Source organism: Amblyraja radiata, chromosome 31 (assembly GCF_010909765.2).
Source record: "Amblyraja radiata isolate CabotCenter1 chromosome 31, sAmbRad1.1.pri, whole genome shotgun sequence".
NCBI lineage: Eukaryota > Metazoa > Chordata > Chondrichthyes > Rajiformes > Rajidae > Amblyraja > Amblyraja radiata.
Window position 1 is genome coordinate 25,795,369 of NC_045986.1, and position 288,358 is coordinate 26,083,726.

The following is a 288,358-nucleotide window of genomic DNA, read 5'->3' on the forward strand; positions in this document are numbered from 1 at the left end:
CAACACAAACCAATGCAAGCACGACACAGAATTCTTCAGAAAGTGTGTCCGTTTCAGAACCACATTTCACAACGCAATTTTCAGTCACAACACATTCCTCATCGGAATCATATTCCACATCAGTGAAAGCTTCCTCAACAACAGAACCTTCATCAGAATCACATCCTACAATAGCAGCATCCACGATGGCCACATCCTCTCTGGAAACAACTCCAAAAACCCAGCAATCTTCAAGAACTGAACTATCATCACAATCCAATCCAAGCACAACCAATGTTTCATCAGTCACTGAGTCCTCTTCAGAAACACATTTAACAACATCAAGTTTATCACAGGTAACTGAGTCCTCAACAGAAACATACTCCAGTTCGACACCGGTTTCATCAAAAACTGAATCACCCTCAGAAAGCCATCAGACCACAGAAGTGCCTTCAAGCTCCTTGTCCTCATCAAAAACACAACCAACAACTTTACAGGAATCATCATCAACAGAGCTTCCAACAACAGCATATCCAACATTGACATCTGCTTCATCTGTTAGTGTGTCCCCATCTGAAACCCACCTAACAACAACACCACTATCATCGCCAACTCAGTCCTCAGCAGAGACCTATCCAACAACACAAACATCCACAAACAAACCTTCATCAGAAACACATCCAACAACAGTGGAGTCATCAAGCACGCAGCATTCAACGCAAACACATCAAAGCTCTACAGAAGTTTCATCAGTCACTGTGTCGCCAGTTGAATCCCACTCCACAACCTCATCATTTTCATTGGTTACTCAATCCCCGTCAGAAACACGTTCAACATCTGCACAAGCATCAGTGACAACTGAAACTTCATCGGAACCCCATCCAACTACAGAGGCATCTCGAATCACAATGTCCTCTTCGGAAAGACAGCCAACAGCACATGAATCATCACCCTCAGAAAGCCATCGGACCACAGAAGTGCCTTCAAGCTCGGTGTCCTCATCAAAAACGCATCCAACAACAATACATGAATCATCAACAAGAATGCCATTCACTACTAAGATGACTACAAGTAAAATTCATTCCCTCAGTTCAGTTCATTCAACTTCGAAAGTTTCAACACGTCCAAATACTGTATCAACTACCCTGCGTCCAGCACTGGACTACTGCAGTAGATGCAGTTGCCTGAATAGAGGTACTTGTAATTCAAGTGCAACAACGGAAGATCACTGCGTGTGTGATTGTCCTAGTGATATTTATGGTACTTATTGTGAATATGGACTTAACGATACCCATGCTGTACCCGGTAAGTTAATTGCATTATTGTGGAATTTGAATGTTATAAATGTTGATATTTATATTCTGCCCGTATAGCTTAATAAGAGAATGCAACATGTAGTCAAATGTAGTTAGTCCGACAACTGGGAAGGTTATTGTACATGTGATCGCCATCAATGGGGCGTTGAGAAATTAGAACTGACGCGGAAATGCCTCGGCATAGGTTGGGAAATCAATGAGCAAACGCCCCTGTTCCTGATTGCTTTTTGTTTATGTGGACATCAGGATTGAACGGATCAGGTTTCTGATTCAGCCTGTAGCGATTTCTCCCTACTTTACATAGAAAGATTAGCCTTTCAATAAACAGTTGTATAGGCATAACTGATCACATGGCTAGGATTGTTCCAATGTCTATAGCTTTTCTGGTCTTCTCTTGCTGCAGTTACAAACACACCAAAGAGAGAAGTTATTCTCACATTTCGGATAAACAAGACCTGGAATGAAATGTTTGAAAACACTTCAAGCGTGCAATATAGAACATATGTTCAACGTTTGATTACAGAGGTTGGTATAGATGTCTTGAAAGATTCTGTATTTAGATTAATCAATACTTCAAATACACTTGTATAATACGTACTGTATCTTAAAAACTGATTTGTTATTAAATTATCTTTTTAGACTCAAGTGACATTATTCTGTAGCAGTGTTTAGAAAAAACTTGTCAGATCTATAGTAAAACATTAACATGTTGAAGATTATATTCTGAGTGAGAATAAATAACTAAAATAACTATTATCACTGCATTTTATACCACAATGTAAATAACTGAAAACAAAGATTTACCTCGTCCCTGTCATCTTTACCAGCCAGTAAACCTTTTATGCCTGTGTTTACCAAAATAGTTGGTCTTCCTGGTAACCCAAAACTAAAATACTGCAGATCCTGAAAAACTGAAATTAAATCAGAAAATGCTGGGAATATTCCATGAGTCTGGCAGCAACTGGAGTTTATATTTCAGCTGGTACCAACATCTTAAAGAAGAGTTCAGACCTGAAACTTTGCCTCCTGATTCACAGAGTTCCACAGGCAATTTGTTTTTGATTAAATAAATCACTTTATTTCTCCACTTTCTGTCTCCATCAGTTTTGTTGTTGCAGTTTTAATTAATTTCATTTCCAACTCCTCTGATATAAGGTCATTAACCTAAATAGCAAACTCTCCCACAGATGCTACCAGATCAGCTGAAAATTCCCAACATATTATTTCTATCTGTCATCTCAGAAACTGGAATACCCATTAATATGTGGTGGTAGTGAGTCATTCCTGGGTACATTTTGTATATATATTAATGGCTCAAATTTATCATTTAGATTCCATTCTGTAACTTACTCCCAGGTGTCTGTTATTCCACATATAAATCTCCTGAAATACTCAGTAGGTGAACCGTAAATCCCTCCAGGTGTCCAATTAGACTTATTTTGAAATTCAGTCATAGATCATATTCCTGTATCTGTAATTTAATGAATCAGTCATAGCTTTATTCGAATTAATTTCTTTTTTTGTTTTTTCCAGCTGACACCACTGTACAGAATGGCCTCACCAGAGCACTTTTACAAAGTAATTATTACTAAACTCCGGTATGTTACAATAACGAACTTTTGCAAAAGAAATTCCCTTCAATTCTTCAGCTGATAAAATCCTGAAAATTAGCAATTCTTAGAGGTTAACTAAATCCTGAATACTTGCAATTTTCACACAGTTATTTTGCACCGTTAGGAACCCGACTGTAGAGATGTTTATCTAAGTTCCTGCCTCAGCTGGTGAAGAAAGTTAGTCATTCACTTCACACACCAAAAGCTGCGCATTTAATGTACAATGACGTTAATAATCGTCCTGCGGCAATAATTTGGGACAATTAGCCTCATTGTTTTGAACTGTTTAGGACAAAATCAGCCAGGCATCCTGATCAGAACCTGCTAACTCCAGGCATTCCTGTGGATTTACCAACAGTTGGATAAATCCACACTGTGCTTGATGTCCACATGGATAGCACATTTTGTCACGGAAGGAGTCCAAGACTGGTGGCAGTAAAGTGGAAAAAAGGAGATGTAGACATTTATAGTCTTTTGTGATTCAACTTGTTTCTTAGTACTTTATATGAAATGAAGAGGTTGTAAAATGTAATCATCGTCATGATGTAGAAGACATGGCAGCTGATTTGAATTTGGCAAACTACCACAATCCTTTAATATTATTTGTTTTAGCCTGAAATAAATATTTCTTTAAGAAAATTAGTCTGAAACATGAGACTGTTGTCACAGAGCCAAAGCTGCACAAAGATCAGTACTGATATATAGACACCAAAAGCTGGAGTAACTCAGCGGGTCATGCAGCATCTCTGGAGAAAAATAATAGGTGACGTTTCGGGTCAAGTCCCTTCTTTAGACTGTGAGTCAGGGGAGAAGAAAACAAGAGGTGTGATGTGATGGTCATTCAGTCCTCCTGGCGTACCCTTCCTTTGAAAGGAATGATCTTCCCCACAGAATCTTAGTTTCTTCAATGATCACCCAGTCTTTTATGGCAGAACTCTGCCAACAGTTCCAAAGGCCAGCGATCTGAAATGTTTACTCTGTTTCTCCCTCAACGGATGTTGCCTGAATTGTTGAGTATCTCCAACATTTCTTGTACTTGTCCTTGCTGTTGTGGGCTGTTTTTACACCAAGTGCATGTTATATTGGAATAATGACTCAGTATAATCCTTTTGCTTTCATCTGAGAAATATGTGCTTTGAGTTGTCCTTTCATTGTTGTAGCTTAAGATATGTTCTCTGAGGTGGTTGTTGTGCCTTGCATATCTTATGAAAGTATGGAGATAGCAAAACTTAACCTTGCATTAACTTTCTCCACAGGGAAGGAAGCATTATCATAAATAGCAAAGGCCTCTACAACTATACCAATAATCAGACAGAAATCAACTATTTAAACCATCATCTAGCCCATACACTGCTCGTTAATATTAATAATACAGCTACTTTGAAGGACCTCGGAACAAGATTGGGTGGTAACAACATGCAACTCACTGGTATTAATACTCCGGTCTCATCAATCTACAGTAAGTATTGCATTGACAAATGTTTTGCACAATAATTCACTCATTCAATTACTTTTATCCTTTCCTTTTCTCTACTGCTCATTAAATTCCTGGCCCAGGTAACGGTTTAAATCAAGAGGTGCCCAGAATCCTCCACAATTCGGCGACAATCTTTGCTATTATCTCTGCCTCTGTGCACACAAAGAATGAATACTCAGGCTATTTTCTGTCCTAGGAACTATCTTTGAGATAAAGGAATATACCATAAGGAACAAAAAACGTCTTGGTTTCAACTGACTAGTGGCCATTTATCTATCTAGTCTTTCTATTCTTTCCAGCCAAGGCAGTGGTCTGCTCCATGGTTTCTGACCTAATTTGGATCCCTTGGTAATGTGTTGGAACATGACTGTTTATGACCTGGGGGAACTAGGTATATTAAGTATTCAGACTGTCCATACATCTGACACCTTCATTTTACTTTTCCCATTAATTTTGTTTAGATATCACAGACTTGAATATGACATGTGAGATCCAATTTAATGATTACAACGTCAACTGCACCAATGGGCAATATTGTGTATGTGATGGACCCTGCAAAGTTATGCTTGACATCTGTCACTGGCATGGGAATTGCTTTAATAAAGTTAATGGCTCCATTTGCAAGTAAGTAACATTTGTATATTGCTTTGCTCTGCTGTCCTGAAGGGCATGACTCTTTCTCAGGTACATTTCGACTGGTACTGTGAACTCCACAGCATCTGACGGAAATCACCATTTTTCATGAAGCTCTAAAGCTAATGGTGGCCTCGGACATGCAACCAGATGCTATATCAACACACACCCACATTCCAGCGTGGGTCATTAGAGAGTGAACAGAACTCAGATTCCAGGCATATGAGAAATTTTCCATTTTAATGGCTCCCTTAGAAGAACATAATAAGCGCATAAGAAATAGAAGCAGGAGTAAACCATTCCGTCCTTCAATACCATTTTTCTGTCCCATCAACATATCATGAAAATAACAGCTAATAGTCGAGAAGGTAACATTAGTCTGCACAGCCAGTTTGCTGGCTAACAGGAAACAGAGTATAGACATGAATGGATCTCCTTCTGGTTGTCAAGATGTAACAAGTGGCTGTGCTGGCTCGAAGGTCCTACTCCTGCACCTATTTTCTATGTAGGTGATGTGCCACAGATATCAGTGCTGGGGCCTCATCATTGTACAATTTATAGAAATACTTTGGATGAAAGTAGGGAAGATGTGGTTACTAAATTTACAAAGACACATTAGAAAGCAAGCTGTGAAGATGATGTATGGAAGCTACAAAGGGATGTACACAGGATAAGTGAGTGAGCAACGATATATACACTAAAAATGCTGCATTCCTCACAGCACTGGAATGCCAGATCGGATTATGTGTTTACGTTTCTAGTAATTATTTTTTTTTTTTGTTTCTAGTAATTATTAAAACATAACTCTCAATTGCAGAAATACTTCCATTAAACATACCTCTACCTTGTGCAATGAGGCTTGTTCACCCTAACCAACCAACTACCCTGAGTTTAGCTAAGCAACTGTTTTTTTTAAATGATAGGCATTTCTTGTACATATATCTCAGACACCAGATGTGGCCCTAATCTCTTGACCCTGGCGACTTTTTATTCATTTACTCATTTGTTGGGTTTGGATGTGCCTGGTAAGTTATTAAGAAAGTGTTTTATTCATTTAATGTCTTATCTACAATTGGTCACTTCATCGTTTTTTTATTTCTTTTGGAAGATGTTATCAGAACACATTTTACCAATATACCGGGAAAAACTGTGATATATTCGTAAGGAACTCAGGATTCTATGGTGTGCTGTTTGGCGTGTTGGCAGGTGCTCTGCTTCTTCTAATAGTCATCATCATTGTCATTATATACTGTCAGAGAAAGAAATACAGGTATGTATTAAGCTAATGATTTCTTGTGTTGAACTTCCCTGTGAATGAAATGAGAACTTTCAATTCAAGCGATTTGGAAAATTTTCTACTTTAATTATCCATTAAACTTTCACAATTTGTTATTAAGTTGGAAAGGGTGCAAAATAAATTCATCAGGATGTTGCCTGGTCTTGTGGGCTTGAGTTATAATGAGACCCTGGATCAGCTGAGACTTTTTTCTTTGTAGCACAGGAGGATGAGAGGTAAACTTATTGAGTGACATAAGTTCATTAAGGACATGGATAATGTGAATGTTTGCAGTCTTTTCCCCAGGATAGAGGATTCTAAAATTAGAGGGCATGGACTTGCGGTGAGAGGAGAGCAATTTAAGAGCAACCTCAAAGGTATTTTTTTCACTCAGAAGTTAGTCTGTATTTGGAACTTCTGTCATTGCAAAGGGCAATGGACATCACCACAGGAGGTCAACAGGCTGTGTCTTATGCTCAATTATTGCAGTTGCTTCATGAATGACTTCTATCATTAAGCTATATGCTGTGCTCTTCGGTGAAGGTTGATTGACTTTTAGCTCCATTCATAGCTCTCTCGTATATTTCAGCAATTTGTGCAAAGCTTATAGCAAGACCTGGACAGGCTTGGACAAGTAACATTTACAATTGCCAGTCAGTCTTCACCTCCAACAAACTTCTTCTGGCTTATAATGGCTTCACCATCATCAAACTCCAGCACGGAAATCGTTAGGAATTCCAATGGTCCACAATCAAATTAGTGGCCAAATAGGCAGTGAGCAACTTGTTTCTTGACTTCCTAAATCCTTTCCCACATGCATAAACATGTTGTGGAATGCCCATTACTTGAATGATTCCAACCTCAACAACATTCAAAATGGTTGAAGACATCCATTTGATCTGCATTCCATCCATATCTTAAAGATCCACTACCTCTGTCGCTGCAGTGAGTACTGTCTTCAGAAGGTTAGGCAGCGGTTTACAAAGTTTACTAAGGTTCCTGCAGAATCACCATCATCACCAAGCAGGACATGAGCAACAGCACAAAGGAACATCACGACCACGTTCTCTTCAAATCACATTATTTCTTTATCATCAATCTTGGAATTCCTCCCCAAATGTATTAGAGGTATCTTTACCAGATGGGCTACAGCAGTCCGAGGAGACATTGGCTCACACCTTTTCAAGGGCAATGAAGAGTAGACTATAAAATACTGGCTTTGCCACTCCCTAAAAATGAACAAAATCAATTAATCAAAAAATCTGGTGTTCCCCTTTTCCTCTCAGACATTCAGATCCCGGCACTCCACAGAAGTGGTACTCGATTGATGAAGAATATTTCAGGTTTCCACATACAGGTAATTGAATACCACCTTTGCATGCAATATAACCCATAACGTTTACCTTTCATACAAGTATTTTGATAGTATGTGACATATAAAATAATTGTATTGGTTGTCAGTTTAGACTTTTACCCCATCCTCTTTTTTAGAATGTGTCATTATCTTAGCAATGTTTAGCTACAGTTTTTAACAAGGTGCTCAGGTTGATCAAATGTTTGGTTAGCTGGCATATTAAGTCAAAAGTCGTAGGTGTCTTCTCAGGTAAAACAAATTTGGATTCCATCCAAGTCTGATCAGAAATTAGGACCTCTGTGCAATAGATGGAGCTCAATGGGATATATGGAGAAATGTTCTTAACCCAAAGTGTGTGACCTTCTCGAGTGAGCAAGCAGGCAAAGATTGCAACGGCATCTGTGTGCATTTAAAATATTTAGGTAATTTAGTTGGAATTTCCACAACAATAAAAATAAAATATATATTTTGCATGCCAACTTCCCTGCCATTTCGCTGCCAGGAATCCAGGACAATCCTCAGTATCGACTCAGTGCTGTAAAAGGAGGTGACAACGATGGCAGCAATCATTTATTGACAATACTGGAAGAGGGATCCAATTGGCATTTCATTGTGTGTGGGAAAGTGAGGCTATCATTCAAAGAGTGGACACACCTATACTTTATATCAGGAACAACAAACAATTTGCTTGAGGAACTCAGCAGGTCGAGTAGCATCTGTAGATGTCAAGGAATAGTCAGCGATTTGGGTCAAAACCCTGTATTAGGATTCTCTGGCAAATTGTTTGTTGCTTCAGATTCCATCAAACACTTTATATCGCCAGTGCTGCTTGCAACAAAATAAATTGTATTATTATTTCAGTTAGTATAGATGATATTTTAGGAGGACTTCAATGTACCCTGGTCATAGCATATCAACACATATTTCTCTCACATACAAAAACTGCAACTCACTTGTCTCAAAATTTAGAGATTCTGCAGTAAAGTCATTATTGTGTCAAATGTTATTCCCCTCCCATCTCACCCCTCCCCAATCCTCCAGATCTGACTACAGAGTCACTAGCGCCAAATCCTGGCAAAACACTGGGGAGGAGAAAAGGAAGATACAACCTGGAAAATAATCTTTCATTCAATGACGATTTCGGTTCTGGTGTCTGGAGACCAAACTTAGACAAAGTAGATACAGAGGCTGAGGTAAATTGAATGTTGCGTGCAATGTCATCGTGATCTTATAATCTATTGAGGAAAAATGGTTTATTATTGCCTTTAATAATGTGGCGATTTGTTTTCTCCCTGCCAGATACGAGCCAAGCGTCCCGAAGTGGTTATGCCGGTTGATCGGTGACAATTGATGCCAATGTTAGAACGTCACAGCCCACAGTAGTTTAGACAACTTTGTTCAACATATATTAACTAAAGGGCATTTAAGCTTCCCAAAACAAAGTTTAAACTATATTTTCAAAATACTTTGTTTGTTGCATGAATATTTCTGAGAAATAAGAAAAATTCATACTGCTCAGTAACTCAGTTTAACATTTTTTTTTTTTACAGTTTTGTTGTTCCAGAAAGCTCAGTAATGATTTGATTGATATCAGTGTCCTATTATTTTCATGTTACAAGTTTTTCTCAGTTCTCAATGAGACAAATAAGCAGTGATTCAATGCATCTACGAATCTTCAAAACAAGAGGGAGAACGGAACAAGAGTGTTGTTGCATTTGCTCTTCACAATAATAACAAGCCTTGGATGTTGGCTTCATTAATGTTTGAATACAGTAATCTGGTCTATTTTGGGAATATAGGACAAAAAAAAATGAAGGAAAATCATTTTACTTCAGTTCTCGAACAAGAAGAATGAATACCTGGGTGGGGCACGAGGGTATATACATGGAACTTTAGCCAAATCACGGATATAACCTTTAAGAGAGGAAAGATTATATTATAATTACAATAAGACAGTGGGTTAATTGAAAACCTTGATTTAACATTCACATTTTTAGTCTGTTTAATTTTTGTAATAAACTTTTCAAATATTTTTTGTCACAAAGCGTTAAGGAAAGTACATCTCTTGACTATTGTCGACTGTGATATAGTTTAACTTTACAATAATTGTCCTGTTTATTTAATACCAAACTATTTTACTGACTCATTTACTTATTCTAAATTGAATATGACTGTTTACAGATAAATAAAGAATTGTTGTATATGAATTGAATCTGCTTCGTGTGTCCACAAGTATATTGGCTGAATGTTCTCACTTTTAGTGGTAGAAAGTGCTGGGGAATGGTTTATAAATAAGGACATTATCTTGACAACTATGACTTTTGAAATGCAAGGGATGAAAGCGAGAAGATAATAATTTGATATCAGTATTTTGGATCAAAGGCAGTTATTGATCTGCCAAACTTCCCATTTCTCCAGGAGGCAGTTGATGGAATTCCAAGATGACTTGCAAGTGAGAGACAACATTTGTAGGAAAGAACTGCAGATGCTGGTTTAAACCAAAGATAGACACAAAAAGATAGAATAATTTAGCAGGTCAGACAGCATCTTCGGAGAAAAGGAATAGACAACGTTTTGGGTCGAGACCCTTCTTCTGAATTGTCAGTTTCCATGAATGGTTTTGGCATAAATTGGTTTAGGATCAATGTGCATGAGGCAATGAGCACCATGTACATTCATAGAGAAATTAACAAATTACATGTTTTAAATGCAGATGTATCTTACTTAAGGAGTATTATTTTTTTTTAAACTTCAAAACAAGCACAGATCCGAAGAGCAAGAAGTTTTTCTAGCTTCCTACATTAATATAGCATATGTCATTTTTTCTGGCCAGCCCCAGAGTATTTCACAGCCAGTATTGCATTGCAGGCAAAACCAGAACTTTATCCACATGGCTGTCCGAAGGGGGGGGTGCTTTGGGTGCGACCGCACCCCCCTTTTCCCCCCCAGAGTAAGGGGGAAAAAAATAAATTAAAAAATTCAGCGTTTCCACTTTGGAAACGGCCAGTTCTCCATTCTCCCATCGCCGGGGGGGAGTGGCTGAATCTGAACCCAGCGGCTGTAACCCCAACGGCAGCCGCCACTACAGTGGGGCCCGCTCCCCTCGCCTCCCCCCGCCGCCGGGGCCCAAGCCATCTCCCGCCCACACCACCCACGCTGACCCCCGCTGGGCCCACACCACCCCCGCTGTGCCCATGCCACCCTCACTGGGCCCACGCCACCCCCGCAGGGCCAATGCCACCCTGCTGACCCCCACTGGGCCCACGCCACCCCCGCTGGGCCCACGCCACCCCCGCTGGGCCCACGCCACCCCCGTTGACCCCCACTGGGCCCACACTAACCCCGCTGACCCCCGCTGGGCCCACGCCACCCCCACTGACCCCCGCTGGGCCCACACCACCCCCACTGGGCCCACGCCTCCCCCACCACCCCCACTGGAAGGAGATTGATAGATTCTTGATTGATACGGGTGTCGGAGGTAATGGGGAGAAGGCAGGAGAATGGGTTTGAGAGGGAAAGATCTCCCAACTTCTATACTCAATACTCTGACTGATGAAGGCCAAAGTGCCAAAATACTTTTTGACCACCTGATATACCTGCGAAACGACCTTCAAGGAACCATGCAACCATCAACCATTCCTCTGCCCACCTGGCTAATTGATCCAGATCCTGCTGCAATCTTTCATAACCATCTTCACTATCTGCAAAACCACTCACTTCTGTATCATCAGCAAACTTGCTAATCTTGCCCTGTTCTATGACGTTTCACAGAGTGCTGGAGCAACTCAGCGGGTCAGGCTGAGTATAGAAGTTGGGAGATTACGTTGCAGTTGCATAAGAACTTGGTGAGGCCGCATTCAGAGTATTGTATTCAGTTCTGGGCACCATGTTATACGAAAGATGTCATCAGACTGGAAAGGGTACAGTGAAGATTTACAAGGATGTTGCCAGGACTAGAGGGCCAGAGCTATAGGGAGAGGTTGAGTAGGCTGGGACTCTATTTCATGGAGCACAGGAAGATGAGGGATGATCTAATAGAAGTGTATAAAATCATGATTTGGATAGATATGGTTGAGTCTTTTGCCCAGAGTAAGTGAATCGAGGAGCAGAGGACATAAGTTTAAGGTGAAGGGCAAAAGATTTAATAGGAATCTGAGGGGTATGTTTTTCACACAAAGGGTGGTAGGTGTATGGAACAAGCTGCCAGAGGAGGTAGTTGAGGCAGGGACTATTACAACATTTAAGAAACAGTTAGACAGGTACATGGATAGGACAGATTCGGAGGAATATGGATCAAACGTGGGCAGGTGGGACTAGTGCAGATGAGACATGCTGGGGCGAAGGGCCTGTTTCCACACTGTATCACTATGACTCTATCTATCTTTCCCTATCAAACCCATTCTCCTGCCTTCGCCCCATTACCTCCGACACCCGTATCAATCAAGAATCTATCAATCTCCTCCTGAAAAATGTCCATTGACTTGACCTCCACAGCTGTCTGTGGCAATGAATTCCACAGTTCACCACCCTCTGACTTAAGAAATTCCTGCTCATCTCCTTCCTAAAGGAATGTCTTTTAATTCTGAGGCTGTGGCCACTGGTCCTAGGTTCTCCCAGTAGTGGAAACATCCTATCCAAATCCACTCCATCCAGGTTTTTACCAGGCTGGGACAGACGGCAACAGCTTCACACCGTGCACCAAAGCTTGTGTCCTGTCCTGCATCACCCAAGGCAGCAGAGACGTTATGGGAGAGGGCAAGCACCGTAACAAAGTAGCTCACGATGGTTTGGGTAACATTCAGGAATGTCTATGCATGTCACATCATGAATATTACTGAAGAACGGTCTTGACCCGAAATATAATCTATACCTTTTCTCCAGAGATGCTGCCTGACTCACTGAGTTACTCCAGCACTCTGTGACATGTCACCTATCCATGTTCTCCAGAGATGCTGCCTGACCCGCTGAGTTACTCCAGCACTCTGTGAAACGTCGCCTATTCATATTCACCACAGATGCTGCCTGACCCACTGAGTTACTCCAGCACTTTGTGACTATTTTCCCTGTATCTATGCTGTGGCATTGATACAGTGATGATGCCAGCAACGGTTGCAAGGAGGATGTTGAGGGGCTTCAGGGATATATATAGACAGATTATGTGAATGGGCAAGGATATGGCAGATAGAAAAATATGCAGAAGTCACTTTTGTATAAAATTAGAAAAATAGAGCATTTTTAAATGGTAAAATATGAAACGGTATTAGTGTTTGGAGGGGCATGGGTGACCTTGTGCACAATTCACTGAAGGTCAACGCATAGGTAGGTACAGAAAATTAGGAAGACAATTTTAGAGTCATTGAGTAATATAGCACAGAAAACGTTTTTTCAGCCGAATGCATCCATGTCAACAGATGCCCATCTAAGCTTGTCCCATTAGCTCTGAATAAGACATAACCCTCTAAACCTTTCCTATCCATCTACCTGTCCACAAATCTATTAAATATTGTTATTGTACCTGTCTCAACCATTTCCTCTGGCAATTGTTCCATCTTGCACCAACCTCTGTGTGAATAAGTTGCCCTTCAGGATCCTTTTAAATGTTTCTCCTCTCACCTTAAGCCTATGCTCCTTATGATTTTACACACCTCTATAAGATTGTTGCTCAGTCTCCGACACACCAAGGAATAAAGTCCTCGCCCTATAACTCAAGACCGTGAATTCTGGCAAATTCTTACAAATCTCCTTTTCACTCTTTTCAGTATAATGACATCTTTCCTATAGCAGGGTAACCAAAACTGTACACAACTCTCCAAATGTGGCTTCACTTACATCTTGTACGACTGCAACATAACATCCCAACACCTGCACTCAATATCTGACTGATGAATGCCAGTGTACCAAACACCTTCTTCACCACCATCTACCTGTGACGCCACTTTAAAAAAAGTATGTACTTGTACTCCCAGGTCCTTCTGTTCTAGGACATACCCCAGGCCCCTACCTTTCACTCTGAAGTCCATTACCGGCTTGACTTTCCAAATTAGAACATCTCACACCTCTCTGAATTTCTTTCCAATTGTCATTCCTCAGCTCACATCCAGCTGATCGAGATCTCGCTATAATGGTTGCCAAACATCTTCACTGTTTATGATACCTTCTATTTTAGTAACATCTGCAAACTTACTAACTATGCCTTGTACATTCTCATCCAAATTATTTAAATAAATGACAAATAAACAATGGAGCCAGCACCAATAAATTTGGCATGCCAATAGTCATGGGTCTCCAGTCTGAAAAATAACCTTCCTCCATCACCCTCTGCTTCCTACCAAGGAGCCAATTATGTATCCAGCTAGCTCGTAATCTTCCTGACTAGCCAGCCATGCAGGACCTTGGCAAATGGCTCGCAAAATACCATTTACACAACAGTAGCACATTTTTGGAACTATATTCACAAGAAAACCGTGCAGACTTGTTTGCGGAGTATATTCATAACTCACTAGATTTCTAGATATTAAACAAATAATACTGAGAGTGCAGGAAAGTGACATTATGACAAATGATAAGTCATGATCTTATTGGAAGATGGAACTGGCCTGAGAGGCCATATATGGCTTTCACTGCTTTTATTTCTCAGGAGACACATTAATGGGAAGAAAAATATGTATGCATCTTCATATATCTTTAGATAGAGTGGACTTCCCACTCTGAAAGTTTTACCATGCACCTGCTCAATGTTCTAACTACGCCTCAATTTAAACAAAACCGGTGCCAACTTTTATAATATCCCTTTCAGCTGCTTGGGGCATGTAAAGTGAAACTCCAACATAACAGCACAGCTCAGAATTAACACATTGCTGATACGGTAGCCATCGCAACACATTGTATTCAACGCAACACGAGCAAGTGTAGCCTTTGTGGATTGGCTGGTGCCCCTGGCCTTAGAGACTGTTGCCAACAACATTTCCTGCCGAAATTAACTGCAGATCCCGGGACACGAGTCGGTCCTCACCGAACCGAACCGTGAGCCAGGTAGGAAGTGAGAATCTCTCATAGGTTACACCCAGATTTGCAAATTTATTACAATAATCTAAACCTAATCTCGTAAACATTTCCAGTGCAGTCTCCATTAAACCATTTCACTGCATCGATTCATGCATTACAATTCAAAATAATTTAAGGCTATTTCAACCAAAATGATTGCAAAAAGAACAAAAGTCCCCATTTCTTGCCCGGTCCAGTTTACTGGAATTTCTTCATCTGAAAAATTTCCCCGAATATTTATAAAATTCCACAGAAGCTTCAGCGATAATCAATGCCAGTACTTACTAATATTAGTTATCGTTGTGTTATATTTTGCTCTGTCGATGCTTAATGTTTCTGAATGAAAGGACCAAAGTCAGTTCGAAATGGCATCGTGCAAATGCGCCGCGGTAACTTTCAGCGAGACTGGACAGGACGCTGGCCTGGACACGGTCTTGGAGCAACCGGGTTATGAGGGAAATCACTCATACTATTCCTGATCACGAATCTCCAGTGATTCTCGGGGCTTTCGAAAAACAGTCGAATTTAAGTAAATCCCTCCACAGTTGAGAAACTGAGTGATGTTTAAAACGCACTTTCCAAGAAACATTTGGACAGATGTAAGAATTTAGAGGAATGTATGGGCTAAATATGTCCCAAATAGGACGAGCCTAGAATGCTAACATGGTCGGCGTGGTCTGCAGTATTTTCTGCTTTATGACAGAAGTTCGATAAGCAGTTATTGTCTCCACATGAAGAAAGGATATACTTGTCTTGTGGGCAGTTCAGAGAAGGTTTGAAAACATTATGAAAGTAAGCATGCAGGTACGGCAGGCAGTGAATAGAATAGAATAGAATATGTTTATTGTCATTGCACAAAACTGAGCAACGAAATTCCATTTGCTTCTCCTCCGTTAAAAGAAATACAGCACAACAACCAATACACAAGGTACACAAAATTGCTGGGGAAACTCAGCGGGTGCAGCAGCATCTATGGAGCGAAGGAAATAGGCGACGTTTCGGGCCGAAACCCTTCTTCAGACTCTATATGTAACCAATACACATATGTACAGTTAATAGTAAAATAATAGATACATTTTTTAAAAAGTTTAAAAGAATTTAGTGGTATTCCTCGAAGTTACTTCTTGCTTCCCAGTGTTCACTATTGGAGTTAACCTCTTTTACCGCACATGGGTAGAAACTATTTTTTAGTCTACCGGTGCGAGCCTGCAGAGACCTGAGTCGCCTCCCCGAGGGTAGCAGAGTAAAAAGGTGGTTGGCAGGGTGGGATGTGTCCTTCTTGATATTTATGGCCCTGCGCAAGCATCGGGCCTTGTATATGTCATCCAAGGAGGGCAGGTCATCTGAGAAGAAAGCGAATGGCATGTTGGCCTTCATAACAAGAGGAGTTTAGTATAGGAGCAAAGAGTCAGACCACACCTGGAGTATTGTGTGCAGTTTTGGTCCCCTAATTTGAGGAAGGACATTCTTATTGAGGGAGTGCAGCGTAGGTTTACAAGGTTAATTCCCAGAATGGCAGGACTGTTGTATGCTGAGAGAATGGAGCGGCTGGGTTTGTATACTCTGGAATTTAGTAGGATGAGAGGGGATCTTATTGAAACATATGATTATTAAGGGTTTGGACACGCTAGAGGCAGGAAACATGTTCCCGATGTTGGGGGAGTCCAGAACCAGGGGCCACAGTTTAAGAATAAGTGGTAAGCCATTTAGAACGGAGTTGACGAAACACTTTTTCACACAGAGTTGTGAGTCTGTGGAATTCTCTGCCTCAGAGGGCGGTGGAGGCCGGTTCTATGGATACTTTCAAGAGAGAGCTAGATTGGGCTCTTAAACATAGGAGGATATGAGGATATGGGGACATGGGGAGAAGGCAGGAACGGGGTACTGATTGGGGATGATCAGCCATGATCACATTGAATGGTGGTGCCGGCTTGAAGGGCCGAATGGCCTACTCCTGCACCTATTGCCTATTGTTTGCTAGATTTCCTCCTCGTTGCCAGGGGTTATATTATAAGGAAGAAATACACAGATTGGAGTTTAGATGAACTCCTTTGCTTGGTTGTTGCTGTGAGCATGTTAAAGAATCTTCTGTTAAAGAATCAGTGGGTAAAATCTCAGGATAAGATAACGACCATTTAAGACTCAGACACAGAGAGATTAGCTCTCTCCGAGGTCTGTGAGGCAGAATGTGAGCCTGAAATCTTAAGTATACAGAAGCCTGTATGCAATTCATTGATTATTTGTGTAATTTTGTAGGTGGGGAACTGAACAGATAAGAAAACCATTGCCAGCATTGCCTGCATTCTAAAAGGCCTTTTCAGACATTTGCTACAACCTAGAGAGCAGACAATCACATGTACCTTATAAAGTTCTTGCTTTAAAACCACAACTGACACTAAATGCGCTATTCTGAGGCAAGTAGATTTTCGAGATATTAGATGGTTTGTGGGGACCAGACAGAAACCAATGTGAAGGGCAGATTAGTCGTGATTTATTGTTCAAGAAGGAACTGCAGATGCTGGAAAATCAAAGGTAGACAAAATTGCTGGAGAAACTCAGCGGGTGCAGCAGCATCAATGGAGCGAAGGAAATAGGCAAAGTTTCGGGCCGAAACCCTTCTTCAGACTGATGCAGGGTGGGCGCGGGAAGAAGAAGGAAGAGGAGGAGCCAGAGGGCTGAGGGAGAGCTGAGAAGGGGAGGAGACAGCAAGGGCTACCGGAAATTGGAGGTCAATGTTTAGGCCACCGGGATGCAGACTGCCCAAGCGGAATATGAGGTGCTGCTCCTCCAGTTTCCAGTGGTGCTCACTCTGGCCATGGAGGAGGCCCAGGACAGAAAGGTCAGATTCGGAATGGGAGGGGGAAGTTGAAGTGCTGAGCCACAGGGAGATCAGGTTGGTTAATGTGGACCGAGCTGAGGTGTTCGGCAAAACGATCGCCAAGCCTACGCTTGGTCTTAATACGCTTAGTCGTGATTTATTCATCATTGGAGCAAATGGCCTACTCCTTTCCATCTTCCTTTCAAGAGAAAAGCAATGCACTTATATATTTCAAATTTAGTATCGCATTGAAATGAGGGGAACTCCTAGAAACTATTAATGTTGTAACAGGACTGGACACACTTGATACAGAGAGGATGTTCCCAGTGACCCGAGAGTCACAGCATCATATTTGAGAATCAGAAGAAATCCCTTCACACAAAGGGTGATTAACATGTGGGATTCTGCATCACAGAAGGTAGTGGAGGCTATGTCATTAACTGCATTTTCAATAAGGAGGTAGATATAGTTCTTAATGCCAAAGATATCATGAGATATGGAGGGAAAGTAGGAACACAATATTTAAGTGGATGATAAACCATGATTGTGGTGAATAGAGGAATAAACACAAAGAGTAAAATACCTACTCCTGCTCCTATTTTCATCATTTCTATTTGGTGCTCGCAATGTGCTCCCTCCTACATTGGAGAAATGAAAACGCAGGCTGGGTAAGCATTTGGTCTGCAGGGAGTACCTGAACTGCCAGTAGCCTGTCAGTTTAATTCTCCATCACGCTCTGACCTAACTTCTTTGCCTTCCTATGCTGTTCCACTGCAGCTCAACACTTCAACCTTTGATTTGGCTCAAATTTGAATTCAATAGTTTCACATGATCAACCACAACAATCCTGAATCTTGCATATCTGTCTTGTCTACAGATCCCAAATATAGGATTAGTATTTGGGTTACTGTGGAATGCTGATGAATCAAAAATATCAGAAAGCTTTTGGACATAGACTGCGTTCATAGCTCCCTTTATTAACTAACATGTCCATTGGAAGTAAGCTAGCCATAATTGTACAAAATATTATTCCAAAATATGTTTACGTTTCAGAGAGAACCTGGATGCATACTATGCCTCGTGGGAGTGCATCGAGTAATCGTTCCAATGGAAGCGATGGAGAAATGGAAGGGCTTGGTAGGAAATTTATGTACCCAGTTTAAATCTCAAATGTGCATGATGACGGAGCACAGGTTGATTTTAAAATCTTAATGATGTAGATTAATATTTTGGGGCAGTGGAATAATAATAGATAGATGCAAGTTTTTCTTTGAACATATCTCTAAGATTACATTCATCTCCTTACAGCTGAAAGTGAGTTGGGAAAGCTGCAGCATCAGTTCAGAATCATGGAGGGAGATCGGCAGGCATATACCTTGGAGTCCCAGGAGCTGCTGAGGAAACAGTTGTAAGTGTCACCAGGGTACAGGATTCCATATGCAACAGATTGATGTTATTGTAGGACTGGTAGTTGGGATGTATGTGCCCAGGTAGAAATACTGTTTTGATAAAAAATTACTGTGTAATGAGTCAGTGTCACTTATAACTAAAATAAACCTTTCAATTATTCAATTGGAAATTGCCAGTGAAATCAGAATTGATGAATGGGGGCGGGTATTCAGATAAAGTCAATTTCAAAGTCAATTTTATTTGTCACATGAACTTTTAAAGCCAAAACAAAAAGGAGGATTTCAACCATTAAAACAGGTTTCACAGGAATGTTTCAGTGGTGGTTACTGAAGACAAGTCCAGTGGTTACTCTTATCAGACTTGTGCCATTGCTACACAGGCAGTACCCAGGTTACGCAAGGGTTCCGATACAGAGAACTGACCATAAACTGAATTTTCCAATGTCAAAAACAAACAATTTACCCCAATACTATAATATGTGTAGATATTACAATCTTTGATGTGTAGACTTCGAACGTCAAAATACCTTGGCAGCAGTTTGGCTACAAATTTTGTTTGGAAGTATAATGATTGATTGAATATGTCCTCCATAATTGTACTGCTGAGTTTAAACTATCGACGACTTCTGATTCCAGTCTTAACTGAGAATTTCTACAGGAAGGTTTGTGAATGTGTTTCATCTGGAGTAGAAATATTGGTTTATTTTCTTGTGATATTTCTCTTGCTCACATTTCTATGTACACAACATGTATATTCATTTCACTGGTGTGCGTTAATGACAAGGGCAGAAATCACTCTATGGTTTGGGAGAAAATGTTCAGTGCGCTTTTTAGGTGCAGTGATCTTTTTTCAAAGGGATGAACCTGAGCCAAACTTATTTTTGACATGGGAAAACTTGTGTAAAGTTGGATCTCTGCAAGTCAGGTCGGCTGTAACCTGGGGACTGCCTGTACTGTGAAGGGTTGTAAGGTGCTTCTTTATATAAGTTCTGAACAGGCCTAGAATAGTTTCTTTTGAAATGCTATTTGCAAGTCCTTTGATTCTTGATCCTTCTGATTTTAATAGGGCAGATATCGAGAAAATGAAAAAGGATCGTGAGGAGTTAATGTTAAATCTACAGCTTTTGGAGAGCAAACACAACCAGCAGCAGGACCAGGAGGACATGGAAAGTATTCAGAACAGCTTAAGTTACCAGGAGAAGCTGGAGGAACAAATCACCAATGAGAAGCAAAGTATCAAGGATCTGGAAGTGGAGGTGAAGATGTGGCTTACTACTTGGCATTGATAGCAAGGAAATTGAACTTCTATTGGAAATGAAATCTGAGCCAGGATGCCCAGAGGTGGGAGATTTATTTACAGTAGAATATACAACAGTAGCAGACCCTTCTTCCCACAATGTCCATGCCAAACATGATGACAAGATAAACTAATCTCCTCTGCCCGCATGTAGTTCATATCACCCATTCCCTGTATATCCATGTGCCTATCTAAAAACCCCTTAAACACTACTACAGGTGCACAACCTTTTATCCGAAGATCCAAATAACGAAAACCTCCGAATAGCGGACATTTTTTCGGTCCTTGAAGAAAGGTCCTTGAAAACGTTCACCGAGGGCGGCCCGCAGAGGTGACAGCGGAACCTCCGGTCGGTCCTCCAACAAAGGGGAACTAAATCCCCATTCATAAAAGAGAAGGTGAGAGTATATTGGGTGAGTGTATATTGCGCGGGAGGGTAGGAATCATTGTAAATCATTGCTTAAATGTTAGTCAGTTAGTTTGGTGGGCTTTTGGGGGGAACTTTAATTCTTAGTCCCCTACCTGGTCGGAGAAGCGGGGAGCGGGCAATGCCTTACCGGGTCGCCGTGCAGTAAGCTCCGGACCGCTGTGCCGCGGCTCCCAACATCGTGGAGCTGGGGCTGTGGCCGGCTGCGCTGGATTTGGATTTGTAGCGCCGCGCAGCCAGGGGTAGAGTTCGCCGTGGTCGGAGTTACAACCGGCGCCGCCCGTGGCCGGCCCACCGCAGTCTCCACGATGTTGGGAGCCGCGGCCCACAGCGGTCCGGGCTGCGGTGGTCCAGCCACGGGCGGCGCCGGTTGTAGCTCCGACCACGGCGAACTCTACCCCTGGCTGCGCGGCGCTACAAATCCAAATCCAGCGCGGCCGGACACCCGCAGCACCAGCTCTGTGATGTGGGTGCCGCGGCACAGTACTGCACGGCGACCCGGAAAGGCATTGCCCGCTCCCCGCCTCTCTGACCAGGCAGGGGACTAAGAATTAAAGTTCCCCCCTTCACCCCCACCACATAAAATCCCTCCAAACTAACTGACTAACATTTAAGCAATGATTTACAATGATTCCGCGGTCTCCGGGGAGGAGGCAGCCGCTCCAAACTTTCCAAGCCGCCAGCGCTACCTACCTAATCTACGCTAAAAATCTTCCATTCCGAAACCCGAAAATGTCCGATATCCGAAATGTGTCTGGTCCCAAGGCTTTCGGATAAAAGGTTGTGCACCTGTATCGTATCTGTCTCCACTGCCACCCACCACCTTCTGTGTAAAAAACCTTGTCCTGCATATCTCCTTTAAACTTTGCCACTCTCTATTTGATTCTGCTTCCGGATTTACTATCCACAACAGGAGAATAATTTCAGGAAATAAACGTTTGCCAGCAAGATGCTGCTCCAGGCCCACAAAATTGCTGTGTTGGGGTGGGACTAGATAGACAATGCACAATGCAAGGAGAATTTGAACCGGGTTCAAGGCAGGAATCTGGGGGAGATGCCGCCGCTGGCGGTCAACATTCCTAATCGTCATGAGTCCACAAAGGAGTGTTTAACACTTCAGTTGTCAGGGCCTGATTATATTAATACTGCCTCTGCAGGGATTTCTGCTGTCTAGACTCAGGAAGGATTAGACCGCATAGACATAACTGGACTTCATTTGTTGCTTGACTTCGGTAATAGAAGTTTGCATGCTGGGATAATCAGGTCTGCTAAATTTGGCACATCTGGGAACAGTGCAGATTTAGAACATAGAACGGTATAGCAAAGGAACGGGCCCTTCGACAGACAATGTTTGTGCCGAACATTTTGTTAAGTTAAACTGAACTCAACTGCCTGTACATACTCCATATCCCTCTAATCATTGCACTTCCATGTGCCTATCTAAATGCCTCTTCAGTGGCACTTTCACATCTGCCTCAACCACCGCCCATGGCAGCGCATTGCAGGCCCCCACTACTCTCTGTGTAAGTAAACTGCACCACACATCTCCATTAAACTTTGAACTTTATAGCTATGACCTCTAGTGTTGGACATTTCTACCCTGGGAAAAACTGTTCTGATTGTCTACTCTAGCTGTGCCTCTCATAATGTTATATATTTCTATCAAGTCTCCCCTCAACGTTCCAAAGAAAACAAACCAAGTGTATCCAACCTCTCCCATATCTGAATCCATCTAATTCATGCAGCGTTCTGGTAAACCTTGTCTGCACCCTCTCCAAAGCCTCTACATCTTCCCTGTAATGAAGCGACCAGAACTGCATGCAATACTCCAAATGTGGCCTAACCAAAGTCCTAGAGAGCTGCATCATGACTTCCTGACTCTTATATTCAATACCCTACCACTGAAGGCAAGCATACTGTATGCTTTCTTAACCACCCAACTTCTTGTGCTGCCAGCTTCGGTAAGCAACTGCACATCAATGCTGTTAAGGGTCTTGTCATTGACTATGTGCTCTCTGCGTACATTCAACCTCCCAAAGTACAACACCTCACCCTTGCTTGGGTTAAACTCTATATGCCATTTCTAAGCCCATTTCTGCTGCTGGACTATATCCCCTTTATCCTCTGACACCATTCATCGCTGTCTGTAACTCCTCCAATTTGGTGTCGTCAGCAAACCTACTCACCATTCCATCTACATTTATCTGCTCCTCCTTAACTGGTTCTGCTGAATGCTCAAAATCCTTCAGTGCATCATGTGCAGCAGAGCTCCAGACCTCACATAGAAACATAGAAACATAGAAATTAGGTGCAGGAGTAGGCCATTCGGCCCTTCGAGCCTGCACCGCCATTCAATATGATCATGGCTGATCATCCAACTCAGTATCCCGTACCTGCCTTCTCTCCATACCCTCTGATCCCCTTAGCCACAAGGGCCACATCTAACTCCCTCTTAAATATAGCCAATGAACTGGCCTCGACTACCCTCTGTGGCAGAGAGTTCCAGAGATTCACCACTCTCTGTGTGAAAAACCAGTGATAATTCTTCATGGAACCGAACACCATGAGTGATGCAGGAATGTTTTATTTGTACAAAACAAATCCTGCTATTGCCGTTGCTCATGTAATTTACAGACAGATCATTAGCTTGAATTCTGGCTTATTTCCCCTTGGGAACAATGAGGGTATCAGATGCTTGTTAAGTTTAGTTGCTGTGACCCACCTATGGGCTAAACGCTGAGACTTTGCCCAGTGGATCAGTTACATAGTAACCACATCAATCACTAAGATGTCATGATACGTCATACCTGACTTGCCTCTTGTAAATTTGCTTTACATTGTCTCCCAACGCATTTGTTGGTGACACAAGAAACTGCAAATGCTGGAATCTGGAGTAAAACCAAGCTGCTGGAGGAACTGCCTGGGTCAGGCAGCATCTGTGGAGGGAAATGGACAGACAATGTTATGGTTTGGGACCCTTCTGACTGATGTAATCATTTGTTGCTGAGCTGCTCAAGGTAGTTCTGAATTAGAACTGGTGCTCAGAAACCTGCCAATCTTCTTGTATCATTCTCCAATCCCTTGTTTGAACATCAGCATCCCTTCCCAAAATAGAATATCTTGTGGGTATAGAAACATACCATAATATTCTGTGGCTTCTTGAGATTTGTATATTTCAATGTCTGTGGATGTGAATCTCCATGACTGTGAGGACATTGATGTGTATCCGTTTGAGCGTATGTATGTTTGAGGGTACCGTTGACTGTATGCCTACATATATGTGCTCACATACATTGTCTGCATTCACACAAATGGGAGTATCTGTGACTGTGTATCTGTATCAATAAACATTTCTTGTAAATTCCTTTTAACTCTTTTCAATACAGATAAAGGTTTTGGAGCAAAAAATCTTCAAGCAGAAGAAGAGGTTGTGTACAGGTGTTAACGTTAAAGCAATGAATGAACAGCTGGCGAAGAACATTGGGGTCATGGAGGACCATCAGTACAGGGTAAGAATTCCCAGAGGGTGAACAAGTAGGTGAAGGCCAATAATCTGAATGTTCTTCAAGGAGCTGGCATAGACTCTTTGGGCCAAATGGTCTCCTTCTGCGCTGTAACAAATCCATGATTCAACTCCCATGCAGGAAATACTGCTGAAGTGAATTTAAAGGATGACAGAGGAGTTATGGCCACAAATGGTAAAAATCTGCTCAGTTCCAATGTGGTTATAGAGGGACTGCTTTTAAATTCTCAAATTGAATCTCTTTCTCTTCTTTTTAATCTCGTATTGCATCTAATTGAGCTTCAGTTTCGGTGGGCTTGGGCACTTTCATGCCTGGCCTTGGCACGAATATTTGCAGAACTGCACAGAAGGTGTGACAGCTGTGTACCGAATTGAAAAATAAATAGATAATTCTGGAGATGAATATCAATGGGGATGCAAGCAGAAGCCTCCACGTGGCGCATCCCGGGCAATGCTGACGACAGAAACTGTACCACAGTGACTGACTGAAGTAGCCAATTCTGCAACCACCGACCGTCAACCATCACTGACCGACCGGAAAGACGTGATATGGAAGATGGCCGGACACGAGGAAGAAGAAGAAGAATATCAATGTGAATCCAGATTACTTTAACTAATTAGTTTTGAACGTTAATGAACACTCCAGATCAGTTACCAACCGATCTAGGATCTCTAATTTCATGCGCAGAGCTGCATTAAGAGGCGTTGTGGAACCAAGGCTCTCCTTAACCATGTTGTGACTTTTATTTTAACTAAAGGCACTTTCTTGTTCTTATTCAGTCCTCATCCCACTTTGAGTTGCTAGGTTAACTTGCGTTCTGAATACCTAATCTATCAGGACTAAAACCTAAAAAAAAAAGATTCAATATACAGTTTGTAGAAACAACAAACTACTAATGCTAATTTACCAAAAACACACAAAGTGCTGGAGTAACTCAGTGGGTCAGGCAGCATCTATGGAGATCATGGATAGGTGATGTTTGGGGTCAGGATCCTTCTTCAGACTGATTGTAGCAGAGGCAGGGCAGGAAAGCCAGGGGAGGGGGGGGGGGGGGGGCAGATGATAGGCAGATGTTTGGACAGAGGCCAGAGATGAAAAAACAGAAGGTATGAGATAAAAGGATTAGAGTTGTGAATTGGGAAGCTAGAGAAAGAAATGTAGTTGGAAGGGGAGAAATAGGGTTGAGTCCAGGTGGTTTGAGGGCAAAGAGGGAGAGGGGAAAAAAGGTGTGGGGGGTTGTAGTTACCTAAAATTGGAGAATTCAATTTGTTTGTTTGTCAGCTATCCATACGGAATATAAGATGCTGTTCCTCCAATTTACGTGTGGCCTCACTCTGATAATAGAGGCCCAGGACGGAAAGGTCAATAGCAAGAAGAGTTAAAATGGTTAGCAACCGGGAGATCCAATAAGCCTTGGCACACTGAGATCGATGAAATGGTCTTTGAGTCTATGCTTTGTCTTACTCATATACAGGAGGCTACATTGGGAACACCAGACGCAGTAGGACTGCTGGGGTCCCTGGATGGACGTGAGGGCAGAGGTATAGGGACAGGTGTTACATCTCCTGCGGTTGCAAGCAAAGGAACCGGGGAGGGGGTGGTTTGAGTGGGGAGCGATGAGTGAACCAAGGATTGCAGAGAGAGCGGTCTTTGCAAAAGGGGTGAATGTGGGAAGATGTGACTGGTGATGGGATCACGTTGGAAGTGACAGAAATGTTGGAGAATAATATGTTGGATGCAGAAGTTTGTGGGGTGAAAGGTGAGGACTCTATGCTTTTTCTTGGGGGAGAGGGACTTTACTGTCTCATAATTTTAAATAATTTGCAGAAATTATTCACCCCCATTTACAGGCACTGAGGAAATTCAATACCCAGCTGATGAGAAATGGACAGCTGAGGGAACAAATTGACATACTGCGTGTTGAGCGTTCAAGGTTTGAGCAGCTCTACAGGAAGCTGGAAAAAGTAAGGATTTAAATAATTTTGCTCCATAGTTTATATATTATCTTATGCAGGAATGTGTCTCCTCTAGCTCAGGGTTTAACGTGACTGCAGCCCAGAGTCAGAGGCTTCACAAATGTAATTTACAATTCTCATGGGAGTGCGTAGATCCTCACCATTCTGCATGCTGAAAACATATCTTGCTGCAGAAAATTGGAAAGGTGATTCTTTGTTTTTCAATTTCCTCTTCTGCGGCACTCAGGAGATTAGCATTTACCCATCCCAATTGGTACTAGATGCAAGCCTTAACATAGTGGTAGAAGATAAATTGTGTGGACAATCTGGCAGATATTCATTTACTTCTTGGGTGAGTCCACAAGTTGTTAAACTTACTAAATTTGGTTTCACAGTTTTTGAGAGTGGGGTTTAAACACTCTTATCTCTGGTTTCTTCACTAGATTTACTTAGTGGGATCCTAAACTTGCCTTTGCTCCTGTGGACAACAAGCAGCTGACTATTTTCTGTGCAGATCACGATGCCTTATCAGGACCAATCCACATACCTTTGACGGCACACCTAGGCGCGAATAACTCCGGGCAGGACCAGGTTCAGAAACATAAATTGGAGGCTGTGGAAAGGAACTAAATCACACTGAATTTTAAAAAAAGGCCAATCTGAATGAGTGGTGGGAGACTCTCAAGCTGAATGGCCTTTTCTTATCCCTTGTTCCTTTGATTGTTGGTTACTCACTAAGCTGCTGTAATTACATAAAGAAAATCTGATATTTCGTAATCCCAGTGCATCATCTAACCTCAGACATTTGATGTACCTCTCTCACTTTGAATAGGAACTTCTTGAGACTCGGAAGGAAATCGGTTCCGTGATTGACATTTCGACAACCGCCTATGATGCCAGGTGATGAGATTGTGCGTCAGTGACACTCTTCTCAGCTCTTTTTCCCTCATCTCAATTAGCAGATCGAAGCAGCCTTCTGAAATATTTCACCACAGCGAGACAGGGTGATTTCTCAGTAGTGGCCTGCTGGAAACCAATTTATTATTCCTTGGGTTACCTGGAATTAAATATGCATGCATAGTGAAGACCAGACAAAATGCAGTTGATGAACCATCTCTAAGGTTCCCCGTCCCAAACGGTCCATTAACCCCTCCACCACCTCTTGTTATTTATTTTTTATTTTTTATTATTTTTATTAGAAGTACGGCAAATTACAATAATACACAACACATATATCTTAATACATTTTTTGTACCGCTTCATTTTTTTGAGCTTTAAGAAAAAGATAGAAGTAAGGAAAGTAAAGAAAGTGCGCAAGAGTCGTGAAGTGCAAGAGAGTGTTGGGAAAAGAAAGCCCCTTAGAAAAGAAGTTAGAGAAGGAAGTAAAGTAAGAAAGTAGACCCTAGAAAAGAAAGAAAAAGACAGTAGGAACAATCGCTCTATTATAACATTATACTCCGCAGAAAGGGGACTACCAACCAAGTCTGTTTTTGTTGTTTTACCTCCCATTGCCAGGTCCTGATACCATTTATTTATTTATTTATTTATTTTTAAAATTACTATTGCACCTCATGCTTGTAATAGGTCCAGAAACGTAGACCATGTCTTTTGGAATTGGTCTGCTTTACCTGCTAAGAGGAATCTCATCTCTTCCAGATGTAATGTTTCAAACATATTTGATGTCCACATTTTTATTGTTGGTGTGGGCGCATTTTTCCAGAATTTAAGTATGAGCTTTTTTTCCCATTATTAGCCCGTAATTGAATAAATTCTTCTGATACACGTTTAATTCAGGGATACCTTCCGATATTCCAAAAATGATCCATTCTGGTTTTGGTACCAGTTTTATTTTAATTAATTTTGAAAAAATATCAAATATTTCATACCAGAATTTTGGGATTTTTGTACAAAAAAAAAAAGAATGCGCTATGGTAGCTTCTTGACACAGACATTTATCACAGATTGGTGAAACATTAGGAAAGATTTTATTTAATTTAGTTTTTGAATAATATAGTCTATGTAATGTTTTGAATTGGATGAGCGTATGTCGTACGTTGATCGAACATTTATGCACCTGTAGTAAATGATTATCCCAGCTCTCTTTTGAAATTTTTATAGCTAATTCTTGTTCCCAGTCTCTTCTAATTCCATCTGTTGTGGGTATTCCTATGTTTAAAATGATATTATATAAGTACGATATTAGGTTAGCTGATTCCGCCTTTGTCTTCATTGCTTCATCTAGTAAGTCGGAAGGCATATTATGATAGTCTTTTGTGTATTTTTTCAGATAATCACGAATTTGAAGATATTTAAAATATTGGTTATTTTTCAAATTATATTTCAGTTGTAGTTGTTGAAATGATAGTAATTTTCCCAATTCATACAGATCTTCAAGCGTTTTGATTCCCATTCTTTCCCATTGTATAAATGATTTGTCTATGATTGATGGTTTAAACGATGGGTTATTGACTATTGGTATTGAGAGAGATAGGTTTCTTAATTTTAGATTCTGTTTTATTTGTTTCCATGTTCTAATTGTGCTATGTATAATTGGGTTTTTATTATAATTTTTATTATTCAAATTTATTGGTGAGAGGATAATCGCTCCTATATTACTCGGGAAGCAGTCCCCTTTTTCCATTACAATCCAGTCCGCCTGCTGGGCAGAATTGTCCAGCAGGTGAATCATATTTTTAATATTTACTGCCCAATTATAATACATAAAGTTAGGGAGCGCTAGACCCCCCAACTCTTTTCGTTTATTAAGGTGTGCTCTTTGTATTCTATGGGATTTATAATCCCATATAAAATTTGTAATGTCTGAGTCCAATTTTTTGAAAAACTTTTTTGGGAGATATATAGGTATTGATTGAAAGAGGTATAGGATTTGTGGTAAGAAAATCATTTTTATAGCATTTATTCTGCCTATTAAGGACATCGGAAGTGTTTTCCAGAATTTAATCAAATTATTTAATTTCTTAAGTAAGGGATTATAATTGGCTTTAAACATATCCTGGTGATTTCTAGTAATTTCAATTCCCAAATATTTGAATTTTTCTGTAGCTATTTTAAAGGGGAATTTCCTGAGGTGTGTTGAGTCTTTTGGTTTTATCGACATAATTTCACTTTTGTTCCAATTTATTCTATATCCTGAGAAGGATCCAACCTCTTGTTATTTTATGTATCCTTTTGAGATTCTCAGATTTCTGTGGCACCAGAAGTTATTTATGTTTCAGTGTTCTAATGTGATATCAAGGAAACTAAAATACAAAAGACAAAACTGTCCCCACTTAATCCTCTGCAGGTTTAATCGATTAAAGTTGTAGCAAAAGGATCAGCAAGGTTATGGGTCATCATCTGTGCTGAGTTAAATGCTTTTAGACTGAAATGTGATAATTGGCCTCAGCACTCAAAAGGCTGAATGAGGAAACAGCAAGACAGAACCTTAGTTTTGAAAGCTATCTAGTGATTCCTGAATGGCAGCAGATTCCTAATGACTATATGATATGAATAGATCTGACCTGGTTGTGAGATTCACTTTGGTGCAATAGCTCAGTAACTCCCCTTGTCTAGACTAAAGCGGGTGATGTAGGCTAATAAACCATTTCATAATATCAACAATCACCACAAAGCATTGGACTGGAGCAAGGTTCCAATGGGCTGAAATAAGGTTTTCCATTTCCTTATCAAAGAAATATACCTTTGAATACTGGTCTTGTCAGCAGCACCAAAGTCCCGAGATGGATGCGGTCAAAGATACTCTTGGAATCTAATTCTGGCATAGACTGAAGAAAATATTTCCCTCTGTGGCATGAAGTAACATCTATCTAATCTGTTTCCAGGGATGAAGCACAGACAAAGATGCTTCAATTGAAGGAGAAGGCAGAGAAGGACCTGGCACTGCATGCAGCCGAGATGAAAGAACTTCAGCGAGTCATTGACCATGATAAAAAGCTGAAGGAGTTCATGGCAATTAAAGCTCAGGAGCGCTCTGGTGAAGATGAAGCTTTATATGGCATCTACAAGAAAGGTGAAAATGATAATTAAATAACATTGCCTGAGCGATGCTTGCATGAGACACAAACATTTTTATTACTCATTCTCAGGATGTTGGTGTCATAGGGAATGCTAGGCAGTTAACTGCATTTGCCAAACACCCTGATTATAATACAACTGGGGGTCTCAATAACACACTTCAGTTAGAAGTTAAAAATAGTGTTGTGCCACTGGATCAAATAAAGGACACATAGTGAAGACAACATGTTTCCATCCCTAAAATTCATTTGTGAATGAGTTGGGATTTTAAACCAGCCAATAAGGTTTGCAGTCACATATGCTGACACCACATTAAAAAAAAAACGGAATCCAATTTCTCATAGAGCCCAAATGAGATTTGAACTGGATTCCACGTCCAATAATGTTTGTTAAATCCTCTGTGGTAGATCAGCTACAGTGGCGCATGACACTATGACACACTGTGCTCCTGCTTAAACTGGAATAAATAACGTACATGAAGTTATTTACTCAAGAAAATTTGTCTCAAGCAGCAATTTGAAGTGCACATCTTGAGACTCTGAGACAATTTATACTTAATTGATCATCTGGTCAATGGAGTCTGTGTGGACAGTTGGGAAATCTAAGTAAATGCAATAGTGCAGCACCAATTTTACTGGTCTGTTTAGGAGCTCTGATCATTTCTTGTGGAAGTTTGAGTGGACATTGAGGACAACGAGATCACAGAAATGTACACATACTCTCTTATAATGTTATAGACCAGGATGCGGCGAGAAAGAGAAAAGACCCAAAGGAGGAGACTATGGAGATGTATGAGGCTGTCTTTCAGCAGATCCGTGCTCTCACAGGGGAGGATAACTTGGAGGCACTGGTCGCAATGTTTGTTGAAGGTAAGTAAATACTTTCAGCCTTCCAATTGTGAGGAGAAAGATTTGATCTATGTACCAGGTTCAAAACAAAGCAAGATGGTGGGAATGGGGAAAATGCAGAGGAATGAGGAGAGGTGGTTGGTGAGAGGGGGGAGGTGGAGTTTGGGGCAAGTTGGAAGTGATACTGATTAATTAGGGATTGAAAATTACGAGAGGCACAGACAGGGTATACTATTTCCCAGGATGGAAATGTCAAATACTAGAAGATTAAAGTAAGAGGGGCAAAGATTAAAGATGTGTGGGGCTTGTTTTTAACACAATGGGTGGTGGGTGCCTGGAATGTGCTGCTATGGGTGGTGGTGGAAGCAGATACAATAGTGGCGTTTAATAGGCTTTTAAATAGACACATGGATATGTGGAGAGATATGGATCATCTACAAGCATTTAAGATGAATTGATCTGGAAATCATGTTCGGCACAGATATTAAAGGTCAAAGGCCCAAGAAATTGAGGGATTGTGATTCTGATTTTAGCGGCACTGGCTTTGTTCAATAATGTGAAAATGGCACGCTGAGGGATTAAGACTTCATAAATTCATTAAATTAAAAAATCAGATAGCGTACCTTTTCTGATTTTAACTTCCAGATTATGATGGTGTTTTTTCTCCAATAGTGGAAGATCGTAACTTTGCACTGTTTAATTACATCAATGAGCAGAACAGTGAAGCTGAGAAACAGCAGGAGGAGATTGTGGATGTAAGTCAACTAAATCAAATGTTCTTCAGAAACCCAGGTTGCAGGGGAGATGCTGGCAATACTGGGCACCATTTTACTTGCAAAGAATGGAAGATGAGGTGAATTCGAATTTGGGGATGGGAGGACCATCCTTGGGTTTCAAATGTTGTAGATTGAAGGAGATAAGATACCGCTTTCTGATCCTGAGATAGAAACAGTTTAAGCATATGATTGGTGAGCTTTGATTTCAACATATTACTCACTTATGCAAGAAGTTCATTACAGTAGGTAATTAACCTATGAAGATGTATTTAGGAGATGAGGAAACCAGTGCATTTGGTAGAAACTCACCATATCACAGGCCAGGGAGAATAAGCAACTGCCTATATAAGCCCGATGTCACGATCGACCCTGAATCATAATGTCATGGTGTCCTACAGAACAGAAACAGGCTCTTTGGCCCACCATGCCCTTGCCAACTATTAAGTACCTATCTATACTAATCCCATTTTACAGCACAGCAGCACTCCACCCAGGCATTTTATTCCACCACCCCTTAGGTGATTTTTTTTCCCCTCTCAAATCTCCTACTAGGCTGTGGGCCAAGCATCAAAAATGTGTCTAGAAATCAACTTTCATGGCCCATGTCTCAGAACTACATGAAATTTTGCACAGATTTAGATAAAATATAATTGAGACGGAAGTCATAACTCATCAGTGCCAAAAGTTGCACATTAATTAAACTAAGTAGAAAACACTTTCTCATTGCTTTTTTGAGGAATCATCTTCGGCACATGCAAGCAGCCCTACAAAAACAGCAGTAACTACAATTTAAAATTCCAAGAAAAACAAAAAGATACAGATGGTGGATTTTTTTTTTTTTTTTTAAACAGAAAAATTATTGCAAACACTCAGCAGGTCAGGCAGCATCAGAAAGTTCATTGATCTGAAACAATAATCTTGTTTCCCTCTCCACAGATGCTGCCTGAACTGCTTGGTATTTTCAGCATTTTCTGTTTTTATTTCTCATTTCAAAAGTACTTAATTTTCCATTTGTTTCTGTGATTATTGCTATTAAATGAGTCTCAGTTCAAGTTGGTGAGCAATATTTTTCAGGCCATCTCTCTGAAACACTAATCAGTCATTTACTCTCCCATAAATTCATTTCATATATGCCCCAGATCCAGGCACAGATTGAATCCTTCAAATCACAGGAGATGCAACTGGAACAAGATCGTAAACGTGTCATGCAGAAGATTGAAACTCAACAAGAGGAACTGAGCAAACAGTGCGAGTTATACGAGAGCAGGCTCACAGTGGGCAAGAAAATACTGGATCAACTCAAAACTGGTATTTGTTGTTTCCTGAATTACTATGCTTTCACTATTTTGGTACAAGAGTAAGCACAAGAGTGAGGCTATGTTCTCTGGCAGGAGAGAGAATCGATCCTTTCAACTCTTCACTATCAGGTCTGATTATTGAAGGTACTGAGGATTTCGTTCATGAAGTCCCTAGTCTATACTTTGACAGTAAGTTCATTAGTTGGGTGTTTAGTTCCCTCACCAGAACTGTCAAAATCTTTTCAATTACTCTACAAGGCCCAAGTCTGGTATATTCTCTGAATCACTGCTTTTGTAATTGCCCAAGCTACCTACCATTTATTCTGGAAGTCCACATGCTCCACATCATATGGTTCTGCAAATCATCATGTGTAAGGCTTCAAGGTTTGTTGGGGTGTGGGCAGAGAATATTTGCGATGCTTCACTGTACCTGATGGCCACCTTACAGGGCTTTATCCTACCTCAGGTGGATACATCTGTGATGCAAAGACAAGTGTTACCATGTACTGAGGTTCTACCAGCCCCAACTCAGAGATCTGCTTCTGACCACCCAATGCCAACCCCCTACCCCTCAAAAAAACTCAGCTCTTCTAGATGATGTACCATTAAAGAAATCTCAGAATCCATTTGAGCACAAACCTATTGGGCAATTATTGATTTGGAATGTGTTAAGACTCCTAAGGAGAGAGTGTTTCCCTTGAGCAGAAGGTGAATTGTCTTCTGACTGAAACTTGTTTAATAGTTACCAGGTTAAAGGTGGGAGAAGCTCTTCCTGTCCTGTCCTTCCAGTTCATTTAGTACCTCAAGTGTCAAAACTGTTTAATTGCCACATGCACTGAAACAGAACAATGAAATTCTTATATGCAGCAGCACAACAGGCTTGTAAATACCTTATAAACAACATAATAAACAAACAAATTGGGGAGATGGTACCATTGAGCTAACACGAGAATACACCTTTGATGGAAGGTGTAGAGTGTGACATTTTGGACATTGACATTCACCTGGATTTGTTGCCTTATAGGGCAGCATGGCGATATAAATATTTGTTGCTGCTGACGACCACCCACCAATCTGAAACCTGCTATTCCTCCAGCAGAGGGAGTTATCTATGACTAAACTGTCAATTAGCAAAGGCCCAAGAGTATATGCAGTGGAAAACATTGAAGCAAGGTGCAATCTATGAAAATAACCTTTGGGGAAAGGCTAAACTTTTTGCGCGCTGCCTGAAAAAAGAATGTCTACAATTAAGAATCAAATTATTCTGCAGAATATACACACATTTCATATTTTCTCATGACAGTGAAACAAGCTATCCAACCATATTGCTTGTAATTATATAAAATCTTGCCTTTATTTGAGTGAACTGTGCATGTCCACATTTTCAATGTAAATACTTTCTACTAAATTAAGCAGTTTTATTTAATATTCCTGATAGCAACAGTATACAAAGAAAAGGCATGAACCAATTCCCTAGACCTCTAACATATAGGGTTTCTTCACTTCATGCTTGGGTCTACTGTAGATTTATTAATACAGATTACAAAGGATCATCAACAATACCATCATTGTTAAATCACATGACCACCAGGAGGTAGAAGATGAATTAGATGGACCTTTGCCTTTGCTCATTCATTTGTTTCTGTGTCTCTATCTCACTTGATGACTATATAACTTATGAGATAACATGTGATAGAGTGGAACATTCACAGATGTGGTTATTACCAGAGCCTCCAATGTAGAAGGTAACTTGAAATCACTATACACACCCATTGTTGTGTGGACAGTCTATTTTAATTGTCAATGAGTATTGCCTTTCTGATATTATTTGTGTTCTGAATCAAGTCAAGATTTTACACCAGAAGTTCTGGGTGCCCCACAGGTGTGCAGTCTATTTAATATTGCACCCACCATATTATGTGGTGTATTGGCCAGTCTTATCAATGAGGCCCACACCTCAGTATTTAAAAAGAACAGATAATTGACCTTTGCACCCTTGGGCTAGGAATGACTGAATTAGGCAAAGTTCATGCTCCTGAGTATTATCACTGACACTCCTGAAGCTGTGATTGTGAAATATGGGTGGATGTGAGCTGTGCTGTGATTTTCTTCTCATTACCAAAGACTTGTTTTCCATGCCCAGTCATGGAGATTGGTCCCTTGTGCTTTGCTTTGACCAATCTAGGTAGAAAAGAGCATCATTGATAGGCAAATGATGTAAAATAAATTGTGTTAAATCCCATTGAGACCACTTTTCATTTGAAATGTATTCCATCTACAGGAATTGAATCATTGTTTAACAAAATAAACTGTGATCGATCAATATTGGATGAAATGTTGGGATCTTCATCTGGAATTCGAGATAACAACGTGATGCAGTATCTGGGCCTCATTGAGCAGCGTACCAATGAGTTATTATCCATCCAATCCTACCTTTTATCCAAGGTATCTTTGCATCACTTCCTTAACTCACAGTCTCTGCTTTATGGTTTATTATGAGCTGTGTGTAGGCAGTTACATGGTAATACTGACCCCACGAGATATTTTCTGTGCATAACAAATGCAGGGCTGATTTGTGCCATCCAGTGAGAGACAATGTCCAAATACATTATTTGAACTCCAGAAGAGAATAAGGGGATGTGCCATTTTTAACAAGGTTGATTTCATTTTATGTAATTGCTTCAGCTGCCGCTCCCTGCTGTTGGGAGGAACTTGCTGGGTGCAAATTGGCTGCTAAGTTTCCCACATTCCAACAGTGAACACTTCAAAAGTACTTTAAACCAGTCTTGTCACCCATCAGGAATCCCATCTGCCAAGACAGCATCACAGTGGTTCTGTGCACTTGTACAACGACAGATGGCACAATGGGCTAAGTGTTCGGCTGGCAACCGGAAGGTAGCTGGTTCGAATCCCGCTTGGAGTGCATACTGTCGTTGTGTCCTTGGGCAAGACACTTCACCCACCTTTGCCTGTGTGTGTCCTTGGGCAAGACACTTCACCCACCTTTGCCTGTGTGTGTGAATGTAATTATGTGAAGCACTTTGGGGTCAATGCAAGTTGACTAAAAATGTGCTATATAAATAAAGAAATTTAATTTAATTTAGATGTTGCAGCACTAAGCTAAGCTAGGCTGACCAGGATCCCTGTCTGATCTTCAGTCTCTGATGAGTTAGCTCGTGTAGGCTCCGATGCAGCTGCAATAGTGAAATTGTGATGCTTTCAAGGTAATTTCTGTCCCACCTGTGCCAGTTTTTAGAAGGCGCATGTGTGAGGATCATAACTGAAAGAGTCAAGAGCAGCAATGAGATCTTCCATGCTCAACAGCTCACTGTCTGTGTTCATATATGAAGAATGAGCACATGGCCAAGACACATGGATGATGTTTGCATCCCTCTTTCCAAATAATAGCCAGTGCCTTCCACGAATGTAGAGGAGGAATTTGAAAATATTTTATATAGACGACAGTATTTGTAACTAGTACATAAATTATGAGGTAATATTGTTTATTATTATTGTTAAATAGAAAATATCACGAGAGTTTAGTTTTACACTGGAAATCTCTAGATCCTAACATATGGAAAGACTCCTTTAGTGCTATATGATTTCACATGGGGGATAGTGTGTACATGGAACTAGCTGCCCGAGAGTGCTGCAGGTAAGTGCAGTTACATTGAAAAGATACACAGAGATGTACATGGATAAGAAATGTTTGGAAGGATATAGGACAGGCACGATATGGTATATTGGTTAGCACAGCTGAGTTGGGTCTATTTCCGTGCTGTTTTGTTCAATGACACTAATTCTCAAGATGGATTATCGCACATAAATGTTTATTGATCAATTGAATTCAATCAAATTTTGACCAATCTTGGCGAGTCTGAGTTTGAAGCAAAATGACTTATCATTTTGTATTTTATTTACTCCAGGATTATGACCAGCCTTATGACCCACGGAAAACTGCTATGCTGCTGATGGGTCAGAGTTTGGAGAACCCCACTCAGCCAGTCTACATTGAACCTCCTACCACAGGGTTTGTAGCTCCCAGACTCTCAGGGAGGAACAAAGATCAACTCAACCTCTAAAGTATCTTATGGAGATTGCAAACTGATGAATTAAACTGATGATTGGTGGGGTGGTACTAAAAGGAAATAGTAAACCAGCGGGCCATTTTACAAGGAAAAGAATACCAGACAATAAGCAAATATAGTGTGCATGTTCACTGGAACAATAATGTTTCAGTGGGTGCAAGAATATAAATATTGGGCCCAGATGTGTGAACTTTGGGGTAAAAAGGCAATGGAAACTGCCCTCTAAAGGTTTAGTTTAGATATACAGCGCGGAAACAAGCCCTTCAGCAAACTGAGTCCCCTTAACACTACCCTATACGCACACTAGGGACAATATTACATTTATACCAAGCCAATTAAGCTACAAACCTGTACATCTTTGAAGTGTCGGAGGAAACCGAAAATCTCAGATGCAGGTCATGCGGAGAATGTACAATCTCTGTACAAACAGCACCCATGGTCAGGATCGAACACTGGTCTCTGGCGCTATGTCACCGTGCCACATTAGGTTATTGTGTTCAGGGTAAGAGGGTGAAATATGAGCTGGGGAGAGAAGGATTTGGAACAAAAATCCTGCAAAATCCCTGATGATGTTTGGAATTTATATTGAGTGAAGGTAATAGTTGGATCAAGATGTAAAGAAAGTATTTTTGGTAAAAATTTTAATTCCTCCATTTCTAGAAATGATTATGACAGCGATGTTGACTCTCCAGTGACCGATGAAGAGGAGAGGCCCCTGACTCAGAATGAGCTACGGCAAAGAATAATGAAAGGAGTAAGTTATGTGCCAATGCTGTGTGCCTAATTAATGTGAACTGATCAGTGCTGAGTATCATTGTATCACTGCCATCTCTCTTCTATGTTAAAGTCTGGTCTACACCCAATTTCACATTCAATCATTCCAAAACATGAAGACTCCTAGCCAGATCCAACTGCACTGGTGAATGTATGGTATTTTTGTGCTTGCCCAAATGACCTGCTGTTTTTATTAGCAGCAGGAAGCTGGGAAATGTTAAAACCCACACAGATTCACCATAAGAAATTGTCTGATCATCACTTTAAGGTCTACCTGGTTTCCTAACTGGATTTCTTTTTGATTCACTGCACATTTATCCTTCTTAGACAGTCCTTCAGGATCGAGGATGACTTGCATCCACTTGTCTTATGGGTCTGAGGTGGCTGATGAGACCAAAGTGGGAACTGCAGACACTTCCATAGATGGAGGAGAGGGCACTTGATGGGGCAGTTGGCTGGATAATTCATGAGGTGACATGCTCCTTCTGCCAGTTGTGGGCACTTAAGTCATAGTGCTGTGTATTCCTGATGCATAAATGCCAACATGCTCCACTTTGAGTAGTCATGGGTGAGAGATTCACAGGAGTCAGCAGGGCTATTTAATTTCTGCACAGAGGCTTTGTGCATAGGATTCTTTTGTTCTGGCAACTTGATAGTCCCCCTTCCTGAAGTGACGAAGTTGTGCACAAAACAGAACATTGCACATGCTTACCTGGTGTACCTGCATATAAGCCTTTTGTGAATTGTACATCAGGACCTCTAGATCCCTTTGCATCTCAGAGCTTTGTATTTAGATAAAACAATTTCACAATCCCATCTATTTGTGTATAATGGTCACCCCTATCTCTTTTGCCATGGCAATGACAAGTTCAGTAATTTCATTTATCATTATTTTTAGGTGATGAAGAAAGAAGCTAAGGCATTGAAGAAAATAGACCGCTCTCTTCAAAAATCCTGAAATGTTCAAAGGATCAACTAAGAAACACTCAAGATGGTCACACTTGATTGTTTACAATACTTCATTGTTTACATAAGTTATTTTGCCATTTATTTCCTTGAGTAACACATTACAACCATGCTGAATGTGGCTTTTTACTTGCATTGCATTGCTTCTTTTAAATCGATTTCTCATAATTCCAAAATCAATAATTGTGAACTGTTGCCCCTCACAGTATTAATAATGGAGAAACATTTCAATTCACTTGGATTCATGATGGTCTTGAATTAGCATATTCAAGTAAATGTTCACAATCATAATTAAAGATGCTAATTATCTTTCATGGTTACAAGAACAAACCTACACACCAGAGATTATTAATGTATTTATGTCAATTCAATATATATGCTTATATTCCACTAAGAATAGCTTTTAGTGTGCCTCTGTCCAGCCACATCTGTAATTAACAGTTCTTCCTGAACCTAAGGCAAAATCGGGAATTTTGTGCCTTTACCATTCCCAGAGAAAGCAGTAGTGTCAAAGTAAGCAAATAAATCAACTATTATTCCATCCCGTTATTTATTTTTGGCAGATTATGCTTTTTTTAAAGGATATTTTAAACTTGTGGGAATTATATAAATACACATTGATGTTTTCAGGCTAGGTTGATGACTCTACAAAACAACAACCACATATAATATATTAACCGCTAATATATATTACATAATTATATATTATATTATATAATATATTATAAGCAGTTTATAATATTATAAGAATACCTCTACAGTAACATCACCCTGTCTGCTTCATCATTAAACAAACTCCAAACAAACAAATATTTTTGCATAGCATGTTTCAGCTTCAGAAAGAGTTTGCCCAGTCTGGTTCATGCAGAGATGAAACAGACATGCAATCATTTGTTATATCCCAGTATTAATGAATGGATACAAAAAAAATCAGTATTCAGTATCACATATTAACTTACCAAGGCTCCTTCAATATTATTCCCCAAAACATATGGCTTCTTGACTGGAAGAGAAATGCTGCCTTCTCCAAGTTTCCTCAGTCACACATGTCTTGTGGTGGACATGTATTGGCTTTACATCATCATTTCTAGGTCAAAGTCTGACCGTTTCCTACCCAACAGCACAGTGAAAGCAGCATTTCCGCAGCCTGCAGTGGTGGAAGGGCAGTTAGCTACGGGCAATGAAATTGTTTTGGTAGTAATGTATCCATCCCTAGTAAAAATGGACTTTAAAAATGCACAAAACTACACCTCCCTTCTTAACAAAACTAGTCTTCAAGAGCGAGCCTATATACATAAATTTTGGGTGAAGATAGGGGAGGATAGCCGTGCACATTAAACTTTACATTAAAGTTGACAGTCATAACCTTTTCCCCCCAGGGTGGAAATTTCCAACACTAGAGGGCAAAGCTATAAGATGAGAGGAAGAATGTTTAATGGAAGATAGACACAAAATGCTGGAGTAACTCAGCGGGACAGGCAGCATCTCTGGAGAGAAGGAATGGGTGATGTTTCGGGTCGAGACCCTTCTCCAGACAGAAAACACAGAAATGTTTAATGGAGATGTGCGGGGCAAGTATTTTTTACCCAGAGAGTGGTGGGAGCTTGGAGCGCACAGCCAGGGGTGGTTGTGGAGGCAGATACCATTGTGGCATTTGAAAGGCTTTTGGATCGGCAGTTGCAAGTGCAGGGAATAGATGGCTATAGATTATGTACAGGCAGATGAAATCATGTTCACTTGGCATCATGTTCGGCACTGACATCGTGGGTCGAAGGGCCCTTTCCTATGCTGTATTGTTCTATGTTCTATGTACCATGGTTATCAGCACTATGATATTTTTTAGCAAGATGTTGCCATAAATAGAAAGCTGACCTGATTTCCATTGGATGGAGTACCTCAATTCTTACCTGGGTTGAGATTAAGAATTCAGTTCAGTCTAGAACTAGATTTATAAAAACGATCTCTGCTTTGCCAGCAATGTTATCATTTACTGCCATCCATAATTGCCCTTGAGGGGAACCATCTTACTGCCATCCTCTGTTGAAGATACTTCCACAATGCTGAAACACGGGCTTTTCCAAGACTTAGAAGTAATGATGAGAGGACACCAATATATTTCCCAGAATGGTGTGCAATTTGTTGGAAAATTCAGGCGATGATATTCCTCTGTGCCTGGAGCCCAACTCAATCTTGGTGAAAACGTCATTGATGATACATAGTGCACTCACTATGAGCCACTGATGAAGGGAATACATATATAGTATGGCGATTGGGGTATCAGTCAAGCAAGCTGCTATCTTGGATGCTGTCAAACTTCCTAATGTTATTGGAATTGCACTCATCTAACCTAGTTGAAAATATTCCATCTCACTGAGTGCCTTGTGGAAAGGCCTCGAGTGTCAGGAAGCTAGTCACATGTATAGGATACCGAGGCTCTGACCTGCTCATCACCACAGTATGTTGAGCTTTTGGCAACGGTATTGCCATTGACTGCCAAACGTAGATGATCAGCCTTCCAACTTGAACATGATCATTGTCTGACACCTTTGTAGCACAAATGTAACTTGCCATTTATCAGCTGTTATCGCAGTCTTACTTTTACTTTACTTTATTAATTTATTGAACATGTTAAAAAATACAAACACAAATAAACTTGTAAGCAATAAAAGAGAAAATAAAACACAAAGGAAAACAAACAAATAAGTAACTCAAATAATACAAATAATATCGTTCATGTTCAAAAGGGGTAAGAAGAAGTTCGAAAACTTTTCTGGTCCTACCCCCTCTTATTTTCTATACATTTTCATGGAAAAACAGAATAATGGGAACAAATGGACCCAAAATCTGTTGACCAGTCCACAAACAAGAAATAACCAAACAGAAAAGAAAATCATTGGTCCAGCTCATAACCATTCAATCTTTTGTTTCTGAAGAGTGTTTTTAGTTTGAATAGAGTCTTACATTTTTTCAGCTCATCATGGCTGTTATTCCAGAGACTAACACCCTTTGCTGTAACACAATGGAATCTTACTATCGCAGTCAGAATGTTATCGCAGTCTTACTAAGTCCAGGCATAGATTGTTTCATTCCCTGAGAAACTGCAAATATATTGAACAATCAGCAGCAAACATCCTCAGTTCCAATCTTATGAGGTAGGTCCTAGGCAAAGCCCAGGGAAACTCCTGCTGGATGTCTTGGGGGCTGTGATAATTGACCTCTGCACCACACTATGTGAGTTATGATTCCAAGGACTGGAATATTTTCCTCTGGATGCCCAATGACTTCAGGTTTACCAGGCCTCCTGATGCCACAATCAGTCAAATGCTGCTTTGATATCTACAGCAGTCACTTTGCTTCACCTCTGAAGCTCAGCGAGTGGTCCTGGTGGAACACAGAGTGGGCATCAGTTATCTGGTTAATGTGGACTATATGCAGTTAGAAGTAACTGTTGTTGTCACTATCTGTCACTTTGCTGATGATGTAGACTGACTGATACACTCCATAAAGATTCCTGGAAAGTTTCATTGCCCTTTCTCACCAATGCTACTCCGAGTTACAGTAGTCCTCGGTGCACATTTCCTTTACATTTCCACTTTAAAGCAGTACTGGACAGTTCTAATCCTTCACATTTAATATTAATCTGGCCATACAACATATGAAAATACTTTGTGAAAATAAAAATAATTTGCAGTAAATAATTTTCCTAGAATTGTTGTTCATTGCCCTGCTTCAGGTCAGGATCCAGTTACAGCACTAATTATACTATTCAAACCTATTTAATGTCAATGACATAAACCCGTCCTCTCTCTTTTAATGTTGTTTTCAGACAGATGTCATTTTAACCAGATTCAGTCAGAGGCAAATAAGAATGAATGAGTTTCCTGATTATTTACTCTATTTCCCAAATGATTAATTTACTCCCTGTCGCAGTTACATTTACCATTTATTGCATTGTCTTACATTGACCTATCTTTTTGTTTTAATTTCTCAATATAAATCAGGCAATTGAATTCACCCCCAATCAATGATGCTACTAATTAGAACTTACATCTTGGTCTAATGTTCACTGATATCCACAAACCATCTTTTTCCATTAATATAAATATACACAAATATCTTAATATCTGATTCAATTCCATTGCCTAATCAAAAGTAGTAGGTTTTAAAATTAAGTATTGGGGAAATGAAGTTAAAGATTAGAGCTCATACCAAACCTGGTTTACTCCCTACTGCAACTGAAAGGCAATGTACACCTGGAATATAGTGAAAGATATAAATCCTGAAAACTCCTCAAATTTCTCCCACATGTTGAGGTGCTTGCAGCTATTATCATTCTGTCCGATTACAGTAGATGATGCGACTTTCCCTTCGTGCACGCTCGGCATCAAACACCAGCAGGTGGCTGGCCAGGGTTTCTTCAGGACCAGTCATGATCAGTGATGGATTATTCTCCTGCAGAACAAAAACAAAAATGAGAATTCGCACAGACGAAAACTCTGGTGGGGCAATCTTCAGTCATATTGTATTAGAGAGAGTGAGAGGGTGGGGGTGGGAGAGTGCAAGGGAGAAAGAGAGAATGTGGGGGGGGGGGGGAGGGAAGAGAGATGAGTGAGGGGGAAATATAAAGTGGGAAAGAGATCAAGTAAGTGAGAGAAGGTAAGTGGGGAAAAATGAAGTGGGGAGAGGGCAGGAGGTTGTGAAAGAAAGGGAGTAGAGTTTACAGAAAGGGAGCAGGGGAGGGAATGGAAATGAATAGGAAATATTTTTTGTTGGAAAAGGGAATGGCAAGTGCAGAAAATAGTGGGCAGAGGGAAAGGTGGTGGGCAGAGAGAAATGGGTGGGGGAGAAATAAAATTGCGGTGATAAAAAAGGAAATTGGGCGAGAAAAAGAAAGTGGTTCGAGTGAAGGGAAGTGGTAGGAGAGTAAGTGAATGGGGAGATAGCATGGCAGAGAGAAAGGGAGTGGTGCAAAAAAGAAAGGCAGGTGAAGAGAATGAGGAGAGAAAGGTAGTGGGGGAAAAAAGGGTGAAGGTAGAGAAAGCAAATAGGGAATAGTAGAGAAAGCAAATAGGGAATAGTAAGGCATTGGGATGAAAAAGAGAAAGATGCGAGTGAGAGACGAGTGGAAAGCAGGGTAGGAAGAAGTGTAGTCCAGATAACTATGGGAGTTGATAGATTTGTATTCGACCATCCGTTGATAATCTGTCTCCTTTAATGAAGACAGAGTGATAGAGAAAGGGGAGAGAGGTGTTCAAGATAGTCCAGGTGAATTTCAGGGAGTTAATGGTGATAAGTTAATAATGTCCATGATTTCTGCGCGGATGCAGGATATAACCGATGTAACCGACAAAAATGCAGGCATAGCTGGGACCATGTGAGTCCATCTGATACCCCTTTACAGCTCTCAGTTTTCAGCCATGGCACATTGAGTGCTTATCTAACCCTGTTTTAAATGTGCAAAGTTTCCAATCCCACCAAACTTTCGAGTGTTTATTCCTAGATAGTGAAGAAAAGGTGCTTATTTCCACTTTAATCGTTCTACATATTTGCAAAAGATCTATATCTCTGGTTAATGACTTCTTTGAGTTTCCAAATCTTCAACACTTTTATTAACTCCCTCCTTGCTGATCTTTTCTTCTCTGGTCCAGGCAATGTCAGAAGAATAGAGAACCGTAAATGGTTTGGAGAATTCTTTGGAGAATATTGATTTGCGACGTTATGGATCAGGACCCTTCTTCAGACTGATAGGGATGAGAGAAGGCTGGAAGAGAGGTTGGGCAGGCTAAAGCCTGGCAGGTTATATACAGGTTGGGGGGGGGGGGGGGTTGATAGGCAAATGGTTAGATAAAGACCAGAGAAGACAAAACAAAAATTGTGAGATAAGGATAGCAGAGTTGTAAATTGTGATGCCAGATGAAGGAATGTAGGTGGAGGGGGGGAGGGGAGGGGAGTGGGGGGGGGGGGGAAGAAATGGGTGTAAGTCCAGGTGGGGCACAGGGAAGAGGAGATAGGGGGAAAGAAAGAAGTGGGGGATGGAGGGAAAAGGGCAGTTGGGGGGATTAGTTTAATTACCTAAATTTGGAGAAACCAGTGTTCATACTATTACATTGTAAACTCCCCAAGCGGAATATGAATATGACTGTTCCTTCAATTTGCATGTGGCCTCATTCTGGCATTGGAGGAGGCCCAGTACAGAAAGATCAGTATGGCAATTGGAAAGAGAGTTAAAATGATTAGCAACTGAGAGATCCAATAGGCCTTGGCAGACGGTGCACCAGGTCTATGCTTGGTCTCGCTGAGAAAAAGGAGGCCACATCAACAACATCGGATGCGGTAGATGAGGTTAGAGGGCATGAGCTTCCCTTTCTCTCCCTCAACTGTATAATTCTCACCCCTTTCCCTTTGATAATACCCCCCAGGATCCACCTTTTATCCCTGTGGTCGCCACGAACAAGAACAAGCCTGTAGGTCGTAATGATGCCGAGAATGAGGTCGGACAGACAAGGACCACCGAGAACAAGGAACAAGGACGGACTCAGTGGCCGACGATACCAAAGTCCCAACGGTCGTATGCGGGGGAAGCTTGGAACCCCCGAAGACAGGAGAGTCGAGGCAGGAGCCGCTAGAAACGATGGATGTGAGGTGTGGACCGGTAGGAGAGCGACCAGGGTATTATCTCTAGCGCCTTCAAGGTCGGTTACAGGAGGCGCTCCTTGGGACACAGGGGTGGTCGGCAGAGGAGAGGGACGTCGAGTCTCGGGCCTGCAGGCTTCCTGGATCGGGAGCGCTCCAGGACTTCCAACATGTGGACAGGCGTTTGGACTGGTTGTGTTTTCTGGGTTTTTTTAAATTTTAAACAACGGCAACATTGTGACGACTGTCCATTTGTGGTTGTGCAAAGGAATTCCACTGTACTGTGCATACGTGACAATAAAGAACCATTGAAGAACCAACCTGGTTCACTACCATTTATTTTGCATTTCTTTACCTTGATGGCCTCCTCAAATGTCTTATCACATACTTCTCCTGTAAGAGAGGCTAGTTTTCATCCAGATTTGGATTGTATTCTAAGGAGTGTCAGAGGTTGAGGGAAGAATTGATAGAATTGAAGAATATATAAAATTATGAGAGGCATGGATAAGGTACAGTCAGACGCTTGTTTTCAGGATGGAAATGACCAACTCTAGAGGGCATAGCAACAAGGTGAGAGGGGGAAAGTTTAATGGCCATGTGTGGGTCAAGTGTTTTTTTGTTTTGTTTTTTCTCTACACAGAGTGTGGTGGGGGCCTGGAATGCATTACCAGGAGTGGTGGAGGAGGCAGATACAATAGTGGCATTTTGTAGGTTTTTAGATAGGCACATGGAAATGCAGAAAATAGCAGGTTATGGATCATCTGCAAGCAGATGAGATCAGTTCAGCTAGGCATCATGTTCAACACAAACATTGTGGGCGGAAGGGCCCGTTCTGTGCTGTAATGTTCTATGTTCTAGAATTTTCTTTTCTTATTTGACTATCACCAATGTTTGGCTGACTGGCCCATGACTCATGCATTGTTGCTTCCATTTAAAGAAGATCTGATAACAGCTAATGTGTTGGCACTGGATCCATTCATTATCATGGGAAGTATTAATGGGATACAAATAAATAATGTTTGCCTTCACTAGGCAGGGCACATGGAAAGTATCATGGTTAGGGGAAGCTATCAAGCCAGCTGTACAGTCCAGATATACACATTTTGGACGTCCAAACTGAAATTAAAATGGCACTAAAATTATATTCTGCATGGTGCATGGGGGAATGAGCACATGTAGTGATGTCGAGAAACCACAGGGGGGCAGTGCAGCCTTACAGCAAGGTAATGTATTCTGTAAAACCTGTATTTTGGTAAAATGGAGTTTTACTCACCCGCATCTGATCACTGAGTAATTTCAAAAGAGAAAGCAAGACACTATTGCACACAAACAGAAAGGGAACTACAGAGGCATATTAAACAAGGGGATGGCCTAGTTGGTTTATGCGCGGTTAGAGAGGTGATTTGCAAGGTTATCAAGCTGGGAACAGAGGTGAGAATTATGCTATGTTAAAGTTTAGAGATACATTGAGAAAACAGGCCCTTCGGCCCACCAAGTCCATGCTGACCCATGATCACCCGTACACTAGTTCCATGTGTAATCATGAAGATAGCAAGCTGGTAACTCTACTTTCTTGGAATCCCCGAAGACCGGAGAGTTGAGGAGGGAGCTTTCCGGTGTCCACTCGGAAAGGGATTTAGCACATTTCAGAATACTCTAACAAACATCTACAGAAGTACTGTGGAAAGTATCCTGACTGATTGGTTGTGGCCTGGTATGGCAATCCCCACACACAATTACTCAAGAAGGTGCAGAGACTGGTGGACTCAGCACAGTCCATCAAAGACACAGCCTTCCCCTCCATTGAAATCATCTATGAGGTGCTGCCTCAAAGTTGGCATCTACCAAGGATCCCCTTACCCTCCAGTCGATACCATCTTCTCACTGCTACCATGAGGTTTGAAGTCTGAATTCCCACACCACCGGGTTCAGGAACATATACTTTATTATAACTATCAGATTATTGAACCAACCTGTAAAACACTAACACTAATCCCACCTTGGAAATGGAACACCTCATACACTACCATGAACTTGCCTATTTTTCTAATTGCGTTTTACACTCATGTGTAGTTTTTTTTGCAGTTTTCTTTCTTTTAGAAATTTTGTCTAATATATCTATAATTCGTTTTTGTGTTTGTCTGAGTGCATGTACCTGTAATGCTGCTGCAAGCAAGATTTTTCATTTTACCTCTACCTCATCGTCCTTGTGCATATGACGATAAACTCGAATGACTTGGCTGCAGGTCACAGCTCATCGAGTAGGCATGTGTGCTTTTTAAAAGTAGTAAAGGGTTCTCTCTTTTCTTTGGACAATGAACTTCAGATCACTATGACCCAAGGGATGAAACAGAATTTCCTCAGATTATTTCTAATCCTTCTACCAATTACTTTAAAAATATGACCTTGTTTTTTTTTAATCCCTCTATTAAGGGAAATTAGAGCGTTCCTGGTTACTCTATCTCAGTTCCTCATCACTTTATATGTCTAGAGCAGTGCTCCTTAAACTGGCGAATGGTTCACCCAAGGGCGAATTAAATTATTTTGGGGTGAATGAAACTAGAGGGGTGAATGAAGGGTGAATTACTTAATTTATTTAGATATTTATATATTTTGTTCTATACTTAAAAAAGGCATTGCCAATAAAGTGGTTAGTAAGCTCTTATTGGTTTTAACGGCAGTGGAGCTGGAAGTTTGATATGTTTTTTTCTCTCTACCAATGGTTTTCTAATTTCAAAGCAGCAGGATATTTCCCAAATTTACTGAAATATAACCTTTTAGGGAACACCAGACGAACTAATGGGACCATAAATTTATAAATGGCAACACTGGAGGATCGCCGTAGGCAACTGTTGAACCGTAACTCTACTTTGTGTAGCAATTTAGCTGCTGCCAAAGTTGATATTTGGTGATATTGTGAGCTTTTGTCGGGGAGAGTAATAGAAAGTTATATTAGTTGGATACTAATATATTACATCACTTACTCCATGGTTTTTTGAACTAGTCTTCCAAGAAAAAAACTGCAGTAATCAGAGCCCAAAAGGGTATGATAGGGCTGAAGCCCAGTGTTTAGATGTTAGAATGTTTTTTTTTAAATCATTCTAATAGAATGATTTTCCAACTATGGTGGTAATTAAACTTTTTTTTTTCGCTCCTAGTTCAAAAAGTTGGAAAAAAAACATAAGAAATTAATTTATGTTTGTTGCTCATGCGACAAAATAAATTACCAGTATATATAAAATTATACACAAGGGAGAATAAGATGAAAATTACCAAAAAAATAGGAAAATTTAGTCGAGGGTGAATGAAATTTAGTGATAAGACTCAAGGGTGAATGACACTGAAATAGTTTAAGAAGCACTGGACAAGAGCACCCTCCATTTCAAGGAAAGCAGTCCACCTGATCCAAACTTTCCTCATTCCTCATCCAGTTCCAATTCCAATCCCGTCCTTATCTGTGTGGTGGCCAGAACTGTACATAGTCCTCAAGCCATGGCTTAACATATTGCATCAAATTCTAGCATAACCTCCCTGTTCTTATCCTACAAATTAAGGCTAATAATAGAAAATTACACAAATACTTTCCTAACCACCTAATTAACTTGCCTGTTACCTTTAACAATCTGTGGAACAGAGCTCCCTTTATGATTCCTCACAACTCAACATCTTGCCAGTTTTTTAAATCCCCATGTCTTATTTCACTTACTGAAATGCATTAACTCACACGTCATTTGCCACTTTTCTGCTCAGCTAACCAAGCCATCGATACCTTCTTGCAAGTCCAAACATTTCTCCTCTCTGTCAACCACACGGCCAATTATTATAGATATATCGTCTGCAAATAACATAATCAAGCCCCTTGCATTCAAGTCTAAATCATTAATATATTTTACATAATGTAAGGACCTACTACTGGGCCTTGTGGCAGCCTTCCAGTCACAAAACACCCATCAACTAGGAGTTACAGGCAGTAAAGAAAGCAAATGGCATGTTGACCTTCATAGCGTGAGGATTTGAGTATATGAGCAAGGAGTGCAGTAGCACTAGTACAGGGCCCTGTTGAGACCTCACCTGGAGTATTGTGTGCAGTTTTGGTCTTCTAATTTGAGGTAGGCCAATCTTGCTATTGAGGTTCACCAGTTTAATTCCCGGGAAGACGGAGGACTGACATATGATGAAAGAATGGATCGACTGGACATATTCACAGAAATTTAGAAGGATGAGAGGGAATCTTGGAGAAACATATAAAATTCTTAAGGGATTGGACAGGCTAGATGCAGGAATAATGTTCCCGATGTTGGGGGAATCCAGAACCTGGGGTACCAGTTTAAGAATAAGAGGTAGGCCATTTTGGACTGAGATGAGGAAAAACTTCTTCACCTAGAGAGTTGTGAATCTGTGGAATTCTCTGCCACAGAAGGCAGTGGAGGCCAATTCACTGGAAGTATTCAAGAGAGAGTTAGATATAGCTCTTAGGCCTAACGGATTCAAGGGATATGGGGAGAAAGCAGGAACGGGGTACTGAATTTGGATGATCAGCCATGATCATATTGAATGGCGATGCCAGTTCGAAGGGCCGAATGGCCTACTCCTGCACCTATTTTCGATGTTTCTATGTAACTATTGCCCTTCATATGCTGACACTGAACCAATTTTGGATGCACTTGTCACTTTCCAATAAAACCATGTGCCTGCAGTGTGAAATTCTGTCAGGCGCCTTGTCAAAATCACAGCAAACACATCAATGACATTGCCCTCATGTACGCTTATTACCTCCTCAAAAAATTCAGACATGACTCTCCCTTAAATAAATCCACACAGATTGTTCCCCATTAATCAGTGCCTTTGTACATAAAAGTTTATTATTATCCCTTAGAATAGGTTCCAAGTTAAATTAACTGGTCTGTGATTACTTGGTTTATCTTTAAAGAATACTACAAAATTAGCACCATTGACCAACACTCCAGAGAGGATTAACAAATTGTAATCGGAACCTTCACAATTGCCTCTCTTGTTTTTCAATAAATAGTCTGGGACATATTTCAGCTAGGCTGGTTACACTCAATTACCAAGAGAACAAAAAAAACTAAATATACCTGAAATTTGAGGATGCTGCAAATAGCAAATCGGGCAGCAATAAAAATAATAATTCTGGTCTATTAATTCAGATAAGATTAATAGGTTCGTCATAGTAGGGGATTTTAACTTTCAAAATGGCGACTGCAACTGTCAATGTGCCAGGATCCTAGACAGGATAGAAATTATAAAAAGTGTTCAGGAAAGTTTCCTCAGCGAACATGTAGAGAGCCTGACAAGGGAGAGGGCAAAGCTTTATCTATTCTTAGGAAATTGGGACGGGCAAGTGACTGTAATGTCCCAGGGCAAACCTTTTGGGACCAGTGACCACAGTTTTATTAGCCTTGAAATAGTTGTGAATAAAGACAGGGCGGGCCTACAAGTTAAAATTCTGAATTGGGGCAAGGCCAACTTTTTGTGACAGGAACTTGCTAAAGTTGATTGGAGTAAGTTGTCGGAGAGCAAGGGATGTTTGGAAAGTGGAATGCTTTTAAAGGTGTGATGACGAGAGTTCAGGGCGTGCATGTTCCTGTTATCGTGAAGGAAAAGCCAGGTAGGAGTAAAAAAGCCTGAATTATGAGACAAATCAAGACACTAGTCCGGAAACATTTAAAAAACATTTGGACAGCTACATGGATAGGAAAAGTTTAGAAGAATATGGGCCAAACGCAGGCAGACAGAACTAATGTAGATGGGGCATGTTGGTCGGCAATTGGGCCAAAGGGCCTGTTTCCACGCCGTATGACTCTGACTCTAGAAGTTAGAAATCAATCCTTTCCTAGTTCAGGTAAAAGGTCACTGGATTGAAACATAACCTCTGTTTTGCTCTCTATTGGTGCTGCCTGTCCTTTGTTCTCTGCTTTTGCTCTCAGTTTCTTTCTGATTCCACAGCCTGAACTCTAATTGATTTTCCCATCCTGTCTGTTAGTACAGGAGCAAGGAGTGCTCCTAAACTAGTACGCAGTTACTGTTCATTAATTATTACCATATTATTTGAATTTGTATCAAGCTCAAACCAAGTTCCTGTTCCGTAACATCTCTATTTGGAATCCACATGCTTGGACATGTTGAGCGGTAACGTGAATTTAGTTGTGCTGCACTGGCAGCCTAATGTCCTCTACTTAGACTTTCGAGATACAGTGCAAAACAGGCCCTGTGGCTCACCGAGTCCGAGCCGACCACTAACACCACCCTACAAATAAGGCACAATTTTTAAACAATTTTTACCGAATCAGCACCTTAAGGACTCCGATGCAATGTTTAAAAGGATAGAAAGGAAGGAAGGGCAACAAGTGATAGATAAAACACTGCCCTGATGATTAATTTAAAGTCAAAATTGCCACACAAGCAAAGGCAAGTTACGTTTTGTGCAGAACAAAATCTCAAACAATTTGAATGGCTTGTTTTGCTGCTGTTAGTTAAGGAATGTTCGCCAGGGAAACTCCGTGTTCTTCTTCACAACCACCAGAATAGGTCTCAGTTCAAGTATCATCCAATGCTCAGCATCTCCAACACTGCAGCACTGCTCAGTTATGTGATGGATTGCCAAACTCAATCGACGTTCACAAATTATATCCTAAAAACAATTTCAATTCAATGAATGAAGCGAACACTTGATAATAACCATTGCAATAATCATACAAACCTTCAGAGAGGGTAGCGATGTAGAATTCAATATAAGGAGAAAAAGCAAAGGATCTTTAATAATTATAAAGTTACTTACAGCAATGGCTTGTATAAAGCTGTCCATCAGATAATAGTCAGCTCCTCCATGCCCTCTCAGCTGAGTTTGCTGCAGTATAGAATAATCCAAGGGGTACTCCTTTTTAGTCTGTGTGAGGAAATCGAAAACTTTCACGGGATGCTGGCCCTCACTTGACAGCTCACCCTGCAAAACAAGAAAGTAGAAAATGTGAGGTAACATGATAGCAACGAATAACGTGAATAATAACGCGAATAATAATGAACACTCGGACAAAATCACCTGGGAAGGTGAAGAAAATAAAGTAGAGTTTATGCTCTAGCTACACAAAGCACTGGTTTTGCCACAATGAAGGAAGGATGTTTGGAATGCAGATTTATCAGACTGATACCTGGGTTTAAGTTACATTACAAGGAGGAATTTGAAAAACTACGGTTGAATTTTCTGAAATTTAGAATACTGAAGGGTAACTTGAGTTTAGCTATTCACTGGAAGGAATAAATTCTGCTGCCTGGGAGTATTTGATTAAGGGATAAGGTCTAAAGCTTGAGCCAATTCTTCCAGTGGTCAATTTAGGACAGATTTTAAAACACAGAGAGTGATGGAACCCACCTGCATTTAAAAAAACTGCCTAGGCCCATTTTATTTTTCAATCTGACCGTGGAAGATTTTGGTTCACTAAATTAATAGTATAGAGCAAAAGCAGATACTGATCACAGACTCAAAGGGTCCTGTTGCTATGTTGAAGGGTCCTGTGGCTCCTGTTCCTCATCAGATAAGTTAGTTATCCCTTAATGGTTTGTGAGGGCTAGATTTCTACTTCCTCTCTCTGAACCACTGGTGGCTTTTGCCAAGTGCATAACAAACATGATAACAAAGGAACATGGAGCCATATTCACAACGAGTCTGAGCTCAAATTTATTTGCAACATTTCTTCATAATAACTTCAATAATATGTCCAGAACATTAGTCAAACAATAAACAGCCAGAAATGTATTACTTTTTAAAGATTTTAAGGCATTTTTGATCCTGTCCAACTGAGAAATTCCAACTCCATTCATCTGATTGAAGTGATGAGCAGTTGAACAGAACATCAATATGAACAACACTGAAAATTCCCATAGCAATGTCAAGAAAAAACCCCATCTCGGAGCCCAGACTATCGGTGTGAATCATACAGTCATATGGAAATGAGCCCTTCAGTCCACCATAATCGTATATTGATGGAGACCAAGACCTCAACGGTGGAACAGGAAGAGGATGATGCTGACTTTAGTGGAGTGTCACAACGGCTGGGAAGGTGGATGAAGGCTGCAGCAGAAAAGGGTCCAAAGTCGTCTTGGATTCCATGCCACTGGATTCTGACCCAGGTCTGTCAAGAACCGTGTGGTGGCTGTCAGTGCACCAGTCTCACCACCGTTAAACAAAGTCACGCACAAGCGTCCTCCATGAGAGGACAGTCATACTCGTTTCGATGATGATGATTGATGGTGGGAAAGTTATCAAAAGGAATTCTGAGAAAAAAAAATGTATTTGATCTCTATCCAGTGCAACCACGTCTTTCCTGTACTGTGTTGACTAAAACTGTGCATTAAACCAAATGCGGTCTAACTAGTAATTAATAAAGCTGCAATCTTATGTCCCATCTTTTATATTCTGTGCCTCAACCTATGAAGGCAAGCATTTGTTATTGGTTCTTTATGGCCCTATCTACCTGTACTCCTACTTTCAGGGAGCTATGAACTTAAACCTAGAGGTTTATCAACATTCCTTAATGCCCTACTATTTATCCTACCACTCTTGAACTTCCCAAAATTGATTCATCTTGCACATCAAAATTAAATTCCAATTGCCAGTGCTCCGCCTAACTTTCCATCTGATCTATATCCTACTGTAGTCTTTGATAACCTGCCTTGCTATCCACAATATCATCAACTTTCCTTCCCAACACCAATCCTTTAGCTGTTGGTAATAAATACTAAGCTTCTAAAAGTGTATTTTAGATTAGTGGTTAAACCCATTGAATGAAGATAGCATTAAGATGACAAATAATTACACTGTAGCTGCAAATATCGAATACATGCAACTAAAGTTCACTGGCCCCAGCCTGTGCAGCCATTAGAGGACTCCAGTAAGCAAAAGCAAGGTAAATGGAGAAAAGATCTATTATTCTGGGTATGTGCTATGAAAACAAACAAAAAATAAGTGCATGCGTATTTGATAATATAGTATTGTTTTCCTTGCCAATTTTCTCTCCTTCCCTTAATCTGCCACTATTAATATTTCCTTGTCTACAGTCCTGTTTGTGCCAGTTCCTGACCAAGTGGCCAGTCCTCGAAAACAAGGCCAGATTTCAGATTATTCTACTGTTGGAGACAGTACAACGCAACCTGGTCCCACAAGGGCCCAGGGAGGACAGAAGCTCACATATTGTTTCTATCAGCATATCTTGGTTTGATTAGAAATTGGAAATAAATTCAGAACATGCTGGATTAGCACTTCATTTATGCATTAGCATTCCAAATATGAAGAGCTGGTCATAGACTACTGCAAGCAGGGCTGGAAGGCAAGGTGTATGCCCATCGAGGTTGGCTGCAGAGGTTTTGCAGGGCAATCGCTCTACAAAGCCTTGAGTGCACTGGGCATCAACGGAGAGGCGAGGAGAAGGGCCATCAAGAACACCACAGAGGCAGCGGAGAAGGCCTCGAGATGGCTCTGGATCAGGAGAGGAGGTCCATGGGAGGAGCGAATGCCACCTGAACACAAGTCGTGGTCTGATCAACCACGGCTGGGTCGCCTGGGCGAAGGTGTCTGATGTTGAAAGACCTAAAACACCCAATGACCCCAGGTTACATCACTGATGATGTGTTCAGGAGCATCTATCTATGTATTTGTATCAATTAAGCAGAATACATGAACAGAAAAATAGAGAAGAATTTTAGGTCAATTACTTTCCTCAAAACCATTCAGATGAAAGGCAATCAATTTGAAAAGTTCACTTTTTTTTTCTCTCCTTTCAGATGAAGCCCGCCTTACTACGTATTTCCAATATTTTCCAGTTTAATTTCAGATGTCCATCATCTTTAGTTTATTTGCTTTTGTACTATGAATCTTATTTTTCTTCCTGCATTTTAGGGATGTTGGCAATGTTAGCTTGACCATCATTTATAACTCTTTCCTAAATTAATTGGTAGGTAGTGGTAAGTTATTGCAGCCACAATGCTATTGAATATGGAGTTCCATGATTTAAAACCAGTGACTATAAAGACACAGTAATATATTCCCAAACCAGGTAGATGTGCAACTTGCGGGGAAACATGTTGCCTTTGTCCTTCTTGGTGGCAGAGGCTGTGCTTTGGGAAATTGGAAGTAGAAAAATAAGAAATTTGAAACAATTTGCAGTAAAGTGGCACAGTGGCCGACTATTCTGATAGAAATCGATTACCTGTCCAGTGATTCAGAATTAACCATTCTGATGTGTATCACGGACTTGGATTAATCTTCTGAGCTACCAAGAGAGATTTATTATATAAGTTTAAAATATAATAAAAATACTTTGAATGTCGATTGAATTGAATGAATACGAGGTATTCATCCAATGCAGCTATATGGACAAGCTTGCTGTGGTCCTGCTTCCAAGAAGGAGCAGTGCTCAGGAATGGGATATCTTTTCCTATTAGTTGTTTGGGACAGCTAAAAATAAATGGATGGCGTAAAAAAACAGCCTTTCAAGAGCAGAAAAGATGAGGAACTGCATTTCATACACAAGGTGGTAGAATATTGGGCAGCACCTGCATGAATTTTCAATCTTTTATGTAAATTGACAGAACAATGTGTTAAGTGAGCAATTTAAATTCCACTGTGTGAAAGCATCATGAGGTCAGAAAAGGAACTACATCGCGACCAACATTTACTTTTATAAAAACAATCTTTTGAACTCATAAAACATTTCAAAGGGACCTGAATGCCAAGTGCAGGGAGCTTTGCTATACATCTAAGCCATGCTGTATCTGCCCCAGTAGATCCTGGTGCTAGCACTTGTTGCATGAGCTGAATGATATGACAGTCTTAGAAGATACATTTAAAAAGGGCAAGAATTACATTTTGTACATTCATCTGAATTAACCTATTGCACCTGAAATAAATATTAACTTAAGAATAAATTGTGCTTCTAAACATTTTTTTATAAACATATTGACCCTGTTACATCTCTTGCTCTGCGTTGCATTTTTCTGCATGGTGCCAGATTTCTATATTCTTTTAATTATTTCTTGAGCAAATAGTTAATTTGCATTTAGTCAGTCTAAACACAGGCAAATTCCCCGCAGCACCATCTGTTCCAAGCGTGGCTTCACAATAATAAGTGCCTCATCGTTCCCTCATGGGACCCATCCCCATTGATTTTTCATCAAGAACATGGTTCTGAGACACTTAATTCCCATCAAGCTATCAGCTGCTATAGGCACATTGTGATGGGATCCCAGGAGCATTTCCAATGACATAATGATATTATGAATCAGGCAGACCCTAGATGGAGACTGACACCAGGATTGAGATTGAGAGGAGACTTGATATAAGTATATTAAGTTATGAGAGGCATGGATAGGGTAGACATTCAGGTGAGGGGGTGAAAGTTTAATAGAGATGTGTGGGGAAAGTTTTTTTTACAGTGTGATAGGGGCCTGGAACATATTGCCAGAGGCAGATATGATAGTAGTGTTCAAGATGCATTTTGATTTGCATGGAAGTGCAGGAAATAGAGGGATATGGATCATGTTCAGACAGATGAGTTCAGTTTAACTTGGCATCATGTTCGGCACAAACATTGTGGGCTCATTGTTTCTGGGCCCATTTCTGTGCTGTACAGTTCTAGGGTAGACAGTCTGAAGAAGGGTCTCGACCAGAAACGTCGGCCATTCCTTCTCTCTAGTGATGCTGCCTGTCCCGCTGAGTTACTCCAGCATTTTGTGTCTACCTTTGATTTAAACCAGCATCTGCAGTTCTTTTCTACACACTGTACATTTCCATTAACAGTTTAGTTTAGAGTTTCAACACGGAAACAGGCCATTTGGCCCACCGAGTCCATGCCGACCATCTTTCACTCATTCAAATAAGTTCTGTTATCCCACTTTTTCATCCACTTCCTACAACTTTATAGGGGCCAATTAACCTACAAATCCGCACACATTTGGGTTGTGGGAGGAAATTGGAGGACCTAAAGGAAACCCACGCAGTCACATGGAGAACGTGCAAACTCCACACAGACAGCATATGAGATCAGGATCAAACCCGGATCTCGGGTGTTATGAGGCGGCAACTCTACAAGCTACGCCACTGTGCCTGGGAAAGATAAATAGTTCCAGAAAAGGGGAGAGAAATGAGCAATATGCCAGTAATATAATTCAATATTTTGTCTATTATGCAAAATAGAAACATAGAAAATAGGTGCAGGAGTAGGCCATTCAGCCCTTCGAGCCAGCACCGCCATTCAATATGATCATGGCTGATCATCCAATATCAGTACCCCATTCTGTTTTTTCCCCCATATCCCTTAGCCCTAAGAGCTAAATCTAACTCTCTCTTGAAAACATCCAGTGAAATGGCCTCCACTGCCTTCTGTGGCAGAAAATTCCACAGATTCACAACTCTCTTCACAATTTCAGATTACCAATCATCACCTGCACCCATATTTGAGAAATGACAACCTGGAAACAATGGATCAATCCCCAGCAAGCAGCAGCACTTCCAGCAAGGGAAAAGGGGGACAAATAACTGCAATCATGTTGGACAAAAGCAGTAAATAGCAAATATGAAAATAATGATATCAATTGTTCCAGGAGTACAATATCTGAACTATTTTAAAGACAGAGATAGACAACCATTATACTGAGACATCTCAGCTGTCTGATCTATTTATAGTACTTTGTGTTTAGAAATGAAACTTTGACAAACAATTGTGCTGTCAGGAAAACACACCCGATACTGTGTTCAGCGTGATCTGTCGGCTGAGCCATAAATGCTCTTCCTTTGTTACTTGAATAGCGGAAACCTTCATCACAAACAACCTCGTTTCTGACAGGAGGGGAGGAGTTGAGTCCTCATGAGCTGACAACGAGTTTTCAGATCATACTATTACATTTCTAATTTTATTTTTCTTGTCAATTCATTGGCTGCTCTCCACTCTTGGGCTGCAATTCTGTCAAATGGTGATAGTCAGCAGCCAAAAGAGGGTATCAGTACAGGTCTCCCCCTCCCCCACCCCCACCCCTCTAACTCACACATGATGTGATTCTCAACACACCTATTTTCCGATAATACAAGGTAAAACTTTAACTCACCCCCACCTCCACGCCTGGCACATTTTCCTTGGTTGGGATTGTTATGGTTTTGCTCCCAGCAGAATTACCATCATCTGACAATATTCAGTACCAGCAATACTCAACGACACAGGGTGGTACGGTGACCCAGCTACTAATGTCATACTTAAGAAAGCAGTAAAAATGCAGAAGAGACCCAGCAGTGACAGGCAAGGACATGCTGAGCACCACAAGTGTCTGGGAGTAAAGGGTATAGAGAAGCGTATAGAGACATCTACTAGAGACTCATTTTTACTCGCTCGAAGAAGTCAGTAGCACCACACCTTTAGCCTACCAACTGGAACATCCACTGAGCGGAGTAGTAAAAACGCATTGTTAATTCAACCTGGCAGTTACATGCAGTGGCAGACTGGCCACCTGCCCGATGGCAAGTGGGCCACTGATGAAGTGGGCCCCCTATATCAAGTGGGCCCCTGATGAAGTGGGCCCCCTTTGTCTCCTGGCAACCAATATTTTTAGACCCAGTCTGCCACTGGTTACATGAAAGGGACTGGACAGGGAATTTCAGTGCTGTAATGCAGCTGTAGATATGAATGCACTATTTTTATCCACTATTTTATTGTTATTCCAAAGGATATCCTTCAGTACACTGCCCAAAAAGCCCCGATTTTGACATGAGCCTCAACAGTGAGGACTATTAAGCTTTTCCACTCTGAGAGATGAAAATTATTGAAATTACTCCATACACTACAAACAGGCAATACTGTGTATATTTACAAGGAGTCACTTGCCCTAATCCTTCGTCCAGGGCACTGAGAACGACCAAATTGACTGTAATTTATGTTGACATTATGACATCCAAACAAGAAGCAAACCTAGAAGCTAGTTCCTTAAGATGCTTATGGTTCATTGATAAACTCACACAATCACTAAAATTAATATGTAAAAACAAGGAATAGCTGACGCTAGTTTACACAAGAAGACACAAAGTGCTGAAGTAATTCAGTGGGTCAGGTAGCATCCCTGGAGAACATGGGTAAGTGAAGTTTTGGGTCGGGACCCTTCTTCAGACTGCTTGTCTGAAGAAGGGTCATAATTAATCTTTATTACAAATCACAATGCCCATTTTCTGACTACTTATATCCCTGATGCCTCCTAAGAGAACTGGTGAAATTAAACCGGGATCCAGGGAGAGCGAGGTGACTGGCTAGAAAATTGCCTTCATGGAAGGAAGCAGAAGGCGATAGTGGAAGGTTGTTTTTCTGACTGGAGGCCGGTGACTAGTGGTGTGCCTCAGGGATCAGTGTTGGGTGCATTGCAATCAATGATTTGGATGTTAATGTGCAAGGCATGATTCATAAGTTTGCAGATGACACTAAAGTGGGTGCTATTATAGATAGCGAAGATGGTTATCAAAAATTACAGCGGGATCTTGATCAGTTGGTCTGAGGAATGGTTGATGGAGTTTAATGCAGATAAGTGGAAGGTGGTACATTTTGGGAAGTCAAACAAGGGTAGGACCTTCACAGTGAAAGGTAGGGAGCTGGAGACTTGTTGGAGAGCAGAAGGATCTAGGAGTGCAGGTACAAAGTTCCTTGAAAGTGGCATCATAGGTAGATAGTGCGGTTAAGAAGGCTTTTGATACTCAGGGTATTGAGTATAGAAGTTTGGATGTTATGTTACAGTTGTACAAGACATTGGTGAAATCACATTTGGAGTATTGTGTTCAGTTTTGGTCACTTGGCTAGAGGGAAGATATTAAGCTGGAAAGAGTGCAGAGAAAATTTATAAGGATATTGCCAGAATTTGAGGGCCTGAGTTACAGGGAGAGATTGAGCAGGCTAGGGCTAAAAAATTTGGAGCACAGGATGATGACGGGTGATCATAGGAGTGTATTTGATCATGAGGGTAGATGCTCAAGGGTGATCTTATAGAGGTGTATAAAATCGTGAGGGGAATGGATAGGCTGAATGCATGGAGTCTTTTACCCAGATTAGAGGAATCAAGAACTAGTAGACAGGCAACATAACATCTCCATGATAAGTCTCGACACCGGTGCATCTAAAAGGATGTGTTCTCAGCCCCTTACTATATACCCTATACACTCATAACTGTGCAGCCAAATTCTGGTCTAACTCCATTTGAAGATGCCACCACCATGGTGAGTCGGATGTCGAACAATGTCGAGATGGAGTATAGAAAGCAGATAGAGGGCTTGGTAACATCACATCAAGGTTACAACCTCTCCCTCAATGTAAGCACAACAAAACAACAAGACTTCAGGAAACAAGGCGAGGTAAATGCCCCAGTCAGCATCAACAGTGCCAAAGTGGTGATGGTAGAGGACTTCATGTTGATGGTGTAAATATCACCATCAAATATAATACACCTTGGCCCAACCACAATGGAGCTATCACGAAAAAGCACACCAACAATTCTCCTTCCTCAGAAGACTGAGGAGGTTCAGCATGTCTCCAATGACTCTTACCAACTTCTGCCTATGCACCAAAGAAAGCATCAGAGTTTGTTTTCGCAACTTCTCTGCCTAAGTCTGTAAAAATTGCAGAGTTGCGGATGTAGCCCAGTCTATCGCACACACCAGCCTATCCTCCATCGGCTCCATTTACACCTCAGACTGCCTTGGGTAGGCAGCCAACATAATCAAGGATTATTTATATCCTGGTCATTTCCTCTCCCCTCTCCCATTAGGCAGAAGATACAAAAACATGAAAGCACGTGTCATCAGATTCAGGAACATCTTCTTCCCCGTTGTTTTGTTGGAGACTCGTTGAACTTCCTTAGTTTTCTGAAGAAGTAGAAGCATGGTGTGCTTTTATCGCAGATGCTTTAAAGCAGTCAGTTCAGGACATATTGTTGGTGATATTTACATCTAGGAACTTGAAGCACTCAACCATTTCCACTTCAGCACCATTGATGGTGCCTGGGTTGGGTACACCATTTTGTTTCCTGAACAGGTCCAGGCTAAAGCCATCTCCCTGGCCCTACACTCATCTCTGAAACACCTGGATAAGAGAGATACCTATGTCAGGCTTCTATTCATACACAACAGCTCTGCTTTTAAAACCATTAGCCCATCCAAGCTCATCTCCAAACATGTAGAACTTGGAGTTAGCACTTATATCTGCAACTGGATCTGCACTTTCTCTGTTACAGTTAATGCTATAACACTGTAACACTATATTCTACATTCTGTTATTTTAGTCTTTTCAATACCCATTGTACTTGTGTATGGTTCTCATGTATATGATTTAATCGGGTGGCTCACAAGGATTTTCTCTGTATCTCAGTAAACATGATAATAAACCAATACCAATACATGAACTTAAAATATTGATCAGGGAAAATAATACAAACAATTCTAAATACCTTTAACTGTGTTTTTTAAGAGGTTGTTAAATTGAAAGTCATTTTCTACTCCACTGTTCTGATCAAAACGGAAATCTTGGATGAACTTTTAAAGAAAGAATTTTATATTTATTTTACTGCCTCAAAACCTTCTGTCAAAACCAGCCTAAAGAGGTGCCACAGTGTTCTGCCACCAAGTGGTAGGATGGAGATTCACAAGCTGTTTTCATCCACTTTAGAGAGTTTGATGTTTATGATTTTTCATTTCCTTCTGGAACAATCATCAATCAAAATTGAAATCCTGATTCGGGATTGCTCAAGAAATTTAAAAACGGGAAAGTGAATTGTGAGGAGGTTGCATAAAGTTTGCAAAGGGATACAGAATGTTGAAATAAATTGGTTAGGATGGCTGATTGAAAATACAATGGGAAAACGTGAGGTAATTCACTTTGATTAAAGAAACAATTTTTTTTTTTAGCCAAGAAACAATTAAGTACAGGTTTATGAAGGGATTTTAGTTTGCTAGTTCATATATAAAAATGATGAACTTGCAGGTATAGAAAGCATTAGGAAGATGAATTCTTGCAAGAGGCTTGGAGTATAGGAATCATGAAGACTTGTTGAACTTGTATAAGGCTTACTGAGACCACATACAAAATACTGCCTGCAGTTCTGATTTTGGTGGCTAATTAAGAATATATCTCCTTTGGAGGCAGTTTCACAAAACTGATTCCTGGATACGGAGGGTGTCTTTGGGACTAAAAAACACAGGAGTTTAGAAACGTTAGATTCTGGGAGAGGTTGGCAGGTTCATGCAAAGAGCCTGCTTCCTTGGTTGGTGATTCTAGAACTAGAAGGCACACTGACTCAAGGTGTGGGGTTTACCACTTAGAACAGAGATGAGAAAAAATATTTGTGCACGGAATTGTGGTTCTTTGAAATTCTTTGTTCTAATCATGGATGTGAATGATTTGTTGAATACATTCAAGGATGAGATTTTAAAAAAATGTGAGTACTACAAGACTCCATGGATATGGGGATCAAGTGTTGACCATGAAATGGAGGATTAAATGCAACGTTATTTAATGGTGGGTCAGATTTAAGGACTGTGTCCTACTCCTGCTTTGATTTCTTAAGTTTCACCTGGAACACCCATGGACAAGTTGAGTTAATGAAAGGAATTGGGTCGGGAACCAGACAACTTTTTTTTTCAGAGACACAAGGAACTGCAGATGTTGGTTTATAAATTTTGAAATAATGTACTGTGATTTTAAAATTTTCCTTTCCTTAAATCAGTCTGCTCTTGGCTAATTAAAGACAAACATGATCTTGTTTTGGCCCCAATGGAATTTAATTATGCATCTGAATTACAGGAAGTTCTTCCATTGCACACTTAGGAATTCTGAAGTGTGAGAGAGATCTGTTTTCACATGTGCCTCATGTCACAAGTTTAAATTTGTTGGGATTTTGTTGTCATTGAGAATACATTATTTGCTGAATTTAGTGGTTTAGGATACGAAGGAAAATGATGGTAACAGAGGAGAAAAGGCATCAGATGAAATGTACTGTAGTTTCAAACATTATATGTTATCATAATTAACATAAGGAACTGTCTGTACCAGTTACTCTCTTGAATCATATCTGAGTCACCATTATTTGCCTATATAACTCAATAATGAGTGATGACGCACAAGCTATTTGACTGAATTTACATAGATTGCAGAATGAGCTCCATCTATCTGTTCTTAAATCACCAGTCTTTGATAGATACTGAATGATACTAACCAGAAAGAATCCAGATTAAGCCCAGATGAAAATACATTAATGTAAAGCATGTGTTAACGAAGCAGTTTCACAACTTGCCCAACTGTTTTTTCCTTTGAAGGATTAAGGTTCTCGTTTGCTAATTTTTGTTGCTCCAGTGGCCAATGTTGTTATTCTGAGATGGTGTACGGACTGTACTTCTTAACTCTGCACCTCAGGCTGAAGATGGAGAAAAAGAAATCACCTCCACTCAGGTAATGGCCGGATAATAGAATTTTGCTTCACCAGGGGAAAGGTGGAGGTGAAATGAAGCCAAAATAAACTGTAAGAAGAAGCCATAGTTACTCAGCTACATCTTTCTGACAGGTAAGTAAACATAATTGTTTTAGCATTATATTTTATAAATTACAGCAACTTCATAAACCTGAAACGAAACTTTCAATTTCTTTGGAATGATTACATTTGGAAGTAATAATTTACCTATTCACGTTATTAGATTCAGTGAGGTAAATTGCCTTCCAGTTCACAAAGTGCTCATTTGTCTGCTGCCGTTAAAAGTAAGAAAACCAATAATTTAATAAAATATTTTCTTCCTTCCCATGTGGAAAGGTTTTCTCAATAATGGCTACTCAAATAATTTGCACTTGTTGGACCACCTTGTGATGAAGAAGGACTTTATGGGGGGGGGGGGGGGGGGTTTAAGCGTGCTTGGATCAACTTAATGGTGCAGTTTGATAAATTGTGATAAAAATCAAGCAAAACAATTCTTCACGAGTATGTCTTCTTACCTGTGAGATTTCAGGGGAATTTAAGACCTGGTCAGGGTTGCTGATAAAACCGAGCCCATCAAGGTATAACAGCATACAAGCATGTTTTAAACCCAAAACAATGCCCAATGGTAAAGGTAAGTATAGGTTTCATGTGCAAATAAGACAAGAATGGCAGAACTGGAACTTTAGATACTTTCATTTATGCAATTGCAAAAGGGATTGAAAGTGCATAAATACTTGACAGTGTCTTTTCAATGTAAAGAACATTTCAAAATGGAAATGGATGTTCATTTTGCTCTCATTTGTATCCAGATATATGACATGCTGAAGAAAACCTTATAGCCTCAGCCAAAGCAGATCAACACACTTATAAAGTTAGTTAAAGTGGTTGAACAGCAAATATGTTCCTATTCCAGTCCCATAGTTGAATAGTACAAGTTTGGCAGCAGAAGTCTGGATTTAAGGGAAACTCTTGTCGTTTTTGTCACAGGTTTGAGATGTTTTGCTGAATATTGCAAGAATGATACGTTTTGACGTTATTTCAGGATTGCATGGTTTGTGGAATCTAAAGTTTGTATCAAAGGAGGCTATTCCTTGACAAGTAAATGGGTTTCAAGCAGGCATTTGATATTGTCCAGCCAATGGAGGCAACAGACAGACAAATGCAGATTTTGTAACATCACCCAGCAAAGGCCCAGAGTGTTTACAAATTGTTGCCAATCTCTACTGCATCTTCTTTAAGAAGGTGGCCTCATCTAAACGAAAGGTGCTTAGCTATTGACTTTTTTGCTATAATTGTGGAATCAAGGGACATCCGTCAACTGCTTGTTTGAAAGCAAAACAAAAGCATCGCAAATTCAAGCAGTCTGAAACCCATTGGGGAAAGAGTGCTAGATATTATGCATTTACACGGTGGACAAGGTGGATCACATGCACACTAAAAGAATCTAGAAGGTGCACTTCAATAATTTTAAGATGAGGAAAGGTAAATGAATCTTTGCTGCCACAGCAGTAATCTATTTTAGCTATAAAACAAATGTTAAAATATTTCATCCAGTTGAGGTGAGAGTGCAAGCAGCGTGAGATACACCTGGTCCAACCAATTTGACAGAGTTGAAGGCCTTTGTAAGACTCGTTATCGACGCTTCTGATCATCTTTAAGCACAGCACTGTACGGTTAAAGGGTTACTGAATCATAAAATAAGGTGGAAGTTGACATAGAAACATGAAGTTGTGTTCCCAGAGATTAAACAGTTGCTGCTGAGTTCATAGATTCTTGTTCATTACACATTGCTGCTAACTCTAACTCAACAGTCATCTTATAACACTGGTACATTTTGTTGCACCTCAAAGAGAAAGAGTTTGAGTAATATTTCATCAGTCTTGTTCCTAAGCAAAGTAACATAACACACAACTAGACAAATAAGTATTTTCAACTGCCAGGAAGGAGAAGTTCTATGTATTTGTGTTGCTGGAACTCTACAAATTTCATGAAATAGCAAGCTTTGCAAATAACTTTTTGTTATTCCAATGGGATGCTTCTGATAGACTGCAGTGTTAAGTGTTGCTTGTATCAGAGCTGTAGAACATGCCCAGCACACCAGGCAACATTCAAAGAGAAAGAAAAAAACTGAACCAGATTCATAGATAAATGACTTAGGCAGAAATGGGCAGTTCCAATACAGACAGGAAGAGCAAGTTACTACAGATGGAGGATTCAATATTGAATCTGAAAGACCGCAATGACAAAATGATGATGAGGTGTTATTCCCCAAGTTTCTGCTGGGCCTTGTTGTGATGGTGTAGGAGGTTACAGACAAATAAGTCAGACTGAATTGGAGAATTAAAGTGTTAGTTAAACGGAAGCACAGGTGTTGTACAATTGTGGTACAGCATCTTTTGCACACAACAAAGCAGGAAACACGGTGAGATGCAATGTTCTCAGTTACTGGTGACATTCCACCACAATCTCATCTGCATCATTGTCAATGAGTGAAATAGTTGCCATGTAAACAAAATGAACATTATGAAGGACAAAATAACCTTAGTTAGTTAATAATAAGTAATGGAGTAAAATAGTTTACTGTTAGATCTATAGTTGTTGGTCTTGTGGTTATATATATAACATCTTATTTGTTTGTATGTATGCATGCATGTGCGCGATATTCCAAAACCCCGCCAAAACGGTACACAATAGTGCTACAATTTTTGGTCCACCTTACTCACCATTGTCCTGGCATGTAAAAGAAACAGGTTTCGTTCGGATTGATGTTATATTTTACAAGTTATTGACATTTTAAACTATACAAAACTCACTTTTCAAACCACTTTTCCACTTGCCCTGCCCGTCAGCAGCGTCCAACGTCACAACAACGTCACAATGGGATCCTGAATCCCATTTACATTTTAAAAATCGTGATTTAAAAAAACAACTCAGTTTTAACCAAATTCTTCCGTTTTCATTAACAACTAACATTGTGTTTCGGTTTATTTTAAAGAAAAATCGCGATTTTCATTTTGGGGGGGGGGGGGTGGGGTGGGGAATAGGGGGGAGAATAGGGGGGAGGTTACATTTTTAAACAACGTTGTGATTTTCGTAGTGGGGTTGTGGGATAGGGGGGAGGTGAGGAGTGGGGGAGCAGGGGGGGGGATAAAGGGAGGAGGGGGGCTCTGGAGGGGAGAGGGAGGGGAAAGTGGGGGAGATGAGGAGGGAGAGAGGGGGAGGAGGGGGGGTAGAGGGAGAGGAGGGGGGGTAGGGAGTGGGGGATAGAGGGAGAGATGGGGAGGTAGGGAGTGGGGGATAGAGGGAGAGGAGGGCAGTGGGGGAGGTGAGGAGAGAGAGTAGGGGAGTGGGATGGGGGGAGATGAGGAATGGGGGAACAGGGAGATAGAGAGGGAGGAGGGGGGTAGGGAGGGGAGAGGGGTTATGGAGGGAGAGAGTGACTGAGGGTAGGGGAAAGGAGAGGGAGGGAGTCTGGATGCGAGGAGGAGAGGGGAAAGAAGAGGGAGGGTGAAGAGGAGGGGGAGGGAGTGCTGGGGGATGAGGGGGAATGGAGGAGGATAGAGGTAGCAAGAGGGATGGCTAGGCACAGTTGGGGGGGGGTTTGCCATGATTCATGTCACAACGGGGATCTCTGGCGTCACAACGGGAACCCCTCAGCTGCGCCTGCGCAGTTGGGAACTATGGGTCAGTGGTGGAATATTTCGTTGGGGGATGGGGCCCAACGGGTCCGTACTTGGTCTAGTACTTTCTAACTTTTTGTGACTGCTGAATGGATTTAACAAATTACTGGGAGGAAAGAAATGCGGTAGGCTCCATAGAAACTATTGTGCTGTCACTAAATATACATTTCTATTTTAAATAGCACCATCTAGTGTGTGGAGGGTTTACTAATAACATAATTTTAAAAATGGATCATCAAAACTTACACATGTTGAACAACCTTATGATGAATCAAAACTTTATGTTGCTTCTATATGTGTTTGGATCATTAGTGTATGTATTTATTGATTGGTTGATTGAAAGAAGGAAAGAGCACGGAAACAGGTACTTTGGCCCACCAAGTCCACGCCGACCATCAATCACCCGTTCACTATGTTATCCCACTTTCTCAGTCACGCCCTACACACACTAGGGGCTATTTACAATAGAGAAAACCATAGCATCCGGAGAAAACCCACGCAGTCACAGAGGAAACATGCAAACTCCACACAGAGAGTACCCAAGATCAGGATCGCATTCGGGACCCTGGTACTGTGAGACAGCAGCTCTACCAGCTGTATCACCCTTCATGACTTTATGATAAACACAATAAAAAAAATTAGAAAGGTGTCCAAAGAAAGGATCATAGGTGTTTAGGAGAATAAGCGTAATTTCACAGTTACATTTCTGAAAGGGGTTGAACGAATTGATTCTGAGAAGCTATTTGGTCTAGTTGGACAATTTATGAATATGTGGCAAGCCATTTAGGGCTAAGGAGAAATTTCCTCACCGAGGTTAATGGGAATCTATTGGAATTCTCAACCCAGATATCTGTGGATACTCAAACAATACGCACATTCGATATATTCATAGACATCAAAGCAATCAGATTTGGGCAGCACTGTGGCACAGTGGTAGAGTTGCTGCCTTACAGCACCAGAGACCCGGGTTTGATCCTGACTATGGGTGCTTGTCTATACAGAGTTTGTACATTCTCCCTGTGACTGCGTGGGTTTTCTCCGAGATCTTCGGTTTCCTCCTACACTCCAAAGACGTACAGCTTTGTCTTTAACAGCAGGTTAATTGGCTTGGTATAAATGTAAATTGTCCCTAGTGTGTGTAGAATAGTGTTAATGTGTGGGGATCGCTGGTCGGTATGGACTTGGTGGGCCGAAGGGCCTGTTTCCGTGCTATATCGCTAACGATATAGAAATCAGCCATGAAAGTGCATCCGAGACACAAAATCAGCCATAATCTTACTATATTGGCTAATTCCTACTATCTCAGAAGGATTTTTATGAGAGACTGCAAAACACACAAAAATCAGGTTTCTTTAAAAAATAAATTGAAACTCAATCATAATCAATTGAATTCTGTTGCTCTATAACCTACTGAGTGTTTCCAGCATTTTCTAAAATAAACAGAAGTTTGAGCCTGCCACATGGAACTCCGCCTCCTTCATATTTACAAGTTCCTTACTTGGTGGGAGAACAGTATGTTCCTAGCTCTCAGCACACCCCCTGATCAGAGTAACGCAGTGAAAATATTTAACTTGCGGCTTTCCGGGACGTACTGCTCAGCCACAAACTGCCTTGAACAACAGAGCCTTCTGAAATGCACCATTTTTTTTTTAAACCTTTTTTTTTTTTGCAGTCACATGCAATAGGGCCAGCAGTCATGAAATAGACCAGCTGTATTTGATAAAACATTTCAAAAAGCTAGCCTAGCATCCCTTTGATGCCATAGGTTTGAAATTTGACACCCTTCTTCAGATTGATCTGCGCAGTGAGGCCCAAAGGCTTTTTGGAAGTCCTTTTTCTTTTCCGAATGTTGCCATGGCAACAGCCTGAGGTTTAATCTAAATGTAATCTCATTCCTCATTTCTCCTCCTTCAGTTGCCATGGTAATAGCAGTGGTATAGCCCCATTGGGCTACTCAAGAATCTCTTTCAGCCAATTGTCATCAATCAATCATGCTCGTGTTGCCACACCCCTGCCAGGCAGCGCAGTTAACAGGTCAAGCTGCTTGCCGGTACAAGAATTTATTTAGGAAATGGAACAGTGGTTGCAAAATCAGCTCATTTCAGGTTCTCTTTTTACATAGAGCGTATAAACAGTGCAAAGCAAAAGCACGGAAGATCACTGAGAATTACAACTTGCATTCTTCCCTCAAACAATACCAACTTATTGTTCACAAAATTCTGTGGCAGAATTTGTTTTTGTTGTGATCCTCCATAAATGGCCACCCAATAGTCACTATTCACACATCAAATGGGGCATATAGAGCACATGTCACTATCTCTACACTTATAAAACTCTGATCGTGTGTGTGTGTGTGTGTGTGTGTGTGTGTGTGTGTGTGTGTGTGTGTGTGTGTGTGTGTGTTTCACATCTCGAAAACACGATGCGCTGACGGTGAAATTTTTACATATTCCGATGGAGATTTACGCCATGATGTTAAAAATCGCCTTATCTGAAAATTTCATGCGTTATATCTCGAGTTATTTATGAAAATGTTCACAAATCTCAAATAACTTGGAAAATAAACGAGATGGTCTCGCTGATGACGTCACAATGGATCTGACTGCCTGCCGCTGCTCACGCTGCGAGTGACGTCACCCCTGTTTTGTCTTCTGTACTTCTTGGATTCTTAACTTTCACTTCTTTAAATTCGTCACTTAGCGTTTTAAACCGCAGCTCAGGTCGTGCTGCGCGCTCCCTTCCTCCTCTCTACCCCCTCTCTCCCCCCTCCTCTCTCCGCACTCCTCTCCACCTTCCCCCCATCTCTCGCCCCCCTTCCCCCTCTCTCTCCTCCCTCCCCTCCTCTCTCCCCTCTTCCCCCCTCTTCCCCCCTCTCTCCCCGCTTCCCACCCTCTCTCTCCCCCTCCCTCTGCCCCCCCTCCACCTCCCTCTCCCCTCCCTCTGTGTGTGGGGGTGGTTAGTGTGTGTGTGATGCCGAAGGCCGCCCCCCCCCCCCCCCCCCCCCCCCCGGCCCGGCAACCGTGCATTGAAGGGACAGGACCCAACGGGTCCCACTTGGTCTAGTATTGCTATAAAACACCACACAATTATTGCATTACTGTTCTGGGTTATGGATTTGGGATATAATTTTTTTTTTTATCACTCATCCAAGATGCGTGCTAAATTATCAGTGGTATTTGTACATTGATTCAATGGAACCGAGTGTTGGGAGAAAAGTACAATAGCTGATTGATATTCTTGCATCAATTTAGCACTGATGACCGAAAATAAATTCCACCTTTAAGTATTGAATGCTAGGTAGCTCTGTGTAAGACCATTGGTGTGACTAGAATGAATTCAACTTCTCCCATTTTTGTTACTGCAGCAGAACTTTATGGGCATGGTCCTGATTGCTTCTGGTTAATCATTTCATGACATTATTAAACATGACTAAACAGAGAGACACACTAGTGAGTATACTGTACCAGAGAACATGGTAGTTCAAAGGAATGCATATTTTCTTTAATACTGATAGATTACTAGGTCACACTAGAGTAATAATTCCAATCTCCTCCTGTAAAATACAACGTTCACCTTATTTCCAACTGTTAACCATGCTTAAATTGCAAGGTCACATTTAGTTCTGGTCAAACAGATCTAAATTGAATGTGATGATATCTCTACACTAAAACTCACTTCTGGCCCATCCCTTTCTTCACTTCCTCTAATGCTGTTAATGTGTTAAACAGTATCATATTATCAGGTTGCTGCATATGCTGTGGGTTTCCTCAAGCCACTTACTAAATGAGAATTCATGTCTGTTTCAAATTAATGAAATTACAGTCAACTTTGAACAAGCATTAGAAGTCAGGAATAACATATTTTCCATGATATTTTACCGTGGAAGTCAGAAATGCCTGTTTATAAACGGTAAGTTTAAAGGTGACAACAGCATCATATTTAATTAATGTTAAATTTGTGCATGTTTGTGCGTATGTGCATTTTTCTAGGTCATAGAAAAATAGATGCAGGAGTGGGCCATACAGCCCTTCGAGCCCGCACCGTCATTCATAATGCTCATGTCTGATCATCAAAAATCAGTACCCGGTTCCTGCTTTTTCCCCATATCCCTCGATTCCTTTAGCCCTAAGAGCTAAATCTAACTGTCTCTTGAAAACATCCAGTGAATTGGCTTCCACTGTCTTCTGTGGCAGAGAATTCCACAATTCACAACATTCTAGGTGAAATTATTTTTCCTCATCTTAGTCTTAAATGGCCTACCCCTTATTCTTAAACTGTGACCCCTGGTTCTGGACTCCCCCAACATCGGGAACATTTTTCCTGATCTAGCCTGTCCAATCCCTTAAGAATTTTATATGTTTCTATAATATTTCCTCTCATCCTAAATTCCAGTGAATACAAGCCCAGTCGACCCATTCTTTCATCATATGTCAGTCCCCCCATCCCGGGAATTAACCTGGTGAACCTATGCTGCACTCCCTCAATAGTAATAATGTCCTTCCTCAAATTAGGAAACCAAAATTGCACACAATACTCCAGGTGCGGTCTCACCAGGGCCCTGTACAACTGCAGTAGGACCTCCTTACTTCTAAACTCAAATCCTCTCACAATGAAAGCCAACACGCCATTAGCTTTCTTCACTGCCTGCTGTACTTGCATGCTTACTTTTAGTGACAAGCACACCCAGGTCTCATTGCACTTTCCCTTTTTCTAATCTGACATAATTCAGATAATAATCTGCCTTCCTGTTTTTGCCACCAAAGTGGATAACCTCACATTTATCCTCATTATACTGCATCTGCCATCCTTCTGCCCACTCACCCAACGTCACAGTATATGAGATGTTTATTCCGCAGTCTATATTTCATCTTCTAAAATGATCTTCGACTGCACCTAACCTAACATGGATCAAAGTCAATTTATCCAATTTATACTTTGGTAGGATTTGTCTGATGAGGACTGAAGCATGTAGAACATGAAGTCCCATGTTGAATAATTGGACTGTACTGTTAGTTGACCCAAGCTGAGGCAGCAGTTGAATGTTACAATTAAATCTCTGTCCCAGTGCTATGGGATGCCCATGATTGTTATCCAATAATGCCTGCTGGAAACCTCACTTATGGTCTAAGAGGCCTTTCAGAACTAAAGTAGATGTATTGAATAAAAATCCTGGAATTATTTACCCAACAGTGCAGCTGGAGGACCTTCAATCAAACCAACTTCAGAGCTCAAGAAAGCTGTTCAGTAACATTTTCCCAATGGGCAACCAATGGTGTCCTTGCCATTTAAGCTCCAACCCATGAAATAAATAAACTGTTAATAACCTTCATCAGAATATCTATAAGAATGCAAATGTAAGACCGTGCTTTTCAGTGGTATTCAGTGAGCCCTTAGAGAAAGAGCTGTATGCAGATATGACATGTGCACAAGATCTGACTTGGTCTTCTCTGATGCTCAAGGCTATCAAATCGTTGATCAAACTCAATTTTTAACAGTAGTAATTTGCATGAAATATTAGAAGTCAGCTAATGTCTGTGTAACAACCAGCAAGGGATAAAAAGATAACTAGAATTTACTTTTTTGACCATTTTTTAAACAAATCAAATTATACAGTGTGCCTTACTTCTTTGAACAACAGAGTAATGTTTTCCATTCAAAACATGAATCAGTATTTCAGGTTTTGAATGCAGATCACGTGTGTGGACATGTTGGTGGTACTGCCTCATTAATCGACTTTACGGTTCGAGAGAGAAAAACAAAGGAGTTTATCATTCTAGCAATGACGAAAACATTTCCCAACTATACAGAGTTTATCTGCAATGCAAGAAAGACAGTTATCAGTGGTGCAGGAAGCACATTCCAGTCTTCCTCTGGGGATTAGATTATCCAACTGCCCTTCTCTTTGTAGCAATATGCAATATGTTAGTTCATTAGTATACTGTCACTAAAAATATATCCCAAAATGGATTTTGCTAATAAAAGGGAATGGCCTGGAAATTCTATCATGCAAAATATTTGTGTGCTACTCATAACCTAGTAAGAAAACTTTTTGAAGCATGATGCAGCCCTTACTGTATGAAATCCACAAGTTTCCTACTGGGTCTTCTGTGCACCTGGCACACTAATGCAAGCTAATAGTCAGATAAGCAAAGCAACATAAAGCACGCACATTTTCTCAATTTTATGCACTCTCGTGTAGCCTACTGAAAAATGGGTACCACCTACTGAATCAAACCTTTGTAGCAAATATAAAATTTGCCTGTATACTACGGACTTGCTTGAGAAAGTAGTTCAGGATTTATGCAATTATTCATTCTGGTCAGAATGGTGTGTGAACTGGAGAGCAATCTTTATCCTTCTTAGTATTAGTTGTCAGGGAGTTTGGAATAATTGTGACTAGAGTGGAAACAAAATCATGGAATAATTCAAGACAAACGTTTGAGTGGGGAAGAGCAGGAAACGGTACCAGCTACTGGGATGGGCAATATGCTTAGAATAGAATAAGGGTAACTGCTGCTAATGATGATTTCAGTCTTCTGAATATTCACTTACAGATAGTTGTCACTCTCTCTAAAATTAAAAACTAGAGAAACAATGGAGGTGGTTCAAGGGCCAGCAGAGCAGATAAAGTATTGGGATTTATATGGAAAATGATTCCTTGCCTGAGAGGTCTGTGAACAAGGATATTGTATTGTATTGTATTGTATATCTTTATTGTTATTTTTCTGAGTACTCACATACCCAGAGGAAACAAAAAAACGTTACTCAAACCAGTGTCCATTCAGTGTGCAGTAAAAAATAAATAGAAATAAAAATACATATATCATGAACAAGTTTAACACTACTGCGTGCATGATAAGAGATGCCGAGGATAAAACTTTGATAGTGATGGTTCAAGAGCCTTGAGATGCAGTGATTATCTTCAGATAGGTGGAAATTAAACTACACAAAGACAGATCCTGAACATTAGCTAACAGAAGAGGTAATGAAAGAGGGCAGTACAAAACCTTTCAAACGCTGCATAAGGATCAAAGTGAATGGTGTGATAATGTCTTAGTGGGAGGTTACCATTATAAAGGATGATATTTATGAGCAGCCAAAACTACATCTTTACTATTCGAGGGGTAGAAGTCAAACCTTTTGAGAGGTTACATGAAACTGTATAGAGACAATGCATTTCAGAATCTCAAAGAAAAAAATGATAGATAGGTACTGTATATAGATAGGTAATTTAAAATGATTATATGCCTTCTTGTCACCTTTCTCTCAGCTAACAATGATAATTGTCTGCTTTGATCTGTGTTTACACACCTTACCCTTCCATTTCTCTATGTCTCCCTCTCCCCTCACCCTCAGTCTAAAGGAGGGTCTCGACCCGAAACGTCACCCATTCCTTCTCTCCAGAGATGCTGCTTGGCTCGCTGAGTTACTCCAGCATTTTGTGCCTATCTTTGGTTTATAACTAGCATCTGCAGTTTCTTCCTATACAGATTGGGCAGTTGTTGGATATCATACACAGAGTGGCTTAAGAAAGACAGAAATAATGATCAAAGAGGAAAATTGGGTAATCCTGGGACCCAAGTTTGGAAATTGTGTCTCTAAAATTTGGGAATTTAAGGATATAGAAGGAATTGAAGATTAAATAGAAAAATGTCAGAGGTATTGGCAGAGATTGAGATTGAACAATTATGATGACAATAGTGCATTATCTCTCTATATTATGCTTAAATTACTTGCAGTATTTGAAATGATTACATACTCTCCACCTCTATAATTCATAATTATCCAGCTCCAAAGACTAACCCTATCACTCTTATCTGTGCAAATATTGTCTGTGCAGTCCTGGAGAAGATCGACAGAAGACAAGAGAGAAATTGGAGGAAGTGGCAGAATCCACTGCATGGCTCATTTACACATTGTCTATTCTTGACCTCCTTGGATGCTACGTGATCCACTGAGTTACTCCAGCACTTTGTGTTCTATACATGGATCAGCTACATAGACAGTCTCAATGATAGAAATAAATAAACAGATGATTGATTTTGACGGTAATGGTGAAGGCAATAGGGCAAAAAAGTTTATGTGCTGATCAGTCACAGTCACCCGGCGCGGCGTTAATGGCCGCGGGACAATTACCATCGCCCGCCGGGGGCTTTGACTCTGACATCGGGAGGGGAATGGGGAGGGGAGTGCAGGGGAGGGATAAGTTTTTGCCTTCCATCACAGCGAGGAGGAGATGCGCTGTGATGGATGTTTGTGTAAACTGTGTTGTGTCTTGGTTCTTTCTTGTGTGTATGACTGCAGAAACAACATTTCTGCAGTCATACAGAAAAATAAGTCATACAGACAAATAAAATTGTATTGTATTGTATTGTATTGAAGGAAAGAATGAGCCAGAGAAAGTCGTTGGGTGAATGTAGAAATGAGCACATCAAAATAGCGGTGAGGAAACAGTTAAACTGATCAATGAGCTACTGTGGCACTGTGGTGGGTGGAGGATTAGATTTTGAGGCAGAATTCATGAGATTGACAAAGAATGGGTAAGCAAATGAGATGGTAGAGAGCCTAGAGGGCTTTCATTGTTGTCTGAAATTACTAAGCACAAAAAGTCACTCAGAGAAGAAAGTCAAATAAAGATAATTCAAAGAGGAAGTTGTAATGACTTTGAAACTTGTATATTAATGCCAATGACCGATTCCTGAAACAGTGGTGGATAAGGCTTTCTGTCAACAACAGTGTTCTTTGTTCAGACTTTACTTTAGACAATAGAGATGCAGCACGGAAGCAGGCCCATAGGCTGACCGAGTCCATGCCGACCAGTTATCACCTCATACACTAGCACTATGCCTTTAGCACCAGAGACAATTTGAAATTATTACCCAAGTCAATTAACTTACAAACCTGTACGTCTTTGGGGTGTGGGAGGAAACTGGAACAATGAGAAAACCCACGCGGTCACAGGGAGAACGTACAAACTTCGTACTGATAGCACCCATAGTCAGGATCGAACCTGGGTCTCTGGCATTGTAAATGCAGCAACTCTACCGCTGCACCACTGTGCCGTCCTTGTAATGTATGAGTTAACGCCTCAGTTAAACAACTCATGATTGGACATCTCGAACTGAAGACTAGTTCAAGTTAACAACCTTACACAGTCCAAAAGACAGAAATGGCAATCTGACACAACATGAATTTCCAAATGATTTTAAAGCAGCTGCCAACTATCAACCTGTCTTTTTTCAAAAAAACAGTTTTGTTTTTTTAACCCATTTCTGTTTCTAAACAGGAACTGGAGGTTTCCGTTTACTGTGTTTTTTGGTTCAACAATCAATGATTCGATCCTGTTTAGGACCCCATGCAGGTGCAGTTGCACCACATATATTGTCACTAACACTGAGAGCTTTTTAAAAGGTTTTGCTGTACTGTTTATTGACCAAAGTACTCACAATGCTGCACTACGAGCTGTGCTAGATTAAGCCGCTAGACACCAATAATCAAACAAATCCACAGGTCGATTATATCATTTATTCAATATTAGTACGGCTCAAGTTGATTGGTTGACTTATTTCACTATACATATTTTATCCTATCTCTTAGGCTTTATGTATGTATTCCTACTGCCCATCTCCTGCACTAAGCTCCAGGGTGATGCTCTCCAGTGAATCAACATGATAATCTTGGCTTTTGGCTTCAAATTTCTCAATAACCTAATGCTGCCTTACCCTCTAAACTCATACCTCCTAGCCTTCACCGTCACTGGTTGCAAAGCTTACAGTCAGCACTATGAAGCTTACACCGACTTAACATTGCAATGCTTCCTCTTTTATCAAAAGCCTTCCAAGAGCATACATTTCTTATCTTGCTTTCAGTTACCACCACTTCTCCAAAACTAGTCTACCGCTACTCTTTTAAACAGGTCTAAGATATTTGGTTACTTGAAAGAGTAAATACATCTAAGTTACAGTTTTACACTCTTCTGAAGAAACTGATTCTTTATGGTACACAGTTCAACTGCATATCCAAATAACCACCCGTTGCCTTCTTATGGGCCTGTCCCGCTTAGACGACTTTTTAGGCGACTGCAGGAGACTATGCAGTCGCCACATGGTCGCCACATGTTCGTGGGTGGTTGCCGGGAAGTCGCCTTCATGGTCGTGAGGAGTTCCCGCATTCTGGGAACTAGTCACCGTCTCATTATGGTCGCCGTGAATTTTTTATCATGTTGAAAAATTAGCGGCAACTAGAATGAAGCCGCCATGGAGAGTAGCGAGAATTCTCGAGCCGTAGGTGGGTCGCCAGGAGGTCCAAGTGGGTTGCCAGGAGGTTGAAGGTTCTCGGAGGTTCTCGTAGGTTGTAGCAGGTGCTGATGGGTGAATTTCATTGGCTCATTGGGGGAAAAAAAGTAAGCAGTAGTTTTTAGAACCAAGGATAACCGACCGGTAATGTTAAATGTCCGCCGAGCTTCACAGCCGTGTATCTCTGGCTTCTTAAAAGTTGTCTCCACTCCTTCTCCCCCCCTTCTCTTTTAAAGGACTTGCTGTACACTGTGCTTTAGCCGTCTTTTTACAGCGCCAACCTTCCTGTTCATCGCGATGTGTGTCTGTATCACCTTGGCTTTGCACCGAGTGAATTTGTTTAGACAGGGCAAGCGGGGGGAGCGCTGTCTAAAAATTTCACACAGGCTGGTGAAGGAAGCTGTGTGTGTGTGCGCGTGTGTGTGTGTGTGTGTGCGGCGCGCGTGTGTGTGTGTGTGCGGCGCGCGTGTGTGTGTGGCGCGTGTGTGTGACTGTCCCTTAGGATCAAGGATGCCTTCCTTCCACTTCACTTGCGTGTTCTGAAATGACTGATTAAGCCAATGTGGGAATATGGGATTCTCCTTTTGCTAGTGCAAGAGGTAACTGATGTGCTGGGCAGTTTGTGAGGTGGTATGATTCATTTTATGGGTAGAATGTAAACAGAGTAAACCTGTACAATTTGGATGGCTTCCAATGTGACATATGGAGGCATGTGGAAACAAACTGGGAGAAGTAGATACAATTACAAAGTTTAAAGGGCATTTGAACAGGTACTTAGAGGGATATAGGCCTAATACAGGCAAATAGGATTAGCATAGATAGATATGCATCATGGCATGGGTGAAGTGGGCTGAAAGGGTCTGTGCTATACGATTCTATGATTTCCACAGCAATTGTGGGGCCACAGTTTCATCGATAATCATGGGTGAGGTGCCAGTCAACAGGAGGGTGGTTATTGAAGTGCCCCTATTTTAAAAAATGAGTATGTTACTGGTTTAGAGGGTTTGAGTTTTAAGAAGAGATTGAGAGGCTGGGCCTTATTTTCCCTGGAACGTAGGAAGTAGAGGGATAATCTTAGAGGTATAAAAAAAAGGACCCATGGGGCAACCATTTCACACTGAGGGTCGTGCATATATGGAACGAGCTGGCAAAGAAAGTTGTAAAGGCAGGTACATTACAATTAAAAGACACCTTGTCAGGTACATGGATAGGAAAGATTTGTAGGGGTATGTGCCAGGCTGAGTCAAGTGGAACTAGATCAGTTATTGACGAGTTGGATGACCTCCAAGATTATGAAGAAAATATTTTACAAATGAAGACATTAGTACGTGGAGATGTGAACAAATGCACTGCTTGGTGTGATTGTGATGTCCCATGAGACACAAGAGACTGCAGATGCGAGAAACTGAAGCAACAAACAACCTGCTGGAGGAACTTCTGATGTAGAGTTCTGACTCAAAACATCTACCATTCCTTTCCATCCACAGATGTGGTTCAATTCCTCCAACAGATTGTTTGCTGCTGGCATGTCCTAGGGCTGAGTACATTGCCTGAGCTGGAATAGCTATAAGTTACTAAATTCGACTTGACAACCTCAAGTTGAAGATGGGGAAATATCAGGTAATGTTCCTGCTCCAGTCACAGACAATGATACCAAATGAGAACATAAATGGGCTAGTTTTTGATACTGGGGAGTTTCATTTTCCTGGTGAAAAAGGCTTGGGCCACAGATGGAAGAAAATTAATTGCATTTGGGTTAAGCAAAGTTTCTGCAGGAACTCCACCATCCAAAATTATCTGCAATATTCAGCTCTGGCCCAGAAGGCAGATGTCTTGGTGAAACTATTTCACCTCAAACTTGGGTTGTCTTTTTTTCCCCCCATACTGAAACAGCTGCACTAATCCTTGGTGGAGGATCAACACTGGCAATAACAAAAATGCTCTTTAATTCAATGACTTTGGCTACTGAAATATTGCCCAACTATTCTTTACATGATTTGCTGCATTTTTAAGCCAATTTTATCCTGGTTCTTATTCGAATCAGATTGTGCAGAAATCAACCAATATTTGCATTACCAAATTCTGTTCTCTCATCTTGCTGGCAGAACATTAGATCTGGGTGTAAGATTCAGTTGCTAGAGTGCAAACCTTAAGCATGATCTCGCGTAATCAAGCCAATATGCAAAAAAACTTTAGAAGCAATATCAACATGTTTTCATTGCACATTCAAGGAAGTAACGCATATGATTTGTGTAAAGATACATACTTAGTCATTTCAAAGTGTAAGAATTTCAGGAATAGTTATTTCGTTTTTTTTCCCATGAGTGTGCATAACTAACATGAAGCAAATTCACAACTGATGTATGGATCTCAATCTTCCCACAGTCTGCTCCTTCTCAATGCTTTGCAGTATTTTATACTGAGATTTGTTTCTTTGGATCTGGGCAGATGGTAACTGTTCTTAATGCTGCTACCTTGTTGTGGAGCCACGATCCCGAGGAGAATAAATCCCCGGAGGCCGGGCGTGAGTGAGTCAGCTCGGAAACTGTGAGTGAGAGTTGAGTCCAGAACTGTGAGTCCACAAGCCGTGAGTGAGTGAACTGAGTCCACAAGCCGTGCTGAGTCCACAAGCCGTGGGTGAGTGAACTGTGAGTCCACAAGCCGTGGGTGAGTGAACTGTGAGTCAAGCCGTGGGTGAGTGAACTGTGAGTCCACAAGCCGTGGGTGAGTGAACTGTGAGTCCACAAGCTGTGAATGAGTGAACTGTGAGTCCACAAGCCGTGAGTGAGTGAACCGAGTCCACAATCCGTGAGTGAGTGAACTGTGAGTCCACAATCCGTGAGTGAGTGAACTTTGAGTCCACAATCCGTGAGTGAGTGAGTGAGTGAGTGAACTGTGAGTCCACAATCCGTGAGTGAGTGAACTGTGAGTCCACAAGCCATGAGTGAGTGAACTGTGAGGCCAGAAGGCTCACCACCCCCGCTCACACACCCCCATCCCCCTCCCCCGCTCCCCCACCGCCATCCCCCTCCCCAGCGGCACATCACCGCAGCGGCACACCACGGCAGTGGTATGCCACGGCAGCACTTCCCCCCCCCCCCGCCTGAAGCAGTCCTCCTCCCCCGGCTACAGAACACTCCCGCCGGCCCCCACCTGGAGCATCACCGACCCCAGCCGCAGGACTAGCCCAAGAATCCATTTGGCTCACGTCCATACCAGTCCTCTGGAAACCAGTCCCTTCAGCCCACAACACCCATACTAGCCCTCCAGAAAGCCCCTCCCACTGGCCACCGCCTGAAGCTGTCCCCCTCCCCCAGCTGCAGGACGCTCCCGCCACCGATCCCCGACAGCCTCCGCCTGAAGCCGATCCCCGCCCTAGGCTGCAGAACGCAACAAGAGACGCAACAAGAAAGAATGGGCTGAATCTCCTCTTTTACGTCACAATGGGAACCCAATGGGAGGGAATGGCTGCGCCGCCGGAGAGCCTCTAAGAGTGGATGGGGGGGGGGGGGGGGGGGATGGAGTGAATGCGTGGGGGGGGGGGGGGGGAAGCGCAAGGGGTGGAGTGGGGGGGGTGAGTGGAGGAGGAGGGGGATCAGGGACGTCGCAATGGGAACCCGTCAGCGGCGCCTGCGCAGTTGGGGGCTTGTGTGAGTGGTGGAATATTGGAATTGGTGGAGAGGTGGAATATTGCGTTGGGGACCAGCCCTCCCATGTGAGAATGGGACCCAATGGATCCCACTTAGTCTAGTATAAAAACAAGGTTCTTGAATGGTTCAACAAAGGAATGCTGTAGGATTCAATGGGAACCCTCAAGATCTAAAGTGCTGAAGTAACTCAGTGGGTCAGGCAGCATCTGTAGAACAAATAGATAGGCGACATTTAAGTCCAGACCCTTCTGAAAAAATCTAAAGACCCGTCAGTCTCTGACAAATCTAAAGAAGGGTCATGACCCAAAAGGTCACCTATTCATTCCTTTCACAGATGTTGCCTGACCCACTGACTTACTCCAGCACTTTGTGTTTTACTCAAGATTCCATCTTGTTCCTTGTGTCTCCCTCCGAAACCTACACATCTTGAAGTTAATTTGATCGTCTGCAGCAGGAACTTGGAAAAATCCAATTTATTCTAAAATCCAGTTATTTTCACTGAAAACAAAGCCTGTTTCATTAAAACAAAATACAAAGATCCTTCCGTGATGATAAAGCCAAGGTGCTTCAAACAATCTTCAAAAATTAGTCCAGCCAAGGAATGTAGTATGCCTTCATGAAAAACTATTCTTAAAGGCTAAATCGTCATTGCAAAGCCTTATTGTTCAATTGCATTTCAGTTGATGTCAAAGCAAAAGTTCCAACTCCAATACTCATGCTGGATAACAGGTGTAAAGGTACTTTTAGACGTACGACATTAGAGACTGACATGAACTCTAATTAAACTCCTTTATCCTTTGCTGCCAAGGCAACGCAGACTTAGACATGTTAAATCTAATTTTCATCTGTGCAATTTTGCTAATCTGTGCCTATGTTAATCTGATCGAGCAGTCCAAACAGCCTTTATGAACTCCATATGAGAAGTATGAGAAATATTGCATGGATGTTAATTTTCTCCATATTATTGCAAAAGAGACAAAAAATAAATTCATAATAAAGACGACTTTAATGAAACATCACAATAACCTAGCCAGTTTATCCATGGAGTATCCTCGGAGACTCTTGGCTTTTCTAAGAAAAACTAGGGCTAGTTTAGTGAGAATGACCAAGAGAACAAAGAACTAATTAACCGCAAACATAAGGTTTCCCTGGTTTGGTAGCTCCCACATTGCTCACCGGGAAAAGGAGCAGCTTTACAGGCATCTGAAATGAAAGGAGCAGCAGTACCCATAAAAATAAATGATGGATGAACTCATCTGTACATTATTGACATCACTGGCAATGTAAAAGAACATCTCAGAGGGTCGCCACCTTGTCATGGTGGAGAAGCTTGCGTGTGCCTAAGATCCTGAGAGCTAAACTGTCTGGAGCTATGATACTGTCGATGGGGTGGGTGCTGACAAAGTGCCCAAGAAGAAGACCTCAACGGTGCACGAGGTGGAAGATGGTGGCTGGCCAGCAGGTGGAGCACCACAACGGCTGAGAAGGCAGAAAAAGGCTGCAGTAGTTAGAGACTCCCAACCGTGGTGGTGCCACATCATTGGACCCGGGTCTGCATCTCTTTGCAATTAGACTGTGGCTCCAGGATCGGCCTCTTCAGGCATCTCAAAACAGAAGGGACCCATCAGAAAGACAATTTATACTCGACTTTGAGTGATGACCACTGATGATGAAAGTAAAAGCACTTTATTGAGAGGTGAAAAACCCCCCCAGTAATTCTATCGTTTGCCATTTGGTGGTGCTATGCTCTGGGTTTTTCAAATAAACATAATTATTCTCAAGCATGTTTCTTTCTCAATAGCATGATACCAACCACAAAATTAAGCAGCGTGGAAGACTGCACATAAAAAAGCCATTGCACTGAATTACCCTAGGTAGTAATCACGTCAATAGATCATACCACTGCAACTGATACATGGGGGAGCACAGTACTATGACATTGTATAAACATTGTAAACACGGAGCAACTCATCTAGTTGAGTTTATTTTCTTCTTTTCTGGCAACTTTCTCTCCATCTTCTTCTCCTGGAGGCACTTTCAGTCATGGTTTTTGTGTGTTTCATATGCATGCATGTTCGGCTCGCAATAGATCTTTGATCTATTCATCATAGATAACAATGTTCTAATAGTTCAGACAGCATTTGGTGTAGTCCTTCATAAGAACACAACTCAAAAAGTGTTACTTTTGAAATATTAATGTGTCTTCTCTTCCCAATACTGGTGTGGACTTCCAGCATTTTATATTTTGATATTAAGAAATTTGGGAGGGGGGTGGTAGCTTTCAAATAAATTAACATGGATATGACTTTTAATATAAAGGATACAGAGATTAAGAAGTTTACAAAGAGAATTTCCAAAATTGAATTGCCTGAATCCAATAATTCTGCTCAACCCAAGAACTGCTCCTATTTTTTTTTTCTGGTCTGTAGGCCTTTACACTTATCAACTCAGTGTAAAGTGTGTTGATAAACAAGGATCTTTTGCCACTTTAAAACAATTATTGTGCCAAAGTACAGTGCTTTCCATCTGCTCATCAGTGTAAGGTGGCTCTGTTAAGATATGCAACATTTTCCAAATCTGCAATGACCTGACCTTAATTTACAAAATATCTCAAATTGGTCCTATTTTGCAAAACATGGGTTCAAATTGTCTAGATTCTAAAACAACTTTCTTATGATTGAAATGAAACCATATATCTGTCCATGTATCATATTTCAGTCTTCATTTATACTGTGGGACAAATTAAGAAACTCCCTATTAGTAGTGTTTGCACACAATTGGTCAAAAGTCATAACTACAAAATGATCACAAACTGTCATTGGAGATAACGAACCAAACAGCCTTAATAAATGTGCATTGTAACTTACAGTGGTATTGGCAGGCTGAGAATAATCAGCCTGCCCAGTGTATGGCCACCAGACTCTATATATCAACTAGATAACCGCTCTGATAAAGCATTCTACTATAAAAGACAAGCTGATAAGCCAGATCTTTAGCAGTTTATCTTGCAAAGTAAATGATAATGCTCCTTGGCAATCCTCCAAAATAATCAAAACAAAAAAGGAACAATTGGATCAGTGAATGAATGATGCACATTCCATTAATTAGGAAAAAATAGGCCTATTAAAATCGGAATGAGCTGGTTAACCCCTCCAGCCTGTTCACCCATATAATGAGGTCCTGACTGATGTGCATCATACACTCCCTCATCTCATATTCTTTAATACTTTAGTTTGCAAAAATCTATTAATTTCATAATATAATTAACCAGTTGATCTAGTATCAATTAGCATTTATCTGAAGAAGGGTCTCAACCCAAAATGTCACCCATTCCTTCTCTCCAGAGATGCTGCCCATCCCGCTGAAATACTCCTGCATTTTGTGTCTATTTTTGGTTTAAACCAGCATCAGCAGTTCCTTCCTACACCATTTGCAGGGGCGACATCTGAACTTCTACTTAAAGAGAAATGTGGCAACTCTTGTATACTGCCTCAGTGTTATTACTATCTTATACTCTTGTGCTTAAGTATGATTGTCCCGAATATATAGTGGGATTGTTACAGAATTGTATGCAAAAACATAATTTCATTGTATCTAGGTACATGTGACCATAAAGTGCCATTGAACCATTGATTTTTAATCTCATGCTTCTAAATGATTAAATTGACATTATTGACATCACTTCTAAGAATCTATGAAGAATGAAAACAGTTTATCTCCATCTGCCCCATCAGTTTTCCTCGCTAACTTGAAAGTTTTGACAAAGTCATACCTTGATCTTTAAAACTGCAGGGCAGCAATCCTAGTTTATATAACTGATTAAGGGAAAAATTACAGGGTTTGAGCTCCCACTGGCTGAAGACATAGAATTCAGTGTTATGGTGAAAATGCATGTAACATAAGAGACTTGGGGCAGAAAAATAGACTATAGAATAGAGGAGATGTTTTTAAATATATACTGAGTTACAGAGAAGACAACATTGGAAGATATAAAAACAAGAAAGAGAACTCTCCATTTAAGATATTGGGAAATCTCTTTGATCCCTTGTTATTACCAGCAGGAATACTTGTTGATAACGACACCAGATCGGGTCAGAAATGAACTAAAGTCTATAAGAATGGAACATAGAACAGAACAGCACAGGAACAGGACCTTCAGCCCATCATATCTGCATCAGTCATGATGCTAATCTAAAGAAGGGTCCCGACCCAAAATGTCACCTATAATCTTCTCCAATGATGCTACCTGACCCACTGAGTTGCTCCAGCACAATGTGCCAATTTAAACTACAGTTAAACTAAACTAACATCTGCCTGCACATGTCCCTATCCCTCCAATAGCTGCCTGTTCATATATTTGTCCAAATGCCTTAAACATTGATATCACATTTAATTCTAACACCTCCCCTGCAGCATTCTCTGTAAAAAAACGATTCGAATATCTCTTTTAAACCTCCCCCCCCTCCCCCCACCACCCCCCCCCCCCCCCCCACGCCCCCCCTCACTTTAAGCCTTTGCCCATAGTATTTGACATTTCCACGCTAGGATAAAGATTGTGAAAATCTACCATATCTGCACTTTGCATAATTTTATATACTTCTATCAAGTCATTGTCACCCTCCAATGCATTGTCATCAAGCTATCAACAAGGAAACAGGTCCTTCGGACCAACTCATCCATGCTAATACACTTCAATCCAGGCAACACCTCTACTGTACCCTTTCCAAAGCCTCCACGTCCTTCCTCAACAAATGTGGCCTAATCAACATTTTATACAGCTGCAAACTTTCCAACTTTTATATTCCTTTATATAGTTTAAGTGTTTTTAAAAATGTGGACGGTTATTTAAAATTGAAATGTGTTATATTGATGAAGTTATTTCCATCCAGAGTTTCAGAGCTGATAGATTAAAGGAATGATAGGCAATGTCACTTTGGGGGAATCAAATAGTCTTTGAATGAGCTGTGTATGGTCAGAAGATTGACTCGGGGTCAGTTTAGATATCATGTTTACAAGTAGTTTAGTGCAGACTGCGATGGTGGTTGTCAGTGGACAGAGTTTGTTTGTATACTGAAAATGGTGGTTTCAGTTTTCCCAGTGTTTAACTGGAGGATAGTAGTTTCTCCAAAGCTGCATGTTGAACAAGCAGCTTTTAAACTTAAAGGGAAGAATTTGGTATGTCTGCTTAAGTGTTCAGACAAAATAATCCACAAAACATTTTAAACTTTGCTTCCTGCGTTGAGAAGACTTTGTTTTTGATTATGCCTTTGTAAAGTGCCTTGGGGCTGCCTTTACAGATGGATATAAAACATCTTGTGGAACACACAAAGAAAAATATGGAGCCCTCCCGGTTTCCTGGCCAATACTAAACCTTCAACCAACACTGCTTATCTCATAGTTTATAGGATCTCATCATACAAATGCTAGTTGCTGCTTGCTTAAATTACAATGGTAACTATATTTCAAATGTAAATCATTAATTGTGAAGTGCTTTTGGACGCCCTGATAACAGGAAAAGCCCTAATTAAATGCTAGTTATTTTTCAATTTAATGTGGAACTTTTGGATAAATGAATTCTGGGAGCTAAAAAAATTGCAGAAGTTAGCCTCTGGCAGTTTAATGCCACATTCTTAAGAGCAGCCGATGGTTTTAAAAGCAAATCCCCCTCTCCTACTCAACTTGCACTTTGCTCTTCGAACTCTCTTTATTGCCTTCATATCAGTTGCTAAGCAACAAAGTGTAATTCACAATTTGGTTCATTGCACCAATCACAATGTGGTTTATTTTTAAAAGCAACAATCACTACCCAGTCCCCTGTGCGGTTGCCATTGATTGGTTAGTAAACTTAACCAATAAATACATTTTACTGAATTAAGTTTAAATAGTGCCCAGATCTATCAACCAGAGAATGCAGTTTTAGGCAAACTTAAGACTCTTAAAATTTGTTCAAAGGCAATTGGAGATAAACGTAAGTTGTATGTTACTGGTTTAAATAAATATATTTGCTGGCTTTCAAAGGCAAAGTTAGATTAAAAACTACTGTAGTTAAGATGTTGCCATTTTGTATTCACTCATGCATTTTTGTAATTATTCTATCCGTTTCAGATTGGAAATATTCCTTAAGAATTTACTTAACTATCTGGATTTTCGACAATGATTTAGGATACACCTTATTGTGTGGTAAAGCCAAGCAGGCGCAAGTCAAGCTTCAGACTAACTTAGATCACAAATAGCAGAATTGAGAGCTGAGACACATTTTTCCATTAGTGCAATGGAAGACCTGTAAGTTTCAAATTAAAAACAGATATTGGCAGATTCCAAGGTGCCGGACTGTGCTGAAGGGCACAACAAAGCTTGGTGTAGCTACGCAAGGGTTCTGTGGAGAAAGATAGTCAGTTTAGGGTCATCTTACCATTGTACAATGAAGGACAAAGTGTTAAGGCATATGACATCCTTCAAGAATTGTATGGATAGCAGGCAGTAATACAACGAAGAACCAGTCTTCAAAAAAAGCCTGATCGAACTATAATCATTAATCAATTCTGAAATTAAAAGGACAAATTTACAAACAAACTGTATTGTCTACATTACACAGATTACTGACCAACGACAAAAGGCTACTCAAGTGATATGGTTTACAAATTGGCATAACCATAAGACATACACATGTGCATCAGTCAAATGTGAGACAATGGGTGCATATTAATAGGCCCACATCAAACCATCAGACCCTTCAGCTCAGTTATTTTGCATCATTATGAAAGAGATCAAATAAGGTTCCAGACCAGACATATTTTGCCACTTTGCACATCAAACATGGTCATAGGCATATATGCTCTGTCTATTAAGAATTAGATATTTGTGTACGCAGAGAATTAGCCGTCATAACACAAATATTTGGTGTCTGGGTTCTAAGTCCTCAGAACCTTTTAAACCATCCATGTGAATTACTTTGTCCCAGCAAAAGGTGTTTAAACATCTGGAGGTGTTTGTTGAGTTACAGTGTGCTCCCACTGTAGTCAAGTGAGTCAAGAGTGTTTTATTGTCATATATTCCAGATAGAACTATTAAATTCTTACTTGCAGCAGCACAACAGAATATGAAAACATTGTACACAAACATATACAGTAAATCTTCATTTTAAAGGACCTCTTTATAAAGGATTTAGGTTATAGAGGACTGAACCTGTTGTAGACAGAGTCAGTTGTTTCACGGAATGACCGCTAGGTGGATGGAGCGAATGGTATTTTTGAACCATTTTAGCTTGGTTTAGTTCAAAGATACAGCATGGAGACATCAAGAGTGTGCCCACCAGCAATCACCTGTACACTAGTTCTATCGTACACACAAGGGGAAATTCACAGTGTGTAGGATAGAGCTACTGCAGTGGTTGTATCCTTCCTCCCACATTGACATTGACATTGTAACAGCATCGGTTTCCCCCGGGCTCTGTGGCCCCTGCCCCCACCGGGTGGTCTGTTGAGTCCGTTGTGGAACTGTTGATTATGATCACAGCTTGCATGCCATCAAGGAGCAGACATAAGACAGACATGAACTTCTGTGCGATGAGCCAAGTCTGAGGAAGATCTGCACAATGTCTGCCAACTGATGTAGTCAAAGCCTTATATGTGATAAAAACTGGCCACATATACTAGTTGATACTTCTCTTGCATTTTGCTTATTTCACAAATGTTGAAGGTCATGCCCACAGTGCAAGTAAATAAAAGGAATACACACTTTGAGTCGGCGAGCAGTTTAATTAGCAATTACTTGGGAACAAGTTGAGATTTCTTCCTATCTCAGTTCCCGCATACCTTTCAGACAGAGTACCAGTTACCACTAATGGGCTGCTGGCCTTCCTGCTACTTGCAGTAGAGATGTGTGGGAAGATAATATGAAAACCAGGACCACAGCATTAATATTTTCTGTAAATTATCAGAGACTCTGGTTCAAGTATGCAGGGCCCCAGTTACGACCAATTATAATCTCATTGAACAACATATTAGCAGCAAATTCTGGTCACTCCCAAATCCTCTAATGGGATCCATATCACCAGGAAGACGTACGTAACTCCTTGGCGAAACATTACATCCAAAGGATAATACATCTGACAACAGAACACATTGTTTAATGCTGCACTGGAGTGTGACCCCAGGTACTGTATTCAGTCTCTGGGGTGGGATTTAAATTGAAATACTTTGGTGAGATGTGACGAGCAGCGCTGTAAATGTGAGCCTTTGTGTGCGTGCCTTCAAACATGGTTTTTAATTCCAGCCAGCTGGAACAGGAAGTTGTAATGACAGGCTCGCTGTTTTTTTAATGTGGTTTTCAACTTTTAATTGCAACTATGCGGCTCAACATATACAAGCCATTACAGAAGATTCAAATTAAACAGGATTTAAATGTTAACAAATGCAGTAGAAATATCTGTACCGAATGTGGTGCTTAAAGCATTCTGGATAAGATTTTGTGACTATAAAATAGGTGATTTTGGCGATTTATCCCTTGGGTTTGGTAACGTAAACCACACTCGACAGATCATCTGACCATTGTCACACTGCTGCATTTGGTTCTTCATAGTGTATATACTGATGCTACATACCCTACTTTACATCAGTAGCTACATTATCAAAGTTCTTCATTAGCTGTAATGGGCCATAGTACAGCCCAAACTTACTGAAAATGCTTTTGCAAATGGAAAGTTAGTGTTTCTCTGTTTGTTTACAAAATTGTTTTGGTAAATAAAGTATCCAGATTAGGCACAGCAAAGTCCAACAAATAAGTTGTGTACCAATCAGTTTTAATGAAAACAGGTAAGAAATGAATATGGGCCAGAATAACATGAGAATTTACCTCATACACCTCAAGGATTCCAGTGGTAATTTACTTTTCAATGAACAAGTAGGTAAAGACTATTGTTGAACAGGTCATCTAAAAATTCTCACTTATGGAAAAAACAGCAATTTTGGTCAAACATTGAAGCGTCAGTCCAGAACCAAGCCATGTTGTTTTGCCCAGACGTTCTGATTCAGAGAGTAAACCCCAACGCTCCTGATCGTTGGGATCTGGTGCATAAAGGAGAAGGCTAATGAGGGATGTTTTCATTGGTTTGCTCCTACGACTGAGTGTTTACATATCCACGCAGCGGGCAGTCCAAAGGTGAGGCAATCGTAATTGCCAGAGCCTTTCTAAGATTAGATTCATGCCTGGAGAAGGACCATGTGGTATTTTTAGTACACTTGAGGCCCTTAATGCTTGCTGAACACTCTAATAGTTGGAAGATAGTGGGACCGCAGACTGAGCCTCTCTCCCTGTCCAGTGGCCGTCGGTTTGCCCCCTTGGTGGATCGTGTTGTGACTCAGACAAAGAGGTTTGGTGGCGGCGGGGGCCGAGTGCCGGCCACTGGCGGGGACGCACATGGGGCGCCGCGGAGGGCCAGGCAACATCTCCGGAGAAGGGTCTCGACCTGAAACGTCACCCTTTCCTTTTCTCCGACGATGCTTCCTGCACCCTGCGCGCACCCTCGCCGATGGCCGGCGCAGTTGGCCGGCCGCTGGGTGGGGCGGGGGCACGGCTGGCCAACCTCCCCGGCGCCGGCGGGGGTACGCGCAGGGTGCTGCGGCGGCTTGGCTGGACGGACAGCATCCCTGAAAAAAAGGAATGGGTTCCTCGGGAGTAGGAGTGGGGCCAGGCTGGAGCATGCACCCCCCCCACCCCCCGGCGGGCCCATGGAACGCGCTCCGGGGACACCCCGGACGTCTCCGACTGCCCCCTGGGTGGGGACGGGACACCCTGGGGGGGATGGGGGGGATGAGGCAATCCAACGGCGGCTCGGCAGCGCCCGCGGCGCTGGGGACACAGGTTTAACCCGGGCTGCGGATGAGGCGCGGGTCTGTACGCGCTCTCCCATCTGCCCCCTCTCTCTCGCTGTTACACCCACTCTCCCGCTACCTGGCACCCCGTTCCTCAGATTAAATATATTTTCACACATAAATGATGAATAAAGATAAGAATTTACATACAGTTTATGCAGCCAGCTGTTCGTTCGCTTTTTCTTTATAGCCAGTGACCTTTGACAAATCCCATGATTCTTTGTGTTTTTCGGAATACCAAACTCGCTTATTCAAAAGATCACCTAATATTCAACCAATCAGCAGTACCCTTACCCGTCAACACTTCAATGAAAGAGCATCCAGAGCAACATGACACCACACAGGGTAAGACAAAGAAACCACCTGCTGTTAACCTCAAAGTCACAAAGAAAACTTTGCAAACTACTCCTCAGTGTTGACATAAACCAGCTTTGACTCTTCATGCTCCAGTACTTATTAAAAATGTGCTAGTTTTTGCCTCGAACTTGGAAATTCAATTGCATGTTCTTAAAGCTTTTACAGAGCAGACCTGACTCATGAATAGGCAAGGTGTTCATATTACTTTTCTATGAGCTATATTTATGCAGGTATTAACATGTTTCTTTCAAAGGGGTATCATGCTTGCAGAAAAATGTGTAGAATATGGATCTATTAAGAATTTGTACAAAAAACCTGCGCGTGGGGATTTTTATACTCCTGGATTATTAGTGCCAAATTCCCATTTTAAATCATTCTTCATTATGAAAAATAGGAATGTCAGCGTACAGATACCCTAAAAATCTGTGGAGTCAGTTTTAACCCTTGAGGTACTTACAATTTTAAGAGGTGAATCAAGAGGTAGATAATCATGTTCTCTGGTAGCTTGGTAGACACTGAAATCTGTAAGGAAACTAAGTGCCTTGTTTCACCAGTTATTTTTATTTTAAGTTATGTTGGCCAGAACTCAGAATTTCTGCCAGGACAAAGTCAAAAACTTCTGCATGTAATTGCCTGTCTGCTCTCAGATTTCTTAACCTTCCAATCCTACCTCACTCTCATCATGGCCCCAAGTAAATAAGGGAGCCCAGGTGTTATTTGCGGAACCAGTATTTGTTTCTGTTGTGACACTGTGCCAGCAATGGTATGATTCCAGAAGTTCCAAGCTTAAAGTTGGGATAGTTTACTTCTAATGTTCCAGCAGCTTTTAATCTGATTTTTAACATCTGTCTCTGCCACACTATTTTATTCATACATGCCAAGTGTAGCAGAAATATGCATCAATAACATTGGAGGAGGGGAGATATTGTAAATAACTACACTCTGTACTTCAGAGAATGGCTCCACCTACCACACAGGTTTTTATTAATTCTATTTCTGGAGGCATCTGCCACTCATAACATAGGCTTATTTTGTGGAATTCTCAGACAGGGCCACATTAAGATGTATGGTTCACATATGTGTAATCTAGGGGACTAATGACATGTCTCTCAAGTATGATCTAATGACGGGATGTCTATCCCCAAATCTGCAATTTGTTCTTGCAGAGGGTGCTATGTCTACTCCATTGTTCCAGTTAAATGAAAATAAGCAAGTTCAGGTTTAATTTACCAGGAGAGTCATTTGGTTGCACATCATTTTATAGACATGGGATTTCAAGATTCTGTGATTTGCAAGTTGGATTGTTTACACAAGAATAAATATAACACTGGGAAAACAGTGTTGCCATTTGTGCTCAAGAAATGTAAAAGTCCCTAAAGATTGGGTTTGGTTCATTCTTGAACAAACACAAATCTGGATTATTTTAGATGACAAATGTGATTGCACCGACTCCATACGGAGAAATTCCTTTCGTTGATCAGAGATAAATCCTTAACTGCTTTCATCAAAATAAACAGACCAATTGAAGTAACAATAAACTTACAACGCAAAATGAATCATTTACAGAATTAATTGCTGATAATAATTGATAATTTAATATACTCAAGTTACATTCCTCTGTTAATGTCTTTATTAATGTTGCCTCAGCATAGGTCATACAAGCTTGTTAAGCATTCATCCATAACAGTGACAACATTTTTTGGTTACACAAACTACATTTTGAGGATTAAAAAGTGATTAGAAAACACCGAGTTGGAATGCGTTGGAATTAACCGAATCTGCCCTAACTTTACCATTTGACTTAAGTTTGTAATATCTGCCTGATTCCATATGATACGCTACAATGAACTCAAAAGGCACTATTTATTAAGAGTTAGTTAAGTAAAACACAATCTACTCAGACTGTTTTATTTACTGATCGTACACATATTTGAGGATTGATCACAATTAATATTTCAGTCATTAAAATTGGAAGCTATTGTAGATTGCAAGTTGCCTTTCAAATAATATACCTGAGAAATTTGTAGTGTGATTCCAAAATGCAATCTTTCCTTTCGCGCTTTCCTTGAAATTACACGGCAGTCAATACTCATTTGGTAAAATCAATGTTAACATCAGATTTTTAGCCTTGGTGCTTTGCTAACACTGAAATTGCGCTGACTGGTACTTTCACAAAAGTCTGCCATTGGCAGCCTAAAAGTGGGCCTGCTCACATTTTCTCAGAAGCCTGCCACTGAACAGATCTCGAGACAGCTTAAACCAATAGTCTATTGCTAACAATACACCTCAGGGTGTTGAACAGGGTCAGTGCATTGCACTCCAAATCCAAAATTCAGTCTAGTGAATGGAATGGTGTATATATTAATACTACATGGCACATATAGAATCACTGACCAGTGATAAATTTCTAGGCAGGCATCTTTCCAATTCAAATTATAGCTATACTGACAAAAGAGGGAAGCATACTTGCAAGGCCAGAGCTTGCATTGCAGATACTCCAATAATGGTTATGTCATCCCATCAGGAAATGGGAAAAAAAGCTTTTTTATTTGGAGTCATCATGCAGAGGAATATTCCTTCTGGATCTTCAAAAAAAATGCTAACTGTACCTTATGCCTCAGATGCCTCAACCCCACTTTCTAATCAAAGGCCTGCAGCCCTCTGCTGGTATCATTGCCAGGCAGAGTCCTAAAGATCAAAGAGCTATTAACTATATCAAAGGACTCGCTTGAGGACTGGAGAACAATATCACATTGAAGGGAGACCAGACATGACTAACTGTCTCCATCCTTTTCAGGTGGCCAGCCAGCCAGCATGCCTTATTGGTCTCCCACACTGGAATAACAACTTCCAACTTCTCACCCAGTATACAACAGCATATATTGAAAAAAAAATCCTAGGCGAAACCCATCTGGTATCTTTTGAACTTAACATGATATAAGTTTGTTTATACATTGAAAAGTAAATCCAATGGTCTTTGGCAAGAAAAGGTGAACTCATGTTTATTAATTTAATAGTTCTGATTCCTACCTTAGTTCCATAAATTGTCATGCTCCTGTCACACAGTTTTTCAGTGAAGGCCACCATAGTGAAAGCTGCTGTCACTCCCCCCTCAAACTCCATATTCACAACCTGGCAGAAAGGTTCACTTCGTGAGAATTCAGTAATCAAACTACAGAACTGAACCATTGTGACCTAGTTTCAGTTCGTTCTAGTTGTGTTTCACAATACTTTCTCATTGCCTCATTTACATTATGAAGAACAGATTTGCTGTATCTCATTTAAATGGATAGCTTATTGATATAATGTAACGCAGCTATTATGTAAGGGCTGTAAGAAACCTTTGCAACCCTTGCCGTTAATCGGTGCTGAACGGATCATAACGTATGATGGAATTGTATAAAACATTTGAATGAGAAAAATATTAAAGAATAAAGAGGAGATAAATAGGATTAGTTTAGGTAATTCCAAGATACCAACATGGCACTTTCAATGGTGGTAATAACATGGAATTGCCTCCTCTGCAGAGGTTTCGATAGCTCTAAATCTTTATGCATTATAAATAGAAAATATGGAAAAATCCTGTACTATAGTTATATTTATTTGCTCTATTATAAAATTCAAGTAAAAGTACTAATTAATGAGTAATGCAGTTACCTGATGGGTGACAACATCATTGTCACATTCGTATACACATCTTCCATAAGGTCCTTCACAAAGTGCCTTAGTAACCGACTCAATATCAACATCAGCGCCTTCGCAGATAGTCGAGACAGGCCATCCTTTGTGACCCTGCAAAATGGAAACAAGCAGAATCCTTAATAACCATTTCCTCATCATCGTCAACAGCACCACAATTGCCAGGAACCACACTGTCAAACTCTGGAGATCAGACGTGATCCTGGGCCTGGATATTTAAACAAAGGCCCCAAGATCAAACCAGTGGCTGGATAATCTGTAACAAGTGGCACACCTATTGACATCTCACTGCCTCTCCCAATCAATGAGGCTTAATTTAGGAGTTTGGTTCTACCTATCATTTCTTGGATTGCATAGATGCGGAATGTATGATCTGCAGGTTGCACTGCAATCACAAACTAGATGTGAATAAGAATTTCAATGACATATGCAGGTAATTAGTAATCGGTTTGGGTGTCATGTAACAGCATTCAATTATTTGAAATTCCCAATGGAATAGCCATTATCTCCTATTTTTAAAGGCATTATCTCAAAACAAACTTTAACTAAAAATGAAAAAAAACTGGGTCTCAAGAAAAGGAATAGAATAATGGCCTTTCCAGTAAACCCAAGAATTTTGGGAAACAACATAAAAGGTAAAAAAGACAACAACAAAAAAAAAACAGGTTTAAAACAACATCATCCATCAGTAAGACACCTGCTTGAAGTCCAGAACCATTCCCCTAGAATCAGAGAGTCAAACATCACGGACTCCAGTTTGCAGTTTTTATGAATAAGGCTAGTGCTTCGTTGAAGCAAAAAGAAAAAAATGCAGGCCCGTGTCCCGATCGAGGCTGCTTAAATGGGGATTTAAATATTCTAATAAAAAGCTCCTCATGTGGACACCACAGGAACACTGCCCCACTTAGAGTGCAGAATGTGATACATTTACACTGACTATTAAAGGCTGATTTTTAGACAGATGCAGACCACCTTTACTGCTGCCAACCAAACAAGGTATTGTTTCATTTGTTGTAAATTTGAAAAGACTGAATAAAGAGAGCTGACTGACCTGCTGGTCCTGCATTGAAAGTGATTTAATACAGTATGTTATCTGACACAAGAAGGCAAAAACTGTGTTTAAACAAAGTTTGGTGCCCTGCTAATTGGATCATATAATGTCCTTTTTGGCTTTTCTATCCTATCAGGTTTGCTCTTTAAGCTGCAGTCCACCTGGTAGAAATAGTGCCAGGCTGCTACAATGTGGTAGTAAAGAGGCAGGCTTCACTGCCGGCCGCCTGAGCTTCACCAGATGTCCTCTTATACTGGCACAGACAGATCGGTCATGCTCAGCAGCTGCATGATGAGCATCCCCTTGCTCTCCTGGCAGAAGGCATGGGCTTTTGTGCTACTCTGTTGAAGCCCTGGCCTTTTGCTCTCCCATTTAGTTTTCTTTTTAATGTCCATTTGTCATTCATGCAGTATTAAGAGGCCTGCACAACTTTAATGAGCAGATGGCCACATTTGTGTAGCCTGTAAAAACTTTGAACAAAGAAGTCCTTAATTGTATGACCTTTATATTATTAGTCTGACAAAGGCAAACCGTTTCTCCCTGGTTACAGATTTATTCCTGTGCTTTTGTTATACTGCTGTTAGTTACCCGTGTAGCTGCGATTCTGCTAACTGCACAAGTTATAAAAATGCATACTGACAAAGAGACAGTTTTATCAAGATTGAGGGATGGTGTTGGATACCTGTACCTCAGTCAGTATCACCATTCATATTCATGACAACTATATATCTACATTCAGTAGATATTAACTAACTCAATGTAGGACATAACTGAACCAAACAACTAAGGAAGGTTTCCTGGTTTGCTTCCTGATTTGCATTGATCTAGCTTATCTCAGTAAGCAATATACCTGAGCATTTAAGTGGTCTACAGAGGTGAAAATTAGGCAGGAACCCTGCACCTGATTATTACCAGTGTATCCTGCTTAGTAGTTGAATGTCAAATAAGGACAGGGTTAGGCTCATTGCGAGGCCTTGGCAGGACAGAATAGCTTGCTGACACTCAGCATCAAGTATCACATGCAAGGAATGGCGAAGTGGGTCAAGTACCAGAGGTCAACCTGTGCCAAACAATCTGTTCCTGCCCATCAGTTAGCTGCATCAGATCAGGAGGGGAGATAAAATGAACCCTAAAATAATATATTTTTTGACCCTCGTGAGTCTGACCATAGCTCACTTGCCACTTTGTTGTTTATGACATTAGTGTATTCTTATGTTAATTACAATTCTAATTACTTAAGCCTGCCCCAATTATCACCTGCTTGTGCTGCTCAACTTCCCGAGTGAGAACAGGCACTATCTGGTAGGGTATCGAGTCATCCAGATAAATAATTCACAGATTTAATCCTTTGCTTGGGTTGAGTTAACTAATCCCAGATTGGGGAACAAGGACTGACTTTCCCATGCACAGGCAGCTGAAGAAAAACTAAGGTAGACAAAAGTGCTGGAGAAAGTCAGCGGGTGCAGCAGCATCTATGGAACGAAGGAAATAGGCAACGTTTCGGGCCGAAACCCTTCTTCAGACTAAAGAAAAAGTAAATTGCAAGCAATATGATGCAGGATGTAGCCAGAATATATATATATATTACATTTTGGTGTACTGGAAGAGTGGGGCAATCGATGAATTAGGTGGTTCATCAGAAACCTGGAAGCTCATGTCATACAACTGGTGCCTCTTTGATCCAGCCACCGTATGAACATTTCATTTCCAGTCCTTAACCATTTAGGCTGAGTGGGTCTATGGACAGCACACGCAATTCAATTTCTATTTCACAATTTAAAGGGATCTGCAAACATCATATTTGGATTCTGACATTAAAAAACGGGACGCCAACAAGCCATGGCCAGAAGTTGTAAGGAAATCACAGAAACATAAAAAACGGGAGGTTTTAGCACATTCATAAAGGCAAAAGACTTGCATTGTAGCAGGGCACCAGTGCTTGATTCCAAATTGTCCAATGGCTAAGAATGGGAGTGAGGGAATACGACCCCAATACTATGATGCTTGATAGGTGGGAAGAGACATCGGGGCGGCTCTGAGGTGAGAGTGGATGAGAAATGCGAGACGCCTTTGATTTGACGGCCAGTGCAGGATTGCATTGAGGGTATGGGATGGAGGGGTGGAGTGGTTTTAGAGATTGAAACCTCCAGCAGGTGCTTCATCAGATTGAGGGTTGCAGAGGCATGTGAGCTTAGGGGATAGGGAGAGTGGTGATGGTACCTGAGAATCCCAAAGTAAGTGAGTAACTAACCTGATAGAATCTCTTGGGTACACAAAAATGCTGGAGAAACTCAGCGGGTGCAGCAGCATCTATGGAGCGAAGGAAATAGGCGACGTTTCGGGCCGAAACCCTTCTTCATTGATAGAATCTCTTGTCTGGCACATCTGGGCAAACTATGTTGTGCCAGGAATAACATTGCAATGGCATGATTACATGTACTACTCCCACGGAAGTTACATTTGTCTCACACATAAGAACCCAGAGACACGAAACAACCCAGACGTGGATGTTATTGCATTTTTCAGCTGAGAGGAAGGAGAATCTACCAGCAATACAAAGAAGACATGACTAGAAGCCATCACTGAAGTAAAGAGGAGGCGTCTGGTTTCTCCTTGATTCAGCACAAAAACAATTCAGTGACTTTATCACACAGAGGTGCGCATAGTGACAAGTTCAGTTGCATCTTTATGCATCCCAACATCTTTGGTTTGCCTTTGTCACATTATTCCCACACATCAATCCTTTGACAACCTCCTCTTGTAGGTATATTAATCCATCTGTCAATGTACATCCTCATCTATTAAGCCAGCACTGTAGTAACCTCATCTTAATGCAATTTCATGCTCTCCATCCATCTGTTCAACACATGCCATTCACACTTTTAATTCATCATTCAGAACCTGCAGAAAGACAAAAACAACTACTCCTCCTTCTCAGAGGTCACTCTGAGGACACTAAGAACTCATATCCAGAACTTTAGAAGTCAGATACTTTAATGCGTCAGGCAAGAACTGCGGTTTGAGTTTAACATATGGCAAAGAGAAAACTGCTCTTAGCGAGGCACAGATGCTCACAAATTGGGCTGCTGATGAACAGGATACTTCTGGATCAACAATAAGACCGAATGCACTGGCAAGCATCCTAGTCACAACATGTACACTTCCAGAGACAATGGCGGAATCTGCCATGAGCAAGAATGATATGTTGCTGGAGGCCTTTGCTATGATATCTTCTTCTACGAAGGGAATGGCCATTTGCACAAAACATCAACTTAAATTAGTCAGAGAGACATGGAAGTGGGGATTCTGACCCAAATGCTCCCATCTTATGCGCTGGTGGCCAAAATATTAAGGACATTAGCCAAGAGCATCTCAGCCATAAGAGCAGGAATCTGAAAAGACTGCCACTAGCTCAGCTCACTTGAAGCCACACGAGTTGGTCATGCAGGATTTCTTAGAAATAAATGTAAGCAGTACTTCTTGTACAATATTAGATTGTTAAGTTTCTGTTATTTTTACTCAAACAAATATTATTCTTTGACTCCACTTCCAGATCTTGCACATTTTTGGTTAGAGTTTGGCAAGTGACCTTTTAAAATGCAGAGACTTGAACAACCAGGGACGGTGCAATCGTCAGTAAGTGATTGTAAGAATCAATATGGGGAACAGTGGTAGGAATGAAGTGAGCTTGGCACCTAAATTTCAAATTGATTTCCTGATGTAGCCTTTGAACTTAAACAATGCATGTACAAAGTCCCCATTGCAATGCTTGGTAATCTTCCTCCTGCTAATCCTCTGACGAGGTTCTGTGCCTTTAGCTTGTGTCCCCTATTGGACGAAGTTTCATGCTGTGACATGTCTTCCATGCCTTCAAGTACAATTTGCCAATCAGCAAAAGAATCAGTAAGTGCCATTCATAAAGAATCAGAAAAGGTCCACTGTCCCAGGACAATTGTGTGGAAATAACGTTGCCACAGCATCCATGGGAAGTTCTTCAGTTGATGACATGCCTATGCATTCTGGGATTGTTGGTGATGGAAAATCAAGCATTCACTCATTATGACAATCCGCATCACAAATAAGTGTTGATAAAACTCTGACAATCATTGATCAACCATTTGCCTTTATATATTTCAGTGCCGCCAACTTTGATATTCTGCAAATGTCTCTGGCACGGCATTGTAAAAATTAGGGACCACAGAGGTTGGCACATTGACAGGTCCAAAAGATTTTGCTCCATTGGGCTGAAAATGTTTGCTAATAATTGATATAAAAACCTCCGTTTCCCAAATAATGGAGGTTATGCCTTGAGTAAGAGGTGCATCTCTCCTTCCCTTTACAGTTAGAGGTAAATAAGGAGCACTTTATTGCTGTACCCAAGGCTGTGATGTTTATCATACTGTTTCCTTCAATTGATGCAATGGCTCACAATTGGTCACCTCTAAAATGTGCACACAGGACCATAAATTTTACAAACACAAGTCTGATATTTCCAAAGTTAATCCTGAGGTTAACCATCACCACCACCACCACAATATTTGTGAACAGAATCCTTCATTGAACCACACAAGCAAATTGTTGTGAGAGTGCCTGTCAAATGTTCAACTCCTTCAATGTCACTACGCTTCATCTTCAATTTGTGGGCAAAATTCTGTGCAGTGTTTAATGTCTATACATTGGAAACTTGACCCTGCTGTGGAAAGTGCTCAGATTCAGCCTCTTATGCTTGGGCTAAATGCTAAATTTAGTGGCTTCCTGAAGTGGTGTTCTTTTTGGTGTATCTGTCCACCAAGTCGCTTTCAAATCCAGCCGCATAGAGAAGTTCTTATCCAAACAATAAAAATCTAATTTTAGTCTGACCCTACTTACCTCTCCCCATCACCCCAAGAAGTCCTGCAGGCATTCAGAGTCTTCCATAGAGGTATCTTTCATCTGCTTATTTGCTTTTAAATTTACTCACATTCTTGACACCTTCCAGGTAAAGTTTCTTGGCAGAATATGGACAGCTCTGCTCCACAGCACAATTCAAGCATCGAGAAGCAGCACCCTGAGGCTGGATAGAAGGAGGAAAATCTTTAGTTTATAAACGCACTTACATTATAGCACAGGAAGTTAACAACATAATTCAGCAATATTTATTTATGACCACAATAAACAGAACATGATAAAATATAGTGGCCTGGAAACTTCCTCACATCATAACAAGTGATATTTTATATAAACTCCTATAATAGTTGGGTAGTTGATTGACTTCAGTCCAGACTCTCCATGCATATGTTGTGGGCATTCACACTAGCCAATAGGAATGTGTTGTGATGTCAAATAGTTGCACAAAGGCACAAATTAACTTACAAATGGCACAGACAACTCCACAGATGCAAGCGTGCATTAACAGGCGAGTTAAAGACTGCCATAGTATTAGTTACAATAGGACCTTAACAGATCATTTCTATGAGATCTGAAGCATGCATCTTCTTGCTTAACGTTCATTTCCACCAGCCATTTCTCACTGTTCCCGCTCAAACGTCTGAACAATCCCTGCCATTGCCCCAAATTGTGTCTGTGACCAAATCCCTCACTCCACTTCCACCCTACCTGTGTCATTTCTACCTAATAAATTGCCTTTAATTTTCAATAGCCTTCCTGATAATGATACATAAACCAAATAGAGGACCCAAACTTTGTTGTAAAGTCCCTGCTGACATCAGCTCAGGTGTCAATATAAACACCATCATTTGCACCAGCAATGCTAGATAAGTAAACAAAGAAATAAACTAGGATTGCTTTCTTTTATTCATGGACTTGTTGAAGAGTGAGGTAATTGGAAAAAAGATTCAAAGAGTAGTTAATCATCATTTGAAACGAGGAACAAACAGAAGGAAGGAGACAAATGGGATTTTTCTGCAGGGAACTGATGGGCTGAATGGTCTTCTCTTGTGTGATAAGTACACAAATAAATGCAAATGCAGACAAAGGATGAGAATAACATTGGGATCAGCTGTGATGCCTCTCAAACGAAAAATAAACCAGATAATTCACACTCTAACGGCATGCACATAATGTACAAACACTTAATTGTGATAAATTGTGTGTAAAGTGATTTGGGGGTTTCCTTTCCAATTTTATTGAAAAGGTTTTCACAAGGGATTAAAACGACCAAAATGAGATTTTAAAAGTTTGACTGAGCAAGATAGCGCTGCGGAGGCAAGTCCTTCTTCTTCTTCTGAAGGGTCTCGACCCGAGACAACACCCATTCATTCTATCCACAGATGGTGTCCGTCCCGCTGAGTTACTCCAACATTTTGTGTCTATCTTCGGTGTGAACCAGCATCTGCAGTTCCTCCCTACACATTCAGTCAAGCTGCCTTACTCCTTCCATCCAGAATTACAACACAACAGCTTCCCCAGAGGTACACAAAATTGCTGGAGGAACTCAGCGGGTGCAGCAGCATCTATGGAGCGAAGGAAATAGGCGTCGCCTATTTCCTTCGCTCCATAGATGCTGCTGCACCCGCTGAGTTCCTCCAGCAATTTTGTGTACCTTCGATATTCCAGCATCTGCAGTTCCCTTTTGAACAGCTTCCCCAGAGACTCATTTTATCTAGGTATTAACTGAGTTACATGACCAGGAGTATCCAAGATAAATTATTGTATTTTGTGAACTGCCCAATTTATTGATTCTCTTGAAATCAAATTTCCTGTCTCCGTAGCAGTGATATGTTTGATGGATTTATCCAACAGGAGATGTATATGAAAAGCAGGATCACTACAAGCAGAGGATGTCATGAAGCTATGGAATTACTCTTGACGAGCAGCCACTAACACATGCAAAATGGCTTCCTTCCACACTGTAAACTTTAATTATGTTTCATGCAAGTGCAGAAGTAACTCAGTGGGTCAGACAGTATGTCTGGGGAACATGGACAGGTGATGTTTCAGGTTGGATCCTTCTTTAGACTTTAGATAGTTTTAGAGTGTACTTGACAACAATGTCTTATAGTTACCACTAACCTTATTTTCTTTGGTAAAATGTGAGAGTGATCCGAATGATGAAACTTTGATGCACCTTAAAAATAAATTTAAACATAAATTTAAGCAGGTACTGTATATGAAAAAGCACTATCTCCAATTTTCTGTGTAACTGCAGCCCTTAACGTTCATGGTCACAGAAGGTGTGAGTGTAGGAGACACAAAAGACTGCAAATGCTGAAATCTTGAGCAAAAAACTAAGCGACGAAAAAACTCAGTGGATCAGGCAGCATCTGAGGAGGAACGCACAGGTGACATTTCGAGTTGGGCCAAAGGTCTTGAAATTTCCCCTTCAAGTCACACATTGTAGTGATATATTGGTGTTCCTTCATCATTACTGGGTCTAAATCAAAGAGGTTAGCACCAACACTGTGAGAATGCCTTCATCAGAAGAAGTGTAGTGATTCAAGGTGAATAAATTGCTATTAGGGATATACAATAAATGATGGCTTTGCCAGCAAGTCCCACATTCTGAAAAGTTAACAAATTACATTAGCAAAATAATGGTCATTGTTAAAAGCTTTCTTCCCTGATTATTAATATTAAATTAACGCAACTTGCAGTCACAGTAATGTGGAAACATCCAGCCATTTTCATGTCAAATAACATATTTGTAATTTGGGTACTACGAATGCTAGAATCAGATATCAAACCATTTTTCTTGAAGCTTAAATGGATTCCTGCTGTTTTCATTAAAGAGGAAAAAACGTTATTTGTACACTTGATGACTTCATTCCTCACATACTGTGTTTGAGCAACTTCAATCTTCCCACCAAAAATAAATGTTCCCAGGAACTGATCACTCATTACATCTGGCTCTGTTTACGCACTATTGGCAAGTTGATTCATCAAAAACATCACTGAGGTGTTGGATACAGTTTTCAACCAGTTCACGTGTATTTTTTCCCCAGCAGTTGTGTTTTGATAATGATCAGCAACAGAAACACTCCTTAAAGAGGGGATGGGAGGTAGGGGTGAAACTAAAATGAGCTAACTCAGTGCAGCAATTCAAACTGGGGACTTCTATGTTACTTTTATTCTTATTTCAAATAGTCTGAGCAGTAATATAACTTTCTTTAAATGCATTGTTTTGCAATTATTTCACCTTTTTCCAATCAAGCTGTTGATGATGTCAATGTCATGGCAAGATTTAGCCAATAGTGAGAAGGTGCTCTCTTGCTCATTTCTCCAATTCCCTCGGACAAATGAGTGAACAAAATGATAAAAACCAACCTAGAATACAGAAAACAAAAACATTCATTCTCATTTTAGTAAAAACTTTAATTGTACCGAAAGAATGATAAGTTTTAACTTTTTAATGGATCTTTGCTAATTACATGTAATATTGTGTATTAATAGGAACTCCAGATCTGATCATTCAAGAGAGTTTATTGTCATGTGTCCCTGATAGGACAATCAAATTCTTGCTTTGCATCAGCACAACAGAACATAGTAGGCACGACTACAGAACAGATCAGAGTGTCCATATACCATTGTATAAATACACGTAAGAACAAAACAGAAAACAGCCATTAACCAGAGAAACATAAAATAATGCAGTTTAAAAAGCAACCATGGTCAGGCATAATGTGATTAATTGGATAGCTCTCTTAAAGAAGCTGACACAGACACACACACACACAGGACAAATGGCCTCCTCAAAGAAAGCATAATTTTCCACATTTTACATGTTTTCACTCAATGTGCTTCATGAACAATACCACAGAAAAAATTGAATGCATTAATTTATGAAAACTAGAAAAGGTGAATGGTCATGGATAATATCACTAGTCACAATTAATATTTATGCTTTCCCTCTTCGATACACTAGTGAGAATTGGTGCATTGGGAATTCCACGAGTATATTAGTGCACTGGGAATTCTCTACGTGCTAACAAACAAATGTACTGGCCATAAAAGGAAAAGGACAGAAAACTAACAAGTAGTAAAGAAAGAGATAAAAAGCTAAATCAAGCAGGAAAATACAGCATGGAAAGGATAGACAGTGTGGTGCGGAAGAAGGAATTAAGAGGAAGATTATAAAGAAAACAAACGGTGGGGGAAAATCATTCACAAGTATTTCTTCTTATGGCCGAGAGGGCAAAGGCATTGAACAAGATAGACTATCTTAAATTGGCTGACTTCAGCCAGTATGTCAATGGTGTTGCTACAATTTCATGTGAACTTCAGATGAACAAAATATCCAATTTACTGTACTCTCATTTGTCTGGTATTTAGATATCTGAAATTTATAAGCAACTGGTAAAATATTCCAACAATATCAAGCCATTTCATACATTTGTTTTTAGAGATGTGAACTTAATTTGATGCTCTGGTTCTGATGCAATTTTGTTCATGCACAATCTCCCATCAGCCTACAGCATAACCGCCACCACATAGAAACATAGAAAAATATGTGCAGGAGCAAGCCATTCGACTCTTCGAGTCACCACCCTAAAATCAGTACCCCGTTCCTGCTTTTTCCCCATATACGTCGATTCCTTTAGCCTTAAGAGCTAAATCTAACTCTCACTTGAAAACATCCAGTTCCTCATTAGTTCCTCATGTGTTTGCAAGTGGTACTTGGTTCCCATCATGGTTCATAAACTGTATTGTACTTCTCCCATCTATCTAGGCTGTCAGATAAAAATAAATGTGAATAGATACTTTTTGTTTATTTGTGTAGGAAAGAACTGCAGATGCTGGTTTAAATCTTCAGACTGAAGAAGGGTCTCGACCCGAAACGTCCCCCATTCCTTCTCTTCAGAGATGCTGACTCTCCCGCTGAGTTTCTCCAGCATTTTGTGTTCACCTTTTTTGTTTATTTATTTTATATACATAAGAGGAAGTGTGGTTATAGGTTCATTGAAAACAACATGTGACACCCAGTACAGTCATTCATTTGATTCAATGTTTTCTATATTTCACCTTAATACTATGTAGCCTTTACAATTAGAATTGTAGTGTAATGGGCCTGTCCCACTTGGCGTTTTTTTTTAGGCAACTGCCACCAACTGTCATAGCTGTAACAGGTCGCCGAAAAACCGGCGCCAACCTACATCATCCTGGCAACAACCTACGACATCACCTACTACAGGAGAAGTCAAACTATGCTCATTGGCGTCAAACCCATTGTCGCAGAAATTTTTTCAACATGTTGAAAATTTAGCGGCGACCAGAAAGACACTACGAGGAAATAGAAGCAGAAGTGGGCCATTCACCTCTGCAGGTTTGTCTGCCATTCATCAAGGTTGTGGCCAATCTTCTAGCTCAGTGCCGCTTTCCTACACTAATTCCATATTCCTTGATTCTCTTAATATCCAAAAGGTTGTTAGCCTTTATTGAAAATATTCAGCAGCAGATCATCCACAGCTATCTAGGATTAAAAAATTCCAAAGAGTCACTATCCTCCAGGAGAAAACATTTATCGTCACTTCAATCCGAAGTGACAGACTGTTAGATATAGACAAAGTGCTGGAGTAACTCAATGGGACAGGCCGCATCTCAGGAATGTAGCAATGGGTCACGTATCGGGTCGAGACCCTTCTTCGGGCTGCGAGTCAGGGGTCAAGAAATATGGAAAGGTAAGGTGTGAAAACAACAGATCAAAGCAGATGGTGATAAGGATATGTAGAATGGTTCATTGTTAGCCGTGGGGAAGGTGACAAGGAGGCATACACAATCAGTAAAATTAATCATAAAGACAGTGAAACTAGTTGGGGTACCAGGGTGGGGTAGGGATGGAGAGGGAAAGCAAGGGTTACTTGAATTTGGAGAAATCAATATTCATACCGCTGGGTTGTAAGCTGCCAAAGCGAAATACGAGCTGCTGTTCCTCCAATTTGTGCTGGGCCTCACTCTGACAGTGGATGAGGCTCAGTATGGGAATGAGAGGGGGAGTTAAAGTGTTTAGCTACTGGGAGATTATGGAGGCCTACGTGGACTGAGCGGAGGTGTTCAGTGAAACAATCTCCGAGCCTGCGCTTAGTCTCGGCAATATATAGAATTCCAAACCTGGAACAGCATATACAGTAGATGAGGTTGGAGGAGGTTCAAGTGAACCTCTGCCTCACTTGAAAGGACTGTCGGGGTCCTTGAACGGGGTTGAGGGAGGAGGTATAGGGACAAATATAGCATCTCCCGTGGTTGCTGGGGAAAATGACCTGGGGATGGGGGTAGTTTGGGTGGGAAGTGATGAGTTATTTAGGGAGTTGCATAGGGAACATTTTGTGACTATTTTCAGTGTAAACCTGCATCTGCAGTTCCTTCTTACACATGACAAACAGTTATCCTGTTTCTGCATACCCCAGCAATGGAAACAACATCCCTGATTCTATCCTTTCTATTTTGTATTGTTCAATGAGATCACGTCTCATTTTTGTTGAATGCCAGAGACTGTAGGCCCCTTCTCAGGGATCAATCTGGTGAATCTTTGTTACACTCCCATTTTTGCAAGTATATCCTTCTTTAGGGAGCAAATCTGTACACAATAAGCCAGGTGGTGTCTCATCAGGATACTACATAACTTCAATAGAACTCTGAATGCAAGATGTCATATTCTTAGCTCGGATGTCTAATTATTGAGTGTACATTTGTGATTAGGGTTTTGCAAATTGTTCAAAATCAAGAAGACCACACATGAAGCAAGTTTTATTATATGTCTTTATTTATTTACACACAATCAGCTAAAGTACCTTGCATAAATCTATTCACATGAAAGAATTATTCAGCTATTTGATTTCAGAAAGATCAATATAATTGTGTACTTTGAAATTAAAATGGAAATACTCTTATGAAGGTATTGTTCTGGTGTGGACAGCCTGATGAAGAATTTAATTTTTGGGGGAAATAGAACAATTTTACTTTGAGAACGGTCAGGCGCTACTTTTCTTCCACTGTAAACGCTGTGTAATTAATATTGAGACACTGCTCAAACATACCTTGAGTGTCAGGAGCACAGTGTAGATCACAGCAAACACATACATCAGGAAGGGACACTGAAGCTCATTTAGGAACAGGAAATCCATGCAGATACATCCCAGTGCCAACCCAGATGTGATAAGCCTAATTAACTTCAAGTGCACTTTTCAAATTCTACTTTTTCTTTTAGATAATTTAGTGGAGTGGAATAGAAATTTGATTCTTTCCCAGTAGAAAAGAACCTGTTGCAAACAACTGTAAGTAATACTACTGTAGAATAACAATAAGTACAGTATTCAGAATCACAAAAAAAAACATCCAATCAATACTGATGCTTATTGAAACAAATCTCTTTCAAAACCATTTGGGCCATATCTTAAAGAAAATATAAATTAAAAAAACAGGAATTATTTTAACTAGGGGGTAGGATACATTGAAAATATTTGTGTCACCGTTGTACACACGTTTCTTCTAACAAAGATATCAATCCTACTGTTGTTTGCAACCAGTTTTTCCCCACTTTTCAACTACTCATGGCAAAATGACTAGCAGGCAATTGTTCAGGTGCAGCCACACAACTACTACATTTATGCTGTCCAGCTCTTGCCACCATCTCCAAGCACAGTGCTGCAGACAGAGTAATGCCACAAAACAAAAGTTATTGTAGGGTGAAAAGTACAGGAGAAAAGCACATTGCAGCTGGCAGAAAAGAAAAATCACGGAAATTTATAAAGATAAAAGGAAGAGGTAGGGGGTTTTTAAGACTTTTCAGACCAATTAAAATGCTGGTATCTGGCAGGAAAGTTTTTTTTAATGCATTCTCACTGTAGTTCTACTTTAAAGTTAATTAGTTTGAAACATGTTATGCTTTTAGATTTCCGTTTAAGAAATAACATCAGCAGCTTCTAAATTCAGTAAGACTTGCTGTCCCTTTAATTGATGAAGGAAATAAAAGCCTTTCATGAAGAACCAAGTAATACTCACAGGTTCCAGATGTTGGATGTGGACCACTTCTCCTATCACTCCCTGGCTCAGCAGCTCCTGCACAAATAAACCATGACATCATTCGGTGGATTTGCATCTTGCAATCAGCAACCACGTTTCCACTGCTATTTCACTTGCACCGACATCCTATCAAACCTCAGCATGCAAATTCGACTGTAAAACGTATGCAAGCCCCTGCACCACAGCTCATGAATCCCCTCCACATCAGTGTTGACATCTAAGTCAGATCTCCACCTTCTTTCTCTCTTTATTTGCTGTGTTGTGAACATGATGGAAAATTCCACTGTAAAAAGCAAGAGGGCGGTTCTGTGGGCAGAGTTAAGAATTCAGACACTGAACAGACTACCCAGAAATAATCTTGTCACTCAAATGTGCACTGGGCTTTCACAGGAAATAGCCTGGTTTAGCACACAGAGAACTGAAACACGAACAGCAACCTTCGGGGCTTTCTGTCCGCCATTACATTTTATTTTGCTGATTTGCTCAAAATGAAATTATTATTTGCTATTTAAATCTCTTGTGCATTATTTTTAACTCTTCATAACCACAAATATCAAGAAGAGAAATGTAAACAATCAAATTAATTAAAAGTACTTGCACTGTCAAAATACATAACACTTCACTTACAACACCAACAGATTATGAAAATAACTGCAAAGGGACTTTCCGCAAAAGGTGAAATGAATGTTCCCAAAAAGCAAGTATATTGTGGTAAGGAAGACCAACCAGATTGCAATCTGTTGTTTTGATACAAGGGTGCACATGAAAAATGGAATTGATGGCTTTGTGGCCAGGTTTGCAGACGATGTGAATATAGGTGTACGGCCAAGTAGTCCAGAGGAAACGGAGTAGAAGGACTTGGACAGGTTGGGAGAGTGGGCAAAGAAATGGCAGATGGAATACAGCGTGTGGCAAAGTGTGCGTTTATGTGTTAGTAGAAATAAAGGTGTAGACGATTTTCTAAATGGGGAGAGGATTCCGAAATTGGAGGTGCAAAGGAGCTTGGGAGTGCTGGTGCAGATTCCCAAAAGTAAGGTGCAGGTGCAAACTGCAGGTGCTGAAATCTTGAGCAAAACACAAAGTGCTGTAGGAACTCAGCAGGCCTGGCAACATCTGTGAAGGGAATGGATAATCAGTTTGAAGCAGGGTCCCAACCTGAAACGTACTCTCCGAGTTTGCCTTGTACCCCAGCATGGTAAACCCAGGAACAGCACCGTGAAGAGCAAGAGTAAGCCCAGGTCCAAGATTCCAGCATCAACATAGAGAATAACACACCATAGCTTCAGGAACTTGGGAGTCGTAAGGTAGTAAACAAAGGTCTGTGAAATCTTTTGCCAGCCTAGTTTTGATGACAGATTGATTGGACTGATTGGCCGTCTCAAACTATGATCAAGCCTGACTGAGATTAGCTGTTCTAGCTATTTTGTTGCTCAGTCCATGTTACTTCTCATGTTTATCCCTTGCAAGAATCTGTTATTAATATATGACAATAAAAACATTCTAATAGCTATTTAAAAATTAATGATCCAACCTACATATAGGATTGTGCAAAATGAGTCCAACACATCTATTTTTGGGTTTCATTAAATTTCTCCTGTCTTTTAGTTAAATTGAGTAAAGCCCATTTGATAGTTTAGAGTGAAAATCTAGTGCCCAATGCATGAGTAGCCACTCAGACTAGGAAAGTTGCAAGGTTGGTTCCTCATCTTGATAAAAAATGTAATTTACATAATACTTTTAACACAGGAACACATCCCACGTATTTTGAAAATATTTTATCCAGGTACGGACTCAACATCTTCAAAAGTATGTAAATAATGCATTTCTTTCCATTGTGCATCACGGGATTTCTGCATCTTCTAAGATTTCACTTATTAAACCAAACTCCATCTTACTCCAAGTCTTTTGTTTTAATTATTCATTTTTGTGGATCTGGATGTCGCTCGCAAGGTCAATGGTTGCCCTCGAGAAGTGTTGGTGAGCCACCTTCTTCAAAATGCTGCAGTTCTTCTCACAAAGGAATTCTCGCAATACTTTTCTTGGTGGGGAGTTCAGGATTTAGCTCCAATGATGATGAAGAGACAGTGATATATTTCCAAGTCAGGATGGTGTGTATATTGGAAGGAAACATAGATACTGAGTTTGTAGGTAACTGAGCCCTTGACCTACTTGACTTTAGATGCTACATGCTAAGTGCTAATGAGGTAGCCCAGGCAAGTAACTGTATGGTATTTTCCAGATTGGACACGCTGTAGTCACTGGTGGATGGAATGAACGTTTAGGATGTTTGTTGCAGTACCAATCAAATTTTATCTAGAATGCAGTACGGCATTTTCAGGACAGTTGGATCCAGGCAAGTGGAGAACATTCCATCATACTCTTGAAATGTATATTGGTAAAGTCTCTGGGATTTCAGTACTACAGAACACACAGCCTTCAACCTGCTTTTGTAGCCACAGTGTAATGTAATTGGTACAGTTCATCCATCCAGAGTTTGGATGAAGTTGTCCCCCCCCCCCATCCCATCCCATCTGCATGCCAGAATGAGAGGACTTTAGTGTACCCTTATCTGCCTTTATACTCCAGATGGAGGAATTCTGCAGACTCCCATCCAGAGTATGAGCTGTGCATTTACTACCTTTGGTCTTCGTTCAAGTGTTGATCAATACAAGGAGCAAACATTAATTAGCCAATCGTGAACACTTGGAGTTGCTTTCTATGCCCATGTTTGAATTGATCCCAGTCTTCATGTGGTCTGGAGTCAATGCTGAGGACTCCCTGAGCTAGTCAGCTGTGCTGCCCTTCTGATGGCTCTGTCGAACAGTGGTACAGGATGTTCTTAGGAAGACTTCTGGCATGGTGCCATGTATAATAATGTGATGACAATCACATTCGCTGTTGGCTAGTCTGTGAAACAGCTCTCCCAATTTCAAGAAACGTCCCCATATGAGGAGAACTTCGTGTCTACCGAGCCAAGCAATTTTACAATGTCTGAATTTGATGTCCAGATCTGGTTTTATTCTTTCATTATTTCAATGTGACCCTTGTGATACAATTAATCAGCCTGCAAGACAAATTTAGAGGGCATTCAAGAGTCAACCATATTATATGACTCCAGATCCACTACTGACAAGACCTGAAATGCTGGAGTAATTCAGAGGGACAGGCAGCATCTCTGCAGTGGGTGATGCAATGGGTGACGTTTTGGGTCAAGACCCTTCTTCAGAGCCAAAATGTTACCCATTCCTTCTCTCCAGAAATGCTGCCTGTCCCACTGAGTTACTCCAGCATGTTGTGTCTATCTTCAGTGCAAACAAGCATCTGCAGTTCCTGCACAGACCAGACCTGGCCAGGACATGAGTGAACCAGTTGGTTTTTACGACAATCTAGTGTTATGGTCATCAGAATAATATTTGTTTTACTTTGAATTCCATATTATTAACTAAACTTGAATTCCGCAGTGGTCTTGTTGGATTTTATATTTCCATGTTTGGGCTTATAGTCCAGATCCCTGTATTACGTATAAAAAAATTAATTGCTGCACCACCACCCACGTATCCTATTAATTCTCATTAAACTAATTTTTTCTGTATCCTAGCTTAAACCATTTCAAAAGAAAAGATTGCCTACCTGTAAAATCTCAATTATAATTTTGGGGTCTTGCAAGATATACTTGCGAAAGCCATACTAGGTAATTGTCAAGTAAAAGTGAGTGTATTTTATCAATAAATAATTTTCTGTTAACTCCCCATGGAAATCCTGAGGGTGTGATCAGTGTCACAAGATAATCTTCAAGTATTTCTCTGCAGTATGAAGCAAATAGCAAGGCTGTTTGATAATTGAACATATAAACAGATTATACAAAAATATTTGCTGTGATTCCAAAACACTGTTTAAAGTTTACATTGAGAACATGTAACCCTTTATCTCAGTTCAATATGTGGTACATTTTATGCTCTCTTCTGTTTCAGTTCCTGATAACTGTTGCATATTTTACATAATTTGGAAATAAATTATCCTTATCTAATTACTGCAACAACCTCACATTTAATGCAAACACAAGGAAGCACTGCATATTAGAATGAAATTAGCACAACTTCATTTAATTCAGCACAAAGTTAAAGAGTTCAAGCAAAAAACTCCAAAGGCTTTGGCCGGAAAATGGAACAAATCAAAAACATTTCATTGATAGTTCTAAATGTTTATAGGACCTTAGTGATACAATGTTAATCTGGATAGACTTGCATATGCAACAAGATGAAGATAACCTAATTTATTTCACATGCAGTAAGTAACAAAGAAATGTTGGACATAACATCAAGAGAATGCCAATTAGGCTCCACCTCCATCCTCTTCTCCGCTACGTGATGACTGCGTTGGTGCTGCCTTCTACACCCATGCAGAACTCATCAATTTCATCAATCACTGCAAATCTCCATCTTCCTCTCAAATTCATGTGGACCATTTCTGACACCTCTCTCCCCTTTCTTGATCTGTCTCCATCTCAGGTAACAAATTATCCACTGATATCTACAACAAACCCATTGAATCTCACAGCTCCTTTATTCAACGTCAATCACACTAGTTGCTGTTCATCTTCGTACCAGTCCTTGTAACTTTCACTTGTTAGCCGCTAAGGACAGTGGAAGCATGCCCTGTGCTGCAGTATCTTCAGCAGTTAGGAGCAGATGGGAACCAACATACTAGACAATGTCCAGGCTGGGTTAACTTTAAACATTGAAGTGCTTGTTTATAAGATATTGTACACAGCAACATAACTTCCAATGCATAAATATATACACCTTAAATGAAAAATCAGGCGTGACAGCATACCATATTCCATCATTTTACTTGCTAGTGCTGTGGTGGGCCCCCCAGTATAAAATACTATGGGAATCCTCACAGTAATTTATGGACCATAGAGTGTTCACCAAAGCAGCAGGAATATGGATGTATTCTTCACTCCCTTTCCTCGAGACATTGTTTCCAAAGCACCATGTTATGCTCCATCTTACACTAAATGAAATTCAGAGGGCGACTTTCAGACATGCTACTCATGAGTCCACCACCAGGAGGTGTGAGAGAACTTTAGTTTTCCAGTGTTTTGTTTTTCACTGATACATTATATTTTTCTTGCTCTCTTCTTCCCTTTGCATTCCCCTTCTTCTGTTTACATGTCCTCCAGAGAGACCATCCAGAATTGAAAAATCTTCACTCCCCCACCCAGTCAGTATCATGTACCACATGTGCTATTCCGTCTTTCTTGGTCATCACAAACATTCCCTTTGTTCTCTCCATGCGTCCCACTACTCTTCAAATTATTTCTAGTGTATTTCTGATGAGCAGACATCAAACTGAAACTGTCTCTCTCCTCAGAAGCTGCTTGAGCTGCTGAATGTTTCCACCATTCTGCTTTCATTTCAGATTTCCAGCATCTGCAGTTTTTGATTTGCTTTTGGAGTGTGAGAACAAACCAATGCCACGGGGATTGACAATTTAAAACAGTGCACATTCTTTGGAAAGAATCTCATCATAAATATCCCAAAGATTTTCACATCAAAGGTCAGGGCCAGCATATTCTAGTAAGGAGAAGGGACATGGTTGGCAAGATAGGGAACGTGATGACGAGTGAAGATGTAAATCTGGTCAAAATGAAAAAAGGATGCATATTTAAGGTCAAGGAAGTTGAAATTAGTCATGGCTTTTGAGGAATATAAAGAAAGCAGGAAATAATTTAAGCAGGGAATTAGGAAGGCCAGTACGGGCCATGAAATGTCCTTGCAAATAGAATAAAAAAGAATCTGAAGACTTTTTCTATATGTATTAAAAACAAGAGGGTAACTAGGTAGAGGGAATTTCTGCTTGGAGCCAAAGGATGTAAGTGAGATACTAAACAAATACTTTTCATCGGTATTCACTAAGGAGAAGGACATGGAGAATAGTGGGATCAGTTTTGTGCATACTAATATGTTTGACCATTTGAGCCCGGAGAATAAGCCCCAGGGCCTGATGGGATCTATCCCAGTTTATCGAGAAAGACAAGAGAGGAGATTGCTAGAGCCTCGACACAGATCTTTGTATCCTCTCTAACCGCCAGCAAGGTCCCAGAGCCAATGTTGTTTATTTGCTTAAAAAGAGAAATAAGGATAATTCAAGAAACCATAGAATGGTGAGCCTCACATAAAGTGGTAGGAGTGGCACGAAACGTTGCCTATTTCCTTCGCTCCATAGATGCTGCCGCACCCGCTGAGTTTCTCCAGCAATTTTGTCGACGTCCAATGATGGAAAGTAGTTTTGACTTGACGCATGTTTGAAATACCCTCACATAAAATTGAGGAGGAGTGCGATTGGTAGAAATAAATATTTTATTGAATAGACAGCAAACAAACTGGCTGCAAAAGGTGTGATTTGTTGTAGTACCCAGAGTGAGAAGACTAATTCCGTAAGGTATCCTGTAAATCTGAAACAAACTCATATAACCTTTGCCAGTTATGGCATCATACTTAAAGCCACTGTATAATCTCATTCAAATTCCTGCCAAGGATTGCATTTACCAGATGGATGATCATGAACAGCAACAAGCCTCTACGCACACTGTAGGTTTTTATTTATTTCTTGACTGTTCTCAAAGCGGTCTGAAAAAGAGCAGCTCATACTGTGGCAGGCTTCAAGATGCCCTACCTTATTCTGTGCTATTACATTGTGTTCAGTCAACAAATACTCAATGCACAGAGATACATTCAAAAGAACGAAAATTATTTAAAAAAAAAGAAACACTGGACTAATAATCTGATCACTTTGGATACAGACCAATCTGTTTCTGAATTATAAAAAGCAGTTTGATGAATTATTGAGGAGACTTGTTCCACCAGGAAATCTGAAGTATCAACTTGTCCTCAAGGTGAACTCCCTCTATCTGAATTTTAGTTTAGACTAAAATATAAAATCTACTTTTATTGGTATTCCTTCTGACTTAGTGGGTATGGAAACTACTCATCGTACGAGAAAGCCACTTATGTTCATCCTGAATCCCTGGTCTCAGTTAGCTGATCTTAACTGGGACATGCAGCGGGAGTGCTACAATTAATACTGTATGTACTGTTTACGGTCAAACGTCTTTCACTTGTTTATTCAGCACAGGAAGGGTTAAACAGAGGATGCATATTAATCAACTGATTTCCATTCCCGTTTTTTCAACTGTTTCTGTTCACCTGATATTGCCTGATTGATCGGGGTTATAGCAGTAATACAGCCAACCAGACAGAAACAGGAACACTGCCCCAGTCATCATGATCTGCATCTTACTACCACTATCACTTACATAATTCTTTACTAGATAGAAAGCATGGTTGACAAATGCCAAGTGACAGTGAGCAAATTGAAATTATGGAAATATACATATGTACAAACATATAATTGATTGTTAAAATTGTTCTGTTGGAAAAGTGTTTTGCTTTATAGAATTACTGTGACTCATAACAGCCATTCACCTTTGTTAACAAATCATAAAAGTGATTCTTGTGAAAAAAAAACTGCATCTAAAGCTTATACAGCTAGTGTCTCTACAGAGATTATTGTGATAACCGATAACTTTAATAAAATGAGTGTGGACATTTTACAGCAAAAGAGTAAAGTGCATACACATAATTTCTCTTAGCTCTCTGTCAGTTTTTTTAGGTAACAATTGGGATATATTTAAGAAAGAATGAATACATTACTTGTTAATGGTAATTAGTTTCTCCTTCTGAGGCAGTCCTCAGGATTGAGACTGGCCTGTTTTTGTGGGGCACTGAAGTGACTGATGAGTCCAATGGAGGAAACATGGACTCTTTTAAAGATTGGCCTTGCAGGGTAGATATGAGACTTGAAGGGCTTCTATGTTCGCAATGTATGGACTTAAACTTCTCAAGACCTGCCCGAATGCTCCTTCTCAACTTCGAGTGGTTACATGCCAGACACTCCCAAGATTCAGTTCCAATGTCGCATTTTTCTTTCATGGAGGTTTGAGCTCATCCTAGAATCTTTTTCTTAATCTCCCTGTAAATCCATTTTAATTATTATTGTTTCAGAAGTCCTGTGTCAAGCATTTGAATTACGTGATCTGCTCAACGTAGGTAAATTAATATTGTGGGTCCTCTGTGCTAGAGATGTTGGTCTGGGAAATGGGGAGAGAGAGGGGGAGGAAGAGTGAGAGACACAATTTTAACACCCTTTTATTCACAGATTTTCAGAATTTTCCCTCAGATTTACAGACCGAGAAATGGCAAGGGAGCAGTCCATGAGGGTGAAATCCCTAACAAGTAGAGTCAGTTACTGACACCTTCATCAACAGCTCAATATCTGAAAATTACCCGCTAGATTCTGTTTGTGAGAGCAGTACTAGTAGTGATTCACTCTCATCCTGATAAACAAATCCAGAGCAAGATATGATTAAATATAATATAGATGGTAGGCCTGCTGATGAAAAGCATTGAAGTTTGGACCCCGAAAGCTTGAGAACAAACCTCATAAGAATGTAAATCGTGTGAACACAATCTCAAATCCAAATGAATTATAAAGTACAAATATCTGGAGGAATTTCAAATTTGCCATTCATGGAGTAGATACTGGAACTCATTCCCGTTTTTAATAAATTTCTTATTACTTGAGGACAAGCAAGTGAGTTCTTCACTCATTATTAAGTCAGAGTTAATCAAGTTATGTATTACATGCTGGTTTGTAGGAGCTAGCTTTGCATAAGGTTGGTGCTCCTTTTCTCCTGCTCCTAGAGAACAACAGTGGCTATACAGCATATGTATTTCAGAGGTGGCAAATGCTTTGGGAGGCTCTGAAGCCATGAAATGTGAATAAAGAGGAATTTGTAGATGCAGTGTATTTGGATTTCCAAAAGATATTCTGAGGGATAGGATATACAGGCATTTGGATGGGCAAGGGCTGATTAGGGATAGTCAGCATGGTTTTGTACGTGGGAGGTCATGTCTCACAAATAATATTGATTTTTGTGAAGACGTGACCAAAAAGGTTGATGAGGGCAGAGCTGTAGATGTTGTGTACATGCACTTCAGTAAGGCGTTCCACAAGGTTCCACATTGTAGGTTGCTCTGGAATCGCATGGGATCCAAGGAGAGATACCTGAAAGGATAGCAAATTGGCTCCATGGAAGGAAGCAGACAGAGGGTAATGGTGGAAGGTTGCTTCTCAGACTGGATGCCTGTGACTAGTGGTGTGCCTCAGGGTTCGGTGCTAGGCCCATTACTGTATGTCATCTACATCAATGATTTGGATGAGAACATACTGTACAGGGCAAGATTAGCATGTTTGCTGATGATACAAAAGTTAATGGTTTTGCAGATAGCGAAGATGGTTGTGAACGATTGCAGCAGGATCTGGGTCGATTGGCCAGGTAGGCAGAGGAATGGATGATGGAATTTAATACAGAGAAGTGTGAGGTGTTGCATTTTGGAATGTCGAAGGGCAGGACCTACACCATACATGGTAGGCTTCTGGGTAGTGTTGTAGAGCAGAGGGATCTAGGAGTACAGGTGCATGGTTCCTTGAAAGTCGAGTCGCGGGTAGATAAGGTGGTCAAAAAGGATTTTGGCACTTTGACCTTCATCAGTCAGAGTATTGAGTATAGAAGATGGGAGATCATGACACAGTTGTACAAGACATTGGTGAGACCGGATTTAGAATATTGTGCTCAGTTCTGGGCATCATGCTATAGGAAAGATATTGTTCAGCTTGAAAGGGTTCAGAAAATATTTACGAGGATGTTGCCAGGATTAGAGGGTGTGAGCTATAGGGAGAGGTTGAGCAGGCTGGGTCTCTATTCCATGGAGCACAGAGGGTGCGGGGAGATCTTATAGAGGTATACAAAATCATGACAGGAATAGATACGGTAGATGCACAGTCTTTTGCCCAGAGTAGGGGAATCAAGGATCAGAGGACATAGGTTCAAGGTGAAGGGGAAAAGATTTAATAGGAATCCGAGGGGTAACTTTTTCACACAAAGGGTGGTGAGTGCATGGACAAGGTGCCAGAAGAGATAGTTGAGGCTGGGATTATCCCATCATTTAAGAAACAGTTATACAGGTACATGGATAGGACAGGTTTGGAGGGATACGGACCAAGCGCCGGCAAGTGGGACTAGTGTAGCTGGGACATTGTTGGTCGGTGTGGGCGAGTTGGGCCTGTTTCTACACTGTATCACTCTATGACTCTATGAATCTAAGAGGAATTTGTAGATGCCATGTATTTAGATTCCAAAAGATATTTGAAAAGAACCCTCATAATAGGTTACTGCACAATATAAGATTACAAGGGAGTAGCTAACTGGTAGAAAACAGAGATGCAAGTAGAAAACAGAGACCCAGAGATACATGGGGTCATTTTCTGATTTATAATTATTATTTACGGAGTGCCACATGGACCAGTGCTGGGTCCTCAACTATGTACAATCCATTTTGATGACAGATGAAGGGACAGAATGTAATGTTGCCACATTGGCTAATGTTTCAAAATTAAGTAGGTTAGCAAGTGGGAGGAGGTCACAATGAGCCTGCAAAAGGGTCACAGATAGGTTAAACAAGTGGGCAAGAAGCTGGCAGATAAAATATAATATGGTAAAATGGAAGGTTTACACTGAATGAAAATAGAAATTATAATTAAAATAGTGTTTATCTTTAAAAAAGTGTAAGTACATTGGTATCATGGGTGCTAGTACATGAATAACAAAACATTAGCATGCAGATAAAGTAATTAAGAGGACTAGTTGAACATCAGTCTTTATTGCAAAAGGTATAGAGCAGTGGTTCCCAACTTTTTTAGTTCATGGCCCCCTTGGGCTCTTTAATTTTTCTGTGCCCCCCACCCTGACATTATTAGCGGAAAAAAGTGGCTCCCTTCACTGAACCTGTGGCCCCCCAAATCCCCAAATTTTTCTGTGCCCCTCCCCCTGAAATTTGCCATGGCCCCATATGGCCCCAGGTTGGGAATCACTGGTATAGAGTATAAGAGAGATTTTAAAGCAACATTACTAGGCACTAGTGAAACAGTACCCGGAATATTGCATGAATTCCTGGTCTACACATTTAAGGAAACATGTACTTTCTTTGGAAGTAGAGCAGAAATACTGGATTTGACTGTTGGGGCGAAGAGGAATGAAGAAAAGCTAAGCCATTTAGGCCTCAACTCATTGGAGTACAGACAACGAGAGAAGATCTTGAATGAGGGCATAGTATTAGAATAAGAGGGTAACTGACCGAGATGGGAAGAACTGTTCCTCGCAGAAAATCATGAACTTTTGGAATAATATATCCCAGATTGCCGCGGAAGCAGAACTATTAAATATATTTAAAATGGAGATTAACAAACCTTTAAACTACATGAGAATCGTGGGGATATGGGACAGGAGATATGGGAGGGACTGGGCAAGTGGTGTAGTTGCCAAGACCAGAGCAGCCATGATGTTAATGAATGGCAGTGGGATCAAGGGACCAAATTATCTCCAACTTCTGGTTCTTATCAAAAGGTTATTGCTATTTTTCTATTGATTAGTATTCAGTAATTTCACAGTGGAAAAATATACTTCTCAGTTGGCTTTCAAAATGCAGATAGTTTAATGGAGAGAAATTGTTTAAGGACTTGGTGAATTGGCTTCACTTAGCCATGGCGCAATTATATTTAGACTAGGATTGGTGGCAAAGGTCCAATTGGACCGAGTTCTCCCTGCAGCTCCTGGCTTGCTCATGAATCATACTGGGTGTAAACAGGCAGTTCTGCAATTCTGTCCAATGTCAAGTAACCTAAATGATGTAAATAAAGTCCAATCTCACTGAAGTGAGGCCGTGTGATTCAAATGCTGATTTCCTGAAATCTATCAACCACAAATCATCAACTGTAAATTACTATTGTGTGCAGTTCTGGTCGTCCCATTACAGGAAGTAGTGGAGTCTTTGGCGAGGGTGCAGAAGAGGTTTACCAGAATGCTGCCTGGAATAGCGAGTATTAGCTACAAGGGAGAGGTTGGACAAACTTGGATAGTTTTCTCTGGAATGCTGGAAGTTGAGGGAAGCCCTGATAGAAGAATATAAAATTATGAGAGGCAAAGATAGGATAGACGGTCAGGACTTTTTTCCCCAGGATGAAAATATCAAAGACTGGAGGGCATTAGTTTAAGGTGAGAGGAGCAAAGTTTAAAGAAGGCAAGGAGCAAGTTTGTTTCCCTACACAGAGAGTGGTGGGTGCCTGGAACATGCTGTCATGGGTGTTGGTGGAGGCAGATATGACAGTGGTTTTTAAGTGGGATTTAGATAGGCACATTGATGTGCAGGGAATGGAGGGATATCGATCTTGTGCAGGCACATGAGATTAGTTTATCTTGGTATCATGTTTGGCACAGTTCTGTGTTCTGTACTGTTCGATAATCAAGGTCCTAAAGATTTATTACGTCTTTGCACAGAATGACTGACTACAGTAATGGAGACAAACTTGAGGTACTCAATATGAGCAAAGTGGCTAAAAGGATCTCTCAAAGTATTGTAAACATTTGGAATAAAGATTTTTTCAATGGAAAATAAGAAATATTTGAAGCATGTCATATTGGGAGAAAATATTAGCACTAGGAATGTTTACAAATTGCATCATGAATGCAGTGGACAAAATTACATCCTTCTAAACTGTAACCTTCTATTCTACTGCGATTCCAAAGGATAGAAGCAGCAGAGGAACAAGTAAATTTGCAAAGCTGTATTACTGCTGCCAATTATTTTTAAACACATTTATAGGTCGTGGGGGCGCTGCAAGCCAGCAGTCTACCAGCAGCATGTTTGTTTTTTCTATATTTTTTTTTATTTATTTATTGTGTTTTAATGTATGTTTTTAATGTTTCTCGGTGTGTCTTGTGTGGGGGGTGGTGGGGGGGGGGGGGGGGGGGGGTAAGGGGGAAACCGTTTTGGTCGCCTCCTCCACGGAGTGGCAACTTTTTCCATGTCACCTCCCACGTGGCATAACATCGAGAATCGGTGTGGCCTTTCCCGGAGATGTGCCCTGGGCTTCGGCTGCGGGCGCAGCGCGGACTCTTGTCGCGGAGCAGGCAAGCCCTCGCCGGGGGTCGCCGGAGGGGTGCACTCCGTTCGCTAGCCCGCGGCAGCCTGAAGCCGCGATCTATGGAGTTCCAACTGGCGCAGTGTCCGCAGCCTGGGATCCCTCGTTGGGGACCCCGGAGGAGAAGAGTTCCCACCACCGGTCCGCGGCCAACTTCTACCGCGGGGACTTACCATCTGGAGCGGGATCCCTCGCCGGGGATCCCTGGAGAGGAGCTCCTACTGCTGGCCCTGCAGTCTGCGGTGCTTCTGGCTGTGGTGCAGACTTTAAATCTTCGACTGCCTGCCTGCGGCCTACACTATCTTGAAGCCGCGGTGTCCGGTGGAGAGGCACCAATTCAGGACTTATCTGGACTTACTCTGTACATCTGGACGCCCACAGCGGCGACTGTGGAGGGTTGAGGTCCCGACCACAGGGGAAAATGGATGAGGACTGCCCAAATTTTGTGCCTTCCACCACAGTGATAAATGCTATGGTGGATGTTTGTGTTAAATGTTAAATGTTTTTATTGTGTATTGTATGTTCTTTTTTATTGTACTGCACAATTCATTTCACTCGCACTTATGTGCAAGTGACGAATAAAACTTGATTGATTGATTGTATAATATGGAATGGTAATAATACCTGGAATAAATTGAAGATTCATTTCCTAGCATGTCGACCTTTACAATGTGTATATTGTGTAAAATCACAACCATACCTAAATCCAAAACAAGGCATGTCTGTCTACTTCAAGGAGCATCACTTTGCTTCATTCCAGTTTTACTGGATTCAGTCTCTAGATTTAGGTTTCTTTTATCAGATACAAACACAATGGTGTAATTATAACTATTGCAACCCAAGCACCTAAATTAGCTTTAGGCTTTTTCTAAAGTGTATAAACACGTTTCAAAGTAAAATACCAGAAACGCCAGTAATCTGAAAAGGAACAAGAAAGTGCAGGAATTAGCTAGCAGATCCAACAGCATTTATGTTGACCTGAAATGTTAATTCAGTTTCTATCTCCACAGTTGCTGTCTAACCTGTTAATTAATTCCAGCACAACCTGACACACTCTTAACGAATCAGCATTTAACCAGCTATTGAACTGTTGTGTAAAATGTTAAGATTAAATTGAGCAACGTTTTGTTTTTGGTTCTGGCTGTAAAAAAAAAGTTATATATTGGTGATTTTGAACGTGGTGTTGAGCATTTCTCATGAATTTGAAGCTGAGATGCATACAATGAAGGTGATCACATAATATCGTTAGATAGCAGTCCACGATTTTTCCAGTGATGAGAAAGCAGCGTACATATAGTTCCAAGTTATGCTTATATGTGCGCCGTACAGCCTTACTTGCTGCTCTTGTCCCAGATGGTAAAAGCACCAGGTAAGCTATTGGTAAATTAGATTTTGAAGTTCTGCTAAATTGTTGGTAGAGGAGGAAATCATCATCGGGGTGGATGAGACGTAATCAAAACTAGGCTGTTATGTCCTGAATGATGTCAAGCTTTCTGAACATTGCTATAACTGCACTTGTCCAGTATAGTGTAGAATATTCCATATATTCCCAAGTTATGCTTTATGGACAGTAAAAATGTGTTATGTATCTTGCTACAGAATGCTTAGCCTTTAATGTGCTCTTATAGCCAGAGTAATTATCTGTCTGGTCACGCAGCTTTAAAATCACTAGTGGCGCACAGGATGTACATGGTAAGATATTTTAGCAAGACTGTTCAATGTAATGGGAAGCAGTTAGACACTCAATTCATGACTGACACTCCTTCAAATCACTGTATGGCACAAATGTTACTTGCAACATTTCAGCCGAAATAGGAATGCAATTTAGTTATCTCTGTACACTGGCACCAACTCTTGATCCTTACTTGAAAAGAAAGGTAATTAGTCTCTTACTCAAAGCAGGGCCATTCATTGCCATCTCCTCCAGTGCTCCTTCCCTCCCTTTATGCAGCAATAGGCAAGGATTTTGTCTACATTCTGGCCAAGCTGCGAGGGATTTTCTTTGCATTGTACAGGAATACATCTGTATCCAGGCATTGAAAGCATTGCTCTAATACGGTAAGGTGGTACAGTAGAGGAGCCAGACAGTAGACATATTTGCCAGAAGAGACAGGAGGAGAATCAGATGATATCTGCATTATTTTGTAGAACATGACTCTTATTGGAAGAATACATTGTGCTGTACTGAGTAAGGAGCCAGGTGTAAAGACAACAGCATTGATTCCCTATCAGACATCCATTGGACTGCAGTGATGGCTGAAATGTAATGGGTAGGAAAGAACTGCAGATGCTGGTTTAAATCGAAGGAAGACACAAAATGCTGGAATAACTCAGTGGGACAGGAAGCATCTCTGGAGAGAAGGAATGGGTGACGTTTCGAGTCAAACCCCTTCTTCAGACTAATGTCAGGGGAGTGGGCAGGACAGAGATAGAATGTAGTTAGAGACAGTAAGACTGGTGGGAGAACTGGGAAGGGGAGGGGGTGGAGAGAGTGGGAAAGCAAGGGCTATTTGAAGTTAGAGAAGTCAATGTTCATACCGCTGGGGTGTAAGCTACCCAAGTGAAATATGAGGTGCTGTTCCTCCAATTTGCACTGGCCCTCACTCCGACAATGGAGGAAGCCCTGGACAGAAAGGTCAGATTGGGAATGGGAGGGGGAGTTAAAGTAGTGAGCAACCGGGAGATCAGGTAGGTTAAGGCGGACCGAGCGGAGGTGTTCAGCGAGACGATTGCCAAGCCTGCGCTTGGTCTCACCGATGTACAGAAGTTGACACCTGGAACAGCAGATACAGTAGATGAGGTTGGAGGAAGTGCAAGTGAACCACTGCTTTACCTGAAAAGTCTGTAGGGATCCTTGGATGGAGTCGAGGGTGGAGGTAAAGGGGCAGGTGTTGCATCTAGTGTGGTTGCAGGGGAAAGTACCTGGGGAGGGGGTGGTTTGGGTGGGAAGGGACAGGTTGACCAAGGAGTTGCGGAGGGAACGGTCTCTGCTGGAAAGCAGAAAGGGGTGGAGATGGGAAGATGTGGCCAGTAGTGGGATCCCGTTGGAGGTGGCGAAAGTGTTGGAGGATTAGATGCTGTGTGCGACGGATGATAGGGTGGAAGGAGAGGACAAGGCGGACCCTGTCATGGTCAGTCGGGCTCCCCAGATTTTGCTGCATTCATCATAACAACCATCTGGATATATTGGCACAAAACTGGCACAATTAAGTCCACAAAGATCCCATGGCACAGAAACAGGGAATGTATTAATCCCTGCAGCACTGGGATGGAATCAGTACCAGTGAAGCTCTAATGATCCACTACCTGCAGCTATCTACCAGAGGGAAAATAGTTCCCTTTGATTAAATGGCCTCAGCAACCACACTGAGAACCATTCTGTGGAGATAACATTTTTGTTGCCAATTCTGGAAGGAAGCAGAAACAGAAAAACCTAAAGTCACATGGCTGATCACTAATTATGCCTTTGTTTCTCTGATAGAAAATGATTGGTGTGTTTCGCTGAATAGTGTTGATTTTGTAACTACTAAATCTTTGGGAAGAACTAAAATCATGAAAAGGCACTATGTAAATGTAATTTTTCTTTCATGATTCATGAAAACAGATTTTTGTAAACTAGACCATCTCACAGAAACGCAGATATCAATTCAACATGTGAAATAAGAAAGGATAGCAGTTACAGTAGTAGAATAATGAAACAATTTTTCCCGTAGTAATAAATGGAGTGATGTTCATTTCTGCAGTTATCAAATATTGCACACTTCTTCCTAGTTTACACTAACTAATTTGTTCTTTTAATCTGCAAACTATCCATCAATTCACTCAAACAAACACTTCCTGCATTTGATGCTAAATCCAGTGCTCTGGGAAAGTAATAAGACAGCTGGAAGCAATTACATTGCCGACAATTTTAAAACTAAAAGATTTGGACTGACGAAACAGTATGTCTTTTGTTGTTCAGATAAGTGGTTTCTCCTTGAGCAAATCCCAAACTACCTGTCTGCAATTCCAAGGGGAAGCTACATAAAACTATATCAGTAAGGGAGTATACACACAACCCACCCTCACCTCAGGATATCAAAATGTCATTAACGTCACAAAATACTTTTATCAGAGGTCTGCAGCTCGCCCATAAGTTAACATGAAACAAACGTAAAATAATTATGGCAACAATTAATTTGTAACTTTGATAAGATTGCACATTTTGACAATAATAACATGGATTAAATGCTCATTTGTCCTTAAAAACATCATGCCACTTTAGTTCTCAAGTAATTTATTACTATAAAAAACATGCTATGTGTTCAAAGAAAAAAAATGTTATTTGTGGTGAGTTACAATAGTTAAACATTGATGAGTTAAGAGGCCCAAATAATTTATCTGTATTCTCTCAACCTATCTAATGTTGAAAAAATGTTACACCATTTTTATTTATGCACATTATTTAACACATACATAATTATTTTTACTTCCGGTTAACTAGGGCCAAAGGGATTGTTTAGATTAGTCCCCAAATCCTCTTCTTTTTCCACTGAACCTTCCTATTTAAATGCAAGAGATGTAACTGTTGTCCATTTTTGTTTTTCCTCCCACCATCCTGGGCCCCAATTAATCATTCTTAATAAAACAAATTACTTCTTCCATATTTAGTATGCGGTATTCACTGCTGCCATTGTGGCCTTCTCTACACTGGGAAGACCTAATGTAAACTGCATGCCCACTTTGCAGCACATGTCTTTTCTCTCTGTAAATGAGACTCCAAAATTACATAATCTGTCCTCTAACTCTCTGACCCATGACCAAATTTCTGTCCTTAGCCTCTTAGACCTCAACTTCATGTTGAACATTTTTTAACCATTGGCACCAACACAAGTTCAACAATTTCTGATAACAAAACTGCTACCTTTACTGACACTTCCTTGAGTTACATCTCATTCCTTCTAGCTGATTTTGCAGCTGAAAGCAAGAATAATTAGAACTTATCTGATTTTAAATTGATACAGAGTCAGGCCATATGGATAAGTACTTTGAGCTCAGCTTTCAAGTAAACGTACCTTCACTTTTACAACTGCTGGTGAGTATCTCAGGACATGGCAAACTGAAAGAATCACATTGTGCTTCATGCACGCAGCAACAATTTCCTTACAATCATCAACAGTTACCTGGTTAACAGAAGAAACAAGATCAACCAAGTTATTTGAGAAATTGTACTCTAACAAAGTTTACATCCTCAGAAATGTTCATAGTTCATAGGAACAGAATTAGGCCATTCAGCCCATCGAGTATACCCCACCATTCAATCATGGCTGATCTATCTTTCGCTTTCAACCACATTCCCCTTCCCATAACCCTTTACACCCTTACTGATCAAGAATCCGTTTATCTCTACCTTGAAAATATCCAGACTTGGCCTCCACTGCCATCTGTGGCAATGTTAGGAAATAGAGGAGGGTAAAAAAAAAAAAACTGCTGCCTAATCACATGACGTGAATATTTCAGATTAAGGTGATATTGTGCAAATTCAAGGGTCTGAAAAAACAGATCTTTAAATATTAGGGAAATCAAGGATTACGGGGTTAAGCAGCACTGATCAGCCATGATCTTATTGAATAGAGCAGCAGGTATGAGAAACCAAATGGCCTTAGTTTGTATTTATTCATATCTTAGTTGGAATGTCATTAGTTTTACATGGTAACTAGTAGCTTGAACAACTTGTCAGAAAAGAAGTGATGCCAGGCTACCTGACTTGTTTAAGGTTCTGGATGGGATTTTAAACGGAATATGATACGATACAATAAACGTTTTTCATCCCTGGAGGGAAATTGGTCTGCCAATATAGTGGAATATAGTGGAAGCTATTTATCAAACTTGCCTCACTGAATGGATCTACAAAAATCCCATCTCCTAATAACAGAATTTTCATGTTGAACCTCATTTGCATAATAGTACAACATTATTGAATTGGGGATGAAGATGCATTTAATTCAAATTTAAGTGAATAGCTTTTGATCTTAATCATAGTTAAGTCAGCTGACCATAAATACCAGTGGGCACGGTCACAGGCCAGGCATCATCTGCACTTGTGCTGTGGCTGTAACTGCTGGACATGTTCCCAGGGAAAATCTAGCTTTCTTTCCGATGTTTCACCCTCACCTACAATCTGCATTTTTGATCTAACCTAGCCATGAGTTGTCAATCCTTTTCTCCATCCCTTTAATGATTGCTATTACCTGAAAGGATTCTGCATACTCTTCTCCAGCCTTCCATTTTACAGCAACCCTGAGCCTGCATTTTCTATTCATACCCAGTACTTTTGCTCTCCCACTGCCAAGTTATTTCAATTCTCTGACCTCCACTTACCTAAATTTATTTTCCCCCCCCCAATGCTTTTTGGCCTCTATAAGCGAGTTTGGTATTCCGAAAAATACAAGGAATCATGGGATTTGTCAATGGTCACTCACTATAAAGAAAAAGCGAACTAAGTACTGGCTGCATAAACTGTGTATAAATTCTTATCTTTATTCATAAGTTATGTGTAAAAATATGTTTAATCTGAGGAATGGGGGTGCCAGGTAGTGGGAGAGCGGGGTGGAACAGCGAGAGAGATGCGGCAGATGCGAGTGGAAGACAGGGAGGGAGGCTGGACTGGCGGAGAAACATTTTCGGCAGTTGCGCGCACACAGGCCTGCGCCTCATCCGCAGCCAGGATCGAACCCAGGTCCCCGGCGCCGCAAGGGCTGCCAAACCAGCACTGGACCATTCCCCTTCCACTCCCCCCCCCCCGTCCCAGTCCCCACCCAGAGTGTCCGATCCCCACCTGGGTGGGCAGCCGGAGATGTCCGGAGCAACCCCAGACTGGCGAGACAGCGGCCCACAGGATAACAGCCAGCGCGGAGAAGAAGCGCCAACTCCACTCCAACTCCCGAGGAACCCGCTCCCTGACGGGCTGGGGACCGGCAGCCACACCCCCTGCCCCAACCTGCGGCCGCCAGCCAACCCCCCCGGCGCCGGCGAAAGCCGAGCACCAGCCATCAACGGGGATACACACAAAATGCCACAGCAATCAGCGGGACGGGCAGCATCCCCGGAGAAAAGGAATGGGTGATGTTTCGGGTCGAGACCCTTCTCCAGAGATGTTGCCTGACCTGCCGAGCCACCGCAGCTCCCCGTGTGATTCCCCGTCGATGACCAGCACTCGGCCCCCACCGGCACCGAGGGGCCAACCGACAGCCACTAGACAAGGCGAGAGGCGCAGCTGATGGTCCGCGGCCTGCCAGGGAACATCCCCCCCGGGAGCCGGAGCAGAGCCGAGCCGAGCTTGAGCCAGCAACCCCACCCCACCCCTCCTCCCTGCCTGTTCAGGGCTGCCAGCCAACTTGGCGGGACAGGCAGAGCCGAGCTGGATCCAGCCCCTCTTTACCGCGCCGGCTGCAAGTTCGAGGTCGCCAATGCCCCGCCAGCCTAGGGCCACCCCAGACACCTATGACAGCCCCCGGACAGGGACGGGACACTCGGGACGGACGGGGATGGCCCAGCAGCAACTCAACAGCACCTGCAGCGCCGGAGATCCGGGCCCGACCCCGACCACAGACGAAACGCAAGCCTGCACTCAACGCAGCAGCACAGCTACCGAGAATCTTTATAGCGAGTGACCTTTGACCTGGGCATGCGCAGTCGGAATACCAAACTCGCTTATTCTCCTCTTCCCTTTCTGTCTCTGTGCTTCTTTCTGCAGATTTTCCAACTCCTTTTCCCTTCTTCCTCTTAACTCCCTTTCTTACCTCACTAATTGCCCCTCACACCCCACAATCGATCAATGTTTTGGCCCAAATATTAATAATTAGTCTAAGCTCGTCAGTACATTTTGTGGACGCAATTTCTACAACTAATACATCAGACAAGTTCATAGTTCGCAAGGCACACAACAAACTACCAGAAAACAAGATAAAGAGGAAGCCAGCATTTTTTAAAACTGTTTTACCAGCTTTGATTATAGCCAGATATTTAATAGCATCTGCCAAATTACAACAGCAAATCCCAGGGTTGTGCCTATTTGCAGGGATTAAGAGTTTGAAAGGTGACTCCAGATGTCTAGTTTACCAGAGCAATGGAACAATGCATTGTTATTACATGGTATAGTATTCCCCTTCTTACAACACATAATCAACCTCTTTACTGAAAACACACAATATATTTGTCATTAATAAAAAACTGGGTAGCAAATATTTTTCTACATAATTTCAAACTAGACTACTTGCTGTTAATCCATTTTATCCTCAATAATTTGTTTTTATTCACATGATAAAATTATTCCAGGGGAGAAACTGTCAGGCTTCAATTCCAGTGCAAAGCCTCATACATGGCCACTCATAGTAGAGATGCTGCTTCATTTTCCAACCAATACTAGGCAATAACTTTTATCTTTCTGTGATAGAAATGGAGCCGGGTAAAATTGCCCGCATGATTCCAGCTATTCCACTGTAGAGTTCCAAATGCTTTTGAAGAATGAAAGCATTTACATTATTATCCCTTAAACAGGTCCCCCCCCCCCCCCCATCTTTCTCCAGATGGTATACTAACTGCAAACATCTAGTTTTATTCTACTTTGCACTTGAGCTGGCCACCAGGGAATACATGAGGATGGGTTTGGTGACTCCCACCCATCTGTTCCATTTGATTTTAGGTATGTTTGTTTAGCTTTAGCTCTGCCTGTCAAACACGTGGGTATTTAGCATGAGAGGATCCAATCAGGCACCGTTGCTTCAGTAATACAGCAAAAACGGAGGTCTGTCTTATTTTAACAAGTTGAGATTCCTTTAGGATTAGATCCTGATTGCTTAAAGAAAGTTTCAATTCATTCGTTGAAAGAAAATACTTATTCATAAATTAGTTGAATTAATTTGAACAAAAATAAAAATAATACAATTAATTTTGTATAATTCCCAAACAGAATTTTCGGTGGAATAAACATTTCAGTGTTTCGGAGTAGCCACAGCGAACAAACATCCGAGTTGTGCAACTAGAGATATTCGACGCAGGCTATACACAGTCATGTAGGTGGTCTGGGTGAGTTTCAATCATCATGCTTTGACTTGCCAAGTAAACAGGTTCCCAGTGGTTTATTCTTTTAAGGGGATTTCACATGCTGACTCTTCAAGCATTTCAATATTAAAGAAGTGTGGTCTGAGATAAATATCTGAGATAAATACCCAGATCAAAGTATTCAGCTGTGTGTGAATACAGCACACAATGAAATAGGATTGATTACAGTAAATGGGCATTAATTCCAATGTTCTCCAGCAGAACTTGGAGATATACAGTACATGGAGACACAAGCAGCTGTTGACCAAAAATGTAGTTTATCCATTTCCCTCCACAGATACTGCCTGACTCACCCAGTTCTTCCAGCACTTTATTTTTCTGCTCTGGGAAGTATCTTAATAAATAATAATGCAGATGTCAGAAACATTACTTCACCTTGGTGAGCCAGCTGAAACCAGTGGACAGATCCCTGAAGGGAACCCTTACTCAAAAGAACCCATACACTGTGCACAAAAGGCACTGATGAATTTGACACACATTTCTAGTTCTCTTGAGATATTTCTGGCTGTCCCAGCATATATCTGGAATATCTTGTCAACCCAGACAATTTATAAGGGCAAGGTATAATTCGACTTCACAAGGGAAATGTAAAGAAATTGTTAAATGCCTTTAGTTGCCAAGATTGTTGGCACTGGTATTCCCTTCAAAATACATTTCTGGCCCTCTGTTTCTGCTCGACCAAGGTATTATTTTGATCAAGCCTTTGGCCAGCTTTCCCAAGTAATTCTACATCCTTTGGCATAATTTTGATTTTGTTTGATAACATTCCAGTGAAGTGTCTTAAAACATGTGCAATGTTAAAAGAATAATGTTATGACACCCGCTGACCCACTCCAGCTTTTTGTGTCTATCTTCGGTTTAAACCAGTGTCTGCAGTTCCTTTCTACACATGTTATGATACCTGTTGTTGTTGTTGTAGGTCTTAGGCTTCCATAGTAGTACCTAATTTATCTTTGGTAAACTAGTGCCCAGTATGGCTGTCATGAAGAAATTAGACACTACAGTAGCTGTTCAGTGTTCCTCATCTCCACCCACAGTAGTTTATAAAAAAATGTTGGATGACACTATAGGGCACTGCTTATTTTGGACATTTCTGGAAGACTTGTAGTTCATAAGCCATAGGAACAGAATTAGGCCATTCGGCCCATCAAGTCTACTCTGCCATTAAATCATGGCTGATCTATCTTTCTCCACCCTATTCGCTTGCCTTCTTCCTGTAACCTTTGACATCCTTACTACTCACGAACTGCTTTAAAAATACCCAAGGACTTCCACAGCTATTTGTGGCAACGATTCACCACCTTCTGGCTAAAGAAATTCCTCCTCATCTCCTTTCTAAAGGCACGTCCTTATAGTCTGAGGCTGTACTCTCTGGTCCTAGACTCTCCCACTTGTGGAAACATCCTCTTCACATACACTCTTATCCAGGCCTTTCATTATTTGGTAAGTTTCAATGAGATCTCCCTCAATTTTCTAAACTCCAGTGAAAACAGGCCCAGAGCCGTCAAAAGCTCATCATACATTAACCCAATCCTCCCTGGGATCATTCTCGTAAACCTGGTTTTATATTCAAGTCCTTTCAGAATGAATGCTAACATTGCTTCCTTACTACCAATTCAATCTGCAAATTAACCTTTTGGGAATTCTGCACCAGCGCTACCAAGTCCCTTTGCACCTTCAATGTCCGAATCCTCTTCCCATTTAGAGAAATAGTCTACGCCTTTATTTCTCGAACCAAAGTGCATGACTGCACACTTTGCAAAGCTGTATTCCACCTGCCACGTCTTTGCCCACTCTCCCAACTTGTTGAAATAATTTGCAGACTCAGATTTCTCTACACTACCTGCTCCTCCACCTCTTTGTATCATCTGCAGATTTGGCTCTAGTAATTTCCAGGTGTTAAATTAATCCGTCTATAATTTCTTGGGTTTTGCTTATTGTCTTTTTTGAAGTGAAGAAATATGCATTTTTCTAATTTAAAGCACAGGTTCCTAGATTGAAGAATTTCAGAAAATTATAGTTGAGTACGTGCAAAAAAATATCTTTAAAATCACAGGATGGAAACCATCTGGCTTTGAGGATTTGCCATCCTTTGGTGCCTTTACTTTCTCCATTACCATTTGTTTCATTAAGATTAATTTTAATGGTTCTCTGTTCCAGATTCAATATTAGTTTATTCGAGTTATCCAGATGCTTTCTTTGTTCTTGAATGTAAATACTGGTATAAAATAAATCATTCAAAGTGTCAACCATTTCCTTTTTTTTAAATTTACATTGAACATTCTTATGGAACTCTCCTGATCATGGTCCTCTTCCCAAAACAGAAGTGTACTTTGTATTAATTTTGACACCCTTTGCAAGTTTCTTTTCATATTCCCATTTTGTGACATAATATGTTCTATCAGGTTTTGTTGTCCCTTGTATTGCTCCAGTCACCAGGATCTGCACTTGGTTTTAATTGTTATTTTTATTTTAAATTTCAGTTATCAGTCATTCCCATGTTGTTTACTTTGACTCTCTTTACAAGATGTTTTACATCCCAGTATAAAGACAAGGGTGACATCTGCCCCAACTCTCTGCAAAACTGCTTTCAGTTCCTGCTGGGAGGTAGATATTCAGTAATGATTAAAGCCGACATGCTCTCACACTCTCACCCACTTGGCTGAGATCAGAAATCACTACATGGAAATTACTTGTTTATATTCAACTAATTCTTGGAACAGAACCATATGACTTACATAATCATTTCGCCTCAACATTTCCCATATATAGAAATTTTAGATTTGATTGAGTTTAGACATATAAAACTGCTAGGCATGCGCTCTTCGTCTAACACGATTACATTTTGCTGCATCATAAATATTAACCTGTAGTAATAAAATAGTGAAGACCTACAGCCATGGGTTTCTCCAGCAGGATGTGGTAGCCCTTTTCTGCAAATGCCACTGCTGGTTCCTGATGATTTAAATAAAAAATATTTCAGCAAATGGATTACAACCAATAAACTCTGATTTAAGATGCAAACTGTATTAAATGATAACACCATTGTCTGAGACTAGGGAAACAAAGTAGGAGAATAAAAACAATTTCAGTCTCACAACTATCAACTGTTGTCATTCATGTACTAACATTTAACCTTCTTTATTATCAGATGCCTAAATCAATGAGTGTCAAGTAGGTTATGTATGATATCTGGTCTAAAGACATTTAGCTGAATCACTGGCAGAGTTTCAAATCAACTTCTACCTTGGCCAGAAAATGCTAATTTTAAGAAGAGGAACATTTAAAATGAAAAAAACAAAATATTACAGATTCTGTAAATGGAATAAAGCCTTCACTTCATCTTCACCTCCACAGCCTCCATATCTTGTGGAATCTTCTCCAATGTTTCTGCACATCCAGCACTATGGCTCCATCAAATACATCTACTACTCCTCTTTCAGCATTTTGTTCATAACACAACATATTGGTCCACTCCTCAATCATATATTGGACTTGTGATGGCATCTCACCACAAAAAAAGCAATGGGGGAAACACCTGTCACCTCTCCACTCTGAAGAGTCCCAAACATTTTTTGCGCGTGAAACAACAACTTATTCTACTTCTTTCAATTCAATAAGCCAAATCCAATGCTCACGACAAAGCCAAAATTCAGATTGGGTGTCCACTTTACAGAAATAATCTGTCTGTTCAGTCCACTACAGCCATGATGGTGTTACACACACCAACACCATAGCAGTTAAAGTTTTTAGACTGGGGGAGTTATTCCCTTCTTTACCCAGAGTATCACAGTTGAGTATTAAAGGGTGCTGATTTAATACAGGGATATTTATCCTTACACCAAAAAGAAAGGTTTCTCATAACCTTTATGACCTTACACTATTCTTTATCCAATGGTCATTCTGTTTGTATTAAGTGAACTGTTGATAGTTTACAATACACAATGGACATGATTCTGCTTGTGTACCTTGTGTTGTCTGTCAGGTGTTGCTATGACCACTGCATCTGCAAACTTCACCCGAGCAGCAGCTCCCCTCCAATCTTAAGAAAAAAGAACAAATTTAACAAAAAATATTGATGAAAATCAGATCTAATTAACTTTTTGTGTTAAAAACAGTTTTATCTGAATTTGCTCACAGAATGCTCTAGGTAATTCATTAGTGCCATTGGTCAATAGTCATTGAGGCACGTCACCTTGCTTTTCTTGGGCACCGGTATAATTGATGCCCTTTTGAAGCAGGTGGGAACCTCAGACCTCAGAAGTGAGAGGTTGAAGATGTCCATAAAAACTCCAGCCAGTTGGTCTGCACAGGTTTTTCGAACACGACCAGGTATACCATCAGGTCCAGGCGCTTTTCGAGGGTTCACCCCTCTGAAGGATTTTCTGAATTAATTCAATTTTGATGCAATTCTGTTGCTTTCTCCATAAATACTGCCAGACCTTCTGACTACATTTAACATTTCCAGTTTTACAGCATTTTTTATGCATATACTTTTAGAGTTTAATGCACTAAATAAAAATACCATTGTGAAAGTGACTCAGCAAAGCAACTCACCGTCAAAGACATTACAATCTGCCACTGAGTATTTCATCTGCAAATTCTGTCTGGCAACTTGGCGGCAGTCAGCTACTCCCACAACCTGCAACACAAGTAAAATAATTAGTTCAGACAAAAACAGGGAAATGCTGAACAATAAATGCCAGTGATAACAATTGCAACAGATAAACAGCCACAAAAGTCATGGATAAGGAACAAAAAATGAACATGCGGAGAGACTATTGTTGGCCAGAGAATGGCTGTTGTCTGGAGGTCACTGCTGTGAGGGCTTTGGAAACAGTCATATAGGATTTTCTGGTAGTAAGTTAAATGATCAGTTGGCAGGTGGGGGAATTTACAAGGCTGTAGGTGAACGGGACCTAGTGGATTCTGCAAGTGGACGCAATAGACAGAAGCAGCCTCCTGTGCCATACCAATTATATTGAATATACAAATGGTTACTACTTTGGTAGCTCATTCAAAAAAAAAAAACTTTTCAGAATGAATGCCTGATAAGTTATTTATAGGTCGAGGGCATTTCAGTCAGCCCAATCAAGAAAATAATGCAAAGTCAGTTAGCTTCTCTTTCTTCTAATTATTGAACACAGCCTAAGACAAGATGAGTACTCAAAACAGGAAGTTGAACCTAGGCGTCTGCTCTGCATTCCTCATAATGAAATTATCCATAGCAACATTTGCAGAACTTTATTTTAAAAAACTGTAGTGTGTTAAACTTATGAAGCATGAATTGCTTAGCGTAATATGCAGTATATGAAGAGGACAATATATTAAAAACACTTTTGAAAAGAAAGCAGAGACAATTTTAAAGAAACTGTTTTAATTATGTGAAAATGTGCATCTGGCACAAATGTGAGTCCGGAGTGCATTCTTGCATAGATGGACATGTTTTATTTTCTTTCCAAACAGCAATTTTCAATTTGTTCAGCAATTTAGTCCTGCTTTTCAAAAATCCCAAAAGAGTCTGCAGAAGACACCACCAAGCTATGGCAGCAGCAAACTTAGATCAATCCCATCCTATTCAGGTACTTTTCGTTGTAAAAAAACAAATGTGACATCAGAAGCTGTTTGATTTTAGCGCAATGCATAAGTATTAACTATACACTACAGATGTCATTCACTCAGGTGCTGAATTAAGGCTTTTACATAGTATACCAATATTTCACTGGAAAATTACTAAAATTCTCAGGCCATTACCATAGAGATACAAGTTAAAATTTAAAGAACCATGTCTTCTGAATCAATCGCCTTCTCCGGCATTCCCACTCCCCCCACCATTAATACATACCATGACCATTCTGTTTTCAGCCAATAAATGCAAAAGGCCTATTGACCTTTCCTGAGAGTTTTGTGTTTAAATAGTTACAATGAAAGTCCCTTTAATACAAATTGAATTATAATTCTTAGGGTTTTACCTGGTATGATATTGAGCTAAAGATATAACACAATTAGACTCTTTACACTTTGCTAGAAAAGAGGATAACCCGTTTATGGTGCATGATTCCTGCTGAAAAGTCTGAATCAGTACGCAAAAAAGTATGGCATCTCACCACAAAAAAAGCAATGGGGGAAACACCTGTCACCTCTCCACTCTGAAGAGTCCCAAACATTTTTTGCACGTGAAACAACAACTTATTCTACTTCTTTCAATTCAATAAGCCAAATCCAACGCTCACGACAAAGCCAAAATTCAGATTGGGTGTCCACTTTACAGAAATAATCTGTCTGTTCAGTCCACTACAGCCATGATGGTGTTACCCACACCAACACCATAGCAGTTAAAGTTTTTAGACTGGGGGAGTTATTCCCTTCTTTACCCAGAGTATCACAGTTGAGTATTAAAGGGTGCTGATTTAATACAGGGATATTTATCCTTACACCAAAAAGAAAGGTTTCTCATAACCTTTATGACCTTACACTATTCTTTATTCAATGGTCATTCTGTTTGTATTAAGTGAACTGTTGATAGTTTACAATACACAATGGACATGATTCTGCTTGTGTACCTTGTGTTGTCTGTCAGGTGTTGCTATGACCACTGCATCTGCAAACTTCACCCGAGCAGCATAGTATACCAATATTTCACTGGAAAATACTAAAAGACATGCAGAAACATGGCATCACATTCAAGTAACCTGCCAACACTCACTTCCAGTTTCACTCACAGTAGTAATAACTGGTTCTCGTTAAAGGCCTACCCCAAAGAGGAACCCTTGGGTCTGGAGAAACTGGAGAAACAAAAAAAATCTTATTGCAAATTTTAGATCATTCGACACTCCTAAACCAGTTTTATTCCATTACTGTTCAATTTAGCCTCCAGTTTTGTCTCCATATAGCTGCAGAATCTAGTGCCTTTGCCAAAGAATGATCACTCTTGAACATCTTGAGATTGAATCAACAGTATAATCTAATGCTCAGTATGTTAATCCATGGTAAAGAGGAGGATGCCACCCCAAAGCTAAATAAATAAATAAAAATCTGACTTGAGCCTATGACCCATGCATTGTCAAAGTATATTCACATGCATACACCTGATAACACATGCCTTGCAATTCCCTTCTGCGGTTTCAAAATTATATTCTGCAAATTCTGCAAAAGACATTTGAACAGGTAGATAGGTAGAAAGGTTTAGAGGGATATGGACCAACGTAGGCAGGCAGGACCAGAGCAGATGGTGCAGTGTGGTCGGCAGGGGCATGTTAGGCTGAAGAGTTTGTTTCCGTGCTATAAGTAAAGTAGCATGAACACACATAACTGTAACCTTTTGGAAAATATGATCTATACATTAAATTCCATCTTCGTGACAAGTATCAAAGGGGGATACCCCACTATCTAAACACAACCTTTGCAACTCCTGCAAGAGGACTCCCAAAGCTGGAAAATGGAAAGTGCAACTCACAGGCCACACTTTGCTACAAAAGTTTCTACTCAATTTAAAATTGCGTATTTCAATATCTGCTACCAGATAATCCACTTCCTTTTTCTGCTATAAACTGTATACCTAGCAAACTGGTTCATGTTGAATTAACATACAAGATTAACAACGATATTACATCCATAAAAAACATTTAAAAAACATGATTGGCACTGCCAGATTGCCCGGAACTACATCCTCAGAGTCAGCCCTTACATTACATGTTGGTTGATTCCTGCAGCCCATGCAGGATTCAACCAATCCCCGTGGTTTTCAATTGGTAATTTCAGTATTGTTACCAATGATATCTGTTGTAACTGACACTAGAATGAGTCACAGGGTTTAAAATATTCTGAATAGGTTCAGAATAGTTCACAATGGTAATAGTAAAACTTCAGTAAAAAATGAAATTTAAATGAACTTGCAGTAAGCAAATTTGAGCAAAACACTTACATTCTGTTCATTAATTTGAAATACAATAAATATATAGCATATAAATTAGCTATATACAATGGGAAATTCTATCCCCTCAAGAATACAACAATGAAACAGATGTCGCTTTTTCATTATTAATGGCTTTAGCCATTAGAACAGTTCACTCCAAAACAAGAAGTTATCGTGCATATGTTCCCTTTATTTGTAGATTACATGCATTACAAATCATACGATTGAAAAGTCTTTTCAATTTCACTTGACCTTCCCCCAGAATCATTTTTAAAAGCTACATTTTAGAGTAGGAAATGTACTTGCTCACATGTTCAAGAGTCAAGAGTGTTTATTGTCAAATGTCCCGAAATGGAACAATGAAATTCTTACTTGCAGCAGTACATCAGATATGCAAACAAAATACTCTGTAAACACCATAGTAGCTTATTTGGAGGTTGTTGTGTTTAATAGCCTGATGGTTGTTGGGGAAAAAAAGCTGCTCCTGTACCTGGATATTAGTTTTCAGGCTCCTATAACTTCTTCCCGATGGCAGGAATGAAATGAGTGTGGCCAGTGTTGCGTAGGTCTCTAATGATGCTGACTGCCTTTTTAAGGCAGTGACTCCTGCAGATCCCTTCAAGGTTGGTGTTCCAGCACCATTGAGCCAGTCAATCAATCTCCCTCCTATACTCTGACTCGTCGTCATCTGTAATTTGTCCAACAGTGGTGGCATCAACAACTATGAAGATGGAGTTGGAACTGTATTCAGCTCCACAGTTACATATTGAGTACATAGAGCGAGGTTGAGCGCACAGCCTTGAGGTGCTCCTGTGCCTATGGTCATCAATAAGGAAGTGTTGTTGTCAATTTGCACCGATTGCAATATGTGGCTATTGTCTAATGTTGGTGTCTCCACCAAAATAAGCTGCTTGGAATGAGCATTATTTCACTGGTGTAATTTATGTAACATGTGCAGGGCTTGGTTTTGACAGCCAAAGTCAGTCACTGGTGGTAGCTCTGAATAGGCAACAGAACTCATATTCTGAGGGTGTGAGAGAAAGAGGAGGATAGCCATTGGCAGGAAGATGAAAGCAATTAATCAGAAATGTGCTTCTCAACACTCGCATGGATTTTCAAGGAATTTGGGAAACAGTCTCTTTAAATATACAAGAAGATATTTCATTCTTTTTTTCTTCCTCCTGTTACAGCTATTAATACATAAGGCTTAGTTCCACCCTCAAGATGCACAACCTCATAAAATGAACAATTCAACACTTCAGGATATAGTTTTAGGTGAACTACAGCCATCAATCTGTACAATGCAAGTGAGTGTCTGGGGAAGAGAGACAGAGAGTGTACCCATATTATGGTGTGTGGCAAACAGAATCATGGTAAGTACATTACATGACAATACAAAACACTGCTGCTGCAAAAACACCATAAGGAGTTTAACAGTGAGAAATTACTCATCAAGTTTATAGGGTTTAAACATTGCTATGGAAATCAGGAACAAATAGCATTCCAAAATGTGTTATTGCAAACACTAGGCAAAAGTCCTTCGGAACAGGAATATTTTCCAATCAAACTCCTCTCCCATGCCATAGTAAAAGTTGAAAATGAAGTATCAAAGAAAAAGTATCATGAGTACAGGAAAACTGATAGGTCATGCAAATCTCTTAATTATTCATGATATAGAAGCTCGGAAAAAGAACATGTAAAATTGTATTAAAAAATCAAAGGAAAGCATGTCTTAAATCATGTCTTTTCAAGCAAAATGCTTCCATTCACACTATGGGTTAGATCTGGTTTTGCAACACTAATATTTCTCATCCAATGTTAAACAAAGCTATGGAGAGAGCAACAATTAAACTTTCAGATCAAAGGCGCTTCGTCAGGAGTAGGAAAGAGATAAAGTTTTGTTGCAGAAAGGAGGGGGAGAATTGATAGATCACAGGGAATCTCTTGGTTTGCTGTGCTGACAAGCTGCTGGTGAAACCAGTCCTACTTTCTACTACAGTGCCCTCCATAATGTTTGAGACAAAGACCCATCATTTATTTATTTGCCACTGTACTCCACGATTTGAGATTTGTAATAGAAAAAAAAAATCACATGTTGTTAAAGTGCACATAGTCAAATTTTAATAAAGGCCATTTTTATACATTTTGGTTTCACCATGTAGAAATTACAGCAGTCCCCCATTTCAGGGCACCATAATGTTTGGGACACAGCAATGTGATGTAAATGAAAGTAGTCATGTTTCGTATTTTGTTGCGTATCCTTTGCATGAAATGACTGCTTGAAGACTGCGATTCATGGACATCACCGGTTGCTGGGTGTCTTCTCTGGTGATTCTCTGTCTGACCTGTATTACAGCCATTTTACTTTATGCTTGTTTTGGGGGCCAGTCCCCCTCAGTTTTCTCTTCAGTATATAAAAGGCATGCTTAATTGGGTTCAGATCGGGTGATTGACTTGGCCACTCAAGAATTTATCATTTTTTAGCTTTGAAAAACTCCTTTGTTGCTTCAGCATTTGGGATCATTGTCTTGCAGTAGAATGAACCGCTGGCCAATGAGTTTTGAGGCATTTGTTTGAACTGGAGTAGATAGGATGTGTCTAGACACTTCAGAATTCATTATGCTACTACCATCAGCAGTTGTATCATCAATGAAGATAAGTGAGCCGGTACCTTCAGCAGCCATACATGCCCAGGCCATAAAACCCCCACCACCGTGTTTCACAGATGTGGTGGAATGCTTTGGTTCTTGGGCAGTTCCTTCTCTCCTCCATACTTTGCTCTTGCCATCACTCTGATATAAGTTAATCTTCATCTCATCTGTCCACAAGACCTTTTTCCAGAACTGTAGTTGCTCTTTTAAGTACTTCTTGGCAAACTGTAACCCGGCCATCCTATTTTTGCAGCTAACTAGTGGTTTGCATCTCACAGTGTAGTCTCTGTACTTCCGTTCATGAAGTCTTCTGAAGAGTGTTTCTGATCTGTCGGACAGGTGTTTGGAGGTTTTTCTTTATTATAGAGAGAATTCTTCTGTTATCAGATGTGAAGGTCTTCCTTGGCCTGCCAGTCCCTTTGCAATTAGTAAGTTCTCTTTTTTCTTAATGATGTTCCAAACCGTTGACTTTGGTAAGCCTAAGGTTCGGATGATGTCTCTAAGAGTTTTATTCTTGTTTCTCAGTCTCCTTCTTTGACTTTCATTGGCACAACTTTGGTATTCGCCAAGGATGCTGCCTGATCTGCTGAGTTACTCCAGCACTTTGTGCCCTTTTGTGTATTAACCAGCATTTGCAGTTCTTTGCTTCTACTCAAATTAACAGATCTATTAAATGCAGTAGGAAGATTTGTTAGTAAAGAAATAACAGAAAATACTTAGTACATTCGGATATACTTTCCAAAATCAGGATTCATTTCAGTGAAATCAAAACTGGAACATTTGTAAAAAGCAATGGAAAAAAACTGCTTGATTCAATTTAAGTCATTGAAGTACCTTTCCTTTATATAGGGCCTTTCTTCACATCTGCTAATTTTTTTCATTTATGATCAATCCTCAGCACTTTTATCTAATTTGCCATTCTTAACTGGGCAGCCCACCCAACTCTTCACCATGAAAAGAACAGAGTTTGCTGTGGTTTAAAATAGCAACATGAAATCTGTTACCCTTTGATTTTGAGACCATTGCAAAAGATTAACAGAGGTCATTAATATTGAAGTATCGAAGTCTGATGGCATGATACAGATGCAAACCAGATTTTACCTAAAAATAGTAAGTGTAACACTAGAAATGACTGTACCATCCTTTAATGGCATTAAAACAGCATTGCATATTACCCTAATTCATTTAAGATGGTTAACTTCAATTTCAAGGTTCATAGAAAAACATAGACAATAGACAATAGGTGCAGCAGTAGGCCATTCGGCACTTCGAGCCAGCACCGCCATTCAATATGATCATGGCTGATCATCCCCAATCAGTAACCCGTTCCTGCCTTCTCCCCATATCCCTTGACTCTGCTATCTTAATCGGCCTCCACAGCCCTCCAAGGCAGAGAATTCCACAGACTCACAACTCTCTGTGTGAAAAAGTGTTTCCTCATCTCCGTTCTAAATGGCTTACCCCTTATTCTTAAACTGTGGCCCCTGGTTCTAGACTCCCCCAACATCAGGAACATGTTTCCTGCCCCTAGCATGTTCAAACCCTTAATATTCTTATACGTTTCAATATAATCCCCTCCCATCCTTCTAAATTCCAGAGTATACAAGCCCAGCGACTCATTCTCTCAGCATATGACAATCCCGCCATCCCGAGAATTAACCTTGTAAAGTTACGCTGCACTCCCACAATAGCAAGAATGTCCTTCCTCAAATTAGGGGACTAAAACTGCACACAATACTCCAGGTGTGGTCTCACTAGGGTCCTGTACAACTACAGAAGGACCTCTTTGCTCCTATACTCAACTACTCTTGTTATGAAGGCCAACATGCCATTCGCTTTCTTCACTACCTGCTGTACCTGCATGCTTAAGAGTAACATGGGTTTCCACATACTACAGGTTATCTTAGGACATTAGTTGTGCTGTTACAGAGTCCGTAATAACATTTATACAAAAAATCTAGTTGCTACAGTTTTAAACTCCTCAAGATATAGTTCAAATTCAAGATAGACACACTAAATCCATTTAAAAAAAAAAAAAAAGGAATTCTGGCAATTCCCTGCCAGACTGCATTGATACCTTAATATGGGCTGAGTGAAAGAAGCAGGATTAGCGGGGATAAATCACATTGGACATACTCTGGCTTTTAATGGACAAAGGAAGTTACAATTAACTCTAGATCTGAATTTTGGGAAAAAATTGATATTTTGGTCTTGATCTACATTACTCTTAGATCAAGAACTCAACAAAGCTCCATATTCCCAAGGCAAAAGAACACAGACAATATCTCATTTTGAATGTTAACATTAACTCTTATTACCCCTAATACTATAAACACAGAATATTCTGCATGATATTAATTACTTTCCCATAAAAATTCATGGTAACATCGAATAATTTCTTGCTTTGTCAGAATTCATACTAGGGCTTCCACAAGAAATTGCAATGCAAATTTGCAGTCAGTTGTCATGCATATAAACAAGAGGTGAAAAGGGAGAAAGGGTGAACATTGTACACAGAAAGTACTATAAACACAGAAGATGTTATTAAAAATAATTTGAGGTGAATTTGGTATTTTGTGGAGAGGTGGAGAATAAACAGGTGGTTCAATTAGAGTAAAAGTGAAACACATCATTTTACATATAACTTTTATATTGCAGTTAATGGAAATTGAATAGAGTTGATGATTTTCTGTTGTTTTGTCCATTTTCACCCTAAGCTTTCCAGACAAAAAGGTAATTTTATACTCTTCTGCCTGATAAACCTGCAAACAGAAGATACAATGATGCAGGACTGTCTATTCAAAATTAATAAAAAAATATTTTTCAAGTGTCAAGTGACACTGCTGAAAATGGCGCAAGTTAGAACAAATACAGAGGAATTATCTGCAAACTATATTTACCAGGACACATGCAAATGTTCTAATTATAATCCATTAATGGTGCTTATTCAATGGCTTAATGCGTATATGGACCATTCAGCTGTCTTGAATGCTTCATCTCAATTGGGACAATATAATCGGTATATATAGAAACATAGAAACATAGAAAATAGGTGTAGGAGTAGGCCATTCGACCCTTTGAGCCTGCACCGCCATTCAATATGATCGTGGCTAATCATCCAACTCAGTATCCTGTACCTGCCTTCTCTCCATACCCCCTGATCCCTTTAGCCACAAGGGCCACATCTAACTCCCTCTTAAATATAGCCAATGAACTGGCCTCAACTAGTCAAGTCAAGTCAAGTGAGTTTATTGTCATGTGTCCCTGTATAGGACAATGAAATTCTTGCTTTGCTTAAGCACACCTTCTGTGGCAGAGAATTCCAGAGATTCACCACTCTCTGTGTGAAAAATGTTTTCCTCATTTCGGTTCTAAAAGATTTCCCCCTTATCCTTAAACTGTGACCCCTTGTTCTGGACTTCCCCAACATCGGGAACAATCTTCCTGCATCTAGCCTGTCCAACCCCTTAAGAATTTTGTAAGTTTTTATAAGATCCCCCCTCAATCTTCTAAATTCTAGCGAGTACAAACCGAGTCTATCCAGTCTTTCTTCATATGAAAGTCCCGACATCCCAGGAATCAGTCTGGTGAACCTTCTCTGTACTCCCTCTATGGCAAGAATGTCCTTCCTCAGATTAGGAGACCAAAACTGTACGCAATACTCCAGGTGTGGTCTCACAAAGACCCTGTACAACTGCAGTAGAACCTCCCTGCTCCTATACTCAAATCCTTTTGCTATGAATGCTAACATACCATTCGCCTTCTTCACTGCCTGCTGCACCTGCATGCCTACTTTTAATGACTGGTGTACCATGACACCCAGGTCTCGTTGCATCTCCCCCTTTCCAATCGGCCACCATTCAGATAATAGTCTACTTTCCTGTTTTTGCCACCAAAGTGGATAACCCCACATTTATCCACATTATACTGCATCTGCCATGCATTTGCCCACTCACCCAGCCTATCCAAGTCACCTTGCAGCCTCCTAGCATCCTCCACACAGCTAACACTGCCCCCCAGCTTCGTGTCATCCGCAAATTTGGAGATGTTGCAATCAATTCCCTCGTCCAAATCATTAATATATATCGTAAATAGCTGGGGTCCCAGCACTGAGCCTTGCGGTACCCCACTAGTCACTGCCTGCCATTGTGAAAAGGACCCGTTTACTCCTACCCTTTGCTTCCTGTCTGCCAGCCAGTTCTCTATCCACATCAATACTGAACCCCAAATACCGTGTGCTTTAAGTTTGTATACTAATCTCTTATGTGGGATCTTGTCGAAAGCCTTCTGAAAGTCCAGATATAACACATCCACTGGTTCTCCCTTATCCACTCTACTAGTTACATCCTCGAAAAATTCTATAAGATTCGCCAGACATGATTTACCTTTCGTAAATCCATGCTGACTTTGTCCAATGATTTCACCACTTTCCAAATGTGCTGCTATCCCATCTTTATCTCCTTAACTAGATTGCATTATCTGTAAAGTGAGGTCGATTTGTTGTTTGAGGTGTGTGTGTGTGTGCGTGCGCGTTCTTTCAATCATTCAGTTCATTCTGCAGCTGCATCATCCAAACCTGTACACCCCCTCACCTCACTAACTACAAGACCAAGTCCGTCAGGCAGATGCGATCACAATCATGAGCACCTTCCAAATAGGCATTGTTCCTATTTGCAAATGCTTTGTCATTCCTTCATTAGTGCTGGTTAAAATCCTGCAACACACAATCAATTGCACTGTGGAAGCACTTCCATTGCTAGGACGGTAATGGTTTAAAGCAGCAGCTTGCAAAGCACCTTCTCAATGTCAATTAAGAAACACACTAAATGCTGACATTACCAGTGACATCCACATCGATAATGAGTAAACAAACCATTATCAGAGTAAAACTATACTGCATTTCCTCTTAGTCCAAAGTAGCATTTAAAAAGTACAATGCCCAGAAATACAACATTATTCCAAGTGTGGAAGAACCAGATTTGGATAACAGCAACAGAACTGCTGCTACCTTGCATATTCATCCTTTACACGCAAAGGTGAACATTATTTAGCTTTTCTGTCCATAACAATTTAATGTACACGTATTTCCAAATTTCTAACGCATTGCTGAGAGCTTATCACAATTTAGGAAGTTCTGCACTTCAGTGATTGATTTGCCTAAATTAAAATATATTTGCTGCAATTAATACTTCAATTACACACTGTGAGTAATCCTCAGCAAAGAAATTTAAAGATTCCAAGACCTACCTTCATTCGCTCTGGAAAATCCTTGGCAAAAAATGAATAAATCTGTCCCCGATTTCCAGCTCCAATTATAAGCACTTCCACAGGAAGAGGCATGACTACTGTAGAAAAGACCAGATACAAAGTTAGGCACTCAGCAGGAGATCAATGAAGAATATCTTACAAACAGTTAACTTTTGTAATAACAGACTTCCTTGTAAATATTCCCAAATTACATTCCAGAATGTGGACAGACTGCTTGCACTTGAGCTTTCACTAGATTTACCCTCTAATGTTTCCTCTCTTCTTCATTACATTCACTTTGCACCATTTCCTAATGTCAGTGTCAGAACTCCGAACTGAATATGGAATTCTAGTATTAAAATTGATCATGTTAACTCTTGTTAAACATTATTTATCTATCAAAACCTGGTGTAGGTTATAAACTGTGCTCTTTGTTTCTGGCCCAACCTACCACTTTAAAATTGAACATAAAATTTAATATTACAAAATCATTTCCAACTGCAAATTAGCTTATCTTTTTGAAGTCTTCAGTAAAAATTACTGACAAAGGAGGAAGTCTGAAGAAGGGTCACCTATTCTATTTCTCCAGAGATGCTGTCTGACCTGCTGAGTTACTCCAGCTTTTAGTGTCCATCTTCAGTTAAAAAAAAACAATCTCTCTTATCGTATTTTGTAATGGTGATACTTAACATGTGGAACTAAAGTGAATTCTAGTTTCTTTCATATGACCCAAGCCTCATCATCACCGTGATCGCATTCATCATGAGGGCAAACAATATAAGACCCACGCACATGAATTAAAATTACAGACATGGCAAACAAATGTGGGTTGCACAGTTTATCAGTACACACAATTATAATTGCAAATTCTCAATCAAGCAATATTAACCATTTCGAGGCGAAGGCTGGACATGTGACAAATTCATGACATAATGATGATATCCAACATGAGGAATATCACCTCCCGACATTCAATGGCATTACCATCACTGAATCTCCCATTATCAATACCCTACAGTTATTATTGACCAGAAAGTGAACTGGAGTAGGCAAATACGCTATGTGACTACAAGAACGGGTCAGAGGTTAGGATTCCTGTGGTCAGTAACCCACCACCTAACTTCCCATAGCCTATTCACCATCAACAAGGCTCAATTCAGAAGTGCGATGAATACTGTCCTGGATGAGTGTAGCTTTAACAACATTCAAGAAGCTTGGCACCATAGAGGACAGAACAGCCTGCTTCATGGAAATCATTCACTCCATCACTGACAAATAGTGGCAGCAGGTTGTACCACCTACAAAATACATTACAACAGCTCATCAAGACAGCACCTTCCAATCCAAAGCCTCTGGCAACCATATGGATAAGAGCAACAAAAGCATGGGCGCACCACAACCTGGAAGTTGCCCGATAAGTCACACTCTAGCTTGACTTAGAAATATAGTCAAAAATGTTTGTCATATGCAGCGAAACAGAACAATGAAACTCTTACTTACGTCATAATATATTGTTATTCCTTCACTCTGGATGGGTCAAAATCCTGGAACCTCGTCCCTAACAGCATTGTGGGTACACCTACATTTCAAGGACTGCCACGGTTCAAAAGCAGCTCACTGCAACATTCTCAAGGGCAATTATGGATGTAAAATTCATGCAACCTTGCCTACAAAGTCCACAATGCTCTAATAAATATTTTTAAATCTTCATCATGAACGTTTTAACACCCTTTATGGAGCTACACATCTTTATGGTCGCACATAATTGAGTCTATCACTTTCATTGTTTGTTTTTTTTTTAAATTTCGACAACAGGACAGTGACATTTTCAAACAAGCACTCCTTCTTACCATGTTAATTTTCTATCATGCAAATTAAATTGCCACTCACTGTAACTGCGTAGTATCAACTGATAATTGTAGTTAGCTATAACAAAGTTCTCTGGCCTGTCACGTCCATCACAGTAAAAAAAAAAAAAAAAAAAGCTTTTAAGTGAAATCACATTTTCTGACTATTGTTTTGTAGTTTTGCAAATATTAATTCAGCTACCCTTCAACTTCCTTTCAGATAGGACATTTCCAGATCTTGAGTACTTTTTTGAATGAACCCTCTTTTTCCTCAAGAGAAAGATGACATTTCTAATCACAAGTTTGTCATTAGTTATATCTTCAACCTTACTAAATATATTTCAACATGATACCAAAATCTGTCCACATTGGGATCTCCAATGTAAAATGACATAATTTCTATTTTAAGTCAAATTGTATCATATTATTACAGCAATTAATTCAATATGAGATGTAATAGGAACGCTTTATGCTATTTGAACTAGCCTACCAGCCATTCTTCTTGTTAGCCCAGTGCAGGCTAAGAGAGTTCTATGTTCCTTGGTATTATTTAATTTAGCTGATGTTACCTAATTTATCAAAATGACCCTAGGTTACAGAAGAATAATGAATTAGCCAGTCTGCCTCGATTGAATTAGACTTCGCTGTAATGCTGCCCAAATCTTTATGATGAAAGTCATAAATAAGTAAAGCATCAAAATACCAATGTCATAACTATCAAGTTATCAATGTCACACTCAAGATGAAACTGTTGGGTGGATTAGACCAGAAAAGAAGTGACCTCATTGGGAAGAAACTCTTGGATCCAAGAAACACTAGCCTCTGGCCAGAGAGGATGTGGAATGTTTATTATCACTGGAGCACACAATTGCCCAAATGTTATCGTCACCACGAAACCTACTTCCAATATCTTGAGGGTCAATTAGCCCAAAATGGAGTCCGCTATATTAACATTTAAGGTATAAAAACAAAGCAGAAACTGGATCCCACTCTGATCCCAAAGACTCAAGAGGCGCAACTCAGGAGTAAGATGGAATAATCAATACTCACTTGAATAAGTGAATAAATGAGATCACAATATTCAAAGTGCAGCGTTGTCCAAAACCATAGCAGTTCATTAGTAGGTTGCAGGAAAACTAGACTGCTGGAAATTGACTTCTTGCCACTTTCATACATGCTTATTCAATTCAAGTAAGTTATTCCAAGTGTTAAATACTCCCCAATCCAGAAATCCAGGAAATTTGATAGCTTTTCACCACAAATGTTTGCCTAGCACCTTTTTTTGGTGATGAGTTATCTTATGTTCCTCCCTCCCATAGCATCTCGAATGCCTATTATTATTAGAATGCATTTAGTATCTTATCTAAAAAAAGTAAAAATGATTTAGAATCTGACATTTCTTTATTTCCCATTTTAATTCCCCAGTATATTCGTCAAACAGGCTAACATTTGCACGAGCCTAATCCTTTTCCACTCTGAGTAAGATGGCCAAAAATCACAGCCGTACGTGGTAGCATTTTTTCTAAAATCAATATAAAGTGCAAATAGGAAGTGGTCAAGATTAGACTTTTAATTATATAGAAGGCAAGGCAACTTTAATTAGGCAAGGCAACTTTAATTAGGCAATGCAGCTTTAGCATTTCCAAATCAAAGGCAACACAGCTTTAGCATTTCCAAACCAAAGGCAACACAGCTTTAGTATTTCCAAACCAAAGGCAACACAGCTTTAGTATTTCCAAACCAAAGGCAACACAGCTTTAGCATTTCCAAACCAAAGGCAACACAGCTTTAGCATTTCCAAACCAAAGGCAACACAGCTTTAGCATTTCCAAACCAAAGGCAACACAGCTTTAGCATTTCCAAACCAAAGGCAACACAGCTTTAGCATTTCCAAACCAAAGGCAGCACAGCTTTAGCATTTCCAAACCAAAGGCAACACAGCTTTAGCATTTCCAAACCAAAGGCAACACATCTTTAGCATTTCCGAACTATATTTTCAAACCACATTAAGGGCACTGACAACAGGTCAGTAAAACCACTCACAGTTTAGTCGACATGTGTTCAGTGTTATTCACAGCTCAGACTGAGAGACGTGATCCTCTCGCTCCCCCATCTTGCAGAGACTGACTGAGGCACTTCCGGGTTTTATAGTCCCTCTGGAAGGTGAGAGAATCTCAACATTTTTTAAACACTAATAACTCTTTTATTTTTCATCGATGGGAAAAATCCTCTTGTCCTGTGGAGCGGAGGGGGACTGAGTAAGATGGGCAAAAATCACAGCCGTAAGTGGCAGCGTTTTTTCTAAAATCAATATACAGAACAACAGGAAGTGGTTAAGGTCAGACATTTAGTAATATAGATTTAGGACAATATTTTCAAACTCAGATTTGTCACCCACAACAAAATTTGAAATTTGAGCAAATGTTGATTATTCTGGGGAATACTTTATTATATGATCATTAATTAATCCTGTATTGCTAAAAAAAAACTAAAATAGTACAAGCAAGGAAATGCAGATGCTGGTCTACAAAAAACCCATAAAGTGCTGGAGTAACCCAGCAGGTCAGGCAGCATCCCTGGAGAACACAGAACGGTGACCTTTCGGATCAAGATCCTTTTTCAGACTTCATCTAAAATAGCCTGTTCCCTTGTTGGTTCTTCAAAATACTGTTCTAAAAAGTCAACCAAAAAATAGTCCACAAACTCATCCTCAAGGCACTTGCCAATTTGATTTGTTGAATCCTTGTACTTGTTATTGTAATACCCTTGTGGTCACCACTGCCAGCACCAACAGTGGCCACCACTGTTGATTCATATCCACTCTGTTCCAGATTATCACCACGGTTAGGAGGTCGATATACTGCAAGCATTAGTGAATCATTATGGTTGTTGCATCTTATATCATCCAAACTATTTTTCACTGCTGCAGATTTTTACAGTGATTGCTTGTAAAAAGGAGGTAGCGGGGCAGGTGTTATATGACTTGAGGTTGCAGGGTGAAGTACCTGGGAAGAGGGTGGATGAGGCGGGGAAAGGGTGGTTTGGGTGGCCTGGTAGGAAGGGATGAGTGCAACAAGGAGTTGCGGAGGGAGGAAAGAATATATATTGCTCTCCAAAATCCGCGGAGACAGGAAATAAATTTATGGATTTAACTAAGCGCCCACTTCCCACCCAACATTGCGCAGAACGGCACTGGCTGGTTTTCAGCAAATATCTTTGGTTTTCGGTTTCACTGCCTGATTATATATAGCGAAACGCAGCTCGGCTTTCTAAGCTTTCTTTTCCAAGCGTGTTTTTGTTTTACCTTGACCCACCCCCCGATCAGATTGTGAAACAAAGCAAAGATCTTTGAAACAAAGCACAGTCCCGAAGCAACGATGGGAAATATCCCACCCAATCTGCCAGGATGATTTACCTGCTAATCGTCGCAAACTCCTGTGGCCCTTTGGTTTTCCCCTAACCCACTTCTGGTGCAGTAATGCTGGGGATTCTGCAGGACCACTCCGTGAAATGAGGCCGGGATTATAGGGTCAAGGTCCAGCTCCAGCAGAACTGAGATAGAAAGGTTCAGGCGTAAAATACAGCTATCAGCAGGAGAACTATAGTCTTTCAATAATATCAATAGGAAAGAAGATTGCGCAAGTACACTAACGCACCTAATTTTTAAAACAGCAGAGGAAATATATTTAAATGTATTGGTTGTGATCGTCATTTTGTGCAAGTACGTGCAACTGAGACAACTAGTGGCGGAGTCTTATCAGTGCACATTATCCTGTTAAAGCCCACAAGAGGCCACACAGGAATTTTCCAAATGGCTACATTTAACATTCAATTACAAATATTTAAATATGAAACTGTAAGTAGCTTGTCAGTTAGTCCTATATAGTGTTGACCGAGGACAAAGCTCCGATTAAGGTGTCCTCCGGTTAAGCAGGAGGCGAGTGGGATCTAACACCAATACTTGTTTGTATATTTAAAACATCTTCTCAATTTTCATACGCTGATAGCATCACATTTCTTAGATCAGTTCTCCCCTACTACTTAAGCAGTAGTAGTATTTCCCCTCAATCTTACTGGAAAACATTCTGGGAGTTAGGGACAGGAAACTTGCAAGCAGAAGTTTACTAAAAGGATGAAATCATGTGAATCGGGGAGACAAGGGGAAATAGCTCAGATTTATACACGACACTAAAATAGCAACCACAATGATCTACAAGAAATAACATTCTTGGCAGAATAAGGAATTAGATGAGATCCAATATCAGATATAAGGAAGAAATGAAGAACAGAGAAAGGTGTAATGACATAAAAGAGAATGAGGGTTCAAACACACAATAATTACAAGCTCACTGCATGAATAAGAGTTAAAAAAGTTATTGGGTTTCATAACCAGAAGATTTGATAATGTTTTAACATTATCGCCTTCATTGAATGCGAATGAATGGTGAGTGAGATTCTGAGCATATTGCCCATAAGCACATCACACACAGATAAAAATACAATAACCAAGGAAAAACTCAATAAATTGATAACCTTAATACTAGGTAGCCATAATAGTACAATAGATCATTAGAATGATGTAGTTCCATGCAGAAAAGGAAGTAGTCAAGAGGTACGGAACTGTGTGGGGAAAAGATTGATATGTTGGAGTATGGAGGTTGAAGAGGGCCATGTGTTTCCTGTGAACATTATTTAAAATGATCTGTTGGTTCTGACATGTTTGCATCAGTTCCTGAATCTACTTCCGAATGCATTCTTCCAGTTGAATCGAGGTTACCTATAGGTCAGAGGTACCATTCCCATTGCAGTTATCCACTTCAGCCAATACCAAGCAAGACAAGGACTTTGGTTTTTAATTCTGGATTAAAAGCGGGATCCACTGAGATGTCAGGTGTGTGCTGATGGAAACCCCTTATAACATGGATTTGGGGAGCCAATTAGAAACATTCATCCAATGACTTTATTCAATGTCAAAATTATGATAAAAGCCTTGAAATAAGTGTTTACCTTATGGCTAGTCAGACTGTTAATGCTTCTCGTACTTCACACAAATCTCCAAGCAAGGTAGGTAGATACATTGGATATATTATTTTTGTACATCCTAACACACCCTAGTCATTATCACAGAGTCTGCTTGGAATGAGCTGGTGCCAAAAAAGCTGATTGCTCTTCTGACCTTCATAGGCATGGACAGCTGCAGAGTCAGATGATCATGGATGCAGACAGTCATGTAATAGCTGGCATTACTCGACATTGCCAATTTAGTAAAGCCTTCTAATCCACATGTCCCCACCAAGATTGTCATAGGATATGTGACAATATATTGCACAGTGGGTGTAATATATTATGGATGCAGCCTCCTTAAATGCTGCCTACATCTTCTTCTTTCCTATTATTCTTTCATGATAATGACATACATTATGGTATACCATACCATAGGCTTAAGATAAAGATCATCATTGGTCCCGAAAAGCCCTTTTTACGTGGAATGGGAGAGAATGGTGAATATAGCAGGAGAAAAAAAAAATCTGGTGATCTTCCATGCCCATTCCCAGCCAACGGCAAATCCAAGATTCTTAACGCTCAGTCCTCAAAATTTCACTATAAACTCCTCACCAGACACAGTCATCATCATCCAAATTTTCAGCAATCTTTCAGCAGAAAATCTATTTCAACTATCATAAAACAGACAACTGTACAGAAAGAGGCCTTACAACAAATTGTGCATGCAAGTCAACAGATCAGCAATCTATTCAGTGTTCAAAAGGGAACTGCAGATGCTGGAATATCGAAGGTACACAAAATTGCTGGGGAAACTCAGCGGGTGCAGCAGCATCTATGGAGCGAAGGAAATAGGCGACGTTTCGGGCCGAAACCCTTCTTCAGACATACCTAGTTCCATAGATATAGACACAAAAAGCTGAAGTAACTCAGCGGGACAGGCAGCATCTCTGGAAAGGAATGGGTGACGTTTTGGGTCGAGACCTTGTTCAGATCCCATTCCTTCGCTCCAGAGATGCTGCCTGTCCCACTGAGTTACTCCAGTTTTTTGTCTCCATCTTCGGTTTAAACCAGCATCTGCAGTTCCTTCTTACACATACCTAGTTCCATAGTCTCACTCATTCTCTTGCTTCTGCTACATTGATTGGCTATTGCAAATAGCCCGCAGTGGAAATAGGTATCAAGACAACCAGGCAGCAGCTGATGGGCACTTGAGAAAGAATAGGTGACAAAATTGTGGGGAAATGGGAATGGTCAGGCTGCTGGCATACACTTGATGGGTTGAAAGACCTCTGATGTTGGAAGAAGCAGAGATTTTTTTCCTTTCAAGTACCTCTCTTTTGAACTTCCTGACTGAATCTGCCTTGATTCTACCTAGCAGTGTGTTACAGATCTCACCAACTGATGTATTAAAAAAATCCTCATTTCATATTTGGTGTTTTAACAATGACCTTCACCTATGTCTTCTGATTGTTGGCTCTCCACCAATTTATTCTGTCTGGATCCTCTATACTCATAAATATATCTATCCAGTCCTCTTTTAGCCTTTACTGTTCCAATAAGAACAATCCTAGCTTCTCCAGTCTATCTCCGAGAGCCATAGAGTCATACAACATGGAGACAGGCCCGTTGGTCCAACTCGTCCATGCCAACCTGTCTTCAATCCTGACCTCAGGTGCTGTCTGTGTTGAGTTTGCCCATTCTCCCTGTGACTGCATGGGTTTTCTATGGATGTTCCCATTTTCTCTCATATCGCAAAGACATGCTGGTCTGTAGGTCAATTGGCCTCTGTAAATTGCCTCGAGTATATAGGAAGTGAATGCAAAAACGTGCATGTGCATTCAATGGTCGGCGTAGATTCAATGGGCCGAAAGGCCTGTTTCCAAGCTGTGTCTCTGAACTAAACAAAATCTTACCCCTCTCACCTTAAACCTACTAGCTCTAGTTTTAGGTTCTGCTGCACTGGGAAAAAGACAATGACCATTCACCTTATCTAAGCTCCTCACGACTTTATATATCTTTATAAGGTCACCACTCAGACTCTGACACTTCAAGGAAAAAAGCACCAGGCTGTCCAGTCCTGGCAACATCCTTGTGATTTTTCTTCTGCTTCATTGCCAACTAATAACATCCTTCTTATGGCTAGGCAATCAGAACTGCTCACAGTACTCCAAGCACAGTCTCACCAACATCCTGTACAGCTGTAAAGTGACGTATCAACTCTTGTCTTTTATGCCTTGACCAATGAAAGCAAACGTTCCAAATGCCTTTTTTTACACCATGTCTATCTATGTCACTAGGATGCTAATGTAGAAACAGAGAACTGCAGATGCTGGTGAATACACAAAATGATACAATGTGCTAGAGTAACACAGCAAGTCAGGCATCATCTCTGGAGAACGTGGATAGGTAACATTATGGGTTGAGACCCTTTTTCAGACTGATTGTAGAGGGGGAGAAGAACACCGGAAAAGGGGAGAGGCAGGACAAAGTGCAGTAGGTAACAGGTCGACACAAGCGAGGGGGGGGTTTTGACAGGCAGATGGTTGGAACAAAGGCCAGAGATAAGAACAGTAGGTGTGAGACAGGTTTGAAGAGGTGCAGATTGTGAAGGAGGAGGAAAGTAGTGGGGGTGGGGGGGGGGGGGGGGGGTGAAGGGGGGAAATAGGTGGGAATCCAGGGGACAGAAGGGGGCGGGGAGAAAGAGAGGGGGAGTAAAGTTGTTAGTTACAGGTTATCTAAAATTGGAGAATTCAACGTCCATACTAATAATAATAATAATAAATTTTATTTATGGGCGCCTTTCAAGAGTCTCAAGGACACTGTTGGGTTATAAGCTGCCCAAGCAGAATGTGAGATGCTGTTCCTCTAATTTGCATTCGATCCCACTCTGGGAATGGAGGAGGCACAGGTCAGAAATATCAGTGTGAATGGGAAGGAGCCCTCCGTTTCTTTCTCCAACAGAAACCCAGTCAATTTCCCTCTACTAACACTCTCCTCCGCCTGACAGAATTTGTTCTCACACTCAACAATTTCTCCTTTGACTCCTACCATTTTCTCCAAGTTAAAGGTGTAGCCATGGGCACTGGCATGGGCTCTACCTGACTTTTAGTCGGTTACCTGTCCCACGGTAAGAGTTCATTCCAAGAGCTCTCCCGAGTTTGCCCTGATTCGAACTCGGAGATTTACGGTAATGGCCACTCGTCAGTACTCGGGGCTCTCGTGGACATTTTTCAACATGTTGAAAAATCTTCACGAGTCTTCCCGTGCCTACCTGCCATTAGCGAGTATTCCCGAGTACCTGCCGTTAGCGTTACGAGCCGCTAAGAGACGTCCCCGAGCTCCGACGTACCCGCTACGTTCATTCTTCGTGCTTACCACGAGTTTGATTTTGTTTAAACTCGGGAGAGCTCTTGGAATGAACTCGTACCGTGGGACATGGCTACTAGATTGAATAGTCCTTGTTTCAGGCGTACACTGGCCCAATGCCCCAACTCTTTCTCTGCTACATTGATGACTGCATCGGGTTGGCCCCTACACCCGTGTAGACCTCATGGATTTCAAAAACTTTACCACTACCTTCCACCCTGCCTTCAAATTCACCTGGCTATCTCCGACACCTCTCACCCCTTTCTGCCTCCATCTCAGGGGACAGACTATCGACTGATGTCTACTATAAACCTACTGACTACCACAGTTATCTGGACTACACTTCCTCCCACTCTACCCCTTGCAAAGACGCTGTTCTCTACTATCATATCCTCCGCCTCCTTCGCGACTTCCAAGATGCGGTTTTCCATTCTAGGACATCCGAGATGTTGGCTTTCTTTAGTAAACGTGGTTTTCCCCCTTCTGTTGTAGATGGATCGTCCATCCATGCAACCCGTAGTTCTGCTCTTGCTCTCCCTCGCCTCAGACGGAACAATGATAGAGTTCGCCTGATCCACACGTTTCACCCCACCAGCCTCCGCATCTACCTAATGTGATCCCAACACTAGTCCCGCCTTCTCCATTCAAATCACCCTCTGCCTAGGTACTTTCTCCGCAACTGCAGATGTAACTCCTGTCTAGATACCTCCTCTTCACCTTCATCCAGGGACCTCCAGTTGAGACAGAAGATCTTGTGCAGCTCCGTTAACCTCATCTTCTGTTCCTGATGTGGCTTCCTGTACATCGGCGAGACCAAGCATAGACTCGGCGACCGTTTCACTGAACACTTATGTTCGGTCCACCAAGGCCAATGCTAACCATTTTAACTCCCCTTTTCATTCCAAGGCTGACATTTCTATCCTGGGCCTCCACCATTGCCAGAGTGAGGTCACACACTAACTGGTGAAACAGCATCTCATATTCCACTTGGGTAGCTTACAACCCAACGGTTTGACTGTTGAATTCTCCAATTTTATATAATCTCTAACTACCCCCCCCTTTCTCCCCTTCCCTCTCCTCCTCCCACCCTACCCTCCCGTGCCACTCCGACCTATTTCTCCCCAACCCCCCCCCCAACCCCCCCTCCCCCCCGCCCCAACCCCCTCCCCCCCCAACACGCTACTTTCCTCTCCCTGGCTTCACAATCCGCAATTCTTCAAACCTATCTCACACCTACTGTTCTTTTCTCTGACCTTTGTTCCAACCATTTACCTGTCAGAAGAAACCCTCTCCTGTGTCGACCTATTACATATAGGTTTTCTCCCCCATTATAATCATTGTAAAGAAGGGTCTCAGCCTGAAACATCACCAATCCATGTTCTCCAGAGATGTTGCCTGTCCGACTGAGTTACTCCATTACTTTGTGTCATCTTGCTAGGTAACTATGTACTTGTCCCCCTCTCTGATCTACAACACTCACAGGGCACTGCCATTTACTGTGTATGTCCTGCCCTGGTTTAACTTTCCAAATTGTAATGCTGCACACTTGTTCAAGTTAAATTACATCTGCCATTTCATTGGCCCACTTTCCCAGTTGATCTGCATCTTATTATAATCTTAAATAAACGTATTTACGGTCCACGATACCACCAATTTTGGAATTAAAATGCTTCATCCATGGAATAATTCTTGTAAATTTCCTCTACAAATTCTAAGGCCTCTGGGAGTTTTCCACTAATTGAATCGCAGATGCTCCTCCCTTGGAACTTAGTTTCCAAGCTCTCTGGCAATTCTTATCCTACCAATTTTTAAGGGTTGGATTTTGTAATCATTGAGCAGTGATCAGAGATCTGTCATTGTAATGTATCTGTCAGGTAAGGACAGAAAATTACACTTGGCTACAAACTGCCAACATTCAAAGTCTAAGCTCAGTTGTGAAATATTAACTGTCACTCTCCACAGAATTGTAACATAGCATGAATTAGCACTTTTTAAAGAGATAAAATCAGGTAAATTCTTAAATGCCCCATCGCAAAGCTGTTTTTCGACAATTAATGTACAAATGGTAATGCCTGAAATAGGATATTTTGTTTATAAGATTTTTTTGTCTGGCTCAACTGAAGAAGATTTTTTTTGCCTCTTAATGGAGTGAATACTGCACCTAGAGCCTAATATTCAAATTGCAAGGCAAACAATTTAAATATACAACGTGAACACTCCTGCCCTCCTCTGTTTATTCTACATCAAACCAGAGAAAGCATTTGCCTTCAAGGTGCAACCTGTCTAGTTATTAAAAGATGCAGCTGTTCCACTCTAAGTAATACAGGGTTAATAACATTTACAATTACTTGCCTGATGTGGATTACCTGCATGTACAACTAAAATACACACAATGTTCTTTCTCCTACATGTCAGAATTATTTATTTCAAATAAAAAAGGTGATGACCCAGGTACTGATTTACATTGTTAAAAAATTCAAATCCATTTATATCAATTTCCAATGTAAGTGATTCTAAAATGCAGCCCTTCCCAACAGAATTTCTCCACTTAAACAAAGAGCAAATTCAATAACAACAATTAAATAATGTTTATACAGGAATAGGAATGGATTAGTTTACGTTCAAAATATAATTTTGACAATCTAATTGTGACCCAGGTTAAAGTTAAAGAAATAGTCACAATGACAAATGTTTAAAACTGGACACAGTCATGATGCAAGTGCCACAATGGGAATTAGTGGGCTAGAAATTACAACCAGTGGTCAGCCTCTTGTGACATGCTGATGAACATAGTAAGCATGCGCTAACATTTTGTGCGTCCTCCATTGTCAATCAGCAGTCGCACATTGTCCCAATCCTCTATGGTGTAGCCCTGAGAGTGACAGAGACTTGTGTAACATGATACCGTCACATGCAGAGGGGGAGAAAAGGAACTAAACAAGCTTCTCCTGTAACATATGTGCCATTACGTATAATTGGATGTTAATAATCACTGCTGTTTCAAAGATTGTATCATGTGAGTAAATGCAGTCTGTTGCTGCAACAATGATTTAATGTGGAAGATGCCCGAGTTTGATTGATTCAGTGGAAGATGACCACTGTACAAATAAAACTGTAAGTGCAAGGAAACATTTGCACTCAGTAGAAGTGTCTCTTGATTCTTGATTCTTGAAAATACTGTACAAATAATACTATAAGTAAAAGAACATATTTGTTATTGTATCTGCTCCATTTTATCTGCCATTACCATGAGGGTAGAGAAATGTCCAATACGCCTCAAATGAGAACTTAGAGAATGCATTTGATGTAATACAAGTACATTGCAACACAATTACTATGATTGTTACTGGTTCTGTCACAACCAGGAGCAGGGAGAACCCTTTGACATTTTCTTAGCAGAGCTAGAATTGTCAAGAGTGTTTAATTGTCATATGTAATGAAATGAAACAAGGAAATTCTTACATGTAGCAGGTCAACAGGTTTGTAAACACAGTACTCAATAGATAACACAGTAAACAAAGAAAAAAAGTTGAATAAATAAAAACTCATAAAATAAAAAACACAGTGCAAAACAAACAAAAGCCGAAAGTCCCTTGAACATCCAAGACACGTTGTGGTTCGAAGGTGCTTTGTTCACTGTATCACCACACTGCCTTAACTTTCAGGAGGAAAAACATCTACTTAAGGCTTCCCTTTCCAGTCACATGTATACCTTTCTGGATCTAAATGTCAACCTAGAATTGAACTGTAGATACCCAAACTCAAATCCATTACAATTCTTGACAGTTGTCAGATAAAGGACTAGCTCCTTCTGTCTAATTTGAATTGAAATCAAGGTACAGACAAAGATGATTATTTTCCACCCATATTAACAGGTTATGAATACACTTTATCTTTATAAGCAGGATTGTGAATCATAGAATAAAACAATAGGCCATAAAAATATTGGGGGGGAAATCAGCCACTGAACAAAAAATTTACTCCAAAAAAGTCAATATCAACAACACTTTTAAAATGTTGTAGATACAAAGGGATCCTTTAATATTGCCTGAACTATCACCACCCGGCATTTTAAATAACGGTCTGTAGCTAAGGTCTTTGATTTTTACAATAGTTTGCTTAAAATGCCATATACGTTATGCTTAAATCCAAATATGGCGTTTAAAAAGTCAATATTGCATAAATATATATTTAAAATCTAGGCCATGTAGGCCAAGAAGCTATACCACAGAGCAACCAGAGTATTAAGAAATGCAAAAAAAACCCAAATCAATTTAAACTTAAATTAGACACAGAATTTAATTATCTTGGGTTACCAATGCAAAAAGAACTAGAATTATTTAAGTAATACCCAACATCTGTCTCATGCCATTCAAGGTAATTAGGTGAACCTATTTTAATAAAATGGAAATTATTTTTGGAGCTACAGTATTTCATCAGGAGGATCACAATTTGAAATGGAATTCCTTCTAAGAGGAATTAATTAAATGTCAAAAGTTGGCAAAGTATTCACCATTAAGTTGCTTTACTCCTAATTTTCATCTCTTCTTTTCTTGAAGAGACTGGCTCTTCTTTCTTAATGGTTTCGAGGCCCAAGATATTCCATTACCCTGGTCATAAGTAAGTTTGGACTGCAACTAAATCCAGATCTGCTCTTGCTCAATATTTGTAGGCATACACAAACTACGATTCTAACATTAATTATTCAGCACAGGTCAAGGAATGAATCCAGGATATTTGAGAGTATATAAGTTAGGCTGACACCAGGTGAGCCTTTAATACTAGACATTTGGCGTCTTGTAACTCAGATTTGTAAAATATTACACTAAATTTCTCCAACAATCAACGACTGAAGTAAAAATATGGAACTGAGATGTACATTTGCTACTTGCATGGATTAGAAATGCATTTCAATCAGGTGCTGGTTCATCCATAATTTCATAATCCATAGGCCGATGTTATTTGGACACTGTACTTCTATGTAAAATCATTCAATTCCTATATTGCTTTATTATCTGTCTGTTAAAATACTAAATTTCAAGACTAAAACTGAAAGTTAGTATGAGATGAGATGTTAAGTTAGTTATATCCAGAGTAACATAACTTAGCAAAACACATGAACTTTAAGTGTTGACACTCTATAAATCAGCATTAGATATGAATATTTTTCTGGTATTCAATATTAGGCATTTATTATGATTGAATTGTATTAAGTGGTCCATAATTTATTACTTAATTCTATACCAGATCAATAAATGAGTAAATAAATACATCGCAACATGTAGCAGTAAGATTGATGAGTCCCAATCTGCTAAATTTGCAACTGCAATGGAGTCATCAAATGAAAACTGTGTAAAATCCTACACAGGTCAGAGTTGCTGATACAATCTTTACAACTGTATGAGTGGATAGAGGACTATGTATGATTGTTGCTGACACAAATGTATGTTGTTCTAACCATGCTTACCAATGTGAGTTCATCAAAAATAAATATGAACAAGGCAGGTTAATGAGCAGAGGGTAGCAGATGGCGATCAACATAGATAGGAATATAGTAACAGTCAGAAGATAAGATAAAAGACATATTTATGCAATGCCCTTCATGACCTCCAGATACCTTAAACATGCTTTACAATCAATTAAGTGATTTTGTTAAAATATAATGATGTTCAACCAAAATTAAATTATTAATAGATGGTAACATATTTGAAAAAAGCAGATTACCAGCAGGGTTTGGTTGATGTTTAGCATTTTAAGTTAGTGAAATGTTTTAAATATTTAAACACGTTAGCATGTATGTGAAACTTAACAAGATATTGTAATATGGTCTCATAAGGGACAAAAAAATGGTTTTGACTATTATTATTAAATAAAAGATTGCTAATGTTACAAGAACAATTGATTGGGAGTTCATCTAATAGTCCATAGATAGGTACGTGAGATCTGGTCTGAAAAGGTCCAATAAAAATTGGGTAATCCCTATTACAATTTACGCTAATAAAGCAAATCCAACAAAATAAATAATATCTCCCAAGATTCTCCAAGAGTGGTATCAAATAAAAGTTAGCCCTCTGCCTCATTATGAGATATTGGAAAATAATAAGGTATATTATAATGTTTAAGAAAGAACTGCAGATGCTGGAAAAATCAAAGGTAGACAAAAATGCTGGAGAAACTCGGCGGGTGAGGCAGCATCTGTGGAGAGAAAGAATAGGCGATGTTTCGGGTCGAGACCCTTCTTCAGACTGATGTCGGGGGGGGGGCGGGAAAAAGAAAGGAAGAGGCGGAGACAGCAGGCTTGTGGGAGAGCTTGAAAGGGGGAGGGGAAGGAGGGAGAAAGCAAGGACTATCTGAAATTAGAGAAGTTAATGTTCATACCACTGGGGTGTAAACTATCCAAGCGAAATATGAGGTGATGTTCCTCCAATTTGCGCTGCGCCTCACTCTGGCAATGGAGGAGGCCCAGGACAGAAAGGTCAGATTTGGAATGGGAGGGGGAGTTGACGTGCTGTGCCACCGGGAGATCAGGTTGGTTAGTGCGAGCTGAGCGGAGATGTTGGGCAAAGCGATCGTCAAGCCTGCGCTTGGTATCGCCGATGTAGAGAAGTTGACACCTGGAACAGCGGATGCTGTAGATGAGGTTGGTGGAGGTGCAGGTGAACCCCTGCCTCACCTGGAAAGACTGTTGGCGGGGCCGGCCTTAGGAGATGTGGGGCCCAATAGGGAACAATTTTCATAGAAATATAAATATATAATTATAAATGAGTCATATTCAGGCACGTGCCGTGAGTAATTACTCAGGGTAGGCAGTCAGTCTGCTTTAAAAAAAATCTTAAACCGCGCATGTGCAGATTGTTCTCCTCTCCGTAAAAATAAAAAATTAAAATAAAGAAAGTAACAATTCAATTTGCCCAAGGCTTCCAAATCTCCTTCTTTCTGAATCACTGAATGGGTGGGGGGTGGAGGGTGACGGCAGGTGGAGAGATGGTGGGAAAAACGGGAGCACACCGGGACAAGTTGAATCAGTTGAGATCTTATTGAATTACAATACTTGTTCAAGGGACAAATGGGGGAGAGTTCCTTTCACAACGTGTGGGGAGTCTGGCCAGGGGTAAAGTTGCGGGGAGGGAAGGAGCATTGAGAAGGAGGGGGTCAGGGATCATGCCAGCATCCAGCTCAAGAGCGGGTCAGCGGGCGATGGATAACAGGACAGAGGGCAGTGGAGCTTACTCCATATGTCAGTGCGAGTAATCTCAATTGGTTCCTTGTTTGCGCTGACACAGGAGTAAGCTCCACTGCCCGCTGACCCAGTCCGCTCTATGATCTTTGCTCTTGAGCTGGTCCCCTCACTGTTCAGACGAAGAGCACTGCCAGAGGTGAGCAGGCCGGCAGAAGGGGCTGAGGTCCCGTAGGCTGCTCATAGCCACGCGATTTGTTAACTACTGGCTGTTCACAAGTGCTAACAGTGGTAGTTAACAAATCGTTTTCGTCTGATGGCCTGTGCAGTGGTTTTTATCCATGTTCGTTTTTTTAAAATCCGTATTCAACAAGGCGAATGTTAAAAAAAAAAAAATCTGTATTTAACAATGCAAATTCGTATTTCCGTACAAAATACGGAAAATTAGCGCGAGGCCCCCTTAGGCGTGGGGCCCAATTGGGAGCAATCGGTCCAATTGGCTTAAGGCTGTCCCTGACTGTTGGGTATTTGCTTGGGTAAATTATAATGACCATTTTAAATAAAATGGGGAGGTTGGTAGCCAAAGAGTTTTAGAGTGAGACAGTCAAGATATTAATTAGCTGCAAATGTGAAGCAACTGAAATTAGCAATGATTGACTGAGGGAGATTTGGAGATCAGAGGATTGTGGTGCTGGGGGAGGTTACATAGACAAGTAGCAGCAATATCTTGGACAGATTTGAAAACAAGAATCAAGTTATTAAAATGTAAGCATAAATCCAGGAGCTCCTACAGGTTCATGAGCACAGTGTAGATCCATAAGCTTTCTCCTCCCTTTTCCATCAGTCTGAAGAAGGGCCCCGACCCTAAACAATGTCTGTCCATTCCCTCCATATGTGCTGCCTGGCCCACTGAGTTCCTCCAGCACTTTATGTTTTGCTCAAGATTCCAGCATTTGCAGTTTCTTGGGCTTCATGGAATGAGCAGATTGTCTTATAAGGAAAGATTTGTCTAATTACGCACCTTTCCACAGGAGTTCAAAAGAATAAGAAAATTTGCTAAAATGTATTTAAATGTATAAGATCTTGAAGGATCTCAACAGGGAGGATGTGAAGAGGACATTTCCTCTCGTGGAAGAATATAGAAGTGAGAGTTATGTTTAAAAGAAACCACCGATTTAAGACAAAGATGAGACGAAAGCTTTTTCTTTCGAGTTCTCTTTCTTGAATTGCAGTGAAGCAGTGTCTAAATATTCTTAGAGTCTATGAATATTCTTCCGGCAGCCACAAGGAACTGCAGATGCTAGAATCTTGAGCAAAACAAAGTCCTGCAGTAACAGCGGATCAGGCAGTATCTCTGGAGGAAATACACAGGCATTGTTTCAGGTCAGGAACCTTCTTCAGATTGACTCTTAACATAGAGAAACATAGAAAACATAGAACAAGATGTAGGAGTAGGCCATTCGGCCCTTCGAACCAGCACCACCATTCGATATGATCATGGCTGATCATCCAAAATCAGTACCCCGTTAATACTTTTTCCCCATATCTCTTGATTCCTTTAGCTCTAAGAGCTAAATATAACTCTGTTTTGAAAACATCCAGTGAATTGTCCTCCACTGCCTTCTGTGGCAGAGAATTCCACAGATTCACAACTCTTGGTGAAGAAGTTTTTCCTCATCTCAGTCCTAAATGGCCTTATTCTTAAACTGTGACCCCTGGTTCTGGACTCCCCCAACATCGGGACCATTTTTCCTGCATCTAGCCTATTAAATCCTTTAAGAATTGTATATGTTTCTATAAGATCCTCCTCTCATCCTTCTAAATTCCAGTGAATACAAGCCCAGTCGACCCATTCTTTCACCATATTTCAGTCCCGCCATCCCAGGAATTAACCTGGTGAACCTACGCTGCTATCGCTCAATAGCAATAATGTGTTCCTCAAATTAAGAGACCGAAATTGCACACAATACTCCAGGTCCCTGTACAACTGCAGTAGGACCTCCTTGCTCCTAAACTTAAATCCTCTCACAATGAAGGCCAAATTAGCTTTCTTCACTGCCTGCTGTAACTGCATGCTTACTTTCAGTGACTGATGTACAAGCACACCCAGGTCTCGCTGCACCTCCCCTTTTCCTAATCTGGCACCATTCAGACAATAATCTGCCTTCCTGTTCTTGCCACCAAAGTGGATAACCTCACATTTATCCACATTATGCTGCATCTGCCCACTCACCCGGCCTATCCAAGTCACCCTGCAGCTTCTTAGCATCCTCATCGCAGCTCACACTGCCACCCAGCTTTGTGTCATCCGTAAACTTGGAGATGCCACATTTAATTCCCTCGTCTAAATCGTCTATATATATTGTAAATAACTGGGGTCCCAGCACCGAGCCTTGGGGCACCCCACTAGTCACTGCCTGCGATTCTGAAAAGGGCCCGTTAATTCCTACTCTTTGCTTCCTGTCTGCCAACCAGTTCTCTATCCATGTCAATACCCTACCCCCAATACCATGTGCTCTAATTTTGCACACTAATCTCTTGCTTGGGACCTTGTCAAAAGTCTTTTTGAAAGTCCAGACACACCACATCCACTGGCTGTCCCTTATCCATTCTACTTGTTACATCCTTAAAAAATTCCAGAAGATTAGTCAAGCATGATTTCCCCTTCATAAATCCATGCTGACTTTGAACTATCCTGTCACTGCTTTCCAAATGCACTGCTATAATATCTTTAATAATCTACTCAAGCAACTTCCCCACTACCGATTTAAGGCGAAGTGGTCTATAATTCCCCGTTTTCTCTCTCCCTCCTTTCTTAAAAAGTGGCTACCCTCCAGCCCACAGGAACTGATCCAGAGTCGAGAGACCATTGGAAAATGATCACTAATGCATCCACGATTTCTAGGGCCATCGCATTGAGTATTCTAGGATGCAGATCATCAGGCCCTGGGGATTTATCTGCCTTCAGTCCCAACAGTTTACCTAACACCATTTACTAACATATTAAATTCCCTTCCGTTCCTCCCACCCACTAGATCCTCGGTCCCCTAAGGCAGCAGTAGATAGATTCTTATAAGCAAGCGAGTGAAAGGTTATCAGGAGTACATGAAAATGCATTAAGGTTACAATCAGATCAACCATAATCTAATAATAGAAGTACAATCTCAAGAGGCTGAGTAGCCTAGTCCCAGTCTTAATTAATATGCTGGAAAAAAGTAATGCGTTGGAAATACTCAGCAAGATTTGCAGTATCTTTAGAGGGGGAAAAAAGGTTTCAGGTCCATGAAAAACTGGAAAACAATAGTAACATTAAGTTTTAAGAAACATGTTAGGGGGAACAGGAGAGATTAAATGACAAGAACAACTCTTTTCTGTTCACATGTACATCCCCAAACATTTGACTTTAGAGATCACTAGCACTATCCTGCATAATAGGGACAACTTACTATTTTTACCAAAGCCAATTAGCCTAAAACCTGTATGTAATAGGAGTGTAGGAGGAAACCAGAGCACCTGGAGAAAATACCTGCCAGGCATGTTCTGCCCCTCCTTTCTTTCAGTTTTCTTCCGAATCCCACTACAATCAGTCTGAAGCAGGGACCCAATCCGAAATGTAACCTATGATATGATAAACTTTATTCATCCCCGGATGGAAGTTGGTCAATCCATGTTCTCCAGAGATGCTGCCTGGCCTGTTGAGTTCCTCCAGCATTTTGTGTCTTTGTTTCTAAACCAGCATCTGTCGTTCCTACTAAGTTCCTCCAGCGATTTGTTTTATGCTCCATATTCCAGCATCTGCAGTCTTTTGTATCCACATGTAGGATGCGATTGACTGAAATGGGTGCAGAGAAAAGTTGTTGCCAGGACCGGGGGAATTGATGAAATAAGTCATGGTTATCTTCTTTGGATTAGTGGCTGAAGAGGGACTTAATTGGAGTGTGCAAAATTATAGTAAGGAGATTGGTAGACAAAGAGGAATGACTTAATCCCCAGAGCAGAGGAGTCAAAAACCAGAGGGCAAAGATTCAAAGTAACTGGTAGAAGCACTGAGGTGGAGGGAAAAACCCTCATAACATTTTAAAAGATCTTGGAGGTGTGTATGGAGACCTGCAACTTGCAGGGCTACTGATGCTGGAATTACAGCACTGGAGGTGGAATTAGTTTGGGTAACTCTTTCTCAACTGGTGGCTAAATTAGCTTTCTTTGGTGTTTTTATGATTTTATGATTCTTTGCCTCCTGCCACCAAATAAATTTTGGATCTAGTTTGCCAACTTGCCTTAGATCCGTTGAGCTTTAAACTTCTGAACCATTCTACCATGACAGAGCTTGTCAAAAATCTTGGTGGCTGGACCAGTTAGATTTCTAGTAATTTGATGATTCTCATTATCAACCCAAGGTTGATGATGTTGTGAGATATGCTGATGGCAATGGCATTCATGATCAAAGGGATGTTATTTTGTTGGAGCTGGTGACTGCTAAAATATGACTTGCTATTTATCAGCCCAAGCCTAAATATTGTCTACATTATAATCAAAAGGAGTTGTAAATAGAATTAAGCACTTTGCAGTTAACAGCAAACAGCCTCTTTTTAGTTCATTGAAGTCACCAAAAATAATTGAATTGATGAAATAGCCAAAAATGGTTAGGTCTAGGATGTTGTCCTGAGGAATTCCTGTTGCAAAATCTCAGAGCTGATATGATTGCCTCGAACAATCACAGCTAGCTTCTATGCCAGTTGTGACCTCAGCTTTACTAGGGTTTCTTCATGCCTCACTTGGTCAAATGTTGCTTTGATATCCTTGTTATAATCAGCAATTATAACTAAAACGGAGAACTATATCAGAACTTCCAAACAAACTAGTTGTGTCAACACTGGAGGCTTTTGGTGCCAGTTTTCACCCTTCCAGCAAAATAATCCCTACTATTTTAGTTCACGTATGTAAAATAGCCATTTTGGTAAAGCACCAAAGACCAATTATTCCTGTAAAAAAAAGAATTCCACAATATTCCTGTATATTTAGAGAATCTGAAAAGCACCACTTTAGTGAAAATAAACAAACACAGAATGAACATATACGAGTACAAATTATGAAAGCAGCTGCAAAATGAACCAGGAAAGGAATTATTCTACACCCTCCTTACTGGGGAACTGAAGACAAATCCAACCATGAAACACCGAAATCAAGTATTTGCCCTACACTTGAACTGCTTTTTAAACCTGCACTTGGTCTCTATGTGCCATGTCTATGCTCTCATACGTTTGGCTTCCAGAGAAGCTTGGCTGGACTATATTTGTACAGTCCTTAGTACAATAACTGCTGTCAGCTTGTAAAACAAAACAGGGAAATAAATTCCCAATCAACTTATCTCAACAAGAAACAGCCACTAGTTTAACATAAGGTCTTTGGCATAGTAAAATTTCACAAAAGATTTTGCAGGAGCATTAGCAAATAAAATTTGACATCGAGTACATTAAAGAAATATCAGGGCAATTGCTGAAAAGTTTGGTCAGTGAGGTAGGTTTTTAGGAAGAGAACGAATAGGGAGCAATTTTGATGGGAAATTCCAGAGTTTACAGGAACATCATAATCATGAGCACAGGGAAAGCAAGACAGTGGAAGGTAACACTCAAAATCAACTCAGAATATCAACAAATTTGAAATTGCCCCAAGTCCGCCTTTTCTGCAAAATAAATTATGCAATGTGGTATGTGCTGAGATAATAATTTTCCCAAATCCTGTTTGGCTCAGCCTCTAGTTAAAATAGTAATCTATCAACATGCATCTGGCTCCTACCATGCTAAAGTGAATACCCAATGCAGTTTCGGCTGTCACTCAGGTCAATCTATAAATTGATAATTTTACTACATTTTGCATACAATTCATGATAACATAAGAAATGGATGCAGGAACGGAAGTAGGCAATGTAGCTCTTGATTTTACTGTCATTATACAAAGAGCGTGACGAATGTGAACTTAGTTTCAGCTGCACTTTCCTAACTGTTCCCTGTTAACATTGATCCCCTTTAAATAATTATCTGTCGATCTTGGCCTTGAGTATATTTAATAATTCAGCCTCCATATTCTCTGGTGAACAAAATTTCGAAGATCCGCAAGAGACAAAATTCCCCCTCAGAATGGGTAATCCTTTATAAACTCCTTACTAATCTGCCATTGAATAATGACAGCTGTCATATTTTGCTTGTTCATTTTTAACAACTCCAGAATAATAACTCAACTCCAGAAAATCCCTCCTCAGATATCGTGCCCAAAACTGCTTACAATACTCCAAATGCAGTCTGACCAGCTTTAAAGCCAATTCCGTCATCCAAATAATTGATGTACAACGTGAAGAGTAGCAGACCCAACACTGACCCTAGCAGAACACAAGTCACTGGCAGCCAACCAGAAAAACTCCCTCTTTGCTTTCTGCCAATTGGCCAACCTTCCATCCATGCTAGAATCTTCCCTCTAGTACCATGGGCTCTCATCTTGTTTAGCAGTCTCAGTGTAGCCCCTTATCAAAGGCCTTCTGAAAATCCCAGTGAACAACATTTACTGACCCTCCTTTACCTACCCTGCTATTTACTTCCTCAAATAACAGATTTGTCAGGCAAGATCTCCTTCACAAAACCGTGCTGACTTCAGCCTATTTTACCATGTGGTTCTAAGCACTCGGAAACCTCATCCTTGATAATGGACTCTAAAATCTAAATGAAGTTAGGTTAATGGCCTACAGTTTCCCCTTTTTGTCTTGCCCCATTCTTGAACAGCAGAGCAGCATTTGCAATTTTCCAGTCTTCCGGGACCACTCCTGACTCTAATGATTCTTGAAAGATCACTACTAATTCTTCCACAATCTCGAAAGCTTCTTCTTTCAGAATCCTGGGGTGTAATTTGAGGGTGGCACAGTGATGCAGCCTTACAGTTGCAGAAACCCAGGTTTAATTCTGACTATGGGTACTGTCTGTACAGAGTTTGTATGTTCTCCCCGTGGTCATGGGGTTTTCACCCGGGTGCTCGTTTCCTCCCACCCTCCAAAGATGTCGAGGTCACCAATTACCAAATAATCTCTCCTGTCAACAGCAAAAGTTTATCACATTTAGGGACATGCACTAAACACACAGTAGGAAAACAACATTTTTTTAACCAGTGTTGTTGCACAAACAATTTACCTAAGCACATAAAAATGATGAGAATTAAATATGCTCTCAGGACATAGTTCGTCTTCTGTGGAACAATATCCTTAAGGATTTTTCAATATAATAATTTTGTCATCTTGTATTTTATTTATTCCATCTAAAAAGGAACAGGTACCACCACTGTTCCTAGGTGATGGTGATTCACATGGTAACCTAAAAAAAACTTGTCAGGGATTATTTTAGGTCGTGGGCAGTCGTTGTAATACCTGCCCAAGCTATTCTTTCTCTAGCTGATATTTTGATTCTGAAGCGAATCTGAGATCTTCGAGATCTCTGCGGTTTTGCATTAAGGTTGTAGGAAACCCCTTCCCAAAGTATCAAGCAAAAAAGTATAATGTGTAAAGATGTTTATGACCAGGTACTCCACTGCAAAATATGTCTTAATTTGAATCCAGTTTTGGATTCCTTAAATTAAATTAACTTACTTTAAATTGGAAGCCTGAGGTAAAAGGCCAAGGCGAACCATCAAGGCCAAAAAGAGGCGACCACGCAAGTCACCAGATTGATGATTACTTTTTAGCGGGTTTTAAAATAGTACTCTGCAGAAGAAAAGATTGAATGAACATAGGCGGTTCATGGTTTTGATTGAGTTCGTGTAATGACAAGTGGAATGAGTGTTGATTTCAATAACATTGTGATAATCAAGTTCTGAAGTTGCAGTTGTTAACATGAAAAAAATATACTAAAAAACATTATAAGATAGAAACATCACGTGGCTTTCAGTGCCAACCAAAGATCCTATAGCGGAGGATCTTTGGTGCCAACCTTGCTATTGCTCAGCTCGTGCAATAAGCCCAACTAACAATTGCCATGTACTAGACTTGTTATTAAAACATACGCGAATTTAATGATACTGAAGTAGCGAATAGACTCGCGATCTGCTCTCGGCTGTGTTGCAACAGTTTCGATTTGCCTGACAGTTGGAAACTATGTTCATAAATCAGACAAAAGGAACTTCTCCGCACGAGTATGTGGCAAACAGCCAAAGGCGGGAAAAAGCAATGACACGAGTCGATATAGAGTCAGCAAATTGCCAGGTAAAACCTGTTGGTACAACAGGTAAGAAGGATTTCTTGTCAGTTAACCAGTTACCGAATTTTTATATATGTATATATATCATACAATAGCAAAAATATGACCGTCTACTGAGTACTTCCTTTCAAATAATTCAGAAATGAAGCATGACAAATTGCGGAATTAACATTAAAACAATACGACGTGCCGTTAGAAGGTCATTGCTTAGTTCATCGATTAAGTCTTTCCCTTCCAAATGTATATATTAAAACGAGAACTCTTAAAGTAAAAAGAAGTGAAAATGTAGGTCTGCTGAAGTTGCCACCGCACTGTGATTCAAGTCAAGACTCGCTCAGAATAAGTTTCCATTTTGTTATAACTTGGCGCTCGAGCGCAGGCGAACCTATCCACGGCGGTGGAAAGGATTACACGAGTGTGGAGGAAAACGTGAAGGTGAGAGCTGCACCTGAGTAAATGTAACACATCTAAACGTAACAGAACGTGTCTGTTACACCGGATTTAGCGGAAACGGCGAACAAGTAACCACGCTCCAACAATTAGTTTGAAGATCTGAGTGGGACAATTGCAAAAAAAAAACCCATAAAAATTGCGGATGCCTCGGCTCGCGATTAGCATTAATCCGACCAGGTAAATTCCATTTCCCGAATTTGGGGGGGGGGGGGGGGACTCATTTCATATGCTTTGTTTCCCCGAGTTAAAGCGTCGTAAATGCCAATGCATTATTAGTAGAAAGTTATTCGGTGTTTCTTGCATGAGTTAATTTTAAAGGATTATTTTCAACAAAAACGTGAGCTGCTGTACTCTGAATACTGTTGAACAAAGTCAAATCAGCCCTATTTAGATATTCAAACACAAATCCCCATCAGCGGTTGGCTGAGTCCGTCATAATAATAAGAACATTACGATATGGATCTTAGTAATGGTAAACAGGGAAAAACAAATTTCAATGCCAATCTAACAAGCAAGGAAATAACAGTCTTCTGGACAGTGGCGATAAGTAGATGACCTTTAAAAAGGAACCAATTACATTAATACGAAAACTGAGCAATTGTGAGAGTTTACCAATGCGAATGAAAGGAAGGCAAGGCTTGAAACTACCACCAATTAAAATGAAGGATTTAAATAATTGACAGACAATGGACCAGTAGAAGACAACCTCTAGACGTGATGAATGCCAGGTCTTAGTTGTTAAAAACCGGAGGCGGAGCAACTAGGTCTAAATAGTCATATTTTCCAATTGGAAGTTGCTCCGCCTGGTGATTGACATCTGTGCAGGAGCAATGACCAAGAGCTTGAGACGATGCCACAAATCATTGAGCCTACACTTGGTGCGTTGGCGACAGGACCCAATAGGAATGACCTGCGCCGGGTGAGCGTCAGCTCGGGGCGGGGCCATGCAAATATAGATTAACATCGCACCAATCAGCGCGGCGAAGGCTGGACTTTAAAGGAAGTCGAAGAGCCAATCATAGCGAACTGTATATGCATATCACCAATCAACAACAGGGGAGGTGGCACCCGGCGGTTGACAGGCAGCGGCATTAGCCAATGGGCGACAGGGAGGGCGTGGCTGGGTGTCGGGGAGCGAAGGTAATAAGAGTGTGAGCGCAGCGAACGGCGCCTCATTCCTCCTCACAGCGTGTGTCAGTTACAGGGAGATCTGCCCGGAGATATATTTACAACCACCGGATAAGTCAGCCTTTACCTACTTGACTTCAATTTTTGAAAAATATATTCATCTACCTGAGACTCCCTCAGAATGGCTGACACCGTAGTGGACACCACCAAAGACGTTAAAACTAAGGTGAGTTTTTTTTTGTTGCCACAAACATAATTGTAAAATGGTCCTAAATTATTCTTGATGTTTAACCTTCCTCGTGTTCCCTTTGTTATCTCAAATTTCTGTTTGTGTGAAGCGCGACCTAAAAGTGCGGACCTCCTGCACAAGGATGGTTTCAGTTCAGGGCGATGTTTTGGGGGCTGAGGGGCGGCGGAGTTTTGTTCTGGTCCTTCAGGTTTTACTTTATTTTAATAAAGTTGAAAACTTGATTCTGGAGTGAATGTAAACACGGATTGTGGGCGCTGCAGAGCCCCTGCGCTCGGTACCCTTTTTTGAGTGAAAGTGCGCTCTTTCCGCGGTGACTGGCGACCGACCGGCTACGGGGGTCGGGCGCTGTGTGTGGGGGGAACGGGACCGGCCCCTGGGTCCCGCGGGCGGGGTTGGTGGAGTCCGGCGGCGGGGCCGGGGTCTGTTGTCCCCGGCAGACTAGCCCGGCGCCCAGTCTCTTAACCTGCGGGCATTGGCGGCCGCCGAATTACATCGTTCCCGCCCTCAGCATCCTTGCAGCTTCCCGAGGACCGGCGCCTTTCTCAAGCCCTGGACCCTCCCGGGAATCGTTCCCTCGCCATAACCTTTTCTTTACCCGGTCGCGCGTTTCACTCCGGTGATTCCACTCCACGCTCCGGACCCCGCTCGGTCACAAGACTCATCCGGCCGGTTTTGGCGCGGGTGCGAGGGGATGGGGGGAAAGAAAGTTGGATTGGGAGAACTCTCGACGCCGCCTGCATCGCCGCCACTTCCCGCCCTTTACTGACACCGGGTTTGTTTTTGTCCGACGGGACGAGGTTGAGGAAACGGCGGGAGTGGAGCGCGCGCACGGATGCGGCGACGCACGCGCGGAGGGAGGGATGGGGGGGGGGGGGCGCGGGGTATGTCGTCGCCCAGTGGGAGGGGCGCGGGGGGTGACCTCGCCCAGTGGGAGGAGAGGGGGGGGCGGGGTATGTCCTCGCCCAGATGGAGGGGGGGGAGAAGCGAGAGCGCTCGCGCGGAGGTAGAGAGAGGGGCGGGGTATGTCCTCGCCCAGATGGAGGGGGGGGGGGGGGGCGAGCGGGTGCCCGCGCGGAGGTAGAGGGGGGGCGGGGCATGTCCTCGCGGGGGAGACTTGAGGGCGAGGAGCGGAGCGCGCGTGCGGTCGGTGGGAGCGCGCGGGGCGGATGGAGGGCGCCGGGCGGATGGAGGGCGCCGGGCGGATGGAGGGCGCGGGGCGGATGGAGGGCGCGGGGCGGATGGAGGGCGCGGGGCGGCCGCGCCAGACCCGAAGTTTGCAAAATCTCACACGAGTGTTAATTAAATGGGAATCGAGCTATGGTAAGGCTTTCGCTTCCTCGCTATCACAGCGAAGGCAACGTGTCAATGAATGGCTTTCTCTGCAACGCGGCCAATGGTTCTAATAGTACAACACGGCGATGTTTTTAAACTTGGCCTGAGCGTGGGTGATGCTGGCTTCTCATCGCCGGTGTCTTGCAGCCTGGAGCTCAGTCACTGCCGTTTGGATTTAATGCGATGGGGCGCTTGCCTGGTTTGGTGGACGTCGAAATTTGCCGCGGCCTTTGGTGTTTGTTGCTCGAGTGAACACGAAGCGCGCAGGATGGCGGGGAGATCGCTGCAATGAATGGGCGCATGTAGGCGGCGCGGAATGTTAGGGCTGCAAGCCGTACTGATGTTAAACATAACGTTTTAATGTTTTTTTTCCTCCTGAATTGCAGGACCTGAAGGAGAAGGAGAAGGAAAAGGCTACGGAGGAAATTGAAAAAAAAGAAAATGGAAGCGGTGATGCTCCAGCGAATGGAACAGTAGGTATTAAGATGGAGGGGTGGAGAACTTTCAAATAGTATCACGGGTTATATTTTTGTAGAAGGGAAAGATCTCTTGTTTTGTTCACAACTCTCCGCAAGACGCCTCCCATGAATCGCAATGGTTTCTGCCATGTCCTACATGGTCATGTGGGAGGGGGCATATCCCATGTTGTAGACACTTAACTAGTGGGATCATGTCCTGTAACTTTATATTTGTCATGTGATAATAATCTCTTGCACGTCAGGGTAAACCATAAAGTGTTTACTTTTCTTACTATTGTTAGCCTTTCAAATTCCATATTATAACTACTCTGCCAAATACAATGTACTGTATTCTGGCACAATGGCATAATTGAGGTGTTTTGTATTTAGGAAGAGGAGAATGGGGCAGAACATGCTGATGAGAATGCAGAGGAAGTAGATGAGGAAGAGGAAGAAGATGAAGATGGTATGTATCCAGGATACATTTTGAATTTGATACAATTTTTGTTTAAAAAAAAACTTGCGTGACATCAATGTTTTAAGCAGTCTAGTTGTTACTTTGGTTAAGTTAATACTTTGGTTAAGTGGCACAACATTCAATTTTATTATGATGTATTGAACGTTCATCGTTAAATTTGTGCACAGATTTTGGTTGGTAACGAATGTTTATCATCTAGGTGAGGGTGAAGGTGAAGAGGATGGTGATGAGGAAGAAGGTGCTGAGGAGGAAGGAGATGATGCAGATGGTCATGCAACAAAGCGTCCTGCAGAGGAGGAGGTTTGTATAGATTTTTAAAAGTTGTTCTTTTGACTAAAATGTTAAATTCTGAAGTAAATTACTGAATTGGTATGTGTTCTGTCAAATTTCAAATTTTGTTATTAGGTGTGCTAATTCCTGATCTCAAGGTTATTGGCCATATAAGTATGATATCGTGTCAGAACACAATAGGGGCTTGACAGGTCTTTTAAGTGCATAAAAGGTAAATTCATTGAATCACTGAATGCTATAGAAAGTATGCTGTTCATTTTGGTTGGACATTGAAATTTTAAGCCACTAATTTCCTTGTTTTCCTCCAGGATGCAGTCGAAAGCAAGAGGAAAAAGTCAGAAAATGGAGAGTCAACAAAATCCAAGACTGAAGCTTAAACATTCCTTTGTTTAAAATTTTATATCTTGATGGTGTGGTCAAGTTCACGATGTAGAGAGTGTGCTTTTTCTTGTACATTTGCAGAGTGAGTTTTTATATTGTACTGTACAACTGGTTCTTGAAACACCTGTCCAAGGCATTGCTCTGGGGGATATTTGTTTTTTTTATGAAGTTATTTATTAAATGGTCTTTGTACAACCATGTTTGTAATGGGTTTGAATGCAGTAATAAGTTTTGGGTCTGTTTCAAAATGGGTTTAGAACTTGAATTTGTACATTTCAGAAGCACACACTTTACAGTTTACTGACCATGTTCTTATTTCAAGAAAAAAATAATTACTGCCCTTCTTTCTTTTTGTAAATTGTGCTTAGGGTATAGGTTCATATGCAATGAAGGCCAAAGATATAGGTCTTGCTAAGTTGGGTAGGGGGGAAATAAAATTGGTCTTCTATTCTGTACAAAAATCCAAAAATAAGAAAAAAATACTTTCTTCAAGCTCCACAGTTTTTTGCTGTTTTTGTTTGTGGTGCCGTACATTTCTAGTAAATTGACAGGGTCAATTTGTAAATTTTGAACTCATTGTGATGTATGCTTAAAACCCATGGTTTAAGGAATTGATTGAATTAGTGTCATTTTTCCATATTGAACAAGGTTTAAATTTGTATACCTCATTAGTTCATGCTTGACCACTACTTTGTATATTCTGGTTAAGTACTATAAATAAATCTGGGTTTTTTAAAACATGGTTTTAATGATCATTGAGTGCATTACCAATAACATATTTTCCATTTCTTTACCACTACCTATTCGCTTTACCCATGAAGAACAATAAACTGAAGGGAAGCGGGTAGAAAAGTTTCATGACTATTGCTGGGCCAGTGTATGGAAATCTGGATGAGGGTGATTGATGGCTGGCAGCAAAAAGTGGGACAGCTGTATTCAGCCACTTCGAGGAGTGGAAAGTAATTTCAGAGCCAATACTCAGCGGGTCAAGCAACCATTTGAGCTGATTGAAGAGAACAGGCCCTTTAATAAAATTTATGGATGAGCTCTAGTAAAATGGTTTTCAGCCTGACCCTAAATAGTAATACATTGTTTTACAACTATTAACATAATTGTAAATTATGCCAGGATTAATTCAATTTGCAAAATTGATGTGCATGGATTAACCTAGTTATGTGATTAGAAATGTTCTTGTGTAGCCTTGGGAGTTGCGCTTGAGATTTTTGTCTTCGTAATGGAAAGAGATGCAATCAAGGTCCTGTCATTTATTTTTCTTCAGTGGTTGGTCTGTGGTACTGTGTGATCTTGTCCATGACTTCCCATTGTTCCTTTCCAATGTTCAGTGTCCGTTGGTTGTCATCTCTATTCTGGTCATTTTCTATCATTCCCATTGAAGCCATTTCCCAAATTACATTTCAAGGTTAAATTATTTACGTGACTTGAAATAAGGTGGTTGACTAGAAGTAGGTCTCAATCCCTAAGTACTTGCAGAGTATTTTGGTCATTTTTGCCAGACATAATACTCAATTTTGCTTTTTTTTAAACATTGCTTTTAATTGGCACAGTTTACAATTTCACTTAAGTTTGAAGGATAAATATAAAGGATTAGATGCTGGGAGCTACAGTGTGAGAAAGTTGTGGGTTCAGGTTTAGCTCTAGAATGTAATAACTCCAAATTAATATCAAATGTTCTTGGTTGATATTTAAAATATTTCATCTAATGTATTGACCAACAGTTCTCCCAGATTATCAGTTGCCCATACATCCAACCCCCCCCAAAAAGTCACATTTGGTAATTTGCTTTGCAATATCTTAGTTCGATATTTCCCTATCATAATAACAGTTTGACAGTTAGCAACAAGGAGGTCATTCCAGGTATAACTCCTCAGTGAAAAAGTTGTCCCTAAATAAGATCTTCAAATCTCTTAACTTTGGAGTTAAATTCCATTTCCCATTTAGGCCCACCTTCCTAATTGATCTGGATCTTGTCAACAGCTATTTTTCAACACTCTGATACCACCAATTTTGATGCATTCTATAAATTTCCTAACAATGTTAACTGCATTGTTGTCCAATTCATTAATTTAGGGAACAAATAGTGGGACCAGAACCTACCTTTGTTCTCCAATCGAAGGCCTTGCCAAAGTCCATACCGGTAAGGTCCACTGCCCTATCCTCTTGGTGACCTCTTCGTAATTTTTTTAATCATATTTCCTATGTACAAAGCCATATTGACTCTAATCAGTCTGTATCCAAATGCTGGTAGCATTTCCTGTCCTCAAGAATCCTTTCCCAACAGCATATCCACCACTTCAGTCGGAAGAAGGGTCTTGACCCGAAAAGTCACCCATTCCTTCTCCAGAGATGCTGCCTGTCCTGAGTTACTCCAGCATTTTGTGTCTTTATCTGATTAAAACCAGCATCTCGAGTTCTTTCCCACACATTTTATGCACCACTAATGTCAGGCTCACCAGCATATAATTACCTGTCTTGTCCCTGTTGCACTTCTTGAATAACAGTATAGTAGCCACCTTCCAGCCTTCTGGAACAACCTGTGGATAATAGAGTAGCTTACAGGAGCAACTGCATTTTATACGAAGTACTGGAGGTGAAGTGTACCAGTGGTGTATGCATGCATTGAATGTTTAAGATAATGGATTTGAATATTTGGAGGGTAGTTACAAGAAACCGGACGTGATGGTTTACCAAGGAAAGACAAAATGCTGGAGTAACTGAGCGCTGTGGGTTGGGACCTTTCTGGTGGGGTGGGGTGGGGGAAGAAGAGTGGAAGGGCAGAACAAAGCTTGGCAGGTCACGTGAGGGAGGAGATTTGATAGATAGTTGGATAAAGGCCAAATGATAGAACACAAACAAGGTGAGTAAAGGATTAGGGACGTGGATTGTTTAGGGATGAAGGGGCGGGGTAAAGAAAAGTGCAAGATCAGTCGACACAGGAGGGAGGGGAGGAAAGAAAGGTGACTTAATGGGGGAGAAAGGGGAGGGCGTGTTGTAGAGGTTTGCTAAAGTTGGAGAATTCAATGTTCATACTGTTGGTTTGTAAGTTACACAAGCAGCATTTGAGGTGCTGTTCCACCAGTTTACGTGTTGCCTCACTGACAAGAGAAAAATCAGGACACAAAGGAATGGGAAGTGGAGTTCCGCAGGCCTTGGTGTACCGAGCGCAAGACCGACCAAAATGTGTGCTAAGACTACGCTTGGTCTTGCCAATGTACAGGCTACATTGAGAACAGCAGATGCAGTTGGAGAAGGTGAACCTCTGTCTCACCTGGACAGACTGTCGGGGTCTCTGGATGGCAGTGAAAAAGGAGGAAAAGGAACAGTTTGAGGGTTATTCAAGCTGCACTCATCCAGGCACTCTCCTAACTCGTTTCTTGTAGTTGATACAAATGTTTGAGAATATCAGAAGTGTATCAAGCCTCTGACTTGTCCTAGCCACAGCATGTATGACTGGTCTAGTTGAGTTTCTGGTGAATGAAGGTCCTGCCTCTGCACCCCTACTACCATGCTGCCCAGATGGTGGACCTGGAGATAGTAATGCCATTGAATATCAAAGGTAGTTGTTCAGATTTTTGGAAATGGTCAATATTACCTGCCACTTATCAGCCCATTCTGTTGCCTGGATCTTTCTGCAATCAGGTAGTTTTCTCCCCGATCTGATTTGATTCCATCTGCCCTTCACCTCTCCCCTTACCACCTTCCTCACTTATCAGATTTAAGCATAGGTAGACTTTTGCCCCAGCTCATCCTCCTAGCTATCTCCACATTCTCCCTCCCCTCTTCATCTGCCTTTTTGTCTTTCCCATTTATCATTCACCTGCTTCCATGTCCCAATTCCATCCCTCATTCACTTACTGCCCGGTCATACACCACACACCAACCCTTTCCCATTAGCTATCTTCCCTCTCCACTTTGTCCTGATGCAGGGTCTTGACCCTGCAGCAGATTGTTACTCCAGATTCCTGTATCTGCAGTGTCTTGGGTATCCAACATTTAATTTCCTGGGGTGTTAACGATGGAAATGAACAATTGGCAATCATCAAGGAGCATTTCCACTTCCAGCTTTACAATGGTAAGAAGATTGTTGATGAAGGAACTGAAGAGATTGGGTCAACAATGAAGAAATCCTACAGTGATGATTGCAACACTTCCAACAACCGTAACCATCTTCTTTGTGCGAAGTTTGACTTCAGCCATTGGAATGTGTTTTTCTTTGTTTCCCACTGACTTCAGCATTGCCAAACATCTTGTCAAATGCTGCCTTGATATCACCTCACCTCTGGAATTCAGCTCTTTGGTCTATGTTTGTCTCAAAGCTCTGATGCAGCCTGGAGCTAAGTGGTCCTAGCAAAACCAAAATGGGTGTTGAACAGGTTATTGGTGAGTGCCTCTTGGTGGCATTATCAACACCTTCCATGACTGCTTGTGGTTGTAAATATCCAGCCTTGTCTTTCCTACTCTGGGCCCAGCCATTGTGAAAGATGCAGATTGTCTTGGAGCCTCGCCTTCCCATTAATTGTTTACAACTAGATGCAATGAGATGGTTGAGCTTGGATCTAATCCATAAATTATGAGATTGCGTGACATTGTCTATGACACGTTATTCTTGCTGTTTCGCATCTACATAGCCCAGTGTTGAAGCCTGAATATGCTGGTAATTCATTTCATGTACAACTTCTATTTCAGCATACCCTCATTGAAACTTAGAAAATAGCTGCAGGAATAGGCCATTCGGCACTTCGATCCTGCACTGCCATTCAATATGATCATGGCTGAAGTCCAAAATTAGTTCCTGCTTTCATAGAAACATAGAAATTAGGTGCAGGAGTAGGCCATTCGGCCCTTCGAGCCTGCACCGCCATTCAATATGATCATGGCTGATCATCCAACTCAGTATCCCGTACCTGCCTTCTCTCCATACCCACTGATCCCCTTAGCCACAAGGGCCACATCTAACTCCCTCTTAAATATAGCCAATGAACTGGCCTCGACTACCCTCTGTGGCAGGGAGTTCCAGAGATTCACCACTCTCTGTGTGAAAAAAGTTCTTCTCATCTCGGTTTTAAAGGATTTCCCCCTTATCCTTAAGCTGTGACCCCTTGTCCTGGACTTCCCCAACATCGGGAGCAATCTTCCTGCATCTAGCCTGTCCAACCCCTTAAGAATTTTGTAAGTTTCTATAAGATCCCCTCTCAATCTCCTAAATTCTAGAGAGTATAAACCAAGTCTATCCAGTCTTTCTTCATAAGACAGTCCTGACATCCCAGGAATCAGTCTGGTGAACCTTCTCTGCACTCCCTCTATGGCAATAATGTCCTTCCTCAGATTTGGAGACCAAAACTGTACGCAATACTCCAGGTGTGGTCTCACCAAGACCCTGTACAACTGCAGTAGAACCTCCCTGCTCCTATACTCAAATCCTTTTGCTATGAAAGCTAACATACCATTCGCTTTCTTCACTGCCTGCTGCACCTGCATGCCCACTTTCAATGACTGGTGTACCATGACACCCAGGTCTCGCTGCATCTCCCCTTTTCCTAGTCGGCCACCATTTAGATAATAGTCTGCTTTCCTGTTTTTGCCACCAAAATGGATAACCTCACATTTATCCACATTATACTGCATCTGCCTAACATTTGCCCACTCACCCAGCCTATCCAAGTCACCTTGCAGTCTCCTAGCATCCTCCTCACAGCTAACACTGCCCCCCAGCTTAGTGTCATCCGCAAACTTGGAGATATTGCCTTCAATTCCCTCATCCAGATCATTAATATATATTGTAAATAGCTGGGGTCCCAGTACTGAGCCTTGCGGTACCCCACTAGTCACTGCCTGCCATTGTGAAAAGGACCCGTTTACTCCTACTCTTGCTTCCTGTTTGCCAGCCAGTTCTCTATCCACATCAATACTGAACCCCCAATGCCGTGTGCTTTAAGTTTGTAAACTAATCTCTTATGTGGGACCTTGTCGAAAGCCTTCTGGAAGTCCAGATACACCACATCCACTGGTTCTCCCCTATCCACGCTACTAGTTACATCCTCGAAAAATTCTATAAGATTCGTCAGACATGATTTACCTTTTGTAAATCCATGCTGACTTTGTCCAATGATTTCACCACTTTCCAAATGTGCTGCTATCCCATCTTTAATAACTGACTCTAGCAGTTTCCCCACTACCGATGTTAGACTAACTGGTCTGTAATTCCCCGTTTTCTCTCTCCCTCCATTCTTAAAAAGTGGGGTTACGTTTGCTACTCGCCAATCCTCAGGAACTACTCCAGAATCTAAAGAGTTTTGAAAGATTATTACTAATGCATCCACTATTTCTGGAGCTACTTCCTTAAGTACTCTGGGATGCAGCCTATCTGGCCCTGGGGATTTATCGGCCTTTAATCCATTTAATTTACCCAACACCACTTCCCGGCTAACCTGGATTTCACTCAATTCCTCCAACTCCTTTGACCCGCGGTCCCCTGCTATTTCCGGCAGATTATTTATGTCTTCCTTAGTGAAGACGGAACCAAAGTAGTTATTCAATTGGTCCGCCATATCCTTGTTCCCCATGATCAACTCACCTGTTTCTGACTGCAAGGGACCTACATTTGTTTTAACTAATCTCTTTCTTTTCACATATCTATAAAAACTTTTGCAGTCAGTTTTTATGTTCCCTGCCAGTTTTCTTTCATAATCTATTTTTCCTTTCCTAATTAAGCCCTTTGTCCTCCTCTGCTGGTCTCTGAATTTCTCCCAGTCCTCCGGTATGCTGCTTTTTCTGGCTAATTTGTACGCATCATCCTTCGCTTTGATACTATCCCAGATTTCCCTTGTTATCCACGGATGCACTACCTTCCCTGATTTATTCTTTTGCCAAACTGGGATGAACAATTTTTGTAGTTCATCCATGCAGTCTTTAAATGTCTTCCATTGCATATCCACCGTCAACCCTTTTAGAATTAATTGCCAGTCAATCTTGGCCAATTCACGTCTCATACCCTCAAAGTTACCTTTCTTTAAGTTCAGAACCATTGTTTCTGAATTAACAATGTCACTCTCCATCCTAATGAAGAACTCAACCATATTATGGTCACTCTTGCCCAAGGGGGCACGTACAACAAGACTGCTAACTAACCCTTCCTCATTACTCAATACCTAGTCTAAAATAGCCTGCTCTCTCGTTGGTTCCTCTACATGTTGATTTAGATAACTATCCCGCATACATTCCAAAAAATCCTCTTCCTCAGCACCCCTGCCAATTTGATTCACCCAATCTATATGTAGATTGAAGTCACCCATTATAACGGTTTTGCCTTTGTCGCACGCATTTCTAATTTCCTGTTTGATACCATCTCCAACTTCACTACTACTGTTAGGTGGCCTGTACACAACACCCACCAGCGTTTTCTGCCCCTTAGTGTTTCGCAACTCTACCCATACCGATTCCACATCCTCCAAACTAATGTCCTTCCTTTCCATTGCGTTAATGTCCTCTCTAATCAGCAACGCTACCCCACATCCCCATATCCCTTGATTTACTTACATATCTCTTGATTCCTTTAGCCCTAAGAGCTATATCTAACGCTCTCATGAAAACATCCATTGAATTGGCCTCCACTGCATTATGTGGCAGAGAATTCCACAGATTCACAACTCTGGGCAATTTTCTTTCCCCTCAGCTCAGTCCTAAATGGCCTACCCTTTATTATTAAACTTTGACTGCTGGTTCAGGACTCCCCCAACATCAGGAATTTATTTCCTGCATCTAAACTGTCCAATCCTTTAAGAATTTTGTTTCTATAAGATACCCTCTCATCCTTCTAAATTCCAGTAGATCCATTCTTTTATCATGTCAGTTCCGCCATCCCGGGAATCAACCTGGTGAACCTACACTAGAATGTCCTTCCTCAAATTAGGAGACCAAAACTGCGCACAATACTCCAAGTGTGGTCTGTACTGCAGCAGAACTTCCTTGCTCCTATACTCAAAACCTCTCGCTTTGAAGGCCAACATACCATTTGCTTTCTTCCCTGCCTGTATGCTTACTTTCAGTGACTGATGTACAAGGACACCCAAGTCTCGGATTGAACCAGGGCTGATGTCGTGGCTTGATAGTGATGGGCGATGGAGGAAAATGCAAGCCTGAAGAAGGACCCCAACCCGATACATCTCCATGTTCCAGTTTGTTTGTAGTGATGCATATTTCAGCTGCTGCTGCTGACCTACAAAGCAGCAACAATGTCCAGTTTTGAACAACAGATCTGCTCCAATTTTTTTCCATGCAGCCAAGTTGGCGTGCTACACGATACCACAGGTAGATTTGTGAGGATAAAGTAGTTTAACCCCTCATTATTGGCTTCAGATTGATATTTTTTGGCCACCTTCTTAACTCTTACTTTGACATTTCATCTTATCTTTCATCTTTTACCCAGTGCAACAGCTATGACCATCAAGGCTTGGCCAGGTTGGTCATGGGTGAAACTGTGATTTACTTGTACTACTTTTAATTTACTATGTGTAAATTAAATGCACATTATGTATCTACTTTGTGAAATATGTCATTTTGAGCTTCCAATCAACTTGTTACTTTAATTTTCTAAGGCTATGCCAACTTGACCTCTCTCTCCTCAACCTACTACACTGTCCCAAACTAAATACGAAGAGCATCTGGGCTCATTACATACTACATACAGCCTTCTGTAGCTTCAGATAATTACTCTGTATTTATACCTTCTGCAGACTGACTCTTTGTTCCCAACAATCACCTTCTTTAATCAACTTTTGTCATTTAATCCATGAACCTTTTATTCTATCACATATTGTGGTCTACCCCACCACCCTCCCTTTCTCTCCATTTCATCTTTGTGTCTTCATTTCCAATTCTGGTAAAAGCTGATTAATTTGAAATGTTAACTGTTTCTATTTCCATGGATGTCATTGGACATTCTGAATATTTTCAAAAGGTTCTGTTGATATTTTAGATTTCCAGCATTCACACTCATTTGCGTTTGTGTGGGAGTACAGAGCACAACGTATTCATCACAAGTGTATGGAGCAATGGTCTTCATGACGGGGATGGGCATCCAGAATACAGATGTCCAGCACACCAATATAGAACATACAGTATACTGTACATAGAGATGCAGATCATGCTGTACCTGACAGGTATGCACACCACAGGTGTATGGAACATGAAAACCCTGAGTTTAAAAAAAAAAGCAGAAAATGATTTAAGTATATAATACTTCAAGCAGCACCTGTCGAGTGAGGAAGAGATTCTAGTTTATTGAACATGGGTGTATTGAACGAGAGTGGAGGGAATGGGTAGGGTATAAGGTCTTTGCAGGTTTTCTGTCACTCTTCCCTGGTTTGAGCTGACCACACCAAATGTAATTCACCCTTCATTGTCCCTCACTTTCCAAACCTAGTGGAACTAAGAATGGCAGCAGCACTTAGATCCTGAGAACTAATTGTAAAATATCTGGAAAGATTATAAATAGCTTGGAAGCTGGATTTTACTCCTGGGGAAATGAATTTTGGGGGAAAGTCCTGGTTATTCACATACTAAAGGGCCCGCCCCACTTACGCGACCTTTACAGGCGACTGCCGGCACCCGTGATAGGTCACTGAAATTTTCAACGTTGAAAATTCAGCGGCGACCAGAAAGATGCTACGACTCTTTGGAGACCTCTCATTGAGAGGTCACCCGTGACATGTCGCCAGGGGTCACCTGTATGGTCATGAGTGGTCTCCAAAGAGTCGTAGCATCTTTCTGGTCACCGCTGAATTATCAACATGTTGAAAATTTTAGCGACCTATCACGGATGCCAGCGGTCGCCTGTAAGTGGGACACTGTTGGCATTTCCAGCTCTATGTCCCTAGATTAGTATTTTAGATGAAATAATAAGAGCAGGGAATTTGTAGATGGTCAAGCATCCTCTGTATACGCTGAGAACTTGGGAAAAACCAGTGATATTAGAATAGAATAGAATAGAATAGAATCTTTAATTGCCACGCAACCAGGGTTGGTGGTATTTGGGTTCGGTACATGATGGTACACTGCTTTTGTTACATACCACTAATAACACAGATCACCGTAATAAAGTGCATCCATACCACATCACAAATCACAAATCACAAATCTCACCAACAATACATAGTGCAAAAAAACAAACAAAGACCATAGACAAGACACTGTATACATCAAAGTCATATTATTGTCTGATTATTGGACGGAATTGAGAGTTCTTATTGCTGAGGGGAAGAAACTGTTTTTAAAGCGGGTGGTTTTAGTAGCAAGTGACCTGAGGCGCCTCCCCGAAGGGAGAGACTGAAAAAGGTGATTTGCTGGATGGGAGTGGTCCGAGATGATCTTTTTTGCCCGTATGCAACCCTTGAGCATAAACAGGTACCTGGATCCCAGTGAGAGTCAGCAACTTCAGCAAAGGGGATAAGACCTGATCCCCAAGATAATCTAATAATCCTGAGGCATGGACTAACAATCCAAAAATTTGCATTTAAATCCCACCATTCAGTTAATGACAAGTTTAATTTAGAGCCAGGGTCAGTAATGGTGACCATGAGACTATTAGATTGTTGGACAATTATTTCAGGAAAAGAAAACAACTCTCTGATCTCTGTGTAACTACAGACCCACATCAATGTGGTTAACGCTTAACTGCCCCCTGATATCTCCAACAAGCCATTCTAATACATCATAACCGCCATATTGAAGCATAATGACAATAAGAATAACAAGAATAAAACAGGATGCACCACTAAGAATTTATTATGGCAAGCATTGATCACACAAACATCTGTGCACTAGTGTCTACACTGCAAGAGGTGATCTAGACATTATTGAGGCAAGAGTCTTATATAGTCAAACTATTATCGTTCTCTGAGGAAGTGACAGATTAAGGGGGAGCCAGTGAACATGATGTATTTTTATTTATTTTTTTAATTTACCCACTGACTCCTGGGAATCTGTGGTCCAGGACTACCCAAGGTGGAGAAGGAGTATTTGAGATGGTATTAAGAACCTTAGGCCATTAATAGGGAGCCCAGAAGCCTTGCGTAAGTAGCAGAAGGGGTGAACCACGTCACAAATTACTCACCCATCCATTCCACCAGCCGTAACATCCATGGAAGAGTTTATCGTTCAAACTCTTGTCTGAGAATCTCCAAAAATGGAGTGAATATAATCCTCGATCCTGAGAGATAGCCTAAGAATATGATATGTTATCAGGAAAAATTGTCCGACAAGGCCAAATATCATGCTTTCATGTGTAGGAAGGAACTGCAGATGCTGGTTTAAACCAAAAGTTAGATGTAAAATGCTGGAGTAACTCAGCAGGACAGGCAGCATCTCGGGTGAAGACCCTTCTTCAGACCCAAAATGTCACTCATGTCTTCTCTCCAGAGATGCTGCCTGTCCCGCTGAGTTACTCCAGCATTTTGTATCATAGTTCCATGTTAGGTAAGATTGCATAGAGGAATAATGGGCTTCATGAGAATATAGAGAAGCCAAATGCATGGACCAGAACACGGCTGATGCAAAAGAATGTGCAAAAATGTGAAGTTATCCCCTTTGGTCTACGAAATAGAAAAACCTAGCACTTTAAAATGATGAGAGATTGGGTAATGCTCAAAAAGATCTAGGTATCCAAGTACCAGGACACTAAAAGATGCGGATACATAAAGTGATTAGTAAGACAAATGGTATGATGGCTTTTAAAACAAGAGGATTTAACTACAGGAATAAAGAAGTCTTATTCAATTATATAGGACCCCAGAGTACAACGGTGTATAGTTTGGTTTTGTAGCCTAAAAAAAGGTTATACTTCCCTCAGAGTATCCGACAAAGATTCACTCGACTGGTTCCAAGGATGACTCATTTGCCATGTACGGAGAAATTGAGTAGATTAGATTTGTATTCTTTAGTTTGGAAGAATGTGATCTCATTGAAACTTACAAAATGCTTACAGGGCTCAACACGCTGGATGCAGGGAGAATGTTTTTTTTCCCCAGCTTAGAGGAGAAGTTTCTTTATGCAGAAGATGGTGAATCTTTGGAATTCTCTATCCCAGCGAGATTAGAAGGCACAGTCATTGAGTTCCTTCAAAACAAGATGAATAACTTCACTAAATTAAGGAGAATCAGGGGATGGGTGGCTAATGCAAAGAAATGACTGTGAGGTAGATCAGCCATGATCTTGATGATGGTGGAGCAGGCCTCACTGGGTCTGTTCCTTCACCACTTTCATATGTAACAACCCATTACAGCCAGACGTCCACTGCATTACAATCCCTGGTATGTTTTTTGTTACTGACATGCAATCCCACATTAGGTGATGGTTCAATGTCTTAGATCTGTGAGTCACACATTGACTCCAGACCCCATGAAGTTTCAGATGCATGTAAAGATGCCTCCTGATTGGTTGATGAATTAACTGTTGAACAATGTTTGTGAGCAGCAGTGTGTAAAGTAAGGAAAAATAATACATTATGCGTCAGGACTTCAATGCCATCACCAATAGTGGCTTGATAGCATCAGCACTTACTGACCTCACTGGGCAGAACTTCCACACTAGTTCTGTGGCATGTATTGACTGAACCAATTTGAAGGATAAATCTAGTTGACACCGTCATCATCGATCCACTTACTGAAAATGTATCTGTCCATGATAGCATCAGTGTAGGTAGGAACTACAGACGCTGGTTTAAACTGAAGATAGACACAAAATGCTGGAGTAGTTCAGCAGGCCAGGCAGCATCTCTGGAGAGAAGGAATGGGTGATGTTTTGGGTCGAGACCCTTCTTCAGACTGATCAGCATGTTAGCATCAGTATGAGTGACCACAGCCATTTGTGTCTGCAAAATCTTCCAATACACTGTCAGGATAAGTGAACCAATGTCAGTATCCTCACCCAGGCCAACATCCTCAGCACTGAGATTGTAATTAAACTCAGCCTGCTTCATTGGGCACACACACCCGCCTTACTGCAGAGTCTCAAAGCAGACACTCTATTCTGAGATTCTGGTGAACAGAGGAAAAAAATCCAGAATCAATGTTCTCAAAATTTCACTGAAGAAGTGTGACATCCACTGCTGGGAATCCCTTTCCCAAATCCGCTTAAAATGGGGAAAAAGCATCGAGACAGGCTCCTGCCACTTCAAGTCTTTCCAACAGAAGCATGCGACGGCCAAATGTAACCAGTGGAAATAATCAAAATAATCCACCCACCTTCCCCACCTGTGGCTGGGTTCCTCATGGAGCTCATTGATCATCTCAGAACCCATATAGTGGACACAAATCACCCCAATCCCCAAGGGACTGCCTAAGAAGAAAACAACACTATAGAAAGCAACATCTATATGATAAAGTGGAAATTGCACATGTTGTCTTGTCCATTAAAAACATTTAAATTGGCCTGTTATCAACCAAGCAATTTTATTCTCAGCCATTAGGAACTAGATGATATCATGGCTGTTTCACAGTTACAGTCAGTATCTTCTGGAGATAAGACACAAAAAGCTGGAGTAACTCAGCGGGACAGGCAGCATCTCTGGAGAGAAGGAATGGGTGACGTTTTGGGTCGAGACTTCTTCAGGACGTGAACCCTACTTGGAGTAAGAAGGTGCAGCTTTGCAATTTTTTTTGTCACTTTTGAATGAGCAGACTTCTTTCAGAGGCAATGCTTGCACAGAGGTGGCTGGCAACAGTAGAACATGTTTTCTGTTATGTGCTAAATTTAATTATCCTGCCTGAGGTGCATCACACAGGAGATTGCCAATTACCAACACCGATGAGCAAAGTTGTTTTAATCTCAACGGATTTGATCAGCTGTGAAGTGTTCCCAGAAGTTACACTCTGAGACTTGGTGGAAGGTTCTGAAAGAGATTTACCCTGCAGGACAGGCAGCATCTCTGGAGAGAAGGAATGGATGATTAGGAGCAAATCTAAATATTCATCAAAAGCTTTACATGAATTGACTGGTGGAACTTCAATTGAGGTTGATTTTCTGATTTGCCTCCTTTCCTGTTAGTGCTGATCATCACTGAGATCCAGTTCCCTCCCCTGAAGTTGCCGACTATCACTGGGACATGGATCCACTTCGCTCCTGCCTTTTATAATTTTGAATAGCTCTATTAATACTTTCCTTAATCTTCCCCAAGGAAATTTGTTCAGCATTGCTCAATCTTCTCAGGTACCTTGTCCCTCATCCATGGTCTGATGGATTTATTTAGATCCGGTGTGTTCTTTGAGAGCTGGATCCAACACAGAAGAAAATAGGGAATACTGGTTGGAAGCTGCTCTAATCACCCATTGTTGTGGGAAAGTACAGGACCAAGAGCAAGGATTGCTGGAGCCCCAGGAAATTTCAAAGCAATCATGGCAAGGTGACGGTGTGACAATTTATCTCCAGCTCTACAATGATAATCAAAGTAGAGATACAGAAACAAAATCAGGAAATTTGAGATTTGAATAGATCAATGACAGATCAAGCTCCATCACTTTCTCCTTTTCCCATCTCCCTTTTCCTTTAATAAATTGGTAATGCTATCTCCAGCTTACCACCGACAGGTGCAGCTTTGAAATTACACCCTAACTAATCTTGCTTAGTTATGTAGGTTTGGCCAGGCTGTGGAGCAGATGGATGTAGTGATGTGAATGCATTGCAGCCAGAACGGTGTATCCGTGGCTCCCTCTGGCGTCAAACAATGACATTGATGAAGAGGAACATTTTTTAAATTGTACTGAAACCCTGTGATAATCCACAAGCACAAATCTTAGTGCAAAAGCAACAAAGCTCTCCACCTGCTGCAGGGTGAAAGAAAGATAGATCAGACAGTGCAGTGAAGCAGAACACTAACATTTGTTAAGGCAGGGCAAATCCTTCTATGGGTAGGTTTGTAATGAGCACTATATCCAAGCCCATCCCTTAAAACGCCTGATAACCTGGAGCAAAAACCTTCTCTAACTCTGTCTGCCATTATCCCAAAGGCACGGAAACAGATTGTATCTTAAAGCTGGAGGTCTAATTGAGATCAGTACTCTTGATGATTGAACGGGTTTGAAATATTTAGTTACTGATCAATATAATTAAATAAATGACACAGAAGAACAACATTTTGGACCTATTTAATCTCATTTTTTTTAAACCAAGGTCCTTACTGTGTCATTCATATTCAAGTCAATAATCATTTACAAGTGCAATAAGTTTTTACCTAGAATCAGAGTAAAGATTAATACAATTATAAACATGTTTCCTTCCTGTACTCAAATTGAGTGAGGGACTGAGCTGGCATAAGTTGTTTTTTTGCTCTGCTAATTAGTGCTCTAATTGTCCTGTTTCCTACTGTGACTCCACTCCATCAACACAATCAGATAACATTCAAAGTGAACTGACCAGGCTCCCCTATCTTTCCAGTGCAAAAGCAAATTACGCCAGATGATGGAAATTAAAAAAAAGTGTTTGAAATACTCAGCAGGTTAACCAGAATCTGTGAAGAGGAAAACACAGTTACTATTCTGCTCAATGACCTTCTATCAGCACGTTCTGGTGACCTGCTGCGTATTTTCAGATTTTTTTGACTATCCCTTACCTCTGTGAGCATGTTTTCATATTTCCCCACACATAATAATAATGTGCTCTTCATCATCACCCGTAGAAATAAATATTGGCATAAAAACAAACTGCTGGAAGAACTCAGTGGGTCAAGCAGCAATTGGGAATGGGTGGGGGAGGTGAAGGAGTTGTGAACATTTCTAGAAATTAGGACTGAGACTCTAGCGTTGATGCAGGGTCTTGACTCAAATCGTTAATTTGTTTGCCTCCACAGATGCTGTTCGATCTGCCGAGTTCTTCAGCAATTCATTTTTGCTTCAGATTCCAGCATTTGCTGTCTCTTATATCTCAAATAAATAGTTGCATGCTACCTAATCCAAGCATCTCAAATTTCATTCCCTTCTCCTGCTATTGGGGAAAGATGTGCACTTATTCAGCACTCAACCACAGGATATTACGGAGGAACAGTGACTTATGTACTTCATGAAACAATCACCTTTGTTCTAAGGGATGCAAGCTTCAATTTGAACAACAATAAGAGGCCACTGAGCAAGAATTTGGCAAATCGAATATCACAACTTTGGATCACGACTCTTTGTAATTTTTCATCCCACAGACCCATGAGGACAATGCCATTAAATATATTCAAGGTGGATATTGATACATTTTTGAACTATAAGGGAGTGAAGGGACATGGGGAGAACGTGGGAAAGTGGTGTTGAGGCCAAGATTAAATCACCATGATCTTTCTGAATGACAGAGACGGCAGACTGAACTACTTCTGATCCTTTGTTTTTACGTTCCTATCTAATGGACTGATGAAACCCCCTGTTAGTCACAGCACCATAGATTCCAAAAACAGTTTGAGCAAGGATTGTCCAAGTTGTAGTGAGCAAACGTTAATGGCAAAGATTAACCATAATGTGACATTAATAAGTGTAGAGTTGACAAAAGTTAGTTAGTTAAATTATCCATAAAAATATCTACTTGCAACCATATCACTAAAATATAAGGTGAAGTTTCTCTCTGATTTAGGGTTTTATTAAACTCTGAGGAAGCTAGAGTAATTTAAAAAGTTAATATAGGGAATGCACAATTAATCTCAGATGGACAGATTTTTAGTTTATATCTGTCCCTGATGTGTGACGGGACAGAGTTGAGGGAGGTTTCCTTTGTACCAACCCTTGGAATGTCGGCCCTGGGACAGACAGCACAAATACACAAACCCACTGCCGCAGTCACTGGATAATGATCTTTAAGTGGGGACACTCCCTGATTCAAATTGTAACAACTATAATCACTGTTGCCATTAGACCAAGATCAGCTAGGGCTGCACGTAGCGCAGCGGTAGAGGTGCTACCTTACTGTGCCAGAAACCCAGGATCAATCCTGACCACAGGTGCTGTCTGTATATTGTTAGTACATTCTCCCTGTGACAGCATGGGCTTTCTCCGGGTGCTCTGGTTTCCTCCCACACTCTAAAGGTGTACAGGATTGTAGGTTAATTGGCTTTGGTAAAATTGTCCCTTGTGTGTAGGATAGTATTACCGTACGGGATGATCACTGGTCGGCGTAGACTTGGTGGGCCGAATGGCCTGCTTCTGCAATTAATCTCTAAAGTCTAAAGTAAAGATGGAACCTGGGACTGTCATACAATGTATCATTCTCACTATGTTCTCAATTTAACCACTCGTTACCCTTTGGATATTTTTCAGGGTTGAAGTGAGCCTATTCTCCACCTTACATGGGATGAGGAATCTCACAAACTAAGACTGTGGTTCACAAAACTGTGGGCTGGGAGGTTTTGTGGACTGCATTAACACATATTGCCTTCCATGGACAATGGATTGCTTTAACTGAAAATATTTCACACTCCCACTCTACAACTCCTATCATATTATTTGCCTTCCATCACAGTGAGGAATGTGGAGGAGTCACTGTGGTGGATGTTTATGTTAAAATGTATTTTGGGTGTTCCGTTGCTTTTTATTTGTATGACTGACTTGGCAAATGAAATTCCTCGTATGTTGCAAAACATACTTGGATAATAAAGTATTATTGTGATTGTGATCGATTGTGATATTCCCAACTCTTTCCAACACTGCGAAAAGGACATTTATTTTGGAAAGACCTAATGTAGTTGAACAGTTTTTAATGGCTGGAAATAAAACGGGGATGCACAGGATGCACATGGTTTACAAACCCTTGGTAACATGATACGTCTTGTGTTGCCACAATCTGTGCCTGGGGCCCCACTCCCACACGGTCACATGCGCCTGAGAGAAGTGCAGACTTTTTACTTGTAACCCATGCATATCACTGCCACTAGTTAATTAATTCTCATAGCTTTTATATTATATATTACATATATATTTTTGCATTTATATTCCAGAGGGACTGGCACAGATTTAAAAATAAGAGGAATTAGTCCATCATTTCTAATTCTTTTTATGCAATGATGATTTGGTTGTGGAAATCTTGGAAAAAGTGCGAAACTTCAACTGCAACTTCTTTGAATGGCTTGCACGTGGAACTTCTGCTATCAGGTGTCCACGAGGAGAGGAGTGTGCTCCTCCACTTCATCATCAGGAGGAATCTCATAAATTACAAACAGAGAAGAGTACAGGCACCCGATGAAAGAGGTCAGACTGGCAAAGTACATCACCCCACTGGCACTACCGACCGCTGATGTTAGCGGGCCCATTACAATAGAAACGATGATCTGTGCAAGAAAGTATTGGCAGCTCAGGAGTGAAATGTCCACACCCATCCCTCGCTTAGTCCCATTCGCATGCGGTCCTACAAACTAGAAAAGAATAATATACTGCATGTTAGAGACAGATATCCATCAGCATTAGTCATAACAAAAGATCAATGGAATAACTAACCAACAAGAGACAATGATAACTTTTTTAAAAAAAGTCAATGTGAATTAAATATTATCCATTTCAGTCAAAGACAGCACCTTGGCACTCTCAAGCATATGCAGCACAGGTTAGATTCTGGGTAAAGTTACACAGACCCATCAAATGCTCCACAGGCAGATACAAGATGCATTAGACACATAATAAAGCTCCCTCGACATTGTTCCATCAAATAGTCCAAGTACAACACAGGTTAAATTCAAACCCTAACCCACTAAACATATTCAGGATAAGTATAGATCAAGGTGGAGTAGCCTCTTTATCTTTACGATCTTATATCACAAATTCTGCAAATTGTTAAACTCCTAAATTGTTCTCCAAATTATGTCCCTCTCACTAGAATGTCTCCCAATCTCAGGAGAATGTTTAATGCTGACAATGCAATAGTCCTAGATATCATTGATTTGCTCTCTCCACCTCTCTGGCTTTGATCAGATACATGGTAAATCCTTACAAACTTTAACAACAAAAGCTCTTGGCTCAGTCTCCTATATCACAAAATTGAAAAAAAGCAGAACCAAAAGCAACTCAAAAACTGTTCTCCGATGCTGGTTGGATGCAGTTTTGTTATTAACTATAGTATGCATTATGTGAGTGTACACTTTTGTTATGAGTTTATACCTTTTTGCTCTGGTAGTATTCACACAGCAACGAGTAGGGCAGAGTACAGAGTGAAGAAAACAGGACCCCATATGTAACGCAAAGTGATAAAAGAACATAGCTATTCCGGGACAGAGTAGCTATGCCAGTGCCAATTCCAAAGCATAGATAACCAAAGAAGTAGAGAGTTCGGATACTGAAGTGCTCTTCAAGCTTCTCCAACAGTGCTGTAGAAAGAAAGGAACATGTGATAGAACACTAGATACCTGGATCCAGTGGTTATGGTCAGGGTTATAGAGCAGTCATAATTTTGCAAGGGCTTTTTGGTGTTATGTGTTGGATGCTTAAATGAGATGGCTGAAGAAAATCAAAATACTGCATAATGAGAAATGTGTAAAACAAAGCCGAAAATGTGTTGAGAAAAGTAGAGTAAATGTTTGAAGATAAAGTTAGAGTTAGTATAATGGATTATGATTTATTGCATCCTGGTGTGATGAGTGGTGATGTGTTGTGTAGGGCTGGCATGCTGAATGATGCTAAAGTGGTGACCATTGGCAAACTGGATGCTGCCAAGTTAGGTGCTGGCATCTCAGGTTGCAGTTGTTGAATGCCATGGTAGTGTACTGCATAATTTAGTTCCACACTGGCCAGTGCTTTCACACACCATGCTGGCTCATAAGGTACAGTCTCGAGTTCAGTTCCACATTTTGATACGAATTGCTGCTTCAAAAAGAGGTTGTGGTTCAATTTTGCAGACATTCAGATCTTGTTTTCTCTCAGCTCAATCAACAGGTTTCACAATCTCTGCACAGAAACCATGCTCTCTGAGTGTGTTTGGTCAATGGAGAATTACTCTACTCTCGGGGGTATGCACACAGTTTGCGTATAATAATAAGGACAAATAGAAATCTGAAATCTGATAAACTCACAGAAAATTGTGGCAACACTTTGTTTTACCAGAAACAGAGGGAAAAAATGTTTTTCTTGGATAATTATCAGAATTAAAGAATGCATTTAATGTTCTGGATGTTGGCAGTTGATGGAGCTACCTTCACAGATCCAGTTGTCCATTCTGTTTGTCTTTTTTTTACAGAGAAATTCTTAATGAATTCCCATTGCCAGAATTAGTCAAGATCGTCTTAAAACTGAGCCACACATCCCCTACTGATACCCTATTCACAGAGTATACTGTCACAGGTAATATGATTGCCATGCCCTCAATATACACAGCCACCATACCTACTGCATAATTGGCCATCACAACAAGTACTCAAAACAGACATGGCTACCCAGCTCACAATAAACACGGCCATCTTTCATAATAGCCGATATGGCCACAGCAGCAGGACAAGATTGACTTCAGCAAATATGACCACACTGCCCACAGAAAACATAGCAATCACACCCATGAAAAATATGGCCATTCTGTATCGTTGACATTGCATATTTGCCATGGCATACTTGTTGGCTTTTTTTTGTTTTACCAATACAATTTAAAATGATGGTATATGGATATTTTTACTTGTTTATATTATTGCATTGAATTAATCATTCTGAATATGATTTATGGACCACACTACTTGCCAATCCCAACAACATGGAACTTGCACGCAACAAATGTCAACAAATTCTTCCAGTTCTACAGAGCATTGGACTGCCATTCCTGAGGCCTCCCTATGTAACAGATTAGATACTCCCAGATTAATTACAAAATTCAATGTCCCAGAATTGAGTACCTTGCCCTTTGGCAACAAATAGACAAATCCACAATGAGACTGCCTGGAATTCAGCATAGTACTGAATCTGAACAGGGGTCATCGGTGTAGAAATCCTGCACGCCTTCAGGGTTCACTGACATTGCACTCTGTAGGGGCCCAACAGCCAGATTCTACCCAAATGAGGCACAAAGTAAAGCGCCTTGAGTATTAGAAAGGCGCTATATAAATCCCATCCATCATTATTATTATTAAAGTAAACATGAAGAAAGGCCTTTGATCCAAGGACAATAAGATAACCACAGCTATGTTTGTTACTGATGAGCTAGCAGAGGTTGTCCAAAGGTCTTGGGGCTGGTAGGGGTGGGGGAGAGACGGTTGGTGGTCAGGCTGGATCAAGCCTGGAATCATGAGTGTTAAGGGATAGAGAGACATAAGGGGAAGGAAGATCTATGGGGAGATTGTCAAGCTATTGGTAGCGATAGTTAGGAAATTGGATGCATGATTATATAATGAGGGTTTTAGATTTGCCGTTCCACGGTGGTTTGGACAAATTACCGGCGCACATTCTGGTTTAGTCTAAAAGATTATGTAGTTTTACTGGTGTAATGAGATACAACACCACGATTTAATATCCCCTGACATCAATCTGAAGAAGGGTCTCGACCTGAAAAGTCACCCATTCCTTCTCTGCAGAGATGCTGCCAGTCCCGCTGAGTTACTCCAGCATTTTGTGTCTACCACGATTTAATAAATGTATATTTTAACTCAAATTCATGTGATGTATTTTGTCAAAAATATGTAACTAGTTTTGGCATTGCATTGTGTTGTTGGTATTGGTGCTTGAGCAGTCCCACAGTGTAGATTCAGTGCCTTACCTGAATATAAAGCTGCACTGAATGCATAGATACACATTCCCCAGCAGCCCACGCTCACTCCTGTGTTGTACTTTTGAAATGCTTCCGAGTCGAGAGGTGCCTTGGCGTCCCCCCCGTATACCACCTCCCCCATGAAGTCTGTGTAGAAAAGCAGCATCCCTTCAAATGACAGCCAACCTGCAGAGAGAGAGCACACTAGTGATAAACAAAAAGCTCACAAGGGTTTAAGATTAGGCAGTGTATCTTATTTAACCATACAGCACAGAATGAAGCATATGGACAGATTAGGCTATTAAAATCATTCTTTCAATCTACAGCTCGTGGATGTAGCTGACAAAGCTTATATTTATTGCTGATTCCTAACTCCTTGAGAAGATAGTGGTGAGATAACTTGAACTCCTTCAGTCCACTGGATGAGGGTACTCCCAGTGTTATTGGAAACGCTCTAGGATTTAGGCTCAGTAATGACGCAGGATTGGTAATATATTTTCAAGACTAGAATGTATTTTGAAGAAGAAATTGCATATATTGATAATCTCTTGCAGGTGTTGTCCTTGCCCATTTCTAATTTTGAGAGCCGGTTGGTGTTAACTAAGTAACTTTAACAAATAACGACAGTGCATTTTGTTGATGGTACCAAGTGATGAGAGTGAATGTTTAGGGTGAGCGATGCGGTGTCAGTCAAGAGGGCTGTTATATCCTAAATGGGGTTGAGATTCACCAGTGAAGTTGAAGGTGTATTTATCATGGTATATGGACAATATTTCATCATACTCCTGATTTGTGCTCATTGATTATGGAAAGGCTTTGTTCCGTCAGATGTTAAGTAACTTGAAATAGAATATCCAACTTCTAACCTGCTCTTATAATCACATGAATTTGAGTTAAAATATACATTTATTAAATCGTGGTAGACACAAAATGCTGGAGTAACTCAGCGGGACAGGCAGCATCTCTGCTGAGAAGGAATGGTATTAGGTCGGCATGAATGGGCTGGGCTAAAGGGCCTGTTGCCATGCTGTATAACTCAATAATTCTAAGGGTGAGAACTGTGGTTAATGTCAGAGACAAAATGTTCATTGTGGCTTTTAGTAGGGCCGACTCAGTGTTGTGTGCAGAGCTCATCCCTTGCTGTCTTGCTAGGATATTTAAGAATGTAAGAAATGGACACAGGCAGCTCTCCCTACCTCCCCCACCATTCAAGAAGATTATGGCTGATCTTTTACCACAGTGTCGCCTTCCTGAACTAATCCCATATCCCTCAGTTCCATAAACATTCAAAAACTTATTGATCTCTGTCCTGAAAATATTCAGGGACTGGGCCTTCATAGCCATCTTGTGTAGAGAAATCCACAAATTCATGCCTCTTTTGGTGAAGAAATGTATTCCCATCTCAGTCCTGAGTGGCTCTGGACTTGCAGCCAGGGGAAATATCATCTCTACATCTTCTCTGTTAAGCCATGTTAAAAAATAATTTGTATGTTTCAATGAGTTCGCCACTCCTTCCATTAGAATCTAGAGAGCATAATGCAGAATGCTTAATCTCTCCTCAGCATCTCAGTCTGGTGACCCTTCACTGCACTCCCTCTATTGCAAGGAGATATTTTCTTAGGTAGAGAGACCTAATGAAGATCATTGTGGATATGGTTGAATGAGTTGCATGAATTGCAGTATGACCACTTTGCTCTTGTATTCAAATTACTTCTCAACTTCTATTCCTAGCCTTCCACAGATCAGTATTTACAGCACAGCATTTGATGACAGCTGAACAGATAGCGAGAGTTATACCCAAGAAGTGATTGACACACAGATTCCGCAGTGGTTTTGGCATCTGACAAATTGATGAAAACAAGACAGATGTGGAGAGCGGCCTCTCAGATAATTCTTCTGCGCTATTCAAGTCAGTCTCGTATTTCACTCCATTCAGCAAGATGTTTGCAACCTGTAACAAGATTAAATCAGTCACTGCAATCTAAATTTATCAGCTCATCCTGTATCTCTGCATCTTTATGGCTTCCTCCCTGCCTCCAGCCCTGAAGATGCCAACATTCACTGGGGTTCCCAATGTACCCTTCAACCGTTCTGCATACTCTCTCAGGATATAGGTTACTTCTTCCTCCGGACATATAATAATTATCTCCTGATCCTATTTAACAATGTCTCAATGTGCTTCACTCTTGTCCACAGCTCCAATATCTTTTGTATAAAGATGTTACTTTAATTTGACTTTTATTACCAATTTGAAATCATATCCCAATGAAGTTACCCATAATGAACTTCCACTACCTGCAACCTCCGGGAACCGCACGGAAACCTTGGGTGGGGCGCAAAGTCTCCAGAGGTTTCCGTTCAGGTTTCCTAAGTGGGACAGAGGCATTATTCTCCCCTTAGTCTGTCTCATCAATACTTGCCTCCAATTCTCCATGTATCTCTTATCCATTTCCCATTTCAACTTGTGGACCCTGGGATTGAAACTTCAAATAATGCAATGGTGACAAACATTGCATTATTCATGTGCAACAATTACTTCTGAACTTCAAATATATCACAACTATCCGAAAGTCATAGACATCTCTACACTGATTTAGGTGCTTTTTTCATAACCCAATGTCTTATTAAACACTGGCAGCTTTTAGGTTTGGCACCATAACAAAAAAAAACAACAATTTGCCAAGCTTTTGTGTAATACAGCTCATGAATCATGTACATGATTCTCTGGGGATCATAAATTGCTATAATGCATCTGTGCCTAAGAGGCACCAGCTCACTCCTGAGAATATTGTTAAATCTGTTAAACATTTTAGCCTGTTTCAAAGCCCAGACAAAAACAGAACTATCAAGGTCATCTCATCTGTTGATGAATAATCCCCTCAAGAAGCCAATGGATAGTGGAGATGGTCAATGTTTTAAGTCAAAACATTTTCCACGGGTTGGACTTAACACTAACCGATCCCATGCTGTACCAGGGTGATGTGAACTGATCCCAGCAATGAGTATGATGAACGTTTGAAGGCACTGGGCCTATACTCGCTGGAGTTTAGGATGGACCTTATTGAAGCTTACCGAATAATGAAGGGCCTGGATAGAGTGGATGTGGAGAGGATGTTTCCAATAGTGGGAGAGTTTAGGATCAGAGAACATAGCCTCATAATTAAAGGATGTTCCTTTAGGAAGGAGATGAGGAGGAATCTCTTTAGTCAGAGGGAGGTGAATCTGTGAAATTCATTGCCACAGGAAGCTGTGGAGGCCAAGTCAATGGATATTTTTAAGGCAGACAGATTCTTCATTAGTACGAGTGTCAGGGATTATGGGGAGAAGGCAGGAATTGGGTTAATAGGGAAAGGTAGATCGGCCATGATTGACTGGTGGAGTATTATCGGGCCAAATGGGGTAATTTTGCTCCTATCATTAATGAACTTGTGAACTCCCAAGGCTATGAATGTAGTGAGAAGAACAAACCTGCAACATTAACCAGTCCTGCATCATCCAAAATCTGCAAAGGGATTGTGAAGTTTGGGACCAAACAGAATTCATGGTCAGGGTGTTAAAACCAGATTTATTCTATCATACGGTGGCACTGGAACACTGTAACGTGAATAATCCTGAGTTCAGCATCTGAAATAATGAGAGTCCAGTCATTCCGGTGGGGTGATTATCAACTCTCAGATCCAGGAATAGTTTTATCCCTAAACATTAGGAAACGATGGCTGTGCCTTCTAAGGCACTCTCAAAAACTGGTCAAGGGATTCACAAATTTTAGGGGGCGAGTCATCCTGCTTTTCAAATCGAACATGTTGTACCTGTATCCAAAAGTGCTGTGCGTAACTGCAATTGGTTACTAGGTTTTTCAGCCGGGCATGTTGTACATTACATTGATAATGTGCTGGTGAGATTCCCAATGGGACTGACAACTCTCCTGAGGGAAATTCATTATGTCTTCAAAATGCTCAACATTACTGGATGGAAGCTGGGTCCAGTTTTTGTGTTTCTGGAATGACTTGACCAGGTGAAGTCTGAACCTATGGAGACCAGAGGAAGGTATTCTGTGGAGAAAGGGTGGGAGGGTATGGGCCTAACTGACCCACTTAAGTGGCCACATCATTCGAAAACCAGTTGGGTTTTTATAATACTCAAACTGACCAATGATCTGTGTTTATTAGTCCTGAACACACAATTCCTAACCAACTCTGCCCCCTCGTCGCACTGTTCGGCCGCTCTCTTTGCCAATCGCCCTCCAAATGCTGAGTGCCCTCCACCTCCCAAAGGCTTACTCCATCCCCCACAACCCCGCCCCATGCCTCACCGAACTGTATGCTCCTTTGATGTATCTGTACCTGTTGACTGAAGGTCACTGTCCGTCTCCGACTACTGTCACCGCCATTTGCCAGGTAACTGTTCGGAATACTCAAGGTCTCCGGCCTTTTGAGAATTCCTGATGCTGAATTTCTTGTGATATCAACCTGCAGGTTCTCGGGATTCTCAACAACCATCGAAGATCCCATTTCCTCATTTTCAGTTTCGTCAGGTATCCGGGGGAGACTGGAGCTGAGGGCGTGTCTGGGCATGCTGAGGTATTGGTCATTGGCTCCTGTGTAGCAGTCAATCAGGACCGTGTCAATATAGGAAGTTCCATAGGATGAGGCAAACTCGTTAATCCCGGTCAGAGAGCTGTCACGGCTCATAAAACTCCCATACTTGGGGGTGAGGGGGCTCAGTGGGGAAATGGGACTGGTCATACCGTTGTAGATTCTCGTGACACTCTGGCCAGTAGTCTGGCCTCTGTCGTAATCAAGTGCCATTGGTGGAGAGGGAGGTAGCGCAAGGCTCGGGCTCTTCATCACTTTTTTCCGTTTGCCCTGTGCGTTCAGTGGCTTCTCTGGGATACTTGTCAGCGTCAGAAGAGTAGTGACAGACAGTGTTATTGCTGTGAAAATGTAGACAACCCGGAGCTGACCTCCTAAAGCTCTTCCAAAATTGGTCTGATCCCATTTGATCCCACCAACGACGTAACCGAACCCGCCTCCCAGACCTAGATGGATTTAAAAGAGAAGCATTATGCGGCAAACTAGCAAATCTCATTCCATTGTGAGTGGATGTGGAACAATCATACACAACTGAGTAGAGGGAAGGGAAAGGTTAGTGTTCATTTATAATGCAGGAAAGAAAATGTCATGCAAGGATATGTTCTAACCAGACCCCGTATCTGGAGAAGGGTTTCGGCCCGAAACGTCGCCTATTTCCTTCGCTCCATAGATGCTGCTGCACCCGCTGAGTTTCTCCAGCAATTTTGTGTACCCCCGTATCTGACTCATTCATTAGGGTCATAAATCAGTGATGAAATGTTGTTGAATGGAGACAAACCTGCCAGGAGTGCATGTATATTCAGGCCCCGGTCCTGATCCTCTGGACAGCAGACGTCCATCATATAGGCGTGGGTGGGGTTGTCTGCTGAATCAGCACTGAAGTCCATCAGCACAACACCACAGATGGTCAGGATGATGCCCCATTTATGATTAGTGACTGTGTCAGCAACAGCAAGACCCATGTCCCTGCCATTAAGCAGCAGTGAGAGGCCAAACAGTGCACCTGGAACAAAGCAACACAGTAAGAAGATCAAACCCACATTGAAAGGAAGTGAGCCAGTTTAAATTTGCAAATGCACACCACATTGGAAACTTGACTCCCAACTTGCATTTTTAATCTAAGCCACATGTGCAACCTTTGAGGAGAGGCTATTTAGCTATTTCAATAGGGCAATTGTTCATTAAGAGCAAAATTGTAGGCTCTGGGGGTTTCAGCCCAGTGCATAAGGGTTGCCTGAGCTTCTCAGAACTTCCCAGTGAAACAAAGGTGAGAGCATTGGGCAGGAGCCAAACAGATGATAACCAAAACCTGTCATCGATTCCGAGCTCACAGCTCCTTTTTCAAGTAACTCTATGGAAGACTTTCTTCACAGAAGTTGGACAGGGAATCATTGCGGTGTCAAAGTGTAACTTTTCTGAGTGCTGGAGGGGCCACCCTGATAAATAGGTTTTGCAGCTCTAACCAGCAGCGTCACCAGTATCCTGCAATACTGCAGAGTTTAGAAGAGTCTCGGGAACAGTACAGTCAGCACCTTGCAACCCACAGTGAAAAGGAGTCAGCAATGAAATCCAGCTCAGAGAAGCTTAGGAGGTGACCGGCACTGGATTAATAGCTTTTGGCAGCCTGCTGTACAGGATTTCCATCCTGTTGGATATGGAGGCCAGGCTTTATCAATGGCTACCAAAATAGCTATTGTTCTCAACCATTTTGCCTCATTCCAGGCCTCTGCCGGAAATATTTGCAGCATCACACAATTGGTAATACATAAATACATGAGGCAGGTAATCTGGCTATATCAATTTATAGTGATGTCAGTCAAAATGAGCAAGCTTTAGGATTTAGGGATCCTTTGACTTCACACTGCTGCAGGGTGGAATGTTATAGTCAAGGCATTCAGTGATCGTCTCATGCTTATTCACTGCAATGACTTCTATGCTGGTTTGTAACAAAGAAGACATCTGCACAAGGTGTGTACAATATTCTGAGACAGATGTCCTCTTAAATCTCAAAACAGACTAACAAGCTGGCTGCCCAGAGTTGAAGAATATCTTAAAACATGGCTGATGACACCCATGAGTGCCCAATCAAGAGGGCTTAATATCAGTGCAGCCTTAACCAATAAATATCAAGAACTTTAATTTAGTAAACCATCGGCATGCATGTGGTTTTTCTATTTGCGCAAAATCGGTACACAAAACCACTACGATTTTTCGCCACCTGACTCACCATTCTCCTGTGCTGCAAGTGCAACAAGTTTTGTTCCGATCTATAGTATACTTTAAAAGTTATTACGGTTTAAAAATCTTAAAAACCGCGCATGCGCAGATTGGTCTCCTCTCCTGTCAGTCACCGCCATGGCTGGGACGGTGGTGCCCCTTGCTGCAGGGAGGGGAGAGGAGTTATGGAGGGAGGGAGGGAGTGACTGAGGATAGGGGAAAGGAGAGGGAGGGAGAGGTGAGGGAGGGATTGGGGAGGGGAGGAGGAGAGGGGAAAGAAGAGGGAAGATGAAGAGGAGGGGGAGGGAGTGCCGGGGAATGAGGGGAAATGAGCCGCGCCTGCGCTGTTGGGGGCTCTGGGTGAGTGGTGGAATATTGCGTTGGGGGAACGGATTGCGTTGGGGGAACGGGTGAGTGGTGGAATATTGCGTTGGGGAACGGGTTGCGTTGGGGGACCAGGCCTCCCGTGTGACAGGGACCCAACGGGTCCTGCTTAGTCAAGTAGGATATTAAAATTCAATGCAATAATCAAACGTGGAAAGCAATGTGAACCATAGTCCCCATTGACCCACCTTCTCTTCGTATTCCGCAAACCCACTGATGCATACCTTCCCATATCTTTCACTTCATCAACCTGCTTCATCCTCTACCTGGAAAAAGGGTCCTGCCTGAAACGTCACCTCTTTATGTTCTCCAGAGATGCTACCTGAGTGCTGAGTTAGTCCAGCACTTTGTGTATTTTTTCCCTTCCCCTCCATGTTACTCACCCATTTATTCTCCATTTACATCCAACTAACCTACCCATCTACTCTTCAAATGCTTGGGTCTTCCCTCTCCAAAATACACACAGAATGACCTTATTCTCTGTATAAACTTTCCACCCTGAATTATTCATTCCATAATGTAATTTTCGCATGAATGAGAAAGTCTTCAATGAACATCCACTCTCTGAATAGTTACTCTATTTGACGAGTGTCGCCGGGTCTTAAACCTTGCATTTCATGGAATCAATCATGCACTATATTTTCGAAACCCAGTTCAATTCTGTCAACTTTCTCTTGAGACTGAAATTTTCTTCAGAGATAACATCAAACTATAACTCACCAATTGCCAGCACAAGTATGAAGGGCCTACGACGGCCAAAGCGAGATGAGCAACCATCGCTCCAGGCTCCCAATACTGGTTGAACTAGGAAACCTGCAACCACAAATAACGAGACTTGAGACCTTCTCCACAGTTATCCCACAATATGATAATAGTGAATCACCTGAACAAGAATGTAAAGCAGCCTGACCCTGCAACATCTCCCTACAGCATTGTAACACTGAATCTTCTTCCCTAAATGAACATAACACGCTTGAACCTGAACAGGTTTGCCATTGTGTGGCAATGTTGACCCTGCTCCCACAAGATACCTCTAACAGTATGGCGATACTGTCACACAGCTACAGTGACCTAGGTTTGATCCTGCCAATGGGTGCTCTCAGTGTGACTGTATGGATTTCCTCCGAGAACTCTAGTTTCTCCCCCACATCTGAAAGATTAGCTGGTTGATTAGTTCATGTAAATTATCCCCATTCTAAATGGGCAATCTCGCCCTTTCTCTTTAGTTCTCACAGTGTTTGGCTCCAGTTGCTCAATGAACTATATCCAGCTATCACATTAATATGGGATTGCCGTTCTCAGGAGAATTCCTGCCCTGATAATTGGGTAGTTTGAAATGGTTCCAAGAGGAGAAGGATTCAGTCAGGAACTAGACAGTGAAGAAAAAAATCTGTCACTAGTAATGGACAACACGAGAATTTGAGTATCTCATGGAAACATAGAAAATAGGTGCAGGAGGAGGCCATTCGGCCCTTCGAGCCAGCACCGCCATTCATTGTGATCATGGCTGATCGTCCCCAATCAATAATCCGTGCCTGCCCTCTCCCCATATCCCTTGATTCCACTAGCCCCTAGAGCTCTTAAATCCATCCAGTGATTTGGCCACCACTGCCCTCTGTAGCAGGGAATTCCACAAGTTCACAACTTTCTGGGTGAAAAGGTTTTTTCTCACCTCAGTCTTAAATGGCCTCCCCTTTATTCTAAGACTGTGACCCCTGGTTCTGGACTCGCCCAACATTGGGAACATTTTTCCTGTATCTAGCTTGTCCAGTCCTTTTATAATTTTATATGTTTCTATAAGATTCCCCCTCATCCTTCTAAACTCCAGTGAATACAAGTCTAGTCTTTTCAATCTCTCCTCATATGACATTCCCGCCATCCCAGGGATCAATCTTGTGAACCTACGCTGCACTGCCTCAATCACACTTGCATGTTATATGTCAGACATTACCTATTGATCAAAGATGGAGGAGGAGATATTCCAGCATTTATAAAAGCAGTAAAAGTCCTCAACCATTTGCCTCTCTACTGGGAATGCTCTTCTTCTGTCACAGCTATACAGAATGAGGCATTTAAGGAGAAGCAAGACAAATATAAGGGGAAAAAAGTAACTAAAGCATATGCCGATAGGATGGGATGAATCAAGATGGGAGGAAACTGATGCAGAGCATAAACACTGGCGTTGGCCAGTTGGGCTGAGTAGCCTGTTTTTGTGGAAACAACAGAAACTTGAACAAATCTGGAAAAGAAGATGAAGAATTCAAAATGTGAGAGAGAATGCATGGACCTCTGGCTCCTCCTTATGACCATATGATGAGTCTGGTTTGTTCCAATTAAATATTTATTTATGGTCACTTACAACATTTTAAAATTATTTCATAAACTGTTTTGGGACTTCCTGATGTTATAAAATGCAAGTCTTGTTCAGTCACAAGTTGTTCTTCTATATACATGTCCAGAACTGCAAGAATCACATATTCCTCATTCTATGGCCAATACAATAGCTGGGCTGGACCCTCCATGCAGAGCTAAATATGGTACATTCTGAATATATAAAGTGGAATTACTGTACCTAATATGGGACTGATGAACCAAACCATGCCATATAGTTCATCTGGTAGACCCATCTGGAGGAGGACAGGGGTGACATAAGCTGTCTCCATTGCATAGCTGAATTCAATCCCAAAGAGAATGCATCCGTTGAAAAGCAATTTCCAGAAGGAGTGTCGCAGCGGAATTTCACTGAAATCAAGGAGCTCAATGGGAATTGGCGTATTGGGAGGGGGAGGGGGGGAAGGCCTGATGAACTTTCTTCTCTTGGGATGACGCTTGTAATTGTTCGCCCGGTGACTGATGTGTTGGGCAGTGGAATGGGGGAAGGTGCAGCTTGAGGGACACCGGTTTTCCTGAGAAGTCGGGTTTGGGAAGAGGGCATCACTGGGCGTGGTTGGATTTGGGGAGCTCATGGTGCTGCCTTGGTCACTTTCCTCTGATTGATTTCTTCCTGCATAGGAAAGACCAAAGACTGGGTTATTTACATGCAATCCAATCGCAAAGAACAGTTACCGACCCAGGCCTCACCATCATTAGTTTCCACATAGTTTGCAACAATCCTGCCTAAATTTACATGTTTCAGAGAATTTTCTTTCCTCATCTCCCCATGAACTTACCAATAGAACCACAGTTTAAAATTAAGAAAGGTTTGTTAAGGCAGATGTAGAAAAGATGTTTTCGTAAAGCAATGTTCACCCCCGACAGTTAATAAATCCAATAGAAAATTCTTTAAGCTACAATTAAAATGTGAAACCTACTAGAACTAAGGGTTGCTCAGGTGAATTGTGTAGATGCATTCAAGGATCGAATGGAAAAATTATTAGAGAGAAAGTAACAAAAAGTTGAGAGAAACTGTGAGATGAAATAGGATGAAGGAAGCACAGCTGCATTGTAATCATTTACATCAACCCATTTGTGCTATAAAGTATGCGTCCTTCCATTGCCATTAGATATGAATAAGGAGCTGAACCTCAAGAATATTGCACCATATCAAAGCCCTGATCACCAGTGGCCATGTACTGATTCAAAGATGTTTGTAACTAGGAGTGGATGAAAGATGGGAGAAAAGGACACAATAGAAATTGTTTGGGGTTACAGGATGAGCATGCAGAGTATATGGGAGAAGCAGTGAGAGGAGTGGAATCATTGGGGTAGTGTGGAGGGGCAGTGGAGAAAATAAATAAAGAGACCAAGAGACACAAGAAACTTCAAGTGCTGCAATCTTGAGCAAAATACAAAGTATGGAGAAATACAGAGGGTCAGGCAACGTCTCTGCTTGACCGGCTTAGTACTGCCAGCACTTTGTGTTTGCTGAATAAAGAAACCAAATTGCTCTCTGGCTTCACTCCCTGTCACAGGTAATTTGATAGATGTGCACATTTATACGTGTACATTGCATAAAAAAGCAAAGCTGGCACATTTTGAAATGTCTCCAACCATTCCAAGACCCAAGAATTTGTAAACACAATCAGCAGGAAATGTTGAATGGACAATTCATCTCAGCATCCTTGTAAGATCCCACCATCACAGAGGCCAGACTTCAGACATTTTGATGCACTGGACACAGTGAACCCAATGGGGCCAGATACATCAAAGATGTTGTAACAAAGATTTGCACTCCAGAATTAGCTGCACCTACATCCAAGCTGTTCCCATACCATTACGGCTGTCTTTTACCCAACAATGTGGAAAAATGCCTATCTATGTTCTTTTCACAGAGAGTAGGAAAATCTATTCTGGCAAATTATGTTCAAACAGTCCATACTTAATTATCATCAAAATGATCGAATCATTGATAGTGCTAACACTCAGCACTTACTCTCTATGAACGCACTCATCAATAACTGTTTGCGTTTTGCCACTGTGCTTTAAATCTTATTACAGCCTTCTTCCAAATATGGACAACAGAGCCGAATGCCACGGTTGAGGTTAGAGTGGTTGCTGCTGACATCAGGATAGCACTTACTCGAGTGCAGCATCAAGGAGCCCCAGTAAAGCTGAAATCTATGGATGTCAAGAGTTGCAGCCTGATCTTGTACAGAGGAAGATGGTTGTAGTCACCCCATCATCAGGTCATCTCTGCAGGAGTTCAATTGGGGTCCTAGACTCACCCACCTTCAGTTGCTTCAAAAATTACATTCCTTCTTTCTTTCATGAGTCAAAAGTGGGGTGTTCACTGATGGATTGCATGGTGATCAATTCTATTCACAACCTCTCAGCCCACACCTGCATGGAGTAAAGTCCAGATAATGTTCAGGCATCAGTTGCCACGTAACATTCACATGCCATATCATCTCCAAACAAGAGGGCCCAGTCAACTACTTTCGATATACCATCTTAAAATTCCCCCAGACACATATTACTGCTCCTTCATGGTCAGTAGATCGAAATCTTGGAATTTCACTCCCATTGTTCTCCAAATCAGAAGTCACAAAAACACAATATGCAACATCCTTGCTTCCCTAGATGGATTGCCTCGTTAAGAAAGGGGTTCGCCATCTTTTTAAGGACCATTATCTATGGGTAACATATGCTTGCCAGGGACACGCTCACACCTAAAACTGGGCATGTTTTCCCCATGTGATGAACATCATAAACTCTCACAGCTTCTAAATATTTAATGACTGGATGAAAATATTATAACCCACAATCTTCATGAATTACTTAAAATGTCCCACAAAAAGTAGCAAAGCATTAATGGTGTAAAGTGCCACCTTATTCAAACATTTCTTCCATGATTTAGTGCGTATAAAGAATTGGTGCCAGATGCCCTCTGTAAAGTCGAAATTGTGATGAACTCGAGGTGATAGCCGCATTACTGTTGGGGGAAGCGGTTTGTACTGGAGATCCAGATGCAGTTTTCCTCTCCCGTTTTTCGCCATACCATGGAGAGATCTCTTACCCGAGAGTCGCCACCTGCAGGCCGCTGTTTGCCTCCCGTCCTGACATCAAGCGGCTCAAGAAATATGTAGGCCGGGATTTAAATCACAATAATATTATATTTACGCAAGGATATGCCAGTTTCACGGTTTTTGTGTTAACTCTATAAGCAGCACCCGTCGAGTGCACCAAAAATGTCTAGTGTCCAATTTCCAGGCAATCCTCTCATTCACACATACTCCTCCCATTCACCGTTGCCTATTCCTTCTCCTGCCTGACCCGCTGAGTTACTCCAGCATTTTGTGCCTATCGTCGGTGTAAACCAGCATCTACAATTCCTTGCAGCACACTCCCCCTACACAGTCGGCTATACCTTGTTTGTTAAATATCCAATCTTGTCCATAATCAGAAATGTACACCTTCATTCAAACCAGCACGCACGATGGAATAACATAATATTGAGGAGATTGTGCTAGTGTTGATGATAGTTATGATGGATACATGCTTTGAATGACGACGGGTCTTCGCCCTGAAGCGTTGGCTGCTTGGATTTTTGTCCAAAATGTTCTATCTTTAACCATATGTGCGGCCTATACGGGATTCCGGTGACATGGTGCTTTAGTTTTAGGATTGAAATATTAACAGCTTTCCACAGCTGACTGCCCTGGGCAGATCTGACACATGGTGATTAGATTTGTGTGTGAAGGATACTGGAGGCAGCCGAGTGAAGCGGGTGGGCCCGTGATGTAGCAGTTCTCTCCCGGCCACACTGATGCACGACCACACACGGTGCCTTCCAAATATATGCCGCTGCTGAGAGTTCACAATAGAATGACATTTAAGCCCTTCTGTAATAATTGATGCCATTCCTTATTGCGCATTCAAAAACAGCAGCAATTCACACCTTGATCTAATCACTTCCCGTCTTTTCTATCGCCCCTGAATTCCTCTCCGATTGCTCCTGACTGCTGCTCATGACCTTTGTTTCAAGCTTATCGTTTATTTGCTCTTAATCAAAAGCGTCCGCAAATTGCCAAAAATTAACAAAAAAGCCAGCCCACCACTAAGCCTCCATCATCCTTCGCTCTCAATACTCTCGGCATGTGACTGGGAGGCGAGCTGCACTGTGCAGCATCCTCATCAGCCCCTGGTAGGTAGCACCGGCTGCTCATCTTTTACAGCAGCCTGCGTACAAAAGCTCAGCTTGACAAGGACTGTAATTACCTCCGTCTATGCCGTTTCCTGCATCCTGATCCTGGGGTGGAAGCTTTGGTCTACCCCGCCTCCTCCTTCATGCTGCCTTTCCCTAATCTCTCTGCCTTCCTTCCCTCCTGCGTTATGCCACGGCAGTGCAGCGAGTAATCTTGGATGCAGCGGAGTCCTGGACACAGAAGCAGAGACAGCACAAGAGACTGGTGCAGCATCGCTAACCAATAGGGAAACAGAACTCAAACCCCAAAGCATCCATGATACGAAGTTTGTGGGTGGATAATACATCCAAAATGTACCAATCGCAAGATACAGAGGCAATGGCAGCATTCAAAGCTTTCGGAATTGAAACAGGTAAAAGCCGACCAGTGAAAGGGGTGCGATCGAAGGAGGCAGCAAGGCAGGAGAGGAAGGGAGTAGCTCTCTGCATCCCTTGCCTCTGTGCCACCTTTCCATTGCTATATCCTTTCCCATATCCTTTTGAATGGTTGGTAGACAAAAGTGCTGGAGAAACTCAGTGGGTGAGGCAGCATCTACGGAGTGAAGGAAATAGGCAACGTTTTGAGCCGAAACCCTTCCTCAGACTGATGTGCAAAGATCTTATAGCTATAGGATCTTTGCTGATGTGAAGGTGGGGGAGCGGGAAGAAGAAAGGAAGAGGTGGAGCCAGTGGGCTGAGGGAGAGGAGGAGAAGGTAAGGGAGAAGAAAGTAAGGACTACCTGAAATTAGAGAAGTCAATGTCTGGAGTATGGTGTACAATTTTGGTCGCCTAATTATTGGAGGGATGCAACAAAATAGAGAGAGTAATAATAATAATAATAATAAATTTTATTTAATGGGCGCCTTTCAGACATCTCAAGGACACCTTACATAGTAATCGGAATAACATATAATCGGAATATAACAAGTAATAAAGACATCACAGAGACACAAATTAAAAACAGAATTCAATCCAAAAACAGAAAATCAAAAACACAGTGTGAAGAAAGAGCAGCGGCAGCCAAAGCGCGCCAGCGTCCACTCTCTCTTCACGGCAGCCATCTTGGACACAGACCTACAGGACTACAATTAGACAAAAAAAAAATCATCCCCCCACAGTGGATAGCACTGTGGAGGAAGGCACAATGTCCAGTCCCCACCCCATGTTCACCCCAAAGTCAGGCCTATTGAGGCCACCGCAATTGCCTCTACGGAGGCCCGATGTCCCTGGCCGTTCTCACCGGGTGGTCTTGCCCCGGCGTCGGGAGAGTCCTTTCGGCGGCTGGGCCACCTGGAACGGCCGCTTCCTGGTTGGAGCCCGCGGCTGCCGAAGCCGACAAGGCCGCGCCAGTTTGGAGCTCCCAGGCTCCCGATGAAAAAGTCGGCGCCGCCTCTCCGCACTGCCGCTTCTCCGCACGCCGCCTCTCCGCTCCGCAGACCCGCAGCCCGGAGATGTTGCTCTCGGCGGTCCAGCGCGTCTCTCCAGCGCTGCGACCCAGGCAAGGCGTCGCCTGCTCCACTCCGCTCCGCTCCAGCGCTTCAACGCTGTGCCGCCGCCGAGGCCGAGGTGCTGGGCGGTCCCCGCCAGGAAACGGCGCTCCAAGCCCGCAGGTAGGCCACGAGGACGGGTCGACGGGCAGCCCGGAGAAAAGGCTGCCACACCGACCAGGTAGGGACCTAGAAATAAAGTTTACACCTACCCCCCACATTAAAAAGACCATATCCCCTACAAACAAAAAACAGGACTCACTAAAAACTATAAAAAAAACGAATTTAAAACGGACGGCTGCTGGCTAGCAGCCGTTCACCAAGATGGCTCCTCCTCCTGATGTACAGAGGAGATTTACTAGAATGTTGCCTGGGTTTCAGCAACTAAGTTACAGAGAAAGGTTGAACAAGTTAGGGCTTTATTCTTTTGAGCGCAGAAGGTTAAGGGGGACTTGATAGAGGTCTTTAAAATGATGAGAGGGATAGACAGATTTGACGTGGATAAGCTTTTTCCACTGAGAGTAGGGAAGATTCAAACAAGAGGACATGACTTGAGAATTAAGGGACAGAAGTTTAGGGGTAACATGAGGGGGAACTTCTTTACTCAGAGAGTGGTAGCTGTGTGGAATGAGCTTCCAGTGAAGGTGGTGGAGGCAGGTTCGATTTTATCATTTAAAAATAAATTGGTTAGTTATATGGACGGGAAAGGAATGGAGGGTTATGGTCTGAGTGCAGGTAGATGAGACTAGGGGAGAATACGTGTTCGGCACGGACTAGAAGGGCCGAGATGGCCTGTTTCCTGGTTAATGTTCATACCTGGAGTGCAAACTGCCCAAGCGAAATATGAGGTGCTGCTCCTCCAATTTACAGTGGTCCTCACTCTGGCCATGGAGGAGGCCCAGGACAGAAAGGTCGGATTCGGAATGGGAGGGGGAGTTGAAGTGCTGAGCCACCGGGAGATCAGGTTGGTTATTGCGAACTGAGTGGAGGTGTTCGACGAAGCGATCGCCAAGCCTACGCTTGGTCTCACCGATGTAGAGCAGCTGACATCAAGAGCAACGGATGCAATAGATGAGGTTGGAGGAGGTGCAGGTGAACCACTGCCGCACCTGGAAAGACTGCTTGGGTCCTTGAATGGAGTCAAGGGGGGAGGTAAAGCGACAAGTGTAGCATTTCTTGCGGTTTGTAAGGGAAAGTGCCCGGAGAGGGGGTGGTTTGGGTGGGAAGGGACGAATTGACCAGGGACAATTCAAAATCCTTTTGAATGGTTATTTCGTTCACGATCAAAATCATATTATAGCCAATTCGGTCCACGTAATGCAAAATGTTCCCAAATTCATTACTCTCGTAATGTCAACTTTTAATTATGAAAACACACGTAATAGCAGAACTACATGTAATAAATATTTGACATGCAGAAGTGCTTATAATTGCCCAAACCATGAGATTATTAAAGATTTGCCATGTTTTCATTTTCAGCCATAAAGCACAGTGTCCAATGATCAGTTTCTAAATGAATACAAATTATTCTAGACTGATCATCCTGCATCAAAACTGGGTACTAAATTTGGGCAGAACAAAGATAGTTACATCCCAGTTGACTCTGCAAATCGCTACTCATGAAACTTTGGGGACAAGGTGCAAAATTAAGTGAATTGCTCCCAGAGGAATCAAGGATAATAAAACATGCCTTCTGGCCAAAGTTTAAAACTTTCTATATAGACACAAAGTGCTGGAGTAGCTCAGTAGGTCTGGCAGCACCTCTGGAGAAAATGGATAGGTGACCCCTGTAGTAGGGAACGGGAAAAAAACTGGAAGCAAAGAGAGGCAGGACAAGGACGTGTACGTGCAGCTTTGTGCGTGGAAGATCATGTCTCATAAATTTGATTACTTTTTTTGAAGGAACCATGAAGGTCGATGAGCACATGGCAGTAGATGTAGTCAATGTAGAGTTCAGCTTGTATAGGTTCCTCATGGTGGCTGCTTTGGAAAGTTCAATCGAATGGGATCCAGGGAGACTCTAGCTAATTGGATACATAATTGGCTTGATGGTGGAAGGCTTTTTTTCAGAGTAGATTCCCATGACGAGTGGTGTGCCTGAAGAGATGTTAAACTTACTTGTCTATAGTTCATGTTCAGAAGTGATCAGAGCAGAATTAGGCCATTCAGTTCATCGTCTATTCCGCCATTCAATTGTGGGTGATCTAACTCTCTCCCTCAACCCCACTCCCATGCCTTCTCCCCATAACCCTTGGCACCCATATTAATCAATAAATATTCTATCTCTGCCTTAAAAATATCAATTGGCCTTCACAGCCTTCTGTGGCAATGAATTCCACAGATTCACCACCCTCTGACTAAAGAAATTCCTCCACATCTCCTTCCTAAAGGAACATCCTTTTATTCTGAGGCTATGACCTCTGGTCCTAGACTCTCCCACTAGTGGAAACATCCTCTCCTCATCCACTCAATCCCAGCCTTTTACTATTTGGTAAGTTTCAAGAGGGCCAGTGCCATCATATGTTAACCCACTCATTCCTGGGATCATTCTCGTAAACCTCCTATGGACCCTCTCCGGCACGAGCACATTCTTTCTCAGATATGGGGCTCAAAACTACTCACAATACTCCAAATGTGATATAACCTGTGTCTTTATAAAGTCTCATCATTACATCCCTGTTTTTGTATAATCAACCTCTCCAAATAAATGCTAGCATTGCATTTGCCTTCCTTATTACCGATTCAACTTGCAAATTAACTTTTTGGGAATCCTGCACCAGCACTCCCAAGTCCCTTTGCACCTCTGATTTCTGAATTCCCTTCCCATTTAGAAAATAGTCTACTGAAGAGGTTCACATGTTGTATAAACACTCAGTTTAATATTTAAACGATACAGCACAACAATTAGTACTAAAGGGCAAGGTGTGTTAATGTGTTGACTGTGAAGTAAAGACTAGCTTCGTTGTCTGCTGCACCCCGTCAGCTGTTCACCCAGATTGACGTTGATTAGTTGGCCCAGATCATGGCAGGTCCATGCATGTATCTCGGCCACATGGTGGCGCCACACTACCTTTATTCCTGCTACCAAAATAACTCCACACGTTACTATGCTGTATTCCATCTGCCACTTCTCTGTCAACCTGTCCAAGTCCTTCTGCAGAGTCCCTGCTTTCTCTATACTATCTGCTCCCCCACCTATCTTCGTATCATCTGCAAACTTGGCCACAAAACCTTCAATCCCCTCATCCAAATCATTGATATACAACGTGAAGAGTAACGGCCCCAGCACCGATACCTGCAGAACTCTGCAAGTCACTGGCACCCAACCAGAAAAAGCCCCCTTTATTGCCACTCTTTGCCTTCCGCCATCCAGCCAACCTGCTATCCATGCTAGTATCTTCCCTTTGATACCATGGATTCTTCTTTAGCAGTCTCACGTGCTGCGGCACCTTATCAAAGGCTGTCTGAAAATCTAGGTAAACAACATTCACTGACTCTCCTTTGTCTGTCGTGCTACTTATTTCCTCAAAGAATTCCAACCCATTCATCAGGCAAGATCTCCCCATCACAAAACCATGCTGACTTCGACCTATTTTGTCATGAACTTCGAAGAACTCAGAAACCTCATCCTTTATAATGGACTCTAAAATCTTACCAACCACTGAAGTCAGGCTAAACGGTCTATAGTTTCCACTTCTGCTTTGCTCCCTTCTTGTGCTGGCTCGAAGGGCCGAATGGCCTCCTCCTGCACCTATTTTTTATGTTTTTATGTAACAGCGGGGTAATATTTGCAATTTTTCAATTGTCTGGAACTACTCCTGACTCTAGTGATTCTAGAAAGATCACTACTAATGCCTCCACATTCTCTAAAGCCACCTCCTTCAGAACCCTGGGGTGCAGTCTATCCAGTTCCCAGGTTTTTCTTTGCAGCCCTTCTGAAATATAGGCACATTTGCAACCCTCCAATCCTCTGACAGCTCACCTGTGGCTAAGGAAGCTGCATATATCTCAGCAGGGCTCCTGAAAGGGCTACAACGAGAGCCACAACAACAGCAGTGCCACCAGAACACCAAGGGCATCATTAGAGACAGCACACACCCTGGACACTGCCTCTTCACCCTCCTGCCCTCAGGAAGACGATACAGGACACTGAGCGCCCGCACGACAAGACTGAAAAACAGCTTCTACCATAGAGCTGTGACACTACTGAACTCTATCCCCCTCCCACACTGATTCCCCCCCTCTCTCTCACACACCCGCCCATACTCCTGTATGTTTATAGTCTAATTTTTTAATAGTTCTTTTTTTAAACGTATTTTTATACTAATATTCCTGTGCAGCTGGAGGACTGCTCCAACAAAATTTCATTGTCTTGTACAATGACAATAAAGATTTATCTTATCTTAACATGTGGTGAGTGCAGAACAGAAGTGGCACTGGTGAGTGAAGGCAACAAATTGTGCAATTGATTGATGAACATTTAACATCCATATACTATAGTCTTCAAGGTCATGGTGTACGATACCTATCTCCAACAATGAAGAACCCCATGAGAATGCTCTGAAAATCAGGGAGCACGCTCTGTGTCTCAGGAGACACCGCTCAGGGAATGAACACAATAATGATAAAACTCACCACCCCCTTCAGTGTGCAGCACAGCCTTTGGCTATTTGAGGAGAAAAAGCATTGAAAGATTATACCTCCACCGGGCTGGAAGCACATGCCTGTTACAGCGATCTCTGTATTCTTCTGGGACATGGACTACTCGCAGCAACATATCAACGATAAGTAGCAACAACGTTATTTCTGCAAAATCATCTAAATCCACTGGTGAGTTAGGCAAGATAATGTCAGCAGCCCCTCTCAGGCCAAGTAAGTCGAAACAGTACACCATCCCCATCAATTCATGGGAATCCTTGATCCATGACCACATAAAATGGAGATGATGACACTTGTCTGGACACCAGAAGCTAGTGTAAGTAGGAGAAGGAGTGCATCGCCTCTTAATGTGGTTACCACCACACCATGTCAAACACTTCCTGCTCTACCTGTGGCAGAGTTATAGGTCCACATCGGGCTAAACAGCTACATCAGAAGCCAAAGAACTGGAGTGGAAAGAAATTATCCATAATCCTGAGAGAATGCCCAAGAAAAAGAAACGGGAAGAATCTATAGGGTGATTTAGACACATAGTTGGATGCTGGTGAGCCGGTTTGATTGGGCTCATGGCCATAAACGAGCAGCCAGACATGTGAAAGAACCTTAGGCCAAAAGGCAACATGGCGAGGATACTGGGAATGAGGACAAGGAAACACATTTAAAATACCTATACGAAATGTTGCAACTTGAACACCAAGACACTTAGCCAATTTGGGGGTTTTGTTTTTAGCTAACACCAAAGCAGGGACTGAATCCTTGAATTGAGGATGCTTTCATATTGGAAGCCTACACTATTTGCAGGAGTTGAAAGCACAAAATAAGTTTCCAGGCCAAAATAACCATTTCATGCATTCCCGTTGAAAATGGCAGTCATTTCCCTGCAATGGTGCCATCTGCAGAGAGGAATCAGATTACATTGTTGGAACCATGATGCTTGCACACAAATAATCTGATCAGCCTTAATGTTAAGGTAAAGGTTAAATTCAACCAAATATCATGCAGAATAGATAAACCTCAGCTGAATATTGAAAGAATTGAACATCAATTTAGTTCAATTATGCCACTTGGCAGAGTGCACCATCCCATTGCAGTGGGAGTAAGCAAAATGAGATAATCAGATTTCATACCAAACATTTTTCTAGGAAGAAATTTTTTTTTTTAAACTATAGTGAGAGTCAACACCTTCAGTGGAGAGGACGGGTCACCAGGGAGAGTCAGCAACTTCAGGGGAGGGGATGGGTCACCAGTGAGACTCAGCACCTACAGAAGAAAATGCAAAAAAAATAGTAAATACCTAAGGGAGAACACAGGAAAGGCATTATATTTTCCAAGATATTTTCGCGGAGCTCGGTGGGCCGTGGGACAGATTACCATTGCTCGGTGGGGTATCGCCTCAGCGCAGAGGGAGAAGAGGAGGGAAGAGACAGTAACCCTAAGATTTTTGCCTCCATCACAGTGGAGGTGCCTGGTGAACTCACTGTGGTGGATGTTAATTTGTGTTTATTGTGTGTTTTGTTGTTTATTATTACATGTATGGCTGCAGGCAACGACATTTCGTTCAGACCGAAAGGTCTGAATGACAAATAAAGGATCTAAGTCTAAGTCTAAGTCTAAGATATGGATCTACATCCATAAAAAATGTGGTAAAATGTTGCTACTTGAAGCACCAACGATATATGCCCTAAGCAGCAATATTCGGCAGCACCAAAGATCCGAGACCTGGCCAGGGCTGGTCTGGGTCCATGGCATTGTAATTGGGGGTTGAGGATTGGATGTTGGAGTCAGTGCCTGTGGAGCAGGGGGCTTGTCAGAGATTTGTGTTTGTCAGGGGGTTTGATGGCTGTATCACAAGATCAGTGCTAGGGACATGGAAGGTTGGGTGGTTGATTTAAATGGGAGGGTTGTCAGGATATTGGGGATGACATCTGGAATAAGGGAAGCAACCAGATTACAAAGTTGAAAGGGAGCCAACATTGATTTAGTACAATAGGCTGGGACTTCGTCCGGAGGCAACTTTTAAGTTATCCTGGTAAATATTTGGTATTCTAGATATGTGATTTAGCCAAAGATATGTGATTTAGCCCTGAAAGACACACACTTACTGAGAAAACTACAAGACTTTGCAAAAACTAGATCTTGAGTTACAAACAAACTGCTTCATGAACTCAGTGGGCCAAGCAGCATTTGTGGAGAGAAATATAAATGTTTTTGTCCATTTCCCTCCCCTTTGACTTCCACTGTCTGAGCCTCCCACTCCCTCATCTTTACTATGGATGTTCAGTCACTCTACACCTCCATCCCCTACCAGGAAGGCCGTAAAGCCCTCCGTTTCTTCCTCGAACACAGACCCAGCCAATTTCCCTCAACTAACACACTACTCCACCTTGCGGAGCTGGTCCTCACCCTCACCAACTTCTCTATTGACTCCTCCCACTTCCTCCAAGTCCAAGGCACATCTATGGACACCCACATTGGCCCCAGCTATGCCTACCTCTTTGTAGGGTACGTTGAACAAACCCTGTTCCAGGCATACACTGGCCCTATCCCCGAACTCTATCTCCGTAACTTTGACGATTGCATCGGTGCTACCTCCTGCACCCATGCAGAACTCATAGACTTCATCAACTTCACCACCAATTTCGCTTGGGCAGCCTACAACCCAGTGGCATGAATATTGATTTCTCTCACTTTAGGTGGCCCCGGCATTCCCTATCTCTTTATTCCTCCCCCACCCAAGTCGCACTAGCTTCTCATTTTCACCGTACAGCTTACAATGGCCTGTTTCATTTATCATTGTTACTTTTTTGCATATCTTTGATTCATTGTTCTTTATCTCCCCACATCACCATCTACACCTCTCGTTTCCCTTATCCTAACCAGTCTGCAGAAGGGTCTCAACCCGAAACGTCACTCATTCCTTCTCTCCAGAGATGCTGCTTGTCCCGCTGAGTTACTCCAGCTTTTTGTGCCTCCCTCCACAGATGCTGTCTGATCTGCTGAGTGCTTCCAGCCGTTTTATTTTTTTGCTCACCGTTACAGATATGGGCATGGCATTGATTTTTCAGGCAGAGATTTGGTAAATTGTCTCTCAATAGGTTATGAATATTTGGAAACAGAGGTTTTTCTTTTTTTCTGAAGATAAATGAATTTTTGAGAAGGGAGCAAGTGAAATGTTGGCAGGGAAAGGCAGGAGAGCAAAACTGAGGTTACTGTCAGATTAGTCATGACATTATTAAATCAAAGAGAAAGATCGAGTAGGTAAATGGCCTACGCCTCCTGCTCCTAATTCACATAAGGATACATGGGTACAAGCACTAGATGGAGCCATGGGAATGCAGTTCCCTCTCAGTAACAGTGACTCATGTAACCAGCCTGTACACAAAACTGGGAGTGAGGCATAAGGATAAGGGGGAAATCCTTTAGGACCGAGATGAGAAGAGAAGAAACTTTTTCACACAGAGAGTGGGGAATCTCTGGAACTCTCTGCCACAGAGGGTAGTTGAGGCCAGTTCATTGGCTATATTTAAGAGGGAGTTAGATGTGGCCCTTGTGGCTAAAGGGATCAGGGGGTATGGAGAGAAGGCAGGTACGGGATACTGAGTTGGATGATCAGCCATGATCATATTGAATGGCGGTGCAGGCTCGAAGGGCCGAATGGCCTACTCCTGCACCTATTTTCTATGTATCTATGTATCTATATCCAAACTATCCCATTGCGGACTGCAGACTTTTTCTCTCAACTGTTACCCTACAATGCTGGCAACTACATTTTGCACTCTGCATTTTTCTCTTTATTCTACCTTTTGTTCTTGAATGTGGCTTGATTGTATTCATGTATAGTACCGCCTGAATTGATTGGATAGCACACAGAAAAGATTTTTCACTTTGGTAAACATTGACAACAATAAACCTAAACCTATTCATTCATTACTATTATAAAAACAGTATTTTAATTTCTAGCCCATTGTTTCCAGAATAGAAATGTACACTACATGGGTACAAGCACTAGATGGAGCCATGGGAATGCAGTTCCCTCTCAGTAACAGTGACTCATGTAACCAGCCTGTACACAAAACTGGGAGTGAGGCATTTTTGTTAAACTCGAGACACAGTCATTTCCTTTAAGTCAATGACTAACATTGGACTTATTGTAAACACCTCCACATTCATTGAACAAATTAAAGGTCATTTGGTGATGCTGTAATCCAGGGAAGTAAAACCTTCAGAGACTTGATCCTGTGACAGCTAAAAAATATGTGGAGTACAGAATCATCAAATTGAAAGGATCTAATAAAAAACTGTGAGTTTTGCAGAAAATATATGATAATCAAACATCTTGTTCAAAACAAGAATCCACCCATTGTTTTTATACGTAGTGTGTTTATAGTTTGTATATCCATATATCTACTGTCCTTTTACAGAATGCATTTATATAAAGTAGGTTAGCAAGAATAATGAGTATTTTTTATTTAATGTATTGCTTGCTTATATTTAATAATTTATTGTAAATTATTTATATTGCCAAGTGTATGCTCATACAAATTGTTCTATATGTAGTTCATTTATAAAATGTATTATATATTACATTGATTATAATTGTTGATGCTGATATTTTGATGGCTAAGATAATAGAGTGGAATAGGGAATATGTCCAGTAATCATTGATACCAGTCATGGTGTGGATAATGTGACTCTCACTGTTCAATGATATTATCAGCAGGTGCTTGGATTGGGAGTGCTGCCACAATATCTTGATGGTGATGATATTTCTCTGATGGTGTTTGTTATAATGAAAGCTGCGCTCCACGCATTCTGTCTAGAGAAAGATCCTATTAAAGTTAGACTCCCTGCTCCTTCCTTCCCAACCATGCCATGTAAGAGGGTTGGATTATCTACGCTTAAGTAACTTATACCTTCATTCCCTAACCCTCCTCCCTCTCCCTTGCCCCCTTCCTCCACCCTAGTCATTTAACCAGTTCCACAGTTCACCACATTGTATTGCATTGAAATCACACCTTCCCTAGCCAACAATGGGCCTACCAGAGCACCACCCTGCCTGAGGTCATTTATGGCAGGCCCTTATTGGTCCTATTTTCCCACCTCCAGTTCTTTACCCCACCCCCTACTTTCAGGCAGAAGAAGAAGAGTCCTGACCCGAAACGTCATCCATTCTTTTTCTCCAGATATGCTGCCTGACCCACTGAGTTTATAGACCATTTTGTGTCTGTCTTTGGTATAAACCAGCATCTATTGTTCTTTGTTTCTTTATAATTAATCAAGAATGCAATCACAGTTACAATGTAGGAAAGTGGCAACAAACTGTGCATAGTAATCTTCAACAAATATCAACGTGAGGCAGATCAGATGATCTGTTTTCTTGATATTGATTCCACCAGGAAAATATGTTACCCTGTCCTGAGGGGACAAATGAAGCCTTGGTTTTGTATCTCATTTAAAGATGAGATTCAGCATTACGATTGCTGAACAGGGACTCCCATTGAAAAGTATGCATGAGGGTGGTCTTTGACTGTGTTGCAGCATTCTCTACAGCTGGAAGGTCTTCTGACATTCCAAAGACTGGGCTCTGGTGTGAAAACTTGACCTGGTAAAGCAATGGATAGAGGCTAAACAAGAGACTGTCCCTTCAGAAAGAGAGAAAACAGGAAAACAATGAATAGAAGGTAATGATCAAGAAAATCCATGAAGGAACATGTAACATCTGCCCATAAAATCAATCATCTCATAAAGTGCCTTTCAGATGACGTTCATGGCATGAAATGTCTTGCAGGGGTAAAACAAATGGAGAAATAGCTAATAACCTGAGATCAACGCTGTCTTTTATGCAGATACATCATGAAACAATACCATGCAATGTCAATCATGCACCAATAATTCTTACAAGTAAGGGTTTCAAAGAAGAAACCAATTGGAAAATAATCAAGGGAAAGAATCAATCGCTGACACTCATCCTTCCAATATTCCTACTTGCTCAATTCACTCCACTCAGACTTTTACTCACTCAATCCAACTTCCCACTCACCTACATTGCATTGCAATGACTAAGTCTGGCATTCTACACGCATAGCATCGTATCCATTACAATGCACATCTGCTCAACTCTCCATCAACCTCTCTTTCATTAAGCCAAACAATACCCTGCTCATTCAGCTCAACATCCTGGTACTGAATTTACAGGATTTACGAGGAGATGACCAGGAGTTTGGCAATATTTGCTGGGATTGGCTGAGGCTGTTATTATTAATAGGGGATGACTAATCGTGTGTCAGGCATTATCGATGGTACCCATTGGTATGTTAGTATTTATAAGGGATGCCTGGGCTGTGTAAGTGGATGTGACAGAATCTTAAGGAGGATATCTGAAACTGTGTCAATATTCACAGAGGGAGAGCTGCACGGTATTTTTAGGACAACGTAAGGAGGTCCTCAGGAAATTTGTCTTTATTATATCCTGTAGATAGGTGTATAAAACCAAGCATGTTTGGACTTGACATGCTATCAAATAAAACCCTGACTTCATCCTGCTTGAAAGTCAATGTTTTGAAATGCTCCACTAATCAACAGCTGCTTGTTTGGGTGATTTGTAAAACTGATTAGACAGTAAAATGAGACAAGACATGTACCAGGGTTCCTTCTCGTCTGGCACCCTGGTACATGTCTTGTCTCATTTCAAATTTCAGCAACGATCTATTGAAATAGCACTTTGTGGTATCATGATTCACATCTTAGACTTAAAACTTGCACATGAACCTTGTTCAACATTGATAAGTCCTTTCCCCAAATTTTGCAACATTGCATTGCCACAGAATTAACTCCCAGTCCGTGTCATTTTGTTTCATCTTTTATTAGCCCAGAATATCGACTCTGAATTATTTACTTCTGTTCACCCCTTGTTTTACTGTGTAAGAAGGAACTGTAGTTGTTGGTTTAAACCGAAGATAGACACAAAAACACAAGCTGGAGTAACTCAGCTGGCCAGGCAGCATCTCTGGACAGAAGGAATGGCTGATGTTTTGAGTCAAGACCCTTCTTCAGACTGGTTAGGGATAAGGGAAAAGAGAAATATAGACGGTGATGTGGAGAGATAAATAACAATGAATGAAAGATATGCAAAAAAAGTGATGACGATAATGGAAACAGGCCCTTAAAAATAAATAAATAAATAAATAAGCAAATAAATAAAAGTCCACTTGCGCTAGAATGCTATTCATTGACTTCAGCTCGGCATTCAAAATGATCATCCCTCAGAAGCTGGTGGGGAAGCTCTCCCTGTTCGGCCTCAATACCCCCCTCTGTAACTGGATCCTGGACTTCTTAAAACATCAACCACAGTCAGTCCATGTTGGCAACAACACCTCAAACACGACAGATGGCACAATGGGCTAAGTGTTCGGCTGGCAACCGGAAGGTAGCCGGTTCGAATCCCGCTTGGAGTGCATACTGTCGTTGTGTCCTTGGGCAAGACACTTCACCCACCTTTGCCTGTGTGTGAATGTGTGTGAGTGATTGGTGGTGGTCGGAGGGGCCGTAGGCGCAGATTGGCAGCCACGCTTCCGTCAGTCTGCCCCAGGGCAGCTGTGGCTACAGAAGTAGCTTACCACCACCGAGTGTGACTGAGGAGTGAATGAATAATGCGATGTAAAGCGCCTTGAGTATTAGAAAGGCGCTATATAAATCCCATCCATTATTATTATCATCCTGAACACCGGAGCTTCCCAAGGCTGTGTGCTTAGTCCACTACTAGTCACACTACTTACCCAGGACCGTGCCGCCAAGCACAACACCAACCAAATGATCAAATTTGCAGATAACACTACAGTGGTGGGCTTCATCAGAGACAACAATGAGACTGTCGACAGAGAGGAAGTGGCGCAGCTTGTGAACTGGTGCGAAGACAACAAATCTGTCTCGGAACGTCACCAAGACCAAAGAGATGATTGTAGACTTCAGGAGAACACTGGCTGCCCACTCCCCCCTGCTTATCAATGGCTCCATCGTGGAGAGGGTGGAAATTCCAGGGGTGCACCGCGCCTGGTTCCTCAACACTACACACGTCGCCAGGAGGGCTCAGCAGGAGGCTGAAACGAGCGAGGCTTCCCCCACCCATCCTCTCTATGTTCTACAGAGGTGCCATAGAGAGCCACATGACCAGCTGCATCACCGTCTGGTACGGGAGCTGCACCGCACCAGGCAGGAAGACTCTGCAGCGATTAGTCAAGACAGCGGAGAACATTATCGGGGAGTCTCTCCCATCCATTATGGACATTTTCAACAAAAGATGCCTCCAAAGAGCCTCCAACATTATTAAGGACTCCCCCCACCCCTCCCATGGACTCTTTGCCCCTCTGCAGTCCGGCATGAGATACTGGAGCATCAAGGACCAGCACCACCAGGATGTGCAACAGCTTCTTCCCCCTGGCTGCTAGAATGATGAACACCCTGCTGCCCCCCCCCCCCCCCCCCCCCCAACTCACCTCACCTAATACACACTGGCACCTTACATCAATATCAAATGCTATGCACCTAGCATAACCCCGTGAGAAACGACATTTCGTTCAAATGTATAGTTATATGTTCGAATGACAAATAAATCATTATTAAATTATTAGGCCATTATAAGCTGTTTGTAAGGTGAAAATGAGAAGCTCGTGCGACTTGGGTGGGTGAGGGATAGAGAGAGAGAGAGAGAGTGAATGCTGGGGCTACCTGAAGTGGGATAACCTGATCTCCCGGTTGCTGGACAACCTGATCTCCTGGTTGCTGGACACTTTAATTCTCCTTCCCATTCCTACACAGACCTTTTTGTCCTTGTCCTCCTCCATTTTCAGAGTGAGGCTAAACGTATATTTGAGGAACAGCATCTCATATTTCGCTTGGGCAGCTCACAGCCCAGTGGTATATGAATATTGATTTCTCTCACTTCAGGCAGCCCCGGCATTCCCTCTCTCTCTCTATCTCTCCCCCACCCAAGTTGCACCAGCTTCTCATTTTCACCTACAAACAGCTAACAATGGCCTGTTTCCTGTATCATCGTTACTTATTTTGCATATCTTTTATTCATTCTTCTTTATCTCTCCACATCACCGTCTATATCTCTCTTTTCCCTTATCCCTAACCTGTCTGAAGAAGGGTCTCGACCCGAAACGTCACCCATTCCTTCTGTCCAGAGATGCTGCCTGTCCCGCTGAGTTACTCCAGCTTTTTGTGTCTACCCCTTGTTTTATTGCTCACAAAGCTCACAGGCCTATTAAGTAACTGCAGCATATTCAGATTTTTTTAATTTTTAGGCGTCGTGTTTCTTAATCTGTTGCCTGCATCTTTGGGCTAAATTGAACCTATCCCTTCTGTGAACAATACAGAGTGCCCTCGTTTACAGGCTGAGTTAAGTAAATGGAATGCAACCCTGGCACGTGTCAGTGCCAGATCCTCCCAGCTGTCAGCAGGACATTGTGCAGTTCTTTAATCATGATAGTTCCGTCATAAATTTCAAAGTCTGCCCTGAGGAAGAATAATTATTGCTCCACTCTGTGATAAGGTTTATGCTTTTGCTGGCACCTCTTCTGCTTTGTGATTGCGCCACCTTCACCAAGAACGGCAAATGTACACAGCAGAACTGAATTAACCCTTTTATGCCTTCAAAGTTATGGAACACTTCTCAACTTCCAATGTCTAGGTACTTCTACTTGGAGATACTGAATCTACAGATTCCATTTTGCACAGTACAAAGTTCACAACCATCCCATATTCAGATAAGCATGGAGGAAGAGTGGGTGGATGCTACAAGTGCAGACGGGGAAAGAGACAGGAGGATTACGATGGGGAAACATAGGGAGAAACAAGGAATTATGGAATTGGGAAAGGAGGGCAAATAATGCAGAGGGTGGCAAAGAAAGTGGTGCTGCCAAAGGCCATGGGATAAGGAAGAGTGGAGAGAAAGTAAGGTGAAATTAGGGAGGGAAAGAAATGAAGGGAATCAAAAAGGCCCAAAGAATTGTGTCACGAGGATATTGAAATGGTAACTTGGGTAGAGGGGAGATCATAGAAAGCCAAGGTTGGGTAAAGCATAGTCCAAAAGTTATCAAAGGAGAAGTTGAGAAAAACCCTTACATTCAGCCTTTGATAAATGGAAAACTAACAGAAATGAAATAATGAAACAAGAGTGAAGAAAGTAGTGAGGAAGGGTGCTCATAGAAGGAACAAAATGAATGGATTGCAAGGACCAATTTAGGGAGGGGGTGTCTGTCACTGCAGACTTCACTGAGGCATACCAGCAGGATTGCCAGAACCTGGAGCTAAATATACCAGGTTATTAGTTACAATAGACAATAGGTGCAGGAGTAGGCCATTCGGCCCTTCGAGCCAGCACTGCAGGAAATATAAGGAAAATACTAAAAGGACAGGAGTGGCCTTATTGATTGATGTTGGAATTGTTTCAATCGTGAGAGGATTTAACATGAGGTGAGCAGATAGTGACGACTTTATGGATAGGATTAATGAGAAAAGATTTAAAGTTGCATTGGGAATTGTGTTTGGCAGCATGATAGCAGATGTGAAATGGTGGTGTGTACAAATGCAAACATCAGACAAGCATATTGTTTTACTGGTAGATTTTAACTTTCATGAAAATTAAGCTTTAAGTTCACGTGTGGATGGAACTAACAAGAGGTCAATCCATATTGGATTTATTTATGAGCCACATTTAGTAACAGCCTAACACTGCATAAACATTTCTCAACAGTGGTCATAATATTATTAACTTTAATGCAATGTTCGAAAAGGAGAAATTTGCTAAGCAGTTGTTATGGATATTTATTTAGGTAAGATTGACATCCTCCTTGTAAATCAAAGACTGTCCATGTTAAACTAGCAAATCTGTCTATAAGTAAAATGACAAGTGACAAATGGAAATAAGTAAAAATAGATAAAATGTGAAACAAAGTCAATTTACAACACCAGGGCCATTCAACTTTCCAGAAAAATAAGCCACCGCTGACCAAAACAGTAAAACACCATAAAACAAAAAGAGAAGGCAAAAGCTATCAAAGATCCTAATGATTGGGAGATATACAAAGAACAATGAAAGGTGACTGCACAAATAATAGGAGCTCATGATAAAGAAACTCACAAGGGATAGGGAACCCAATTCAAAAATATTTGCAGCTGTATTTGGAAAAAGATGATCTGTAGTAATATAGCCCCTTAAATGTAAATAGTGAAAAGTAGTTATAATAGAGAACGAGGACACGATAACCTGGCATCCAGAATAAATGAAATAGGAATAGGAACACTTTGTCAGATGTGACTAGGCACAGTGAGATTCTTTGCTTGCAAACACAATGTATACAAATACCTGTAGCAGCCGCCTACGGTGTTGACAAAGTTACAAAGCACGCCGGCTCCCCCTTTTGTCCCCCCCCCCCCCCCCCCAACAGTCCCCCCACGCTGGGTTTTCTATTGTCCTTCCCCTCTCCCCTCACGATAGTCCTCCGTGCTCTCATCGACTGTCGACCATTAAATACTAAATGAGGCATAATAACCTGCCAAAACTAACAAAAAGAAAATATTGACTAAAGAATTACCAATCCTTAAGACCAGGGTGTTTTTTTTTCCCCATTACAGGGGTTTAAGGGAGGTTGATGAGAATGTTAGGTGCCCTAACTTCTCCAAATTCCTCCTCAGGTCACACAACATTCTGTTTTGGAAATTCCTTCCAAATTCGTGCACTCCCTACCTAACTGGATCACTCTATGCTCTGCTTCTTACCATACTGAGAGAAGGTTCAGAAGGCAGCTTTATTCTACTATATTCTGAAGTGCAATTTAGGATAACTATTTGTGATGAATACTTGCCTTGCCAGCAATAACAAAAAGCCATGTACTATCATTGTCAATTTGGTATTGGAGAAATGTATTAAATCAATTGATACCAATAGAACTGTTTATATTGAAATTTTAAAGCATTATTTCCAATAGCATATTTGAATGCTTTCTTTTAGGCCCCTCTGCTCTTTACTCTGAGACAAAAATAGTGTGTTTCTGTCTTGGAACTCGATGACATTGATTGGGTGTGGCTACATGGCTGTCAGTTAACTGGCATTTCTATTGTGTTGATTTTTACATTTCAGATTAATTTAAGGATTGATGCCCGAATCAATGGCAAGAGTTATCCTGCTAATTACTTGAGATTAATAACAGACACACTAACAATGACTTTGACTGCCTTTAATCCAATTTTTATTGTCTAGTGTGGATTGGATGCTGTCAGTTGAGCAGAACTCCTCTTATCTGAATTACTCTGGTAACAGGAAGGAGACTTTGGTATTATATGACAAACAGGATGAGATGAACAGAATGAGACATCACCAACCACAAAAACTGAGCACAATAGATGTATTTATAAATCTTGAAACAAGTCATTTTTATTCAACTTTTAATCTCAAAAACAGGTGGTTTTAGATATAATGTGCACAAATTATAATCTGCGTTTGTATATACTGTGTAGATCCATTATACAACGGGGACTGTTGATTTTGCTGAATTATCCAGAATAAATAACAAAGAGCAAAGGGTCTGATCTGATTCAGGATAAAAGTGCTAATAAATCAATAGCTAATGGTTAGTATAGATTTTCGAGGGAAAAATCACTACATTTGGTTCAGAATAAATCAAAGACAGTGAGATAGATTTAGCACACATAGGGGAACAATGGAGTGGAGGGAAATGTGCATTTAGAATTTAGGAACAGGAGAGGATATGCTGTGGAGATGCACAGTGGTTGTGAAGAAGAGGAATCAGATCTTAGTGTGAGACAGGATTTCCAATTGCATACTCTTACTTTAATCTCAGCATGTATCCTGTTTTAGAATGTAAGGGAAGACTGTGGAACACTTATAGTTATCAATTTTTTAGCAAACATGGCTAAATAGTTAAAATACCTTAAATACCAATACATGATGAAAAAATGTCCTTGTGATTTAATGCATCCTGTTTTGTAGATAAATCATCACAGCAGCAAGGATTGATAATGTAAAGTCGTGATGCATAAGATCAGTATGGTCTTATACAGCTTCAAGATATGTACTGTGCAAGATAATACCACTGATAATGTCTGTTTTCGACCATTAAAATTGTCATTAGAGACACAAAATGGGGTGTGCAACTTACATATACATTTCCAATGGAAAATATGTCAGATGTCATTTCAATAAATACATTAACATGTGTGTGATTAATATCCCCTGATGTATCAACATGCAACATGTAACTCCACACTGCAGCGATGCCCTATCCTTGCACATCTTCCTCTGATTGGAGACGTTCAGAGGATTGTAAGTTGCAGGATACAACTAATATCTGTACCACATTAAGAATCCCGCTGCCCCACCCCTCCCACTCCACTAGTGCCATTTAAACGACATGGATAATCAGGGTAATTGCTAAATTCTTTCTTTTGGCTTTTATGGCAATTCTACAATGTTGATGTTTTGCACAGAGGTTTCAAGTTTCAAATGTCTCCAGGGAGTGGTCTGGGATGCTGCTAAAGTGCTTGTTGTTGATTTTAATGCTTAAACCAATTACTCTTGCATAATGCATCATATAAGGTAGAAACAAGGAACTGCAGATGCTGGTTTACAAAAAAAACCCCACAAAGTCTGGAGTCTCCTCTGTATCCTGTAGTTCTGCTCTCACTCCTCCCACCCAGATGGAACAAGGATAGAATTCCACTGGTCCACACCTTTCACGCTACCAGCCTCTGCATGCAACACATCATCCTCTAGACATTTTCATCACCTCCAAAGTGATTCCACTAGCAGTCACATCTTTCCATTTCCACCTTTTTCCGCCTTCCACAGAGAACGCTCCCTCCGCAACACCTTGGTCAATTCATCCCTTCCCACCCAAACCACTCCCTCCGCAGGTAATTTCCCCTGCAACAGCAAGTGTGTAACATCTGTCCTTATACCTCCTCCCTCACTTCCATCCAGGGACCCTAGCCATCTTTCCAGATGAAACAGAGGTTCACATGCACCTCTGCTAACTTCATCTACTGCATCTGATGTTCCAGATGTGGCCTCTTGTACGTTGGCGAGAGCAAGCATAGACTTGGCGACCACTTCGCCGAACACTTACGCTCAGTCTGCCAAGGCCTATTGGATCTACCAGTTGTCAACCATTTTAACTCCTCGTCCCACTCCCATACTGACCTTTCTGTCCTGGGCCTATTCCATTGCCATGCACAAGACATGCACAAGACAAGCTATCGGGATAAGAAGAGAAGAAGGTATTTCTGTGAATTTCAGGGAGGAACTCTCCAACTTGAATCTCAGCAATAACCAACGTTTCAAATCCTGAGATTCACATGGTGATATCATTTAAATCTAGAAACTAATTGCAGTGGCAGCGGGATTGAATGTGGCTAAGAACTTCAACAATTCTGGCTTTTTCCCAGCTGAGGTGCAGATATTTATAGCATCTTGTCTTTTGCAGTCTATCTTGGCTTTCTGTTCAAAGATAAATGACTTCCCCCCCCATGACATATATTACATTGCAGATACCACTTCTCAAACCAATAGCCAACATTCTGGCAGTGGTCATCTTGCAGCAACCCTTCCAAAGACCAGCAAATTATCCAAATTCACCACTTGCAAACCATTAAGAATAAAATTGATCCACGAGCACACTCCTGGATGGAATGTCCCTAGGGATGGCAAGCAGGAAGGCCCTGTGCAATCAATTGGCAGGACGAACACAGAAAATCACTGTGACTGCCCATTGCTATGACTGGTGCAGAATTCCTACGTAAACACGTATACCAGTACACACATGACTTGAATTAAATGAAAACAACAGTGCCATATGTTGTAATGGAGCACTGGTTCCTGATTCAACTGTCAGAACTGTTCTGGAGAAACCTTGTGGTACTCAAACATGCGGGTCTCAAAAATTGTGGTGGTCAGCTGTAGGTTGTGTAAACTCTGCAAAATCAATAAAAGCCAACACAAACTAAACATTCCAAACCAAATGTATCAATTAAATCATGCTGTATTTTAAGCAGACTTCGACAAACCACTAAGGCATTCCTTTGTGCCTGCCTTCCTTCACTAGTTCAGTGTTCCTTCCTCAGTGGCTGCAAGATTTTTGAAAGGCTGCTAAGTTCAGTGCAGCTTTGGTGGTCTTGCAGTGGCATCAAGCTGAGGAAGCCCGGCTTCAGTCTACACCACCTTGGCATGGACAGTGAGAGTCGGGACTGCTTGCTGATTGCAGTGGCACTGGTGAAGTAACACCACTGAGAGTGTAAATGCTAGCATTCTGTGAATGGACAGAAGGCCCATTCTTAGTCACGTGTGTGACCAAAAAAATGTGAACAATTGTGGAATACATCTCTTCTAATTCTGAAAGCATTACAGGTATATTGTGTTGTACTGTACATATGATTCATATTTCTTTCAAAGGTTATCAAGTTAAATATTTATGTTATGCTGACAATGTTTGTTTAGGGTCAGAGGTCAAATATGACTGGTCACGTGTGTGACCTCACACGGAATCATTTTTTTCATAAGTTTTATCTTACGTGTGAATCTTGTGAATTTTTAAAAGCTAGAATGTTCATATATTTTGCAGACATGCATTATAGTTCTGTAGGTAGGAAAATAGCAATAAGATTAATCTCTTACAATAATTTTTTAATGTATTGCTTTATGTGATGCCGTTTGGTAACGTGTGTGACATTTTGGTTCATTTTCCAAAGAATGGCCCAGAAACATTATACTCCCTGGACCCAATCCTCCCCTTTCAATGTTCTGCCTCTGAAACCCGAGCAGTGTTGGAAGAGTAGAAACAAGGATGTTGGTTTACAAAACAAGACACAAAGGTGACTAACTTAAAAACAAACCCCCTTCTTCTTCCCCCGCCCCCTCCCTATGTCTCACCTGAACTCACACCCATTTCTCCCCTTCCCTCTCCCTCTCCCTCTCCACTTATATTCCATCCTCTGGCTTCACAATTCATGCCTATTCTATCCTTATCTCACACCTTTTGTCTTTTCATCTTTGGCCTTTGTCCAACCATCTCTATCAAAAACTCCCCACACTGGTATCCACATATCTCTTGCCAGGCTTTGTCCTGCCCTTCATCTCTTCCAGCTGTCACCTGCTCCTCCCCCTCCCCCCACCACCACAATCAGTCTGAAGAAGGGTCCCAACCCAAAACCTCACTTATCCATGTTCTCAAGAGATTCTTCTTGACCCACTGACTTACTCCAGCATTTTGTTTCTTTTTTTTAAGGGGATATCAATTTGCCCCAATGAGTCAAGGTATACAGTTCTAATTATACCATTTAGGATTTACAGTTTTAATTAAATATTAACATTGATTCTCTGACTTATTTTCAGCATTTGTTGTTTTGTTTACGCTTTACGGGGTTAGCATATAGAGCATTGGAGTGTAAAGCATTAAGGAATATTAAGGAATACAAGGATAATGCAGCAGTGTTAACACAAAAAGATGTAAGACAAATGGGATAAAATATAGGGGTAAGTAGACCATGGGTTATATTTAATCTCTCTTTGCCATCAGTCAGGTCAGCCATGGAAGGTCAGCTTATGGAATGGCAAGCAGACTCAAGAGACTGAGTCCCTTCTCCTGCTCTGTTTCGTATGCTTGTATATCATCCCATCAAACATTCCCAAAGTGGGTATGGCTAGTGTTGGATGCCTCTTGGCTGTCCCATTAAATACTTCCAGGGTAAATACAGCATGGATTGGAAATGGAGTAAAGCTCCCTGTACAACATTCCATCAAACTCCTATGCTGTTCTACCAACTGCTCCCAGGATAGGTTTGAGAAAATGTACAGAAAAAAGTGTTTAATTGATAAATATTTCTGAAAGATGTGATAGAGTCATATATAAACACAGAACCTTCTAGCAATGTTTTCATCTCTACCTGCAGTGACTGGTATGTTTGATTCGGCAAGACATTTTGCTGAGGACTGTCACATGTGATAGATTAATATAACACTGCAAAGAACAGTGTCAATTTCTGAGCTACAGCATTAAATACATTTCACGTGGTGATGAACACTGTGGATTGTCTCCTGTGCAAACACTAGGCAAGGGAGTCCAAACAAATATTTGCTAAATGGAATCTTAGATCAACTTTGGTAGCCTGTGACCATTGGGAGTGGAAACCTTTGCTTGGCTTCACCTGTTGAAGTTCCAAGAAATCCACATCACCCAACAGTTTGTTGAACTGGAGCTAAACATGTATGTCCTTGGTGGGTTTATTAGAATTGCGTCTATTTGCATAGAGTAAATTTGCACTTCTGATCCTTGAACTGTATAAAAGTTATCAGGCATTTGTGGATCAGTATTGACCAATCTCCTGCTGTTGTAACGTGGGACATGTGTTTTTCTTTTGCGTCAATAAACCAATCAAGCTTTACAGTATCAAAACGCCCTCCAACACATCAAGGACAACTCCACCCACTCCAGCAAGAACACTACGATGTATATATCGATATAGGGAACAGCAGATGCTGGTTTACAAATAAAGACACAGAGTGCTGGAGTGACTCTGTGGATTAGGCAGCATTACTGGAGAACATGAATATGTGATGTTTTGGTCTAGACCCTTCTTCAGACTGATCATACGGGGGGGGGGGGGGGGGGAGAGCTGTAAGAGTGGAGGGGCTGGTCAAATGTAAAGGCAGAAAGTTTGAGACAAAAGGATTGGAGTTGTGAATTGTGAAGCTAGAGGAAGGAATGTAGGTGGGGGGTGGGACCAGGATTGGGAAGACAGTCAGACTTATTCAACCAAATTTGACTTCCAAAGTCAGGTAGATGTACTGTAGCTGAAACAAAAATATCATTAATCATAAACCAATGCAGTTTCAAGCAAAACAAGTATTTTTGTGTTCTTAGCCTACATGGCAAATTGGACTTACACAGTGGAAGATTAAAAACTGTCATAGTTTCTTGCACACCCAAGAGGTATTTTGCTTGCAATTGGTAAAAAAAACTCTGAATGCTTGTATGGATCAAATGACCCCTGAGAGAGAAGAATTGAATCTGAATGGTAAAGCAGAGACACAAGAGTTTGAAATGCTGGAATCTGGAGCAACAAACAATCAGGCGGAGGAATGTTTCAGGTCAAATACCTTACATTGAGTGGAAAGAGAAGATCGCCACGATAAATAGAGGGGGCATGGTGATACAGAAGCGAGAGGTGATTGCTGGACCAAAGAGGGGTGAAGGATGACAGGCAAGGGAAGAGTGGGGTGAGTTTGGGAGGCAGAGGAAGTGGACGATGGATGGAGGTATGTTAAAGAAAATAAAGAGAACAAAAGAAAACAAAATAGGAGGCAGATGGAGTCAGGTGAGGGAGTGGTGGGTGAATGCGGAGACAGCTGCCGGAAGGTGATAAGCAGGTGAATGATAAAGCACTCGATCATTACTTTGTATCTGAGTTGGATCCGGTCCAATGCAAACTTTAGAAAGCAAAGTATCAAATGTAACCAAATCAAGAAAGAAACAATAACCTCTTTGAATTTGAATCTGGAACCAAACAATTCAAAAGTAGATTCAGCATCATAACTGTGAGGGAATCAAGAGGACTCTGAAAATTAGTTTCTAGACAAAATTTATAGCTAGTTTAAAAAAAGGGAGCAGCATCTTAAATATACAAAATGTTTTCACGATATCTGCATGGATTTTTATATTGTCATCCAATGGACAGCAATGTTATCCAGTGCATCTGCTTTTCCATCCATGTAACAAATCAACAAATGATCATGGAGACTTGAACTTTCTTACTTTAAATGTTAAACCTGTGCATTCAGCACTGGTGTGCCCCGTATTCGTGGGCAGAATATAAGGCATGACCTGGAGACCTGGATTCTGTTTCCACACAGTGGCATAAGGAAATGTGACAATGCAAGTAATGCATTGTTCCTTTGTGGGTTGTGGGTTGTGTGTTGCCACCATTTTTATCTGTGCAACGGAGAGTTCGCTTCTATTTCAAGTTTCACTTTCTGACACTGATGGAACTTTGCAAATAAATCAAAAATTGCAGTGAATGACTGTGTTGCCTAGAATCTTTGAAAAACTCAGAAACTAGCTCAGTATCAATTAAAGATTAAGAGTAAGTAGCCTTATCAAACTTCTCACAATACAGTAAATTTAATGAGGAATGACCCAGGCCTCCTAAAGAACAAAAGCTTTGTTCATTATGTTTTTAATTTAAAGAGATTGAATTAAATTAAGATTTCTGACATTTGCGCCCTCAATTGCCAGATTGAGGTTGTAAACTAGAACTGAGCCTCGTATTCCACGGGTATCTCAAAACCCATGTTATGACATTCAATTGTCCAATTTTAAATAATGCCCCCCTAAAATAATTGATCTTGTATTTTAGAACAGAAGATGAGACATCTGTTTCGAAATGTTTAGCTCACTGCAGAGAATAAGGCAAAAAGCACCAGAGAGAGAATCATTCATCAACTCTCTATTGGTCAGTTTTGTATCCTTCCTTTCAGCAAAACAAACTTTTCCAGATAGGTAGATTTTCTATCTTCCTTACAAAAATCTCTGTGAAATCTGCCGGTGATCAAAATTGTGGGCTTTGTCAGTGGTTGCAAAATTGGAGATATTGCACCTCTATATCAGAAAATACGATCTTTTATCTCAGTGAAAGGTGACACTGAAGTGCTAGTATATTTTCAGATAGTGAAATTAAATATTTTCTTACAAAGAAGACTTTTCATAAGTATTGCTATCAGGTTATTCTTTAATAACATCTCTAGTTGCATTGATTCATTATAATCCACCTTTGAACAGTTTGAAAAATATCTTAATCACTTGCCAAGCTTTGCCACACCTCAACTTCTCTTTTCTAGCTTTTACCCTTACATAATCAGTCTGAAGAAGGGTCCCAGCCCAAAATAGCCATGTGTCTATTCAAAATTCCCTCCACAGATGCTGTCTGAACCACTGGAGTTCCTCCAGACTTTTATTTTTTGCTCAGGATTCCAGCATCTGCAATTTCTCCAAAGTATTAAAGCTGTATTCTTATATTTTGTCATATCAAAGTTCTTGCACATTTACATTAAAAGTATATTTTCCTGTTGATGTGTCATTGGGATGGACGTGTAGAATTCAATTAACCACATCATACTGGCTTGATTGGCAGAAATTCTCCACTGTGATTTTGAGGAATAAATTATAGCTTTAACAACACTAAATCATGCATTAAATGTATTAAGAAATGCTTTAAGCAGTTGGGTGCTATGTAATACAGGTTTAATGTTTAAAGGGTTTATGAGACCAAGCTCCCATTTATCCTTGTGAGGGCCAGGTCAGGAATTGACTTTTTTATACAAGCTATTTTTTTATTATAAAGGTATGTTACGTGGGTTATGTGATACGCAGGAATGGCTCTTTGGCTCAGTTTGCAGCCAACTGTTAAAGTGGGACCATGTAAAACAGTTAATGTATAAAAACACACAAAGTTCTGGAGTACCTCATCGGGTCATATAGCATCTCTGGATAACATGGATATGTGACGGTTTGGTCTGGACCCTTTCTCAGATTGTGGTGGAGGGGAGGGGGGAGAAAACCTGAAGAGAGGAGGGACAAGGCAAGGCCAGGCAAGTAATAGCTGGATACAGAGGTGAGGAGGAGAATAAAAGTGTGTGTGTGTGTGTGTGTGGGGGGGGGGGGGGGGGGGGGGGGGGGGGAGGGGGGTTTGTAGTTACCTAAAATTGGAGAAATCAAAGCTCATGGCGTTGGACTGTAAGAATATGAGGTGCTGTTCTTCCAGTTTGCATGTGGCTTCACTCTGGCAATGGAGGAGACTCAGGACAGAAATTCCTTTATGGTACTGGGAAGAAGTATTGAAATGATTAGAAACCAGGAGATCCAGTTGGCCCTGGCATTGGGTGAACAGTCGCAGAGTGTACACTTGGTCTCCCCTATGTATAGGAGGCCAAATCTGAAACACATAATGCAGTTGATGAGGTTAGGAGAGGTGCATGGGGCTTCTTCCCTCCCCCTTTCCTGTCCCCGAATCTCCTCTGTACCCCCACCCCCACTGGACGCACCTATTTTTCCAAATGGTCCAGAACCGGAATCCCTGACTACTGCACCAGCTCCGCAGCCATGCATTCAACTGCCCAAACATCCCATTCCTACCCTCAGTCGAAATTAAAAAGAAAATTACATCATTGCCAGACCTCACAGACCTTTCAGCAATCTCACTATCATAATTGTGATGTCACTGCATCTGGCGGGTATCCTTTTGAGTTCACTAGCAAGAAAGAGAGCGAGGATTTGATAAAATGTAAATCGTCCTGAGGGGTCTTGATAGGTGGATGTGAAAAGCATATTCCCCCCTTAGAGATTCCTGATAAAACATAAGAAGTCATCCATTTAGTGAAGACATGAGGTGATTTTTTTTTCTTTCAAAGGATTATGAATCTTTGGAACTCTCTTCCTCGAAAGGTGATGGAAACTGAGTATTGAAATGAGGAGTTATATCATATCAGCCACGATATTATGAAGTGGTGGAGCAGCCTTGAGGGCCGAGTGGTCAACTCCTGCTCCTAATTCATATGTTAATATCTTTGTATGCTCTGGAGATTCAAAGTAAACCCTACAGAATGTTTGAAGCAGCCATTGAACAGGCCTGCAAACAATCCCTTGGGCAATTTTAAACTGGATGCTTTTCAGCTGCCCCCAAGGCATCTCATTTTGTCACCTAAAACTGGTCCTGTTGCAATAGTTTTACTTGTTTATGGATGTAAATTGCAACAATTCCCATCCTGAGATTTAATCGTCCAGAACAGAAACTTACTGAGCACCTTGCACAGGCATAATCTTTCTTTCCCCTTCATAAATCCATGCTGACTTTGACCTATCCTGTCACTGCTTTCCAAATGTGCTGTTATTACATCTTTAATAATCGACTCAAGCATCTTCCCCACTACCGATGCCGGCTCACATCTCCATATCCTCATCCCTAATGACCTACAGTATATCCTCATGTCCCTCTCTTCTAAGTATCTAAGTATTAATATTCAGTTAAATCCTGATGCTGCATCAATATCCACAGAGGGCGTTCACACAGAGGAAGCTTAAACCTTTATTGGCTTCACTCTGAGCATCAGGGAATGATAATGTTTTCAGAAATCTGAAACTTTCAGGCATTTGTCCAAGGATTAAAAAATAGCTTTGTTCTATAAATAATGTAAGGTTGTGTGCACATTGCCTTACAAAGGCAAAATTTACATTACAATAGAATTATTTGTAGTCTTTGCAATACGACCCATTTCCCAATGCATGCATACTCATGGAATCATGGGATTATACAATCTGAAGGTCATTTGGGAAATTTAGCATTCGCGTGAACTGGCCAAGTTGCCCCACTGCACAGCATGCTGTTTCCCTTCAATTATATTGAATTATGTTTTGAAAGTGACTGTCAAATCTCTTTCACCACTCTTCTGAGCAGTAAATACCAGATTAAAACAACAAAGAAATGCTTTTTCATATCAGCTCTCATGCCCACACTCCTGAAAAAAAGAAAAGAAAATGTCAAAAAACATTCATTGATCCGGTATTAGGAGTAATATCCAACAGTCCAATATTACTGAAAACCCTAACATGCTGGATTATCAGAATTTTACTGCATTGAGTAGCTGAAGGAGTGGGCAACCAGATGGAATACAATATGTAAAAAATATGAGGTTATCTACCTTACTAGAAAAAGCTGACTATTATTTAAATGATAAAATATTAGGAAATGTTGATGTTCTAAGGAATCTGGCTATCCACATACATAAGTCACTAAAAAATCAACAAATGGGTGTAGTATGTTGGATTAGGATGAAAAATAGTTTGTCAACCTTTTCGTGCTAAAAGACTTGAATACAAGTAATGATGTCTTACTACGTTAAGATAAAGTTTCTTGAAATAACCACACCTATTATTTATATTATGATTTTATTTATATAATGGTATATGCACACACATCTGTTGTGTAGTCATGCTGACTATGTTCTGTTGTGCTGAAGCAATGCAAGAATTTCATTGTCCTATGACAATAAACTCTCTTGAATCTTGAATCTAGAATCCTGAACCTGGAAAATTGTGTACAATTTTGGATTCCTTACCTAAAAAAGGATATACACCCTGTAAAGGAACAACACTGAAGATTCGCCAGACTGGCAGGTCTTTCTGTATAAGAAGCAATCGAGTACTCTCTATTCTACGGTGTTTAAAAGAATTAAAGGTGACTGCACTGAACCTCGAAAGAGTGGATATGGGTTGGTTGTTTCTTTGGCTGAAAATGTCAAAACTAAGGGTCACAGTGTCAAATAAACGGCTGGTCATTTGGGATTGAAATGAGGAAGTGTTTTCATTGAAATTATGGTGATTCCTTGTAATATGTATCTGAGAAAACTGTGGTGGCTCAATCATTGATTGCATTCAAAACCAAGATCGATAGATGGATTTCTGAATATTGAATAAAGGATATGGGTATGAGTCAGGAAATCAGTGTTGAGGTGGAAGACCAGCTATAATTTGGTTGAAAGATCAAACACGTTTGAATGGATTCTCCTGCATCTATTTCTTATGATCATATTCGCCAAACTCTTCTAAATACCATTTAATATTGTTTGGGATTTTTATTACTGTTATCCCATTTCTGATGTTAGGCTGATTCACTAAGTGTTTTTAAATGTGTAATAATTAAATACCTCTACCTTATTCCTGGCAAATAAGGAGCATTGCATAATGTGGACAGAATCTCTGTAATTTCCTTTCAAATTCCTTCAGTAATCTAGAATGGAATGCCTCGAATCCGGGTGATTTTGTGATATATTGAGAACATCTAATTCATTATTTATTTATTTTTACTGAATTTACTTTAAAAACTGTCTCCTCCTTTAGAGATATGTCGGCACCATCTTAGCCACTGGTGAAGTGATGCAGGACAGGTGGATTCCTTTCATTCAGAGGATTGAGAGTCTTCAGAATTCTCCACCCTCGGGGGTGTGGATGCTTGGTAGCAAGTTTATCCAAGGCTGAGATGGTGTCTTTGTTGGAATCCAGGAAAATCAAAAGATTAAAACATTAACTGTTGGAACACAATCTTATTGCCTCCACAGATGCTGTGGAGTTTATTTTCTGTTCTGGATTCCAGCATCTGTAGTTGCTTGTCTCTCATATGAAGAGCTTCTACCACATCATAGACCCATGAAGACATGTGCCTTCACGCTATCTATCTTATTCTAAATACTGCATACATTTATGCAGGAATATTCCAAATCAATTTCAGACCGTCATATTTAGCCTCTGTCATGTATCCTGCTATTTCTGAGCAATTCTTCACTAGTTTTATTTACATCTCCTCGTCCTGCGAACACATATTATCCTTAACATTTCCTCTCTGTGATGATTCCCTTCATTTCCGTTTTTTTGGGATAACAATTTAGAGAAGCAGAAACTCTGTAAAGAAAGTTGAACTAGTTCAATGTGAGCCAATACTGCAAGATAGTCTAAACTTCCTGTGTGGCTGAATGATTATGACTAAGATACAGTGGCAGGCATGCAAGCGGATTCCAAGTTCATTTTAGGGTTAGTGTTGTGTCAGTTGATTCCTGTGGGTAATCTTTTCCTGGAATAATAATATTCCTGCGTTAAATCCTTTTTGTAACAACCATTCCATAAGATTGAATAACTGTAATTTTGTATCTGCAGGCATGACATAGAAACATACAGTTAATTCTTTAGTTCGCACCGTGAGTGTGAAGACATGTTCCAGGGAATCTAATTTTATATCTGGAATTTGATTCAGATGGAAAAGAAACCACATAGCAGTCAATATTGCTTCTGAACGGAGCACTCCTCAGAACTGCAGGGTGGAGAACTGCAAAGGCAGGGGAGCAGGTTGGTGAGGATCCCAGGTAAATCCACAAACCACAACATTATTTAATGTCCCAACATGAGTAAAATATTTTCCAGTTCAGACAGAATTTTCCCTGTTTTCTCCCCTCTCCTCTCATGAAGGTACTGACTCACACTGGGGTTCAGGACCACGCTTCTCATGAAGGTACTGACCCGGATTCTAGTTCTGTCACCTCCTCTCCCGAAGAAGCTAACTCTCGCTGAGATTCAGGACATCTGCTCCCTGAAGGTGTTTGACACTCACTGGTATAATGCTGAATTTGAAGAAGGTGTATTTGTGCTGCACATGGGACAATCACAATGTCTATGATAGATGTACGTGGAAAAATAATCTGCCCACCTTTGCTCATTACTCCCAGTTTTCCAATACCCACATAGAGCTATTGGTCTGATGGTTCTAGGTTTTTACTTCCATTCTCTATATGCTGCTTATTGATTACTTTTGTTCATTGTTAGACCCTATATATACCAAGCTACAGTGAAAAGCTTTGTTTGCATGCTATCCAATTAGATCAGATAATACTATACATAAATGCTATCAAGTCCAACTCAAGTACAGTAGATAGAGCAAAGGGGAAGATACAGAGTGCAGAATATAGTTCTCAATATTGTAGTGCATCAATTCCATAGACAAAATCCAATGTATGTAATGGGGTAGAGGCGAATCAGACAGTACCCTAGCTTATTGATGAACAGTTCAGAAGTCTGATCACAAATGGGAAGAAGCTGTTCCTGAGTCTGGAGGTGTGCACTTTCAAGCTTCTGTACTTTCTATCAGATTGGAGCAGGGAGAAGAAGGAATGGGACAAAGGGTGGGACAAATCTTTGATTATGTTGGCTGCTTTTCCAAGGCTGCATGAAGTATAGATGGATTCAGTGGTGGGGAGCCTGTTCTATATGATGGACTGGGCTAAGTGGGACGACAGATGGCACAATGGGCTAAGTGTTCGGCTGGCAACCGGAAGGTAGCCGGTTCGAATCCCGCTTGGAGTGCATACTGTCGTTGTGTCCTTGGGCAAGACACTTCACCCACCTTTGCCTGTGTGTGAATGTGTGTGAGTGATTGGTGGTGGTCGGAGGGGCCGTAGGCGCAGATTGGCAGCCACGCTTCCGTCAGTCTGCCCCAGGGCAGCTGTGGCTACAGAAGTAGCTTACCACCACCGAGTGTGACTGAGGAGTGAATGAATAATGCGATGTAAAGCGCCTTGAGTATTAGAAAGGCGCTATATAAATCCCATCCATTATTATTATTATTACATCTGCAACTCTCTGCAGTTTCTTACAGTCTTGAGCAGAACTGTTTGCAAACCAAGTTGTGATGCAACCCAAATGTATGCTCCCTATGATGCATCTGCCGAATTGCTTCTGTCTCCAAAGGAAGTAGAGGTATTGCTGTGCCTTCTTAGATATCACATCAATATGGTTGGTCCATGACAGCTTGTTGATAATATTAATGCGAAATAACTTAGTTTATCAACCATTTCCAATTTGGCACCATTGATGCAGATTTGGGCATGTACTGCACCATGCCTCCTGAAGTCAATAACTAACTCCTTTGCCTTGCTGACGTTGAGCGAGAGGTTATTGTCCTGACATCATGTCACTACGTTCTCTATCCTCTTCCTCTATCTCCTCATTGTTCATGATCTGGCCCACCCACAGTAGTGTCATCTGCAAATTTATAGACGGAGTTAGAGCTGAATTTTGCCACACAATCATGAGTGAATATGAAGTATAGTAGGGGGCTGAGAGCGCATCCTTGTGGGGCACCAGTGTTGAGAATTATTGTAGGGGATGTGATGTCACCTATCCTCACTGATTGTGATCTGTGAGTCAGAACGTCAAGGATCCTTTGGCAGGGAGGGGTGCTGATTCCTAGATCCTGGACTTTGGAGGTGAGTTTGGATGGGATTATGGTGTTGAAGGCAGAGCTGATAAATAGGAGCCTAGTGTCGGAATCCTTGGTGTCAAGGTGTGTCAGAGATTAGTTTAGGGCCAAGGACATGGCATCTTCTGTGGATCTTTAGACCTCTAACTAGTGACTGGGATTCTCCCCACTTAATTCCAACTGATCTTGCACTAAATTCGCTCAGCCCATCTGAACCTACCTAATCTCCCGGTTGCTTAATTTAATTCTCATTCCCATTCCTACACAGACCTTTCTGTCCCCGGTCTCCTCCATTGTCAGAGTGAGGCTAAACGCAAATTGGAGGAACAGCGTCTCATATTCATTGTTCTTTACCTCTCCACATCATCGTCTATGTCTCTCATTTCCCTTATCGTTAACCTGTCTGAAGAAGGGTCTCAACCCGAAACGTCACTCATTCCTTCTGTCCAGAGATGCTGCCTGTCCTGCTGAGCTACTCCAGCTTTTTGTGTCTATGTTCGATAAATATTGCAATACTTTATAACACTCTAACTTATTAAACTGTGTGTGGAATTCACTGTTAAGAAACGCATACAGACAGGCTACACAACTAACCACAATTAACCTGTACCTGGAGAGTTGTCACTTCTGTCATATGGACATTAGCTCTTCCAGGATTGACTTCCCAGTAGATTACATTTTGAAAATTCTGAAAAATAATTTCACACATAAAGTATAAATTAAAATGTGAAATAAAACTAAATTGGATGGGGTTTTTAAAAAACAAAGGAAGGAATGTGGGCAGAGTATATTTCTATGATATTCGAATCAGCCGTGGCACTTGGAACAATATCCAAAGTGAAATATGGTTCAGAGATGAAGAATAATTTGAGCTACTGTTCCTCGAAGGAACTTTAGGAGACGATTCTAAAAAATCCAAAATAGGCTTGGTTACTGGAATCTCGGAAATGTGGGCTGGTTTTAATAGACTAATGGGAAAGGCTGAAAGGTAGACTGGTGAGTACTCTGTGAGTGATAAAGACTGCATTGGGATTAAAAATAAAACTGCCTCCACACAGAGTGCCAGAGGCACATTCCAACGCATGACCTCATTTCCTGCATGTCAGAGTTTATTACGCCTGACTCACCGGCTCTCTGTTGCCTGGTGATTTAGTCTGGGGGCAATGAGTCCCACCCTGATAAACTTTATTTCCAGAGCACGCCCTCAGGTCCAACTCAAGCATTTTGTCAGTGGTTGTGGTTTACAGCAAGTACAGACACTCCACACGTACCACTTCCCAATTTCTCTTAAAGGAGCTAGGCAATTTAAAGGGCAGTTAAAAACACTGCCCCATTCTCTCCATTTAAAATTTTCTCTGTTATTTTATTTGTCATGTGGGAGCTGACAGATTTAATGCTCAGGGTGCTCTATTGTGGATTTCATCACAAATGAACAAAGCTATTTTTGAGCACTAACCTACCAATTAAGATTGGGGATTCTGCCGGAATCTGCCCTTCCTAATGCAGGTGGACTCAGGCTATCCAAAAGCCCTGTTTCATTTGTGTCCTCAGATCTTTTCGCTGGTTGAAAAGAGGAGCTAAAGCAGTGGGTCTCCTTGTATGACTCTGAATAACTTTAATAGTTGCATTAACGCCAAAAGAATAAGTGAAAATGCATCACTTGTAAAATGTTTCTGAACCAACCAAGATGTTAATAACTGCAGATGCTGGTTTAAACCGAAGATAGACACAAAGAGCTGGAGTAACTCAGGGGTTCAGGCAGCTTTTCTGGAGAGAAGGAATGGGTGACCCTTCTTCAGACTAGTTAGGAATAAGGGAAACAAGAGATACAGATGATGATGTAGAGATAAAGAACAATGAATGCTGGGTTAAAACCTGGTCGTAGAATCGGAGAACAGGAAGAATCACAGAGGTGAAGCAGCGATAGAGATTATCTCTCGACAGATCAAGAAAGTGGTTTGTTTGGATTTTTCTATGCTCTTTCCACTGTTTGAACCAGGCAACGTGCTGTTGTTAGACAGATTCAAACTGCTGGAGCCTTCCCAGAATCTTCTCTTGCAGTATGAGCAGTCTTGGGGCAGGATTTCCGATGAAGATGTTGTAATTTGGGTGTTTAGTTTCTTCTTATTCTTCTTGCGTATGGCGTGCACAGCCTAAAGTTGTAGGACAACTTGTTCTATTTGATCTTATTTGATTGTGCACGCCGGGTTGGATAGCCTCAAGTAAACCAGCCCACAACCAAATTTTTATAAAATGAAACATAAAATTGCTGGAAGTATCTTTATAAACAGTGCTAATTTAGGAAATCCTGCAGCCAACACAAAAATATGTGATAGAATAATTGTGAGTATAGTACTGGAAATCTATTTATCTATCTGTACATAACTAAAACTCTGATCTTGTGCTCTTCCGGTTTGCGTGTTTTTTCTATTTGCGCAAAAACTGTACGCGATAGCGCTATGATTTTTTGCCAGCGTACTCACCATTCTCCTGTGCTGCGAGTGCAACAAGTTTCATTCCGATCTATTGTATATTGTAAAAGTTATTCATGTTTGAAAATCGTAAAAGACACCCCTTCCAGGCGCCATCGCCACACTGATTGGCCACGTCCGCTTTCAATCGGCCGGAGGTCGCCATGGTGAAGGAGTGGCACCAACGCCGCACAATATCTGGTGGGGAGGGTGGTGCAGGGGGCCGAGTCTGGGGACTGGGCCTGGGCTGGAACCAAGGGTCCGGAGTCAGAGATGAGCCGGGAGATGAAGTCAGGGCCTGGACTGGAGCCCAGGCGGCGGCCAAGCTGAGGGCTGGAGTCGTGCCCAAGCCCGGGGCTTGGGTCAAGGTGTACCAGCGACTCGGGGGCCGCCCGGCCGCCGCCATCCTGCAGCACAGCCTCCGCTTCCTGCTCTGTGGGCAGCTCTTGCTCGGCCGCCCACCACCCTCACCCCACCCCTGGTTCAGCGAGCCCGGCTCCCTCGAGGCCCTGGTCCGTGAGTGCTTCGGCCGCCTACAGCCAGGGCCGGGTCGAGTACGAGAACCAGGCCGAGTTCTAGGCCCTGGCACTGCTCTACGACCTGGGTAGGTCCTGGGGCAGGGAATGGGAGTGATGGGAGGGAGCTGGGGTGGTAGCGGGAGATGGGGGGGTCAGCGTCTACCCACTGGGTACCCACTGGGTAGAAGGGGTCCGGGGTGATGGGCAAGGTGGGATACAGGGGGGAGCAGAGGAAGAGGGCGACAGGGAGGGGTGGATTTGATGGGAGGGGGATAGGCGTGAGTGGTGGAATATGGTGTTTGGGGAACGGGTTGCATTGGGGGAGCAGGTAAGTGGTGGAATATTGCATTGGGGAACAGGTTGCATTGGCGGACCAGGCCTACCATGTGACAGGGACCCAACGGGTCCCACTTAGCCTAGTATACTATCAAAAGTCTCGACTTGTTTGTCTCTCTGTCTGTCTCTCTGTCTGTCTCTCTGTCTGTCTGTCTGTCTGTCTGTCTGTCTGTGGTATCAAGAGCTACACCAAAACGGTACACGCAATTTTTTTTTTTGCAGAATCTTACTCAGCTTTTTCCCGTGGTCGTTCGTATCAAGTTTCTTCACGTTTGATGTTATATTTCACGTTATTGATATTTAAAGGTTTAAAAAAGCCAACTTTGAAAATAATATCTGCCTGGGAGTGAGAGACGATGATGTCACAATGGCACCGCACAGTTGTCCAATCACAATGGGATCTCATTTACACAAGCTGCCGTGAAGATTCCGAAACCCGACAATGACATCACAACGTGAACTCTGCTGCCAATACAGACACTACGAGAGTTGACAGAATGGGTGCTGGGAAGGTGAAGAAATGTTAGTTAAACATCGTCTATAGTGGGGGAGTGCGAAAGGGGAGAGGTGAGGGAGAGGTGACAGCAGCTTCATGGGGAGTAAGGAGAGAGTGACATTTCCCCCCCCCATGTGGCAAGGATTGATTGGCTCCAGGGAGCGACGACGGGTTGCGTTGGGAGACCAGGCCTCCCGTGTGGGCTATGGGTGAGTGGTGGAATATAGCATTGGGGGAATGGGTGAGTGGTGGATTATTGCGTTGGGGGAACAGGGCCCAACGGGTCCCACTTGGACTAATATATTACTAAATGTCTCGTCTTGTTTGGACGTCTGTTTGTCTGCGTGCGTGCGTGTGAGTGAGCTCAAGGGACTATGCCAAAACGGTACACAATAGCGCAAACATTTTTGCACCACCTTACTCACCTTTGTCTCGTGGTCGTTTGTATAAAGTTTAGTTCAGATTGATGTTATATTTCTTTTTATTGACATTTAAACGTTTAAAAGAGCCCACTTTGAACTGTGACTGTGCTGTGAGAGTTTTCTGGCAATTGCAACTATGATGTCACAAGTGCATCTCACAGTCCAATCACAATGGGATCTCATTTGCATAGATTCCCCCCCCACGTGGGAAGAATTGATTGGTTCCAGGGACCAAAGTCGAGTCCATTAATTGGCTCCGTGGAAAGCAGACACCGCCCCACAAAGTTTTACACAAAAGATTACAGAACTTTCCTCCGATGCCAGCCCCGGGTGGAGTGGTGGATTATTGCGTTGGGGGGAACGGGGCCCAACGGGTCCCACTTGTATTATATCACTAAAAGTCTCATCTTGTATCTATCTATATGTATGTGATAACGGACCTACGCCAAAACGGTACACTCTAGCACTAAAAGTTCGGCACCACCTTACTTACCTTTGTCCCCAGATCGTTCCTATAAAGTTTCATTCAGATTGATCTTATATTTCACAAGTTATTCATAATTTTTAAGTTTAAAAATTCAAGTTTAAGAAGAATTTAACAGCTAAATCCTTGCTGGCCCAGCTTGTAATAAAGTTGCAATCAAGCAACACTCAGTCCTTTTTTTATTATTATTTTTTTTTTTTTTTAAGATGTTTTTATTAAGGACTGCATATTTATAAACATTTGCATGCAATACGCAAGATTATAGCTATAGGCTAATTTCCATCTGTAGTCCCTCTGGTAAACCAGGTTAACACATCATTCAATCCATAAGAAAAGAATCAAAACAAAACAAAAGACAAACAAAAAACATAACATAACAAAACAGACAATAAAGTTAAAAAGTAACAATAAAAGACTGCCAGATGATTATATTACGGTTGATTATGAATACAGGTTTGATTTTCCAGTAACCATTTTTTGAGTTGTTTTGTAAATGTGGTGATGGTTGGCAGATCCCGTAAGACGCAGGGGATCGCGTTCCAGGTATGCGACGCTCTATAGGAAAATACTGTCTGGCCAAATACACTTTTCTTAAACGGGACAACACAATCACCCCTGGATGCTGCTCTTGTCGACCTATTTATGTTCTTCTTTATAAATTCTTTTAACGGAGGTGGGGCTAGTCCATGGATGATTTTATAAACTAAAGTTCCAGCACTTTCAAGTTTTTTGCTCAACAGGAGAGGGAGGGGGCAATCGCATTATTTTTTAAAGTCCTCGAAGCAAGGGGAGTGGGAGGCAGTGCTGAGGATACGCCTCTGCACAGTTGGGGGCTATGGGTGAGTGCTGGAATATGGGAGAACGGGTGAGTGGTGGAATATCGCATTGGGGAACGGGTTGCATTGAGGGACCAGGCCTCCCGTGTGACAGGGACCCAACGGGTCCCAGTTGGTCTAGTTTGTAATAAAAACAGAAAGTGCCAGAATGTTCTCTTTCAGGATTCCAACAATCACTAATCATTCCCAAATAGCAACGAGAAAGTAAATAGCTTTCTTGGATATGTTACCAGAGCAATGTATTCCAAAACCAGGATAATATTTGATAAGTTTTATATATACAGTGGTTCAGAATGGTACAGGGCACGCTGATACCAGAGACCTGGTATTGGGAATTGGACAGTTCCAGAGGAAACAGGAGAGATACACCAGTCTTGGTCTATAGCAACGAGAATTGGTTTATTTTATTTACTTTGTGAAAAATGATTTAATTTTTAACGCTTAGTGGATATACCATGGCACTGCTCTTGGGCTGAGGTTGGGACCATGCTTGATACAACAGAGCTGATTCATTCTACTTTTATTCACTCATTCACAAAGTAAGCATGTATTTTCCACCTCAATTATCCATATTATGTTAAATGATGGGTGCTGAACGCCACACTTGACATTGCCCATTCAGCCTGATTATCTGATAAAGCTGATTTGGACCGGTTTTTTTCTCTTTCAGTGGAGGAATGTGGGTGTGAATTTCTAACATCTAACATGATAGGGATTGGATCAAACAATGCAATTACTACTGTCAACAGATGAACAATGCAAACTACTGTTCTTTCATGTTGCTGAGAGGATGTTGGAGAGAAAGGCTGGAAGCTCAGGCCCTCGAGTCCTGGCAATATCCCCATAATTCTTTTCTGCACTCTTTCCAGCTTGACAACATATTTTCTATAACATGGTGCCCAGAACTGAACACAATACTCTAAAAGTGGCCTCACCAACGTCTTATATAACTGCAACATGACTGCCAAAAGCCATTTAAGCACCCTATCTTCCTGTGGTGCAACTGTCAATTAACTATATAACTGCACTTCCAGATCCCTCTGCTCTACAACACTCCCAAGAGCCCTAGCATTCAGTGTAGGTTCTACCCATGTTAGTTGTCCCAAAATGCAACACCTCACATTTCTCTGTATTAAATTCCAACAACCATTCCTCAGCCCACCTGCCCAACCGATCAAGATCCTGCTGCAATTTTTATCAACTATCCTCACTGTCTACAATCCCACCCACTTTTGTGTCATCTGCAAACTTGCTAATCATACCATGTACGTTCTGATCCAAATCATTGAGATAGATGACAAACAGCAAAGGGCCCAATACCAAACCCTGAGGCATATCACTAGTCACAGGCCTTCAGTCCAAAAAGCAACCTTCCACCATCACCCATTGCTTCCTTCCACAAAGCCAATTTCCTATCCACTCAGCTATCCCTCCTTGGATCCTGTGGTAACCTTACGACCTCTGATGTTAAGCTCACTGGCATGTAGTTCTCAGCTTTTTCCCTGCAGCCCTTCGTGAATAGAGACACAACATTTCCAGTCTTCCGGCACCACACCTGTATTAAATGACGACTCATAAATCTCTGCCAGGGCTCCTGCAATTTCATCTCTAGCTTCCTACAGTGTCCTCGGATATATCTTATCAAGCCCCAAAGATTAATTCACGTCAGGACACTCAGTACCTCCTTGACCTTTGTGGAAGAAAATATTAATATCCTTTCTTTCATAATTTTGATTGGAATTGAACAAGGTAATGAAAGGGTGTTTGGATGTGACAATTGGCATCTCTCGTTGACCAGGTGTAGAAGAGGTTCATGGGAATTGGCAAAGTAAGATTAGACGTATTACCTCTTGTCTAAGAATGTGTTGAAGGGTGGATGGTAAATGTAAACATGAAATAGTAGACGGAGATAAGGAAGCTTGTTTCTATTAGCAGTGTGTTACAGTCGACCACCCGCGCCCCCTACCGCTAGTAGCGTAGATATGTTACAGTAAATGGGGGGCTTATGATTGGCTCGGAGGGGGGACGGTGCTGCGGTCCCGCTAAGAGGTGAGATAGAATAATGTCAAGATGCCCTTGTATTGTGTTGGACTTGTATTAACCATCTGTTGTTGAATAAGATTAACATAAGCAATAAGTATGTTATGACTAATAAAATGATTGGTACCCATGTAGTAGATAGTATACACAGGAGCTCCAACCACATGAGCCTGCGGGCTTAACATTGTGGAGCTCGTGTCCCCTGGTTAGGGACCGACTTCGGGAGCTCCAAATGCCCTGATCACAGGAACTTCGATCATCCCGACTGGCAGATGGTTCGACTGACCCGACCGTGGGAGAAAAGGGGGGAAGAAGATAATACGTTATTGCTTTCCATCGCAGTGCGCTGTGGTGGAACTTTATGTTAATTTTTATGTAGTTGTGTGTCTTGTTGCTTTTTTGGTATGACGGTATGGCAAATCTAATTCCTTGTATCTTTTTACATACTTGGCTAATAAATTAATTACAATTACATGCATTGTTACTTTCAGGAGCTACAGACTTTGCCCCTCGAGATCCCTCTGTACATTAATGAGTCCTGCTTTTAACCGTTCTCCTTGCATTCGACCTGCCAAAATGCCGCAGCTCACACTTGCCAAGGTTAAACTCCACCTGTCATTTCTACACCTATATCTGTAACTGTTCTGTATCCTTCTGTATCCTTTGACAGTCTTTGGGACTGTGTTGTCTGCAAACTTACTACCCAACCCACTTATATTTTCATCTAAATTATTTATGTATATATCATAAACAATAGAGATTCTTGCACTAATCCCTGTGGAACACCACCGGACACAGATCACCAGCCAGAATAACACCCTTCCACAATTACCCTCTGTTTTCTGTGGGTAAGCCAGTTCTGAATCCTAACTACCGAGTCACTATGGATTCCATGCATCTTATTCTTCTGGATCAGCCTACCAGGAGGGACCTTGTCAACTGCCTTATTAAGATCCATGTAGACAACATCCACTGCCCTACCCTCATCAATCACCTTTGCCCCCTCCTCAAAACACTCACTTGTTTGTAAAGAATGACCTGCCTCACACAAAGCCATTGCTGTCCCTAATTAGCCCATGCTCTTTCAAATGCCAGTAAATCTTATCCCTAAGAATTCTCTCCAAAAGCTTCCCTACCACTGACATGAGGCCAATAATTTCCTGGATATAAGGTAGACACAAAATACTGGAGTAACTCAGCAGGACAGGTAGCAGATCTGGAGAGAAGGAATGGTTCAAAGGTTCAAAGGTTGATTTATTGTCACATACACCTAAATGTAGTGAAATTCCTTTTGCCAATGCAGCACATAAAAAAGAATACAAACATAACAATAATAAATAGCTTTAACATAAAAACATCCCCCCACAATGGTTCCCATTATGGGGGAAGGCACAGAGTCCAGTCCCATCCCCAATGTCCACCCATAGTCGGGCCTATTGAGGCCTCCACAGTTGCCTCTACGGAGGCCCGATGTTCCAGGCCGTCCTCGCCGGGTGATGATGTTCCGGCGTCGGGAGAATCCTCTCAGCGGCCTGGGAACCCTGGAACGGCCGCCTCCCTACTCGAGACCGTGGCTTCCGGAGCCGACAAGGCCGCGCCGAATGGAGCTCAACTGGCGATCTCGTCGAGAGATCCCAGGCTCCCGATGGAAAGTTCAGCGCCGGTGATGTTTCTGAAGAAGTCTGAAGAAGGGTCTCGATCTGAAACGTCACTTCTCTCCAGAGATGCTGCCTGTCCCACTGAGTTACTCCAGCATTTTGTGTCTACCTTCGTCAGACTCTGAAGAAGGGACTTGACCCGAAACGTCACCCATTCTTTCTCTCCAGAGACGCTGCCTGTCCCGCTGAGTTACTGCAGCTTTTTGTGTCTACCTTCGATTTAAACCGGCATCTGCAGTTCCTTCCTACAAATTCCTGGATTATCCGTATTTCCCTTCTTAAACAAAGGAACAACATTGCATCTTTTGCATTCCTCTGGGACCTTACCTGTGGCTAGGAAGAATACAAAGATCTTTGTCAAGGCCCAAGCAATCTCCTCTCTTACTTATTTCAAGAACCTGTGGTAGATGTCATCAGGGCCTGGTCAGAACTCCAAATCCCAACAGAAGTCAAGATTTTTGGAGAACATAAAAGGTGTAAAATTGAAGAACTAAATCATCTTTCATGACTTGGTTACAAAGGGATCTTGATAAGACTGATATAAATGCCAAGGCACCAGCTGCAAGCACCTTCTTCAGATATCAAACTCCAGAGTTAAGATAGCGCCAGATATTTTTATAATGATGGCAAACAGAACAGACTATTTATGGTTTATAATTATATCTTCCCTAAATATTCCTGTCAGTAAAAAAGGTTAATGATTTACCCAGAATGTACCAGTAATCAGTCCCATGACCTCTGTCCCTTCCTGTTGTATGATAATCAGGTGATAAAGTATGCTTCAGATCGACAGATACTATTTGGAAGCATTACACTCCACCAATTATTTTGCACTAGACTATTGTGTAGCAGAATTGCCTTCTATTTATCAATAGTTTTTGCCTATGCAGCATTGTTCTTCATGGCAGGTGTTGACGGTGCTGATTCTCACTGAAGTTCAGGTTTCCACCACTCCCAAAGGTGCTGACTTTCTGCAAGGATAGAGAATTAATTTTAGATCCCTCTGTCTCTTCAACTAATTCAGCGCAGATTGAGCAGTAATCCAAACTGTACGGCTCAGCTCCACATTTGGGATTGCGTATGCTACCAAATTTATCTGTGGAGACAATGAATGATTATTTCAGGGCTATCAGGTCAGGGCTGACTGGGCAAGTTGAGTGAACTGGAGCGATGGTGTAGTTAGGACTTTAGAATGAATAATCTCTGGCACCAGTCCAATCACTATTTGTTTTTTTCATTCACAGTTCCTTGGATTTCTACGCAGTTACTGAGTTTAAGTACAGATACACAATAGAGAGAAAATGCTTGCTATAATGAATAGCACACCAAATTTACCCTCCTACCTCACCCCTCCACTCTGCTCCTCGACCTCAGCGGCAAATACAATTCAAGCCTTTTGGTTAAATTATGTTTGTAAATAGATTTTCTTTGCTCGCTTTATGTTGCTGGGAAACAGAATGCACAGCTTTTTACACAAAAGGCCTGTGAGCTGTGTGCTGTTTAGGGTCTCTGTGATTTGTGGTCTCCATTTTCACACTGGCAATGTTCCTCCCTCTCATTGTCCCAGACAATCTAATGATTTAGAATTGCCTCAACTGAAGGAATACAACATGCAATGCAAACTAAGCAGAGCGATGGATAGATCAAAGGTCCGGGATTGTGATGAGGTTCCACTCAGACAGATTTCTATTCAAAAGCAGAACTTACACAAAAAGGAGCAGTTGAACAGCCTGAGCCTTTGTGCCAAACAAGCTGCAGGCTGGCAATCACTGGACACTTTGCTGTGGACACAGATCCTACTGCAACAACTGCTACAGAAAATTAAGGGATACTTTAGGGATTCCTTAATCCCACGGGATCCTGCAAGGATTCAGATTAGTTTACTGTCATATACACCAAGCTGCAATTGCATTCCATGTTCACGTGAAGCTCACAGAGTAAACAGTATACCTACAGTAATGATAAATACTACAATAAATACAATGTCAAGTGCAAAACAGCAAAATGGCTTCCATACACGTCAAGAGTGTTTTATTGTCATATGTCCCATTTAGAACAATTAAATTCTTACTTGCAGCAGCACAACAGAATATGTAAATATAGTACACTGTAAATAATATAATAACGAGAGAGAGAAAAAAGTTCAGTATGTGTATATATACATATACTCACAAATACACACACACTCATATATATATGAGTGTGTGGCCAGGGTGGTGAGTGTGCGTCTCTGATTATGCTGGCTGCCTTTTTGAGGCAGCAATTCCGGTAAATCCCTTTGATGGTGGGGAGGTCAGAGCCAGTAATGGACTGGGCAGTGTTCACAACTTTTTACAGTCTTCTTTGCTCCTGGGCATTCAAGTTGCCAAACCAGGCCATGATGCAACCAGTCAATATGCTATCTAATGTACACCTGTAGAAGTTCAAGAGAATCCTCTCTGACATACCAAATCTCGGAAGTAGAGGCCTTGATGTGCTTTCTTTATAATTGCATCAGTGTGCTGGGTCCAGGAAAGATCTTCGGAAATATGCATGCCCAAGAATTTGAAGGTTTTGACTCTCTTCAACATCGTCCCGTTGATATAAACAGGATTGTGGGTCCTCATCCTTCCTCTTCCAAAGTCCACAATCAGTTCATTGGTCTTACTCTTATTGAGAGCCAGGTTGTTGTGCTGGTACCATTTTGTCAATCGATCAATCTCACTTCTATACTCTGACTCATCGCCATCTGTAATTTGTCCAACAACGGTTGTGTCGTAGGCTAACTTGAACGTCGGCGAAAATGCTGTTACCGTTCTATGATTCCGGGAGAAGACCATTTACCTCTGGAAAATGTTCTCCCTTCTATCAGATCATGACTCTCAGAATTTCAACCCTGTCTACTGTTTGTAATGCTTGAGGCCCATGACCACAACAAAAGGGTTTTAAATTGGCAAAAAATGATATGCATGATTAGGAAATTACAGAAAACAGCCACAGATCCTGCTTCATGACTCAAACGAAGCATTTTCCCTAAATCACGACCCGTGGCCATTTTATGCAATTTTGGTAACAAGAGATTTCAATGCTGAATAGCCAGCTGATTTTAAAATTATTTCTTCTTGTTCTGAATGATTTAATCAATTTTTTGTTCACTTTTCTTAATTATTTTAAACAATGAGACCCTTCAATCTATTTTACTTTAAAGAATGCAAGATAATATTATGCAACATCTTCAAATTCACTCAGCGTGCCTCACTTTGAATGTTTTGTTTGTTTGTATTTCATCATTGCTTAAATCATTAGTCGTGTGGTTTAGGCCGTAATATTGTGCCCAACAGCCAACCACGAGCTTATCAGTCTAAAATTGCAAAATGAGCTGACAAAATGAAAACAAATAATGAAACGATATTTGATCAGCTGCAAACAACTGTTCACATGCTCACAGTACATTCTGTGCAGTGTACGTGTGCAGCAGCCAGTATCTTTCTCATTAGGAAAAAATCAGCTGTCACAACTGTGTTAGCAGAACTCCACCTGGTTGATTGCTGTAATGTTTAATTAAAACTGAGAAGGTTGGAACAGAAATTGGCCCTCACCATCTTCTAGATTCACAATCATATTTTCTTTCCGTCTGAAGAAAGGTCTCGACCCGAAACGTCACCCATTCCTTCTCTCCAGAGATGCTGCCTGTCCTGCTGAGTTACTCCAGCTTTTTGTGTCTATCCTCGGTTTAAACCAGCATTTGCAGTTTCTTCCTACACAATGAATCTTTGCTAATTAGTACTCTTGGATGAACATTGATGAGCCTGGGATTTTCTAATTTATTTGTTCGTGGGTTGTGGATGTTGCTGCCAATGCAGAATTTGCTATCTGCTGTTAATTGCTCCTAAAATCAATCATTTTGGCGAGTCTTAAGTGCCACATATAGGCCAAACCAGGTAACAACAGCAGATTTCCTTCCCTGAAAGACATTGGTCTTTTTACAGCAATCAGGTCGTTTCATCCATCCATTATTTTTTTTAAAAACAAGAGTTATTTAATAACCTATTTCCTCATCTGTCCTTAATCAATGGTATAGAACTTTGGTTGTTAGTCTGGTAACTTATTCACTACATCTATGGTCATTTCTCATCTGATAAATAATGACTTTGTCTAAAGAATCACATCTAATATACTTGAGAATTACAGATTAATTTCCATTAGATCTCAACAATGCCTCTTTCATGAAGTCATTGCTTGCCCAACCAATGCAACATCTCCATTCCCAAAACCACAGGTACAATGATTTCTGATTATTTGACAAATGATTAGCTTTATGTCAAGGAGATACGTCAAAAAGAATGGGAAGAAAATATCAGAATTACTTCAAAACCAGCAGAAATACAAAACTTTCATCCGTTAGTCGTGTTAAATACAATTTTAAAGGTGAAGACCCAGTCTCCGACCTGATCTGAATGTGATAGAGAATTAAAGTAGCAGGCAACAGGGAAGCTCCCAAGCATCTGGTGCACTTGTCCATCCCCGTGGTAGAGACCTGATAGTTGCTGTTGGAGTAGCTAGAGGAGTGAATACATTTTGTAAACTGGCACTCATCCAGGCAAGTGCTGAGTATTCCATCATGCTCCTGAATTGTGCCTGGAGAAGGTGGAAAGGCCTGAGGGTGTTAGAAGGCAAGTCACTTGCTGCAGGACATGCAGGCATTGATCTGCTCTTGTAGCCACCTTTTTTGTGTAGTTGATAATCAGTGTTCCTACTTTTGGCCTTATGATGGAGGGAGGGAAAGTCATCAATGAAGCAACTGAAGATGGATGCTAGCCTAAAGAATTCCTATTGTGGTGTGCTGAGACTGGAGTGATTTACCTGTAACTATCACAACCATCTTCCTTTGTAATGTGTTCCTCCAGCCATTGGACTGTTTTACCTTTGATGCCCATTGACTTCCGTTTTCCCCGAGCAACTTGGTGCCACTGACAGTCAAAGGCTGCCTTAGAATTAAGGGCAAACACTCTCTCGGTTCTGGAATTTAAGTCTTAGGTCCACGTTTAGACCATGCCAGTGATTAAATCTGGAGCCAGGTCATCCTTGTTAAACTCAAACAGTACATTGGTGAGTTAGCTCAGTTTAGCTTAGTTTTGAGATACAGCGTGGAAACAGGCCCTTCATCCAACCGAGTCCACACTGATCAATGATCACCCATACTCTAGTTCTCTCCTACACACTAGGGGCAATTTACAGAAGCCAATTAACCTACAAACTTGCACATCTTTGGACTGCTGGGGGAAAGCGGAGCACCCAGAGCAAACCCATGTGGTCACAGGGAGAACATACAAATTCCCACAGACAGCACCCATGGTCAGGATCGAACCCGGGTCTCTGCCGCCTGTACCACTGTGCCAGTCACTGGTAAGTGTCACAAGATAACATTGTTGACCAAAAATTTCTATCACATTACTGATGATTGAGAGCAAGCTGATTGTTTGATAATTAAATGCATTAGAGCAGTACTTCACTGGATAATTTTCCACGTTGCCAGCAGACGCCTGTAATTCAACTGTATTGGCGATCTTGCAAACTGCATTCAAGTGTATTGTAACATGCCAATCTAAACTTTGTTTGGTCTTCTAAAATGTAGAGGAGACTGCACAACGAGAAGTAAATACACTGAACCATTGCTTTTCTCAGTGGCTAACCCATGGTTTTCTGAGAGTATTTGTTAGCTGCTGAATGAGCTTTGCATTGCATTTACCGAACTCGGGAATGTTTTATAGAACACTACAAGCTGCTGTATTTTGTATGTGACCTACAATAAGTGTATTAAGAAGGAAAATCAAACCATCCTCTAAGCCAGCTGCATGGTTTCAACAATGCATCAACTTATCAGTATGTTCATTGTTGAATCAGAACTTGAGAGTATTGATCTGTTTGTCACCCATTTCTTTCTCCCCTCTCATTATTTGTGCCTTTTCAGTTCCCCTTCTTGGTCCTGTATATTTTAGCTGCCAACAAGTTTGGATTGCTTCGGTGAAAGAGACTGTGAAAAGGTGGTTGTCACTAGGTAATGATGTCAAATTACCATGGAAACTATAGATATAAGTACAGAGGGAAATTTATACATTAGAAGCCCTCCAAAAGCGAAGCATTTTACCAAGAATTAAACCGGAGAAAAGTTTATTGTGTTCTAATGGCTTTCCTGAACTCTGTGGTGCGAAAAGAACTGCATTTTGAACACAAAAGAAATTGAGATTTTGTTTAGTGCTAATCAATGCTTGGAATGCAAAGGAACTTCATCACCAGGGAACCAGACGACTGCTTGTCTAGCAGTGAAATATTGCTCTTGATGGATGAAGGGATTAGCTTCAGTGAATGTTTGTATTTTAAATACATTTTTTTTAGCTGGACATTTACTGTTCCAAAATTAGATTAAATGCAGAAACATTGCAAAAGGTTCCAATCCACAGACAGCTGAGTGCTTGTGACAAATGACAAACCTTAGAGAACTGACTGAGACATCATATCAGAGAGAAAGGGTTGCAACACTTCTTCAGACGGATTGCGGGGGTCGGGGGGGGGGGGGGGGGGGGGGGGGAGGGGGGGAGCTGGAAGAGCGGAGGGACAGGACAAAACCTGACAGGTAATAGATTGATAGCAGGTGGTTGGACAAAGGCCAGAAATGAAATGACAGGAGGTGTGAGACAAAATAATTGAAGAGTTGTGAATTGTGAAGACAGAGGAAGGAATATACCAGTAGGTAGAAGTGGAGGGGTAGAAGAGAAATAATACCGATTTTAGTTCAGGTAGGGGATAGGGGAAGGGGTGGGGGAAGCAGGATGGAGGGTTTGTGAGGAAAGAAGGGAGAGGAGGGTGGGGTTTTAGTTACCTAAAATTGGAGAATTCATTGATCATACATTTGGGTTGTCAGCTACTCAAGCAGAATATGAGTTGCTGTTTCTAAAGTTTGTGTGACCTCACTATGTTGATGGAGGAAACTCAGGATAGCAAGGTCAGTATGGGAATGCAAAATCCAGTAGGCCTTGGCAGACTGTTCAGGGGAATGGTCGCCGAGTCTACACTTGGTCGCGTTGATGTACAGGATGCCACATCGGGAACACCAGATGCAGTAGGTGAGGTTGAAGGAGATGTATGCAAACCTCTGGTTCACCTGGAAGGACTGTTGGGTCATCTGGACGGAGGTGGGGGAGGAGGTATAGGGACAGACGTTACACCTCCTGATGTTGCAGGGGAAAGTATCTGGAGAGGGGTGGTTTGGGCGGGAAGGGATGAGTGAACCAAGGAGTTACGGAGATGGCGGTTTCTGTGGAAGGCAGAAAGGGATTGAACGGGAGAAAGGGGCTACGTGCAGCATTCTTCTCTTGCTGCCATGTGCAGATATTTGTCTGGTATTGTTTGAAAAGGAGTTCCAGATTTTTGATGCAGTGATATTTTGCTCAATAGCTGATTCAATTCATGGATTAGAACAAAGAATTCCATAACAGTTACATAGAAATTGACTATTTCACAATGTGCAGTTACTAGAGCTCAAAACAACAACAATGCAAGTTCAATCCTGACTTCTGCTACTGTCATTGCATACCCCAGTTTCTGTGACCCCAATTTCCCCTCACGTCCTAAAAAACGTACAAATGAGTAGGGTAATTGGCTTCTCCAAGGTGGGGTTCATAGGAATGTAGGTTGAATAGATTGAGGGGAAAATAAGTGGGTAAATGAGATTTTTACATGTGTTAGACTTGATGAACCAAGCAGTCTCCTTCTATGTTGTAAGGAAATATAGGATGAATTCTTACCATGAAGATTGTCTTGGATGTAGTTTCCTTTGTAAAAGCATCAATACCATTCCAAAAGTACTTCATTGGCTCTAAGTATTTTTGTACTTTGAAGTTATTAAAGAATTAATAACTTCAATTTCTCTCTTCTCCTATCCATGTTATCTCTTTGATGCATTACTAAGTGTAGATATAATAGGTCTAACATTGTCTTTCACATAATTCACCTCATCACCTCAGGGAACTGTTGACCTTTATTACTAAGCATAAAACTACATTACTCGAGGAACTGGGAATATTAGGCGTGTGACTGCATGATGAGAAAACAGGCGCCAAGTGTCCATCCTCCAATGTTGTGCCGTCTCCAAGCAATACAGCATTTAGTCATTGTTAAGTCAATAATGATATATTGCATTATGTTGATATAGTCAATGATTAAGGTCTTCCTGCAGCAAAAAATGAGCTCCTGGAAGAATTTGGGTGTGTCAGCATTACAGCTGAGCAAAGTGGACTACCGAGGCATGAGGGAGGAGCTGGCAGAGATTAACTGGAAAGGGGCTTTCATAGGAATAAAGGTAGAGCAGCAATGGCAGGGATTTATGCAGATAATTGGGAAGGTGCAGGATCATTTCATTACAAAGAGAAAGAAAGATTCCAGGGGGAGAATCAGATGACCACGACTAACAAGGGAGGTCAAAGACAACATAAAAGCAAAAGAGAAGGTGTTTAACATTGCAAAGATTGGTAGATGCCAGAGGATTGGGATGTTTTTAAAGAACAACAAAAGATAACTAAAAGTACAATACGGAGAGAAAAGATGAAGTGTGAATGTAAGCTGGCCAATAATATAAAAGAGAATAGCAAGAGTTTCTACGGATATATAAATAGTAAAAAAGAGGCAAGAGTGGACATTGGTCCGCTGGAGAATGATGCGGGAGGTGACAATGGGAAATTTAGAAATGGCAGAGGAATTGAATAAATTTTTTTGCATCATTCTTTACAGTGGAATACACCAGCAGCATGCCTGCAATCCTAGAGAGTCAGGGGGTGGTGGTTAGTGGAGTGGCGATTACTAAGGAGACGTTGCTTGGAAAGCTGAGAGTGTACAAGTCACCTGGACTGGATGGACTGTTTTGAAGGAGGTGGCTTCAGAGAATGTGAAGGCATTAGTTGTGATATTTCAAGAATCACTAGAGTAGGAGTGTTTCCTGAAGATTGGAAAATTGCAAATATCACCCCGTTGTACAAGAAGGGAGCGAAGCAGAAGGGCAGAAACTATAGGCCGGTTAGCCTGACTTTGGTGGTTGGTAAGACTTTAGAGTCTATTATAAAGGATGAGGTTACGCAGTACGCTGTACTTAGAAATTCATGATAGGCCAGTCAGCATGGTTTCGTGAAGGGAAGATCTTGCCTAATGAATCTGCTGGAGTTCTTTGAGGAAGTTAACAGCAGGACAGACAGAGGGGAGGCTGTAGACTTTGTTTACCTAGATTTTCAGAAGGGCTTTGATAAGATGCCACACGTCAAACTGCGAGGGAAGATGAGAGCCCATGGTATTAAAGGGAAGATACTAGCATGGATAGTGGGTTGGCGGGATGGCAATTAAAGAGTTGCAATAAAAGGCGCTTTTTCAGGTTGGCTGCCAGTGACTAGTGGAGTTCCGCAAGGGTTGGTGCCAGGGCCGCTTCTGTTCACGTTGTATACTAATGTGATTTGGATAATGGGATTGAAGGCTTTGTGGCCATGTTTGCAAATGATGCTAAGATAGGTGGAGGGGAGGGGCACGCAGAGTAGAGGAAGCAAGGAATCTGCAGAAGGACTTGGACAGGTTAGGAGAGTGTGCAGAGAAGTGGCAGATGAAAATCAGTGTAGCAAAGTGCGGAGTCATGCATTTTGGTAATAAGAATTAAGTAGTAGATTATTTTATAAATGGGGGGGGGGGGAGAATCCAGAAATCGGAGGTACAAAAGGACTTGGGAGTGCTGGTTCAGGACTCCCAAAAAGTTAATTTGCAAGTCAACAAGGCAAATTCAATGCTAGCATTTATATCAAGAGGACTGGAATACAAAAGCAGAGATGTAATGCTGGGGCTTAATAAGGCGCAGGTCTGGCCACATTTGTGAGCGGATTTGGGCCCAGTATCAGAGGAGAGGGTCCAGAGGAGGTTTTACAAGAATGATTCCAGGAATGAGTAGGTTAGCATATGATGAGCGCTTGAGAGCATTGGGCTTCTATTCGCTGGAGATTAGAAGGTTAAGGGAGAACCTCATTGAAACCTACAGAGTAATGAAAAGCATAGAGTGGGTGTGGAAAAGATGTTTCTGCTGGTGGGAGAGTCGAGGACCAGAGGTAATAGCCTCAGAATTAAAGGGCACTCTTTTAGAAAGGAGGTGAGGAGGAACTTCTTTAGTCAGAGGGTGGTTAATCTGTGGAACATTGCCACAGTGGATATTTTTAAGGTGGAAATAGACAAATTCTTTAGAACGGGTGTCAAGGGTTATGTGGAGAAGGCAGGAAAATGGAATTAGGAGGCAGAGATCAGACATGATTAAATGGCAGAGTAGACTCGATGGGCTGAATAGTCTAATTCTACTATAATGTGAACTTGTGAACTCAGATACCTAGAGTATAGAAGCAACAGGGAGAGGTAAGACAGAAGCTGATAGATAATTAGAAAGATAAAAAGAGAGAGAGGGAGACGGGGGAAAACATTTTGGTAGATGGATAGGTATAGGGGAGGGCAAGGGGCAGGATAGAGATGGAGGCTGGTAGGTGATAGATGAAACCAAACAATGGAAAGATGGTTGGTTGGTGGAAACAGATGAGTGAGAGGAAAGGAAAGGTGAACGTAGGGAGAAGAAACTCTGGCAATGTGGGTGGGTGATGGAGGAGGGTGATGAGGGGGGTACTAAAGGGTTCGGGGGGGGGGGGATGAGAAACTTGAGATAGACCCTGGGTGAATTAGTGACTGTTAGTCTGGTTTGATACTGGGGAGCAGTAGGTTGTGGCAGATTTGAGTTACTGTAAATCTAAGGCAAAATATTTTGTGCGACATTGTTTCAAAGTTACACTTTGTCTTTCACCTAAAGATTGTAAGGTTTATGTGACTGATAGTTGTACCTTTTGGAAGGAAGCAACATAAAGTCATACAGCACGGAAATAGTCCCTTTGCCCAAATCGTCCATGCTGACCAAGAAGCCCCGTCCAAGCTAACTCCCTGAAAGTGGCAACACAAGTAGATGGAATGGTAAAGAAGGCATGCTTGCTTTCATAGGTCGTGGCATAAGAGTTTAAGTGTCAGGAAGTCATGATACAGTTTTATAGGACTTTGGTTAGGCCGCATTTGGAGTATTGTGAGCAGTTCAAGTTGCCCCAATACAGGGAGAATGTGGAGTCTTTGGAAAGGGTGCAAAGGAGATTTTCCAGAATGATGCCTGGATTAGGTGGTATGAGCTACAGGGAGAGGCTGGGCAGACTTGGATCATTTTCTCTGGAACGCCAGTGATTGCAGGAAGATCTGATATAAGTATATAAAATTATGAGAGACACAGATAATTCAGACAGAACGTTTTCCCCTGGATGGAAAAGTCAAATACTACAGGGAATAGCTTTAATGTGAGAGGGACAAAGTTTAAAAGAGATGTCCGGCGGGGCAGGTTTTTTTTACATTGCTGGTGAGTGCCTGGAAACTGCTGCTGGAGATGGTAATTCAGGCAGATACGATAGTGGCATTTCAGAAATTCTTGGAGAAGCATACGGATATGCAAAGAATGGAGGGATATAGATAAGATAAGAGTTGGTCTTGGCATCAGTTTCAACATGGATGTTATGGGCCAAAGGGCCTGTTCTTGTGCTGTACTGTACGTCTGTAAGATCACCCCTCAGGCACGTGCGCTCCAAGGAATAAAGTCCTAGCCTAATGGCTTAAAGTAGCTTGTTTCTCACTAAGCTGTGGATATGATTACATATGCCTCATCCCTATTTGCCTCTGAACTAAGGAAGCAGCAAAGAATTAACCATGTCAATGTTTCTGGAGACATCGATTGGACAAATTGGATAAGCAGGACATTATTGAAGCAGATGGACATCCCAATAGTTTTAGGTTTCCATTACTGAAGCCATTTTTCTTTATTAATTACATAATTATTTAATTGAGTTTAAATTCCTACAGCTGTCACAGTGATATTTGAGCCCATGTCTCTGGATTAGATTACTGCTTGCTCGACCAATAATTTAGCCACTACACAATCTGGGTCCAATTGATACATGTTTGAATGAATCAATACTAATTGGGTCTAATCACCTTCTATTCCAAAGATTCATCAGTTACTCACTAGTATCTTATTTCGATGTTTGTGTTTCTCAACACTATCATTCTGACTCCTGTGAGAAAGTTCCCCCAATTTATGGTTATTAGTTATATCAGGTCCTCTTCTTCTTGTGAATGAAACATAAACCAAAGGAATAGTTAAAAGGAACTTAACAAAGGAACAAGTCCTGTTCACCTATTACCCATACTCATCGTCTAACTTTATGTTCAAATCATTCAGTATATATTTATTCATTCAGTGTATATATTTATATTATGGTATATGGACACACTTATCTGTTTTGTAGTAAATGCCTACTATGTTCTGTGTGCTGAAGCAAAGCAAGAATTTCATTGTCCTATACAGGGACACATGACAATAAATTCACTTGAACTTGAACTTGAACTCAGTTGCCTTTCTTACTCCTCATTTCTATAATATTCTCCATCCCTCAAAGACTCCAAGACCTACACCCTCCTCCAATTATGGACACCTAACCATTCTTGATTTTTATCAAACTAATTAGCTGCAATGTTTTAAGCTGCAGGTCATCCTCATCCTAACAAATCTTCCACTTGGGCTAAGTTATGGGTCATTTGTTGCAATAGCTCTTTCTGTGCCTTACTGCCAGTCCTCAATGTCAATTCCATGAAGTGGTTTTAAATGTTTTCCAAGGAATATATCGTTGCAAGTTTTTAAACTTTCAAAAGTTACTAATAAATTATCTGATGTAATCTCTTAGTCAGCTTGCAAGTGATAATTGACACTTTGGGTGTGGAACCAGGAGACTAAAGGCCCTTTGTCATGCTGCCTGACCTGCTGCGTTACTCCAGCACATTGTGCCTTTTTCTGCCCTTTAAGTACTCACTTCTAAGAATACCAAGAACTTGTTTTCTTCCATTTTGCAGGCTGTGCAGAATTATGAATAATGAAGCCAATTATGCTTTGTCTCCTCCCAGTAAATTAGTAGGTTTGAAATATAGGTACATAAATCACTCTGCATACATGCTGTAACACCTAATCTTTTGTATGTAGATAGCTCTAAGACCATTATCTGTGTAATACCTACACCGACTCCATGTAAACAGCAAAGTAATCTGAGCACGGTAATCATGTTCAGAAGCCAACTAAAGTAGTGGGTGCTGAAAATACGCCCAGCAATGCAATAGAACTGAAAGATATTATGTACCGGAGGCAGAGGTAGTAATCAAGAACAAATGGGCAGTGATAAAATAGCAGCAAAGCAGTGGACTACAAAATATGCAACTGTCAATTTAAAAACAAGCAACTGCAATGTTGATTTACAAAACAAGACACAAAGTGCCTGAGTAACTCAGTGGATCGGACAGCATCTCTGGAGAACATGGCCAGGTGATGTTTCAGATCTTCAGATCCTTCTTCAGACTGATTGTAGGGGTGGGGAAAAAGCTGGGTGGGAGAGGGCAAAGCCTGGCCAGTGATAGAGGGGGGGTTATTTGATTGACAGATAGGTGGATAGGTGGACAGAGGTGAGATCAAAGCTGCAAGATAAGTATCGAAGAATTGCGAATTGTGAAGCCAGAGGAAGGATATAGGTACGAAATAGGTACAAATCCAGGAGGGGAAACAGGGGAGAGGGAGGAAGGAGGAGGGGAGAAGAGAGTGGGAGGGGGGGAAGGGAGGGAAGGGGAGGGGAGGGAGGGAGGGAGGGAGGAGAGGGGAAGGAGGAGGGGGAGAGGGAAGGAGAAGGGGGAGGGGGAGAGGGGAGGGGGGGAGTGGAGGGAGGAGGGGGATAAAAGGAGGGGTTTTGTTGGGGAGAATGGAGAGGGTTAAGTTACTTAAAATTGGAGAATTCAATGTTCATACCGTAGGTTGTAAGTTAGCAACTGGGAGATCCAGTTGGCCTTAGCAGACCAAGGTTAGAGGAGAGTGTTCAAGAAGGAACTGCAGATGCTGGAAGATCGAAGGTACACAAAAATGCTGGAGAAACTCAGCGGGTGCAGCAGCATCTATGGAGCGAAGGAAATAGGCGACGTTTCGGGACGAAACCCTTCTTCAGTATATTGTTAGAGGAGATGCGTGTTTCACTGCGGAGGACTGCAGGAGTCCCGAGATGGATTGTCTGAAGAAGGGTCTCGGCCCAAAACATCACCTATTACTGTTCTCCAGAGATGGTGTCTGACCCACTGAGTTACTCCAGCTTTTTGTGACTATGAAAGCATCCTTGTCGCTTCCCCAGAAACCTGTGATGCAGTTGAAGAAGCTGCCTATGACCCTTTTTAACCAGCACTTTACAAGACCCAGGAGTACATCCCACAGGACAATCTTAAAGTGGGATGTCTCCAACACAAAAGACCAGTGGAAAGGGCCATTATATAAGTCCACTTTTTAAACCTTTTTAAGATTTTAAACCTATTAAAGGTTTGAGTGTGGTTTTTATAAGATTACAATTTTATTCTATTTATAACCACAAATGTATTTATTGGAGTGTTAGCTATAATATTGTATTTGTGTGATTTTGTCAGTGCATTTGTGTGCAAATATATATATACTTTATGAAATAACATCTTTTAATTTTGTAAAATAATTCAATCTGTGGGGCAGGAGAACGCATAAAGAGCTGGTTACAGTATATTGGATTTAGGACCCAATAATATGCATCATACAAATGTCACATGATGCTGCACACACAAATTCTTGTTGGAGTAAAGCAACTGCAGGTTTCCCCCTGACAATCAGGCTGATGTTTTGCCTAAGTCAGTAAACAGTAGTTTCAATGCATAGATTCAATGTATCAACCGTATCATCAAACCCAACTCATTGTGCAGAAAACTGATGATGTCCTCATGCTGCTTTGCCCTTTAACACTGGCACAAAGGTGGGGCTAACTGCTGACAATTATTTGCACTGTAAAAATAAAGGAACATTGGCACGCGCAGGACACTCTGACATACGTCCGCCAACACCACACCCATTAAGGAATGCACAAAGAATTTTTTCAGTCACTCAGATCACAAAACAGAAAAACAGTTGTAACTCTGCCAAAGGACAGGGACTTCCCATTCTATGACAGTAACTCCTTTGCCCAGGGGTCAAAGGTGGCAAACAGATTTATTCCTCTGCCAATTGTATAAGATGCAATAAAACCAAAACAATGGAGAAAATGCTCAACAGGTCAGGTAGCAGCCATAGAGAAACAGTCAAGGTTTAAGATCAAGGACCTATAGCATCATTAGATTGGGAAGAGTTTGCAATGAAACAATTTTGCAGTTACGGAGAAAAAGGGGAGGGCCAAAAAGAACAAAACGAAATGTCTGATAGGGTGGAGACCATCAGTGATTCATTGACAGAAGTGCTGGTGGAGCCAGCTGAAAGAGAATAATAAAAGTTAGTGCATAACAAATGGTCTAGAAAAGGTGTAAGGAGATGAATGAAATCATGAATGCCAAATGAGGAGAGAAATAAAACTTGATGGAAATATGAGAAACAGGAATGAAATTGGTTGGTGTTAAGTTGTTGAATTTGGTGTTACATCCTGAAGGCTGTAATGTGCCAAGCTACAGGAATGAAGCATTCCTACTCTCAATTTCTCTGCTCCCAAGTTGAGGCTTTCCATTCAAGGACATCTGAGATGCCGTCTTTCTTGAGTAAACATGGTTTCTCCCACGCTTGTCGTAGATGGATCCATCACTTGTGTCTCATCTGTGTCCCGTAGTTCTGCTCTCGCTTTCCATCCCCCCAGATGGAACAAGGATAGAATTCCCCTGGTCCTCACCTTTCCATGAACCATCCTTTCGCTGGATTCCACAACCACAACATGTTAAGATTTAGATTGGCGCCGGAGAAGGAGAAGGAAAAATCCAAATTCAAAATAACTGAGATCGGTATTTGTGCTGTTGCTTTTATTGATTTATATTAATGACCTAGACTTGGGGTATAAGCCACAATTAATACATTTGAGGATGACACAAAACTTAGCAGTATTGTGAATGGAAGAAAGGATGGTCATAGATTACACCAGAGTACAAACAGGCTGGTGGAATGGGTAGACTGATGGCACATGAATTTAAGGCAAAGAAATGAAAGGTGATATATTTTGATTGGAAGAATGAGGAGAGGCAATTTAGAATATTGTTATAAAGGGGCCACACAAATAGAGATACATGTGTGCACAAATCATTGGAAGAGGGAGGCAAGGTTGAGCAAGTGATTACATACACAATTCTGAGCTTTAATAATAGATGAATATGGTATAAAGGTAGGAAAGTCACACTGAATCATTATAAACCACAAGTCCAACCTTAACCTGAGTATTTGGTTCAGTTCTGGTCACCCTATTGTAACATAAAAACTAAGGTATTAGAGAAGGTCTTTTTCAAAGATTATTAGAATTGTTAATAGAATGAATGATAAAAGTAAAAAGAATAAGTTAGCTTGGCTGGAGTTGTTTTATTTGAGAAATAGGCTCAAGGGAGATTTGAAGAGAATATATAAACTACTGGTGAATCTGGGCAGTGTAGATAATGGGGGATATTGCCTGTGGTAGAATGTTTGAATCTTGGGACCACAGGTACAAAATAAAGATGAGATTTAATAATAAAGAAAATATTTTAATATGCAATGTATGGTTGGAATGTGGAATGTACCACCTGCAGATGTGAAGGAGGTAAGTTCAGCTTCGGCTCTCAATAGAGGAAATATAGTGAAGAAAAAATTACAAGGTTATCAAGAATTGATCTGGTAGAAAGCCAGCACAGATATGATGTGCTATAGCCATTTTATGATTCTGGGAGATAGACACATAAAGCTGGAGTAACTCAGCGGGACAGGCAGCATCTCTCGAGAGAAGATCTGTGTCTCCAACCCTTTCCCTACTTCGACCAAAATCTGCCAATTCAACTATCTTTCCCAAATGGCTCACTTTGCATTTCCACTCAATCCCAAACATAGTCCTCAATATAAGTCTCATGCCCTGTTTACCTCATTCTATCTCACTACACTTCATCTTCCTTATAATCTGCATTACCTTTCAAAGCTGACCTACAGAGTAGATTGTTGGGCACCTCACCCTTATTGCTTGACAGCCTTACCCTCTGTCCTTACAGTTCCAGTGACAGGACCTTAAAGTCCAGCTATTGAATTTGATCAATAACCCAGTGGTACAATAACGAAATCTAGCCACTGCACGTAAGTTTTTTTCCCCTACTCAAGGTTGACCTCCTGAAAATCGTGTCATGCTTTTCTTTGCTGTTGTGGAATTGTGAGGTTCCTGTGTTAGACTGACAAAGAAACAATTATAGGATACATATAGGACTTTGCCTGCTTTTTCTGTCAAACATATTGGAGGCACCACCTGACAAAAGTAGGTGCATGTTTATCAGTGGAAACAAGAGTTGATAAAGGCTGAGTACTCTAAGCTGATTTACAGCAGAATATCCCTCTATATTGTACAAACAAAGGAACTGGTGTGGCAGGTTATGCAGTATCCGGGGCATGCTGCCAAATGTACATAACCCAGTGTTTCAGATTGCATGTTTTTTTGTTTCTGTATGGCATGCTTCTCAGATGCAGATGATGGGTAACCGGGCTTGTTTATGTTCCAAAGACACTTGCGCAACAAGACCCAGAAGCAAAGTTCCAGCCATACTGGTATTACTGGATCAACAAAAGATGGGATTTTCTCTTTCTTTTTTTGTATTTGTCACCAAGCAACCAAGTGTTTGTGTTTTAACCCTGGGTTTTCTGACTTCCTCTTTCAGAACATTTCCAGTCTTTGCTCCGGGATTGCATCTTTGAGCTTCAGATTTTCCTTTTAGCCAGGTTTTGAGCATTTTAATTTATTTTATTTTGCACAATAATGTTTTTATGAAAGATGTAAATAGTTACAGGCAGCCTATCCTCTGCAGTAGCAATCTTATTTCTCCATAAGGTTCAAGTCTAAATAGAAAAATGGTTCAGAGGTGAGAAGTTCAGATTCCTGCAGCAATGGGATCAGTTCAGAGATACGAGGGACCTGTTAAAAGGGTGCATGGCACGCACCTTAACAGAACAGGGATCTTTTCTTCTATGAAGAAGGACTAAATCAATTTAGTAGGTAGATGAAACATGAGAAATATGGCAAAGAAAGACAAATAAAAGAGTTTCATTATAGTAGGGAGGGAGATGGGAACCAAATGCACAATAGGCTGGGATGAGCTTTGAGTGAATGCACAATGCATGGTTATTAGGTTGCCCCAAGGCTTTGCAAATTCTGATTACATATTCAAGAGTTGATCAAAGATGTTTAAGAGGAAGAAGTAATTAAGGGTCAAAGATAAAATCTATTTGGCAGACTGGGGACGTGGCCAGGGGCCTTTATCGAGGCGCCACGGTCTCAATGCCTTCCAGATCGGGGCCTCGTGGGTCGGACGGAGGAGCCGGGCCTCGTGGGTTGGAGTCCGGGTCGGTGGAGCCTGTGGCTGGGGCCCGGGTCAGCACCATGGAGGCGTGAAGTGGGGTGTTGACAGCGGTGAAGCCTTGCGACGATGGAGCCTCAGCGGTGGTGAACCCCTACGGGCGACGGTCGATGACAGCGTGGAGGACCACCGTGAGGGGGGAGGGGAAGGACAATGGAGGACCCGGCGTGGGGGGACCATCATGAAGGAGGTAGCAGGTGAACAATGGACAATTGGGGTGGGTGGGAGAACAAACGACAATGGGGACCCGGCTTGGGGGAACTGCTGTGAGGGGGGAGGAGAACAAAAGGAAGAGTCGGCGTGCTTTGTAACTTTGTCAGCGACATAGGTGGCTGCTATTTGTGTACATTTGGTATGCAGCAAATAATTTCACTGTGCCTAGTCACATGTAACAATAAAGTATTCCATTGGTTAGAATTAAGGAACAATAGAGACGTTACCACCCTACATAGATCATATTATATTCAGGATAAGACAGTTGAACTAACTTGCAGACAATGTCAGAAAGATTTATGAACTTCAGGTTCAGAAACCAATAATTGTCCTAAATAAAGACTGGACAGAGTGCAAATAATAAAGAGGGGTGGAATTCCTGAAAGGCATATAAGCAAACATTAATTTCCAGACCAGACAGGAAGAAAGCAGAATTGTATCCGGTTTTAAAACATGAACCAGGGTATATTTCTGTGCTGGAGAATTGGGGGATGAATGATCATAATGTTAGTAACTTTATAAAAGTTATGAAATATATCAGGCAACAGAAATTGTTAAAAAATATAACTGAAGAACAGTTAAATTCAAAGAGTTGGAAGGGACCAAACTACTAGATTACTGTGGGAAATAATGCTGAAAATCGAACAAGCTGTTGGCATAATGAAGAACCGTCTGAAGAAAGGTCTCGACCCAAAACGTCACCCACTCCTTCTATCCTGAGATGCTGCCTGTGCTGCTGAGTTACTCCAGCATTTTGTGTCTCCAGCATCTTCGTCAGAATCTTCCAGCCCTCCCTTGATCTACAGAATTGCAAATGTTGCAAAAAACAAAAGTGCCCGATGAACTCAGCGGGTCAGGCAGCATCTGTGGAGGGAAATGGATAGGCAGCATCTTGGTCGGGGCACTTCTTCAGACTGTTCAAAACTTTGCTTTTTAGAAAGATTATAGCTTTGATTAAAGCAACTTTGACTCTCTGATTCAAAACTATTGAAGTGAAAGTGGAGATGTTGGAGATTGGTTGTTTTGTATACTGGAGCAAAGTATATTTATGCTTCGTAGAGTCAGTTTTAGTACCATGCATATACCTTCACCATAAGGATTGCAGTGGTATAAGATTATTCAACAACGCCAACTTCTTAAAGAAAATTAGGAATGAAAAATAAATGGATGTTTTGCCAGTAATGTTCACATTCCTTGAATAAATAAAACGTTATGCAAAGGTAGAATTAATTGGATAGTTCTCTCAAAGGTCCAGCACTGGGAAGATATACTAATTGATCTCCTTTCTGCTGCATCATTTTCAGATCCAAACTCCATTCCAAAGAATTATGTACATACCTAACTATTAATCTCAGAAGTCAAAAGTTACACGTCAAGAAGGGATGCCAATTTTCCCCGAGTTTCCAGAATTGAAGATTAATCATCAAGGCATTGTTGCAAACAATCAAATTGAAATTAATTGAGCATTGGGTGCTTTTTTTTCACATTTTTTAAATACATTTATTCCTTACACAAGGGGAATTAAGGCTCTTTGATTGCAATGCCCTGTTGAAGGTCAAAGAGTGTACGAGGAACCTCTGGGAGTATGCTCAAAGTTGCCAATCCTACATTGAAATGGACATGGGTTACAGAGTCGTAGAGAAATACAGCATGGAATCAGGCTCTTCAGCCCAGTTATACGTGTTTTATATTTATTTCATTTCATTACCCATCGCCCATGAAACACTTGACTACCCTTACTGTAAGCTGAGTGTGATTTTTCAAATGTTTTTTTAATTTGGATCAGTTCTTTAAGTGCTTTAGTATTTTATTGCTTTTATGTTTGCTGCTATCAGCAATTTTTGGTTATCAAAACAAATTGTTAAAGCTAAAATATTTCATGCTCAATAGACTGCAATTAAATTAATGATAACAGTGATTACTTATCTGCTCAGAATTTATCTTAATTCTTTCTGTGGCAAGTTCTTCCTTTACTTTTACATAATTGTGAATATGTTGTGCTTTTATGCCCTATTTTCTCCTGCACATTAACTCTTCTGGCCTTTTTCATATTGTCCACAACTGACCAACCCATCCCACAAATAAAGGGGATTGGTTAGTAATCCATACACATGCCATACAAAAGCCATATCTTGAAACAAAATGAATAGAAATGTAAGTTCAGCATGTTTTCCAGTTTGGTCTTTTAGATGTTTTATTTCTGGTTTTCAATTAGTTCAAAGTTCAAGTTTCAAAACTATAAGCATGTTCGTGTCTGGTTTAGGCCCCAGCCTGTAACTCAAGCTCTTCATTATATTATATATAAATCATTAGACTATTTGATCGGATTTCAGTCTATATCTTATTCCAAGTATCCATTATTTTTCTATAAACTATCCAAGACATTGACTGGATTCCAGCCTGTAGCTCATGTCAGGTACACATTATTTTATGCTTAAATCACCAAATGCATTTGATTACATTCTAGCCTGAAACTTACTCTTGTATATTTTATTCTTCATATAAATGATGATTACATATTAAGTAGGATTAAATATGATGAGCTTGCTTGGGTGCCTGTGAATGTGATGCTTCTGCAACAGAACTCTAGGATGATCTGATGTGATGCTGGCAGCTGCTGTGTGATTTGTATGTCTTGTTTGCACGTGTACTTTGTCTTGTTAATAAATGCTGAGTGCAATAAATAAATAGATAAATAAATAGATAAATAAATAAATAAATAGATAGATAAATACAAAGAACCTATCAATTAGATTCTAGATTGCAGTCAAATATATTAAGTATTTATATAGCTTCTAAAGTAAACAATCACTCCCCAAATCCCCACCTTACTCACACTGTGACATCGCCCCTTACTAGATTGGGTTCCTTCGATATGAATCTGTTCTGTAAGGCCTCCAGCTGAATCTACTCCTGTGAGAAGATTCTGACTGAGTTCACGTTTTGGCCAGTAAATCAAAGAAGGATTTGAAAGCAAGTTTTTATTTTTGATTCCCCAAAGCCATTTGATGAATTTACGCTACAATTTCCGTCTCACAGCAAGCATCAATCTCATTAAATGGCTGGGCTTTATTGAGGAGCAAAAGTTTATAAAGAATCTTCTTTATGAAAATCACAAACTCTTAAACCCATCTAACTGCACAACAAATGAACCTACAAGATATGAACTGTGTCATGTAGGTTGGAAATGAGCAAAGGTAGATACCAACAAAGGTTTCTCTTTATATTGCACATCTACTGTAGAAAAATTAACCCAAATTGCTTCTCAGGACTAGTTTGCAAACAAACAAAATAATGGCTAACAGACAAGGAAAAATTATTAAAAGTCTGATTAAAAAAATAGATTTTAAGGAAAATCGTGGAGGAAAAAGTAAAATTAAAGTAGACCAGAAGCTTGGAGAGGGAATTGTAAAACTGAAAGAAGCTTAGGAAGGTATGGCAGTCATTTGAATAAATTCAAAGCAGCTCAAGTGGCCAGAAGAAGAGTTATGGGACTGGCAGAATTTACAGAGATACATCATGGAGTTTGAAAAGCAAGAATGAGAATTTAAAATCCAGGTGTTTCTTAATTGGGAGCCATTGTCGGCCAGCGGGTGGAGGGATGTCCAAATTAGGACAAGAGGCAATAGAGTTTTAAATATTTAGGCAGTGGAATGAGAGAGCCAGCCAGGGGTGCAGTTGCATAGTCAAATCCAGAGATAACAAAAGTGTGGATGAAGATTTCAGAAGGAGATTAATAGACACAGAGACCAAACAGGTAACAGTGCAGCATCTTTGTAATGGCTGTGCTTCAAAATGCAATTCAATATTAAGTGTATTACCAAGATTACGAACATGCTGTTTCACTTTTTAAAATTAGAAATGTAGCCGATGGCTATGGAACAGACTTGTGCAGAGTACTGAAGACCATCATTTTGATCTTTCCACATACTGTTAAAACTTTTTTGGCCAGGTGGAAATATCAATATAGAGGGCATGGCTTTAAGGTGAGAGGGACCAAGTTTAAAGGAGATGTGATGGATACAGTGTTTACATTATGGGTGGCATGTTGCCAGTAGTGGTGGTGGAGACAGATACAATAAGGACGTTTACGAGGCTTTTAGATATGCACATGGATTTCCAGGGAATGGAGGGAAGGAAGGAACTGCAGATGCTGGTTTAAACCGAAGATAAACACAAAATGCTGGAGTAACTCAGCAGGACAGGCAGCATCTCTGGAGAGAAGGAATCTGTTACATTTCAGGTTGAGCCCCCTCTTCAGACTCAGGGAGATAAGATCAGTTTATTTTGGCATCAAGTTCTGCACAGACCCGTGTTCCTGTGCTATACTGTTCTATGTTCTATGTATAGAACAAACTGGTTTCCCCTGGATTGTGCAATTTATTTTGTTCAGGCATAATTGATGTGAGGCTCTGGGCTCTGGTTCAAGATATAAAATGGATTTTATGTATCCTGGGCATCCAAGGAAAGGAAATTATCAGCTACTGAATGAAAAAACATCAGGTTCCACCAATGAGGAGACTTCCGTGGTCGGTAAAATTCACGTCATACAAAAGTCAAGCAGCGTATCGTTGATTAACTATAACTGACACCAATTGCTGATTTCTCAAACATCAAAATTGTGGCAGGAACCACTGACTAGAAATGGAGATCGACTAACCACATAATTACTGTGGCTAAAAGAATAGTTCAAATGTCAAACATTCTGTGACAAGAAGCTCACTCCTCTGATTTCCCAAAAGCTTTTGATTTACAAGGCACAGATCAGGAGTGGAGAGAATACTCTCCACGCAAGATTTAAACATTGAACAAATTAAAACAATTTAATTGAATGTCACTTTATTCATTATCTTATACATTCATTTCTTTAGCAAATGTGCTACGTGTAAGATGCACGGCAGCAATTCACCAGGGCTACTTTAAAAGCACCTCCGGAACCAATTACTACTACCACCAGGAAAAACAGACAGGAGTTGCATCGGTACACCACCATCTACCGATTTCCCTCTCAGTCACACCTCATCCTATCCCGGTAAAAAACGGAGGATGCATCATCCTTTGGTCAAATTCTCAGAATTCCTTACCATGATTTCCTTACCCATCGCACTTTGGAAGCATTTTCTGCAGATAAACTGCAGCAGTTCAAGAAGACAACTCATCTACTTACGTATTCTCAGAGCAATTTGAGAATGACCATAAGTACTGCTTTTCCAAACTATTCCAACTTACCCAAAAAATATTCTTCAGTTCATAATATTAATCCAACTAAAAATCACTTGAGCAACTTGCACTGTCCCCAACTGCACCATTTTGGTTTATTGAGCCCACTCCAGCTTCCAAGCCCAATGCTTTATCACAAGTTCTGTGAAAAATTGTGTCCCAATGATCCACATCTCCAGGATAGAACATGGACAATATGTCTGGGAAAGCAGACAAATACAATTTGAGTCAGCTTGTACTCTTCAGTTTGGCTTGAATATGCAATATACTGCCTGAAATTTCCAAACAATCTTAGATGTCTTTAACTTCCACACTCGACAGTAATCTGGGGTGGAAGATTGCAACCTTCACGTAGTCCGCCCTGTTTCGACGAATGCAATCAAACCGGCGTGCACAATCAAATAAGATCAAATAGAACAAGTTGTCCTACAACTTTAGGCTGTGCACGCCATAAGCAAGAAGTAGAACAGTAATCTAATTCTGGGAGGAACTCAGTTTCAGTTCAGTTTAGTTTATTATCACATGTACTGAGATACAGTGAAAAGCTTTTTGTTGCGTGCTATCTATTCAGAGAAAGACAATGCACGATTACGATCGAGCCATTGCTGTGTTAAGATACATGATAAGGGAATAAAGTTTAGTGCAAGGTAAAGCCAGCAAAGTCCGATCAAGGATAGCCCGAGCGTCACCAATGAGGTAGATAGTAGTTCAGCACTGCTCTCTGGTTGTGTTAGAATTATTCAGTTGCCTGATAACAGCTGGGAGGAAACGGTCCCTGAATCTGGAGGTGTGCATTTTCACACTTCTATACATTTTGCATGATGGGTGCAGGGAGAAGAGGGAGTGGTCAGGATGCAACTCGTCCTTGATTATCTGCTGGCCGTGCCGAGGCAGTATGAGGTATAAATGGAGTCAACAGAAGGGAGATTGGTTTGTGCGATGGTCTGGGCTGCGTCCATAATTTGCTTCTATTTCTTGCGGTCCTGGATGAAGCTGTTCCCAACCAAGATATGATGCATCCTGATAAAATGCTTTCTATGGTGCATCGGTAGAAGTTGGTGAGTCTGCACAGTCGTGGATGTACAAGGAGTAAAGAACGGGGCTGAGAACGCATCCTTGCGGAGCACCAGTGTTGAGGATTATAGAAGAGGATGATTTCTGGTTGGGATCTGCTGGTCAGGAAGTCGAGGATCTAGTTGCAGTGATGAGTGCTGACACCAAGTCTCGCGAGTTTGTTGGAAGAAACATAAAGAATTCTGATATTTTTAATTTGCAATATTTTTCCAGGTCAAGAGGATAAAGAAGGAATTATTTTTCTTTTCAGATATAATAATTGTTAATGTTTAACTTTCTCAAGAGTACTTTTCGGTATAGATTAGATTTGTGATGTGATTTAATTAATTGGTTGTTTTTTTTTGTCTAAGATATCAGATCGTTTTTACACAAAAGGAGACATGTCATCAAATGTTGAAATACACATTTATTTTTTTCCAGTAGTACTTCTACTATTCTAGTAATATTAATATTTCTGTTAATATAACAAACATGGATTTATATTATACAATTTCTGTACCAATGTATTGCTCCAAATAGAAATTGTAGAGGATAGGCCTGATTTGATTGGATCTCGTGAAAATATCCAGTCAACCTTCCAGTCTTTGTGGAATTAGTTTCATTTCAAGATGTCACGGTGTCTCTACAGTTGGATTAGGCTCCCCGGGGCTGGTGGAAGTAAGATTAGTCAGCTTCCCTAAACCCGGTCCACTATCCAGTATGGAAATTGAATGTGTAGGATATTTCAAACAGAGCTGAAGTGGCTTAGCTGTGATTCTCCCCAACAAGCAAATACTCCCACGGTGAATTATAATGCAAGGCACAGATTTCAGCAATTTCACAGCGGGCAAAGACAAAAAACTTTTTTTTCAATAATAAACTTTATTCACAACTGTTAGAACAAACAAGCCTAAGTATGTTCCATAATGGATACATCCAATGATAGGTTCCTGCTATACACACCCTCTTTAATTCAGGTACACCCAGACAACTAAATAATATTTTCATTGTTTCAGGCTGAGTAGCCTTTTTGTCTCTGATGTATGTGAGGAATGTCAGTTCCAAAAACCAGACTGTCCACATAATTTCAAGAAAATCTTAAACAAGCATGCTGGAGTGGAATTTAACATACCACATAATCTCTGATGATTCTAGCCTTCCAGAAAATCCCTCCCTGTGTTTTCAATGTCATTGTTTCAAATAGTCTGCAATTTAGACACCCTCTGTGACCTTTACCAATAACGAGCAATACTGCATTCTAGCCAATTTGTTTTTGTTCTTAAATTTACTTTAGTTAATTTACTTCTTCCTGTGTTACTTAACTGGTCAGCATTACTGGGAACTGAGGGTCATTGGGCTTTTGTATACAACCAACTATTTTTAAAAGCAACTTTATCGTTAGTTCTTGAGTTATCTTTTGTTTCCTATTCTTTAGAAGTGGCCTTTCTAGATAGTAGATTTCACCGAATAGTGAGACCCTACCTGACAAGCCATGAAAAGTTGCAACAATGCACTTATAAATGAAACACCACACATCAAAGGTACAGCAGAATGAAGAGTGTAAGTACTTAGGGTGGAGCATCAGTGACAATTAGTGAGCTACTTTGCTTTGGGAAACATTGACCTTTTCTGTGGGAGCAGTGTAGGAGCAGCACATACAAGTACAGTGTATCTCATAACACTCTTGGTGTGTCCTATAGATAGTTGTACCTCGGTACACGTGACAATAAAATAAACTATCAGATTAAGATTTTTTAAAGTTTGTAGGTGAGTTGGTCCCAAAGGATACACAGACATACTTTGTTCCTTCAGGTTCATTATTTATGGCATAGACCAATTACATTTCTCATCAATGGTAACTCTCAAAATGTCATAGAGGATTCAACAATTTCCATCGAACTGAATGTGAAGCATAAGTAGTTAGAACATTTTGCTGGAAAAGGCAATTGACCGGTACTTGTGTGATATAGATGTTACTGTCCATTTATCAGTCCATGTGTGAATGTCATCCAGATCTTACTATGCAAATACTTCCTTATTTTCTGATGTTGTAAATTAAATTAAACATTGCACAAGCTTCCCTTATATTATAAGGAAAATCACTGATGAAGCAGTTGAAGATAATTGGTCCAGAACACTGTTCTGATGCCTTTCAGTTGAAATGACTGACCTTCAATCATCTAATAAGTTATTGATGTGCACAATCACCTTTACCATCTTTACCAATGTTAGGTATGAAACCAACCAATGATTTCCTTACTTAGAACATAGAACTGCGTAGCACAGGAACACAATGTTTCAACCCACAATGTTGGTGCCAAACTTGATGTCAAGTTAAACTGATCTCATTTGCCTGGTACATGATCCATATCAAAGTCAAAGTCAAAGTCAAACTTATTCGTCACATGCACCAACTAAGGTACAGTGAAATGAATTTGCCATGCAGCGATACAGTTGAAAACAAGAACACACAATACGCAATAGAATTTAACACAAACATTCACCACAGCTTCTTCACTATGGTGGAAGGCAACAAAGTTCAGTCAGTCCTCCTCCCTTTGTTCATCCGTGGTCAGGGCCACAAACCCTCCGTAGTCGCTGCTACGGGACAGCCTGATGTACAGGCCCTCTCGTCGGGACAATCGAAACTCCGACGTCAGGACAGTCGAACACATTATATTTGTCCTGAACAATGAACAATTAAACACATTATATTTGTCCTGATAGTTATGGATACATTTCTATAATATTAGGTGGAGGCTAGACTTGCAGTATACTGGACCAGCTTTCCTAGAGACACTCCTTGTTGAACCACAGTGCAAACTTACCAGGTTCTATGATCTTTGGTATACCCAGTGTTCTCAGATGTCTTTTGATTTCATGAAGAATTAATTGGATAAAGTCTGGCTTCTATGAAAGTGGTGACCTCTGGTGGATGCTGATATGGATTATCTACTCGATTCTTTAGGTTGAAATGAAGACTTCAGCCTATGGCACTTTCTGTTGAGGATGGGCATGTTCCTGAACCATCTTCTTTCTGTTGGTTCTGTAATTATCAATCGCCATTCTCAAATGGATATAGCAGGACTTGGAACTGGTTTGATCCTATCTTTGTGGGCTTGTTTAACTGTGTCCATTGTATGTTATTTTCACTGTTTAACATAATAGTCCTACACTGCACCCATACCAGGTTGGCACTCACTGTTGGATATGCTGGTCCTACTCCTGGCAAGCACTTCCTTATTCCTCATTGAACCAGGGTTATTCTTTTGATGTAATGGTAAAGGTAGAATGATGGTTATCCCTGCCATGCAGCTTCACGCATGATTAGCTACAAATCTGCTGCAGCTGATAGCCCAGAGCACCTCATGAATTCCAAATATTGGCTACTGATGATTTTTAAATCTATGCCACTTGGCATAATAACACTACCACAATCAATGTAGGGCATCCTCAGTAAACAGGTGACACTTTGGGCTAGCTTACACTTATTTTTACCTGATAGTTTCAAATGGAACTAGTTGCTAAACGCATAGAGGCTCTGTGATATGGACTGAAGATATGATGCTATGAGTAAAACTAGACAGACTGTTCTTTGACTAATGTGAGAAATGGCTTTCCAATTTTAGGCAGAGATCTGAAAATACCCCACAAGGCTGACTTTACAGGGTTAACTCATCTGGGTGTGTCTTTGCTAGTGCCTGAAGCTGAACTGTCCTTCCGTTTTATTCTGATTGTATTTTGTTACCAGGCTGATATAACTGAGAAGCTTGCTGAACCGTTTCAGGGTACAATTAAGAGGCAATCATATTGCTGTGAGTCTTGAGTCACATGTATCTGCCAGACTGAATGATGAATGTCAGACTTCCTTCCCTAACAGGGGCTAGTAATCGAGAAATGTCCAGATCATTTAAGAGCTGCCACAGAGCTTATGGCCATGGAGATTGCAGTCAGCAATGGAATATGGACTTTATTTTGGAAAGTTGGAATACTTAATAGAATGTGTACCTCTCTTTATAACTCACTTCTAACCATTTCACAATCTCTTCTGGTTTACAACAATTACAAATAGTTGCCAGAAGTGAAATGAGAGTATGACCAATGTGGTGTGGGCCCCTGATAATGCCGGCTGCCTTTCTGAGGCAGCACCTCCAATAGATCCCTTCGATGGTGGGGAGGTCAGTATCCGTAATGGACTGGGTCGTGTGTACTAGCTTTTGCAATTTCCTTTGTTCCAATGTTCATCCTGCACCAGAAATCGTTGGTGAGCCATGCAAAGGAAACCAGGCCTGAATTTTGTCAAGATTTATCTGCATTCAGATATGAAAAGTCTCTTAACATTATTCATTAGAGTGGATGCTTAATTAGACTGGAGCCACATCCAATGTGAACCTCTCATCACATCCTCTCTTGTACCCCTCCCTCTCCCTCCTGTACACCTACTCTTCCAACTACGTTTGCAGTGCCAAAGGTGGAGTCATGGAGACATATTGCATAAATTATGGAGGAAGCAACATAAATACCTTAGAAGAGGAAGGCTGAGGATCCACAAACCTGTTTCATTGACGGATCGGTGGTGGAGAAAGTCACCAACTTCAGGTTCCTGGACGTGAAAAATCTCTGAAGATCTGTCCTAGACCAGCACATTGATGCAATCATAAAGAGAGCCTATCAACACCTCTACTTCGTTAGAAGATTGTGGAGATTAGCTATGTCGACAAATGCTCTCTTCAAGTGAAGTGACAAGCCTACTGAACTGATCGTATGTGAAGCAAGCTCCTTGGGTTGTTCCAGAAAGATTTTCAAGATTGTAATGACATGCTTAGCAAACATTCATGCTAACCTATGCAGTCTACCACAATCATATATATTTTTTCATTATTTTAACCTTGGGTTTTATTTTCCTCCCTCATTTTCCCTCCATAAATATTTTCTCTTTTTTCTCTTCCTTCTCCCTCATTTCCTATTTTTCTTTCCTTATTCTTACCCCTCTCGTCAATCATTATCGGTATGACTAATAGACGTAATGTTTCCTGCAAATTGATCTGGAAGAGGTTACTGCCTTGTCCAGAATGTGTGTTCTGTTTTTGATATGTTTGAACATGGCTCCCTCCTCCTGGTGCTTGTGTAACATTCAACGATCAGTCATGCTACTGCTATTCACAAACACTCAATTATTATTCAGACTCCAATATTATAATTCCATGAAAAACAGGTAATTCTGTGGGCAGGAAATGAGTGATTAAAACATCAAGAATGACGCTGCGACTGTTAGACTTTAAAAATATTTTTTAAATCAATCCTACTCTCAACAGAATGTGTAGGAAGAAACTGTAGATGCTGGTTTACACCGAAAATAGACACAAAATGCTGGAGTAACTGAGTAGGACAGGCAGCATCTCTGGATAGAAGGATTGGGTGACGTTTCGGGTTGAGACCCTTCTTCAGGCCCTGTCTATTCTCAACAGTGTTATTTTATCTGATCCCACCCAAAATGTCTCGGAACAAAGCCAGATTTTCAATTACACCAAATCAGGAAATGGGGATTAACCTAGAGAGCGGCATGATATGAGGGACTACGTCTGAGAGTGGGGGAATGAAAAGAAAATAGGAGTACAAGTGTTGGAGAAGGAGTAATATAAATGTAGCATTTTGTCTGTGCCTTTAGCTTTTATGTGACTTAAAATCACAACCTATTGGCTAAGTGAGGTCATATATCCCATTAAGTTCAGAACCAACAGGAGAGAAAGGCTTCTAAACAGTCAGACAGACAGCATTTTCATGTTGGGATGGTTCTTCATCCCATTGAGAGATAGCACTTTCAGGGTAGAAGGGCACCTGAACCATAATGAAAATCAGCATCTTCAGTGGAGGATGGGATTGAACCAGAGGGCTTTCAGGGAGGTGGTGTCCCAGAAACTCGGGCAGAGCATCTGCAGGGATCATTTGGCCTTGAATCCAGGGAAAGTCAGCTTCTTTCCCACGAGAGAGAAAGGGAAAAAATTAGTTCTTGCAATCTGTTAAATCAAAAATAATTTTGAGGCGATGGTTGGCATACTGCGTACATACATGTCCTTCAGCATATTGCACCTCTGTTTTGTTTACATTGTCATTTGCTTTAACTTCAGACAATTAAACTATGAGACAGACACAAAAAGCTGGAGTAACTCAGCGGGTCAGGCAGCATCTCTGGAGAAAAGGAATAGGTTACGTTTTTGTTCAAGACCCTTTTACAGACTGCGGGTCAGGGGAAATGGGAATGAAAGATACAGACAGTGCTTAGGAGATATAAATGAAAGATATGTAAAAAGCAGCGATAATCAAGGACTGTTGGATGTGGGAGAGGTGACAACGAGTAAACAGAGGAACGCAACAGAATGACAGTAAAAATAATCTGAACAGTCTGAAGAAGGGTCTCGTCCTGAAACATCACCCATTCCTTCTCTCCAGAGATGCTGCCTGTCCCACTGAGTTACTCAAGCATTTTGTGTCAATCTTCTGTGTAAACCAGCTTCTGCAGTTCCTTCCTACATAGTAAAACTAATATGATGACTAGGATGGGGGAGGGATGATGAGAGAGGGGATGCAAGGGTTTCTTGAAGTTAGAGAAATCAATATTTATACTGCTGGGTTGTAAGCTGCCCAAGTGAAATATGATATGCTATTCCTCTAATTTACATTTGGCCTCACTCTGACAATGGAGGAGGCCCAGGACAGAAAGGTCAGTGTGGAAATGGGAAGGGGAGTTAAAGTGTTTGACAACTGGGAGATCATGTAGGCCGAGGAGGACTGGGCGAAGGTGTTCAGCGATGCGATCTCCGAGTCTGCGCTTGGTCTCACCGATATATAGGAGCTGACACCTGGATACAGCGGATACAGTAGATGAGGTTGGAGGAGGTGCAGGTGAACCTCTGCCTCACCTGAAAGAACTGTTGTTGGCCCCTGGGCTGTCGAGGGAGGAGGGATAGGAACAGGTATTGCATCTCCTGCGGTTGTGAGAACGGGAGCTCTGATGTGACAACAAAGAATAAATGATACCGAGCCCTCCCAAAAATAATAGGCCTAGAGAATGAAAATATACTCTGAGTTCCAATTCTAATCACAGAAGGAAGCTGGAATCCAAACCAGATTCAGTGAGTAAGTTATTAGTCACTGTAAGGCTCCTCGTGACGGAGATACTACAATACTGAAGGAAGTATGGCATGTGATCTGACCCATGCATTTAATTGATTGATTCAGCATACTGGCTAACTATTGCAACATATCAGTTGGGTGACTGAACTGTGTATTGGCAACAATCCATGGCTATTATGTAAGTTGATCTTTGAGAGGTCAGAGGAAGCCAAGCCAATTACCGACACATGACACACTGGATCAATGTGAAATGCTGAATAGTTAACATTAGCCAGGTGACACTGTCCCTCCAAGTCAGCAGGCAATGTGGCTGAAGTTTTATCCCGAAGGCTTGAAGCTCATAATATAGGCCAGAGCATTATGGAGGGAGATTTTATCTTTGAGATGAGATGTTAACCTGTTGGAACTCTCACATGAATGTAAAAGGTCCTGTAGT

The 288,358-nt window shown here is 41.2% G+C and overlaps 4 protein-coding genes across 9 annotated transcripts; 2 read left to right on the plus strand and 2 right to left on the minus strand.

Moving 5' to 3' along the window:
- Positions 1–14,541: 14,541 nt before the first annotated feature.
- Positions 14,542–39,456, plus strand: LOC116990478 (coiled-coil domain-containing protein 114-like). Its single transcript, XM_033048197.1, has 15 exons — positions 14,542–14,680; positions 18,564–18,647; positions 18,819–18,918; positions 19,986–20,175; positions 24,030–24,152; positions 26,018–26,131; positions 26,955–27,022; positions 29,965–30,152; positions 30,895–31,026; positions 31,678–31,760; positions 32,921–33,089; positions 35,361–35,524; positions 37,006–37,109; positions 37,828–37,921; positions 38,840–39,456. Exons 2-15 carry the CDS (start codon positions 18,575–18,577, stop codon positions 38,897–38,899), a joined length of 1,662 nt encoding a protein of 553 aa, XP_032904088.1. The 5' UTR covers positions 14,542–14,680; positions 18,564–18,574; the 3' UTR covers positions 38,900–39,456.
- On the minus strand, positions 25,110–153,326 carry LOC116990479. 3 transcript variants are annotated; one of them, XR_004416555.1, is made up of 16 exons: positions 152,878–153,324; positions 147,616–147,713; positions 136,360–136,444; positions 135,771–135,844; positions 134,698–134,757; positions 127,755–127,862; positions 109,576–109,632; positions 104,777–104,904; positions 103,654–103,708; positions 101,603–101,695; positions 95,550–95,684; positions 94,923–95,024; positions 52,340–52,504; positions 42,406–43,359; positions 34,477–34,479; positions 25,110–25,120 (listed from the first exon to the last, which is right to left on the minus strand). XR_004416555.1 is itself a non-coding variant. In XM_033048198.1 (14 exons), exons 2-14 carry the CDS (start codon positions 147,706–147,708, stop codon positions 43,237–43,239), a joined length of 1,278 nt encoding a protein of 425 aa, XP_032904089.1. In that variant the 5' UTR covers positions 147,709–147,713; positions 152,878–153,324; the 3' UTR covers positions 41,955–43,236. The 3 variants fall into 3 exon arrangements, 2 of the variants coding, with proteins under 2 accessions (XP_032904089.1, XP_032904090.1); XM_033048198.1 differs by lacking the exons at positions 25,110–25,120; positions 34,477–34,479 and having other exon boundaries at positions 41,955–43,359; XM_033048199.1 differs by lacking the exons at positions 25,110–25,120; positions 34,477–34,479; positions 103,654–103,708; positions 104,777–104,904 and having other exon boundaries at positions 41,955–43,359; positions 152,878–153,326.
- Positions 153,327–174,849: 21,523 nt separating this feature from the next.
- On the plus strand, positions 174,850–178,752 carry LOC116990480 (parathymosin-like). 3 transcript variants are annotated; one of them, XM_033048200.1, is made up of 5 exons: positions 174,850–175,050; positions 176,793–176,879; positions 177,255–177,330; positions 177,542–177,642; positions 177,942–178,752. In XM_033048200.1, exons 1-5 carry the CDS (start codon positions 175,006–175,008, stop codon positions 178,008–178,010), a joined length of 378 nt encoding a protein of 125 aa, XP_032904091.1. In that variant the 5' UTR covers positions 174,850–175,005; the 3' UTR covers positions 178,011–178,752. The 3 variants fall into 3 exon arrangements, with proteins under 3 accessions (XP_032904091.1, XP_032904092.1, XP_032904093.1); XM_033048201.1 differs by having other exon boundaries at positions 177,548–177,642; XM_033048202.1 differs by having other exon boundaries at positions 177,255–177,323; positions 177,547–177,642.
- Positions 178,753–195,733: 16,981 nt separating this feature from the next.
- slc45a1 (solute carrier family 45 member 1) lies at positions 195,734–213,889 on the minus strand. Of its 2 annotated transcripts, XM_033048203.1 has the most exons (9): positions 213,555–213,889; positions 209,470–209,901; positions 207,618–207,710; positions 205,075–205,299; positions 204,048–204,742; positions 201,502–201,655; positions 199,714–199,890; positions 197,142–197,347; positions 195,734–196,402 (listed from the first exon to the last, which is right to left on the minus strand). In XM_033048203.1, exons 2-9 carry the CDS (start codon positions 209,861–209,863, stop codon positions 196,139–196,141), a joined length of 2,208 nt encoding a protein of 735 aa, XP_032904094.1. In that variant the 5' UTR covers positions 209,864–209,901; positions 213,555–213,889; the 3' UTR covers positions 195,734–196,138. The 2 variants fall into 2 exon arrangements, with proteins under 2 accessions (XP_032904094.1, XP_032904095.1); XM_033048204.1 differs by lacking the exon at positions 197,142–197,347 and having other exon boundaries at positions 196,253–196,402.
- Positions 213,890–288,358: the final 74,469 nt, after the last annotated feature.

What these genes read in the sequence shown, in the direction of transcription:
- LOC116990479 (XM_033048198.1), bottom strand. Translation starts at nt 147,708, where the DNA reads ATGCCTCTTCCTGTGGAAGTGCTTATAATTGGAGCTGGAAATCGGGGA. An exon ending in TGCTGGAGAAACCCATGGCT is followed by an intron (nt 127,863 to 134,697) that starts GTAGGTCTTCAC and finishes TCTGTTAACCAG; the next exon opens with GTAACTGTTGATGATTGTAA. An exon ending in AACAGCTTGATTGGAAAAAG is followed by an intron (nt 103,709 to 104,776) that starts GTGAAATAATTG and finishes TTTATTTTTAAG; the next exon opens with GTGCATCAAAGTTTCATCAT.
- LOC116990480 (XM_033048200.1), top strand. Translation starts at nt 175,006, where the DNA reads ATGGCTGACACCGTAGTGGACACCACCAAAGACGTTAAAACTAAG. An exon ending in CCAAAGACGTTAAAACTAAG is followed by an intron (nt 175,051 to 176,792) that starts GTGAGTTTTTTT and finishes CCTGAATTGCAG; the next exon opens with GACCTGAAGGAGAAGGAGAA. An exon ending in ATGCTCCAGCGAATGGAACA is followed by an intron (nt 176,880 to 177,254) that starts GTAGGTATTAAG and finishes TTTTGTATTTAG; the next exon opens with GAAGAGGAGAATGGGGCAGA.
- slc45a1 (XM_033048203.1), bottom strand. Translation starts at nt 209,863, where the DNA reads ATGAGCTCCCCAAATCCAACCACGCCCAGTGATGCCCTCTTCCCAAAC. An exon ending in TATACATGCACTCCTGGCAG is followed by an intron (nt 204,743 to 205,074) that starts GTTTGTCTCCAT and finishes AAATCCATCTAG; the next exon opens with GTCTGGGAGGCGGGTTCGGT. An exon ending in CAGTGCAGCTTTATATTCAG is followed by an intron (nt 197,348 to 199,713) that starts GTAAGGCACTGA and finishes TTCTTTCTACAG; the next exon opens with CACTGTTGGAGAAGCTTGAA.
- LOC116990478 (XM_033048197.1), top strand. Translation starts at nt 18,575, where the DNA reads ATGCATACTATGCCTCGTGGGAGTGCATCGAGTAATCGTTCCAATGGA. An exon ending in TGGAGAAATGGAAGGGCTTG is followed by an intron (nt 18,648 to 18,818) that starts GTAGGAAATTTA and finishes ATCTCCTTACAG; the next exon opens with CTGAAAGTGAGTTGGGAAAG. An exon ending in TCTACAGGAAGCTGGAAAAA is followed by an intron (nt 26,132 to 26,954) that starts GTAAGGATTTAA and finishes CACTTTGAATAG; the next exon opens with GAACTTCTTGAGACTCGGAA.